General features: G+C 41.1%; 3 protein-coding genes and 1 pseudogene across 4 annotated transcripts; 2 read left to right on the top strand and 2 right to left on the bottom strand.

The window, feature by feature from the left end:
• Nucleotides 1–52,393: 52,393 nt before the first annotated feature.
• On the top strand, nt 52,394–57,606 carry C3H2orf50 (chromosome 3 C2orf50 homolog). Its single transcript, XM_065927400.1, has 3 exons — nt 52,394–52,635; nt 54,658–54,697; nt 57,415–57,606. Exons 1-3 carry the CDS (start codon nt 52,394–52,396, stop codon nt 57,604–57,606), a joined length of 474 nt encoding a protein of 157 aa, XP_065783472.1.
• Nucleotides 57,607–67,982: 10,376 nt separating this feature from the next.
• Nucleotides 67,983–80,662, top strand: SLC66A3 (solute carrier family 66 member 3). The gene is made up of 7 exons (XM_065928597.1): nt 67,983–68,255; nt 71,230–71,312; nt 71,394–71,463; nt 75,437–75,494; nt 76,997–77,117; nt 77,859–77,900; nt 79,585–80,662. The coding sequence occupies exons 1-7, from the start codon at nt 68,116–68,118 to the stop codon at nt 79,674–79,676; spliced, it is 606 nt and encodes a 201-aa protein (XP_065784669.1). The 5' UTR covers nt 67,983–68,115; the 3' UTR covers nt 79,677–80,662.
• An 853-nt stretch (nt 80,663–81,515) lies between these two features.
• ROCK2 (Rho associated coiled-coil containing protein kinase 2) lies at nt 81,516–209,814 on the bottom strand. Of its 2 annotated transcripts, XM_065928593.1 has the most exons (33): nt 209,215–209,814; nt 164,213–164,294; nt 161,961–162,061; nt 147,577–147,714; nt 137,786–138,046; nt 130,784–130,928; nt 128,013–128,151; nt 125,843–125,934; nt 124,860–125,019; nt 123,303–123,363; nt 122,695–122,706; nt 118,599–118,678; nt 118,391–118,439; nt 116,622–116,757; nt 116,436–116,527; nt 115,963–116,209; nt 115,463–115,569; nt 113,088–113,247; nt 111,179–111,339; nt 110,636–110,820; nt 107,179–107,248; nt 106,374–106,477; nt 104,213–104,399; nt 102,169–102,262; nt 101,979–102,073; nt 101,070–101,249; nt 100,390–100,558; nt 97,886–97,956; nt 96,732–96,820; nt 95,987–96,065; nt 94,506–94,767; nt 94,207–94,420; nt 81,516–84,871 (listed from the first exon to the last, which is right to left on the bottom strand). In XM_065928593.1, exons 1-33 carry the CDS (start codon nt 209,353–209,355, stop codon nt 84,868–84,870), a joined length of 4,167 nt encoding a protein of 1,388 aa, XP_065784665.1. In that variant the 5' UTR covers nt 209,356–209,814; the 3' UTR covers nt 81,516–84,867. The 2 variants fall into 2 exon arrangements, with proteins under 2 accessions (XP_065784665.1, XP_065784666.1); XM_065928594.1 differs by lacking the exon at nt 122,695–122,706.
• On the bottom strand, nt 116,782–118,353 carry LOC136163841 (large ribosomal subunit protein uL18 pseudogene; annotated as a pseudogene).
• Nucleotides 209,815–288,358: the final 78,544 nt, after the last annotated feature.

Genomic DNA, 288,358 nt, shown 5'->3' on the forward strand with positions numbered 1-288,358 from the left:
ATAGGAGGCACAAATTAATGGGTGAAAGATAGGGCTTCCCTGGTGTCTTAGACAGTAAAGAATCCGCCTGAAAAGTGCGAGACCTGGGTTCCATCCCTGGGTTGGGAAGATCCCTGGAGGAGGGCATGGCAACCCACTCCAGTATTCTTGCCTGGAGAATCCCCATGGACAAAGGAGCCTGGCGGGCTACAGTCCATGAGGTCGCAAAGAGTCAGACAGGACTGAGGTACAAGTCAGGTTCACAAGATAGGACACAAGAATGTGTTGTACAGCATGGGAAATATGGCCAATATTTTGTAATAACTGTAAGTGGAAAGTAACCTTTAATAATGATATAAAAATTTAAAACATTTAATAAGATATCTTCCAAATAAAGGCTATAATTAAAAACCTGAAAAAATCTAGTATCTGTTTTATTAATTCTAATTATGTAATCCCTTAGGTTTTCTACATAGTATCTGCAAAAAAAAAAAAACAAAACACTACAGTTGGGTTTCTCTTTTCCAACCCTTAAAACTTCTGTTTCTCATTATTAATCCTCTGGCTAGAACTTTTTGTACCACATCATAGGATTATGTCTTTTTTTCCTGTGTTTTACCAGGAATTACTTTAATGCTTTACCATTAAGCAAGATGGTATCTGTAGGTTCTCTGTAGATATCCTTTATTAGGTTAAATAAGTTTTCTTCTATTTTTTATGTGCTAAGTTTTCTTTCCTTTAAAAAAAAATTATAAGTGAATGCTAAATTTTCTCAAATGCTTTTAATGCACCTATTGAAATCACTGTATTCTTTTACTCTGTTAATGTGCTAACTTACATTAATAGAATTTTGGGGGGGGCAGAAGAAATTAAGGGTTTTAAAAATTAAAATATATCTTGTAATCAAAACCCTTTGCCTAAACCTCAGGCTTCATTGGCTGGCTGAACTGCATTTCAGCCTAGAAGACAAACATATCAAAGTACAGGAATCACGTGTGTGTGTGTGTGTGTGCGTGCGTGTGTGTTTTAGTTGCTCAGTTGTGTGCGATTCTTTGCAAACCCATGGACTATAAGCAGCCAGGGTCGTCTGTACATGGAATTTTCCTGGCAAGAATATTGGAGTGGGTTGCCATTTCCTTCTCCAGGGGATCATCCCAACAAGGGACTGAACCCAGGTCTCCTGCATTACAGGTAGATTCTTTGCCATCTGAGCCACCAGTAGTAACATAACATACAAAAAAACTGTAGAGATCTGATAGTATGACGTCCCTAATGAAGAAATAAAGGCTGTTGCTCAGAAGGTGACAGTCGGAGATGGAATTTCAAGTGTTCCACTGACCTGTCAAATGTTGCTTGGGGCAAAATATCCCAGATTCTTAAATTTTTGTCAAATTAAACTAATTATTGAAATAACAATTGTTGACTCCTTTGTTCTCTTGGATCAGCAACAGTGAATAACTCTACCACTTGGCAACATGGTCTGCTCTGGTCAAGAATCTGGAAGCCCAGAGTGACAACAGCAGGAATGACAAAGTAATAATCTCCAAAAATGTACTTCTCTGTAAAAGCAATGAGAACATTAACCAAAAATGTCAAAATCAATTTTTTTTTTAAGAACTTGGAAAACTAACCAAAAGTTTGCAATGGTGTAATGACTGTTTATACTTAAGAAAGTGGCTGAACATTGATAAGAGTGGTGAAATTTATGGTATTTATCATCCCCATTGTCATTCCTTCTCATAGTGTCATTCCTTGGTTTAAGAAATCAAATTTCATCACACCGAAAACCAGAAGCCACTCAGCAGGCACTGGAAAGAGAAGACCAGATTTGGATTTCCCCAAAGTCTCATTCTGTAGAATTTTCATTATTTGATCTGTTTGGCCATTCCCTGGCAACCGTTACTGGAAGACTTCTCTTTACACGACTTGACTTAGAGCTTAGACAGTGTTAACAGCCTTCTCCCTGAGGGTATTTGTCAAAAACAACCTGCAGCAATTGTTCAACATTCACAGTAGCCTGCAAGGGTAGTACCAGTTGGGACAAACAAAAAGGTAACCAAGAAACTTGCTGGGTTTGAGATATCCATAGGGGGCTTTGAAAAGTTCTGACCTATTCCTGGGAATCTAGAAGACATTATACACGTGAGCATGCGCTTGATAGACCTGAGAAGTCCTCACCTCTGACTGATCTTGAGGATCAGTGTGAGCAGGAAGTGAAGACTAAGACAGAGTTGTCAATTGCCTGTCTGAGTGTTGAAGGCATAAAAAGGCAGTCAACAGAATTAATCATTATTCAGATGCAAAGGGAACCACAACTACTTCACACCCACTCAGTTCATTTCAGTTCAGTTCAGTAGCTCAGTCATGTCCAACTCTTCGTGACACCATGAACCGCAGCATGCCAGGCCTCCCTGTCCATCACCAACTCCCAGAGTCCACCCAAACCCAAGTCCATTGTGTCGGTGATACCATCCAACCATCTCATCCTCTGTCGTCCACTTCTCCTCCTGCCCTCAATCTTTCCCAGCATCAGGGTCTTTTCAAATGAGTCAGCTCTTCGCATCAGGTGGCCACTAGGATGGTTATAATCAGAAGGCAAAGATGTAGAGACACTGGAATCTTTGTACACTGCTGGTGGGACTATAAAATAGGGCAGCCACATTTAAAAACAGTTTGGTGGTTCTTCAAACATGTGAACATAGATTTACCCTCTGATGCAGTGATTCCATTCCAAGGTACACATTCAAGAAAACTGAAAGCACATGTATGTCCACATGAAAACTTGTACATAAATATTAATAGCAGCTCTATTCATAGTAGCCAAAAAGGTGGAAACCAAATTTTATCAAGTGGTAAATGGATGAACAAAATAATGTTATATAGGTATACCTCATTTATTTCATTTCTCTTTATTGGGCTTTGTAGATATTGCTTTCTTTTTTTTTAAACAAATTGAAGATTTGAGGGAACCCTGTGTTGAGCAAGCCTATCAGCACCATTTTTCTAACAGCATTTACTCACTTCATGTCTCTGCGCCACGCTATAGTAATCCTCGACATATTTCAAAGTTTTTCATTATTATAACATGTGTTCTGGTGATCAACCATTTTGGAGGCAGGAGAGGTAAATATGTATATGCTTAGTTCACCATTCTGAATTAGAATCCGATCATATTGTTAATGCCTAGTAAGTCATCCAAGGAGCCCACCAGAGATAACGTCATGGGTCTCCCTACTTTCACACAGCACCCCTCTTTCCTCTCTTCTCTCCCTCTGTGTAGCACATACTCCAAGAGGCTATTAGCCTGTGAAGGCAGGAACCAAGTTCTCTCTTCCCAGTTCCAAGCACAGGGCATGGCCCCCAACAGTTCTTCTGCAAAAGGCATGGATGGCTTTCTGAAAATGAATATGTGTTGAATGACTAAACAAATGAGTTAACATTATAGTCAGAGGTGAGGAATGTATCTGTAAATGTATTGAACAAAAGCCTTCCTTTTCTTTCTTATTTGAAAATCAAGGAGAAGATTATTTTAACTATGAAAAATTGGGTTTTTCCTTATCTCAGCTCCACAGTGCAGTCTGCACAAGCTCTCACCAGCCCTTCTGAGAAATAATTGACAGAACTCTCCAGAAGTTATGCTGTAGCCCAAGCACGAACAATGTCAGAGAGATCCCACCCCAATCCAATATTGGAAGCTCTTTTTCAGGCCAAGAAAAAGTCTTTCAAATATCAAAGATTTTCCTACTAGACTTATAAAATAAAAGCAGTGACTCTAGAGATGTGAGAAACTTTAAAATTTGCACTAGAAAAGTCCTAGGGTTGGAAAGATCCCCTAGAGGAGGGTATGGCAACCCACTCCAGCACTCTTGCATGAAGAAGTCCATGGACAGAGGAGCCTGGTGAGCTACAGTCCATAGGGTCACACAGAGTTGGACAAGACTGAAGCAACTTAGCATGCACGCATGCACACATGCAAGCCAACCGTATTTGTGCATGCACATCTCTCATTATTGGTCAGAATTAGAGGTAGGCAAATCAAATTAAATGACCCAAATTGACCAAGTCATAAAACGAATCTCACCCCTCCTCCAGCCATTGATGTATGTGGGCATTGCCTTGAGTTTATATTATGATGCATTGGGGATGGCAGAAGCTCCAGATTCCATCATCAGAGCGGGTAGCTCCTCAGAGAGGAAACCAGAACTTCCCGGTCCAGAGAGGACCCCCCAGCTCCCTGCAGGACTTGGATACACCATCTCCTACAGTGTCACCTGCTTCAGCCACACCTGACAGGAAACACGAATGAGGGCAGACTGCACACCTTTCCCACGTGAGCTGACACACCGGGTCAGATCCACCATCCACTTGCCAGGTCCCACTTGTACCCAACACCCAACTGCCTAGATCTCTGGAGAGAATCCCCATTACCAGCTCTGCCACCCACCGTCCTACAAGGACACTCACTGAAGGGTACTTTCCTGGGATTTGAGTTTGGTCATCTCTCCTTCCAGCTTGTCTACCTTTCTGTACTCAGTCCTGATCCCACACATTCTGGGACGGTCCGCATTCCTGCTGCTGACGTCTCAGGATGGCTTAACTTTAGGCATGTTGGCAGCCTACCTAGAGGGAATAAAAGAACTCAGCTTCATGAGCAGCAGGTTTCTACAGTGTGGGCTCTGGCACCCAAGCCCTCATCCTGGGCTCTGAGCCACACACTTTGAGATACCTCTCCTGCAAATGAGACAAACCTTTTTCTTCCTTTTGGTGATAATGATTTTGGTCCATGCTTGTCATGCCTGACTGACCTCTGTTTGCTGGAGCCACAGGCCACATTTGGTGAGGAGGACAGTCAACACATATGAACTAAACTTTCTTCAAAACTCAGGTATCTCCCACTTAGAGCCAAGAGTCTGGTTTCTAAATGCAATTCTTCAAAAAAAAGAAAAAAATGGAAACAGAGTGCCTTGGAGAAATGGCTAATTCTAGAGATGAAGCAGGAAAAAATACAAGATGAGCCTGAAGTATCCTGTAGAATCAGAAGGTAAAGCAATGCTCAAAAACTCAAACACAGGGATCTCCCTGGTGGTCCAGTGGTTGGGAATTTGCTTGCCAAGGCAGAGGACATGGGTTTGATGCCCGATCTGGGAAGATCCCACATGCCACAGGGCAACTGGGCTCATGTCCTGCAACTACTGCACCTACTGGCCCATGCACCTAGAGTCCACACCCCACACCAACAGAAGTGGGAGAACTGCAACAAAAAGTAGCCACAGCTCCCCAAAACTAGAGAAAGCCCATGCACAGCAATGAAGACCCAGCAGAGCCAAAAATAAAAATAATTCATTAATTTAAAAAATAAAGTTCTTTTTTTTAAAAAAAGAATTCACCATTAAAAATAAAAACAAAAAACCTCAAAAACAAAAAAAGAATGAGGCATGTCAAAGGAACACAGGAGGTAATTTCAAAGAGCCAAAAGTTGCAGACCAATTTCCATAAGGAAGAACTCCAAGTAGTATATGTACAAACTACCCAAACTCACTCTCCTTCCCTTGAGGGTCTTTGGATGTAGTGATCCCCTTTTAAAGAACAAATGCACTCTGCTTTTACAGCAGAGAAACCTGGCAGACACATTTCAAGATGCAGACGTCTTCAAGCACCTTTACACGGTTAGTTAGTAACCCTGCTCCCTGATATCTCAGCTGGTAAAGAATCCACCTGCAGTGCAGGAGACCCCGGTTCGATTCCTGGGTCGGGAAGATCCCCTGGAGAAGGGAAAGGCTACCCACTCCAGTATTCTGGCCTGGAGAATTCCATGGACTGTATAGTCCATGGGGTCAACAAAGAGCCGGACACCACTGAGCCGCTTTCACTTTTGCCCATAGTACATTCTGTCTATCATCACCCTTGGTGCCCCCAGACCTTGTGAGGTGGGGCCATCACCCACTTTCTGAAGAGGAGATTCAGCTCGGCCAAGCAGGTGGCCAGCACTTCATAGCCAGACCCTGGGGAAAGGCCCACTGCCCATACCCACCCACCCCAAGCTCACAGTGCTAATCAAGATGCTGGGTTGTAAGAAATCCCTTTCCACGCCCTGAACTCCACCCACAGGGAGGGCACTGGATGGGAGCGGAGCTCAGCTGTTTGGAAGGAGAATGAGCTTTACTGCCCATAGCCAGTGGGAATGGGGAGGGAAGGGGGGATTCCTCCGAAAGACGGGAAAGGGCCGCAGGGCCAGAGGACTGAGCCCAACCGGAGAGGCTGGGTCAGCACTGAGGGTGGACCTCAGAGAGGCCGGGCTCGGGAATGCCTGTCTGCTGAGCCCCCAGCATCACTGAGCTAACAGGAAAGGCATGTGTGCTGCTAAGGGCTAACCCCCAAGGCAGAGGAGAAGGAGAGCCGAGGTTAAGGACTGAGCTGTGTCTCCCCTGCCCCCCACGCTCACCCCAGATTCGTAAGTACTGATGCTCTAACTCACAAAGGAATTTCATTCGGAGACTGGGCCTTTAGGAAGCAATGAAGGTGAAATGAGGTCACAAGGAGGAGTCCTAATCCAACAGGACGTGGCTTTATAAGAGGGAGGGAGAGAGATTCCCCCCACCTCTCTCTTCCTCTTCCTATTCACGCACATGCAGACTTGGGGAAGGTCGCCATCTGCAAGCCAGGTGGAAAGTGCTCACCAGAAACAGAATCCACCAGCACCTCAATCTCGTACTTCAGCCTCCAGAAGCGTGAGAGATCAATGTTTGTTGTGTAAGCCACCCGGTCTGCGGTACTTTTTACAGCCAACTGACCAGACTAAGGCAAGTGTTAGAGATTGTCTGCGATACTTTTTACAGCCAACTGACCAGACTAAGGCAAGTGTTAGAGATGGTCTGCGATACTTTTTACAGCCAACTGACCAGACTAAGGCAAGTGTTAGAGATGGTCTGCGATACTTTTTACAGCCAACTGACCAGACTAAGGCAAGTGTTAGAGATGGGCGTTGCACAAGCTCACACAAAGCCGCCCCCCGCCCCCTTTCCTGCTGGCTGGGCAACCAGAGAGAGCTCCCTGGAGGAGGAGAGTTTTAAGTGAGAGGTGGGGGAGGGGAGGGCTGGAGGGAGGCGCTCCCCAGGAAAATGGCTAGTGAAAAGGCAAAGGAAACTTCTCAAAATACATTCTGGGGAGATGTCGGCTCTTTTCTGTGGTTAAAATTCCATGTCACGCCAAGAAGATGTATATTTCTGTCTTAAAAAAAAGAATCATCCCAGACATTTTTAAAACCTCTTAAAAATAGAAAATGAGGAGAAACAAGTGGTCAGAGGAGTTAATGCATGAAACCAGTGTCTGTCCTGCTTTAGAACCCAGGGAGGGCTGGGGGCATGTTCTGGGGTCACCTGGCTCCAAACCCACACACCCGAGATACAGTGCTAACCCCAGTCTACAAAGAACACCCACTTTGAGCACGTGGCGTGCATGTGTGCTAAGTCACTTCAGTTGTGTCCAACTCTCTTCCACCCCATGGACTGTAGCCCACCAGGCTCTTCTGTCCATGAGATTCTCCAGGCAAGAATACTGGAGTGGGTTGCCATTTCCTTCTTCGGGTGATTGAACCCATGTCTTCTGTCTCCTGCACTGGCAGGCAGGTTCTTTATCACTAGAGCCACCTGGGAAGCCAGGGGATTGGCCAGAAAGCCCTTCTCTCAGATTTGGATCCATCTATTACCAGGGAACCAGCTGTGGAAGGAGGAGGGGCCTGAAGAGAAGACCTATGTTTTCTTCATTTGGTCCCAAGGTCGTTCTCCAGCCTGGCTTTGCAGAGAGGGATAGAGTCTCTGTCTGTCCCAATTTAGGAGGCATCCAAACTGCAACTGAGCGTGCACAAAGAGGCCCAGGTCTGAGCAAAATTCCAGATAGGGAGGTGGCAGTCCACACAAAGGGAGCCAGAGGCTGATTCCCCAAGGGCATCGGAGAGACAGGAATTCCTGAGAGGATCAGCTGCCTGGCCATCAAGGATGACACAGTCCTAGATGACCCTGAAGAGTAATGGGGTCATTCGTGGGAGGGGCACAGGGGGAGGGAGGAGTGGGGGCATTCCCAGGGAAGCGAGGCCCAAACAAGAGTGGATGAGCAGAATGATGCGGACCCACGAGTCCTGACGCTTGGGAGGGACGGAAGATGGAGCAGCAGCTGCAGGAGTTGTGGACAGCGGGTGTCCATGTGGAGTGCTTTGACCTAACGTCGTGCCCTGGATACCGAGACGCTCCCCAGGGAGAAAGAGGAGACCCCCTACCTTGACCAAAGCTAAGTTTTTGCCACCTCAAGAGAATGGCAACTCAAAATAAAAAACATGAATAACAGAATAAAAAGGAAGTCTTTGCTCCTTGTATACCATTTTCTGCTAGCCTTCATTTCATGCTCCACATTTCCCCGTTTTCATTGTACGCTTGGAAAGTTGACATAGATTTTCACTCATGGGTCCAGAATTGAGAGTTGGGGCTAAGGAGAGGAATGGTTTCTGGAATAAAAGAGGAGTACACGTTCGCTGGAAGGCCCACAGGTGCTTCGTGGTGGCCTCCTGTGTGCCAGCCCTGTGCCAAGGACTCTGCAGGCAGTCTGAGCCTCAACCTCCCTGCCCAGCTCGGGCCTCCATGTGACCTCCCTGCCTCCATTGCCCATTAGATCTTGGAGAACAGAGGCTGAGTTTGCTCATCTCTTAGTGCTTTGGGGAAAAGGAAGGACTATAACAGAAACTGCAGAAAATAGCATCCCAATTGCTTAAAAGGAGAAAGAAAAATGAAGCCTGTGTTTCTTGAATACTACGTGCTATAGTCACACTGCCAATACATTGATTCTTTAAATGCACGCAACACCCTAAGGTAGGTACATTATTTGCATTTCGTAGATGAGGCAATACACCTAGGGAGGTTAAGTAATTTTCCAAAGTCACTCAGCTAGTAAATAAGATGGCAGAGAAGTGATCTGAACCCAGCTGTGTCCTACTTTAAAACTTGTACTCTTTCCCCTGAATCGGCTTTCTGCAACGGCTGTAAATGAATGCTTGCAAGGCTGAAGAATCACCGATTTTCCCCACTCCCTTTTACAGCTTTTATTCATGAAATGCATGTGTACTGAGCATCTTCCGGTGTGAGGTGCTGGGGCCACAGGGGCTGTGGGAACCCCTGCCCTCCACACTCTCCATGAAGTCAGGCTAGAGGATCCGCCCAGACTCCATCTGAACAAGTCTTAAGAGTTTAACAGGAAAACCGTCAACTAGGATGGAGTTAAATTAGCATAAAAGTGAATTAGCAATTACCAAGCTGTCAAGTCACAGCAGAAGCCCAGAAATTTCGACAACTATCAAGACATCATTTAAAAATATTTAATTCCACTTAGATCATTCCAGCTGAGAGATCCGATTGCTTCTGCTCAGTTAGAGGTGTTCTCTTGGGGAAAGCATTAAAAGTGCCAAAAGGTATCTTTCTCCTATTTGACGGATAGCCCCACAGAGAGTTGGGTAGATGTGGGGCTGTAGATTCTTATGCAAATAGATTTTGTAAATACTTGAGTAACCTGGGGACTGATATTGGCCCTTAATGTGTGAGTCTGAGGTTTTCCAGTGTGCCTCAGAGATTTGGGCCAAATAACAAAGCTTTTATTGGGCTATCCGAAAACAAAATGAGCTTTAATTAAATGAATATAAGATTAAAAATCCATCACACCTAAGCCTTTCAGATAACTAGTGACTTTTACTGTTTGTAACATTTAATCCTATAACATTTCACACTGTCTGTGTGCATGCTCAGTCACTCAGCCATGCCCCACTCTTCGAGACTCCATGGACTGTAGCCTGCCAGGCTCCCCTGCCCTTGGGATTTTCCAGGCAAGGATACTGGCATGGGTTGCCATTCCCCACTCCAGGGGATCTTCCCCACCCAGGGATGGAACCCGCGTCTCCTGCGTCTCCCACACCAACAGGCGGATTCTTTACCACCAGCACCAACTGGGAAGTCCTGAAACATCTGAAAAAGGACTCCATGGGCAGTAGTAATAGGCCCTGGTGCCCTGAGGGGGTGTGTGCCCCCCCACACCCTGTACCCCAAAGCCCTGCTCTCATTTGGCACCAAGGAGGCTCTGCTTGTGCTCAAAAACTGGAGGACCTGAGTTCAAACCACCACCTCACTCACACTAGCTAGATGTCATGGAACAAATATCTCCAATTTCCTCTTTTATAAATTGGAGAAGCTAAGACCTACTTTGTAGGGTCCTTATGAGCACCAGCCACATAACATAATTCAATGTGCTTTTTAAATTGTAAAATGCTTAAGAGATGTGAATTGCTTTTAATCACTTTTAAATCAGTTATATTTAACTGATATAAACACTTTTAATCAGTTATATTATTATACACAACTCATTAAGCCTACAAAATCTTTTGCTATGTCTAAAAATATATGTCTTCAATTAAAAGCAATTTTTAGTGACAGCAGAATAATTGGAAATGATTTCATTTAAAATTTTGGTTTAACTCGATATGGTATAATAATTCAAAGAGCTGGTTCCAGTTTCCATTTATTTTAATAATTGTTTAGCCCACCAGGCTCTTCTGTCCATGAGACTTTCCCACCAAGAATACTGGAGTGGGTTGCCATTTCCTTCTCCAGAGGATTTTCCCAACCCAGGGATCGAACCCACATCTCCTATGTCTCCTGCATTGTAGGCTGATTCCTTACCGCTTGAACCACCTGGGAAGCTTCAATATTAATGAATTAGTTCCTACAAAGGTGCACATTACTAATAATGGCTCATATTCTGCTCTTTGAGGGCAATCACTGTGGGAGACAGGACAAGCCCCAGAGACATTGAGGGGTCAGTTCCAGACCACCACAACAAAGCAAAAATTGAAACAAAGCGAGAATCACAATAGAGCAAGTCACATGAATTTTTTGGTTTCCCAGTGCATTAAGTTGTGTTTATACTATACTGTAGTCTATTAAATGTGGGATAGCATTATGTCTAAAATAACAATAGCCAGTAGTTGAAAATGACTCTATTACTAATAAATGCTAACCGTCACTGAGTTTCCAGCAGGTCGTAATCTTTCTGCTGGTGGAAGGTTTCAAATATTTCAAAAATTATCAAAATGTGACACAGAGGCAAGAGGTGAGTAAATGCTGTTCAAGAAACAGCACCAATAGAGTTGCTCGGCACAGGGTGGCCACAAACCAAACAATCCACCTTCGGAGTACAGTAAGGCAAGGTCTGCCTTCTAGTGTGGTGTTGAGAGTGGAGACTTGGAGAAAAGCCGACCTGGTCCAGAGTCTGGGGCCACTCCTGTCCTAAGAGGAACCTGTGACCCCACTGGGACCATTTCATCTTTTCAACTTGCAGATTCTGCATCTGTGAATGGGATGGAGAGAAAATTACGGGTTGTTGTAAGAAGAAAATTAATGGAGACAATTAAGCAAAATACATAACTAAAGAAGATAATTTTTATAAAGTGTATAAAATATGTGTCATTCACTATAACTTTTATTACTAATATTTACACAGAGTTGTCAAACCAAAAGCTGACCTTTTCTGAGTGTAGTGGGTAGAGGAGATATCCACTCAGAAAGAAGCTGGGTTGGAATTCAGATTAATTATAGACCTCAGTTCTATTGAGCTTCCCTGGTGGCTCAGAGGTAAAGAATCTGCCCAAGATATGGGAGACCCAGGTTCAATCCCTGGGTCAGGAAGATCCCCCAGAGGAGGGAATGACAACCCACTCCAGTATTATTGCCTGGGAAATCCCATGGACAGAGGAGCCTGGTGGATTACAGTCCATGGGGTCACAAAGAGTTGGATGTGACTAAGCAACTGACAGTCCTATAGGACTTACCAAGGCATTGTAAATATAGTGGAATGTCAATTTGCCAAATGAAAGGATGACTATGAATTTTATACCTAAAAGTTCACTTGGACAGGATGCAAAGTTTTTAGAAGGAGAAGAATTTTTATTTTTTAAATGTATTTTATTGAAGTATCAGTTCCGTTTAGTTCAGTTCAGTCGCTCAGTCGTGTCCGACTCTTTGCGACCCCATGAATTGCAGCATGCCAGGCCTCCCTGTCCATCACCAACTCCTGGAGTTTACTCAAACTCATGCCCATCTAGTCGGTGATACCATCCAGCCATCTCATCCTCTGTCATCCCCTTCTCCTCCCTGCGCTCAATCCCTCCCAGCATCAGGGTCTTTTCCAATGAGTCAACTCTTGGCATGAGGTGGCCAAAGTATTGGAGTTTCTGCTTCAGTATCAGTCCTACCAATGAACACCCAGGACTGATCTCTTTTAGGATGGACTGGTTGGATCTCCTTGTAGTCCAAGGGACTCTCAAGAGTCTTCTCAAACACCACAGTTCAAAAGCATCAATTTTTCAGAGCTCAGCTTTCTTTATAGCCCAACTCTCACATCCATGCATGACCACTGTTTTATGATGCTGTGTTCATTTCTGTGCTGTGTTGTGCATAGTCGTTCAGTCGTGTCCGACTCTTTGCGACCCCGTGGACTGTAGCCCACCAGGCTTCTCTGTCCATGGGATTCTCCAGGCAAGAATACTGGGGTGGGTTGCCATGCCCTTCTCCAGGAGATTTTCCCAACCTAGGGATCAAACCCATGTCTCTCAAATTGCAGGCAGATTCTTCACCATCTGAGCCACCAGGGAAGCCCAAGTTAATTTCTACTGTATAGCAAAGTGATTAAATTACACACACACATATTAATATATTCTTTCTCATATTCTTTTCCATTATGGTTTATTACAGGATATTGAATATAGTTCCCTCTTCTATCAGAGTTGTTAAAATTGAAATCTGTGGAGACACTTTCACAATCAAAAGCACATTTAAAGCCAGGCTCTAACCCATGAAGGAAGGGTCACAAACCCCTTTGTCCCCATATTAACCCTGCCTCCTCTGAACTGTGTACAGATGTAAAAGGTGGTGTCATTTTCCTAAAAAGGCAGGATCCAACCACCTAAAGTTCACTCTTAATAGTTGCTCTGCCAGGGGCAGGGCTCCTGTGATCTGAACTGAGTTCCCCTTCTATTAATAGGTTTATCCATCCCTTCCCTCCTGCCAGCCTCTCTCACCATAGCTCACCCTGGTTTCAGAATAAAAGCATCTGGAGGCAGTAGAAAGAGGCTCGAGCCTTAGATCTGGGCCCAGCTGTACCACTTTGTAGGTGTGAGGCTTCAGACAAGTCACCTCTTGCCCTTCTGCCTCCATTGCCTCACGTGTAAGACAGGTCCTCATCCTTCTCGATGTGAAAGGAAGAGTCACACAGAGAAAGGTGGTCATGTGGTCCTGGCTGAGCAATTGTGTCTCCAGTATAAGCCACTGGCCAGGAAATCTGTTGAACATTACCACTTAATCTGAATACATCCTCATTTCCCTCCAAATCTAAAAAAGTTATCAGTAATTGCTTCACCCAAGAAGTTTCAACCAGGACTTCCCGGGTGTGGTTAAGACCACCCTTCTGATGCAAGGCACACAGTTTCTATCCCTGGTCAGAAAACTGAGATTCCACATGCTGTGCAGCACAGCCAAAAATAAATAAAATAAAACAAGTTTTTAAAAAAATAAAGAAGGACCAACAGCTTACATTCAAACAATAAAATAAATGCCTATTTCACTCATCCTTTCAAACAGGGAAGATTCCTGTGAGCAATCACAGGAAAAAAACCTCATGACAGAGATATTTCTGTGATTAATTCCATGAAATACCCTGTCTGTCTCCTCCTTAGGTTCCAGAACAATTTATTCATGGAGAATGAAGCCTGCCGGCAGGCTTCTCTCAACACAAGAAATACACAGGCTCCTTTCCAAAGCTGGAACATTCCCCATCTCTCCAACAAACAAAAGCCTGACATTTGTGTCAGCGCTTTTCTTTAAGGTCAAAATACCGAGGAAAGATTGGAGAAATTTGCATTTAATGCATGCAAATCCCTGATATTTTAGATCAGGATCTCTGCCCCAGAAAGAACATTCATGTCCTCAGACACATATCTGTATGTGGGTTGGGCTCCGCCTGCCCTCTGAAAAAAGGATCTGTGTAAGACAAGCCCATCCATGACCTGGGCGTTGACCAGATTACAACAAAATCTCTTCAACAGCTTATTCATTCACAAAAAGTGTCCACTGAGTCCCTGTGATATGCCAGGCCTGAATCATGTGCCAGCAGCTCGGGGCAGAGCATGGGGATACAGTGCTGCCAGTGGAGATTTGCCGAGATCCGCTGGTCCACCTTACCAGACTCAGACATTAATCAAATAATCACACAAACTCGTTATTGCAAACTATGATGAAGTCCGTGAAAGAAGGGACTAGGCATGAGGATGAGAGTGCGAATGGCAAAGAAGCCTTCATAGCCACAAGCCTTGCACATAGTACATGCTCAATAAACGCAATGAACCAAACTTTCATGTCTCTGTCAAAAAATTCATGTGTTGATCCTAACCCTAGTTTGATAGTACTAGAAGACAGGACTCTTGGGAAGCTCCACTCTCGTGAATGGGATGAGTGTCCTTATAAAAGCTCTCTCACCCTATCTTTCCGTCATGTGAAGCCAGAGCAACAAGACCACCATCTATGAACCTGCAAGCAGACACTTTTCAGACACAGAATCTACCAGCACCTTGATCTTGGACACTCAGCCTCCCGAAGTGTGTGAAATAAATGTCTGTTGTTTAAGTCTCCAGTCTATGACACTTTGTTATAAAAGCTCAAACTGACCCAGACAATGAGTATCAAATGGATGGATGTTAGATCTGAGCCCTGAGAGATGAGTGGAGGTTAACCAGTCTGGGGTATGTGGGGCAGGGTGCAGGGTGGTCCAGGGAGAGGCAAAGGCTTATGCCAATGTCCTGAGGCAGCAGGGAGAATGACCATGTTGCGTAAAGAAGAAAGTTCTGTGGGGCTGGTCAGCCCAAAGCAAGGGCAGACAGCAGTGGAAGATGAGGTGAGGAAGACATCAGAGCGTCAAGTCCTTTTCCCATTCTCAGAACCAAGATAGTGAACCCTTTCATTTTTATTTTAACTTTTTATTTTGTTTTGGAGTATAGCCAATCAGGGCTTCCCAGGTGGTGCTAGTGATAAAAAGCCTGTCTGCCAGTGTGGGAGACATAACAGATGTGAGTTTAGTCCCTGGGTCAGGAAGATCTCCTGGAGGAGGGCATGGCAACCCACTCCAGTATTCTTACCCGGAGAATCCCGTGGATGGCAGAGCCTAGTGGGCTATATCCATGGGGTCTCAAAGAGTTGGAGACAACTGAAGCAACTTAGCATGCATGCACATAGCTGATAACAATGTTGTTATAATGTCAAGTGAACAGAGAGGTATGGTCTCAACCATACATATACATGCATCCATTCTCCTCCAAACTCTCCTTCCCTCCAGGCTGCCCCATAACATTGAGCAGTTCCCTGGGCTGTTCAGTAGGTCTTCCCTGGTTATCCATTTTAAATATAGCTGTGTGTACATGTTGCTTTCCCTAACTATCCCTCTCCCCCATCCTTCCCCCCACACCTGGCAACCTTAAGTTTGTTCTTTAAGTCTGCGATTTTCTTTCTGTTTTGTAAGTTCATTGGTACCATTTCTTTTTAGATTTCACCTCTAAAGGATGTCATATGATCTTTCACCTTCTCTGTCTGACTTGATATAGTGAACCCTTTTAGTTCACCTCATTTTGATCAGTTCCACTAGCTGATATCTAATTCTTAAGGCACAGGAGCTAGATGTGAACAGAGACCAACTGAGTGGGCCTGCCCTGGGGGATTTTGCTGCCTTGCAAAACACAACTTTATTCAAAATGCTCAGACTTAGGAAGTGGCTGTGTAAAGGTACCAAGCAGAACATTTGCACAGATCAACAGGAAGGAATAATACAGGACAGTTTGAGCAACACTCTATATACAGTGTTTATACAGCACGTTCCAGTCCTTCAAGTTTCTCAGGTCAGCATTACCCTGATCTCTGCAGAAGACACCAGTTAAAAATCCAAGGAGAAGGCTTCTCTGGTGGCTCCGTGGTAATGAATCCGCCTGCCAATGCAGGAGACCTGGCTTTGATCCCTGGTCTGGGAGGATCCCACATGCCTTGGAGCAGCTAAGCCCTTGCACCATAACGAACCCATGCCTGGGGACTGCAACTACTGAAACCTACAACAAGGGAAACCACTGTGATGAGAAGCCTGCATATCGCAACTAGAGAATAGCCCCCATTCGCTGCAACTAGAGAAAGTCCATGAAGCGAAGAAGACCCAGCACAGCCAATAAATAAATGCAATTATTTTTAAAAGATCCAAGGGAAGAATATCATTAGGACTTAATCCTGGTCTAAATATTCTAGGCCATGTGCCTCTATTAGCACGTGGCAAGAAATCTTCTATTCCCCACTAGAGAGGGGGCAGGCCACACTGTGACATTCTCACAAAACACAAGTGGGGTAGAGTCACTGATGGTGAGAACCAGAAGGTACCCCAGAGATAAAGTTATTCCAAGCTCTCCTTCTAAAAAGAGAAGATTGAGGCCTAGAAAAGGCAAAATATCCTTCACAAGATCACTCGTAGAGGTTAGTGAAAAACAGAATCCAGAATTTAGTCTGACATGAAGTCCAGTGTCCTTTTTATATGATCACTCTAGCTCCTGGTATGAAGAATATGTGTATGCACATAAACATTATAGTGGGTAAGATTATAAGATGACTGAACTAACCTCTCTTGCTTTTGGAGGTTGTCATATGTATAGATTTCCCTTCATCCTCTCTAAGGCAAAGACTTTCACCAGTCTCGAAAGACCCCACCAGAACTTTCATGCTAATCTTATGAATTTACTATTTGTCTAACGATCCAGGAAGGGAGAGGTAGGGAGATTAGAAAAGATCATTGTCTTCTCTGTTGGTGAAAATGCTGTCAATTGCCAAAATAAAAAAGTATCATCTTACCTAAAAAGGCTTTCCAAGCAAGATGAGTCCCAGATTAGTTAACTCAGTGACTCAGTAACATCTTCAGAGACCCCAGTTCTTTGCACCTTCCCCTTTGTTAACATGTCTTTTGGCTGGCTCTTCTCATGGTTGCGGCTATCTAGCCATCACATCCAAATCTAAGAAGGGCTAGAAAAGCTGTTTCTCATACATAAACCTCAGTCAGCCACAGAAAAAGAGAATGATCTTCCCTAAATCACACGGGATGTAGGGGACAACTAGACAAAATCAGTCAAGATGAAGAGGAGATGGATTTTTAATCAGGAGCCAGCTACCCACTTTCCCCTACTGGGTTCCAAGCACTGCTTTTTGCCTTCTAAACCATTTCATTTTTAGTTACTATAAGCAAAGAGTTTGAATGTCAACAGCACAGTCGTTACAGAAGAATTCTGCTGCACCAAGACAATAGATGTGCCCTGTGGAGTTTATTATAATGGATTTAAATTCTATTTCATTTTGTTTGGTAGAAAAGTCATATTCACAACTCACATTTTCCTCCCCTCCAGGGGCCTCCACTGTTCAGATTCATTCCACCAATAAGCAGTCCTAAAAACCTGTCGGATAATATAAATGAAAATGAGAACAAGAAAGATTTCTGTTCTATTTGTTCTTAATATCCTGGGGCAGGACTTGGATTTACTTATTTGGAACAATATTGTGGCTTACGAAGCCTGTGAAAGCTCCCAGTGCTATAAAATCTTGTAATAAATGCAGTTCTTAAGAACAAAATTCTTGCAGGAACTGTTTCTTCATTATTCTGTAGCTTTAAAAAAACACTAACAAATAAAAATTAACGTTATATCTAAACTTTAATGCATCAGATGGTTTTAGCATCCACGCTCCGGCATTAAGGTATTACTTTGCAGAATTTGCAAATACAGTGACAACTGCCCACTTTGTAAGAGCACTTTATGTGTGTGTGAAAATATATATTACCAAGGATGCTCTGCCCTCCTCTCTTATTTCTAAGCATTGCTTTTAATTCACTGGTTCTCTGTCCCCATTGCAGTGATGTCCCTGAGGACCTAGACGATCATTCTCTGTCCCCTCAACAACCTCCTCCACCACCACACATCTTGTTTATAAGAATCCAGTGTGGTTTCTCTGAACATTGTATACTTTCTCACACCTCCGCTTCTCTGAATGAGGTTTGCCCTCCATCTAAAAATACCCTCCCCATCAATCTGAGATCTTTAGACTTGAACCTTTAGCTTACTCCCAGTGCTTCAACACAACAGTGATGACCATCTCTGTTGGATTTTCTGGATACAATAATGATCATTTTCTTAGGATAATTTACTAAAAGTTAAACAGCTAGATCAAAGTGATGTAACAAAAATCATTAGAATTTTAAACAAATGAACAAAAAATTACCCTCCCCATAAACATTCCCTTTTTGCTGGATGATTCTCACTCACCTTTGAAGACCTCTTTCAAATCCTTCCTCCTATCTGCCAAGAACAAGTCCCTAATTCCCTTCCCCAGTGCCATCGACCGTGTGTGGGGACGATTGGTGACTCCTCTACGCCCTGTAACAGCCCTTATTGCACCTTAAGCCAGGTGAGCTTCGCCTGTGGACCCTGCCCTGTGTCCCACGCTATGGAGGTACCACCCTGACCTTCCCCATGGGTCAAGTCTAAGCTGTGTCCACCTGGACCCCATGTCCCTTCCTCTCTCAAGGTTCAGGTGCTCGGGCTCCCAGAATCCCCACCCAAATGACCCCAAGTCTGCTGCGGGCCTGCTCTCCCAAAGGGGATGCTCACTGGCATGCACATCCTTAGGCCCCGGGGCCTCCCAGGTGGGGCTAGTGGTAGAGAACCCGCCTGCCAATGCAGAGGACGCAAGATACACGGGTTCGATCCCTGGGTTGGGAAGATCCCCTGGAGTAGGAAATGGCAACCCACTCCAGTATTCTTGCCTGGAGAATCCTAAGGACAGAGGAGCCTGGCAGGCTACAGTCCACAAGGTCCCAAAGAGTCAGACACGGCTGTGACTGAGCACCCCTAGGCCCGAGTGGAAGCTTAGCAGTGGCCTCTGTGAGGCGGGGCAGCTGAGGCTGTGGTCCCTCCCGATGTAGGGAGAGGAGAAGATGGAAGGACAGACATCGGAGGGAGGGGAGGCCCGGGGCCAGCAGCCCTGGGGTAGCCACATTTCTAATGGAAATCTACCCAAATTGCTCAAGAGTTCTGAATGCAAACCTTGCCTTCCAGCACAGGTGTCAAGCAAAGAGACTAGGGTATTACGTTCTACTGACCTGCTCGTACTAGGCCATGGACTGTGGGCCTCCTCAAGCTCTGGCCTGGCCCTGCACACGTTAGGGGCACTTCTGGGGACAGCTCCAGTCGTGTCTGTGGTGCTTGGCATGACAGATTCCCTGAGTGGAGTTAGTGTGGGTCCCCCTCCGGACTTCGGGGGGACTGGCCAGGGTAACCATTATCTCATAGGGACCTTCAGAGGAGGCCCACCAAACCCCGTCAGGAAGCTGATCTTCTGTTGAAAAAGCATTACAAAAACACAGTGGTCCAACCAGAATGGTGTTTACTATAAATTGTTCCTGTTTGAATTTTACCTTCTGAGATGGTTCAACTTTCGAGATTGTGTTCCTTTTTGAGGAAATCTGTTCTGCCATGAGAAATCCCAAAGAAGACTCCGTCAGTCTTCTGACGGAGCATGATAGAATCAGCTAGGCGCTGGATATTGGCACAGGGAATGTGCGCACGGAGAGCTGTCTGCGGTCACATTTCCCTATCATGACTTTAAGCACTCTGGACCTGTGGATCCCAAGCGACAACGCACGGAGAGACTGCACAGAACCATGAGAATCGGTCTGGGGCAGACACGGGGGACCGGTGTGGGTGGGTCAGGATTTTCCATGTTTTTGTTTTGAGTTTCAGAGATGACTCCAAGGAGCTTTGTATGGGGACCGTTGCCCTCAACTAGCAATTGACCTTTATCACGTGCCAAGCACTGCGTCATTTAATTGTCTACGTAATTTGATTTCAACCTTCCCAGTGGTCCTGCGAGGCAGAACGTATGCTCTCCTCCCCCACAGATGGACAAACTGAGATGAGCGGGAGGAGTGATTCATTCAAGTTCACAGAGCAAGTTAATGGTGAATGCAGGGCGTGATAAAAAGACTTCTGGCTCCAAGCCCAGCGGCCTTCCACAGAAGCGCCAATAAATGGCAGGACTGAGGGATTATTTTAGCTCTCAAAGTGTTACCCGAAAGGCTTATAGCTTAGGTTTCTCTTCAAAGACATCCGTTTGTCAGGATAATTCCAAGTGGCTGTGCATCTCCCAAATTTAAGGGAGAGTCTGGCAGCAGTGCTTAGAAATTCAGGCGGCTCCATCAGTGATGGAACCAGGACTGGCAAAGAGGAACTGTGGCATTTCTAAAGACGTGGGCTTCTGAAGCAATCACAGACCATTATTGGAGGGGGGAAGAAAGCTCTCATTCCATTAACGACCGTGTTTAAAGCAAGAGAGTGAAAAAGCTTTTAAAGCTTCAGGAGCAAACACATGAATTTTCTCTCTTTAGGAAAAAAAAAAGTTCCCAAACAAAAGCTCTGCCCTTAAAATGGTCCCCAGACGATGTTATTTTTTTGCCATTTATTCTGCAGCCATATACACATGGACTTGTTTTCAACAGTTCCTTTAGGAAAATGAGTGCACAAACACCGTCTGTTCAATGATAACAGGAGAGATGAAATCTGCTTTATTTTATCCAATCACAAGTGGCCTCTTCTCCTCCACAGGAGGGACTCGGGACTCAGCCCACTTCCATCTCGGGCCCTGGTGTCCTCTCCTGGGCAGAGGCCAGCAGCCTCTCCTCCCACCCCAAGAGCCCCTGTTCTACAGCCAAGCACAGAGTACCTCTCTTTCTATTCTTTACAGTTTCTCCTGGACTTCTTTTCTTCCTAGATACCCAGATTTCCTGGTCACTCTAATATTTCTGTGAACCACAGGGAATGGCTACCATGACTAGGTTTTAGCTCCAGACCAAACCCCATCTTTGGGTCTCCCAGTTCTCTCCCTAGAAGCAGCCAGTGGTTCTCCTTATTGGATGTCCCTTCAGAAACAGTCTTTGCATGGCTAAACATATCTAGTAGATATGTATTTTTTATACACAAATGTTTACAAAGAATATAACCACTTCTATGTTTCTATATATATGGGCTTCCCTAATAGCTCAGGTGGTAAAGAAGCCACCTGCAATGAAGGAGACCCCGGTTGGATTCCTGGGTTGGGAAGATCCCCTGGAAAAGGGATAGGCTACCCACTCCAGTATTCTTGGACTTCCCTGGTGGCTCAGATGGTAAAGAATCTGCCCGCAATGTGGGAGACCAGGGTTGGAACGATCCCCTGGAGGAGGAAATGGCAATCCACTAGAGTGTTCTTGCCTGGAGAATCCGCATGGACGGAGGAGCCTGCATCCATGGGGTCGCAAAGAGAGACCCCACAGCTGAGAGAGCAAGCACAGCACAGATACACACACATATATTTGAAGTGTATTGAGTCATATAGATTTTTTGTTGACTGAGTGACTTTCACTTTCAATTTCTTTCACTTTGGATTTTTCAGCTTAACAATGATAACATCTGATAGCAATGACACTCCTTTCCACTCTGTATGCCTATTTTTCTTTCTCATTTAATTGGCATCAGCTCTCCAATGATGACAAATAACAGTGTGATAGCAGATTTATACAAATTAACTATCTTAGGCAGCAAAGAAAATCTTCATAAATCTCTCAGAATGGAATTTGTACTAATGACGTCCTCTGATCATAATGCAATGAGAATAGTAAGATTAAATATAAAAAAAGTCCTTCTACCTGGAATTAAAATATAGACTATTAAACAATTCTTAGGAAAAATAGGAACTACAAAAGGAGTTTACACAATATTTTGGAAATAAGAGAATGAAAACATGACATATTAGAATCAATGGAATTTTGCAAAAACAACTGTCAGAAAAATATATATATTAAATTATAATAATAATATAAATGGAGAAAATAAACACAATGAATTAAATACAAATTCAAAAGACTGGAAAACAGAGTAAACAAAAAGTATTTTCTTAACATGATTTCATATATACATATATATGGAATATATATATAAAGTCCAACATTACATTAAATGGAAAATACTAGAAGATTTTTGCTAAAGTCAAGAACAAGACAAGGATGCCTTTTACTGTTACTATTTAAAATTTTGTTGGAGTATAGTCAATGCAAGAGAAAGCAAGAAGAGGCATTAGATTTAGAAAGAAAGATACAAATTCTCACTATCTGCCAGTGATACTGAATTTATCTTTTTCTCCTTTATTTGGTGGAAAAGCCAAAAACACAAATGGGAAAACTACAAATAAGAATTTAGAAAAAGTAGATTATCAAATGAATATAGAAAAATCAATAATTTCCATACTTTGGGGGAAAAAAATCCATTTCAAATTGTTGACTAAAAAAGATGCCCAACCTGAGAGTTGTGAGTTAAGTTTTATTTGGGGCAAAATGAGGACTGCAGCCCGGGAGACAGCACCTCAGATAACTGAGAAACTGCTCGTAAGAGGTACTGGGGGAAGGTCAATATATGTGATTTCAGTGAAAGTGATGTTCATGCAATCAAGCACAGGTTTTCTGCTGGTCACGAGGAACTGATGTCACCATTAAGGGAGTTAGAGCTTTTCTAGATATGAGGAGATGCAAAGACTGGGATCATGAAATCAGTTTCTAAAATATCCACCTAAAGACCTGTTCTACCAGTTTCCCTGGAGCACAAAGTACCTCATTTTCCACCCTGAACTGCCATCAGGGCGTGTCAAAGGTCAACAGCTGCTGCAGCATGGGATTCAATCCTCCAAGAGGCAGATAGCAAATGCCCTTGGCTCTCTTCAGGAGACATGTAGAGATAAGCCCAATTGTGGTCAATATAAGCCCCATTTGATCATCTTTCGACCTTCTCTGCACAGCCATTCAGCTCCGAGAGCCCTTCCCCCAGCACCCCATCCCCAAAATAAAAAACAAAGAAGAAACCAGCGCAAAATAAGCCAAGTTGGATGCAGGCAGGTACAATTATGTCACCAACTGTGCTCTTCATGCCAGAGGAAGTGTGTCCTATCACCGGTTATTATTCAAAGAGGCCAGCATCACGCTCAGCTATTGTCTAAAGCTGGCTCACTCTCTTTTCTAATAAAACAGCCCAGCTGCTTTCCTTTCCATGTGTCTCACTCTGACCCAGGGTAAAATTTAAAATGGCACCAATTCTGGGTGATCGTGCCCCCGGAAGGGTGGTTTGGAGGCAGCACATGGAGCCGTGGGAAGAATTCCCATCATCAGACTCAGGAGCAGAGGTGCCATGGCCCCTGCTCTGTCCCCAGCTGGCCCATGGTCCTGCCGGATCACTCAGCCCCTAGGGACTCACCTGTAAGAGGCGAACAGTGACCGGAGGCTGGAGTCCCTGCACCATTGCCAGCAGGGTGACTCAGGAGAATGCCTTTGTGGATCCATGTCCCTTCTCTGAGGGCCTGAGCTGGAGTGGGGAGCCCAGGGTCGCCTAACCAGAAGGAGAAAGGGTATGAGGGTAGCTGAGAGATGGCACGAGAGGTGGCCAGGTGAGAGCTACAGAGAAACAGACAGGACAGGCAAGTCTTGAGTCAAACATTGGAGACAGAGGAAGGGAGCAGGATTGAAGGGGAGGCCAGAGCAGGTGTGAACTCAAAGTGGGGAGGGAAACCAACACAGGGGGTGAGCGCTGGGAGCCCCTGCCCAAAGGCAGGACGCCAAGCCCACCGTGCCAGCCCCCCTCACCAGGGCACCACACCCCACAGGCTGAGTGACAGGTGGATAGACAAACAAAATATGCTGGGGCAGTATTCAGCCTCAAAAAGGAAGGAAATCCTGACACTTGCGAACAGCAGAGACGGACTTCGAGGGCATCATGCTATGTGAAAGAAATCAGACATGTAAGATTGCATGATTCCACTGGTAAGAAGTACTTGGAGGAGTCAAATCATAGGGGCAGGGCTTCCCTGGCGGTCTAGAGGTTAAGAATCCCCCTGCCAATGCAGGGGACGCAGGTTCCATCCCTGGTCTGGGAAGATCCCACATGCTGCTGTAGCAAGTGAGCCCATGGGCCACAATCACTAAGCCTGCGTGCTTAGAACCCGTGTTCCACAGCAAGAGGAGAAGCCGCCGCAATGAGGAGCCCGCCCACGGCCATGGAGACCCAGGGCAGCCCAAATAAATCAGTAGATAAATAAATAAATCTTTAAAAAGACTCACAGAGACAGAAAGTTGAATGGTGGTTGCTAGAGCCCAGGAGGAAGGGGAAGGGTGAGAGTTTTACTGGGCACAGAGTTCACGCTGGGATGAAAGAGTTTTGAGTACAGATAACGCTGATGGTTGCACAAAGCTGTGAATATATTCAATGCCACTGAATTATGTCCTGAATAAATGGTTAGAACGGATAAATATCATGTTGTGTATGTTGTGCCACAATTAAAAAACAAAAACCGACCCAGTGGTCAGGAATGTTGGGTCTTGGCATCAGAAATGAAGAAAGGGCTGGGTGTGTCGGGGGAGGGCCCCTGGCATGGGAAGGTCAGGTCTAGCCTGTCACACAGTAGGGTACAGACTCCCAGGCTGAGCTAGAGTCTGGAGGAGACCTAAAGATGCTGGGCCCTGGGTTTTGCCGTTTCCCACACTTGGCCTCCGGGGGGTCTTTGCCCCTCGGGAGCCTACTGTCACCCTGCCCCAGACATCTTCATCAGATTATGAAAATGAGCAGCCCCAGCTGGATCCTCTGCCATCAGTGGGTTACAAGTGATTATCATCAAGCAGGAAGGCATGGGCCCTTTGTCATTTGTGACACTAGAAGCCCAGAAGGTCCTGGTGCCTGTGGAGTTCCTTTCCTGCAGGATATGACAGGCCATTTACCAAGCCCACTGTGGGATATTTTATCGCCATTCAATTTACACAAAGCGAGCCCAGCTTGTGGGGGGGGGGGGGAGGTTTGAAGCAATATAATTTTAACACTTAATTACTTTGCTTCCTCATTGACAAGACAGCCGCATCCAATGCAATTTGTCATTTCACTAGGCAATGAACACTGAAAGCAGCCAATAAACCAAAGTGGGCAAGCAGAGGCGGCAGCAGCTCAGGGAGCTGATGCAAAGGAGGTGAGGGCAGCAGGGCCCTCATCCATCCCTGGAAATCAGATGAAACCACGTGTCCCTGGTGCGTCGGTCACCACCGCCACCTCCAACCACAGGGACACAATGACACCATGTGATGTCAACACTAATTTTTGATCCTTTATCTTAAAGACACAGAGTCACCTTTTAGAAAGCAGAATTGTTGAATTAAAAACCTGACTGGGGAAGAATAACACTTTATCTGGCTGTGGAAGAGAGGAAACAGTTGGGACTGGACAATGGAGTCAAGACCAAGAGGAAGTCAGTGTGATCTAGAAGCTGCAGCCAGATTATTCTGTCCTTCCTGCCACTGATCCCTGCACGTGTGGGCGGTGGGGGGTCTGTGAAGGGATCTCCATCACTATTAGAAATATCTCCAAGACAGCAAAGCTGATTTGAAGCCACTTTAAAGATAGATGTTATTCATAACTTATACTAGAGGCAGTGTGTGTGGATGTAAGGATGAAAGTTCTTGTCAAACTAAATTTTTGATTCAGTACCCGTTCAAGTAAGAGTTTGGAAATCACTGGCCTGAACAATTGCTGGAAAAATATTAGCAACAGAAATGATTAATCTATTCCCAAAAACACATCCAAGGTAGAACCTACAGACGCCAAGTAGAAATCCTTCTTTAATCCATTAACATCTTCCCCATCAAGGAAGAAGGCAGGGCTGTCCATCATGACTTATTTACAGCCCTGCTTATAAAGCTTAGACACTGGAGTGAGACTGGGCTTAAAAGAGAAATTGACAGGAGTCCTGCTTTCTTAGAGGTTAAGAGCCATAAAAAGAAAAATCATAAAACAGCCTGAGAAGCAACCAAAACCATTCTGGCATTCAGAGTAAGAAAATGGATGGGAAACACAGGTAATACACCTCTTAGATTTGACAGATATGACTTATATGTGAAAAACTTTGAAACAGACCAAAATGATTACCGACTGTCTTCATGGGAAAGGTAGCATTGTCTAATTCTGGATTTTCTCATTCTCTGGGATTTACACCTCTCATTTTATTTAAGCTATTTTACTGTTCTGTAAATTGTGGCCAATAGCAGTGCAAATGATTCTTGTCCATAGACATGCAAATTAACTCTATCTAGAAGGACAATGGTTTTCTTCCTTCCCTTCCCTGGAAAAAGACAACGTTTAATCTATCTATAAATTCCTTTTTTTTTTTTTTTTTTTTTTAGCATTACTTATTGTTTGCATTATTTGTTAGCATTATTTCCTGAGTGCCGAAGAACTGATGCTTTTGAACTGTGTGTTGGAGAAGACTCTTGAGAGTCCCTTGGACTATAAGGAGATCCAACCAGTCCATCCTAAAGGAAATCAGTCCTGAATATTCATTGGAAGGACTGATGCTGAAGCTGAAACTCCAATCCTTTGGCCACCTGATGCGAAGAACTGACTCATTTGAAAAGACCCTGATGCTGGGAAAGATTGAAGACAGGAGGAGAAGGGAATGACAGAGGATGAGATTGTTGGATGGCATCATTGACTCAATGGACATGAGTTTGAGTAAACTCTGGGAGTTGGTGATGGACAGGGAGGCCTGGTGTGTTGCAGTCCATGGGGTCGAAAAGAGTCAGATATGACTGAGGGACTAAACTGAACTGATTTGTGTTTGTCTCTGAATTTGCCTTTGAACTGTTGCAACATCTGAATGGTTCCATGAAATAAAATCTTTGACATATGTTCATTTTTTGTGTCTGTGACTGCCGTTATCACACCCTCTTTTAAAACACTTATCAGGGCATCCTTGATTTACTGCAACACTGTTTAGGATGACTAAGAGATGGAAGCAACCTAAGTACCCATCAACAGATGAATGGATAAAGATGTGGCATAAATATACATATATGATGGAATATTACTCAGCCATAAAAAAGAATGAAAATCTGCCATTTGCAACAATGTGGATGAACCTAGAGAGTATTATGCTTAGTGAAATAAGTCAGACTGTTGTCATTTATATGTGAAATCTAAAAAAAGAAAACAAGCAAATGTATATAATGAAACAGAAACAGACCCATAGAATCAGAGAACAAACTTGTGGTTACCAATGGGGAGAGGGGAGAAGGGAGGGGTAGGATTGGTGTAGGGCGTTAAGAGATTCAAGCTACTATGTACAAAATAGATAAGCCACAAGGATATATTGTACAGCACAGGGAATTATAACCATTGATTTTTAATAAAAAGGAGTGTAGCAGAGACATTACCTTGCCAACAAAGGTACGTCTAGTCAAGTCCATGATTTTTCCAGTGGTCATGTGAGAGTTGGACTATAAAGAAAGCTGAGTGCTGAAGAATTGATGCTTTTGAACTGTGGTGTTGGAGAAGACTCTTGAGAGTCCCTTGAATTGCAAGGAGATCCAACCAGTCCATCCTAAAGGAGATCAGTCCTGGGTGTTCATTGGTAGGACTAATGCTGAAGCTGAAACTCCAGTACTTTGGCCACATCATGCAAAGAGTTGACTCACTGGAAAAGACCCTGATGCTGGAAGGGATTGAGGGCAGGAGGAGAAGGGGACGACAGAGGATGAGATGGTTGGATGGCATCATCGGCTCAGTGGACATGGTTCTGAGTGGACTCCAGGAGTTGGTGATGGACAGGGAGGTCTGGCATGCTGAGGTTCATGGAGTTGCAGAGTCGGACACGACTGAGCGACTGAACTGAAGTGAATCTATAAAAATAGTGTCACCTGATACTAATACAGTAAATCAACCATACTTCAATTTAGAAAAACAGGTACCAGGGAGTTTTTGACTACAAGTCATAGAAAATCCTGACTACACTGGCTTAAGCAGTAAGGCAGATTTATGACCAACATAATGCCAAGTCCAGAGCAGGGCAGCTCCAACCTGGCTAACACAGGTCCTCCCCATCTTCTGCTCTGCTCTCTGCTCTGTGTAGCTCATCACGTTGGCTTGGCTCCCTCAAGGTGATAACATAGCTGTTGCAGAACTGGTACTTCAAGGAAACACCATCACGTCTAGTGGTACAGGGCAAGAAAAGCATGTCTCTCTATACAGTTCTTCTGATGAGTAAGACTTCCACAGAAGGTTGAGGGAGACAACCCCTCCAACATTTCACTGCAAAGAAGTGCACGATGGGCACATCCTTAACCCATGCTATAAGAAGGTGACAGCTGAATAATGGCTCAGTGGGTCCTGTGGCCACGTGCAAAAGGGACGATCTCACAGGCGGGGATTCAGGAACCCTCCAGTTCGGTGATAAAAAAGCATAAAAGACTCCATGCAACTTGGATGTTAGTCTTACAAAGAAGATTAAATCCATGATACAAACCTTGAGCTCAGTGACTTTCCAGTAAAGGGAACTCATTAAGAAGAAACAGCACTATCAAGTCCATTGTTCTAATGGGGGAGGGGAGAAAAATGCAGGAAGAGCTATCCTTTCTCAATGTTTTTGCAACTACGTGATGTTTTGTGTATTTCAACACCTCAGAATAAGGCCGTCTTAAACACACCCCAGATTTAGGTTATTTTGGACAACAAATTGTTCAAAGCACATCTGAAAATTTTAATAGATTATCATGCTGATCATTATTTTATACCATGAATAAATGTTAATAAATAGCCTTCATCTGTCAGTTTTCAGCCATTTTTTTGCAACAGTTGTTAAAGCACTAGAATTACTTGCTAAGCAAGATGGAGGAGCTAATATTTACTAAGCATCTACTGGTCATGATGCTAATTTATTTATTTTTCTCATCCTATTTAATCCTTTAAGAAACACACACTTTAAAATTTTTTAACTGATAAGGAAACAGACTCTGGTAATTTATAAAGAATGCCCAAGTTGTACCATATTTAAGCATAGGTTTGTGGAATCATCAAGTTGGTAAACTTCAACGCTACCACCCACACACATCACTTCAGTATTTCCTATTATCCTTTCAAAAGACAGACCTAAGTTTTACAGAAGTGCATGTTAGTCCTCAAAATGACAGCAGTATATCTCTTACGCATAAATCACTAGTGGTTCCTTGGGATTCCCAAGATATTATAATTTGTGGGTGGAAAAAGTACAGTGGATTTGGGGTTAATTAGCTTTCCATCTGGCTCAAAAAGTATTTTATTAGCAGTAGCTGTGACAAGAAACAGTCTTCCCTACCAGCGCACACAAGCCACCTTCAACTCAGATTTGCGGTCTACATTTGCTTTGGGTTACTTCTGCATTGGACTTCCCTTGTGGCTCAGATGGTAAAGAATCCGCCGGCAATGCAGGAGACCTGGGTTCGATCCCTGGATTGGGAAGATCCCCTGGAGAAGGGCATTGCAACCCACTCCAGTATTCTTGCCTGAAGAATCCCATGGACTGAGGAGCTTGGAGGGTTACAGTCCATGGGGTCGAAAAGAGTCAGACAGGACTGAGAGATGAACAACCTTACGGCATTAAGGTTAATGCCTTAACCCTTTTGCATTAATTGTCTTAGCCTATTCAGGCTGCTATAACCAAAATACCATATGTTTTGTGGTTTATAAACAACAGACATGTATTTCTCATAGTTTTGAAGGCTGGAAGTCTGAGGTCAAGCTGCCCTCGGATTCAGTGCCTGGTGAGAGTCCACTTCCTGGGTCATAAACAGCCCTCTTTTTCACTGCTCCCCCAAGTGGTGGACAGAGGAAGGATTTTCTCTGGGGGTCCCTTTTATAAGGACTAACCCCTTTTCTTCTCATACTGTTCATGCGGTTCTCAAGACAAGAATGCTGAGATGATTTGCCATTCCCTTCTCCAGTGGACCACGTTTTGTCAGAACTCTCCACCATGACCTGTCCATCTTGGGTAGCCCTACATGGCATGGCTCATAGTTTCATTGAGTTAGACAAGGCTGTGATCCATGTGATCAGTTTGATTAGTTTTTTGTGATTGTGGTTTTCATTCTGTCTGCCCTCTGATGGATAAGGATAAGAGACTTGTGGAAGCTTCCTGATGGGAGAGACTGGCTATGGGTAAAACTGGGTCTTGGTCTGGTGGGCAGGGCCATGCTCAGTTCAGTCCAGTTCAGTTGCTCAGTCATTTCTCTTTGGACTGTTTGTGACCCCATGGACTGCAACACATCATGCTTCCCTGTCCATCACCAACTCCCAGAGCTTGCTCAAACTCATGTCCATTGAGTCAGTGATGCTATCCAATCAGATGATCCTCTGTCTCCCCTTCTCCTCTTGCTTTTAAACTTTCCCAGCATGAGGGTCTTTTACAATGAGTCAGTTCTTCGCATCAGGTGGCCAAAGTATTGGAGTTTCAGCTTCATGGACTGGTGGGATCTCCTTTTTATCCAAGGGACTCTCAAGAGTCTTCTCCAAAACCACAGTTCAAAAACGTAAATTATTCAGCACTCGGCTTCCTTTATAGTCCAACTCTCACATCCATACATGACTACTGGAATAACCATAGCTTTAACTAGATGAACCTTTGTCGGCAAAGTAATGTCTCTGCTTTTTAATATGCCGTCTACATTGGTCATAACTTTTCTTCCAAAGAGCAAGCGTCTTTTAATTTCATGGCTGCAGACACCATCCGCAGTGATTTTGGAGCCCCCCAAAATAAAGTCTGTCACTGTTTCCATTGTTTCCCCATGTATTTGCCATGAAGTGTTGGGACCGAATGCCATGATCTTAGTTTTCTGAAGGTTGAGTTTTAAGCCAACTTTTTCACTTTCCTCTTTCACTTTCATCAAGAGACTCTTTAGTTCCTCTTTACTTCCTGCCATAAGGATGGTGCCATCTGCTTGCTCCTTGGGAAAAAAGCTATGACAAATCTAGACAGTGTATTAAAAAGCAGGGACGTTACTTTGCCAACAAAGGTCCATCTAGTTAAAGCTATGGTTTTTCCAGTAGTCATGTATGGATGTGAGAGTTGGAGCATAAAGAAGGCTGAGCGCTGAAGAACTGAGGCTTTGGAATTGTGGTGTTGGAGAAGACTCTTGAGAGTCCCTTGGACTGTAAGGAGATCCAACCAGTCCATCCTCAAGGAAGTCAGTCCTGAATATTCATTGGAAGGACTGACGCTGAAGCTGAAACTCCAGTACTTTGGCCATCTGATGCTAAGAACTGACTGATTGGAAAAGACCCTGATGCTGGGAAAGATTGAAGACAGGAGGAGAAGGGGATGACAGAGGATGAGATGGTTGGATGGCATCACTGATTCAATGGACATGAGTTTGAGCAAACTCTGGGAGAAGGTGGACAGGGAGGCGTGGTGTGCTGCAGTCCATGCGGTCGCAAAGAGTCGGATATGACTGAGCAACTGAACAACAGCCACCACATTCCTGAGGGCCCCACCTTCATAACCTAATCATCACTGGATACCCTCACACTGGAACTTAACATTTCAATATATGAATCTGCAGGGACATAAACATTCAGTTTGTAACACTGACCAAGGCCACCGGACTTTTGAATCATTTTTGCTAAGTGCTCACTCTCATGTCAAAGTTGGATCTTCTTTTAATTCCTAAAAATTCCCTCAAGGTACCCATGATCTGTCACATCGCAATCAACTACAATTTCAGTTCCTCAAGACCCTTTTAAAAACTTGCTAATAAAGTTGCAAAGTGTTAACATCAAGTGCAGTTAGTCTGCTAAATATCCAGCCAGAATTGTGGAGAAGACTGAGGGTTCAGTGTTTAAGAAAAAAGGTTCAAGCATCAAAGGTACAAACCATCTCCTGGAGCTTGCTCAAACTCATGTCCATTGAATCAGTGATGCCATCCAACCACCTCATCCTCTGTCGTTTGGCCATAATTCTTGAAACTCATGAAGTATTTTGGTATTGGGAAAACCCAAAGGTTCCTCTCTGCTTCTCTCTCTTTTTTCCCTCTATAGGTATATATGGATTCCACAATCTTAAAAACATATCTTGGTACATGCTGCTGCTGCTAAGTCGCTTCAGTTGTGTTCGACTCTGTGCTACCCCATAGACAGCAGCCCACCAGGCTCCCCCGTCCCTGGGATTCTCCAGGCAAGAACACTGGAGTGGGTTGCCATTTCCTTCTCCAATGCATGAAAGTGAAAAGTGAAAGTGAAGTCGCTCAGTCGTGTCTGACTCCTAGCGACCCCATGGACTGCAGCCTACCAGGCTCCTTCATCCATGGGATTCTCCAGGCTAGAGTACTAGAGTGGGGTGCCATTGCCTTCTCCTCTTAGTACATGATGGGCTCCCTAAAACGGGCTGAGTAGACCTTAGTGATCAGCCCCATGGATCCGCCACATTTGTGTAGCTTCTCTTCTATTACCTCTCTGCTCACCTCTGGATCATTATAACTGACTTTAATAACACATCTGGCACCTCGCTCACCATTTCCCTGTCAGTGTTTTCTGAAACTCTTCCAGGCACAGAAGAGCCTCTCGGATGGGTAATTAAGGAAATGACAAGCTTGTATTTTTTCAGTAATGGTTCTTCAGATCTGTACATGTGTTAAGGCAGCATGATAATAAATTCAACATTCCCAGGGCATCGCTTCCACAGTTACTGAAAAAAATGAATCCAATTTACCACTGCTGTCTTTGGAGCTGGACATATAGGAAAGAGACAGCTGCTTTTCAAACAGCACAAAACCCCTCGTACAAAAGCACTGGGCGTGCAGGAGCAAACAGAACGCTGACTTTTGAGGGGAGCAAGATAGAATTTCAAAGGTGTAATAATAATGAGTTTTACAGAATGCTGGCTTTTGAGGGGGAACAAGAGAGAATTTCAGAGATTTAAAAATAATGAATTCTAAAGCACATTTCCCTCAATATAACTAGAGTGTGAAGCTCTCCCTTAGAAAAAGATGGCAAAATTGGACTTGTAACAGATAAGCTCTGCAGACACATTTTAATTTTCATAACAGAAATTATGCAGAAGACAAGATATCACCAGGCCTTTCTATCTTTCTTTTTTAAGATACCCATTGTCTGTGTGTGCTGTGTGCTAAGTCGCTTCATTTGTGTCTGACTCTTTGGGAGCCTATGGAACTGTAGCCCGCCAGGCTCCTCTGTCCATGGGGATTCTCCAGGCAAGAACCTGGAGTGGGTTGCCACGCCCTCCTCCAGGGGATCTTCTGGAACCAGGGATGGAAACTGCGTCTCTGATGTCTTCTGCGTTGGCAGGTGAGTTCTTTACCACTAGTGCCCCCTGGCAAGCTCCCCATTGTCTACAGTTTGGCCAAAAAGGTAATACTGTAAATTCCAAGTTCAACATGTTTTTCCATGTTTTTCTCTTCCTCAACTTCTAGAAGCTCTGTCAACTTCCCTTCAATTTTTTTTCAAATGTTTCTTATTGTGGTAAAATACACATGGGCTTCCCAGGTGGTGCTAGTGGGGAAAAAAAAAAATCTTCCTGCCAATACAGGAGACTTAAGAGATGAGGGTTCAGTCCCTGGGTCAGGAAGATCTCCTAGAGGAGGGCAAGGCAACCCACTCGACTATTCTTGCCTAGAGAATCCCATGGACAGAGGAGTCTGACGGGCTACAGTCTATAGGGTTAAAAAGAGACACAACTGAAGCGACTTAGCATGCAAAATACACATAACACAAACTTGACCATCTTAGATCATAGAGCTCAGTGGTATTAAATACATGCATAATGTTGTGCAACCGTCACCACCATTCACCTCCAGACTTTTCATCTTGTAAAACTGAAACTCGGTCCCCATTAAACAATAACTCAGCATTCCCTAGCCCGCGGGCACTGGCAACCACCATTCTAGTTTCTGTCTCTCTGACTTGATTTCCCTAATTACTTCAGTTCAGTTCAGTTCAGTTCAGTTCAGTTGCTCAGTCATGTCCAAATCTTTGCAACTCCATGGACTGCAGCATGCCAGGCTTCCCTGTCCATCACCAATTTCCAGAGCTTGCTCAGATTCATGTCGGTGATGCCATCAACCATCTCATCCTCTGTCATCCCTTCCTCCTCCTGCCCTCAATCTTTCCCAGCATCAAGGTCTTTTCCAATGAGTCAGTTCTCGCATCAGGTGGCCAAAATATTACAGCATCAGCTTCAGCATCAGTCCTTCCAATGAATGTTCAGGGTTGATTTCCTTTAGGATTGACTGGTTTGATCTTGCTGTCCCAGGGACTCTCAAGAGTCTTCTCCAACACCACAATTCAAAAGCATCAGTTCTTCAGTGCTCAGCCTTCTTTCTGATCCAACTCTCACACCCATACACGACTACTGGAAAAACCATGGCTTTGACAAAAGAGACCTTTGTCGTTTGAAGAGTAAGTTCAGTTCAGTTCAGTCACTCAGTCGTGTCCGACTCTTTGCGACCCCATGAATTGAAGCATGCCAAGCCTCCCTGTCCATCACCAACTCCCAGAATTTACTCAAACTCATGTCCATGGATTCAGTGATGCCATCCAACCATCTCATCCTCTGTCGTCCCCTTCTCCTCCCGCCCCCAATCCCCCCCAGCATCAGGGTCTTTTCCAATGAGTCAACTCTTCACATGAGGTGGCCAAAGTATTGGAGTTTCAGCTTCAGCATCAATCCTTCCAATGAACATCCAGGACTGATCTCCTTTAGGATGGACTGGTTGGATCTCCTTGCAGTCCAAGTAACTCTCAAGAGTCTTCTCCAACACCACAGTTCAAAAGCATCAATTCTTCGGCACTCAGCTTTCTTCACAGTTCAACTCTTACATCCATACATGACCACTGGAAAAACAGTAGCCTAGACCAGACGGACATTTGTTGGCGAAGTAATGGCTCTGCTTTTTAATATGCTGTCTAGGTTGGTCATAATTTTCCTTCCAAGGAGTAAGCGTCTTTTAATTTCATGGCTGCAATCACCATCTGCAGTGATTTTGGAGCCCAAAAAAGTAAAGTCTGACATTGTTTCCACTGTTTCCCCATTATTTCCAATGAAGTGATGGGACCAGATGCCATAATCTTAGTTTTCTGAATGTTGAGCTTTAAGCCAACTTTTTCACTCTCCTCTTTTACTTTCATCAAGAGGCTTTTTAGTTCCTCTTCACTTTCTGCCATAAGGGTGGTGTCATCTGCATATCTGAGGTTATTGATATTTCTCCCAGCAATCTTGATTCCAGCTTGAGCTTCATCCAGCCCTGCGTTTCTCATGATGTACTCTGCATATAAGTTAAATAAGCAGGGTGACAATATACAGCCTTGACGTACTCCTTTTCCTATTTGGAACTAGTCTGTTGTTCCATCTCCAGTTCTAACTGTTGCTTCCTGACCTGCATATAGGTTTCTCAAGAGGCAGGCCAGGTGTCCTGGTATTCCCATCTCTTTCAGAATTTTCCACAGTTTATTGTGATCCACACAGTCAAAGGCTTTGGCATAGTCAATAAAGCAGAAATGGGTGTTTTTCTGGAACTCTCTTGCTTTTTTGATGATCCAGCAGATGTTGGCAATCTGATCTCTGGTTCCTCTGCCTTTTCTAAAACCAGCTTGAACATCTGGAAGTTCACGGTTCACATAAAGCAGTTATCAAATGAGCAGCTGTCCAGATTAATGATTTGTGAAGATCTAGTTAGTGTTTATTAAGTACTTGTTAAGTGCCGGGCTCTGGGTAGCAGCTTTTGCACATGTTACTATCTTAATATCTTCCCCATACAAAGCCTCTGTGCGGCTGCCATGGCATCAGATTTCTAGACAGCTGCAAGTGCGTGAACAACCAACAGCGTTTACCAGGTCTAATGGTGCACTTAGCCTTGCAGGAACCAGGAGAAATGAAAATTCAATTAAATTAACAGGTGGTTATCCCTCATAATTGAAATCTGTCTTTTAAAACCCACCTAATTGGAATTTCTCAATTAGATACTGCTGTTGGAGACATCGGCTGTGATCTTCTCCCCGACATAATTAAGATTTACATGTTTGTTATTTCCAGTGAGGCTAAGACATGCATTTTCCTCACTGTCTTCAGGAACAAACTTCACCCCCTATTCTCTGACCCACTTCAGTTAACATTTAGGAGGGTCATTCTTTCAAGTCCCCCTCACTGCCTTCCCAGTTCAGGAGCTGGGCCGAGCTGGCCAGAACAATCCAGAAATAGAAACCTGTTCTTACCAGCAGTGTCATTAGCAAGCTGGCTTTTAGATTGTATACCTTCTGGTCACTGAATTAGGGAAATGGTCACTGCAAAATAGGGAGAACCCACACAATTCCCAAGGGCTTCCTTCATAGCTCAGATAGTAAAGCATTTGCCTGCAATGCAGGAGACCCGGGGTTGATCCTTGGGTTGGAAAGATCCCCTGGAGAAGGAAATGGCAACCCACTCCAGTACTCTTGCCTGGAAAATCCCATGGATGGAGGAGCCTCATAGGCTACAGTCCACGGGGTCGCAAAGAATCGAACATGACTGAGCAACTTCACTTTCACACAATTCCCAAGCCCTGAGCCTAGGGAGAGAGAGTGCTCCCCCCTCCCCACTTTGGGTCCCCATCATCAACCCCATGGAAGGAGAGAGGGGAACAATTTCAGGTGACGGGATGGGGGCACTTCAGATATTTCCAAGCATTCCAGCACCTAAGCGATGGAAGAGCCCTCCTGGAGGAGAACCCACCAACCTCATTATAGTTGTGTAGTTGCTGTTATGACTGGCTCTTCTGCAACCCCCCGAACGGTAGCCCGCCAGGCTTCTCTGTCCATGGGATTCTCCAGGCCAGGATACTGGAGTGGGTATTATTTCCTCCTCCAGGGGCTCTTCCCAACCCAGGGACAGAACCCACGTCTCTTGTGTCCCCTGCACTACAGGCAGTTCTTTACCACGGCTCCACCCGGAGTAAATGGGACACAAAGCGTTCCAGCAGCTTGACCAGGACCGCACAGCGGCGATCAGGGCCAGACAGCCCGGTCCTGCTCACGAACCCCTGTGCCAGCCGCACCCCAGCGAGACGAGCAGAGGCATGGGGGCCTCCCCGGGCGGCTGTCTCCTTACACACCCATGCCTCTACAGCCTTTCTCTGCACCAAGTCAGAATGATCGTTTTAAAACTGAAGCCGAGTCGTGTCACTTTTCTTCAAGTCCCTGCAATGGCGCCCATTTTCTGCAGAGTGAATCTACATCCACGATGTGGCCCCCAGGCTACTAATCTGGCCCTGCCTTCCTCTCTGATCTTATTTCCAGACCTCCTTCCCTGCCTCTTCTCCAGGCACACTGGCCTTCATGCTGATCTTCAGACACTCCAGGCAGATCCTGCCTCAGATGCCTCAGGGCCTTTGCACCTGCTGTTTCCTCTTGCTTGAACACTCTTTCTCCATGTATCCCCACTGCGCCCTCATTTAATTCAGGACTTCACTGCAATGTCACTCCATCAGAACCTTCTCCAGTCATGCGGTTCAAGATAGCACTCCCTCCCACTCTCTCCCCTGCTCCTGACATATTTCCTTGCAGAACTTATCACCATACCACATAGCATATGTATTAGGTACTTGGCTGTATACTTGTTGCAGTCTGTAGGGCCACAAAGAGTCAGACATGACTGAACGACTGAACTGAACTGAACTGATATAATTGTTGACTATTTTCTTGTATGTCTCCATTCACTAAAAATTAAGCTCCATGAAAGCAAGTCATTTGTGTTTTTCAATTTTTATTTGAGAAAAATAAGATAATTATATTTTATTTATTTAAATTTAATTAATTTTATTAATTAGAATTTTAATTTTTATTTATAGTTGATTGACAGTGTCATATTAGCTTCTGCTATAGAGCAAAATGAACCAGTTACACATATACATATATCCAGTCTTTTTTTAGATTCTTTTCCAATATAGACTTTTACAGAGTATTGAGCAGAGTTCCCTGTGCTGCACATTAGGTCTTTAATATTAACAGTTATCTATTTTATACATAGTACAGGGAGGCCTGGCGTGCTGCAGTCCATGGGGCCACAGGGAGTTGGACACAACTTAGAGACTGAACAACAACCTTTTATATATAGTAGTGTGTATATGTTCATCCCAATCTCCATTTTATTCATCTCCCCACCCGTGTCCCTTGGTAACCATAAATTTGTTCTCTATGTCTATGACTCTATTTCTGTTTTGTAAACAGATTCACCTATACCATTTTTAAAGATTCCACATATAAGCAATCAGTTCAGCTCCGTCGCTCAGTAGCATTCGACTCTTTGTGACTCCACGGACTGCAGCACGCAAGGATAAGCAATACCATAGGATATTTGTCTTTCTCTGTCTGACTTACTCTGTCTGACAAGCTCTAGGTTCAAGTCATTTGTGTCCATCACTACCTAGAACAGTGCCTGGCATGGAGTGGATACGTGAGAAAAAATGTTAAATGAATAGATGGTGTGTGTCCATCCCATTATTACCCAACTCTTTGCTGCCGATGAGCAATGTCAACCTGTTATACAAATAGTGTTAGACACTTTACGCCAAATTGTCATTCAAAGTAGCTGTCTGAAGTGTCTGAAAACTACTAACCATCACATTAAGTTGGCTTTGGGAAATAAACACAGAATTGAAACATCTAGTGACACGCAGAGTACGTCCCAGCCCAGTTTACAAAACGCTGCCTTCTTATTATGCTAGCTCTTGCTCAGAACTTAACGTGTTAACACGCATGGGCCGTTCCCTAGCAGCCGCTCAACATTCAGGCAGAGGCCTGGAATTAAAGCGTCTCTACTTTTCTTTAGCCAAATGGTAGTTCTAATTATAGCATTCAGACTGGCATGCATATTTATTTACTCATCTCCAGCCTTGGCTTATAATTAAGGGTTAGTGCATTCTACCTTGGAAAATGGGTGGCAAATCATTACAACGTGTTCTGGGGTGGTTCGGGAAGCTCGGAGTGTTATCCATTTCTGTAATTACGCCATCACATTACATCGAGTGCGTGTGGTGAGGGCCGCAGTAGGCACATGGGAATGAAGCTGTTGGTCTGGATCCCAGGGGGCAAGAAAGTGGGTTCATTTGCAGAAACACAGAAAGGCAGGAGCCACTTAGCGCCTGGCTGAGGGGTTCACAACACCGCCTTGGCATGCCCCCAGTGTGCCCCCAGTAGAGCAAATAGCAGGTGCTCAATAAATATTTGGAAAATGAAGGAAGCATGTGAATAAAAGAATTAATTAACAAAAAGCACTCAGGCTACTTTGAATCTCGTGTCTCTTACCCACACTGCCCCACCGACCTGAGATCCTTATGCACAACATTTTCTGTAGCAGGTTCTTGAATATTCCCAGGCTGGGACAGCCTCAAGAATTCAACACATCTCTTTGGAGGGACACGGTCGAATCCATAACATGCCTGCCTCCTTTGATGATCATCGTCGGGGTGTAAAACCTGGCCCCTAGCTCCAACTTGGGGAACTCGGAAGGGCTGCAGAGGGTCTCAGGGAGTGGCTGAGAAACACCGCTCCCCTCTGTGGTTGGACGTCAAAGCCCAGCTTCTCCCTCCTGCCGCTTGGGCAGCCCTCTCGGCTGGGTAGAGGGTGATCATGGAGCACTGCCCTCACTAACTTGCCTGAACCCATTCTCTGTCTCAGGGCTGGTTTCCTGGGGCACCCCACAACACTTGGGGAGCCAAGCCCCCAACACACCACACCCAGCAGCCAAAGGAGGGACCCCTCACAGTCACATAATAAAAGGATATGCTTCTCCAAGGATGATACCTGTGTCCAGAAAGTTCTAGAAACTGCCCCGGATTCCCTTTACGAGCAGGCCTGGGGATGTCCTCCCACTGACAACCCATCCCTGGTGATCTCCTGGTGTATAATCCTTGGCCGGGGAGACTTTTTGCTATTTTCAGTTATCTATTCAGTCCTTCATCCCAGAGAAATGTGCCAGGCCTCCGCTACAAGCTAGGCTGATGCTACATGCCGGGGGACATCCAGGAACTCAACATCGCAGCTCTTTGCCCTCAAGTTGCTCAACCCAGGCAGGGAGAGAGATGAACAAGTGCCTGCAGTCAGGGAATGCAAGTCCCAGGCGGGGGGCGGGAGACTGTCCAGGGACGAGAGGACGGAACCCAGATCGGAGTGGGGGGTCCCAGGAACGCTCAGTGACTGTGAGCCCTGACAGTCAGCCCTGAGCCCTGAGTCCTTCCGGATACTCTTTCCCAGAAGAGGACACCACTGGCATTCAGGACACATCTCAGGAATGACAAGTAGTTTCGTGTGTCTGGACCAAAGGGAGGATGACGGAGAAGCAGTAGGAGGAAGCGGCAGGGTTGCAGGGGGTGAGGCGAGTGCTCAGGAGCTGAATGAGATGCTTGATGTTCAGGTGGACGGTGGCAGGAAGCCTTGGTGGGCGATGGGAGGGCGGGGAGGCAGACGGTAATGTACATGATGGGGTCACGCAGAAGAAGACGTGCCTCCCAGCTCTGAGGAGGGTCCTCACGCAGCCCTCCGTGTCCCTCGCAGGAAAGAACAGCCCAGGGGAGAGTTCCTGGGAAGACCACCTGCTTTATGGGGACCCTCCCCGAGCACCACATTGTTTCAGGACCACCACTCAGCCCCGGACCAACTCCCGCCTGTGCATGGTAGAGTGAAAGTGTAAGTGAAAAAGTTGCTCAGTCGTGTCCGACTCTTTGCGACCCCGTGGACTGTACAGTCCATGGAATTCTCCAGGCCAGAATAGTGGAGTGGGTACCCTTTCCCTTCTCCAGGTGATCTTCCCAATTCAGGGATCGAACCCAGGTCTCCCACATTGCAGGCGGATTCTTTACCAGCTGAGCCACAAGGGAAGCCCAAGAATACTGGAGTGGGCAGCCTATCCCTTCTCCAGGGGATCTTCCCCACGCGGGAGCCGGGGTCTCCTGCATTGCACGCAGATTCTTTCCCAACTGAGCTATGGTAAAGGGAGACTCCCTGCCCAAGTGTGCCCAGATTGTCAGTCACTTTGCCTCACTTTTGGAATTTAGCTTCAGAGCCTCTAACAGCTGCCTGCATTCCCAACTAAAATATTAAAAGAAATATTTTTGTTACTAGATTTCTCTGCTTTGCCAGAATCTTGCTGTACATTTGCAGTGATGTTCTAGGCTCCTCGGAAGGCTAGAGGAGAGGGAGGGGAGGCACCAGGGAGGCAGCACCGATTTACACACCAACAACAGAGCCACCGGTCCACTAGGCTCTGCCATCCTAAACTCGCCTTCCCAGTTTGAAAGGAAGAGTGACCCTGAGCCCAACGCGGAGAGGACCGCGGGCCAGTCAGCACCAGGGCCTGCCCTGTCTCCACTGGGACAGACGTCAGATCTCTCACTGACCCGGGCCCCCTTTCTGTCCGGCCTTTGTTTCTCCACGTTGCTGTAGCTGGAGTTATAACTTAGGGTTAGAAGGTCCCCGAGACACTGCCTTCACCTCAGCTTACAACTTGGAAAATTAAACCAGTGGGGGCACTTACTGTGTATATACTGAGAAAGAAAAAGAAAAATATTTTTAAAAGATGGATGAATCCATTTATGAATGTAAGATGAACAGGTAATTAAATTCCACAAGTCACAAAACCAGCTGGAGGCTGCTTTCCACCCACCTAGGCAGGCCACTCCACAGAGTCTGAGGCTTCTGGTGGTAATGGGATTTGGGGGAGGGTCTGGCATGTGGCCTGGGAAAGAAAGGGGTTAAATAACCATCAGTGCCCATCCCCTTCCCTCTCCCAGTCCTGAGGTTTCATCTGAATTCTACTGCTCCACGTGGGGGGCTTATATTTTTAATAACTCAGTCCATCACCTGGTTTACTGATACAACTTCAACCCCGATCCACACGCCCTATCCCCAGCGTTCTCACATTATAGATGACGCATTGTCATCATCCCAGATAAGAGAGAGTTGGTAAAGGAAAAAAAGAGTTTCTGGTCACGTTAGAAAATTCCAGTTTCAGAACCAGACAATTTATAGCCGGGAGAGTGAAAGACCTCATTCCAGATTAAATGAAAGAACACAGAAGAAATTAAGAGAGGAAGAAAGAGGTCGGCTAACTGAAGATAGGAAAAACGTCATCCAGTTTTCAAGAATGGAGGAAAAGGGTGAAATCTAGAAGTAAACTAGCAAGACTGACCAATTTTGAGCAAACTTCCAGAGTGGTGTAATTTTTATTGGTTTTATTTTTTCAGTTTTAATTTTTTTTTATCAAAGTAGAGTTGATTTTCAATTCTGTTCTAATTTCCGCTGTACAGCAAAGTGATTCAGCTACACATGTATACATTCTTGTTTTATAATGTTTTCCACTATGATTTATCCCAGGAGATTGAATATAGTTACCTATGATATACAGCCAACAAACGTCCGTCTAGTCAAAGCTGTGGTTTTTCCAGTAGTCATGTGTGGATGTGAGAGTTGGAGCATAAAGAAAGCTGAGCCACGAAGAATTGATGCTCTTTAACTGTGGTGTTGGAGAAGACTCTTGAGAGTCCCTTGAACTGCAAGGAGATCCAACCAGTCCATCCTCAAGGAAATCAGTCCTGAATATTCATTGGAAGGACTGATGCTGAAGCTGAAACTCCGATACTTTGGCCACCCCTGAGAAGAACTGACTGATTAGAAAAGACCTTGATGCTGGGAAAGATTGAAAGCAGGAGGAGAAGGGGGAGACAGAGGATGAAATGGTTGGATGGCATCACTGACTCGATGGACTTGAGCTTGAGCAAGCTCCAAGAGTTGGAGATGGACAAGGAATCCTGGTGTGCTGCAGTCCATGGGGTCACAGAGTCAGACATGACTGAGCAACTGAACTGACTGATGATATACAGTAGGACCTTGTTGTTTATCCATTTTAAATATAATAATTTGCATCTACTATCCCCACCTCCCAGTCCACTGCTATCCCTCACCTCTTCCCCCTTGGAAACTAGTCTGTTCTCTCTGTGTGTGAGTCTGTTTCTGTTTTGTAGACAGGTTCATTTGTGCCATATTTGAGATTCCACATATAAGAAATATCATACGGTATTTATCTTTTTCTGACTTACTTCACTTAGTATGATGATCTCTAGTTGCCTCCATGTTGCTGCAAATGGCATTATTTCATTTTTTATGGCCGAGTAGTATTCCATTGTATGTATATACCATATTTTCATAGATCAGTAGACATTTATGTTGTTTCCATGTCTTGACTATTGCGAATAGTGCTGTTATGAGCATAGGGTTGCCTGTGTCTTTTTAAATTACGGGTTTGTCTGGGTACATGCCCAAGAGTGAGATTACTGGATCATATGGTAGCTCTATTTTTAGTTTTCTGAGGAACCTCCACACTGTTCTCTCTAGTGGCTGCACCTACTTACATTCCCACCAACGGTGTAGGAGGGTTCCCTTTTCTCCGCACACTCTGTGGTATTCATTATCTGTAGACTTCTTAATGGTGGGCATTCTGACCAGTGTGAGATTGTACCTCATTGTAGTTTTGGTTTCCATTTCTCTAATAATTAGTGATGTTGAGCATCTTTTCCTGTCTCTACCAGCCATCTGTATGTCTTCTTTGGAGAAAAGTCTATTAAGGTCTTCTGCTCATTTTTCAATTGGGCTGTTTGTTTTTGTTGAGTTGTATGAGCTGTTTGTATATTTTGGAGATTAAGCACTTGTCTGTCACATCATTTGCAAATATTTTCTTCCACAGAATGGTGTAATTTTTAAATGATTAGTGGGGGAAAAAAAGAGCTAATTGCTGGGAGCTGAGGAACAGTCACTAGGAACCAACCTCATGTCACTTTAATGAGGTTGTTAGGATGGCAGTCCCGAGGAAGGCAAGGAGCTAAATCATCTTTATTTTAGCAAGAAAAATTGTTCACCTCTTTCCACAATTCTCTGTAAAAATGAAGTGGCAGCAACATCTAGAGAAAAACAATGACAGACGACAACTGGCAGCCTCAGTGTGACCATAACCACCAACCACACTTGCCAGCTCAAGTTGCCCAAATGCCTACAGACCCATGAAGGTGCTGGTGGGTCTGTGAGTCAGATGTGGTATTTCTGAAGGCCCAGCAGGAAGCAGGCTAGCCCTGGCAGGCCAACCTGCATGTCTGCAGGGGGCAGCGAGGGGGCGGGTCTGGCTCCATTCAGGCTCCATGGGTTTGAGTGAGTCATAACATCTATCTGGATATTTTTGTCTCCAGCAACATGGAAATCTCCATAATCTGAAAATTCTGTTGCCACAAAACACCTACAAATCCTGGGTAATATATGATAAATATCCTCTTAAATGCATAGTGGTGCCTTCAATCAAGTCAAAGAAGAACCAGGAGACAAAAGCAAAGAGGAAGCTGAGAACTCAAGCTCCTGCCCCACCCTGGGGACATTTGCCAAGCTCGGGAACAAGGAGGCTTGTTGTCCATGCTGTTCGGAAACCAGAACAAAACTGTGGGCCTGTACCAAGAAGGGACTTGGAAATAAGACGCCTTAGAAATGTAGGATCCTTGGAGGCTGTACTCTCAGGGACAAGAAGATGGAACACGAAAAAATTAACAGAGCAAGATGTCAAGGAAACCTTTCAATTCCCACTCCTACTCTCTAAGAAGGGAAAGAAAGTCCCCCATGAGAAGCCACAATCACATACCTGCCCTCATTGGGTATAGAGTTTGAACTGACACTATTTGGTCTGGAAACCAAAATCAAGAAATTATCTCTGAGTGGCCTAGGGTTGATGGTTCCCTGTGTGCTTGGCAGAAATAACTGCAAATTCTCTCTGGAACAGCATGCCCTCAACCCAAGGTGTATAGGAGTTCCAAGATAAATCCCAGTCTTTTACAAGATCAACCTTTATTGAGTGCTTAGCTTGTACTCAAATCCTTTACGTGTATTATGCCACTTAATGCTCACAAAATGCTTTGGATGGTAGGTATTCTCCTTATTATTGTACCTCTGAAGGACACCCTTCAGATTTTTCAGGGTCCCTGATAGAGATGAAGTTGAAGCACTTAGAAACCACATCTTGGGAGGAATGTTTGAAGAGACTGGAGAAAAGTCAACTCAATGGAGGTCTGACAGACATCCTCAGTTACCTAGAAGGCCATCCTGTATCTTGCTCTCAGCAGTCCTAGGGGCAGAATGGAAAAGCTCAGATCCTCTCGCAGAAAGGCATTTTTTATGGGAGAGCACCAGGCATGTCATAACAGAGAGCTCTCTGCAATGGATAAGGTGAAACCGGGGCACAGCAAGGATGCTGCAAAAGCGATCACGGGCTTGAGAAGGATGCAGAACCCAAGATGTGAAGCTCCTCTTCCAGCTCCTTAGAATCCTATGGACCAAACAGGGAAGCATCATATGTTGGGATATTTCTCCTTCCTCCCCTCCTTCCTTCTATAGCAGTTTGCTGAGCCCCTACTATATGCCAGGCATCCTTCTAGCTGGAGATGCATTTATGATGCACCTATGGTTTGTCTCTAGTGAAGGAAACAGACAAGGACAAAATAATTTGAGATAACAATGCTAAGAAGGAAGCAGAGATGAGACAGACTGGCAGAGAACTGTTGGGAGTTCTTTAGTAGGAAGTCATGAAAAGGATGGGATTTGAGCTGAGACCTGAATGTCAAGTGTGAACCAACCACAGAGAAAGTCCCAGGGAGCAAGAAGCTGGAGATGTCAGGAGGGGCCACCTGGAGCCCAGGAAGAGCCCAGCCACAGTCATAAGGCTGTGGGGAGGTTTTGCTCCAGTTTCTATGGGGAAGAATGACCTCGTATGTGCTGCCTTCAACAAGACCCAAGGTTTTGATAGCAAAGATCTGTATAATCACTGAGACAGTGCAAATTAGCCCTGCTGGCAGGCAAATCGAGGTAAACGAGGTTTCCAACAGGATGTGGATGATGCCAACAGTACAGAAAAACAAAGAAACCCGGGCAAGGCCATCCCGCAGCTGCAAAATGACTAACACTCTCCCTAGAATCGCCCAGCACAAGGCCAATGAGGAGGCTCCTTTCCAAGTTGGCCTTGGGTTCCCAGCTGCAGCAAGCCCCGTAAACCCAGCACTGGGGCTCCAAGAATGCTCTTGGGGTTACCCTATGTGGTGAGCTGCTACATCATCACGATAAAATTAGCCAGCATCACTCTTAACAGATGCCAGGCCATTCGCTAAAAGCTTTATACATAATTTGAGACATTTCATGTTGCCATAACCCTCTGGGATGACTGCTATTATTACCATCTTTCTCCAACGGATAAGACTGGGGTTGAGAGAGGAAAACCGTAAGTAGCAGAAAGGGGGTTGAGACGGGGTCTGCCCCGTGGAGAAGCTTGTCTGACAGCTGTCTGCAAACCCGTGTGTTCTGAGTGCTGGTGAGAGAGGGAGCTTGTGCTGACCTCCCGGTTTGACCCCTAAGTGCTTGCTCGTAATTACCATATTTTACCACCTTTCTGCAGCTTAAGTCACCAACTGAATTTCAGGCCTAATAAAATGCAGGAGGTACCCCATTCTAGTGCCCTCCTTCCCTGGGTCAGAGACCACCTGGAGCTAGAGCCTGGAGCAGGCGTGAGGGCTGACAGCTGGGCTCCTGGGGAGCCTGACTAGCATGAGTCAGTGGAGGGGAGGGGAATGGGGGTGAATCATGAGGACTCAGAGAGGGGTTCAGAAGGTCAAAGGCAAGGTGGCCTGATCCACTGTCAGAGAGTGGCCTGTCCACTTGTCTTGCAGGGGGCGGGGTGGGGTGCGGAATAAACAATCCTATGAGCCACTGACCATGGCATTTGGGCTGGAAAACACCAGGCTGGCTCAGTGGTAAAGAAGCTGCAGGCAATGCAGGAGACGCAGGTTCAATCCCTGGGTCGGGAAGAGCCCATGGAAAAGGAAATGGTTGCCCACTCCAGTATTCTTGCCTGGAGAATTCCATGGACAGAGAAGTCTGGCGAGCTATACAGTCCACCGGGAAGCCAAAGAGTAGGAGACGGCTGAGCGACTAAACAACAAGAAGTACAGGGGCAGCTGTTAAAATACTGACAACCCTCCAGGCCCACTGGAAAATAGCTGCCCCTGTCCGCCCCACCCCTCTCACCTCTGCACACCTGCCTTTCCCATCTCTGGGCCTGGGCCTCACCTGCTGTCACAGCATCACTGCTGCCCGGAGACTCTCTTCACAGAGGGCTCTGTGTCCAGCACGTCTTCCTGGAAGCCCGCTGCGCAGGGTTCCTTCAGAGACACTTTCTCGGGACGTCACACTCATTCTCATAGTGCCTCCAATCTTAAAGACGCCCAGCCTCCTTGAGGGGTCGCTGGGATGATGGTAGGAGAGGTAGCTGGTGGTTCAGGGGCCCACAGAGCATGCAAAGCTACAGGCTGCCCCCTGCTGCCCAAGTTCAGTATTGCAACCATTCCCAGTTCAACTTCCCCTTTTCTCCACTCACCTGCCATTAATGAGAAGTTACAGAATAAAGAAAATAATAAAGAAAATAAATGGCCCAGCGTATTTTTTCCAGCACTCCTAATTCCCAGGAACCCAGTGAGTGAAAGTCGCTCAGTCCCGTCTGGCCAGATGGACATCTACAACTGCAAGTACAGGTAAAGTGTCCTGTCCCGGGGGACTCCGCTCTAACTGAACAGGCAGGAGGTCAGCCGTGGGAACTTTGCTTTTTATCCAACTTAGGAAATTGTTTCCTTTTTCAGGTTGAGCTTGAGAACTAGCAGGGGATGAGTTATGTGATCCAGCATCACCCCTGGTGTGTTATTGGAAGGCTTCTCCGTAGGCAGAGCCTTAAAAATATTGCATCTTCTGGAAAAGCTGCATGTTCTATTTAGCATTTTGACTCAGATTCACAAGAAGCAGGGGCTTCCCAGGTGGCTGAGACAGTAAAGAATCCGCCTGCAATGCAGGAGACCCAGGTTTAATCCCTGAGTCAGAAAGATTCCCTGGAGAAGAGATAGGTTACCCACCCCAGTATTCTGCCTGGAGAATCCCATGGACAGAGGAGCCTGGCGGGCTACAATCCATGGAGTCACAAAGAGTCAAACACGACTGAGTAACTCACACACACTCACACACATACAGTCCATGGAATTCTCCAGGCTGGAATCCTGGAGTGGGTAGCCGTGCCCTTCTCCAGCAGATCTTCCCAACTCAGGGATTGAACCCATGTCTCCTTCATTGTAGGTGGATTCTTTACCCACTGAGCTGCTAGGGAAGCCCAAGAATACTGGAGTGGGTAACCTATCCCTTCTCCAGGGGTCTTGCCGATCCAGGGATCGAACCCAGGTCTCCCACATTGCAGGCAGATTCTTTACCAGCTGAGCCACAAGGGAAGCCTAAGAATGCTGGAGTGGTAGCCTATCCCTTCTCCAGCAGATCTTCCCAACCCAGGAATCAGACTGTGGTCTCCTGCATTGCAGGTGGAATCTTCACCAGTTGAGCCACCAAGGAAACCTGAGTGTCCAGAATACCAACCAGTGAGTTTATATTTTGCACAAAGTAAAACCGTTTATGAGGGTTGCTTTTTCTCTGCAAATAACAATTTAAGAAGAGACCATGACAGTCAGGAGAGGCTGCGTTCCTGACACTGCATTTCCTGCTCGTGTGAGTGGTGAGGGTAGTCACTCTCCCAAGCCCCCAGGCTCTGCACTCAAATCCAGAAATGTCCAGCCTCCCTTCACGAGGCTGTCATGATGCTTCAGGCAGAAATGCAGGTGAGCTCACTCTCAATCCTGAAGTGCTATACAAATGCTATTTTTAATGTAATTATCAGGGAATATTTAAATAATCTCTCAGAGCCTATATTGGTGTTGAAAATGTAGTGTACCTAATTCCTGGAAATTATCAAGATCTCTGGGCTTCCACAGCAGCTCAGCTGATAAAGAACCTACCTGCCAATGCAGGAGATGCAAGAGATGTTCGAAACCTGGGTTGGGAAGACCCCCTGGAGGAGGAAATGGCAACCCACCCTAGTATTCTTGCCTGGAGAATCCCATGGACAGAGGAGCCTGGCGGGCTACAGTCCACGGGGTCTCAAAGAGTTGGACACAACTGAGTGTGTGCACACACTCACACACACACACACGCATTGCACATCAAGGATGCTCCTGGGGAAAGCAGGATAGTCAGCTGTTAGTCAGCCACGTGGCACAAGCACAGAAGAGTTACCACAACAGCCCTGAGACTGCTGTCCTCAGAAGGCCTGCTCATAAGGCTGGCCTTTTGCTGGTGTTTGGGACTCTGGATTTCAGGAAGAGAAACACAACTCCAGCAACCTCCCAAATCCACGGATTTTTCCCCTTTCTTAGAAAGTTGTACAGAAAGTTATATTACGGGATGTGAGGTATGCAAGGGCAATCCCCTGATTCCCTGGGGTTGGAGGGATGGGGGTGGTGTTAGCGAGACCTACCCAGAGTGAATCTGTACACTTTTTTCAGATCAGTGATTGCAAAAAAAAAAAATATGCTCAAGCTAGACTGGCAGGTGCAGTTTTTTTTTCCCACCAGTATTTTATATTGGAAATGTCCAAATATATAGAAAAGTCAAAAGAATGGTACAGTGAATACCCATCTAACCATTCCCTAGATTTTATAAGAAACATCCTATTGTGTATGCTTTTCACATATATACTCATCTCTCTACCATCTATCAGTCTGAAATAGTTTCTCAGTCAGTCAGTTAGTTCAGTCACTCAGTTGTGTCTGACTCTTTGTGACCCCATGGACTGTAACATGCCAGGCTTCCCTGTCCATCACCAACTCCCGGAGTTCACTCAAACTCATGTCCATTGAGTCGGTGATGCCATCCAACCAGCTCATCCTCTGTCGTCCCCTTCTCCCACCTGCAATCTTTCCCAGCACCAGGGTCTTTTAAAACGAGTCAGCTCTTCACATCAGGTGGCCAAAATATTGGAGTTTCAGTTTCAGCATCAGTCCTTCCAATGAATATTCAGGATTGATTTCCTACAGGACTGATTTATAAAATAGTTTCTAAATACATTTTAATTTTTAAAAACCAGTCCCCATGGAAACATTCAGCCTCTACATGCACCAGATGCTCGACCATCCAGGATGGCCCTGCTGGCCTTTTTGGTCCTGTCCCTCATGTCTGGAGCAGGTGACCGGGAAACCTGGGCCAGGGTATCTGAGCAAACTGCATGGCTGTTCCAGGCTGTTCCCGCTACTCTGTGCTGTCTGCAGTTGGCCTCATGAGTGGTGTTGCAGCAGCAGGCACTGGGCTCTGTGAACACACTGATGAGACCCCTTCCAGAGGCTAAAGGAGGTCAGAGCCACCGCTTCTGGGGCACTGCAGATACCTGTCCTGGCTCTGCTTGCAGCCACAAACACCTAAGAGAGAGCGACAACCAGGGAAGCCTGCTTCTGAGTCCTGAGACTTCCCAGTTACTAACGGCCAGCCATTCTCATCCTGGCTTTGGAGGAAGAACAGAGGGAAGAGGAGAGACAGAGGCCCAACCCCGCAGCCCCTGCTTTTAGACAGACGTCCCAGCAGAACACACTCGCTCAGCCCCTTCCTCAGACAAGTGCCGGCAGCTCTCAGGGGTCTGGCGGCTCTCATCCCATCTCCTCCCTCCAGCCCTCGGCCAAGGCCAGTGGGGGCTTCACCACCTCCTCTCACCTGGACCATGGCCACGTCCCCTCACCCGCGTGTCCTTCCCTGGTCTTCTATGCCCTGTAGCTCAAGGGAAGGAACGCTCCCTTGTGCACAAGCTCCCCACACAGCTCCAAACAGCCCGTCGCTCGGACCCCTCCCTGCAACCCCAATGACTGAGCTCAAATACCACTGTTCTCTCCTGCATCCAAGCTTTTGCACTCAGTCAGTCAGTAGCTCAGTCGTGTGTCTGACTCTTTGCAACCCCAGGGACTGTAGCCCACTGGGCTCCTCCATTCATGGGATTCTCCAGGCAAGAACACTGGAGTGGGTTGCCATTTCCTCCTCCAGGGGTCTTCCCCAGCCAAGGATAGAACCCGAGTCTCTTGCATCTCCTGTATTGGCAGGCAGCTTCTTTACCCACTGAGCCACCTGGCAAACTTTTGCATTTGCCCCAATTTTTCAACCTGGAAATGCTTTGCACCCATAAGACCCAAGTCCTTGGGGCTCCCTTCATGAAAACAGAATCCAAAAGATGCACCCAGAGTGGGCAAACAGCTGGTGTGTTGGCTGCCCCTGTGCCAACACCCTGGGGTGCCTCATGCACCATCCACATAGCAGGACTTTGCGTGTGTGCATGTGTGTGTTCATGTGTGTATGTGTGTAGCCATCCGCCCATGTGTCTGCTTCCCCACCTTGCAGAGGCAGGAGCACCATGCCCAGCAGGTCACCCCACAGAACCATGACTTTGCCAACACACACGGGGGGTAAGAAGGAGTAAAGAGCCCGGGAAGTGCAAGGGGCCAGGGGCACAAACTTGGGGGGAATATGTCTGAGGACATCAGCTGAGCAGAGAAGGAGGGGCCTGGGGCTACAAGGGAACTAGGTTGCATGGGTCAGAGCAGAAACAGGACCAAAGGTTCAGAACAGGAATCCCCACCCCAGGGGCTCTCACTGTTTCCTTCTGAGGATCTGAACTCAAGGCCCGGCTACAACTGGCACCTGAATGGCCCTGGGCAGCCACTTATCACACTGGGAGGGCCTCCATTTCCTCACCTGTAGAGTGGGCTTGGAGATGCCTGCCTTGCATGACTGGGGGAGTCAAGCAAGATCAAGGGCCGCACTTTGCAAATCCTCCAGGTCTCTGCAGAAGAGCAGGTGTTAACTGCAGCATCATTGATGGTCCCTCGCCTGGCGTGTACTCGTAAGCTCTTCCATGATCTGAAAGAGAAGCAAAGCGCCACACTCCTGTTCACAAAGCACAGCCTGTCCATCTTCTCCTGTGAGCCTCACGGCACCCACCTGGGGCGGATCCCACCCACGTCTCTTCTTACTGCCCCTCTCCCCCAGGTTCTACTGAGGTCTCCAGCCACGGGGGGCAGGGGGGCAGGAGGGCAGGGCTGAGGGCAGCTGAGCGGGCTTGGCACAGACCAGGAACTCTCTCTACCCAAGCCTGGGGCTCGGATGTCTCTTACACACAACACACACACACATAGACACACAGGGCCCTCCCCCTCCTTAGCACACTAGGGAGCTGGCCGTTCCCAGGGCAACAGTCAACACAGACAGAAGCTCAGACACGACTGGGCTCCAATGCTCTCTGCAGCCTGGAGGGCCTGGTCCCCATCAGCCCCTCTGAGCTCAGGATCCGGGGGGCCATAGAGGAGAACCCCTGCACAGCTCTCCTGGTGTAAATGCGGGAAAGCTCTCTGAGCTCAGGCAGGAGTCTCTCTCTCTCTCTCTCTCTCTCTCTCTCTCTCTCTTAAACACACACACACGCACTCTTACACACTTGCACCCATGGGAAGCCGCCCCACCCCTGGACTCCAGAGAATTACGTCAGCTGGGTACCCACTGCCTTCAACCAGGCCTCCGGCCTCAGTCCCGTCCACTGCCCCAGGAGGCCCTGTGGTGGGCAGGAGTCCCATCGGTGGCCCCCAGGCCCCGAAGGCCAAGCGGTCAGCCCTGGGGGCTGATGGTGTGCAGCGGGACCAGCTGTGGAGGGAGCTGCTGGAGGCCGAGAAGAGGAGCCAGCAGCGCTGGTGAGTGTCCTGCCCTGTACCCTCCCCAGGGCCTCCCAGCCTAGCTGAGGGTCTAGGAAGCTTCCAGAGAAGGGGAGACCTGGGGTGAGAGGGAGTAAGCCAGGAGAAGAGCATTGATAGAAAAGCGCTTGGGCCAAGGAGCGAGAGCCTGGACCAGGGGAGGAGAGGGAGCTTAGCATGGGCCCCCAGAGTAGGGCCAGGTAGGTGGGATGTGCATCCCCACCACGTGCATCCTGGAAGCCCGACTTCCCTTTGCAATAATCCTTCCAACTGGAGCTCAAAATGATGAACTGAGAGGGTGGGAGCAGGGGGAGGTCAGAAAGATGTAGCAGCAGCCTCGGAGGAGGCGCCAGCCCTCTGACCTGACAAAGGGCATCCCTTCAAGCATCATTCAGTCCAGAAGTCCCTAGAAGAGCCACCGCCGTGCAGGCCACCAGTGGGGACAAGACAGGCCCAGGCCCATCTCCATGGAGTCCTCACTCTCAGGACAAGGCAGCCAAAAAGCAACAGAGTCACAGGCAAGAGAAATGTGCAGCTGGTGTCAGGAGGGGACCGATGCAGCAGAGGGGTGTCTTGCTTTTCTAGGAGCTCAAGGAGGGGGAAGTGGATTTCCGGCTGAGACCCCAGTATGAGAAGGGCCATGGAAGAGTTTGATGTATTAAAAAAAGCAACAACATAAAGACCATGCGTGTGGCTGGGGTGGTCAGGAAGGGGATAAGAGCCTCAGGGTGGGGAGTAGGAAGAGGCAGCCGGGCAGTTACCCAAGTTCCAATAACTTTTTTTCGCATGTCATGGGACACCCTGGAGGGTCTTAACTGGACCGAGTTTACAGTTTAAATGACCAGTCTGGCTGCTGTGCCTGAAACACCTCAAAATGCGGGGGCGGGGGACAGGGCAAAGTGACGTTTAAGAAACCGGCAACAGCAGGGTGTCTGAGCTGGGGACCAGTGGAAGAATTCAAGGGAGATTTTGGTGGTAGAATTAGAATTGCTGACAAATAGATTGGAGTCAGAGAGATGGAGTGTGTGTGTATGTGTGTGTGTTGGGGTACAGGGGACATTTACAAAGACAGGGTCCCCCTGGTGCCGTGACTCTAGGTCATGTGTTTGTGGTCTGTGTGGATTGGGGCAAAGAAACCTCTTTTTTTCTTCTAAGTCTTGGAGAATTAATTTAAAAAGAATTTAAAAAGTCTTGACTTTTTAAAAATAGAATGAAAATGAAACTGCCAGCACAGATAACGCAATTTTTCTCAGTATCACTTCCCCACCACCACCCACCTTCCTCTGACACATGCCCTGGAAGGTTACCAAGCTTTGCGGAAATGAAAGCTGGCCTTTCTTCACAAAAGACTGGCAGACCTCTATGGCTGATTCATATCAATGTATGACAAAACCCACTGCAAAAAAAAATAAAAAAATAAAAATAAATAAATTAAAAAAAATAAACTTATATGTAAAACTGCTTTGTTTAAAACTACATTTATTTTCTCCAATTTGAAAATAAAATTCCATAAAAGCTTAAAAAAAAAAAAAAAAGACTGGCAGACCGACCCCCTCCACCCTCGACCCTGCCCAGGCAGAGGCACGGGACAAGAGATGAGATGGCTTCCGGTTTCCTGATCTACCTGCCACACCCTCTGCATTCAGACTTTCCTCTCTATTGAAATGTTGATCCTTGGAGTTTGTTCCACTTAATGATTGTAGTTCCTCCATGATGTAATACATGCATTTGTGGTAGCAACTTATTCCCTTGAAATGGAGTGAAAGTGTTAGTCATGTTGTCGTGTCTGACTCTGCAACTCCATGGACTGTGACCCATCAGGCTCCTCCGTCCATGGGATTCTCCAGGCAAGAATACTGGAGTGGGTTGCCATTTCCTCCTCCAGGGGATCATCCTGACCCAGGGATCAAACCCAGACCTCCTGCGTTGCAGGCAGATTCTTTACCATCTGAGTGACCCTGTTAAAATGATGGTAAAAACGTCACAGGTAGGATCACACTGTCATCATGTTTTCCTTTCCAGGGCTCAGAACTGGAGCTTCCTGAAAGACTATGACCCCATGGTAAGACAAACCATGTTCCCGTCTGATATGCTTGCACTTGGAGTGTTTATTCATTCATCTCATGTTTACTGAGGACCTGCTGGGTGCTAGATGCTGGAATGTACAGAGATGAATAAAATGCAACCTTGTTTCCTGAAACTCTGGATTTGATGGGAAAGAAAATACTTCTGTAGAGCATTTAGAAATGAATTTTCCCCAGTGTTCCTTGACTGCAGTGAGATGAACTCACTGGAATTGGTAGGTGCCAACTGCTGACATATTTTTCCCAGTCCGACGGTGTCAGCAAGATAGAGTGAGGTGAGGTTGGCCCCACATAGAGGATGAGTCTGAGTGAACACACTTGTAAACAAATTCCCTGCATCTAATATCACCAGCTCCAATCCATCCTTCACATGGCTACCAGAGTGACTTTTCTAAACTGCAAAACTCTCTCTCTCTCCCTGGTTTAAAATCCATAAATCTGCATTTTCAAGGACAGTTTGCAACACTTCCCATGGTCCAGCCCTGCCTCCTCCCCATCCTTGCTCACTCCACACGGACCGGAGTGACACACTCTTTTATGCCCTTCCCACTTCATTAGCCTAATGGCCTCCTATTTATCCTTCAAGGCCCCACCCAAGAGGCTCCTTCCTGGCAAACTTGGCCAGATCACCATATTCTTCACTCCCCAACACATCTCACCCATTACTTGGGTCCATCGTGCAATGAGCAAGCTTACCTGGACATGTGCTCCCTCAGAGAAAGGCAAAGATGGCTTCATTGCTGAACACATACCCCCAGCTATTCTTTACCTGCCAGCAGCCAATAACTATTTCATGCTCAGTTAATGTTAGAGCAATGAGCAAATGAAGAATGATCTGGCTATTAAGAGCATGGTCAGAGAACCAAACTGGAAACTGAACAGTGTAACCAGCCAACCAAGGCAGTGGCCACACTGGCACGGCCCCTGTGGGTTTTAAAGAGGGTTTGACATCTGTAAGACTAGCCTTGTGGGGCTGCTGTCTGTCCTGAGATAGAAGATTTAGTTCACAGGCTCTGAATTCCCACCCTGAGCCCCTGATCTGGGCTCCCAGGCTGAAGAGTCTCTCCCTGCCCAGGGCTGTGTATCAGCAACCTGACCCCTGGGACCGGTGCCCGGCCCAGAAAGCCCACACCGTGGGTCCACCTCCACACAGACTTTCCCAGGTGAGAGCCGGGATCCTGTTTCTTAAAAACTGGTCCTGTCACTTCGATTTGACACAGAGCAACACAAAGTTAACCAAAAACAAGGACAGGGAAGGCTTAACAGATTAGTCATAATCCAGATATTTACTCAACGCATCCATCAGTTTACGGAAGGCACCAGGCAGCGTGTTCAGGGCAGCACCCCATCCTAAGAACTCCCAAACTGGAAACGAGCCCAAATGCCCCCCTGGCAGAATAGATAAGTGACCCATAGAGTATTCACACAACCACACCATGGAAAACCGTATAACATGGAGAACGAAGCAGCCGCAGCCACACACGGGAACACGGGGGAGTCTCACATCACGTAGTGAGAGAGGGGGGCCAGAGGGCAGAGACAGGATCCCTTTACGGTAAAGTTCAGAACCAGGCAAGCTAGTTGCTGGTGTTAAGAGGTCAAGACCAGGTCCCCTTGGAGGTGGAGACAGTGACTGAGGGGTTAAACGTGGGTGTCTGAGGCAGGTGGGGCTCTGTTTCCCGGTCAGGGGGTGGGCGGGATGGGGGAGTTGGGGGGCTGGGTTGAGCTGGGACTTGGGGACTTGTGTGTGTGTGTTGCCCAGGGTAAGGGGTGTTGTTTTCAGTCCGTAACTGCTTCCGAGCTGATAAGGGGCACCGTCCCTAAATTGGTGAGACAACATAATTCTCTTAAAAGAAAAGGGGGGGATGAGAGGGTAACAGGCAGGAGGGCTAGGGGTCTCCAAATTGAGGAAACAGGCTGCAAGCGTCAGACATTTTTTACCTCTCTCTTAAGCAGCAGGAGGAAACAGACTACAAGTGTCAGATTTTTGGCTTCCCTGATAGCTCAGTTTGTAAAGAATCCACTGGCAATGCAGGAGACCCCAGTTCGATTCCTTGGTTGGGAAGATCTGCTAGAGAAGGGATAGGCTACTCACTCAGGTATTCTTGGGCTTCCCTTGTGCCTCAGACGGTAAAGAATCCACCTACAATGCAGGACACCTGGGTTCGATCCCTGGGTTGGGAAGATCTCCTGGAGAAGGGAAAGTCTTACCCACTCCAGTATTCTGGCCTGGACAAGTCCATGGACTGTATAGTCCACGGGATTGCAAAGAGCTGGACGTGACTGAGTGACTTTAAATGTAAATGTAATGTGTGTGTTAGACTTAAAGTAAAAATTGACCGAACAAATAAAACCACCCCCATGGTGCTCCCACCATGAATGGGGCAGCGTCTCCAGCCAGGACGATGGAGAAAGAGCTAACTGTGGTCCCTCCCTCGGCCATTGCTGGTCAAGCAACCCAGTGAAGGGGTCTGGGAAGGGAAGCCACTGGGTAGGCAGCCCTGGGGGTGAGAAGGATGAAGAGGGCGTCTGTCTGGGCGGGAGAGTTGAGTTTGGACCCAGAGCGGGGCCTGAGGTCAGGCCCCCAGAGGAAGCTTCCTGCAGAGGTCACCTGCCCCCGTCCCTTTCTCCCCACTCAGGCCTCTCCAGTTGTCTTTCCCCCAGCAGATGACCCTCACTGTCCCCCTGTCCTCAGGGTAACAAGAAGGAGCCCGTGAAGCTGCCAGACTACGTGCCTCGCTTCTCTGACACTGTCCCCAGTTCCACAAACCGGGCCGTGGGCAGCCGGGTGGAAACTCCTCTGGGGAAAACCCTCATTGGCCTTGACTTCTTCTTCGTGGAAGGAGCCCGGAAGAAGAAGCTGGAAGAGGAGCTGCAGCCCATCTAGGAGGAGGGCTGGGCGGACGCTGCTGGGGAGCCATCACCAAAGCCTCAGACAGCATCCCACACAAGCCGGGGGTCAGGAGCGCTGACCATTGAGTCGGGATCCTGCTCCTGGCTTTAGGCACCTGCAGTCTTGGGCAGGTCACTGGAACCTCCGGGCCATTTCCCCATCTGTGATGTGGTGTTTCCATCGGTACTGTAACAGGTGACCACAAACTGAGCGTCTCCAAACCACACATGCATGTTATCTTGCAATCCTGAAGATAGAAATCCAAAGCAGCTCTCACTGGACTAACTGAACTGAAGGCATTGGTAGGGCCGCATTCCTTTCTGGAAGCTGGAGGAATCTGATGCCTCACCTCTTCCAGCTTCCGGAAACTGTTCAAACTCCTTGGCCCTTGGCTCCTTCACCTTCAAGGGCGGCAATGTTGTTGTTTTTCAGTTGCTTGTCATGTCCAACCGTTTGTGACCCCACGGATTGCAGCACACCAGGCTTCCCTGTCCTTAACCACCTCCTGGAGTTTGCTCAAAGTCATGTCCTTTGAATCAGTGATGCCATCCAACCATCTCATTCATCCTCTGTTACCCCCTTCGCTTCCTGCCCCCAATCTTTCCCAGCATCAGGGTCTTTTCCAATGAGTTGGCTCTTCACACCAACGTGGCCAAAGTTTTGGAGCTTCAGCTTCAGCAGTGAATATCCAGGGTTGATTTCTTTCAGGATTGACTGGTTTTATCTCCAATTGATTGGTTTTATCTCCTTGCAGTCCAAGGGACTCTCGAGAGTCTTCTCCTGGAGAAGGGCAGCAATGGTATCTTCAAATCTTTCTCTCTCTCTCCCTCCCTCCCCTATCTTTTAAGGCCCCTGTGACTACACTGACCCACCCCGAACGTCTGGGATAATCTCTCCAGCTCACAGTCCTTAATTCAATCACACCTGCAAAATCCCTCTTGCACACAGGGTCCCAGGGTGTAGGACATGGATGTCTTTGGGGAGCCAGTTTTCTGCTACCACATATAGGGATAAAATGGTCGATTTAGTCAGGTTGTTAGGAGGACTAAATGAGTTACCCTGTGTGATTGAGCAGTGCCTGCAGTGGAGCAGGAGGGTGTATTTGCCGCAGATGCCCCTCTCTAGGGAGGCCAAGCCCTGTCCTAGTACCATCACCCGGGGAAGACGTGGGTCCTCAGACAGAAGCTGCAGAGACAGTCGGCTCTCCAGTCAGCGTCTCCATCTCTTTCGTTACCCGTGTCATGGGCAGGGCGGTCAGGGTGAAGCTGGAGTGAGGGGAGCCTGCCTACAGCGGATCCCAGTTGAAACAGTGCCGGCCACCCCAGGGAACCCGTGACCAGGATCCATCCTCTGTGCCGCGGGGCAGACAGGGAGGCACCTGGCCTGGGCTTGGGCCGGAAAAGGGAGCAGGATGCCTGGGGTCCAGGCGATGCTCACGTGGGCAGGGCTGGCCCAGGGTCAGGGGCACTCCCTGAGTGCTGGTCTCCTTTGCCTCCCAAGTGTGGTGTCAGCAGCCCATGTCCACTTTATGAAGGATGGTCTGGGCCACTCATGTCCAGGCAAAAATTGCAGATAGGGCTTCTTTTCTCTTTCTGGCTAAAAAACAATGGCTTAGGGACTTCCCTGGTGGCCCAGTGGTTAAGATGCTAAGCTTCCATCGCATGGAACATGAGTTTGATCTCTGGTTGGGGAACTAAGATCCCACATGCCACACAGTGTGGCCTTTGCTTCTCATAACAACCTCAAAAATATAAAATAATAAAGGTATGTTTTAAGCAAACAAACTGGTGGGTTAGTCCTGCTCTTCCTCTTGGTCATGTAGCTGGGCTGAATTTTCCCTCGCGGTGCAGGCGTGGCCTTGAGACAGAGGCCCAGGGACCAGGAGCAAAACAGCCTGTGGTCTGGTCTCCACGTCTGAGGAGGGGAGAGGCCTTGGAGGAGGCGAGAGGGGGTGCACAGGTGGGAGGAGCCTGTGAGGGACGTGTGTGCGTGTGTGTGTGTGTGTGTGTGTGTGGAGCAGAGGTAAACAAACAGAAACAACCATTATCCACATTTCCAGTGGGAAGCATTTAAGTTTTATTCCCTCGTTTCTCCCTCTTGTGTGTGTGCTAAGTCGCTTCAGTCATATCTGACTCTGTACGACCCCATGGACTGTAGTCTGCGAGGCTCCTCTGTCCATGGGATTCTCCAGGCAAGAATGCTGGAGGGCTGCCACGCCCTCCTGCAGGGGATCTCCCCGACCCAGGGACTGAACCCAGGTCTCCTCACCACAGGGGCCACCAGAGCAGACTTTGCTTCTCATAATAACCTCAAAGTTAGCAGGCAGGGGTGTTATATTCACAAGAGGCTAAAATCCTGAAACTCTGGAGGCAAAGCCCAAGTCTCTGGGCTTTCCGCTGCATCTTTTGCAGCAACCCAGCCACTGCCTCCTGAAAAGAGGAAAATGGACCAGGGGAGAGGATGGTCACTTTTTCTGACATTTTCTTGGGCTTTTGCCAGTTTCACAGCTAACCTTAAATGTCACTGTCATTTACGTGTTTGGAGTCCTTTACTCCTTTCAGCAAACTTGAGTATCATTATGCCCTAAGGTAGAGAAAACTGAGGCACAGAGAGGTTAAGTCACTTGCCCAACAGCACACAGTTGCCTAATTCTAGAGACTGACTATGGGCCTGAGACTACACTCAGTCTCTGTACAGTACTGGACCTCCTTAATCCTCCAAAACGTGAATCCCCAGTATTTAGTAAAATTTAGACCTCTTCTGCTCAAGGACAGTCTTTGGGTCCTTGGAAAAGGGGGACTGTTTCCCAACCTGCAGGATCCTCCATAACCACCAAGAATAGGTCCTCAGTGTTATCAGGGGTTACTCAGGACACCCACTTCACTGCCAGCCCTTGACCATTGCAGGTATGGTTGTTATTGTTGATGTTGTTTCAGTCGCTAAGTTGTGTCCAGTTCTTCTGTGACCCCATGAACTGTAACTCACCAGGCTCCTCTGTCTGTGAGATTCTCCAGGCAAGAATACTGGAGTAGGTTGCCTTTTCCTTCTCCAAGGGATCTTCCCGACCCAGTGAGTGAACCCTTGTGTCCTGCGTCTCCTGCATTGGCAGGTAGGTTCTTAACTACTGAACTACTGGGAAGCCCTCAGGTACGGTGATCCCCATTGTAAAATGAAGAAATTGAGACCAAGGAAAATCAAAGGCTGGCCCAAGATCTTAGCCTGTAAAGGCCAGGCTGGGAGATCAGTGAAGGCTGACAGAACACCCAAGTCCTATCTCCCACATCCCAGGTTTCAAAGATGTCCCTGGGGCAACCAGCACTCACAAAACAGCAGGGATGGGCTAGGCCCCAGGTTGGAGCAGCTCTCCTATGACTGGTCCTGCGGCAAAATGACAGAGTCCAAGATGGAGGGAGGGAAAAGAAAGAGCCACAGCCATGTGCCAGGGCAGGAACTCCCAGCCAAAACCACATCAAAACGGGAACAGCCTCCTTGCTTCAAGGGATACGTGGAACAACTTAATTGAAAGTCAAACACCTGGGCACACAGCAGAGACTCAACAGATTCCAGACACATCTATAGTTGTCACTGCTGCTGTTGATCATCAACCTTTGATGCTTGCAGGAAAGCTCTTCACTTCAAAATAAACAAAGGGAACCTAATCAAACTTTATAATCTTTTGAACAGTGAAGGGAATCATAACAAAGCAAAAAGACAAACTACTGACTGGGAGAAAATGTTTACAAGTGATGGGACTGACAAGGCTTAATTTCCAAAGCATGCAAATAGCTCATACAACTCAGCATCAAAAAAACCCAAACCACCCAATCAAAATACATGGGCCAAAGGCCTGAATAGACATTTCTTCAAAGAAGACACACAGGTGGTCAAAAACGGATATGAAAAGGTGCTCAACGTTGCTAATTACAGTATTAGAGAAATGCAAATCAAAACTACAGTCATTTCACACCGATCAGAATGACCATCATCAAAAACTTCACAAATAATAAATGCTAGAGAAGGTGTGGAGAAAATGGAACCCTCTTACACTGTTGGTGGGGATGTAAATTTGTACAGCCACTATGGAGAACATTATGGACTTTCCTTAAAAAACCTAAAAACATATCCTACTCCTGGGCATACATCTGGAAAAGATGAAAACTCTAATTGGAAAAGATACATGCACATGTTCAAGGCAGCCCTATTTACAACAGCAAAGACAGGGAAGCAACCTAAATGTCCACTGACAGATGAGTGAATAAAGGAGATGTGAGATATATAGAATGGGATATTCCTTTGCCATAAAGAAGAATGAAACGATGCCAACTGCAGCAACATCGATGGACCTGGAGATGATCATACTAGATGAATTAAATCAGACAGACAAAGACCAATATTTTATGATACTACTAATGTGTGGAATCTAAAAAAGAGTATAAATGAACTTATTTACAAAACAAAAACAGACTCATAGACATAGGAGTAAAAACTATGGTTCCCAAACGGGAAAGATGGGAGGGAGGGAGGGATATATTAAGAGTACGGGATTAAGAGAAACACAATATCACATGTGAAATAGATAAACAGTAAAGAATTACTGTATAACGTAGGGAACTGTATTCAGCAACTTATAATTTTGAGTGGAAAAGAATAAAAAAAAAATTTGTGTATGAATCACTTTGCTATATCCCTGAAACTAATACAATATTGTAAATCAACTATACTTCAATAAGATTTTTTAATTAATTAATTAATTTTAATTGGAGGATAATTACTTTACCATATTGCAATGGTTTTTTGCCATACACTGACATGAATCAGCCATGGGTGTACATGTGTCCCCATCCTGAACCCCCTCCCACCTTCCTCCCCATCCCATCCCTCTAGGTTGTTCCAGTGCACCGGCTTTGAGTGCCATTTCATGCATGAACTTGGACTGGTCATCTATTTCACATATGGTAATATACATGTTTCAATACTACTCTCTCAAATCATCCCACCCTCACCTTTTCCCACAGAGTCCAAAAGTCTGTTCTTTTAATCTGCGTCTCTTTTGCTATCTTGCATATAGAGTCGTCGTTACCATCTGTCTAAAGTCCATGTATATGTGTTAACATACTGTATTGGTGCTTTTCTTTCTGACTTACTTCACTCTGTATAATAGGCTCCAGTTTCATCCACCTCATTAGAACTCATTCAAATGCATTCTTTTTAACAGCTGAGTAACATTCCATTGCCTATATGTACCACAGCTTTCTTATCCATTCGTCTGCCGATGGACATCTAGGTTGCTTCCACGTCCTAGCTCTTGTAAACAGGGCTGCAATGAACATTGGGGGACACGTGTCTCTTTCAGTTCTGGTTTCCTCCATGTGTATGCCCAGCAGTGAGATTGCTGGGTCATATGGCAGTTCTATTTCTAGTTTTTTAAGGAAACTCCACACTGTTCTCCATTTAATAAGATTGGGGATTTCCCTGGTGGCTCAGATGGTAAAAATGTCTGCCTACAATGTGGGAGACCCAGGTTCGATCCCTGGGTCAGGAAGATCCCCTGGAGGAGGAAATGGCAACCCACTCCAGTACTCTTGCCTGGAAAATCCCATGGATGGAGGAGCCTGGTGGACTGCAGTCCATGGGGTCGCAAAGAGTCGGACACGACTGAGCAACTTCTCTCACTTCACTTTTTAAAAGAATTTCTTTGCTTCCCTATTTTACTCTTCCTACATGACGTAACTGTCCACTGACTAACAGTCTAGCCAGGGTGGAGGCCAGTGCCAACCCCGTGGCACGTGTTAAGGCAGGAACTGCTCGCACCAAAAGTTTGGCATCTGAACATGAGCTGGATTTATTGAAATCATAGGGGACACTGAGTTAACCGTCTAGATTCCCTTTGCAAGTGAATCCTGAAAGTATACCTCAACATAACTGAGACTCCATCCCGAATCCAGGGTGAGCAGGCAAGCCCCTCCCCGCCGCAGCCTCCCTCCTCCAGAGCCAGCTTCTCCTCCCTGCCCCGTGACCGGGCACCCTTATGCCTTCTTTCCTCCGCTGCCCTCAGCTGCTCACAGGAGACAGCCCAGAACTGAAGAACTGCGGGTCTGTGGCCAAGCACAGCCGGTTCCCGATGTTCAGAGCAGCAGAGGATTTCAGAAGAACACAGAGAGAGGTTACGGACAGCAGGGAGCTCTCGGCCCCGGGATGATTAATGACAGCATCGTGCGGTGACGGCGGGCTGCTCCGCGCTGTCTCCGCCACACTTCCTGTGCTTGGCCCCCGGGGCCAGCCCTTCACCCTCTCTGGCCCACGCCCCGTGTCCCAGCCCTCTCCAGCTGCCCCCGTCTGCTTTCTGGCCACCTCCTCAGCCCTGGGAGCCCTGCAGTCCAGTCGGAGCACCGGAGCCCCGAGAGCTCACAGGAAGGAGACGAGAAGCCAGGACCGACTAGGCCAGGACTTCAGACGGATGTCCCCCTGAGCCCTCGGGGACCTCAGCCCTCGGCCTCCAGCTTTGATACCCAAACACATGAGACAACAAACAGCTTCGACTAGATTTGCCCTCCGTAACTCCCACCGCTCCCCAACGCCCACTAGGGAATAACAAACAGAAACTGTCTTTTGTCCAAGGCCCCCGAGGTCCTGGTGGCCCTGCGCAGTGGTCACTGTCGCGGGCTAAGGGCATGGCTCTGTGAAGACCCTGACCGTGGCAGCCAGGCAGGAAGGGGGCTGGATGTGACACCGTGGTCGTCAGGCTTCTCAAGGGCAGCGGAGGGCCGAAGGCAAAGCCTGGGACCCTTCTGGAAGCTCAGAGATGCAGTGGCTGGTCCTTCGGGGTCAGCTGGGCCGGCTGCTGTGGGGGTCAGTCCCCGGCGCCCTGACTGGGCGGCCCTCCTGATCACAGGACAGCAGGGGAGGTGGCCGCGCCACTCCCCTCCCAGGGCCGTGACATTCTGGAAGCTGTTCCTGAGGGCCTCCTCATACCTCCTCACCCTCCCAGTGACTCCACACTCTGCTTAGCGCCTCGAAATACTAAGTAGCTCACTAAGGAGGCAGAGTGCCAAAGAATTGATGCTTTTGAGCTGTGGTGTTGGAGAAGACTCTTGAGAGTCCCTTGGACTGCAAGGAGATCCAACCAGTCCATCCTCAAGGAGATCAGTCCTGAATATTCATTGGAAGGACTGATGCTGAAGCTGAAGCTCCAATCCTTTGGCCACCTGATGCGAAGAGCTGACTCATTTGAAAAGACCCTAGTGCTGGGAAAGATTGAAGGCAGGAGGAGAAGGGATGACAGAGGATGAGATGGTTGGATGGCATCATTGACTCAATGGAGATGAGTGTGAGCAAACTCTGGGAGTTGGGGATAGACAGGGAGGCCTGGCATGCTGCGGTCCATGGGGTCGTGAAGAGTTGTACATGACTGAGTGACTGAACTGAAAGAGGCAGATCCTGTCCCCTGGAGGAGGAAATGGCTATCCACTCTGTATTCTTGCCTGGAGAATCCCATGGACAGAGGAGCCTAGCAGGTCCACGGGGTCTCAAAGAGTCAGACACTAATTGAACAACTAACACTGCTACTACTACTACTAAGAGGCAGATTCTGTGGTCTGTAGTCGAGCCCTCATTGACACACTCTTCTTGGCAGAGAACTTCTGGACCCTCCAAAGTTCCAGAAGTTACAAAATTCCAAAGTTATGTCATCTCCCAACACCCTGTCCTGGTGGCTCATGAGACTCATTTGAATTTGCTACCAGATCCCCTGGAGAAGGGATCGACTACCCACTCCAGCATTCTTGGGCTTTCCTGTGGCTCAACTGGTAAAGAATCCGTCTGCAATGCAGGAGACCTGGGTTTGATCCCTGGGTTGGGAAGATCCCCTGGAGAAGGCAGCAGCTATCCGCTCCAGTATTCTGGACTGCAGAATTCCACGGACTGTATAGTCCATAGGATCACAAAGAGTCAAACATGACTTTCACTTCAGCCTGCATCTTCTTGGTCAGCTGGCTCCAGAATAAAGTCCCTTCCTCGTCCCAACACCCCATCTCAGATTGACTGGTTTATCTCACAGTGAGCAGAGTAAGCTTGGACTCGGTAACATATACATGTAATATATACATATCAATAAAATGTATGTGGGTACATGCAGAGCGTGTGTGAACATCTATATGTTGCTATCATGGACTGAATTGTGTTCTCTCAAAACTCACATGTCAAAGCCCCAACCCACACTGTCATAAAATTTGGAGATAAGACCTTTAAAGAGGTAATTCAGGTTAAGTGAGGACCTAAGGGTGGAACCCTAAGCTAATAGGACTGGAGTCCTTATAAGAAGAGACACGAGGGATGTGCATACAGAGGAAAGAGAAGGCAGTTGTCTACAAGCCAAGGAGAGAGGCATCCTCAGAAACCAATCCTGCTGGTACCTTGATCTTGGACTTCCAGCCTCTAGAAGTGTGAAAAAATCAATTCTTGTTGTTTAACTCCCGCAGTGTGTGGTAGTTTGTTAATGCTGCCCAAGCAGACAAATACAACACACACACACACACACACACACACATACACACACACACACTCTCCTGAGAGGGCAGAGACAATGACATCTCAAAAGCAATAAGCACATCTAGTGCTAGTGAGACAGGCTGGGACCTGGGACTCTACCTGAGTGGTTCCACCAGGACAAATGTCTCCTCCAGCAACAGAATATAAAGAAATGATAAGGGACTAAAAATAACTGCATACTTGGGCAGCTGGGGCAAAATATGAGTAATTGGATACAGCAAGGCCAAAACTCAACTGCCACTTCTGAGGTGCTCGGACCAAAGCAGGGTACCATGTCTGATCCCTGTGCAAAGCAATACCAAGGGGGTGGGCAGACCACCTAAGCCACCACTCAGGCTCAACCCAAGACCCAGTAAAACCTTGCGTGAATGTCTCCGCCCTCTTATTGATTTCTGTTGAGCAAAGCGTTCAAGACCCCAGATCAATAACACCAGGACTAAATCCAGTCCCGGGACCTAGGTTCCCTCACCTTTCTGGAGCTCAGAATCCTTACCTTAAAATGAGCGTCACAGGACCTCATACCATCCTTCCTTCTGTTTCTAAACTTGCTTTTAATAGAGAACGTGTCAAACCTATGCAGAAGGAGAGTCTAGCATAGCAATCCCCCATATATCTGCTCCTTTAGTAGCTCAGTTCCCTCTGACTCTCTGACCCCATGGATTGTAGCCCGCCAGGCTCCTCCACCCTTGGAATTTTCTGGGCAAGAATACTAGAGTGGGTTGCCATTTCCTTCTCTAGGGGATAATTTTCAGGGCTTTTCATTTTTCCTTAGATATGCATCTTAACCAGCTAAAGGCCAGTAAACCCCCACACTGAAAGCTTCCTGGTCTCCTCCCTCTTGATTTCCCCTCAGGACACAGGAGAGGTGGGCAAGTGTAAGGGCTGACCAGATAATGTTCTTTTCTTTACCATGGTTTCTGGCAATGCATTTATGCGACTTTTATTTTCTTTTCTGTTTTTTAATCTTGACTCAGTACCTATACCATTTAGAAAACTTGGAAAATGCACACACACAACCCCCGCCTCCGCGCCCCGACACCTCATTCCTTCTTTTGTCAATAGAAATCTATTTTTACCTCCTTAAGGGGGAAAAAAAAAAAAAAAATCTCACTCAAGCGCTGAAGTGCAAGGCTCTGGCGGGGTAGTCTTCAGGGTAGAGGACCAAAGCCCCCAGCAAAGAGGCTTCCTGCAGTTCAGGGATGGGGCGCCCTCCGCTCTCTGCAGGAGAAAAGGCTGGCCGGGCCTGGGCCCTTTCTCCGCGTGTAAATTGCGGAGGACGCAGAGAAACGAAAAAGTCTTATCTCTGAAATGCTTAGTGAGAAAAACAAAACAAAACACACGTTTCAGGAGTAATAAACTCTTAGCAAAATGGCCTCTGCCCCCGCGAGAGGTGCCCGTTCGCCCTCCGGGGTTCAAGCTCTGCCCCCACCGCCGACCCGTGGGAAAGCGGCCCCTTACGGGGCGTCGCCCGGAGGCTCAGAACTGCCCGAGTCTGTTTTTCACATCGCGGGAAAGTGAATCAGCAGCGGGCACACAGCATGCAAATGGCACGAGGCGGGCCCGGGGGCGGAGGGACAGGACCCGGGGAGGGGCTGGCGGGGCGAGGTGGGGCGCGGACCAGGGGCAGGGCGGAGGAGCGCACCCCGACAGTAAGGCCCCAGGAGGCGAGGCCCCCGGCGGAGCGGGCCCGGGGTGGGGGCGAGCCGGGGGAGGAGTCGGGACCAGCCGCGGCCGGATTGAACAGAGGCGCGGGAGATGGAGCCCTTGGGCGGGGCGGAGGGCGGAGATCTGGGGCTGGGGAGCGGAGGGGCGGACCTCGACGGGGCGGCCCCGGGGGCGGGGGCCAGGAAAGGCGGAAGGACCGGACCGGTGGACCCGGCGGCCGAGAGCTGAGCCGCTCCCCTCGCCTGGCGGCCGGACCGGCGGAACCCCCGAAATCCCAGCCACGCGGGCGCCATGGAGACGCTGCTGTGGTTGTGCAACTGGAGCACGCTGGGCGTGTGCGCGGCGCTGAAGCTGCCGCAGATCTCGGCCGTGCTGGGGGCGCGCAGCTCGCGGGGCATCAGCCTCCCGAGCCTGCTGCTGGAGCTGGCGGGGTGAGTAAGCCCGGGAGCGCCCCGGCTCTGCTAAAGCAGGCGCGCGGGGAACCGAGCCCCAAAGCCCCGGCCGCGGGGAGTAGCGCCTGCCCGGGCCGCTCACTTCCTTTCCGTCCTTGCTGCTCCCCTAGCCTTGCGCCGGAACGAAAGTGGGCGCACGCCCGTTTTACAGATAAGGAAGCCGACACTCAGAGAAATCGTCACTCCGCCGGTTAGTGACAAAACCAGTCATCCCGCTTTGAGCAAGGCCACTGGCCCCTCGAGACTCGCGTGTGCATCCTGTCTAAACCCACCCTCCCCCTAGCTCGGGTCTCGGTTTCCTTATAAAATCAGGGGTTGGACCCTCTGGCTTTTAAAAGTTACACCCTTCGGGGGGAAGGGGTGCACGGGTGTCAGAAAAGGTAGAGCTTTTTGGAGGTAGAGGGGGATTTGAGTTGGAGTTGGACTTCAGCTGGCGCTCCAGTCGGCAGTTGAACTGTTGCAAGAGCTCGTTTATCCTTAAAAGTCAGGAGTGGGTGCCCTGACTCAGTGTTTAAAGATCTGAACGTGATGGATGACAGCCAGACTTGTTGCAGTGATCATTTCACAATATATACGAATACTGAATTATGCTATACACCTGAAACTAATATAATGTATATCAGTTATACCTCAGTTTACCGAAAAAGTAGTAATATTCTGAATAAGCAAAGTAATAATCATCAAGACCTGAACGGTGAAAAGCGGAGTTGTAAACTTGGTGGGAAAGACCCTAACCCAGCAGTCTAGCCCCTCGCCCCGTTAGGCCCAGCCCTCCTGGCTGCCCAGCGCCAGCCGGCGGGCTCCAGTTACCACCGCGCAACTCTGAGGGCGGGTCCTGGGCAGGTACTTCTGGGCGGGGGCAGCCCGCTTGGTGGGACCCGGTTTCTCCCGCCAAAAGGAAGGAAGAGGAGAGGGTGGGAGAAAGAGGAGACCTCTGGAGCGCAAGGCGTGAGGGGCCACCCTCGGACCTGTGGGGTCCCTCCAGGAGCACCCCCATCAGAGGGGCCAACCCTAGGGTGTGTGACCTCCATCAGTTTGGGGGCCACCTGGGGAAGTGCTCCCTGCCTCCATGCTCCCCATTTCTCTGGGGAGAATAGATAATTGGTGAGAAGTTCAGTTGTGCCTGATTCTTTGTGAGCCCATGGACTGTAGCCCTCCAGGCGCCTCTGTCCCTGGAATTCTCTAGGCAAGAATACTGGAGTGGATTTCCGTGCCCTTTGATTGAAGGCGGGAGGAGAAGGGGACAACAGAGGATGAGATGGTTGGATTCAAACTCACGTGATGGACGTGAGTTTGAATAGGCTCCGGGAGTTGGTGATGGACAGGGAGGCCTGGCGTGCCTGTCGATGGGGTCGAAAAGAGTCAGATAGGACTGAGCGGCTGAACTGAACTGAGAAGTTCATCATTCAGGGCTTGGGATCCCCTAATCTGCTCCAGGGCAGGGGAACCCCTGGGCATCCTTTCAGGGACCAGAAGAGGTAGCCAAATGGAGAAGAAGGCCCTCCAGGCGGGGAGCCTTGTAAACAGAAGCTTGGAGTCTGGATTGGAGGCAGTGAGGCCAGAGAAAGATGCTGAAGACGTGGTCTTAGGTTTAAAGCATCTCTTTGTGCAGATACAGGGGATGGAGGTAGGTGTGCTTTTATCCCCATTTCACAGGTAGGTAAGCTGAGGCCCCAGAGGTTAGTAACTGCCGGGGATTGTGAGCCCAGCACCCAAGTCTTGGAGTCTGTGCTCCCCTTGGTGCTCCACCTCAGCAGGTGATGCTGGAGGGATGAGTCCAGGTGGTCTCAGGAAGGTGGCTCAGCAGGTAGGCGGAGGGCTAAGTGCTGGCCAGTGTCACAGCGTGGCCCGGGTGAGGGTGTGGGGCGGTGGTCACACCCCTTCCTGGCTTAGGAGATGTAAACCATTAAGTCCACATGGTCTGTGGAGGCTCTGGCTCACCCTGAGGGGGACATGGGGCCTGGCGGGGTAGGGGGTGGTCTTTACAGTCTGGGTCGGGGAAAACAGACCTGAGGGGATGATGACAGAGGCATTTAGATTTCAAAGGGGCTGGACTGGCCAGGGTGTGAGCTGGGAAGGCAGGAAGCTCAGGCCTCTTCTTCTGAGAGGAGGGACCCTGGGATCTTTATCCCCCACACCTCCACGCTACAGCCTCTCCAGGGCTAGAATTTTCTTAAAGGATCTGAAGAGTCCTCCTGTCTTCCCACCCCCCGCCCCGCCGCAGCGCTCTGGAGGCCGCTGGAATCATCTCAGGATGTTCCTCCTCTTTAAAACACAGGTTCCCCAGCCCGCTGCTGGGCCCTCATATGCCCTGTGCCCGGGACGCCCGCCCAGGGTGGCTCTCAGCCTCCCTCAGAGGAGCTTCCTGGCCTCTTGGGCTTCTTGAGCGCGTCCTTCTGAGGCAGCTGCCTGGGGCCTCGGAAGTGCTCAGCCTTAGAGACAAGCAGGTCTGGGTCCGGAAGCCCGGTCTCTTCCTCCTCCTGGTCAGATCTGTCTCTAACTGACCATCCAAAGCGGCTTGGCAGACCCCAGTGTCCCAGCTCCAGAAGTCGCGGAGATGATTCGGTTGATAGTTCATCCTCCTTGTTCTGTGGTGGTTTGTGGTTTAGTCACTCAGTCGTGTCCAACTCTTGCCACCCCATGGACTGTATAGCCTGCCAGGCTCCTCTGTCCATGGGATTCTCCAGGCGAGGATACTGGAGTGCGTTGCCGTTTCCTCCGGGGGATCTTCCTGACCCAGGAATCAAACGCGGGTCTCCTGCATTGCAGGCAGACTCTTCACCATCCGAGCTACAAGGGAAGCGCTTGTTCTGTACCTCCGTCCTTACCATTTGCTGATACGGGGCTCCAGTTCTCGGGTTCTGCGCGCAAACCTGGGCTCCTGGGTGGGAGCCAGGCCTGCCGCTGCGGGGTCGGGTGAGTCTGACCTCAGGAGTGCCCTCCCTCTCCCCAGGTTCCTGGTCTTCCTCCGGTACCAGTGTTACTACGAGTACCCCCTGCTGACATACCTGGAGTTCCCCATCCTCATCGCACAAGGTAACCGACCTCCATCCCCCTGCCCAGTCTCGGCCCTCAGCACCTCCCCCACCACCCTCACTCAGAGCCTTTGCTTTCCAGATCTCATCCTCCTGCTGTGTGTCTTCCACTTCAACGGGGATGTGAGACGGGCAGCGCCATACATCATCGCGTATCCTTTCAGCATCTGAGAATCGGGGCTGGGACCAGGTGGGGAGGCGGGGTGTGTTTTGTTTTGCTCTTCAGTTCAGTTCAGTGGCTCGGTCGTGTCTGACACTTTGCAGCTCCATGGACTTCAGCACACCAGGCCTCCCTGTCCATCACCAACTCCCAGAGTTTGCTCAAACTCATGTCCATTGAGTCAGTGATGCCATCCAGCAATCTCATCCTCTGTCATCCCCTTCTCCTCCTGCCTTCCGTCTTTCCCAGCATCAGGGTCTTTTTAAATGAGTCAGTTCTTCGCATCAGGTGGCCAAAGGATTGGAGCTTCAGCTTCAGCATCAGTCCCTCCAATGAACACTCAGGACTGATCTCCTTTAGATGGACTGGTTGGATCTCTTTGCAACCCAAGGGACTCTCAAGAGTCTTCTCCAGCACTACAGTTCAAAAGCATCAATTCTTCAGTGCTCAGCTTTCTTTATGGTCCAGCTCTCACATCCACCCGTTTTGCCAATAGGATGTTATTAAGCCGGGTTCAGTGTTGTGCTGTGCTTCATCGTTCAGTCATGTCCAACTCTCTGCGACCCCATGGACTGTATGTAGCCCGCCAGGCTCCTCTGTCCATGGGATTCTCCAGGCAAGAATGCTAGAGTGGGTTGCCATGCCCTTCTCCAGGGGATCTTCCCAACCCAGGGATCGAACCCAGGTCTCCCACATGGCAGGTGTATTCTTTACCATGGAAGCCCTATTAAAGCAGGATCTTTTACCAGATATTTCTTCTTTTGGTTAAATTAAGAAAAAACAATCCCCAAAGTAAGATTCCTTGTGGGTGAGTGTATCTCCACAGCCCAGAGATGCCCGAGATGTCTCTGCCTGGGGTCACCCCTCTGAGACCAGGGTGCCCCACGGTTCCCTGACCCACCAGGTGGGATATAGACTTAGGACCTCAAGGCTGGGCTGCAGGAGCACCTCTGTTGTCCACGTGTCTTCTTTAGGGGAAAGGAGACCTTTCTTCCCTCCCTGCCAAATGTCCCCATGTAATGACAGGCATGTCTGGTCTGTAACACAATGCCACTAACACACCTGGTCAGCTTGGCTTCTTACTGCCTATTAGTGGGTGGGTCTGGGCTCCTGACAGCTGGTTCAGGTCTCCGAGGGCTCCGGTCGTCACACAGACATGTCGCCTCTCACGTCACTCAGCATGTTCTGTGCACGTGGGCCTGCCTTCCATCTTCATTCTGCTTGTCAAAACTCCCGTTATTCTCTTGTTGAACTTCACTCTCCTTAAGAGGCCAAGAGAGCCTTTTTGAGTGGCAGTCAGTCCTGCCACATCAGTGACATGATCTGAGCTTCAGGGTGGAGGAAAGGTGAGGGGGGCGGGACGGCCAAGCCTTATCTGCCCAGAACATGTGAGGAGGTGGGCGTGGAGTGGTGGGAACCCCCAGCGTGCCTACTGCCTGGATGGCCTTGGGCCCTGACCATAAAGCCCAGTCCTCCGGGCTGCAGCTCTTCCATCTATGAAGAGGCAGCATAATGCCTACCTTTTAGGGTTGTTTCTAGAATGACAATGCCAGGAGTACAGGGCGAGCTGAGCAGATGGCACGTCGTGGCGGCTCTTGTACTAAAAGCCTGTCTGCAGAGGGGAATGGGTGTGGACTGAGTCCTGACCCTCCACTGTTGGATCGAGTTGTAAGACCCCAGACTCGGTTTTCCTCTGCAAAAAAAAGAGAGATCACATGACTCTACTGCCCCTCAATGTTTCAAGGTCAGCCCTAGCTGGTTAAAAAAGGCTTTAGAAAACAGAGTACTTTAAAGGTGGAAAGCATGGTGGGATTTACTTTTTAAATAAAATGCAGCAGCTTTGTGCAAATGGTGAGGTGTAGATTAGAAAATGTGGGTGCTAATGGCAATTCTAAGTATCAACATGTTTATAACTTCCTTCTTCCAGTTGTGACGTACAGAGCTCGAGTAAGCAGGGTAGCCATATTAATAGTGCATTTTTAAAATAAGTAATAGTAGGTCCCAGATACTATGCAGGACACGCTGATGCTAAAAAATCACTTGTTGATCTGAGATTCCAGTTTAACTGGATGTCTTGTATTTTAATTTGCTCTGTCTAGCCACCCTGCAAATAAGTCATCTCTAGAATCGCAGTTGCTGCTACTGCTGCTCAAGTTTTATAAAATGTGTATCTGGAATGAGTGGAATGAGGTGCAATGGTACAAAATTGGGCAACAGTAGTTTAAAATTCAAATTAGAGAGTGTTTGAAAAACAAAATTCGCTTCTCCTAGATTCAGGCTGCCTTTTTCTGGTATCGACTCGTATTTACTTCCACTGGCCAGAGCACAGGGATTGTCTGTTTCAAAGCCCTTCATTTAAATAATGTTATTAATTGTAATCCCGGCAGCCTCTTGAGTCCCTACAATATGCCACAAAGCAGTGAGGAGGTACATGGGGTAAAGAATATTAAGTCCCATTTTGCAGATAAGCAAACCAAGGCTGAAAGAAGGAAAATGACTTGCCTATGGTCACAGCAGAGGCTCCTGGCTGTTCCCGCCCTGGCCTGGCCACCACCTCCTGTGTTTGTTTCTGATTCTCTAGGCGGGTTGCCTTCCTGCAGTATCACTGCGCTTAATGGAAATCAGGTATCATTTCTCTTGTCTCCTAGCATTGCTCTACCCAACTGTGTCATTTCTACACTGGAGTTAGCAGGAAAGAGGAAACCAGTAAACAGTTTCACGTGACAACAATTTTGCAGAAGACATCTCCTTTATCAGGCATCCTAAGTGCTTAACTTGTTTTTTTTAGCCAATCCTTGAACATGCATTATGAGCCAGTCTTGTTCTATGCACAGTCTTTTTGTGTTCACAAAAGTTATGTGGTTAACAAAACCATATTTAACAAGCTAAATATATTGAATGTTGCATGGTATGAGTTACAGAGAAAAATAAAGCACTGACAGGTAATAAACAGGAGGTATCTCAGTTTTACATAGGGTGGACGAGGAGCTATTTATTGAAAAGGCAATACACGAGTAAACACCTGAAGGAAGTGAGCCAACAAGCCCTAAAGATACCAGGTGAAAAAGTTTCCTAAGAAGAGGATAAACAGGTAAGTGTATGAGGGCTCAGATGAAGTACGCTTGAAAATGTTCAAGGAATAGCAAGACCATTGTGTCTGGAATGGAATGATTCTGGGAGAGATCATAGCAAATGAGGATCCTTCCCTGATAGCTCAGTTGGTAAGGAATCCACCTGCAATGCAAGAGACCCCAGTTTGATTCCCAGGTCGGGAAGATCCGCTGGAGAAGGGAATGGCTACCCACTCCAGTATTCTTGGGCTTCCCCGGTGACTCAGCTGAAAAGAATCTGCCTGCAATGTGGGAGACCTGGGTTCAATCCCTGGGTTGGGAAGATCCCCTGGAGAAGGGACAGGCTACCCACTCCAGTATTCTGGCCTGGAGAATTCCATGGACTATACAGTCCATGGGGTTGCAAAGAGTCAGACACGACTGAGCAACTTTCACTTTCACGACCACTGTGATTATTTTGGCTTTTAGTCAGACTGATATGGCTAGACCCTGGAGGCTTCTGATCCCACAATTTCATGTTTTAAAAAAATAAAAATAAATTGTGTTACATCTTAGATCAAAGGTGCGTTAACTGTTGACATTATGTTGGAGAGGTCTACATGGTCAAGAATGAAATGGACAGTTAAGATCATCTGGAACGTTCCCAGCCCTAGGATGGGTCTGAGAACACAGGGTTCTCTGTAATTTTCTTCCAGAATTCTGCTTCTGTGCTTCTGAACTAGCAAGTGTTCACCTGGACCGCTTTTGTCTTTTCCAAACTGACAAGTTCTAGCAGTTGTTCCCAGTTCCACACTTGGCTTAGATGTGTAACCTCTGTTCGCGGTTTGTTTCCACGGGCGGGTGGTGGAACTGCCAGCCAACAAGTCACTGCTGTGTCCCTTAGCGCGTGGTAAGCTGTGTGTCTGCTTGGTTCATCCTCACTCTGCAGCAGTGGATCCTAGATCTGGCCATGGTGAGTAAACTGCCCGAGAAGAACGTGTGTTCACGGCAGCCTGTCTTCGCTCTTTCCCTCGTGACACCTGCCCTGAAAACAGTGTTACAGATCAGGCATTCAACCCACTGTACCGAAAGCACCCCTGTGCTTTGCAGCTGTACCAAAGCATGCTGGGATGAAAGTCCAATGCTATCCAAATATTAAAAAGACAGTATTCTCACTTAAATTTATGGCACAATATTTTTACTTCATTTGGTCGGGGGAGCCCTCGAGAACCGGATTGTGGAATTAGTAGTCGAATGAAGAACTGAGCATGAAGTGAAGAGTTTCAGGTTGGGTGCTAGGTCACTTCAGTTGTGTCCAACTCTTTGTGACCCAATGGACTATAGCCCATCAGGCTCCTCTGTCTGTGGGGATTCTCCAAGCAAGAATACCGGAGTGGGTTGCCATTTCCTCCTCCCACCCCAGGGATGGAACCCACGTCTCAGGTTTCCTGCATTGGCGGGTGGGTTCTTTGCCACTGGCACCATATCATGAGGTGAGTAATTACACATTGACGACATGCTCATTATTTTTCTAACTTTGCCCCCTGAACATTATTTTTTTTCTTCCTTGGAAAAAGGTAAGCGCTATATTCTTTTTCCTTCCTTGGTTAAGGGCCAGAAATTCCCTGCTGGGAATAGGATTCTGGTAGCAGGTCAGGAAGCATTTGACCAAAGATCAAATGGTGGTTGACATGAACTTTTCTACCTCATGGGAAAAGGAGCAGAACTAATTGGTGGTCACTGCCGGCCACACCCGAACTCCTGGATTTCGACCCATTCTACCTCCAGCATCTTGTTGGAAAGTGGACTTGGCTCTCAGCCTTGTGACATACGGAGAGCAGATATGTAGGGTTATACCATGGCAACCTGGGCCTGGCTCAGGGTGGAGGGTGCTGTACTGTTAACCTCACTGGGGAGCCAGAGGTCAGGGAGCACAGGGCCAGAGCCTCACCACGTGGCTCAGAACAGCCGGAAACTCAGAGCTGATGCGCCCCAGCTTGCTGCTTTGAGTTGATAAAGCTCAGTGCAAAGCAGTATGGTGCCCCCACGCTCTACTGTAGTATCTATACATCAATCTATTATTGGCAGGTGGGGACAGATAAGCCTTTGTGGCCATTGCAGAATTTTACCCTCGGTTACGTCCTCCCTGCGGCTGCACATTGGTTACTCACCTGAAGGGGTTGGTGGCTTAGTCCTAAGCATGCTGCTGCTGCCTCCATTCTTCATCATGAAACTTGGCTTTTGTCCTTGTGCGAGTTGGTTATTACTTGACATGAAAGTTTGGTCTCAAAGGTGCTTTCAGGGAATTCCCTGGTGGTCCAGTGGCTAGGACCACAGGTGGTCCAGGTTCAATCCCTGATTGGGGAATCCCAGAAAGCATAACCCCCCTTCTCCCCACAAAGGGGCTTTCAGTATCTGGTGCTCTTCTGCATTTGAAACTAAGGGACTCCTTTCTCCTGTTTTATCTTCAAACAGAATTTATGCACTTTCATCAGTGCAGCCAGTAAGTTTGCCCAGCTCCAGTACCTGTGGAAGAGCAGGGACTCAGGAGCTGTGAGCGCTCTGACGTGGAGCCTTGCTTCTTATACCTGTGCAGGTGAGAACACAGCTCTAATTGATGGGGTGTCCTCTGTTGGTGTGTGGGTGGGGAGGTGTCTACCTAGAGGGGTGTGCTAACTTGATGTCCAAGGGTCATAATCCCTTGAGCTTAAATCCTTTGCATGTAACTCTTGAATCTCTAGTGTATCCTTATTTATAAGACTGATTTTGTGCACATCACTCTCCATTTTCTGCAAGATCTGTATCCCAGTTGCTAAAAAAAATGTGAAAGGACACTTTTCTCCAAAAATATGACCTAATATTAACAGTCCTCTCTTCTAAGTTGATTATATTAAATCCACTAACTTGTTTTAAACATGTTTATGATGTAATAAATTGAAGAGATGAGAATCATACATTGACTTTTGTGGATGAACATAATTTGCAGCAGTGGCATTTTCCTGGAGCCATAGTGTGTTTGGCCTCAACTTGACAATTTCCATTGTTCATTTGGATTCTTGCAGGAACTACCTAAAATATATACTCTATTTAGGTAGGAACATTTTAAAAAAATCCAGAGCTATTACATTCATTAGATTTACTAATTGTTGATATTTGAATTATACTTTTTCATGTTTCTTCTAAAATCTTAAACTATCAGCTTCTCCATCCAGGGTTTTCTTCTACTCAGATCTTTCAAGAATAGTTAATGTATATTCCTGTATTTAAAATGTAAAGATACTTGTTAAGTATTGAAATGTCTGAGTTGATATATATTGCTGAAATTTTTCTTTTACAGCAAGAATAATGACAACTTTAATGACCACCAATGATCTTACAAGTAAGCAAAATATTTTTCTGCCCACGTCCTTTTTGAACTTTATGCCATCTGCCTCCTTCACTTGTAAATTATCTTGGGGTTTAACAGAGCCAGTTTAGCCCCACTGGAGGCTAGCTGCAGTATACTGCAGGTCCTCATCAGTCTCCGTGTATAGTGTTAAGCACCCTCTTGCGTATCTGGGATAGAATATGCACAAGATAGTCAATTCCTATCTTCATAAAGCTTCCACTCCAGCAGTGGAAATGAAGAGTGAGGTCATCACACAATTTTTGAAAAATATTGTAAAGTGTTTCGGGAGAGGACAGGATGAGCACCTAACAAGGCCTGACATAGTTGGAGGGAGCTGGGAAGATTAATTTGAAGGGGAGAGGGATGAGGAGGGAAGAGACTGTTACGAGGGGAGGTCGTGAGCAAGGAGGATGGAGCGACACCAGCAGGGCTGGTGGGAGAGCCCTGGGGTGAGTCTAATGAGAGGGAAGGCGGTGGCAGGGAGCCTCAGAGAACTGCCCACAGGCAGCAGGATGGGGAGTGACACAATCATTTTACTCCATGTCCTTGTTCTGTTATTTTTAAAGGGTTACCGTGATGGAGGAGAAAACAAACTTGGGTTAACCTAAAGAGAATGTCATTCATTCCTTAGGCTGAGTTTTCAAGCATATAAATGTTTGGAAAGTGATTAAAACAGGTAGGGTGACTCATTCTGTGAAGACTAGAAATGTGTCCTTGGTGTGTAGACCTTTTAAAGAAGTTCATTATTATCTGAGACATAGTGCCAGAAAGCAGCAGGATGCACTTGCTAGTCCCATCCCAGGGTTTTATCTTTGGCTCAAGTACTTTACATTAGCTCTGAGAGAAGGGTTTAAAGTGTCTGGCCAGAGCATATACCTCGGTCAAGTGGGGAAGGGAGAAACCTGAGGCTTCCCTATAGGACGTGAATTCTCTGCTTGCAAAGGAGAGTCAAACCATAGTTGAACAACAAAACAAATTTCATATTAAAAATTAATTTTAAAAGGTCGAGAATCTTCTAATTGTAATTTTTTTTGTATCTGAGGTGACAGCTATTCATGAAAGTGAACTGAGAATAATAAAGTGATTATCTGAGAATAATCTCTTAAAAACAGTTCAGCTATCTTAAAAGTGTTTTACAACCCCAAAGACACATTAAGTCTCATAAACCTTATTTATCAGGAGTGTTCATTAAGTCATTCAGATTATTTTTCCCTTTTTAACAAAAAGCTACGTTTTCATGGTTACTTTAATATAAAACATACCTTGATGTTTTTCAGAATTATCTTAACTGACTGCAGTGTACTACTTTTTGCTTAATTAACATGGAATTTTCTAAGGTACCATCACCCTTAAGGCTTAAAAAAATGGTAACAGGTTTTTAAAAAGTTGTAGCATTTACCAACCAGAGTCAGATTCCTCCAAATTAAGCATTTAAGATGAAATTATTCATGAAGTCAGGCCAAGTGACCAGAGGTAGTAATGATAAGACCATTTTTTTCCCCAGAAATATTTGGAACCACAGTTGCACTAACGTTCACATGATCCATAGTTCTGTTTCCTTTTGGGTGGGGGTAGGGAGCATTAAGCCTATTTAGGCTTCTACTTAGAGAAGGTGGTGATTTTATGTGAAAACAGTATTTTTTAATATACACTTTTCTTTTTTGACTGATTTCAGTTCTTATACGTTTCGTGATCATGCTGGCCTTAAACATATGGGTAACTGCTACAATACTTCACTACCGGAAGACCGATATAAAGTCTGAATGATGGATTATTCCTATACACAAAGTGGATTCTGAATAACTGAACCAAAGAAAAGAAAGCTCACTGCTAAATCATAAGTTTAGTCAACCGTGCCAAAGATACTTTAGACTTGAAAAAGCCCAGTTAAACACTTGTTTAAAAACGTTGATTTTTAAAAATCCTCCACCCCCACTTTATTAGGTTAAGGTAGGACTTAGACATCTGCAATTCTGAGAAGGCTGGTGATGGATGGAAGTCTTCCAAAAAGCCCATTCTGAGGAGGTAGCTTTGACCCTTATTCTGGCAACTAATTACATCTACTTCTCAACTTTTAAAATCTTTTAAGAAGTACACCCTCTCCAAAACACAAATGCACATGAATGGAGTGGGATTTTGGAAATTTTAATAAATTACGAGGGTTCACTTCCTGGGACGAATGTTTAATTGTAATACATACGCAATAGGATGGCCTTATTGTATCATATTATCATAAAATACCTCCTTGGCTATAGCAAAGATATCAAGGCAAGCAAAAATGTAACTGGTTTATATACCAAAGTAGCTCTTTAACTTCATACTGTGCCTTTAAGCATTTCATAACAAAAGATAGCAGCAATCTCTACTTGAAGGGGCAATCCCAAACCAATATACTTCCAGATTCAAGCACAATGCTGCCATTTTTAAAAGGATCACACCTGCACAATTAACTGTTACTGGAATTTGGTACAAAGTACAGCCAACCTCAACCAGGGTTTGCCTACTGAAAATATATGCAGCAAAGAGTATTGCTGGGTTCTGCCAGGCTCTCATGGATTTAATTCTCATTATGGTATCATACTCTAAACATGCTGTTAAGATTATCCACTGTATTTTCCTATAAAAGCTTATAAAACCTAACATTTAAAAACATTCACCAAATAATTGAGTAGCATTATTCTATTATATGCAGTAAGTAAATGATGTTTATTAGAAAATGTTTCCTGTGTAAAATAAACTTATTTTGAACTCTTCTGAGTCTTAAAACTCAATTGTTTTAATGTGATTAGCTTTAAGTTAGGTAAAGTACAGTTTTTAAAAATACAAACTGACTAACCCTTTTAGAACTACTGCTTGGGACCAATAGGAAGAGAAACATGGCATCTAAAAATAAAAAAACAAGTTATTCATTCTATAGTTTTAAAAATCATAGTTCGCATTTTAAAAAAAGTCCAAGTAAATCTTTTCTCATATGCAGTTATCATCTGACTAGTAGTATAAACTGTGTGATTTTTTAGTCTAACAAATATTTTATTTAGATATACTTTATCAATGCTTAAAGCAACTCCTTAGAGAAAATATAGTATCGTAGGTGGAGAGTTCTCCATTTTTCCCCTTTGGAAGGGAAAGGAACATACATTAGAGCCACCCCAGATATTCTGTACACATTAGTCCCACAACAATCGTGTAAGTAAACAATATCCATTTTACAGATGAAAATACTGAAACCCATACTGAATAACCTATCCCAGATCAGACAGCCAGCAAGTATCTTAGGAAAGACCTGATTACCAAAAAGTTCTAGAAAACCACTTGTCAGCACACTATTCTACCCAAACAGACTGCTTCTTTTCCTTATCCTTGACACTCAAATGAGATTCTCAAGTTTGCATGTTCCTTAAAATACTGATGTTAAATTAGACACAAACTCCTAGTTGAAATTTGATTTTGTATTTCTCCACGGATTAAGCAATAGGGCTGAAGATCCCCAAGTGTGTAACCTCAATTAACATTTCTTTGCTATACCCATTTTTTAGGGAAAGTAATTTTGGGGGGTAAATCTTAGAAGGTTGCAAGAGTATTTCACAGGAAAAGTAGGAAAATGCATATGTCTTAATTTCTTTTATTTTTTAATATAAAAAGCAGGCATAAAATACAATTACATTACTACAAAGATGCAACAAAATTTTAAAAAAATTGGGGGGCACCATGATTTTTGTTCAAGGGGACAGCTGATCAAATATTTATGATTATCTAAACCATGCAATTCATAACTTACTACAACCCCAAACAAAACTCATTATTACGGGGAAGGGAATCAAGGAGAGAGCCCCCCAAACATAATATCTAGCACTGTCAGACAGTGCTTGTCCTTCAAAGTGCTTTACAAACCAACCACGGTATCTTCACAATGCAGGGGAACGACGTCTTACTCCAGGGGAGAGGTGAGTCAGTAGCAGTGTTGACAGAGAGCAAGAAACTCCAAAGTGACTTGTTCTCAGTGGATTTTTAAAACATGTTATTTAAAGCATGTTTCCATAAGGTAATATAGTGTCCAGTTTCTCTATTTTACCACCCAAATCCTGTAATAGATTAACAGCAGCAGCGTAACATCTCAAATTGTGGTCTGGCAACCTAGAGTATTTTTCTTGAGGATCTGCAGATAAACTGGGATAAAGGAGAGCATTCACAGCCAGAATCGTCTAACTCTAGCACAGGTTAATCTTAAAAACACTCACCTTTATTTTAGATTTATTGGTATACTTGTCCTTTAGTTAGCTCCAGAGCATTTTAGACTTGTTATTTTTTTTTAAGTTTGCTTCTAGATAGCATTTCTTTTTTATTAATACTTTCAACATGCACTAGACAGTCATCCTCAGCAGTAACCCTGGCACCTGTTTTCCTTCTGCTTTGCCTCAGTATTCCCACAAAAGTAAAAAAACAAAAACAAAAAACAACTCAACTAAGAAAATCCCAGTATTCACTACTTCTTAGTTCTCAAAAGGAGGTATTTGTGGCTCTAGGAGAAATCAGGTGTGAGGAAACAAGTAACTTTCGGTCTTAACTTTATCCTGGAGGTTTTGGAGCCTCAAGAAAAAGAAGCTGGCACAAAAGCAGGTTGTTAGACCAAGTCAATGTCACATTTAATGAGTATTGGGAAGAAAACATTTGGATGGGGGCATGCACTCATGTATGTACATGAAACCAGCAACAGGGTATAAAGCAAATTCTTACCCAAGGTCTGAATTTTTTATTAAGCACATTCCCATTGGCTGGACAAATGACCTATAAATCCTTATGTCAAACCATATAATGTGAAGAATCTTCATGGAGAGATTTTTTTTTTTTTTTTTGCCCCTTAGGATCTCTTTGCCCCCCCAAAAACTTCACATTAATTTTCCTTATATAGTTGCATCACACCATGATTCTCCATATTCTCTAATATATATACAGCATTCAAAATTTAAACTTTTGCCATTTTTACTCAAATATTTCAATTACTCATGTGTAAACTTCAAATTATTTCACCTTAATAAAGTTTATTAAAAATATATATATATACTCTCCAATTCAGAATAATATGATAGAACCTCCCATAGTGTAACAAAATCTCTATATAAAATATTAATTCAGTCTCCTTTTAACAAGTCTAATGAATGGAAATATTTATTCTATATAAATTTTATATATTTTTCATTTTTTAATCTTACTTAAAAAAAAGAGCTGTGCCCCCGAACCAGAGCATACCTGCAAGGGAAATGGCATGCACATCTAGTTTTAGCACAGACAGCATGGAAGAGTGCAGCCTGGATAATGTAGTAACAAGATTCAGTTTCAGTACGTCAGCAGCCAAAGGCCACTCTTCAGTTTCCACAATAGTATCTATAATTGGGGATCTAACTCTTTAAACACCTCAACACTGACCCCAGAAGGAATCAATGAAAAATGTCTACTTCCTTCATAGAAATATTGGATGATGTATCTCAGTATCATGCCAAACTCTATGTACATGTATATACACAGAGAGGCTGAGAGAAGATCACAGAATTTTTCTTTACTTGATTCTTATCACTGATGTATACTGTAGCAGTATAAAACACATACTTTTCTGGGATAATGAGAAATAAAGCAGGAATAGTCCTGCATAAACTGTATGTAACTTGAATAGCATTTAAAAAAATAAAAATTAAGTGCCTTTGAGGCCACTGCTTCCCAGCCACAATAATGAAATGCTGCCATACACAGTCATGTGTTTACGGGATCACACTTAAATACTTAAAATATATCTACAGTATGTCTTAGTTTTCTTTGTATTTGAGATAATTTTTTGAATCTTGAGTGTGAAAATGTAAAAAGTCACAAATGTCTCTATCAGAAATAAAAACACACCTAAGGTAGCCAGCAAATTAAAAGCAAAGAAAATGTTTCATAGTCACACACTAATACTGAGGTCTGTAAAAGGGGTCAGATAAGTAATAGATATACATAAAAGATATATTAGTTCCAATGCTACCCATTACTGTTTCTATCACCAATACTTAAACAAAATTCTGTTATACAATCAAAATAGGCCGACAATGATAACTACTATCTGTAAAAATAGTGCACTAATTTTCTTCTGCAAAGCAAATTTGCATCCTAAGAGCTGGTAAATACTTCTTTTTTTGTTTTAAATACAGGAAAGGAAGGATATCTTGAAAAAAAATTAAATTAAGGCATTCAAACTGGGTAAAGTTGCCTATTACAAAGCATTAAGAAACTGATATAATTAACTTCAAACTTCTTGTTGCAATAATTGCTTAAACATGAACATGCAGCTTCCAGCAGGTACACACAATGAGTGATATAAACTCCAACATTATGGCTTTATACAAGTGCATAGTTGCAACTGCAGTAAGTAATGATATCTGATTAATGTTTATAAAAAAATAAAGTGGGAAGTTAAAAAACCCTCTTGCAGTATTACAGTACTATTTGTGTGTGTGTGTATGTATGTGTGTGCGTGTGTGTTCACACACACAATACAATGGTCACTTCTTAAAAGACACAGTCTCTATCACTGTAGTGGAATCCATTCCCAGATTCTTCTGGCAAATGTGCTGGTGAAATCTCTCTGTTGAAGCAGAAAAGATGATTTCTGTAACTCTTCTAAATTCTTTATGTAATGTAGTGTGAATGATGCTAGGAGAGCTTTATGGAACAAGTCTGAAAGAGTTGCACATGATATTCTTATTCTATTAACCAATCACTGTTGGTTCAACTTGTTGCTCAAAAGGAGCCCAGAAAACCTATCGAAGATTTAGAATTTATATTGCAGGAATAGAGGGAATATATATATGTGTATTAGTCTCTCAGGAAAATATAACTTTTTAATAAATTTTGGGCCATCATATTTCAGTCTTGTTTCAACTGCAAGAATATGATCACCTTGAATAACGACTGCATTCACAGAAGGCAGTTAGCTGGAAAGAAAAGGAAAATAAAGTCAGTTGATACAGTGAAATAATTTAAGAGATTGTGATCAGTTCTTTGAAAAGGCATTCCATTTACATCAAACTCTACAGTCTTCCAACTACTATACTTTTAACACCTAAATCATGCATATAGCATATTTACTGTCTTACTTTTCTTATTTCAAGGTACATGCAATTATGTTCTTCCTCATATTTTCTCATATTGGCCACAAACATGACACACAAGTTTTAATATGGTTAACTGGCTATTAGGGTGAGATGGTATGTCAATGAATAACTCAAGTGAACCTGTTTGATTTGAGGTTTAACTATTAGCTTCCTCGTGTGGGTGAAAGAAGAGTGGACTGAAGGACCAGGCTCTACATGGCTGTTTCACCCTATGTCACATTTTTAAAATCTACGAAATGGAAACACATTGTTGTAGTAAATATATGTAAAAAATACCCTGTAAATCCTGGTTATAAACAGATCCAAATAATGTGTGATTTAAGTATGTACTTTGCAACATGTTATTTAGGTTAAGATAGACGTTATTTCTTTTACGTTCATTCCATATATAAGATTTAACTCATGAGGTTCAGTTTCCATTCAAATCTCTGTTAGCCTCTATTAACCAAATGACATTTTCTAAAAGCACAAGAGCTTTCACAGCATACCATTAGCATTCTTCAGCAAAAGTAACATTAAATTTTCAAAAAGTAAACATTTCATATCACAAAAAAAAGCAAAATCAGAAACAGCTAGTTCACAGCATTTATCAAAGTTTTTATAAAGGTTTCGATTCTTGCAAGTTAGAAAGAGGGAAAGAGGGGGGAAGAAGAGAGGGATGGAGGGAGAAGGAATCCCATGCTATGTTCACAAACTAATACAGCTGTAAGAACTTGAAAACACTGTAAATTTTACTTCTCTGCATATGACTTCTTTGGAATGAACAGAAAGTATCAGAATTAGCTCCGTTTGTTATTTCTACATGTTTCATTCCTAAGATAAAAAATTAAAATTCCAACTGTATTGAAAATACATAGCCAATAAGGAATCTGAACATAGCATTTTGCTTTCATACTTAACATGGAAATTTCAGTTAGAAATTTGTCTGAAGGCTACTTTTCAAATATATACTATCAAAAACAACTCAATAAAATTTCAAACTGGTAAAAACAGAATGAAAACCCAAAGTGCAAACCACATGCACTACTTGGAAAAACTAAAACAACTCATTTCTCATTTTTTGATTTACCCCATTTAACTTCTTCAGAAATCAAAAACATCGTCATCATCATCATCACCATCAACATCATCAAATGACCAATCCCAGTCTTTAAATGCCAAATCAAGCAATCTGCAATAGGAGGTTTGCAAGTTTATACTCTAACACTCTTTAGAAACAACAGCTTAATATCTTATGATGGAAAAATCACACCTTATGCTGTAAACATTTTAATTTTCCCTTCACTGATAACAACATGATTAAAATTGAGATGGAAGCACTCAGAGAAGTCTTTCTCTTTATATGCAAGTGCACATAATCATGTTGACCAGGTATGCCTTCCAAACCATCACAGAACAGAGGACACAGAAAATATTCAGCGGTAAGACACAATCTTCTTACCACTGGGCCGACATAAAAATGTAGCCACCCTGACGCCCCATTTAAAAATTATGAAAGCTCAACATGTGTCAATGTTCCCTTCACAGAAGTGTCCAGACTGTCAACTCACATTTTCCCAGAGTTGTACCATAAACCCTAGTACGAAAGACGATTAATTCTAAGAATGTAGCTTTCTCAATTCCTGCAGGACCCTACTTGTTCAATGGGTCACCAAAGGTTAAACCTTCCATAAAACTATAGATAGGGGAAAAACCAAAGGTAGATAAGCAGCATTAGCAACTTACCTTGGCCAAATAAATTAAGACTTAGAAGAGGGGTATATGCAATCTTCCCTTTCCAATTCAACCCAATCACCTAACATTGCAATAATTTTTATTTTTTAAAACAGAAGTAACTTCCTCATTGTTTATAACTGTGACACCCATGAATACATTTGTGCCAAGGAACTCACCTGGTCCCCAAAACTCAGCTATGGTCACTATGCAATTGGTTCTTAAACTTTAGTGTATATGATTTACACAATGCTATGTATAATGCACATTCCGAGGCCTCATCTCAAGAGATTCTGATATAATTAAATTGGGGGTAAGGTGGGTAGGTAAGTATTTGCATTTTTAAGATGAATTTTGAGATGAATTCTGATACAGCTGGCTGACTTTGAGAATCACTGACAGAGTAGGTTGATGGATGATTATTACCCTAATTGAAAAGTAAACAAATCAACTCAAATTACTCTACTTCAATATGCACTAAATACAAAATATAAGTACACAAACTCAGACATAATTATTTATTCCCTTAAGACATAGCACAGCTGAGTATATACTCATTTATTTAGCCTTACATGTATAGCTATGGTTTCAACTCTACTATTTGGGAGACTTCTTGCATATACAGGGAGTTCTTCCTGCACATCCAAGCCCCTGCTTTAGTATACTTTTATGAAAAATATGCATCTCATATCCTTCCAAAACCTCTGAAGAATGTGTGAAGTGTGTGCCCAGGTCATAATCTTTAGATTTTAAAAGTCTCATCACTAGGCTATCAGTGTAATACATGATGAGTGAAAGCAAAAGTCACTCAGTTGTGTCCGACTCTCTACGACCCCATGGACTACACAGTCCATGGAATTCTCCAGGCCAGAATACTGGAGTGGGGAGCCTTTCCCTTCTCCAGGGGACCTTCCCAACCCAGGGATCGAACCCAAGTCTCCAGCATTGCTGGCGGATTCTTTACCAGCTGAGCCACTAGGGAAGCCCAGGGAAATGTATGATGAAACTTCCCTTAAAACCTCTGCCTCAACCGCTCCCAATCAGTCATCTAGTTGTCATTTCAACTTAAAAAATCTGTCTTTAACTTGATTTCTTCTCTCCATTTTTACTGTCAGTATTTTAGTTTAGGATCTCATTAAGTCAAAACGTACTAATCTCTTGTTGAAAGCCTCCTATTAGAACAAAATCAAGACGACCCTAGCATAGTGATGAACTCAGTCCTTTTCAATCTGGCCCAGAGCTTTTTCTCCAGTGTCACCTTCTTCTGCTTTCTATTCTGACCCACTTCACACTGTAACCCCATACAACATTGCAAACACACATGTAACCTTGACAACCAGTGCCTCTGCATATAATATTTTGCCTAAAACTTTCTTTTTTCTTATTTCTTTGCCTGGTAAATTACTAATCCTCCATTTTTCTGAGGCTTTTCTTGATGCTTTAATGGCAGAATTCTCCATGATTTCCTTTGTTCTCCCAAAACTCTTGTTCATACCTCCATAATAAACAACATGTTAACTGATCAATGGCTATACACCTTAGGCCTATGAAACTTATCACCAAAGACTGTTGCAGAAGGAGGTGCACTGAGTTTTGAGTTCTACTGGCAGCATATAAGTGGGTCTGTTTCTTTACATCTTACCAATACTAAGTTTCTTAATCTTTTTCATTTTGGCAGGTGAGAACAGTTTTACAATATAGTTTTAATTTTAATTTCTTTGCTTAATAATCAGGCTGATAACTTCTAATATTTATGGTAATACTTATATATTCCTAATTTTTATACTGGGAAAAGCCAATCTCCTTTTTCTAAATGACTTATATAAGAACTCCATGCATAAAGACACTAACCCATCTTTCTTACGTGTGTTGTAAAATGTGTGGCATTTTTAAAATCTACAAGGCTTTAATTTTTGGTTAGTCAATCTTTTACTTTCTTTTCTTTCTTTGCTTTTACTCTTAGGAAGGTCCTCTCGAATCCAAGATCAGATATACATTCCCCTATTTTCTTCTACTTCATTTATGAATTTATTTTTGATACGTTAAGTTGTATATAACTTTATTATCTTTTCCCAATTAGTCTATTAATGTTCTAATATTTAAAACTGGAAAAGAATGAAGATGAAATAATGATAGAATACTAGCTCCCCTTACTCTTAAGTTTTAACTGTACTGGTAATGCTTTAGTTTTTAAAACAAGTATTTGTTGCATTTCTGCTTTATATTTTTCTGCATGGCTTAAAAAAAAAATCTTCATAGAAAATTAAAGAGAAAAGCCCTCAGCAGGGACCAACATTTTGTATCTTGCACTGGAACAAATAAGGATCTCTCCAAACTGTCTTCATCAAAAGTCAGCATTTTAGTCACAAATTTCTTACTTTTCTAGCATAGTATTTTAATTCAAATTAAAGAAAAATAACTTTCTTCTAGAATAGCATTTACACATTATGTTTTATAAACTGCCAATTAATTCAAGTCTCCTTGAATCACCACGAGGCAGAGAAGTGTGAAACAGCTGAGGACGCAGGGTCTGGAACTAGCTTATCTGGATCTAAGCTCGTGACCCTGCTGCTCGTGAGCTGAGTGACACTGGGCACACAGTGTTTCGGTGTCTTAAGTCTCCTCATCTGTAAAACAGAACCGCTAAATTACAGGGTGGTTACAAGGTTTAATAAGTTAGTACAGTTAAAGTTCTCAGACGAGAGCCTGGCATAATATAATATGCCCTCAGAAATGTCATTGTATATAATAATGGTAGCTAACACATATTACTTCAAGCACTTCAGAACTACAGAAAAAGGGAAGAGCTGCAAAGAGATGTAAAAGAAGACTCAGAACAAGAACATGACAGAAGCCAAAAGAAAAAAATGCAATGATGCAGTTTTTAACAAAGGTAAAGTTAAAAAAAAAAAGATTAGATGAATATTTATGGGTGCTATGTTTCAGTGTGTTTAGGAATGTACATATGTGATGATGTCTAATGAAGCCAAACATTTGTTTTAAGAAAGATACCATGTGAGTTAATTGGTTCAACTAAAGCTAGACTGACTAGTGCTAAGACTAATATTAAATGAGCACAAATGAAGAGCTATATATTAAATCACTGTTAATACAAATCAGACATCCTGCTCCTACATTTTCTTGGATAGTGCTTTAAAGCTCTACCCATTTGTCTGTAGGAATATGTTATAAATTAGCAGGTATTAAAGATCATCTGGTCCAAGGCTTGACTCCCCTCTTGAGCCATGCTACTCGACATCACACTGCATACACGGGACAGATGGAAGAGCACTGTTCCCTCACAGTTCTGCCAGCCAGTCATCTAAACCAAGTGCACACCTGTGGTGACAAGGCACTCACCATTCTAGAGCAAGCCAATTATTTCAATTTTGCACATCTGATTGCTTGATGGCTTTCCCTGCTAATTTAGAATGTGCCTCTCTGCTTGGTTCTTTCAAGGAAAAATCTTTTAAATCTTTACTGTTATTTATGATCTCCCACCCTTTCAGATCACCTCCTCAGAAGACTTACAGTTCATCCACTTGCTACATGTGTAACACCATCAAATGACACATTACTCCCTCAGTAATTCCCTTCTGTATACCTTCCAATTTGTGTATGCCACTCCTAAAATGTGACACCCAAAATGGAATGCAAAATGCAGGGTTATTCACATAAGGACAGACACAGATACAATTTTATGAGTTAATGAAGCAATGGAGGCATATATATGTTTAAAACAATGGAAATAATGTTGCAGAGGCATAAGAAGCAAAATTATATTTTAAATCTGCCCATCTTTTCATTTAAAATTTCAAAGAGCATACTAGATTTTAAAATGCCAAAAAAAAAAAAATTCCTATACATTTTACAGTCAGTTTTGGTATTAGTTTTATCTACATGCATAGTTGTGAGAAAAAGAAATCCCTATTACTTACTGTTGCTATGCAAATGTATTTTTAAAAAATCAATGAAGAATGATTCGAAGGGCAGGGCCAGAACTAAAAAAAAGTAACAAAAATTAAAAGTAAATGTGCTTTCAAATGAACTGTAATGCTGTAGTGGGGGAGGCAAGAAAATTATCAGTCAGTGAACATGAAAATTTATGTAACTGAAACATGTCTCAGTCTGAAAACTGCTTCATAAACTATGTGTTATCATATATAGTGAAATCATTAACTTGTAAAATAGCAAAAAGAATAAAATATACTAAAAAAAACTGGAGTTCTTATAGTCCTGAATCTAACCAAATTGTTTGCCTACCTAGAGTCTGGGGGGAAAAAAAAAAAAGCACCTATTCTACTCCACAAGTATTTTAAAGATCAAATGATAGAATACATAGGAAGTTAAAAGAGAGAATAGGATATGGAAGCATGCTAGAAGAATAAAGCACTATATAATGTAAGATATTAAAATAACTTGGTATTTATGCATTAACGGTTCTATAATAATAGAAATTTAATTTTTAGATGTTTTGCACTAGGTATATGGAATGATCTTCAGTGTCTCTGAATTCTTTGAGTTTATTCAGGCCAATTACTATCATATAATCACTAATTCTACAATATTTAGCTTTACCATATCATACATCTTTTTTCACATACAAGTAGCTGCAAAAAGAAGAGAAGCGAAAAGCAAAAGAGAAAAGGAAAGATATACCCATTTGAATGCAGAGTTCCAAAGAATAACAAGGAGAAATAAGAAAGCCTTCCTCAGCGATGAATGCAAAGAAATAGAGGAAAACAACAGAATAGGAAAGAATAGAGATCTCTTCAAGAAAATTAGAAATACCAAGGGAACATTTCATGCAAAGATGGGCTCAATAAAGGACAGAAATGCTATGGACCTAACAGAAGCAAAAGATATTAAGAAGAGGTGGCAAGAATACTCAGAAGAACTATACAAAAAAGATCTTCACAACCCAGATAATCACAAAGGTGTGATCACTCACCTAGAGCCAGACAGCCTGGAATGTGAAGTCAAGTGGGTCTTAGGAAGTATCACTACGAACAAAGCTAGTGGAGGTGATGGAATTCCAGTTGAGCTATTTAATATCCTAAAAGATGATGCTCTAAAAGTGCTGCACTCAGTATGTCAGCAAATTTGGAAAACTCAGCAGTGGCCACAACCGAAAAAGTCAGTTTTCATTCCAATCCCAAAGAAAGGCAATGCCAAAGAATGTTCAAACTACCACACAATTGCACTCATTTCACACGCTAGTCAAGTAGTGCTCAAAATTCTCCAAGCCAGGCTGTAGCAATATGTGAACCGTGAACTTCCAAATGTTCAAGCTGGTTTTAGAAAAGGCAGAACCAGAGATCAAACTGCCAACATTCACTGGATCATCGAAAAAGCAAGAGAGTTCCAGAAAAACATCTATTTCTGCTTTATTGACCACGCCAAAGCTTTTGACTGTGTGGATCACAATAAACTGTGGAAAATTCTGAAAGAGATGGGAATACCAGACCACCTGGCCTGCCTCTTGAGAAACCTGTATGCGGATCAGGAAGCAACAGTTAGAACTGGACATGAAACAACAGACTGGTTCTAAATGGGAAAAGGAGTGGATCAAGGCTGTATATTGTCACCCTGCTTATTTAACTTATATGCAGAGTACATCACGAGAAACTCTGGGCTGGAAGAAGCACAAGCTGGGATCAAGATTGCCGGGAGAAATATCAATAACCTCAGATATGCAGATGACATCACCCTTATGGCAGAAAGTGAAGAAGAACCAAAGAGCCTTTTGATGAAAGTGAAAGAGGAGAGTAAAAAAGTTGGCTTAAAGCTCAACATTCAGAAAACTAAGATCATGGCATCCAGTCCCATCACTTCATGGCAAATAGATGGGGAGACAGTGGAAACAGTGTCAGACTTTACTTTTTTGGGCTCCAAAATCACTGCAGATGGTGACTGCAGCCATGAAATTAAAAGACACTTACTCCTTGGAAGGAAAGTTATGACCAACCTAGACAGCATATAAAAAGCAGAGACATTACTTTGTCAACAAAGGTCCATCTAGTCAAGGCTATGGTTTTTCCAGTGGTCATGTATGGATGTGAGAGTTGGACTATAAAGAAAGTTGAGTGCCAAAGAATTGATGTTTTTGAACTGTGGCGCTGGAGAAGACTCTTGAGAGTTCCTTGGATTGCAAGGAGATCCAACCAGTCCATCCTAAAGGAAATCAGTCCTGGGTGTTCATTGGAAAGACTGATGTTGAAGCTGAAACTCCAATATTTTGGCCACCTGATGCAAAGAGCTGACTCATTTGAAAAGACCCTGATGCTGGGAAAGATTGAAGGCAGGAGGAGAAGGGGACGACAGAGGATGAGATGTTTAGATGGTATTACCGACTCAATGGACATGAGTTTGGGTAAACTCCGGGAGTTGGTGATGGACAGGGAGGCCTGGTGTGCTGTGGTTCATGGGGTCGCAAAGAGTCAGACACGACTGAGCGACTGAACTTACTGACTGATATCTCACACAGAAATTCAACATAGTCACTGAAATGAAACACCAATCTACCTTTTCCATTCTAAATTATTTCCTTGTGATATTAGCTTCAAGAAAAGTTTCATATATGATATTAGGCTAGAATGTATTTCTGATATTAGAGCCAATGCACATCACTATTCAAATACAGAAGGTCCTGTGTTTAAAAGGACAACTGGAATCAGATCCATGATGTAAGTGTATACTTTATCCTATAGCTAACCAAATCGTCATGTTCATTTCAATGAAGATCAGTATTTATTTGTAAATACTGTATTAGCTGGTAACCAAGAAAGGATTATTTTGTGTCAAAAATTACTATAATGTAGCTAAACAAAAATGGCTCCATCAAAATGCTTTTGTGCAATAATCATCTCTAACCTAACTCCATATTCCAAACTTCACCCCAACTACAAGAAATGCCCACTATATTCATTAGTTAATATGTGCATTTTAAAAGCTGATCTATATTACTTGTTAAATCTGAGACAAGTTATTACTTGAATTAAGAGTTAAGATTTCAGTCCTACCCTCTAAGTCATTTAATATAAAGAAGGTTAAAGAGGTTTGCAATAATAAAAACAAAATGTGTATAGATGACACTTAAAGGTCTATGTTTGCATCCTATCTGATAAAACAATAAATTAAGTCAATGTGTTTATAAAATCATAAAATATTATGACTATATACATACACATGACAAAATTGAGCCTTTTATATATTTTTGGTTAAATGTAATATATGTTTGCGACTTAGTAAGTAAATTTATTACATCCAGCTGAACCAATGAATGAGACATATGCAATGAAATAGTTTCAAACTTTTGGTATTGCACATATTGTGAAAATATGAAGCAAAGAAAAACTGTAATTAGTAAAGTTTGTAATTTGAGCACAAATAGTAAAATATTTTTTTAACGCTTTAATTTTTGCCACATTTTAATTTATTACCTTGGTTTGTTTGGGGCAAGCTGTCGACTTGGCCGTCGAATAGATTGGTTTTGTTGTATTTTCATTGACGTTCTAGGAGATGACCGTGCGAAAGGGTCTGGAGCTGGAGGCTTTTTAGGTATCTTTTTCACTAACCGACTCACCCACTTTTGCTGCTCTTCTGTAGAATTTGCTAATAACAATAGATTCTTTGCCGATGAAATATCATAATACACTATAAAGAAATATTTGAGAAAAATTAATGTTTAAAATGATCTGAACATAAGTAATATTAATTGAACAAGTGATTTATTATTTACCTTTGCAAGGCGCTATGATTTCCTCCTTTTTGTCCATGTGATCTTTATGACATTTAATGTGACAGCGACGGCACTCTAAAGCAGGAGGGGGTTTAAACATGTGCCACAATGGCTTCATACACGCCTCACAGTTGGTTGGGAAATGATAGAGAGTAGGAATAAATTCATGTCCCTTGTGGCAAATATAATTTGATTTTTCTCCCACTGGCTCCACTGGAAATTCTTGTTCCTTCTTACTTTCTCCTTCATTGGCATACAGAATCTATAAACACCATAAAGAAAATGAGTATCTTCAAACGTTAGCTATTTTAATGTAGTAATAATTCTTATAGTATAAATGAAATTAGTCTAAACTATTCAATGAGACAAAAATGCATTTGTTGTTTAAATGGTAGTAGGTTGTAATCAAGAGCTCAGATGAGTAAAGTCACTAGCCAGTCAATGTGGTTCACATCTCAAAAGAATCAATTCTGTTCAAATGATGCCTCCTAATTTTCTCATGTTATCTTCCTATGTTTCAGCAAATTTTTCACAATAGGCTAGCCAAAGATAAATCTTCACTTGATTAGTGTTAGAAAGCTTTTCTTGGAGGGAATTTTCAAAACAATCACCTGAAGAGATGAACTGTGGCTCTATAATTCTCAAAAACAGACCACTCAGTGATAACTGCAAATACAGTTTTAACTGAAAAGATCTGTATTTGGAGAATTGAGGAAAAAAGAGGAAAGGATGTATAAGATATTTCAAACAAACTTGCTAAGTACCTAGAAAATAAGCTGCCAGCTTCCCTACAGTACACCAAGCACTACAGCTTTTACCAGAAGGGATTCATGGTTGGTGTGACTAATTTCAAAATGGAAGAAATAAAAGGAAGAATTTGGCTTCACCTTAAATTGGAAGTAAAAGGGTTCTTGGGTGCAAAATTTAACTTCACAAGCAACTTTTTTAACTTTCTAGAGCACTGAACATAAAACCAAAACAGAACATTCATGCTAAAAAAATGTTGTAACCAACAGGGATCCCAAAGTCGGTACTCTGTGACAACCGAGAAGGGTGGGATGGGAAGCGAGGTTCAAGAGGGAGGGGACATATGTATACCTATGGTTGATTCATGTTGATGTATGGCAGAAATCATCACAATACTGTAAATAATTATCCTCCAATTAAAAATAAAAATTTTAAAACAATGTCATAACCAACCCTGAACAAAAGGATAGCAAAGGCTAGAAACATGATATAAATACACTACAGACTACAGACTTTAACAAGTAAGATGGAGAGAAGAATTTAAGATGTATCCAACAGGATAAGCATGAAAGTCACAAATGAACAAGCCACCTCTAAATGGGACAAAAATTGAAGAAAGATAACCTGAAAAAGGCCCAAGAATAAAGAAATTCGTTATGTCATGTCATGCTGAGAATGTATAAAGGCGAAAAGAACAAAACAAAATAAACAAACCACAAAATAAAAACATTTACCTGGAATATCCTTGGAATTTCTTTAGCATCTGCTCTATATACATCTGTCTGTGTAACTGGTCGGACATGAAATAACTTGCTATAAAAGATTTTTAATAAAAGAGTAAGGTATTACCAAAGGGTCAGATTATATCAGTTTTCTTATACTCATGTCACAAATTAAAACTGACTACTCTGACTCTGGGAAATGGCAAAGGACAGGGAAGCCTGGTGTGCTGCAGCTCATGGGGTTGCAAAGAGTCAGACACGACTGAGCAACTGAAAAACTCTGACTCTTATCAGAATGTTAGAGCTCTATAAATTACTCCTTGAGATTTTGAGAAATTTTCAATAAGTCAGAAATTTTCTAATTAGTTTCAGAAAACAACATATTGAAGATTCATGAAATAGAGACATTTTAGCCAACTCTATATGCCAAACTTTCATCTGTATGAAGCAAATATAAGAAAATCTAACAACAGTATAGTAGCACTTATACTATGAGAATATACATGTACTATATGACTAATAAATTACACTAACTTGACAAAAGGTCACACTACTCTCTTAAACTTTAAAAGATAAAGTTACAAAATATTCTCATGGTTGGATGGCATCACCAACTCAACAGACATGAGCGTGAGCCAACTCCGGGCGATGGTGAAGGACAGGGAAGCCTAGTGTGCTGCAGTCCATGGGGCACAAAAAGTCAGACACGACCTAGCAACTGAACAACAATAACAAATATTCTAATAAAAATACTTACTCTATATCTAAAACCATGTAAGGATTAGATTGTTCTTTATCTTGTTCACTGTCATAGAAAAGGATCTTCTTACTGCTTACAATCACATACTGTTAAAAATGAGGAAATGAATTAAACAATGATTAAAGTTAATATATATCTTGTTTTTCTTTGAAAATAAATTCTATATTAGCAATAAAAATCATATAAAATATATGTTAAATACCTAAAAAGCTATCTTAATGTATCCTTAAAAAAAGTCTTCCTTAAAATAAGAACAGATCTGATTGTACACATTTTAAGTAAGCAAATTGGGGGGGGGGGGGGGGGCGGGATAAATTCAACTAATTTTTAGACTGATTTAGCTCTAAGATCCAAAAGCATAAGCAGCCTTATTGCTATGACTTGAATGGTTATATTCTCCCAAATTCACATGTTAATGAATTTACATCATAACCTAATGTGATGATATCAGGAAGTGGGGTCTTGGGAAGTTGATTAGGTCATGACACTAGAGACCTCATGGAGGGGATTAGTGCCCTTATAAAGGGGATTCCAGAGAAATTACTACCCCTTCCACCATGAGGACAGAGCAAGAAGTCTGCAACCTGGAAAAAGACTTTTACCAGAACCCAATCATGCTGGCCGATTCCTTATCTTGGACTTCCAGTCTCCAAAACCGTGAGAAATAAATCTTTGTCGTTCATAAGCTACTCAGTCTGTGGTATTTTGTTATAGCAGCCCTAAAGCTAAGATACTTATCGAATATGAACATAATATCAATAATCATAGTAACAGAGGTAAAGAAATATCTGGAACTTTCTGTCATATCTAGAGTTGTTTTCCTGGAAACAGCAAAAGCACCAAGGTCAATATAGCCTTCTATTTTCCTAACACCAAAATCTGTTTTATTATTAACAACATGTTAACGATGAAAAGTTTCTTTTTTTTAAACGAAGATATATAAAATTAATTATTCCAAACCACAAAGTACAAATAAGTTTTATGTGTCTGAAAGTTCTGGTTATCTATATCTTACAACGACAAAAGTGAAATGGCTATAGCTAAACCAAAAGTAAAACAGAAGACCTTGATTCAAATGTATCAAGGTACTGATTCAAAAGTATTCAAGGTATTGACTAAAAATCAAGTATTGATTCAAAAGTATCAATTACCTTTTTAACCCATCCAAATTTTTTAGTGTTGTTTCTCACAGGCAATGAAAGCCATCCTTCTAGTCTTGATTCTATAAGCACAAGATATGAGTGTAAGTACAACAAATCTCTTAAGAAAATGAGGAAATTAACAAAATTTTAATATAAAAGTCACAAGCAAATATGCCCTTCAGAATTTATACATCATCTAACATATAATAATAATGTAGGATCAGTATAAGCAAGTTATACAATGCAAAATGAAATCCAGGTTATATCACGTTGGAAATATATATCTTGTAGTTTATAACGTCAAATGCCCCATTAATTAAATTCATGCATTTGCAAAGTTCCGCAGACAAGTTGCAAAAATGAAAAGCAGCTGTCTGTCTATTCTCATTGGTACAACCTGTATCAGAATCCTCTATCTTTCCTTTGGAAGAAAGCCCAACTACAGATGTAGTACACAATTTTGAAGACAAAATATTTTCTGTGAGTAATTAACTGTTCAGAGAAAATGGACTGTTAGAATGGTTTTAAATAAAATGAAGTAAAACTGTGTAAATTACAGATCAAATCTGGCTAATAAGTAGCAGTAAGTCAAAAGATTCCTAAATTTTAAAATAGTAAAATCAGTAAAATTCTAGTTCAGCCAAGAAAACTCTGCATCCTTAGAATCTGTTCTAATGGTATCTGATCAGTTTTAGTGAAATAATTTTAGTGAAATAAAATTTTGTGTACAAAGTAAGCATTTTTGGAGGTTATGCTAATAATAAAAGTAGCTATCACCTACTTTGTGTCTGAACTGTGCTAGACACCTTATATAAATTTTCTTCAACTCTCAGAACAATCGCACTGAAGGTCACAGAGGGACACATCTCTGATCCAGTGCTTATACTTGCTCCCTCTCTCTCTCACATTAATAACCTTCCAGACCCCATGAACCGAAATGATGTCATTAAATATAGCTATATACTCAAATGTCTGGACATGGCCCTACACCAATTTAAGGGATTAATCAGATGATCTCTAACAATAAGGGTAAGACTGAAATAATTTTATTGCTAAGATCTGAAACAACTTCAATATAATCACTTATGATTTATACTGATATATACCTGGAAAGTGTGATGACAATGTAAATAAATATAGCAAATTTACACTGAATTCAACTAACAGATTAAATTTTATTTTACATCCAACTGTTTATGCACTAATTTCCTGTGGTGTTTAAACGTTTTTTGTACTTACATTAACTTTGCATTAAACATAACAATTTTGGGGGTTTTCCAACTGGTTTCTTCATTTAAACTATAATTCCTTTCAGGACAAGGATCAGGTCAAACTGTCTTATACTTTTTTTTAAGGTCTAGTACAATGTTGGCTGGTCTTCCTGGTGGCTCAGACAGTAAAGAATCTCCCTGCAATGCAGGAGATCCAGGTTTGACTGCTCGGTGGGGAAGATCCCCTGGAGAAGGGAAGGGCAACTCACTCCAGTATTCTTGCCTGGGGATCCCATGGACAGAGCCTGGAGGGCTACAGTCCTCCAGGGTCAAAAAGAGTCTGACACAACTGATCGATTAACACTTTTCACTTTCACAATGTAGACTAAGTAAGCACTCAAGGGAAACCTAAATATACCCTCTAAAACAGTCTACACATGCTTTTTCTGTACCATCATTCTTCATATGAAACTTCAGAAAGAATTTCTTCTTGGTTAAAAATGGAAGAAACAGACAGTGAAACCATATGTTCTTAAATGATATAAAGCACTCCTCCATTTCTTAGAAGCTTACAAAATAAATTCTATCAATTGCAACAGCAATGCAAAGTGAAATTCCTTAAAAAACAAAATCTTTGTTCATGCAGCAGTTTCTTTTTAACTGAGACTTGTTATTGGAGCAACTTGTTAGAGTTAGTCAATATTAGTTATTATTACAAAAATTTTCAAAAGGACTAAAATTATGGGTAGTGGGAAAAAAAACCCAGAGGTCAAGGATTTTCATGATGTCACCTGTACCATTAGGTTCCGATGAAATAGGTAAGTAAGGAACAGATTCTTCTTCTGAGTCAGAGTCAGAGTCAAGAAGCATATGAGAACTGGAAGGCTTAGTGGCAATATTGAGAGAAGTGGAGGAACGTTGGTAGGTGAATGACATGGATTCCATAGTGTGTGACTGAGTGATATGAACTAAACACCCAACATAAAAGGAAGTAAGAATGCAGAAAGAAGAAAAAATAAAAATGAAAGCTTAAAAGGAGAGCTATGAATAATATACAAAGAGTTAATTTAAATAACTAAATATGTGAAATTTACACTTGCATTTTTTAATAAAAAGTTTTGTGAAAAATCAATAAATAAAATAATTTAAACTGTCATCTGAACCCCTACTCTAAGGAGTAGGTGTTCCCTTAAAAAATGACAAATATTTTTCCTCAAGAGCAAAGTCAGTTACAGGACTTAAAACCATCAACTGATTTACATTTAAGACAAAAGTAAATGTAAGGGCTGAATGAATCTATACCTGGAAAACCATCATCAGCTTCAGTATCCCCTGGTCCACTGCCTATACTGGAACTATCCAAACCAATGTGCAAGGCCTGGAGCTGGGAGCGCAGCTGCTCAATGTCACTGTCCTTACTGTCCAGTGTCATCTGTAGTTCAATTCGAATCTGACTCTCTTCAGCTATTTGCTACAAGAAATTGAATTACATTGAATTAATTGAATGTCATACATCTTATAATTTTGCTTCCTAGTTCAGTAATATGGCAGTCTCTCCTTATACAAGGTTTCACTTTCTGTGTTTTCAATTATCCAAGGTCAACTGCAGTATGAAAATATCAAATGGAAAATTTCAGAAATAAGCAGTCTCTAAGTTTTGAATCATGTGCTGTTCTAAGTAGTATGATGAACTCTCACATTGCTTGGTTCTACTTGCCTGGGATATTATTCATCCCTTTATCCAGTTTATTCACACTGTATATGCTACCCTACTCCTTACAGTACAGGAAAATATATAGTAGGTATAGAGTTCAGTAGTATCTGTGGCTCCAGGCATTCACTGGGGATCTTGGAACATAGTTCTCTTGCATAAGGGGAGACTACTGTAATTATTAATAGAAATGTTCCATAACCTATAAAATATATGCAGACATGAAAATAATTCTACTTCTTAAAAAGAAGTCTTCAAAAAGTATTCTTACAGCCTGCATTTCATTCAGTTCTTTCTGATACTTGATCATCTGCTGGGTCAGTTTTTCGCGTTCAGATTTAAGTTCCATATGTAGCTTTCTATTCTCCTTTTCTTTTCTCCGCACATCTGTGTCATTACCACGCTTAACAGGTTCCTTTCGATTCATGATCTCAGCCAACTTATTCACAGCCTTAAAAACATAAAAATAAGGATGTAAATAAATTATGTTGATGATTTCTTGGTAACTCACCAATAGCACATTACAAAATCTTCCCTACACAAAGGGCCACAAAGAAACACCTTTTATACTAAAAAAAAATACACTTTCATCATTATTCATCATCATTTTCCAACCAACACTGTTTTTCCCTCTCATGTTTTCTGAGAACTATAATTTAAAATGTTTATAGGTTCATTTTCTACCACTTGGGAGGCAGATCTTTTATTCTAGAAAAGAGTTTTGCACTGGTATCACACTGATAAAATAAATGTCCAACCACAGAACAAAGCGTCTTGGACCCACCAGGACTCATGTTGTATATACAATCTGAGAGCTGAGAAAAGGGTAGTTAATAATCATGATGCCTTTTCAGAATGACCCTTTTTTAGGCTGTCAGCAAATGGTCCTTCTCTACCATTTCTTAAAAGCAGAAAAATTTATCAGATTACAATAAAAAATTAGGAGGGATTATGATTCCATATGGAAGAATTAAGAGAAACTTAATAAACATTGAACTCAACAATGTTAATCAAATCTAGTTTCTCTCAATGTGGTAAAAAACTGGATAATCCTGACGGTTCACAACTACTGGTACCATCAATGACTGCTACAGCCAATCTGTAATGTTAGAAGTAAAATGCAAGAAAGATAAACTAAGAAAAATTTCAAAATCATATTTAGAGCTTATTATATACACACTTGAGTTTTAAGTGTCCTCTCTGTTAACAGCTGTTTCTCAAATTGCGCTTTAATAGCTGCTGCACTTATTTCTTCATCTTTCAACCTTGATAGTTCTAAAACAGAAAAATGTAAAAATTATACTAATAGTTTAGCAACTGGTAAACATTAGGCATACTGAAAATAAATTTTATTCTTTGTTAATACATACGCTCTTGGGCTTCTTTCAATTTGTTATTTAATTCTTCTTTCTCATTTGCAAGATTGGCAACATCACTAGTTAGTGTCCTATTAGTTTCCTCAAGCTAAGAAATGAAAATGGAAAAAAAATTTATACCTTAATATATAAAATTTTAAGTTATAAAGCAGTAATTCAAAATGAAAATATCCTAGGATGTTGCTAAAACTCTTGTTTTTCTAAGTACATCTATCTCTACAGTTCTTGCTTTTGTCCTACCTTACCAAACTTCAAAATTGATGAAAATTTATGAAACGTTAACACATTTCATATACACCCCAGGAAGCCAAAAATTTGCCCCCTTTCAAAAATCTTTAGTAGTATTTTAAATGGAAGTAACAGTTAGTAAACTAAAAAAAAAAAAGCAAATACTATAACAAAGCTCTGCATTCCAGCATGCAGAATAAATAAAATTTAAAACTATGGTTTATAAAACATTGTTTTAAAACAGAAAATAAAATTTTACTAAAGAAGTTGACATTCTTTGGTATTCTTGCCAAAGCCTATTCTTCTTCCTTCCTGAAGCAAATTTTATTGTGAATTATGTGTTCATCCTTCCCATCCATGATTGTATACTTTCATTACACACATGTGAAACAACATAATGCAGTTTTATGTGATTTTAAACTGTCTATAAATAGCATGATGCTGTATTTTTCTGTAACTGCTTTCATTCATTATATTAAGAATGAAACTGTCGATATATATAATTAATTTTAACTGATGTAGTAGTTCTAGCTTCTACTGCATTCCATTTATTGATTCACTCATCTATTAATATATTTGAATTTTTGCTATTACAAACATTTATGCTGCTAGGAGTAGTATGTCTGAATTTCTCTAGCACATTTATCTTATTATGAACTTTGGATTATACGAATATGTAAAATTTACTGGAACTTGCAATATTATTTACTATACTGTAGTATGCTATATTAAATTTATACTCTGGATATTAGTAAGAAAAACATCATTTTTCACACATCCTTCAAACATTTCAAAGTAGTCAGACACTGAGTTTTTGCCAACATGATGACTATGAAATGGTAATACAAAATTATTTTAGCTAGCCTTTTCCTAAATAATAGTGAAGTTAAACGTTTGCTCATATTTTTAGGTTTTCTCTTTTGGCCAATTTTTCCTTTGGATTATTTAGCTTTTTCTTACTGAATAGTAGGAGTTCTGCTTATATTCTAGATACTAATCACTTGTTTAATAAATACAAGTATTTTCCCTGTTGTTTATTTATTTTCTGTTACAAGTAAATGTTAAGTTTCATTCTAATATTTAAAAATTTTTATTTTACATATTTAGGTTCTTAAGAGAGCTAGAATTTACTGTTATATATGGTAAATGATAATAAGAATCTAATTTTATTTCTTTCCACATAAAAACATAGTCATTTCAAAACCATGTATTAAATCTGTATCCTCTCCCACTGATTCGTGTGTTGCCACTGACGTCATATGCCAAGTTCTCCTGTGTGCATCAGTCTATTTCTGGTCTCCCTACTCACTTTCACTGAACAGGATTAAATATCCCTGTTCTAATGCCATGCTTTAAAATTACTGTAACATTTTTAATAGATCTGGACAAATGATAAGGCTCAACTACTTGATATTTTACTTCTATCTGAAATTTTTATTACAATTATTTTCAATCTACATATGGCTATCTTCATGATTAAACTAATCTTCATGACTAATTTCAAATTCTTTTAAACTACAATTGATTTAACAAGAAAAAAAAAGACTTAAACTGTTCTGTACTTTTGTTATTTTTTCACTTTAGTCCTTAACTCTGAATTTACCAATAAGTGAAGCCATTGGAAGTTGTGTTTTGGGGGGGCCCTCTCTCTGCCAAACAACACTGAGAAGCTGATGGTTCACAAGCTCAAATATCTTATAGCCAAAACATACAATTTTTCATTTAGATTTATGTTACTTTCCTAGTATTTCTAAAGCAAGATTTATAACAATTTAATTATAGCCAAAAATGAACCAAGGATTTTACTTACAGACGCAATAGTAGCATCTTTTTCGGTGAGTTCCTGTTTGTGCCGAGCCATCATCTCTTTGATCTCCAGCTCTTTCATGATCTTCTCTTTTTCCAAATCAGAATACTGCTCCTCAGCAATTGAACGAGCCAGTTGCTCAGAATCTGCTTTGGTTAAGGTAATCTCCAGTTGAGCAGCCAAGGAATCCCTAGGTTTAAGAGAAATAAAATTTTAATGTTCAATTTTTTATCACAAAGTTGAAGTTTTAGTCTAATTAACTTCATCAGATCAGCCAGTTCAGTTCAGTCACTCAGTTGTGTCGGACTCTTTGCGACCTCATGGACTGCAGCATGCCAGGCCTCCCTGTCCATCACCAACTCCCGGAGCTTACTCAAATTCAAGTCCATCGAGTTGGTGATGCCATCCAGCCATCTCATCCTCTGGCATCCCCTTCTCCTCCTGTCTTCAATCTTTCCCACCATCAGGGTCTTTTCCAACGAGTCAGTTCTTCACATCAGGTGGCCAAAGTAATGGAGCTACAGCTTCAGCATCCATCTTTCCAATGAATATTCAGAACTGATTTCCTTGAGGATTGACTGGTTGGATCTCCCTGCAGTACAAGGGATTCTCAAGAGTCTCCTCTGACACCACAGTTCAAAAGTTCAATACTTCAGTGCTCACCTTTCTTTATAGTCCAACTCTCACATCCATACATGACTAGACGGACCTCTGTTGGCAAAGTAATGTCTCTGCTTTTTAATATGCTGTCTAGGTTGGTCATAGTTTTTCTTCCAAGGAGCAAGCGTTTTTAAATTTCATGGCTGCAGTCACCATCTGAAGTGATTTTGGAGCCCGAAACAATAAAGTTTGTCACAATTTCCATTTTTTCCCCATCTATTTGCCATGAAGTTATGGGACCAGATGTCATGATCTTACATTTCTGAATGTTGAGCTTTAAGCCAACTTTTTCACTCTCCTCTTTCACTTTCATCAAGAGACTCTTCAGTTCTTCTTCATTTTTCTGCCATAAGGGTGGTGTCATCTGCATATCTGAGGTTATTGATTTTTCTCCCGTCAATCTTGATTCCAGCGTGTGCTTCTTACAGTCCAGCATTTCTCATGATGTATTAGCATATAAATTAAATAAGCAGGGTGACAATATTCAGCCTTGACGTACTCCTTTCCTGATTTGGAACCAGTCTGTTGTTCCATGTCCGGTTCTAACTGTTGCTTCTTGACCTTCATTTGGATTTCTCAGGAGGCAGGTAAGGTGGACTGGTATTCCCATCTCTTTCAGAATTTTCCACAGTTTGTTGTAAACCACACAGTCAAAGGATTTGGTGTAGTCAATAAAGCAGAAATAGATGTTTTTCTGGAACTCTCTTGTTTTTTGATGATCCAGGGGATGTTGGCAATTTGATCTCTGGTTCCTCTGCCTTTTCTAAATCCAGCCTGAACATCTCACGTTCACGGCTCACGTACTGTTGAAGCCTGGCTTGGAGAATTTAGAGCATTACTTTGCAAGCGTGTGAAATGAGTGCAATTGTGCGGTAGTTTGAACATTCTTTGGCATTGCTTTTCCTTGGGATTGGAATGAAAACTGATCTCTTCCAGTCCTGTGGCCACTGCTGAGTTTTCCAAATTAGATGGCATATGTAGTGTAGCACTTAACAGCATCATCTTTTAGGATCTGAAAAAGCTCAGCTGGAATACCATCGCCTCCCCTAGCTTTGTTCATAGTGATGCTTCCTAAGGCCCATTGGACTTTGCATTCCAGGATGTCTGGCTCTAGTTGAATGATCATACCATAGTGGTTATCTGGGTCATGAAGATCTTTTTTGTATAGCTCTTCTGTGTATTCTTGCCACCTTTTCTTAATATCTTCTGCTTTTTATTAACTTCATCAACAAATTTTATTTGGAGTTCCCTGGGGTTCAGATAGTAAAGAATCAGTCTGCCAATGCAGGAGACCTGGGTTCAGATCGGGGAGATCCTCCGGGGAAGGGAATGGCAGCCCACTCCAGTATTCTTGCCTGGAGAATTCCATGGCCAGAGGAGCCTGGCAGGCTACAATCAATGGGGTTGCAAAGAGTTGGGCATGACTAAGTGACTAACACACACACAGGCACTTTCTAGGAGTAGAGTACATGGCTATGAACAGAGATAAGGACCTTATCCTCACCTTTCATCCTGTAATTCCTGTTTCTTCTGCTGTAATTCTTTACAAAGTTTGGTCTTCTCTTCACATTCTTCCTTAAGTTCCCTAACCTGTGTTTTATAGAGGGTCTAAATAGAAAAACAGAATAGAAACATGTATCATCATTGTTACAAATATTCAAAAGCTATCCAGACAAAAAGTTCAGTTGAGCACTACCTAATAGGCTCATAAAACTGAGTAATGCTGAGTCCATGAGCAAAGTGATAGTTCAATGAGCTTTTCTATTTTCTGGTAATCAACCCAATTAACTAATAAAACTTCAGCTAATAATTTACAAGTGTGATTTTCAACTGGATAGCCTAGTGAAATTTCTCATTAAATGTCATATTGGTAGGATGAAGAGGCAAAGAAAAATATTATCAATTTATTCAAGAAAATTTTGCTGGCTTAAAAATCAATGAAACAGAGGTGACAGTTACCATTTCACATTTTAAAACTCAAAAAAGGGCAAATGTTAAAATGACAATCTTATTTCTTTCATTATACAAATATATTCTTCCTCAAAAATCAATGCTTTTTGAAATGAACATCATATGGTGCGGGTTATGTGCTACAACTACTTTTTTTTTGAAATGATAATGAATTTTCTGTTAGACTATCTATAGTCTCTTGCCCCGGTATTCCTTTTACAGGTGTGTGGTATAAAACATTCATCCAAAATTCTCTCTGGGGTTTGCTATAAGAATTTAAATAATTAGTCTCCTGGCAAAAAAAATTTTTACTAATTCTACAAATACAATTATTTTCAAAGTAATATATCTGGACTTACTGAGAAATACTGTTCTGCTTCAAGCTGATCCTGGAGCTCTTTCATTTGTCCATCTGCATCTTGACGTTCTCTGTGGGGACATTGGTTAGACACATATTAAGCCAGCAACTCTTGAAATGTGGTCTAGGAAACCTCTGGGAGTACCTAAGACCCTTCCAGAAAATCCACGAGGTAGAATTATTTTCATAATACTAAGAATCATGGCTATTTTTAAAGCTTTAATTCTTTCCATGTATATACATTTTCATGAGGCTGTATGACATCTGAGGATTTTATTATTCCAACAGCTAATGAAACGTGTGCATGTATGCTCCTGTGTTTTTAAATTTTCTCAGTTTCAATTTTTAACACAATAAACAACATTAGATAAAATTCAAATAAACAAAAACTCTTTGGGGCTCTCAATAATTTTTTTAAGAGTGTAAGGGATTCTGAGACCCCAAATAGTGCTATATTAAATTAATAACACTGAATTATATTCTCAGACATGCATTGTGATCAGTGATTTATGCCAACCAAGTAGTAGAATTAAAGAGCACCTGAAAATCGATTATCTTAGAATGAATGAAGAAATGACTGGGAGGGGCCCTGCAGGGAGGTTAAGAGTACAGGTTTTTATATCTAAATGTAAATAGTAACTGTGGAGATTTCTGGTGGCTCAGTGGTAAAGAATCCACCGGTAATACAGGAGATGCAAGTTCGATCCCTGGGTTGGAAAGATCCCCTGGAGAAGGAAATGGCAACCCACTCCAGTTATTCTTGCCTGGAAAATCCCATGGACAGAGGAGCCTGGTGGGCTACAGCCCCTGGGTCGCAAAAGAGTTGGACACAACTTAGCAAACAAAGAGCAACAAAACGGTAACTGCACAGATTTGAACACTTTGTAAAAATTCAGAGTTCTACATTTATCATTTGTGTACTTTTTCTATATATATCTTAATCTTCAGTAAAGAAAAAAGTTAAATAAAAAACAAACCTAGTAACACTTTTAAGATGTTGGAATGAAATAATAAGTCTAATAAGGCTTATTGACTTAATAAGGTTTAATGAAATAATAAGGGTTGTCAAAAAAACAAAATCATATATATATATATTATAGTTATTTCAAGTCAAAGCTAAGAAGAAAGAAAACAAGTTGGAGAATAATACATGATACAATTAAAAAACAAAAAACAACAACAAAAAAATTCTACAAAAACTCAACCCTGTAAATAATATAGTACAGATGTACAGGTATAGGCACAGAAAAAGGTATGGAAGGATATATTAAGATTATTAAGATATATTACTTCTGGAGAGATTAACCATGTCTGTATTCATAAAGGAGACCTTATATTTGTTTTCTCTTTTTCTTTTAATATAGTTCTAAATATTTTAAAGTGAGAAAATATTTTACTACCAGTTGGATATTTTAAAAATGTATATAGGTGGACCTCCCTGGCAGTTCAGTGATTAAGACTCCAAACCTCCACTGCAGGGGGCACGGGTTCTACTCCTAGTCAGGAAACTGAGATCCCACAGGCTGTGTGGTCAAATAAATTTGTAAATAAAAGTGTATAAAGCAAGAAAACTTCAGGGAGATTAAATTATTTAATCACAGTGCCTTCAATTTCAATTTAATATTACTTAGAGAACTTTTATCCTTAATTTAATATAATCTGATCACTTTGTTTACTCACTGGTCCTTCAACTTCTGGATAAATAGGAAATTATCACCAAATGTCACTTCACTGTGTCAATTCTGTATTTTATTATTAAAAAAAGTATGATTCTTATTTCTCTGAGCCAAAGATGTGAAAGATGCTAATAACATATGAAAGAGCAAGTTTTAAAAATTTTAAATTATCACTAGCTAGGCTCACTTGCAGCAAACTCCAGTGTAATATTAATATCATGATCTTTTTGAAGAGCTACTGTTCATTATATCTAACTTTTAAATCCCAACATTTATTAGGTATTTAACAAAAGCTATTTTTCAGAAAGTAATTATATAAATATGCACATGGTTACAGTTAGATAATACAGACTAGCACAGAAAAAATTACGAAAGGTCACAGTCTCCTTATCCATAACCATCCATGGGACAATCCTATTTTCCTAGAGGAAATCACTTTGTTTCATTTCTGTTTATTGTTCTTTTGTTGTTCCCACCACATCTCAGCTTATTCCTTGACATACATTTTAATTATTTACTAATTCCCTACTGCCATATGTGAGAATTTAGCTCTTACCACCCCTAACCTCTCCCCAACCCCTAACACAGTTATATCACTGGTCTAAGTGACATAATCAGACCATTCATTTCCTATTGCATGAACCACAAACCACAACCTCCCCAGCTGGAGATAAGAACTGCAACAACTCCATTCTCTTTTGTTTTTGAGATTTCATAAGAACATGTCTAAATGTGAGTCTTTTCTTAAGTATCTTTGCTGGCCTTTTCAATATAAAGACTTCTTTTCCAATTATGAGAAATTCTTTTCTATTATTTCTTTAGTAACTTCCTTCCCTAAGATTCTCTGGAATTCCTTGTCTGGTGCTAGAACTCTTGGAATAAGCTGGTGTGTGTCTTAGCTTTTAGCTTTTCTCTCATATATTCTATGTCATTTCTTCTTGTTCTATATTTTGTGAAATTAAAAAAAATTTTTTTTCTTCAAACTCTTCTAATAAATTTACATTGGCAATAATTTTTAACCTTCAAGAGCTCCTTCCTGTCTTTCCTTTTTATGTCAGGTTCATGTTTAATGGAAGTGGTATTTCCTAGAATCTTTGATCAGTACTAATTATACTACTAATGACTAAATGGGGCATATTTTAACAGTATATTTACTATATGCCTTAATTAAAAGTATTTTAACAATGTTTTCTAAGTAAATTAAATATTGCAGTAGAGAAAGGGTGTTGCTCAGTCGTGTCTGGCTCTTTGTGACCCCCAAGGACTACAGCCCTCCAGGCTCCTCTGTCCATGGAATTCTCCAGGCAAAAATACTGGAGTGGATTGCCATTTCCTTCTCTAGGGGATCTTCCTGACTCAGGGATATAGCACAAGAGTGTATCCTAAAATATGATTTAAAAATTTATATGGTGTTTGCTTAACAGTCAAACATTTCCAAGTCCCAGAAACTAAAGGAACAAACAAAAGACACTTCTGTTTGTGAGACAGTCCTGAGGAGGAATCTTAAGAGTGTAGGGTGCAAACCCCAGACCTTTTCTTCTTCAGCGCAAACAATATACCATTATATCATAATGTGGCAGTAGAAAAATTGTTGGGGAAGTAAATAAAATCTTTTTGAAGGACAACAGTGGCACTCAACACATCACTTAAACAGAAAGAGAAAAATGTAGTCAAGAAAATAAAGGCATCAAAAGAAAACTCCCAGGTAAGTAAAAATTAAGATAACTTACATGGAGATAGCTCTGTATATTAGTAAGTCTTTGTTTCAAACAATTAACTTACTTTCGAAGTTCAGCATTCTGTTTTTCCAAGCTCATTTTCATTTCTAGGAGATGATTATTCTCTTGCTTTAACTGCTTTTCTGACATTTTTAGTGTGTTAACTTGCTGTGTTTGCATCTTCAAGTCATTTTGTGTAAGGCAGCGCTTCTGAGTTTCCTGTTCTATTTTTAATGTCAAGTTTCTAACCTAAAAAATAGTGTTATTGGTATGTAAGCAAATTATTTTGATTTTCTCATCAATGATGCTGGCAGTAAATATAACGACATAAAACAGATATTTTCCCCCCTTTAACAATTAATTCATTTCATAGTATTTTTTGGATTTTTCCATAATAATATATTTTTAAAATAAAATTAGTCTTCAAAGAAATTTTAATTATGATTCATTTGGTGTATCATCCAGATCTTGTACAATTAAAAAATTACAGAATATTATTTTACAAGAAAAAATTTTAATCGTAAAACCATCATTGAACGTCTACAAATAAACCTAGTTTATTATTAATTAATTAAATAGTTCATTATACAGTAAGCTGCACACTTACATCCTCATTTAGCACATCCTTCTGTTTGAGGAGTTCATTTATTTTCTGCTGTGACTGTTTGAGGTCACAGTCTAATATAGAGCATCTTTTCTCAGCCTCCAGCAACAAGTTCTCTACTTTCTGTTTTAAAGTTCTTTCCTCCGAGAGCTTTTTCTCCATTTCTATTGCCACAAAAATAGACATGATCATGAACCAAACAAAAAAAGCATATCAAATACATGACACAGTGCTAATAAATAAAAATTGCAATAAATGATGCTGCCCCAAAATTTTTTTTAATTTCCAATTTAACATTTTCATTACTCCTCTTAATACAACTGAAATATCAACAATTTTATGCTTAAAAATTAAGTGTTATATTTGCAGGGTATAAAAATCTACCACACTCTGCAATATTACATTCATTTTAATGAAAGCAGAATAATTCTGCCTTTATCACTTACCAAAGTTATATTAGGTAAAATTTAAACATTATGAACTTTCAGTTTTTAATGAACTAGCTTCAAAAGTGTGGAAAAATGAAATGCTTTTCATATACTACTAAAAACAGCTAGCATTTCTAGGTACTTTTCATGTATCAATGCACCTGTTTTTCACAACCAAATATAGGAACTGTCCCTTTACAGGAAACTAGGCATAAAAGGGTAAGTAACTAGACAAGATCACATAGCTAGTAATTCACTGGTAAGCCATATTCTTACTCAAAGGAAGCAATGACACGCAGTAGAGAGATCAAAGGTTTTATACCATATTTGAGTACCATCTACAAAATTTAAGTTGTGTGCAATCATGCAAAATATGAAAGTCATCTGTATGTTAGAGTTGTGAAGAGAAATTTGAAAAAAAGACAGTTGTTACTATGCTAAATTGGTTCATTTTCAACAGTTCTGAGAACAACCTATAAACAAATGTACTCATTTTATAAACTAATCACTGGAACATGGATCTAGAGAACAGAAAGGGGCATGAGTGAACTCACTGAGATGAGGAAAATATAGATTGTCTATCTTGTCTTGGGTGGTGATTACATGTGTGTTACAAATGTGAAAAATGTTTGCATTTTATAGCACCTAAATTACGATCTCAAAAGAAATTCAACTCTTGTCCCACTTTCTTCTTACCAGGTATTTCTAAATATAGCACTCATTTCATCTTTTATCATCTAAAATCAATGTCTTAAACTAAACTGCTTCTGACCAAAAAAAACCCTCCAATTTTAACTACATTCAATAATTAAAAGGCTATTTTTTTGCTAAGTTATTAATAAATGTTATGGTTTAATATGAAATGAAATTTCTGTCTAAGAGTTTTACAAATCTTTGACACGAATACTTTATTGATTTCTTTTGGAATTTCAAAGCCATCATGTATAAACAGTCAGTGTGGAAAACAAGATATAATCTAAATGACAATTCCAAGATAAAAGGCTTGGTTTGTGGAAAAGTTAACTTTGTTATCTTACCTTACACTCATTAGCTTTGTGTGACTCTGACTAAATACAGCTAGTATCTTCATCAAGCTAGATTTCAAAATATTCAGTGAACTTACACAAACTTCAGGAAAGAATTTCCTAACATGAGCTGGTGAAATGTCAAGCTATTTATAAAAAGAGTATATCCCCCAAATCTGAACAGATATATCTAGAACTTCATACTTTATATGCCTGCCACTATTGATACCACTGAAATATTCATCTCTCTGATCTAAAAATGTGGTTGAGCAATTTTGTGTTTGAGCCTTACTATCCTAGAAATGGTCATGGCCTTAAAGGGAGAAAAAAAAAAAAAAAAATATATATATATATGTAAAGTTTTCCTAATAGTTTTTAAAAATATTTTCTAAAATCAGAATTGAATACAGAATCAATTCTGTAAAATATTGCTGAAAATCCTCTTATGAAAATGCATACCTTTCATGGCTTCTGATTTAGCTTCTTCAATGGATTCATAAATCTTGTTTTTATCTGCAAGCCGTGCTTTTGTAGCCTTATGTTCAGTTTCTTCTTGTTCTAAACTTTGCTGTATAACTTTTAGTTGGTATGTCATATCTATTTCCATGTTGTTCTTTTCCTATTAAAGATTTAAACAGCAGCCATCAACAAAACAGACTGGCTCACAATTTCAAAAATTTCTTTACAGGCTTACTAACAATGTTTAACACATTCCCTCCGATCTTCAGACTTTCTGTAAAAGTACCCTATGTGCTGTTTCACTTGTTTGCTTCCCAATATACTTATCTCCCATATCTCCACTACTGTTTTGAGATCTTCACTGTGATTGCTTGAGCTCAATAAAGTGATGAATGATACCTCAATTATCAAATTCAACAAACTCTTTCAGTCATTTTTCATTTGAACTCACTGTTGCCCTTGAGACTATTTCCTTGATATACTTGACTTCACTTGGCTCTCCCCATCCTTCTCTCATCTTCTCTGCTGTGTGTGAAGTTTTCTTCCAGCCACCTCTTAAATATTGGGTGTTCTCTGCAGGTAGCATTCTTTAGCCATGATGCTTCTCCTCTTTCTGTGTTATTTCTCAAATTTTAAAAACATACCTAACATCTTCCTTGCTAGATCTTTAGGGGGGAAAAAAAATACAGGATCCCCTACTACTCATCTTTATTTTCCACATGGAAAACATATTTTAAGTTGAGAACCATTAATAGAAGTTAATTTTCTATATATCCTCAAAAGATTTTCTAAATCTTTGTTTCCTATAGTTTATATCATAAATACAGACTTTTTTTTCAATAATGAAAATAATTTTTTTCAAACTACACAATCTATCAACAGAGTAGTTTACTCTGCTTTGAAAAACCACAGATCTAAGCAATCTCCTTCCAGATGGGTTCTTTCATTCGCATAGTTTGAGCTACTTCAACATCAGTGACGATCAAATATTTCTAGCTGCTACTACCATAGCTTACTTCTCTGTAGACATCCTAATTTGGTTGTTTCACCAGCACCTCAAGACTAAAATGGATGTATCATTGTCTCCTCTACTTCTCCTTTATTCTTTATTAATTAAAGACACCACTACTATAGATTTTTGTCACAAACTAGGAACTCAAAACTCATTCTTAAGTACTAGTCACATGCTACATTTAATCAATCAATCACTAAGTGTTCCCAAATACTCCTCCTTCAAATATTTCTCAGATTCATTCCTATTTTCCATCCTTTGAACTACTGTACTAGTTAAGTCTCCATTATCTAAGTTACTTTATCTGAAAAAGCCTCTGATTATAACCTACCTCATCTTGTCCTCCTCAAACCTAGTTTTCACATGGTACATAATGTTATCTTAAATGAATCACTAATAAAATCACCCAACTTAAAAGCCCTTCAGTGGTTAGTCCATTTCTTAGAGCAAATAAGTTGCTTAATAGAGTATTCAACATCTTGCATGGCCTATTTTAGCCTGATGTCTATTTTTGTAAAACTTCATTAGATCATAGCCATGCCTATTCCCTTTACTGAAGCAGAGACCATATGGCCTGTAAAATTTAAAATATTCACTGTCCCGCCCTTAAAAGAGTAAAATTTCTTGACCTTCACTCTTTACTCTAGAAATACTGAATAGCTTATCCGTAAACACACTGACTGAGTTTTTTATTTTCTGTCTTCTGTGCCTTCACTCATGATGTCCTTCCCCGCTCGTAGTGCACCTTTACTTTGTCAGCCAATGCTGCCCTGTCAGATTAGCGGTTCATTCTGTGTACCCAAGATACCCTGCCCATACCTCTATCATTCTACTCACCACACTGCAATAGAATTATCTGTGTACTTTACTTTTACTTTAGAAATTACTTACTAGATGTGAGGTTGTTAAGGGCAAGAACTGCATCCTGATATTTCTACCACATTCGATACACTAAATACTTAAATGAATGAAAACAAAATATTATCTACACAGAGCCTATAAATTATCCCTGCTTATAGCACTTTTTGGTAAACTTCTACATGAAAACTCATGATAATTTTACATCATTTTGAAGATATAATGTACATCAAAATCTGCATTTTCCTAAGATGTCTAGGGAGAAGCATCCTCATAACACACCTTAGGACAGTCCTCCCTTCATAAGCAACTAACATGCTAAGGGCTGCTTGTATGGTGTTATGGTAAGCCTTAAAGTGTATATCCTCAATGTATGTAACAATATAAAAAAGTACATGAGTGCTGGAAATATCTGTTACTAATTTTCTTTATTTTAGAATAAATTTTTCAACTCGAAACTCTACAGCCATTTTCTTACAGGAATATAAAACTTAACAGGTTTTACCTTTTCCAAATCAGTAAATCTCTCCTGCAGTTGTCTCTTCTCCAGCTCTACTTTTGCTAATAAGATTTTACCATTCTTTACATCTTCTTCTAGGCCAGATATTCTACCTAAAATTGCAACATTTTAAAAAACAATAAATTCATATACAATACAAATTAAATTTAGAGTAAAAAATTCAGAATTCACCTCATACCTTAGAGCTGTTATTTATGAGCAGAAATTTTATAATTGTTGGTATAGTGCTTCAGAGTTAATTCAACTGGAATCCAATCTACTGCTTCCAGAAATGACTTGTTATTTAAAATACTTCATACTACTTGAAAGTAAATCCTTCATTCAGAAAACTTTATAACAATGTATTTATAACATCCTAACTTTATAGAACAGAGTAGTATATCCATACACTTACTACTCCAGCACATTATCCACCATCTAAGGTTATTTCCAAATCACAGATCTTTAAGATAAACTTAAGTGCAGTCTCCACTTTATTTTAATACCTTGTAAATCATTAATAATCTCTGATCCATGGGTTCGGTCCCTCCTTTCAGATTCTAGAACTGACTGAAGATTGATAAATTCCTTTTCAAGTTTTAACTTGGCAGTCTCCAGCAGGCAATTTTTGTCTTGTAGATCTCTATTGTTAGATTCCAGTTGCTGAATCTGTTTTGAACTTTCTGCCTGTGTTTTCCTTAACCGGGCTGCAGTATCAGATTCTGTTCGCAGCAAAGCATTGGTTTCATCCAGCTGTTAATTCAATTCAAAACCAAACAAAAAACAAACAAATAAACACAGCCATATATGATGAAAATACTTCAATTTATTACCCCATTGCAGACTATTTAAAATAAGAAAAACCCTAAAAATATCTTTCAAATGATTTCCTTTTTGTAACATTACCAATTAAAACAAATGCTAACAGTCATAAATAAAATTCAAAATCCTTATTATAAATAAATTGGGATCAACCTACTTGTCTCTGGAGTTGATTCACTTTCTCAGTGGATATCTGAGAGTTCTGATTTCTTTTTTTCAAATCTTCAAGCTGATCTTTTAAACTGTTAACTATGATAAAAAGCATTTAACTAGTAAGCTTCAACACAACACACACATACAAAGTTCTTTTCTTAGTAAGTATTTAGTATTCTACACTACAAACCATCATTCTCCAAATTTCGCTTCTTGTCTGCTTCATGATCAGCTTTCCGCTGATATTCTGCATTTTTGTGCTGAAGAAGTGCCTTTTCTCTTTCTAATTGTCTTAATGTTGATTCCACATTTTTCCTTAAGGTAATCTGAAATAATGCTTGAAGTTATTATCGAAGGAAAGTATGTATAAAAATCAAATGAAAATAAAAAATACTTCAGTTACATCAAACAGATAGAAGAAACCTTTAAAAAAGCTAATAACTAATAAAAGCTATTTTGTTAAAATTACAAATGGTTTCCATATTTTTATTTTTTTTAATTTTTTAAATTTTTTTGCTTGTTCATTAAGTTTACTATTGTCTTATCTGAAAAATCTTGATAGAAAATTGTGGTTTGGTTTAACTCTTGGCAGCTCGTTCCTGAGCTCTAAGGAAGCTTGCCTTCTTCTGAGCTACCCAATCTTTCTTCTGGGCAAGTGACATTTTGGGACGGTTCCACCTCTTCTTTTTAACTTCTTTCTTAGGCTTCTTCTCATACACTGGATTCTCTCGTATTGCAGCATGAGCTTTCTTATACATCTCCTCCATCATGTCTGGAGTTACGCTGTTCTTCATGCACTGAGAGATTTGTTTTTGTAAGCATCTTCATCTTCTTCAATCAGGTAATGCATGTAGTCTGCAATGTTCTATCCCATGATGTGCTTTTGGCGCACCTCAGTATTGAATCCTTTGCTTTCTGAATCATAACCATGGAACCGTTTGGTACTGTGAAGGATCGACAGCTCCCTTTAGGGCCCCAAAACTTTATTCTCATTAGTAGTTCTGGCAAGTCCTGCATCCAAGTAACAGGTGAAGGCACCAGGTTGACCATCAATACTTTCCACATTGTATTCATCTCCAGTCACTTTGACTTGGCCTTCATAAATTTTGTCCATACCAAACCTATTAAGAAGCCTGCGGGCCAACAGCAGGCCCATACAATAGCTGCAGCATAATTTGTCAGGCCAACCTTCACACAATATTTTGGGAGTTCGTGAGCATAAGCTGCACAAACTATCATATCTCCTTCTATACGGGCATAAGCAATCTGACAAATGATACCTCTGTTCGTTACATGAACAATCATTCTGTATTTAGGTGTGTTGTACTTATTTTTATCTTGAATTTACCAATCGTTTCCGAGCGTAGTAGTCAGTTTTGCCCTCTCGCCTTCTGAATTTCACTTGGTATCTCTTGAAGTAGGCCTTGTTCTTGACAACTTTCACAAACCCCATCCTGTGGGACAGAACCCCAATTCCGCGGCTTGCCACAGAGCTGCAGAACCAGCACGGCTCCGGGGGGAGAAAGCGGTTTCCATATTTTTAAAATAGCATATTATTCTTAAATAATCAAGATCATAAGTATTTTGTTTACTACTGTAAGCCAAAATCTCTGTAACATTTCATCACCTTTGAATCACCTTTACTTAATATAAACTACAGGTCTGAATAATAAAAAAAATTGTCAATTTCTATTTTTCAGCTATGTCATTAATATGACAAACTATTTTTCCTTGAAATATCTACACATACTAAATTAATTCATTGCAAAACCACAACAAAATGAAGCCTATTATCACAGTTTACTCTATAATCTTGGTCCTGTCCACCAATGCTACAACATATATTTTACTATATAACAAGATTTGTGTTAGTATGGTATTGAGTGAACTCTATAGGTAATTCAGGCATCAAAACTTTTTACGAACAAAAATGTTAATAAAAGCATAGAGAAACTTTACCTCTTCTTCTAGTTCCTTTGCCACTTTCTCTAGGCGAGTATTAACAGATCTGAAGAATTTCAAAGGCAATAGTAAATAAAATAATTCTTACAATAAAGACATTTGCCATAAATTGCAAAATAATCATAGAATTACTTTGTATCTCTCTTTAGTAAAATGTTTAAATTTACATTTTAAAATATAACATTCAATTATCCACAGAACATACTTGCACTTCTGTTCTAGTTCCTCTTTGGCTTGTATCTCAGTGCTAAGGTGTTCTTCTAATGTGTACAGTTTTTTCTGAATCTGTCAGAAAATAAAAAACTGTAATTACAAAGTGTGATCACATTTAAAAGGCGAGAGGTCTAAAGAAAACAATGATAATCTTCTCCTTTCTTTCAACTTTAATACAGGTACTGTATTTGTACCTTCTTAATGTGATTTTTATTGACAGAAAAAAATCCTCCATCTCTTGCTTTATATCACAGCACATATATGAACACACTATATGAACATAAAAATGAGAAGCTCCAATTTTGATAGAATTCTTCTATGATAGCAAGTTTCTCATTCATTATAAATAAATAAATTTAAAAAAAATTGAAATCCTTCACTGTTCTTTTGTAGATTATTTATATGAAAATATTGTCACCGTTTGTGCTAATAAGATAAAGATAAAAGGTCTACATCTGAAACAAATATTTGGAATATTTGACTGAATATGCTCAAAAATATATTACTTTTCTTAGAAATAAGAATAAACTTCCTTTCAATTTTCTCAAAGAAAGCATGCAGATAGCCAACAGATCTAACAAAATATGTTCAGCATCATTAATTATTAGGGAAATGAATGAAAACCACAACGAAGTATCACCTTACACATTAGGATGAATATCATCAAAAAGACAAAAATATCAAATATTGGAGCGCATATAGAGAAAAGGGAACTTTCATGTACTGTTGATGGGAATGTAAACTGGTATAGTCAGTATGGAAAAGAATACAAAGATTCTTCAAAAGATAAGGGTAGAATTACCATATAAACCAGCTATTCCACTTATGGGTATTTATCTGAAGAATATGAAAACACTAATTCAAAAAGATATATGCACCCAAGATATAGAAACAACCTAAGTATCCACTGGAAGATAAATGGATGAATAAGATGTGATATATACCTACAGATTGGGAACCACTTGGCCATAAAAAAGGGAAAAAAGTGAAATCTAGCTATTTGCAACATGGATGAACCTTGAGGGTATTAGAATGCAAGTCAGAAAGTGAAAGACAAAAATCATATGGTATCATTCATATGGAAACAAACCAAAAAAAGGGAAAAAATAAACAAAACAAAAGCAAAAGACAGAACAGACTGGTCATTACCAGAGGAAAAGGGGCTGGGGTAGATGAAATAAGTGAATGGGGTCAACTGTATGGTGATGGTTGATTATTATACTCTTAATGATCACTTTGCAATGAGCACAGAAGTAAAATCATAATGTTGTATCCTTGAAACTTATATAATGTTACATATCAATTTCAAAATGTTACATATCAGTATCAAAAGTGAAAGGCAAAGGAGAAAAGGAAAGATGTATCTATCTGAATGCAGAGTTCCAAAGAATAGCAAGGAGAAACAAGAAAGCCTTCCTAAGTGATCAATGCAAATAAACAGAGGAAAACAACAGAATGGGAAAGACTAGAGATCTCCTCAAGAAAATCAGAGATTCCAAGGGAACATTTCATGCAAAGATGGGCACAATAAAGGGCAGAAATGGTATGGACCTAAAAGAAGCAGAAGATATTAAGAGGTGGCAAGAATACTCAGAAGAACTGTACAAAAAAGATCTTCATGACCCAGATAACCACGATGGTATGATCACTCACCTAGAGCCAGAGAGACATCCTTGGATGTGAAGTCAAGTGGGCCTTAGGAAGCATCACTACAAACAAAGCTAGTGGAGGTGATGGAATTCCAGTTAGGCTATTTCAAATCCTAAAAGATGATGCTGTGAAAGCACTGCACTCAATATGCCAGCAAATTTGGGAAATTCAGCAGTGGCCACAGGACTGGAAAAGGTCAGTTTTCATTCCAATCCCAAAGAAAGGCAATGCCAAAGAAGGTTCAAACTACTGCACACTGCACTCATCTCACACGCTAGCAAAGTAATGCTCAAAATTCTCCAAGCCAGGCTTGAACAGTACATGAACCATGAACTTCCAGATGTTCAAGCTGGATTTAGAAAAGGCAGAGGAACCAGAGATCAATTTGCCAACATCCGCTGGATCATTGAAAAGGCAAGAGAGTTCCAGGAAAATATTTACTTCTGCTTTATTGACTTCACCAAAGCCTTTGACTGTGTGGATCATACGGTCAGTTTGTTTGTGGAAAAGTATTAAAGAGATGGGAATACCAGACCACCTGACCTGCCTCCTGAGAAATCTGTATGTAGGTCAAGAAGCAACAGTTAGAACTGGACATGGAATAACAGACTAGTTCCAAATAGGAAAAGGAGTACATCAAGGCTGTATATTGTCACCCTGCTTTTTTAACTTATGTGCAGAGTACATTATGTGAAATGCCGGGCTGGATGAAGCACAAGCTAGAATCAAGATTTCCAGGAGAAATATCAATAACCTCAGATATGCAGATGATATCACCCTTATGGCAGAAAGTGAAAAGGAACTAAAGAGCCTCTTGATGAAAGTGAAAGAGAAGAGTGAAAAAGCTAGCTTAAAACTCAACATTCAAAAAACTAAGACCATGGCATCCGGTCCCATCACTTCATGGCAAATAGATGAGGAGACAATGGAAACAGTGACAGACTTAATTTTCTCGGGCTCCAAAATCACTGCAGATGGTGAATGCAGCCATGAAATTAAAAGACACTTGCTCCTTGGAAGAAAAGCTATGACAAATCTAGACAGCATAGTAAAAAGCAGAGATATTACTTTGTCAACAAAGGTCCGTCTAGTCAAAGTTATGGTTTTTCCAGTGGGCATGTTATGGATTTGAGAGTTGGACTATAAAGAAAGCTGAGCACCGAAGAATTGATGCTTTTGAACTGTGGTGTTGGAGAAGACTCTTCAGAGTCCCTTGGACTGCAAGGAGATCCAACCAGTCAATCCTCCAAGAAATCAGTCCTGAATATTCATTGGAAGGGCTGATGCTGAAGCTGAAACTCCAATCCTTTTAGCCACCTGATGTGAAGAACCGACTCACTGGAAAAGACCCTGATGCTGGGAAAGATTGAAGGCAGGAGGAGAAGGGGATGACAGAGGATGAGATGACTGGACTGCATCACCAACTCGATGGACATGAGTTTGAGCAAGCTCCGGGAGTTTGGTATTGGACAGGGAAGCTTGGTGTGCTGCAGTTCATGGGGTTGCAAAGAGACAGACACGACTGTGCGACTGAACTGAATTGATCAATTTTACCTCAAAAAAGGCACGCACACACACACACATAAAACCTCTTTATAATTTCCTATATTGTACCAGGCACAATACTATGAAAAATTTATCAATAACATTAATGATTAATGATGGCTAATTAATTACAAGTCATCTTGCCATTCTTTAAATCTTCTTACAGGCCAAATTTATCAGTCTTTAAAAAAATTAAAATTATAGAAAGCACTAAAGAATCTATTTTGGGGGTATTACTGCCTTTCTAAAGGATTTAACCTTTTGAGTTCCTTTTGTATTTTAGGTACAATGGCACACACTTTACATTTATTGTGTCATTAATCCTAACAAAAGCCATAAAAAGATGGGTAGTAGTACATTTATTCAGTAAAGAAACTGAAATCCAAAAATGATGAACAACTGGGCCAAGACAGCACAGCTAATAAGTGGCAGTGCCCCCAAAGACCTATTAGATTCCATGGACAGTGTTTTTTCCACTAATTTTTCTAGTGATTAGGTTCTCCATGATTTCATAAATATTTCATGTATCTTAAGAAAAACTGTATACTCCCTAGTAAGGAAATATAGGCCAGTGAACTCGCCAAGTTCAACGGCTTTTGGCTGCTACTACATTGGTATAACTTGATCACATGCTGATTAGTTATCACATGCCAATCAAAAGTTCTTGCTGCTAGTTACATATCCTTAATAAACCAAAAAAATACATAATACATATTTTAAACAACAGATCCATAGGAGCAATAATGAAAAGAATACTTGGCAGAAAAAAAGGTTGGGAACTTCTCTCTTGGGTAGGTGTAGTACTCCAAATGCTAGGTGGAATATGGTTATATCAAAACATTGCTAGAGTGATGAGATTTTCCTGTTTTTCAACATATTTGACATCAACATACCTCTTGACTCTCCTATTTAAAACAAAACAAAACAACAACAACAAAAATTAAAATGCTTGCTATGCTTTGTAAAATTCCTAAAACACAAATCATATCAAAATTACTCAATTTTTTTAGTTTTTATAAGTTTTGAAGAGAAAAATATTTAGCATCCTCATTTATGTGTCTACATCATTTAGTTTTGTATGGAGGTCACAAAATACTATAACATTTTGATAAAATTATCCTTTATATCAATTCATTGCTAAATACTCAAAATTTTAACCTATCCACTATTTCTGTATTCTTATAGCTTACTATCTATACTCATATATAGTGATAAGATACAAAATTTTCTAACTGGTAGGAAATACAGCTGTTTATAACATATTCTATCACTTTTGTAATGAAACTAAGCCTAAAGTCATGTAACTCATCTTTTTACTAGCCACTGGATCTCATACCGTAATACTCGTCAAATAAATGAATCACTTCAGTGTTATACTGATCTGGACTGCAACAAGGAATGCCATCTAAAAGTAACATCAAAGTGAACTTTTAAAATACATGGATATTACTAAAATATTTGAACATGTGATTAAAATAGAGTAGTAAAAATTTACACATACTTCATTCTTCCTTGATTGTATTGAGTCATTTTCTTTACAAGATGGAGAGTCACTTAGTAACCTAGAAGGAAAGGCAGGAAATTCTTTTGCATGCCATTTTAACTCATTTTCTGATATAAAGTTATCCTCAGAATTAAATTATCTTTCTTTTCACTTTCAACATGTTTTAAGTGAAGTACTATTCCCCCCCTTGACATTTATACCGTTTTCAATAATTTAAAATGCTATTTCTTGCTTCTCACTCTTAAGCTGATGTTCTAGTCTTTAACACTGTTGAGACTGGAGTCACTAAACAGAACCATATTTTTTCCCCCTCTTTGCCTCATTTTGAGTTCCTATTTTATTCTTCTTTTCTAGAAATATTCTGAAAGGAGACATCTCTCCTCTTTTTCAAAGACATCTCTTGATCTCCTGGTCTTAATACATAAATCATCACTTCTATTTAACTGTCAGTTTCTCTCTTAACCAGGTCATTCCTTGCTGTGTATGAACATGCCTGGATTTCTCCTGCACAGATGTCTTCACTTTTGTCAGCATTACAGCAGTTTTCAGAACCTTATCTTTAACAGGATGAATAACTCATCTTGGTTTGCGCTGATTTTCCTAATTTTAGCATGAAAGTCCCATAACACATCCTAGGAAACCCCTTAGTCCTGGGCAAACCATAACAGTTGATCGCCCCAACCATTACAAACATGAAGTATCAAAAATTTCTCAAATGTCTTTAACACTTCATTTAACTACTTAACAGTTTTCAGGAGCTCTTCACTTCCTGTCAAAGTCAAAAGTCCCTTAGCATAATACACAACAATCATCTGTTCCATTATGCTTCCCTCACACTTTAACTCCAGTCTTTTTCTAATCTTATACCCAATACTCGCTCCAGTTGAGCAATATTTATCGAATGATCTTACGCCAGGTTCTGCATTAGATGAAAGTATTACAGGCAAGAAAATCACAGTCCCATTAAATTTCCCAAATGGTTATAATACAGTGATATATACCATGTTTGAAACCTACTGGACTATACTGCTCTGCTCCCAGTGTATGCTTAAATTCCAAAGTTTTGCTTCCACTATTCACCTCCCCACCACACTCACCTAACCTCCCTACATCTCAGCTACTCAAAACCCTTTCTTACCTTTAGACTTGGTTAAAATGCTATCTCTTCCTTGAGGTCTTACCTGACTTCCCCCTACAATAGCCCCAAAGAGATGTGACTTTGATTTTTCTTCTGAAATCACAAGAATTATGATTCTCAGATCTTCTTGGTACCTTTCTTAAGGCTCATATCCCATTCTACCCTTCATTATGACTATATAATTCTATGTCCCTTAATAGTTGACAGACTCCCTCAAAAGCAGGTGTTCTGTCTTCAAACACACAACACTGCCTTACATTCATTTGTAAATGAGCATTATATATAATATTCTTCAAAAAAATCTCAGTTTGAAACAAATTAACACATTATCTTCTATAATTCAGAGTCCTGAAGTAGGACAACTCTTTACAGCTAGACATTGAAAACAATAAAAATATAACAAACAAATCACATACAAATTTTCTCTGTAGTAGGTAAATCCTATAAAAGGTAGCTGATTTCCCACAAAAGCCTTAGGAATTGGGAAGGTTTCTACATCTCCTTTATCATCTTCAATGTCATCAAAATTGCTGCTGTCTATGTCACTGCTGAGTTCAGGTACCACAGGAGCTGCAGCTATTAAAAGAAAAAAAACACATTGTCTAATAGTAATACATATGATTTAAAAAGACAGAAACCATCCCTGTTCTGTTTTATATTAGTTATTATAGATTATTAATGTTATATTAACACACTATATAAATATTAACACATTATATATTGATATTTGATTAGCAAATAATACTATACTGTCATGATTTACTATAGAAAATTTCAATGACAGATTTACCATTTTATCATTTCAAAGAACTGAAATTCTTTGTTTTATCATTATATTAAATTGATTTTAAACATAGATGAATTAATCTATGCAAAGTAGTACAATATTATTCTAGGTATTAAACTTCCAAGCAGCAATAACTTGCACATACATTCTTTATTTTTCAGAAGTTTTCTACTACATCTTTAAGCAGAAATATTTCTTGCTCTTAAAATGAATTAATGTAAATATACATGAAGTTTAAATGAACTACTATGTTTACCCTAGTATTCACCAGAGTACTCTCCATAAGTAACTAATTATTGATTTATTAATTCAAACATATGAATTAAAGAATTTTATTTCCCCAATTCTGAAAATTATTGAGATCCATATAACAGCTTGACAAATTAAGAAACCTATAATGCTTATCATAAAAGCACTGGGAAATAAAGACATACTAGTTTGCTAAGATACTGAAATAAGATTTAGTTACACAGCTTCAAAATGATTGAAATAAAATCTCTCAATTAAAAATTACTGTTAAGAGTACCAGACATGCTTTTTAAATCAGAAAAGGATTCAATTTATGAGATTTAAAATGTTATGAAATAGAAATATTTAAATTTATTGACTTACTCTCTCTTATGTTATCCCAATTCCACTGATCATTCTTAAAGAAAGGATGTTGTTTGATTTCTTCTACCCCATTTCTTCCAAGGCGTACCTCCCTAAATAATGCAGTTAAACATTCTATTATAAAGAGTAAGATTATAAAAATACAAAAATACTCTTATCTCAACGAGGATCAGAGTAAGGATCAGAAATGAGTTTTAAAAAATGGAAAAGCTTCAGCTTAAATACTGCTCAAAAATAAGCAATCTAATTTTACAGCATGTGATCTCTCTAAATAATGAATGTCATGGAAAAGAAATTATGTTTCTATTTGCACTTTGCCTCAAATGAAAGTATAGGAGGCTTTCAACTAAAAAAGTCACTGGTATGTGCCAAAATCATATGACCAATTTTAGGGCATAAAATGAATGGAGATCTAACTTTTGGCACAGAAGAATTTTTTAAAAACCTCTATAATAAAAATGTTATTTAAAAAAATCCTCCCCCCTTCTTAAAAAGAACTCACATACTGTGCTTAAAGTTATCCATATCCACTCTGGATAGATCTACATCTATATTAAATGTAAGTTAAACATAAATATGTATTGCATTTATATTAAAATTGTCAATATGAATACAAGAAAAATGTTGCTAATAATTTCATTCTTTGACTTTTTGAGTCTTCAGTGAAGACTATGTGGAAATAATAAGCAATTATGTCCCTGGAGCTATGTTTAACATAAACAAGAAAATGTGTAAAGTTTATAGAAGGAAGTACTCCTAGCCACACTAGTGGCATTAGATTCTTCTCAAACTATCTTTTCTCCACCTACAATCATTCTTTAGATTGCAACTACCACCGACCATAAATCACTAAGGCTAGTCTTTCATGAATGGTACTCCTTTCATTAACACATGCTATATATCCTGTTTTATATTTTACCTTTCAACATAAATTATAATCATTTCTATCAACTCCACTTAGTCCTCAAAGCAAATATTATATAAAATTTATTTTGAGTGTATCACCATGAAGTGTTCATTAATTATGTAATTAACAAAGTTTTATTTTACAAATGATTGATAAATAAACAAAAAAGATTAAAGTGATGAGGAAAAATGCAATTTTCTGCTTTGTACGGAAAAATAAACAATTCATAGTACTTAGTTTGACAAGAAAGAGGGAAACAATTCTTAATAATGGAATATACCCCATGTGACATTTCTGGGGGTCAAATTTGCAACTCAAGTAGGTCAATTTTAAAATGTATAGCCCAGAAATCCATCTTTAAGATTTTATCCTACAAAAAGTATGCAAAGAGAAATGTATGAGAATGATCATCACAGTACTGCTTGTACTGTAGTACAAGCAACTGGCAAACTAACAATAAGGTGTGCTCAGGAAGACAGCATCGCTGAGCAAGAAAAGTCCTCAGTTATCATCTAAATCTGATCCCATCATATTTAGAATGAGTAAAATTATTTCCCCAGAAAGTAAGATAATTTCCCTAAAATCATTAAGTCTGGTCTAAGGTGGAAGCACCCACTTGTATGCATTGGCCCTTTGACAGGATGACTCCTATCACAAACGTAAAGTGGGAAACCAGAAAATAGAGAGGACAAGGGAGACACTTCAAGGAGCTTTCCAGGCTTCTCTTTTTTCAAGGCAGGTTTTCACAATAATGTTCATCTATTTTAAGAAATATAGAATTTTCAGGATGGACTTGCTCATATTCAAATGCAAATTAAAAGGGGCTGGGAAGGAGGCACTGCAAAGTCAAACACAGTTTTTAAGATTATTAACTTTTGAATATTTATCTGCACAAAATGTTCTTCTCTCAAAAGCTGTACACTCAAAAGCAATATGGCTCAATCATTTTAAAGGATAAAATGTGAAAAACACAGAAGTTTTCTTTTCTCTCAGATGCATTACTTTATCAAGTTTTCTTTTTAGATATGAGGGTTAAGATCAGAGTTGGATCACCATCAGGCTGCACATACAAATGACAATGGTAACCCAATCCCAGGCTAAGCAGTAGGAAAAGGCTAAACCAGAATTAAATGCAAGTTGGATAAAAAGACTGATTTTATATGTGTATATATAAGAGTTCAGTAAGCTTTCACTTCTACAAGTCTAAAAGCTAAAAGGATTCTCTACAAAGAAATCTCTATAAAGAAATTTAATGTATATTACCTATCTGTTAAGAAGGCACAGATGAGATTCTTCGCATGTTTAGAAATTTCTGCATCTTCAGGGAAACACAGTGAGTTTTTATGATCCATAATTTTGCTGTATGTTCCTACAAGTGAATCTGCATAAAATGGAGTATCCCCTAAAGTACCAAGAAAGAAAACACAGAGTGTAACAGAGAATGCAAATTAAACATTTTTTACTAAATATGTTTAGATTTATTGCATGCATGTAAGAAGGAAATGTCTATGGGACAGGAATCTCAGTCAAAACAAACATGTACACACCAAGAATATATTTAAATTTTAACCATACCAATAAGCCCATAACTTTTAAAATCAAAATAAAATAAATACTAGCTATACAATGTGTTGGGAAATATATAATGAGAAAAAAATAAATTTACCGGATAATTTAAAAGATTACTAAGTGTGATCAGATCAGTTACAGCCTTCTAATGCTTCAGCTAAATCAAACCTTTTGTTATACAATACAGTAGTCACCAACCACAAGTGGCACTTCAAATTAATTAAAATGAAATAAAATAAAAAATTCATTTCCCTAGTCACATTAGCTATATTTCAAAAGCCCAACATGGCAGGTCCCCACCATACTGACCAGTGCAGACATAAGCCACTTTCATCACAATAGCCTGGACAATGCAGCTCTAAGAGTCAGATCAGCCTCATTATTTTACATACAAGGAAGCTAAGGCCCAGATAGATGACGTGATTTGCCTACAAGGACACACAGCTAGAATTGAAAATGGCAGAATCATTCTCCAAATACAGTGTTCCTGCCAACTGATGACTGTGATAAAGAGGCACTGAAACGAGTATAAAGACTTTCAAAAAAGTTCACAGCATCATTTTGGCCAGTACTCAAATTCTAAGAGCTAAAGGCCCTGCCAGTGTGCTTCCAATCACCTTGGTACAAACCAGACTTCCCCAAATCAGCCAAAAAGAAGTGCTCAGATAGTTTTTGTTTTCCAAGGGTAGCACAGGAGAGTTTTGAATTCAAGATTTTTCTAGTGTGATTTTTCACTGCAGTAGACTCTTTGAAGTGAAGTCTAGTGCCGACCAACCTGATGAGTGAGCACCAGAGTATGCTCAGAATACTGCATATTAGTGCCATTCAAACTCATTAAATTCAGCTCTCAGAGCTGAAAATGGTAGCAGGTGTATAAATGGTCTCTTCAAAAAACCCAGGTGACTTCCTCCAAAGTATATCATTTTTTAAAACTTTGGGAGAGTCTAGGCAAATGATGGAATATATTCCACTTTCAAAATACTACAAAACACACCTAATAAATCATCAGACAGGGCCCAGACATGGGGAGAACAGACAGCTACCTAAGAGAATACAGTATGTACAAAGAGACCCACTGCAATGACAAAGGCCCAGAACAAAGCAAGTCACAGCAGGACATGATACTTAGCACAGCAAGGTCAACACTACATGTACACACATGGTCATCAAGAGAAGGCATTTTAACTACAAAAAGTCTTAGGAGAAAGGGTTACCTAATTTTGTACTGAGGTTTTTTTTTGTTGTTGTTGTTTTAAGCAATAACCATATTCAATCATTATACAGATTTTACATATTTTCACCACCAATTTTCTTTCAGAGTCACAGAAAAGAAATTCCCCAAGTTGTAACACTAATTCACTATAAGTTCTTATAATGTTATCTGCCTTAACACATTTGCCTCATAAATTAGATTTTGCTATATCTTCCCTGGGCTGCCCTCATAGGTCAGTTAGTTGATAAAGAATCTGCCTGCAATGCAGGAGACACCAGTTCAATTTATGGGTTGGCAAGACCTGCTGGAGAAGGGACAGGCTACCCACTCCAGTCTTCTTAGGTTTCCCTTGTGGTTCAGCTGGTAAAGAATCCACCTGCAATGTGGGAGACCTGGGTTTGATCCCTGAGTTGGGAAGATCCCCTGGAGAAGGGGAAGGGTACTCACTCCAGTATTCTGGCTTGGAGAATTCCATGGACTGTATAGACCACGGAGTTGCAGAGTTGGACACGACTGAGCAACTTTCACTTTCACCCCTCACCCTAAAGCCACTGGTTTACTTGGCCAGAAGACATTTTTGTGACTCTAGTACTTAGGAAGAGGAAATCTTAAAAATGAAACCTATGGTGTAAAGAAAAGTTTTGAAATACCTGAGCATTTTAAATTTTGATGTGGCCAAAGTAAAAGAAATTATTTAACTTGTCTCTGAGTTTTCTGAGATTGAAACACTATTATAAAATATATTTATCTTGATAGTCAAATGGTCAATAACCATATTTGACTGGAATTACAAACCAAATATATATACAAGTAGCAAATACAAGAAACACAGTTTACAAAAATTACATAATTACATAAACTATATTTCATTACATATACTATATTTCAAAAGCCCTCAGTTCCCTATTTACAACAGAATACTACTGATTAAGAAAATCTTAGAATGAAGGCCCACTGCAGCTGTAAATTTGCTTCTTGTTCTAGTATTTTCTTAATCAAAAAGGTCTATGGAAGGACTATTTCCTAGCAGTAGACTTTCAATTCCTTCATATTCTACTCAATTACTGTACCAGCATGAGGCTTCGTTTTAATTTTCCAATCAACTCTGTCATACACTACCAATTCAAAGGTTTAAAGAAATTCTACTTTCTCCTTAGAACACAAGCAATTAACTTTTTTATAGTCTCACATTTTTGACTTAGAAATAAAGTGTTATCAGAGAGGTTTTAAAAAAAGATCCCAGTTTACTTACCCACCAGCATCTCAAAAAGGAAAACACCCACAGACCACCAATCACATTCTCGCCCATAGTAACCATCACCCCCTTGTGATTTCAGGACCTCAGGTGATATATAATCAGGTGTTCCAACTGCTGTATCACAATGCACCATGCCTGTCTAGGTAAAGTGCAGAGAGAGGAAAAAAGATGTATATAAAATGTGAGTAAAAATACACACATATAAGCAAAACTAATCCATTTATTATTATTTATACAGTGACTACCCACTGCTACCAACAGACCTTCACCGCTGACATGGTTTTAGGAGGACAGAGGATAGACGCATTATGAAATGCATAAAAATGTCTGGATTATGGGAGGTCAGTGATAAAATATTAGAGGCTTCATCAATGAAAGAAGGAAAAGGTGGCTAACTTCATGGGAGTTCCATGCAAATCAACATCGTCTCTTTCTTACACTAAAAGGAGGTAACAAGAGAAGTACAAAATGTGGTCTTAATGCACCTGACCTGGGGAAAAGAAAAGAATCATGAAAGGAAGCTTTAATATTTCCAAAGAAACTGAAGTGATTAAAACTGCAAAGGCCTCACCTCTGGAGGCTGGATAAAGAAATGGGTATTAGTTTACCCATTTTTCTTGGTATTATTATACCAAGAAAAAAAATGCGAGAAATAGACCAACTATTTAAATCAAAAGATCTTAATTGTTTGAAAGCTATACCTCAAAGCTGCACGTTTAGAAATGTGGAGCTGTGGCATCAAGGTATTTGGCAAAATGATAAAAACACTCCTTTCTGTGTTTAGTTTCTATGGGTAATAAGATAATCCCGATCTGATGTCTTTCTGACAAGAACCACTGTAGATAATACCTATGTGTGTTTATTAGTGTGTGTGTGTGTGTGTGTGTGTGTCTGTCTGTCTGTCTGTCTGTCTGTCTGTGGGTGTAAACTGCAAGATTAAATCACAACAGTATATAGCAGTGTGGTGCTAACTAATACCCATTTATTTCTAGCTATGTATAAACATGGAAAAACTTCACAGATTAAGTTGCATGCCTTTCATTTTCTTATCTACCTAATTTAAAAAGTGTGTCACCTAATAAGTTTATTCCTAATAAGTAAGCTATATAAACTAGCAAACTACTAAATACTATGACCACCTTGGAAAAAGGAAGTTCAGTGTATTTTATAAACACGACTTACATAAATGCTTTTATTTAAATGCAATAAAACATCATATATGGGAAATTAGTTTCAAAAGCAATCTTTTCATTCCTCAAAAATCAGCAAAAATAACTCAATGACTTTATTTTCCCAAGCATACAGCAAACAGAGGTCATTTGAGTTTGAATATAAATAAAATAAAAAATTTGGAAATAATTGAGCAAATTATGATGGCAATACTCTGCATGGGTTACTATTCAGGATAAAAAATGAAGATGACAATGCCTGACTACAAAAACCAGGACATAAAATTAATTTTTATCATTAACTACCTTATATTTGACCTTTTTTTTTTTTTTTACTTCTACTGAAGGAAAAATTCATAAAAGACTTACTAGGGTAAATAAAATCTCTTCTTTCACATTTATCCATGTAAGTTAGACTTCCAAAAAATGAATCTCGTGACACTTAAATAGCTAAAACCTGGCCAGACACAAAAGTGCCACTAAAAGAAAATTTGTTTAGCATTCAAAGATTCAGAGGAAGAAAAGGATAAGAAAAGAACTGGCAAACAAGTTAGGCTTCAAAGGAATGAGAGTTGGTATGGCAGCTTAGAAAAAAAGAGCAAAAACAAAGGGACAAGAAAGAATGACTTTATATAAAGTTCAAGAAATGCAGTAAAGGCCAAATCAGCTAAATGTAAAACTTCACATGATGAAGCTGGAAAAGGAAAGACGGAGGTCAGTTTGAATAACTGCTTATTTGTAGAAAAGAAACACTCTGTTGGGACTAAATAATTCTTGCACAATAGACTATGCTACTGGTACCCTGTTTTTGGAAATGTAATATTTCAACCACCATCTTTGGCAAGCATGTTGAGGGTTAAAAAAGTTTTTTTAAATAAATATTTAGGAAAGATGGTGGCACTAGTGGTAAAGAACCCACCTGCCCACACAAAGGCGAGTTAGATCCCTGGATCGGGAAGATCTTGGAGTAGGAAATGACTACCCACTCCAGCATTCTTGCCTGGGAAATCCCATGGACAGAGGAGCCTGGTGGGCTACAGTTCATGGCGTTGCAAAGAGTTGGACATGAGTGAAGTGACTAAGCACACATGCACTTAAAAACTATCTCATGGGGAAATTCTCAAATTACACAAATATAAACTTTATATTTACGACAAATCTCTGATTCTCTTCTAAAGAAATACAGGAAGGATAAACCACAAACTAACAGACTGGTTTACCTACAGGGGGTGAGTAGGAAAAGGGTAGAAAGAAGCAAGTACAGTACAGGAATGGGGTGGTGGGATAAGGAGGAGGTGATCCTTCTCTGAGGATGTAATTGGTACAGTTCTGACTCTTAAACCAGAGGAATGCTTCACATATCCAAAAAATAAATAATTAAAATCAACCAGATGTGGGACAATTCTAAATGGAACACCAACAGTAAGAAACGGACCTGTTTCATAAATTAATAACATAACCATACCAAAGAAGGTAGAGAGGAAAAGAACAGACCTAGGTTACCTTGGAAAACAGTTGTAGTATATATAATGAGAGCCAGGTTTCTCACTATCCAAAAAAGTAAATACAAAAAAGAAAGGAGGAAGACTAGAATGAATCCTGTGCCATAAAACTAGAATCAGAAGTATCATATGAGCTCATAATTTTTAATATACTTCATATACAGACTAGTAAGTACAGAATTAAATATGAACATGTATGTGCATGTGAGTTAGTATAGTATATACAATATACACATGACCACTAACAGGGTCTAGAAGTAATGACACTCCAAAAGCAACGAATATATCTAACACCCAAATACTGATTTTTAAATACTATTCTTGAATAAAAGTAATTAGATCTTCTTTGAGAAGTGTTTGTTTTCAGGGCTGGAACACAGAAAATACAAAATAGTGTTCAACAACTTACAGTACAAAGAAAGAAAAAGAAAAGAAAATGCTCCCTAGAGGCTACATGTTAAAAAGCCAGAGGAGAAAACTTAAAAGACTTCACAAGATAAGCAAACTTTGAACTGAGTTTCAAACTGTGAGTAGGAACTTGCCAAACATGTATTAGATTGGTATAACTGTAATTGCAGTTTTGGATCATAAGTTTTAAAGCATTATAAGTACACTCAAACACATCTTTATTAATCAAAACAGGACCCATTATAATCAACACATTTGTGCCAGAAAGAATTAAATTTGTTTATATCTGTAGTGTAAAAATGCATGCCTTGTGAATCAATGATCTCTTGGAAAGCATCTTCTGCCTCCTGCTGGTTGTGTAAGCATTTTCCCTACAAAAAGTTGTCGAGATGCTTGAAGAAGTGGTAGTCAGTTGGTGAGAGGTCAGGTGAATAAGGTAGATGAGGCAAAACTTAGTAGTCCAATTTGTCCAACTTTTGAAGCACTGATTGTGTGATATGCAACTGGGCGTTACTGTGGAGAAGAATTGGGCCCCTTCTGTTGACCAATGCTGACTGCAGGTATTGCAGTTTTCAGTGTATCTCATTGATTTGCTGAGCATACTTCTCAGATGTAATGATTTCATCAGGATTCAGAAAGCTCTAGTGGATCAGACAGGTAGAAGACCACCAAACAGTGAGCACAACCTTTTTTTGGTGCAAGTTTGGCTTTGGGAAGTTCGCTGGAGCTTCTTCTCAGTCCAACGACGATGTGGTCGTTGCCGATTGTCGTATAAAATCCATTTTTCATTGCACATTATAATCCGATTGAGAAATGGTTCATTGCAGTTGTGTAGAATAAGAGATGACACTTCAAAATGACAATTTTTTCTGATTTGTGGTCAGCTTACAAGGCACACACCTAGCAAGCTTTTCACCTTTCCAATTTGCTTCAAGTGCCAGACGATGGTAGAATATTTGACATTGAGTTCTTCGGCAACTTTTTGTGTAGTTGTTAAAGTGGATCAGCTTCGATGATGGCTCTCAATTGGTCACTGTCAACTTCCAATGGCTGGCCACTGTGTTCCTCATCTTCAAGGCACTTGCCTCCTTTGCAAAATTTCTTGAACCACCACTGCACTGTATATCTGTTAGCAGCTCCTGGCCCAAATGTGTTGTTGATGTTGCAAGTTGTCTCCACTGCGTTACAACCCATTTTAAACTCAAATAAGAAAATCACTTGAATTTGCCTTTTGTCTAACTTCATTTCCATAGTTTAAAATAAATATAAAATACACAGCTAGTAATAAGTCATTAGCAAAAATACATAAAGCGAGAAATGAGCATTAAAATGATGTATAACACAACCACATTTATTTATGTATTCCAATATCAACTGGCAAAGTTCAACAAAGCAAAACAGCAATTGCTTTTGCACCAACCTTATATAAAAGCCAGGAATCATGAAATACCATGGGTATAAAAGAAACTATTTAATTTAAGACCTCTGAAACACAAGTACAAGAGAACAAATGATAGAGAATGAAGGTGAAACACTAGGCAGGGATTATATCACCTTAAGAGGAGGCTTCAGGTAACTAGGTAAGGCATTCCAATTTTCTTTAATAAATGATAGAAATCTACTAAAGGGTTTCAAGTTTGAGAGAAACATAAACAGGTAGGCATTTTCAAAAGCTTCTTCAAAAGTACTTTATCTTACATGGATCAGATAATGTGTGTTTGCTGAATACATGTAGTGTTTCATAACTGACAAATGTCATAAATTGAAAGATTTACTGAAAACAAAAAATGGTCAGAGGATTTAGCATAGTCATTGAAGCAGAAGTAGATGTTTTTCTGGAATTCCCTTGCTTTCTCTATGATCCAATGAATGTTGGCAATTTGATCTCTGGTTCTTCTGCCTTTTCTAAACCCAGCCTATACATCTAGAGGGCTTCCCTGGTGGCTCTGATGGTAAAGAATCCGCCTGCAATGCAGGAGACTGGTTCAATCCCTGGGTTTGGGAAGATCCGCTGGAGAAGAGAGTGGCAACCCACTTCAGTATTCTTGCCTGGAGAATTCCCTGGACAGAGGAGCCTGGTGGGCTACAGTCCATGGGGTCCCAAAGAGTCAGACACGACTGAGCAACTTTCACTTTCACATCTGGAAGCTCTTGGTTCACACACTGCTAAAGCCTAGCTTGCAGGATTTTGAGCATAACCTTGCTAGCATTTGAAATGAGTGCAATTTGCTAGCAGTTTGAACATTCTTTGGCATTGTCCTTCTTTGGGATTGGAATGAAAACTGACCTTTTCCAGTCCTGCAGCTACTGCTGAGTCTTACAAATTTGCTGACATACTGAGTGCAGCACTTTAACAGCAATATCTTTTAGGATTTTAAATAACTCAGCTGAAATTCCATCATCTCCACTAGCTTTGTTTGTAGTAGCGCTTCCTAAGGCCTGTTTGACTTCACACTCCAGGATGCCTGGCTCTAGGTGAGTGACCACACCATGGTGGTTATCCTAGTCATTAAGATCTTTTTGGTATAGTTCTTCTGTGTATTCTTGTTACCTCTTACTATACTAATAGCCTATAAGAGCTTATGGTAAACACATTACAATGGCTATGTATTAGGGAAAGAGAATAAAATAACAACAACTGAAAGGGGGAAAACATAATTGGAAAAAAAAAACCAAATGAGGTCTTTGTGTGGATAACTATTACAATAAGTTGTGAGCCGAGGAACATAATTAACTACATGTAAAAATAGTAAACAAAATTACATACACCATATTTTATTTTGCCCTGTAGAGACAATTTAAGATATTTAAACAGCTGAATTTAGTATTTACTTACATGCCTGTAAAATAATTTTGTAAACACCATATTCTGACCTGTTCCATACTTGCATATTCAACATCTTTCTTTCCTTAACCACCTTTACCCATCCTAAAAACACATGGTGTGATTTCTCTGCACCCTCCCAAAGGCTCTTGGTTTAATGAAAATCAGAGCACAGAGCACAAATATCATTTGTTATGTATAATAGACATTAAAAAGTTTAGTATTCTGTTAGAAAATTACTTCATTTTCATTAAAGATAATTTTCACTGGTAATCACTTTATACTACATTATGATAAACACCACAAGAGGGAGCTTTGGTTCACCTACTAAACATTGATTAGTATATGCAGAACACAAACATAGTAATACTCTATGAAGAGGACCAGAGAACCCAAGATATGTTACATTTTAGCTGGGTAGACAGGGCATACAAACCTAGATAGAAAAAAAGTGGCCTGCGAAGTACAGCATGAATTCTAAGTGAGTAACATTATGGACATTATGACAGAGAGTAATCAGTCAGGTTAGCATTATCAGAGAAAACTTTCTATATGAGGTAAAAAAAATCAGAGCTGAGCTTGAAGAAAATGGATCACTGATGACAATCAATAAAAGTGAATATCAAATAGGTGGCATAAATAAGTTAAGAAGTAAAGAGAAAAGAAAATCAGCTTAATTCAAAATAAAAGTCTTGACAAGATAATTAACAAGAATACATAGAAATAAAACATGATCTCTCCCAATCAGGAATTACTGCCAGGAATTATAGCACACTTACAGAGAGATCATTATAAACATGAACTAGTTTTGACTGGTAGCAAATGTTTGTCAAAACGCTATGAGGAAGATAATTACTTATCTGAGTTCTTATTTCTCTTGGATTCACCAAATCTACAAAGTATTCTACAACTAGATGAATGATTTAGTAAAGGAAATGTTTTGACTAAGATATTTTATTACCTTGTTTGAGTCATTACATAGTTAGTAAAACTAAATTTATATGTTTTTTAAATTGTGAAGTCTAGATATATTGTTTTCTTTTTGTCTCTTAAAAAACTAGCATTAAAAAAAAAAAACCAGCTTATTACTTACTTCATCCATCTTCATACATGTGCCAAAATCTGCTAATTTTAGATGTCCATGTTTATCCAAGAGCATGTTGTCAGGCTTCACATCTCTGTGAATTAAACCCATGGAGTGTATGGCATCCAAAGCAAGAACAACTTCAGCAGTATAAAATTTGGCCCATTTTTCAGGTACATCATAGTTACTCATAAGGTTTACAAGGTCTCCACCAGGCATGTACTCCATTACCATGTACAGATACTTATCATCTTGAAAGGCACAAAAGAGCTGGAAAACAAAACAAGAAGGAAAAAAGGTTTAAAAAAAGAAAAGAGGGACTTCCCTGGTGGTCCAGTGGCTCAGACTCTGCGCTCCCAATGCAGGGAGCCTGGGTTCGATCTCTGGTCAGGGAACTAGATCCCACATGCCACAACTAAGACCCAGTGCAACCAAATAAATAAATAAAAATATTAAAAAAGGAAAAAAGAAAACTAGAACTGTTAACAGAAAAAAATTCCAAAATCAATACTGCTATTAAAAAAGATAAACTACTGTAAAACCAACAGAGTTAAACTTTATGAAATCTTTGACTAGATTTGGATATCTTTAATGGAGAACCAGTTATCAGATAAAACTATTATATGGATATCTTCTTCATGCTTAAATAACAAAATATGCATAAATGTATCATTTTCACTCTGCGAGAATACAGGAAACTATTTAAATAGACATATTTCAAAAGAGAAACAGAATAAGAAAGAGGAATATAAAAGGTGATGACAAAAGAATCCATAATAAAATAGCCCAACTTTCTGTAAACAAATTCCTGCACATAACTCACAAAGCAGAGAGCTGAGCAGGCAGTTTAGAAACACCTAAGATACCAGATTCAATAGATACCAGAAGAGGGAATAAGTCCCATACCACTGGGAAGAGTAATTTGTAGCCACATTTGGGACAGGGCCTTCTCCCTTCCTTTCCCCATCATCTTGTTCATAATCAATAGCAATTGGCAGTGTTAACTGCACTCAAACTAAAGCAGTGGCACTGGGACCTGAGAAAAAGGACACCAAGCTAGGGGATTTGCTGGGGCATAGTTATCAGGGTCTCCTAATAAATCAGGTGAGAATAGGACTAATATTATTAGTACGAGAACTAGTAACAAGGCACCTAAGATTGGTCCTGACTCCCAGGAGAGACAAGAAACCACAAATTCAGAAGGAAAGGTTTCTGTACATTCCACCCAACAATATGTCCCACCCCTTCCTGAAAGCACACATCACAAACAGAAAAGATTTCCACAAACGGGAAAAAGAACAAAAACAAGAATCTAGTTATCTGAGGAGGTTTAACAAACAGTAGAAGAATGAGGAAAAGCAAAAAGCAAGGGAGACAGGAAAAGGTACATTCAACAAAACAAAGAGTTCCAAAAAATAGCTGGAAGAGACAAGGAGGCCTTCTTCAATGAACAATGCTTAACGAGACAAAAACAACGAAAGGGGAAAGACTAGAGATCTCTTCAGGAAAATTGGAAACATCAAGGGAGCATTCCACCCAAAGAAGGGCACAATAAAGGATAAAGGTAGTAGAGACCTAGTAGATGCTGAAGAGATCAAGAAGAGACGGAAATAATACACAGAAGAACTGTATAAAAAAGATATTAATGAACTGGATTACTACGATGGTGTGATTAGTCACCCAGAGTCAGACATTACAGAGTGCAAAGTCAAGTGGGCCTTAAGATGTATTGCTGTTAGTAATATAGCTAGTGGATGTGATGAAATTCCATCAGAACTATTCAAATCCCTAAAGGAAGATGCCATCAAGGTTTTTCATTCATTATGTAAGCAAATCTAGGAGACCCAGAAGTGGTCACAGGACTGGAAAATCCTCATCCCAACTCCCAAGAAGGGTAGTACCAAAGGCTGTGCTAACCATCAGACAATTGCACTCATCTCCCATGCTAGTAAGGTCATGCTTAAAATACTTACATGTTATGCAAGTATTATACGAACCAAGAACTTCCAGATGTCCAAACTGGGTTTAGAAAAGGAAGAGGAACTAGAAATCAAATTGCCAGCATTCGCTGTATTATAGAGATAGCAAGGGAATTTCAGGAAAATATCTGTTTCCATCAACTACACTAAAGCCTTTCACTGTATGGATCATGACAAACTGTGGGAAGCTCTCAGAGAGATGGGAATACCAGATCATCTTACCTGTCTTCTGAGAAACCTGTATGCAGGTCAAGAAGCAACAGCTAGAATGTTGTATGGAACAACTGATTGGTTCAGGATCGAGAAAGAGTATGACAGGGCTGTCTGCTGTCATCCTGGTTTTTTTTTTTTCATTTATTTTTATTAGTTAGAGGCTAAATACTTTACAATATTGTAGTGGTTTTTGCCATACATTGACATGAATCAGCCATGGATTTACATGTGTTCCCCATTCTGATCCCCCCTCCCACCTCCCTCCCCATCCCTCTGGGTCTTCCCAGTGCACCAGCTCTGAGCACTTGTCTCGTGCATCCAACCTGGGCTGGTGATCTGTTTCACACTTGATAATATACATGTTTCAATGCTATTCTCTCAGTTCATCCCACCCTCGCCTTCTCCCAGAGTCCAAAAGTCTGTTCTATACATCTGTGTCTCTTTTTCTGTCCTACAAATAGGGTTATCGTTACATCTTTTTAAATTCCATATATATGCATTAGTATACTGTATTGGTGTTTATCCTTCTGGCTTACTTCACTCTGTATAATGGGCTCCAGTTTCATTCATCTCATTAGAACTGATTCAAATGTATTCTTTTCAATGGCTGCGTAATATTCCATTGTGTATATATACCATAGCTTTCTTATCTGTTCTTCAGCTGATGGGCATTTAGGTTGCTTCCATGTCCTGGCTATTATAAACAGTGCTGCGATGAACACTGGGGTACGTCCTGTTTGTTTAACCTACAGGCTGAGCACATCATGAGAAATGCCAGGCTGGATGAGTTGCAAGCTGGAATCGAGATAGGCAGGAGAAACATCAACAACCTCAGATATGTGGATGATACCACTCTAACGGCAGAAAGCGAAGAGGAACTAAAGAGCCTCTTGATGAGGGTGAAAGAGGAGAGTGAAAAAGCTGGTTTAAAACTCAACATTCAAAAAACTATGATCATGGCATACAGACAGAAGAGAAAAAGATGGAAGTAGTGACAGATTTCCTCTTCTTGGGCTCTAAAATCACTGTGGACGGTGACTGCAGCCATGAAATCAGAAGACGGTTGTTTCTTGGCAGGAAAGCGATGACAAACCTAGACAGTGCTGTGAAAAGCAGAGACATTACACTTCTGAAAAAGGTCCATGTAGTCAAGGCTATGGTCTTCCCAGTGGTCAGGTATGGTTGTGAGAAGTTGGAAAGTGAAGAAGGCAGAAAGCTAAAGAATTGATGCCTTTAAACTGTGGTGCTGGAGAAGACTCCCAAAGACCTTAGGACAGCAAGGAGATCAAACCAGTCAATCTTAAGGAAGATCAACCCTGAATATTCACTGGAAGGACTGATGCTGAAGCTCCAGTATTTTGGTCATCTGATGTGAACAGACAACTCATTAGAAAGTCCCTGACATTGGGAAAGATCAAGGGCAGGAGAAGAGGGCGTCAGAGGATGAGATGGCTGAATGACATCACTGACGCAATGAACATGAACTTGGGCTAACTCCAGGAAATGGTAAGAGACAGGGAGATCTGGCATGCTGCAGTCCATGGGATCACAAAGAGTTGGACAGGACTGGGCAAATGAACAACAACAAAAATCAACAATTGAGAGAAACCAGTATCATGAAATAGAAGCAAAGCAATTCAAGAAACAGAAAGTTAACAGTCAAGGAAATGCTTAAATAGGACAAATTAAGAACAGCTCTAAAAATATAAAAACCAATAGCATCAAAAGGGTAACAAGTCACATCAAGTAAACAACAGGATGATATGGGAAAAAATCTGAAGCTTTGGCATTAAACATACAACTAATGATAAGAGAAAAACAAATTATAAAGCAAGAAAATTGAGCAGAGTAACTTTCTCTCTCTGAAGTCACTGAAGGATTCAGAGATAGACCAGAAGAAAAAGAAAAAATAAATAGCAAACAAAAACTTCCAGAAATGAATAAAGTAAAAAATCTAGATCAAAAGGACTGCAAATGAAACAAAGACAAACTAAGATAGTGCTAAACTCTCTGAAATCCAACAAAAAAAATTCTAAAAGTTTACAAAGACAAAAAGTATCTTATGTACAAAACCCAAATCATATTGTTAACAAACATTTCAGCCAACACAGAAGACAAAAAACAGAGATATACCTTTAAAAATGTGAAGGAAAAAAATTTCAATTCTAGAATATGGCAGTCTAAAAAAAAAAACCCAATGAAATGGCAAAATAAATATGTATTACTTCATGCATATTCTCAGAAATCTGATAACAAACCACTTCTGAAAGAATTGCTCAAGGAAAATGGTTTGACAAAATGAATAAATCCAAGTAAGAGAACTATGTGAGACATAAGAAAAGAGGGCAAATAAAATAATCTAGAAAAGTTTATTAAATATAATTACTGATACAAAATTAAATACTTTGAGAGAGTCAAGTCAAAATCAGAATAATTTTTAAATGGAAGGTGGTGAGATGCAGAGAAGAAAGGGACAAAAGACATTATAAGGCTGGTTACCAAATTGCGAAGGGGGTATGTATGTGTGTGTGTATGTGTGTGTGTGCATGTGTGTGTAATGCTATTAATGCTAAATGGCAAAAGGAAAGCCGTATACAAATGTGTGTGTGTGTGTGTGTGTGTGTGATGCTATTAACGCTAAATGGCAAAAGAAAAGATGGATGGATATAAATGGAGAGACACTCATGTTCCTGGAGAGAAAGTCAATATCATAAAGATGACAATTCTCTTCAAATTGATCAACAGAATCAATACAAACTCTATATCCCAGCAAGTTATTTCCCAGAAATCAACAAATTGATAATAAAATTTACATGGAAATGCAAATAACCTAGAAGAGCCAAAACTATCTTATAACAGAACAAAGCATCACAATTTCAAACCTCAATACAAAACTACTGTATCAAAACAGTACTGCTATGGTATAAGGATAGATATATAAATCAATGGAACAGAAGTGACAGTCTAGACATAGCCCATACATACAAAGGTGTCAGAGCAATTTAGTGGGAAAAGTACAGTATTCCTAATGAATGGTGTCTGAATAACTGGATATTCACAGGCAAAAATATGAACATTTTTAGGCCCCTACTTCACATCATACTCAAAAATTAACTAAAAATAGATCATAGGACTAAATTCATGAGCCGAAACTATAAAAATCTTATGAAAAAACAAAGGAAAAATATTTATCACCTTAGATTAGGCAAAAATTTTTTCTAATATAAAAAGATTGGCAAAATGAAAAACTGGCATAAGATTTGATCAAAATTAACATTTTCTGGCTTCAGAAAATCATATGAGAAGAGGAAAAGACAAATCACAGACTGAAAAGAAATACTAACAAGTGATATATATGATAAAGTATCTAGACTATACAAAGGACTCCTACAACTCAACAGGAACTCAAAGCAACATAATCTTTTAAAGGGTAAAAATCTGAACAGACATTCCACCAAAGAAGATACAAGAGTCGTCAATAAGCATATGAAAAGGCGCTCACTATCATTAGTCATTAGTCAAGTTAAAACCACAATGAGACCTCACTTTATACACACCAGAATGACTATAATAATAAGAAGAAGAAAGACAGAATATCAAGTGTTGGCAAGAACGTGGAGAAACTGGAACCTGACATATGCTGATAAGAATGTAAAATGGCACAGCCACTTCAGGTAATAGTATGGTAACTTCTTTAAAAGTTAAACACAAATTTAGCACACAACTAAGACTCCATTCCTAGGTATATATCGAAGAGAAATAAAGTATGTCCACAAAAAGGCTTATATGCAAATGTTCACAGCAACATATTCACTATTTATAACAGTCCAAAGTGGAAGGAATTTGAATGCCCATCAAATGGTAAATGGACAAAGATAATGGGGTATCCACATAACTCCTCCCTCCTCAACTGGGTATTCTGCAATACCACTCTGATGCCAAGTACTTAGAGTTAGCATTGGACACTACAAGTTAAGAGCCTAGTCTTTCAGATGACTGCCCTCACTTTAGACATTAGCTGTACTTCTGTACCTTGAGAGTCCCCAAGCCACCAGCATTTCTGGTTAACTACAAATTCTGGAGTTTCCATGACTCACTCAGGTTCAATAATTCACTGGGTTAACTCATAGAATTCAGGAAAGCACATACTTCTGACTACAGTTTTACTGTAAAGGATACACATAAGGTGAGGACTGGGAGGCAACAGAGCTTCTGCATCTTCTCCTTGTGCAATCAGGGTGAATCACCATCACAGTACATCAATGTCTTTACCAACCAAGAAGCTCCATTGAGTATCAATGTCTGCAGCTTTCATTAGGATTTCATTACACAGGTACAATTAATTCTATCATTGGGCATGTGATTAAACTCAATTTCCAACCTCCTTCTAGTACTCCTAGCTTGAAAGGCTGAGAGTTCTAATTCTCTAATCATGTGCTCATTTCTTTCTAATGATCAGCCTCCATCTCATCCAGTTCAGTCAGTTCAGTCGCTCAGTCATGTCTGACTCTTTGCGACCCCATGGACTGCAGTACGCCAGGCTTCCCTGTCCATCACCAACTGCCAGAGCTTACTCAAACTCATGTCCATTTCATCCAAAAGTTATCAAAATGCCAACAGGAGTTGCCTCATTAGCATAACACACAGGAAATTGAAGAAGAATTTTTGAAGCTCTGTGCTAAGAGCAAGGAACAAAGACCAAATATACTCTTGATTAAACCACATATAATGTGCTATGCTACTCAGTACTAAAAAGAAATGAAGTATAAGACATGTTACAATGTTCATGAACTTCAAAATCAGTATGATAAGGGAAATGGACCAGATCCAAAAGACAGACAACATGTTGTATGATTCCATTTACCTGAAATGTCCAGGCAAGGCAAATCTACAGAGATAGGAAGCATACCTGTGGTTGCCTGGGGCTGGAGGGGAATGGGAAGTGACTTTAGGTATAAGTGATCATTTGGGGATGATGAAGCTGTTCTAAAAATCAGATTTAAGTGATGCGTGTGGCCTGTGACCTGTACTACTGGTAACCAAGTGGGGGATTATTTGTCTTTGTAGAAGTATTCTACTCAAGAAGAAATAACTCAATTGGAATATTACCATTTTGCAATCTCTAAAAAATTAACAACCTCAACACAGCACAGACATCTCATAAAATAACAAGAGTAAGAGATAGCCAGACATCAGCCTCCTGAAAGAATAAAACATTACCCATGAAGCTGTCGTGCCACATTCCCCATTACACCTGATTGTGATCACGCCTTTATATTTAATCACCAACTAACAAAAACAGAAATGAGAGGAACATGTTAAGACTACACCACAGGATGAAATCAGTAAAAACCAGGTTTCTTCACCAAGTGGCACAAGAGAAAAAAAGCTAAAAGTAAAGTGTTTAGGAATATACGTCATACTTGGACGTATGAAACTATAAAGGAAAGCAGGTAAGTGTTTACAATAATAGAAAGGACACTAGAAAGCACCCAAAGAACACAGCAAGCTTGATATATAGGTGGGTTAAAACAGAAAAAGTTCTCTCAGCAAAAATATTATTTTTAGTGTGTAATATTCATCTATTAAATTTAAGTTACACTAAGAATATAGCTCTAAAAAATACAGATAGGTCAAAGATTTATATTGTACCATAATCTCTATTAAAAAAGTTAAAATGATATAGGAACAAATTATGGGGGTCTTCATACAATTAAGCATTTAATAACCATTTAAAAAAAGGAGGCTTAAAAAAGGGGGGGCTAGTATTTGGAATACTGCTTGCAATAATCAACTATGGGGGTCTTCATACAATTAAGCACTTAATAACCATTTAAAAAAAGGGGGCTTAAAAAAGGGGGGGCTAGTATTTGGAATACTGCTTGCAATAATCAACTAAAATTGATTATAGGCTTATTTATGACCCATTATTTTCACTGCAAGGTAGATAGATCCCTAACAGAAATGTGTAAACATATGTGACAAAAATTCATATGAAAGAAAATTGAGCACAACATATTTATAATAGCCAAAAGGCAAAAACAACCCAGGTATCCATTAAATGAAAAATAAAATGTGGTAGATCCATACAACAGAATATTATTCATCCATAATAAAAAGAATCAAGTGCTCATACAAGCTGCAACATGAATGCATGTTGAAAATATTATACTAAATAAAAAAGATGTCACAAAATACCATATACTGTATGATCGCATTTTTACAAAATGTTCAGAATAGGGAAATCCACAACACAGAAAGCAGATGAGTGGTTGCCACTGGGCAGGAAAGACTCAGAGTAACTGCTAACTGGTTCAAGGTTTCTTTTTGTGATAAAAGTGTTCTATAATTAGGTAGCAGTGATGACTGACTGCAAACTCCATAAATACACTGAAAACTACTGAAAACTAACTAAATAAATAGAAATAAGTCAGTTATTTTGACAAATTTTCCCAAAAGTCACACATTTCATACATATAAATATGATGGTACATGAAATGTGCTTTACCAGAGATAAACAAATGATAACCAGGATTATAATCTATTATTTTTTCAACTGTGCAATGTTTCACTATTAGATATGCTTCCACAAATTCATTAACCATCTCAGTAGACAGTTTTTACATGTCTACTCTGCAGAATTAAAGGTCAAAGATATAAATTTACAAAATTAAACTAGAACTGGCAATTAATCTGTTACTATGAAAGCAATTGAAAGCTAAAAGTGGATTAATACTTTGCTACCATCACTTCTTAACCAAGTAGATTACCATGATATATAATTTGCTACAAAAAATTTAGTATTAACCAAACATATTGGGGAATTTCTAGCTACTGGCTACATTTAAAAAATAAAATGAGGTGGAAGGGTGAAGCTCAACATCACACAAAAAAAGCAATGGTAATGAGCTTTTAAAAAACATGGTCATCAGTGAAGCAAATCTTTTATCTCCAAATAGCCTTCCACAAACATGGTATCAAACTTTTTTGTGGATCATTTAAGCATACTGAACATGCTCTGATATGTATCTAAGTTTACTCATGACATCTGACCAAAAATGTCTGCAGAATTAGCTACTAGCACACACACAAAAAATTAGAAAACCAAAGCTAGTGAGGAATATAACTGAAAAAAAGGCAAAATAAACTTATTTCACAGTCAAATAAAAGGCTGTATTAAGAATCCCAATATTGTCTTATACTATAGGTAACACATAAGGGACTGAAAGAGAATTTTCAAAAATTTTAATGTAGAATTTTTTCTCCTTTTCAAGATAAACTAATTATTGTTCTTATCATACAACCATACAAATCATGAGAAAGAGTAAGTGGGGGACAATAGCATACTGGTAACTCAATTCTTTAAAAAGGAATTGAAAAAGAGAAAGTTGCAAGTAATACTTGTTTCTGTACAATTTACGTCATACCTATCATGTCTAAATGACATACTACTTTTGAAGATTAAATAAGTGTAATGAATCAGATCATATTAAAAATAACTGCACTGTCATGTGAATGAGATATAGGACTTTCAGAATGCAAAATCAATTCTAATAATAAGCACTTATAAAAAAGGGAAATAAACATATAAAAAGTTAGTCTGCTTACCTGAACCACCCAGGGACTGTTGGCAAAGGCCATAATATCTCTTTCCTCCCAGAAAAAAGCAGAATCTGATCTTTTTATCATTTCAAACTTACTAAGAAGCTTCATAGCGTAAACTTTCTGTGATGCCTTATGACGAACCTGTTGATTTTTAAAATACAAGAATTAGTAGTTTAATTTTATGAGAAAATGGTGAACAATAGATCATACTATAATGCTATTCTTCAAGATTTAGTTACCAAAAAAAAATTATCCTTAGATAACAAAATGTAAAAACATAACATTTTTAATGAGGAGAAAATTCCCAACAGCCTAAATTTTTCATGAAATATTCAACACCTTTAAATACTAAACTTACTATAAAACTACCTCATTTCATCTAAATAAACTGAATTCATGAAGCTTCATTCCTTCATGTTAAGTAAGCCAACCAATTTAAAGAATAAGATGCTGTTAAGTGAAAAAATTGTAAGATATGTACATATATCCATCATGATTTGAACATAAGAACCTAGTAAATTTAGATACCAAGGGTTATTTGTGATTTTGTTAAGTCATCCTTACTTCTTTTTGGGTATCTTATTTAAAAGGTTATTTAAAAAAAAAAAACAGGGGAGAACCACCAATAATATGGTTATTGATCAGTTCTTACCTTTTTCATTAGACTGCTAATTCCATAAGGGCAAGGACAACATCTATTTTGACCATCATTTTAATCCTAGAATATAACATAGCAAACTCTACCAAAGAACCAATAAATATTTAATGAATGTTTATAATAGTTGACATCTATTGGATAATCAATAATAAACAGTAAACTGCTAATATTTACACTTGAATTATCTAATAGGATGTCCAAAACTGAACTCCACATCTTCACCCCTCCATTTATTCCTCCTATAGTTTCTATTTCAGTAAATGGCACATTCATTCTCCTAACTGCTCTGGCTAAAAACCTCTGGCTCCTCTTTTTCTACGAGAAAAAGCTCATAAAGCTCATCAGCAAATTACATCAGTCCTACCTTCAAACAGTCTCAGAAACCAACTATTTCTAACTATCTCCACTGATACCACTCTGGTCTGACAGTTTTTGCAGGAATACCTTGTTTTACTGAACTTTGATTTACTGTACTTTGTATATATTACATTATTTTTTTTTTCTTTACAAACTGAAGGTTTGTGGCAACACTGTTGAGCAAATCTGCTGGTGCCATTTTTCCAATAGCATTTGCTCAGTTCATGTCTCTGTGTCACATTTTGGTAATTCTCGCAATATTTCAGACTTTCTCATTGTTATTATATTTGTTATGGTGATCTGGGATCAGCAATTGTTCTGGGGTGCCACAAACCATGCTCATACAAGACAGTAAACTTAATAAATGCTGTGTGTGCTCAGACTGTTCCACTGACCTACTATTCCCCTCTTTCCCTCACGTTGGGCCTCCTTATTCTCTGAGACACAACAATATTGAAATTAAGCCAATCAATAATTCTACAATGGCTTGTGGGTGCTCAGGTGAAGGGAAGGGTTGTGCATCTCTCATTTTCAAGCAAAAGCTAGAAATGATTAGGTTCAGTAAGACAGGCATGATGAAAGCTGAGGCAGGCTGAAAGCTAGGCCTCCTGCACCAGTAAGCCAAGCTGTGAATGCAGAGAAAGTTCTTGAAGGAAATTAAAAGGGCTACTGTAATGAACACATAAATGATAAGAAAGCAAAACAACCTTATTGTTAATATGAATGAAGTTTTGGTGGTCTGAATAGAAGATAAAACCAGCAACAACATTCCCATAAACCAAAGCCTAATCCAGAGCAAGGCTCTAACTGTCTTCAGTTGTGAAGGCTGAGAGAGATAAGGAAGCTATAGATGAGATGTCTGAAGACAGCAGAAGTTGGCTACCCGTGAACTTTCCTCATAGTATCAAAGAGCAGGGTGACACAGCAAGTGTTAATGTAGGAGCTGCTGCAAGTTATCCAAAGGATCTACTAGCTGAGAAAACCATTCCAAAAATTCCAGAGCCTGTAAGAATTATGCCAAATCTACTGATGGTGCTCTATAAATGGAACAACAAAATCTAGATGTTAGCATATCTGTTGACAGCATGGTTTACTGAATATTTTAAGCCCACTGGTGAAATCTATGCTCAAAGAAAAAGATTCCTTTCAAATTATTACTGTTCATTAACAATGTACCGGGTCACCTGAGAGCTCTGATGGAGATGTACGATGATACTAATGTTATTTTCATGCCTGCTAACACAACATTCATTCTGCAGCCCATGGATCAAAGACTTATTTCAACTTTCAAGTCTTACTATTTAAGAAAAACATTTTGTAAGGCTATACCTGCCATAGATAGTGATTCAGCTGATGCATCCCGTCTAAGTCAACTAAAAACCTGGAAAGCATTAACCACTCTAGATGCCATGAAGAACATTTGTGATTCATGGGAAGAGGTCAAAATATCAACACTAACAGGAGTTCAGAAGAAGTTAATTCCAACTCTCACTCCTGACTTTGAGGAGTTCAAGACTCAGTGAAGAAGTAACTACAGATGTAGTGGAAATAATCTCATTGTTCTCTACCTGAGAACTCAATTTGTTTTCTTCTAAGAAGACATTTAACTTGCAATTTTTGGTTCCTTGTATTGTCTGAGTTCCATATTAGAAGGTAAGCTCAACAAAGGTAGGGATTATTCAGAGGAAATACCAAAGGTATACCAGAGAGCAATTGCTATGCCGCTGACAACAAAACTGAGACACCAGATGTTAAACTGTATTTCCAGCCAAAAAAAAAGAGTGAAAGAACCCTGATGGTTTCCTGGGCATCCAGGCAAGACATCTTAGGAGAAAGAACCATGCTCTAAAGCAAGGCCTACTCTAGCACCACCTAACAAAGTTTTATAATACCAAACCCTAAAAGACCAAAAAGAGAGTAGAGTTTGGAGGTACAGTCCTTAAAAGGACTTGGGAACAACTTGGTCTTTAAACACATCCACATTCACAAGGCTCCAAAGTTAAAAGATTATCAACAAGTAACTGGACAGCTTATTAAAATGAAAACCAACACTTGTCAAAGAAAAATAAAATCCAGAGTCTCTATCACATATCCAAAAGGACCAGTACATAATTTAAAAGTTACCTGAAAGGCAAAAAGAAGAATGTGACTAATCATCAAGAAAAAAGCAGTCAATAGAAAACAGCCCCAAAAGACACTGGATTTATCTAACACATTAAATATCTCTTTCAAATCTGCTCAAAGGCCTAGAAGAAAGTATGTTAAAGGAAAAAAGGAAAAAATGGTTTCAATGAATGAACAGAAGGAAAAACCAACAGAAAAATGGAAACTATTAAAAAAAAAACCAGTTGCAAATTCTATAACTAAACAATAACTAAAATGGAAAATTCTTTGGATGGGCTTAACAGAGACTGGAGATAAAAGGACATTCAGTATGTGAGAGAGGTTCAAGAGGGAGGGATAGCCTATGGTTGATTCATGTTGATACATGGCAGGAACCAACAATATGGTAAAGCAATTGTCCTCCAATTAAAAATAGACAAATTTTTTAAAAAAGAACATTTAGTAAACCTAAACACAAATCAATCTGAAGAATAAAGAGAAAAATGAATAAATGAAAATGTATACAGACTTAGAGGAGAACAATGGCAACTCACTCCAGTGTTCTTGCCAGGAGAATCCCAGGGATGGGGGAGCCTGGTGGGCTGTCAGCTATGGGGTTGCACAGAGTCAGACACGACTGAAGTCACTTAGCAGCAGTAGCAGCATACAGACTTAGGGGGCTATGAGACAATTTTAAAGTCTAAAGTACGTGCAAATATAAATGGGCTAAACATACAATTCATAGGCAGAAATTATCAATTAATTAAAAAGCAGCATTGGTGGTACAGTGGTGAGCATAGCTGGCTTCCAGAATTAATTAAATAGCAAAACATAGCCTCATATATTTTAAATATAAGATCCAACATGTTAAAAATAAAAAGATAGAAAAGGACAAACCATGCAAGCAGCAAGGATGAGAAAGTAGAAAAATATTAATAATAGACAAAATAGACAATAAGGTAAAGAGATAAAGAAGATAACTCAGAAAAAAAGGAAGTATAATTCATCAGGAAGACATTAAAAATTCTAAATATGCCTGCATCTAATAAATGAGCTTAAAACTTCATGAAGCAAAAATTGACAGAACTAAAGAAAGAAGCAGGCAAATCCTAATTTCAGCTGGAAATTTTAACATCCCTTTTCAGTACTTAATATAAGAAGTAAATAAAACATCAATATGGATCGAAAGAAAATACAGTCCAGGATAAAAACTGCTCAATCATATTATAATTACAAAGGTTTTTATATCAATGGGTTATATCACTCTTAAAAAATATTTTGGAATTTAAAGTATTTTGACATAAGTTTACATGAAAAGAATCCTATATGCAAAGGGTCAAATTAATTATGATGAGTGTCACAGACTATATCCATTTTCTATATCAAACTATTAACCTGAAATAACAGTTCCTTCTATTTATATGGTGCTATGCCTTTTACAGAATGATGGAAATAAATACACGGGAAAGCAATATGAAAACGTGAATGCGAGAGTGTGGGATTAGGGAATGAACGATCCTAGTCCATTCCCTTCCCCAGAAGACAGACAAGATTTTTACTTATCAAATTATAGCAAAGCAAATGCTCATGCCAGCAAAGCTTTTAATAAAAGTTCCTTTTTTTTTAGTTTGAAATGTTATTACAAAGAGACAGCTAAGGTACTCTCTCTTCTGTACTTATGCCATTCTTCAAATGTTCACTTATTCTAAGAGCAAATTAGATTTTGAATGTTTCTTAACTTCATTAGAGAAAGCAATCATATAACAGTAATAACCAATCAATTTATACTGATTGGTTTATACCCTAATTGATTGATTTATACCCTAATATTATTTATGCCTGATCCAGACTATGACAAGAGTTTTAAGAATCATGCTATATAGAACAGGAATACCAAAGAACGCTCAAACTATTACACAATTAGGTTCATTTCACATGCTAGCAAGGTAATGCTCAATATCCTTCAAGCAAGGCTTCAACAGTACATGAACCGAGAACTTCCAGATGTACAAGCTGGATTTAGAAAAGGCAGAGGAACCAGAGATCAAACTACCAGCATCCACTGGATTATTAAAAAAAAAAGCAAGATGATTCCAGAAAAACATCTGCTTCATTGACTACACTAAAACCTTTGACTTATGGATCACAACAAATGAGAAAATTCTTAGAGATGAGAATACCAGACCACCTTACTTGCATCCTGAGAAACTTGAATGCAGATTAAGAAGCAACAATAATAGGACATGGAACAACAGACTGGTTCCAAATTGGGAAAGGAGTACATCAAGGTTATATACAGTCACCCTGCTTATTTAAATTATATGCAGAGTACATCATGAGAAATGCTGGGCTGGATGAAGCACAAGCTGGAATCAAGATGGCCAGGAGAAATATCAATAACCTCAGATATCCAGATGACACCACCCTTATGGCAGAAAGCAAAGTGGAACTAAAGAGCCTCTGGAAGAAGGTGAAAGAGTAGAGTGAAAAAGTTGGCTTAAAACTCAACATTCAAAAAATTAAGATCATGGCATCAGGTCCCATCACTTCATGACAAATAGATGGGGAAAAAATGGGAAGAGGGACAGACTTTATTTTCTTAGGCTCCAAAATCACTATCCACAGTCATGGACAGTGCATGACAGTCCACTGCAGTCATGAAATTAAAAGATGCTTGCTCCTTAGACGAAAAGTTATGACAAAACTAGACAGTGTATTATAAAGTAGAGACATCACCTTGCCAACAAAGGTCCATCTAGTCCAAGCTATGGTTTCTCTAGCAGTCATATACGGATGTGAGAGTTGAACCATAACGAAGGCTGAGCACCAAAGAACTGATGCTTTTGAACTGTGGTGCTGGAGAAGACTCTCGACAGTCCCTTGGATAGCAAGGAGATCAAACCAGTCAATCTTAAAGGAAATCAACCATGAATATTCAGTGGAAGGAGTGATGAGGAAGCTGAAGCTCCAATACTTTGGCCACCTGATGCGAAGAGCCAACTCACTGGAAAAGATCTGATGCTGGGAAAGATTGAGGGCAGGAGGAGAAGAGGGCAGAGGATGAGATGGTTGGATGGCATCATCGACTCAACGGGTATGAGTCTGAGCAGAGATTGTGAAGGATAGGGAATCCGAAGTGCTGCAATCCATGGGGTCACAAAGAGTCGGACACAACTGAGTGACTGAACAACAATGAATAGAAACTAAAAGATATTTGTTAGCTACTAAGAAACAGTTAAACATTTATTTATGCTTAATCTCTTATATATGAATTAATTACTAAGAAACAGTTAAACATTTATTTATGCTTAATCTCTTATATATGAATTAATTAAACAAACAAAAACAAACCTAGAAGGACCCATTCATTCAAATGAACAAAAACACAGGCATAAGATGATTTTCTGAACATGTGAAAAATACTTGCTGACTTTATTCTTGGTGATTATGCAAAACTGTTTCCCTTTCTATGCTTCCAAAATGCTTATGATAATCTAATATCATAATTAGTAGTATATATGTCTATTTCATAAGTTCCTTTAAAAACAGAACACAGGCTTTCATTTGTGAGGCTGCAAAGTGGTTAGCACAATGTTGGAATTACCCAATTCAACAAATTTAAGAAAATTATAGCTTTATGAGGCTTCTGTGATAGCTCAGTTGGTAAAGAATCCACCTGCACTGCAGGAGACCCCATTTCAATTCCTCAGTTGGGAAGATCTCCTGGAGAAGGGATAGGCTACCCACTCCAGTATTGTTCCCTTGTGGCTCAGCTGGTAAAGAATCTGCCTGCAATGAGGGAACGTGGGTTCAATCCCTAGGTTGGGAAGATCTCCTGGAGAAGGGAAAGGCTGCCGACTCCAGTAATCTAATATCATAATTAGTCCTGTGTACGTCTGCTTCATAAGTTCCTTTAATAACAGAATAAAACTTTCATTTGTGAGACTGCCAAGCGGTTAGCACAATGTTGGAATTATCCATTTCAACAAATTTAACAAAATCATAGCTATATAAGATCTATAAAACTTTTAATAAATAAAGAAAACTTGGTTAGACACTAGTTAATGAGGCCTGAATATCATCTAAGGACACTTTAGGACACTTTACAGGCTCACAGCACATGAGACAGAAACCACTGGCTTGCAGACTTTGACTTGATCTACAGGACAAACATTAAGAGGCAACAGTTGTATTCATGCCAAATGTCTGCCTCATACCTTAAAATACATTGGTACTAGTATTACAAAGTAGTACAATAAAGCATTGTTATTTTAGGAAAGCTGGCTTCCATTGACCTTCCTTGTGAGGATATCTCCTTCTGAATGATTCTATTATAATCTCCCTTAGCAACTCTGTACATTCCCCTTTGTTCTCTAGCTTTCTTCTTTATTCAGTATGGATGGATAAACAGTCAGATACACTGGTGATTCATTATCGCACTGTACAGAGAGTACTGCTTAAAAGCATGGACACAGATGTCAACAAATCTGGGCAAAAGTCCCAGCTATTTGCAAACGATGTGGCCTATTCACTTAACCTCTCTAAAGTTCGGTGAATTCATCTACTTAAGAATCTCATAGAACTGTTGCAAAGATAAAATAAGATAATGAATATAAACACTTAGCACACAGAACATAGTCCACAAAAATGTTAACTAATTCCACCATAGCCAAATGAAACTCAGTTCATTCTATTATGAAGCTTTACATATGTCTACCCTATGTCACTAATCTATGGTTACCTAAAGGACAAAAATGTCATCTTTCTTCCAATGTTTCTATTTTTTTAGTGAAAAGAATACTATATTCCTTGTTTCTAATTTTAAAAGTGGATGAGTGCAATGACTCTATATAGAGGAAAAAAAGGTTAAAAAATAAGGTAACCAGGGTCAAAACAGTTAACAGTTTTATTTCGGCTGATAGAATTCTGAGAGATTTTTATTTTCTTATATTTATGTCTTCTACAGCTAATATATACTTAAAAAAAAAAAAACTTTAAGCAGATGAAACATTCTTAAGTGTAGCTAGAGACATGCTTGGAAAAATCCTAAAACGGATCTTGAGGTCCTAGAACACATATGGACAAAAACTTCTGAAAATCATTCTAACCAAAATTTCCCATTGGAGGCTTTAAAATTGATTTCTAATGTAAAACTTATAATAGATTATTTTTACAATAAGACTCAATGCATTTATCTGACAGATTTGGAATAGTTATTCTGTGCCACTGAGGTTTCCACTGAAGATGGAAGGAGGGAGATAATTTTAACAAATCAGAAATAACCTTATAGCTAGAGAGGAGCCTGTTTTATTCCCAAAGAGGACTAAAAAATCTGTCAAGTATTAGAGAATCATTCTCCACATGCCCTTTCTTTCTGGTTGGTTCCACATTAAAATTTTAGTTTAAAATCATTTAAATTAAAAGCAAGTCAGTAGGAGATTTAGAAAAAAAAATCCTCATTTCCTATCAGCCTTGAGTGGACAAAGTGAACAGCATAATGGAAAATAAGAGTTAAAAAAAAGATTAATTGATGTCTTAAAAGAGAGCCTAGATAGCCAGGATGAACACTTCCTGCTTCAGTCAGTAGACAAGTGAGCCATAAAATACCAAGATATATACAATGAATACATTTTAGAAGGATCAATTTAGCATCAGTTCGTATTAGACAAATCTATACTTCCGATTTTTCATATACCTCATCATAGAGAAGTGGGGAAATAATGAAAACAGAATGAAGCAAAACATGCATGTTAGAAAAGCACTACAGTTGATTTTATCATACCCAAGTTGGGGGAGAGAGTGGTATGTGAAAATACAAGGATATGAATTATGGGAAAAACAGTCTGCCAAACAGTCACATGGATTCAGCTGAGCTTAGGTGACATGAATTTGCAGAAGATTTAATAAGCATAGTCTTGGTATTTTCTCCATCAGCACTTCCCAATCCAAAATCAATAGTAAAACAGTGAAACTATTAGCAGAAGTAAAAAACAAAGCAGGACACAAAGCAGGCCCTCATACTTGACTAGGTATCTTGGAGAAAGGTGAATATCCCCCAAAAGAGGAGAGACTGGAGAAACATTATGAGCAGAACTTACCGAAAAATTAAATATAAGAAATAAGGGGAAGAGAAATCAATAATGACCCCTAATTTGGGGGTTTGAGCATCAACTGGGTTGATGCTAAAGCCATTTATTTATTAAGATGGGAAAGTAAGAGAAGGAACAGATTTGGTGAGGAAGAGCAAACTTAGAGAAGGAATCAAGCATTCTAATTCACGTTTTAGATGTCTGTGATACATCTTACTAGAGAAGTCACAATAGCGACAACAGCTGATATTTACTGGATATCTATAATGTGCCAGGTCCATGATAAGTACCACATATGTATAATATAATTTAGTACTCACAAAAATGTCTTATAAAAGTCCTATTATTAGTGCCACTCGAAGATAAAAGAAATGAAAGCTCTGATGACAGGAAACCTATGTACCAACGAATGGAAACAAAAGTGGATGACTTTGACTCTTTTTTCCACAGTACCAGAGTATTTTCTGCAAAAATACCTATTAAAATTGAACATTAAACTACCTTAATTATTAAAAACATGTTTTGTTAAGCCAATATGTGAAATGAATAGGGCTTCCCTGATGGTTCAGTGGTAAAGAATCTGCCTGCCAATGCAGGGGAATGGGTTTGATCCCTGATCCAGGAAAGATTTCACATGTCAGAGCACCTAAGCCCATGCACCACAACTATTGAGCCTGTGCTCTCTAGAGCCGGGGAATCAAGCCCTAGAGCCCACGCTCCACAATAAGAGAAGTCACGAAAATAAGAAGCCTGAGGACTGACCCCAAAGAGTAGCCCCTGCTCACCACAACTAGGGAAAAGCCCACAGAGCAGCAAAGACCCAGCACAGCCAAAAATAAACAAATTTTTAAAAAGAAATGAGTATGTGAGTCTTTAAAAGGAACTTAAATGCTTTTCCAGGAAGGCTTCAATTTTATCCTATAATCCTATTACCTATTTACTATGTGTCAGACACTACTCTAGATCTTTCCCATATATTAGCTCATTTAACACTCATAGCACTCTATGAATAATGAACTATTATTATCTTCTTTTTACAACTGAGAATACTGAGTCACAAAGTGGGTGGGTCGTTGAGAGGTCTCACTCCAGAGTCCATGATCTTAATCAATATACTATACCGAATCATGTTAGGTTCCACAAAAGTTAGATGTGATAAAATATTCCAAAAGAACAGAATCCAAAAACAATAAGGATTTTATACGTAAAATCATCTATTGTTACCAACTTTTCATGATATAAAAACAGAAGTTAAATATACATCTTGGTAGATAGAAAAAAAAAATAACCATAAGATAACAAGATAAACAAATTCTGCCTTCCTGGGATGATAGAACTTTTCAACCCACAAAAAAATGACTCTTCTGATGAGGAAATCTACACCCAAGTAAGTTAAATGACTTGTCACTTTCCTGGTTCATGTCACTTTCACAAGTACTCCCTCTGTATTTTGACTCCCATTCCATCCACACTTCTTCACGTGGCCAACCCCTTTAACTTAACTGTCACTATCTCACAGCAAGAGCATTCCCAACTTCCCAATCTGAATAAGGCACATTCCGCCATTCTCTTTCATAGCATACAGATCTTTTCCTTCATAGTGTTTATCATAAGGTAAAATTCTTCATCTCTTGCACAAAACTACCACTCTCAGCAACTGTGTGTGTGTGTGTGTATGTGCGTGCATGTACGTGCTCTAAGGCGCTTCAGTCGCTTCCAAGTCTTTGCAAGAGGCTATGTTACTGTATCTTTGGGGCTCCACTGGTGGCTCAGATGGCAAGGGGACTTCCCTGGTGGCTCAGACCATGAAGAATCTGCCTGCAGTGTCAGAGACCTGGGTTCGATCCCTGGGTCAGGAAGATACCCTGGAGAAGGGAATGGCTACCCTCTCCAGTATTCCTGCCTAGAAAATTCCATAGACAGAGGAGCCTGATGGGCTATAGTCCACGGGGTCGCATAGAGTTGGACATGATTGAGTGGTTATTCTATTATATCTTTAGAGGCTAGCACAGCTCCTGGAACATAACAGATCCAGATTAAATATTTCATTGATAGATACAGATAAATGTGCCATTTTATATCTGATAATTAACTGCTAACATTTACTAAGTGTTTACTATAACTGTTCCAAATGCTTTATATATATACTGTCACATTTACTTCTTCCATGTAATCCCATGAGGCATAGATGCTATTGTTATCTTCATTAACAGATTAGAAACTTAAGGCATGGAGAGATTAAGTAACTTGTCTGACATCACAGCTAGTCAGCAAGAGTCAGAATTCAACTTTAAGTAGCCTGACTCTAGCTCTTATACTATGGAATAGCTGCTATGACATACCAGAGTTACTTTTACAATGAGAATCTTTGTAGAAACTGAATGGTATGTCCTCTGTGATAACGTATTTTTAACTTGACCAGAAAAAGCATTTCACAAGGGAAGACACAGCTGCACCCACTACTGTAAAACTTTCTTCATATGACCAGAAAAACATAATCATAAAAATATGCCAAACATGGAACATTCCCTACACATCTGCCTAATTTATTACCACATATAAATCAATTTCAAAAGGCAATGGGGAAAAGCACCTGGACTTTTCCTTTTTATTCTCACCCTTCTTTTGAAGAGTCCCTGCTTAAGGTAACAACCAAGAACTTAATCCAAAACAAACATGTACAAGCTCTCAGGTCAGGTCATCAGATTAATGGAATGTTAAAATAATTTTCATTTTTAAAAACATTTAACTTTGTTTCTGCATATTTTGTGGCCAAATGAAATATAGGATGGAAATTAACAACAAAAATAGAAGACTTCTTCAACATATTAAATTTTAATGATCAAGTTAACCTAACACACAACAGTGACCACCCTGTCACCAAAACATGACAAGTCAAGGTCTGTCATATTTCTCTCCAAAAATATAATATCAAATTCTAGGGTCTCTTCCATAATCATATAGCATGAAGAAACAACGTGCCTATTTCAAATACATGTGATATGACTTCTGTATCAAACAGCAAATAATGACAATGGTTAACACTCAGAAAATACTACAACCAGGCTTACTTTTAAAATTCATTTAGTTTTCCTATAATGACCTCCATGACACAGGTATTACTATCAGCATTCTACAGATTGGAATTCAGAGTGATTGAGAAATCTGCCTGTACTCATGGTCTTTTGAGTTAGGCCATGGCAGAGCTAAGATTCAACTACTTTATAATTTCCCTCTCTTCTAGAAACTTTCATATGAACTGTCATGTAACTTAATCTCCTACCCTACCCACTAGAGCATTCTGCTAGCTGAAGCTTCAGCACTTCCACTAAGAACAAAAAATAAAACAAAACCTCTTTACTTTCCAAGGCAGCCCATTCCTAAAATCTACTCCAAATCAACATCTCAATTCATTCAATAATACCCTAGGTGGCATTATTTCAAGTCCCTGAGCATTATTTGTCCCTTGATACTCTCCAACATGTCTTTTAAAACAAGGCAACATGTTTCGATGCTGTTCTCTCAGATCATCCCACCCTTGCCTTCTCCCATAAAGTCCAAGTCTGTTCTATACATCTGTGTCTCTTTTTCCGTCTTGCATATAGGGTTATCGTTATCATCTTTCTAAATTCCATATATATGCGTTAGTATACTGTATTGGTGTTTATCTTTCTGGCTTACTTCACTCTGTATAATGGGCTCCAGTTTTATCCATCTCATTAGAACGGATTCAAATGTATTCTTTTTAATGGCTGAGTAATATTTCACTGTGTATATGTACCACAGCTTTCTTATCCATTCATCTGCTGATAAAAATAACTGGGGAAAAAAAATAAAAAATAAAACAAGGCAACAGGGCGTCTAGATTGAATTAAATATTCAGAGATGACCCAATCACTTCAAATTAGAGAAAATCTATCTGTATTATCTCAGAAATTTATTAAAGAAGTCCAAACTTTACTATTTTGGTAGCCATATCATCAATAGTTTTTGCCTGGTCTACATTCAAGAATAATGATTCTTTAATATACTGTTTAGCAATCTATTCCTTGAATTCTTCATATCCAACTGGTAATCATTCTGGTTAAATTTCGCTTATTCTATTTGGCTAATTATCTCCCCAGTTGATTTCTGGGGTTTGGCTCATCTTCTAAAATCATCCTCACACTTCAGTTTTAACTCACCTACAAAGTTATTCAACCTGTCACCACTGCCTAAATATAAGTCATTAATAAAATGTTTAATAGGAGAGGAAAGAATTCTAAAAACTGTCCCTGGGGATCTGTGTCCAAGGAACCAGTTGAACCATGCCTTCAATAGTTATTAACTTAGTTTTAAAGCTCTCTACCCATATGCTTATTCAATATTTCTCCAGATATTCACAAGTATGTCAGACTTTTCAAATATCTTATAGATATATACTACATCTATTGTACTATCTTGATCTACAAGTTCAATAAGCCTATCAAAGAGACAAGAGATGAAAGAAAAAGACAGAGGTTACTCTGTCATGATGTATTCCTAGAGAAACCCATGCTAGCACACAGTTTTCCTGGTGCTCCAGCAAGGAGAATAAAGCACTATTAAGTTAAAAACAGAATTTGACTCTTATAGTCTAACTATAAGAAAAAGAAAAGAGAAGTTCCATATTCAGGTGATGAAAAAAGAAATTATTACATTCCTGTTCCTCATATAATAATATAAATAAAATGTCTGAAATGTCTGCAAACATTTATAAGTATTTCTAGTGCTATCACTTTGCCCCGCAAAGGCAAGTTTTACATTTTCTTTCAAATATTAAAATGCCTTTGCTGGGTTTTTCATATTAAATGTCACCTAATTAGGCAGAGATGTTATGAATCTGAACATACTAAATAAAAACACAGTAGTTCTGAAAGAATATTAACTACTAAGCAGATCATGTGTGCAGACAACTTGGCCTTATTCTAAATCCCAGTGTTTTAGAGTTGTAAAAGACCTGGTATCCAGAGTATAATTGTCTCCTTTCATAGATGAAGATACTGATGTGCTTAAGAGATGAAATGATGAAACTCATAAAGCTAATTTTCTGGCATGGTTGGACACAGAAATAAGATTCACTCTAGGGCCACTGACAAATGTTTCACAAAACCATGTCATCAAAATGAATAATAAAAAGAACAAAACAAATTCTTTCTTACCAACTGGACTTCACCAAAAGCACCTCTTCCGATAACTTTTACAACATCATAGTCTTCTGCCTTCATCTGTAAACCTCTAATCTTTTTCACAATTTTCTCATCTACAATAAAAAGATCACCATAATATCAATCACCATATTTATAAACAACATTTTTAAATAAATACCATATTGGCAAGCAAATTTGTATTTCAAAGATTGGGTTTAGTTTTCAGCTAAATTTATCAGTTTTTAAATGCTGTTGTTTAAAAATCTAAGACACATAAACTTTACGTCAAAGGATGAAAACTCTACATATAAGACTACCAAAAAAGTAGTATTTAAGCAATGCTGTTTCCAACTCTGTTGTGTAGCAAGTTAGATGACAGCTAAAACGGTGATGACCCAAGCAATCCTGGAGTACACTCTAAATCATGGCAGAAAGCTGCTACCAAGTTATACAAGGTTAATCTTCATAATGAATTCTGGTAGCCTATTTCTTTGAAAAACATTAATCACATGTTGTAGATTTGACAACTATAGTTAAGTTTTTAATTAGGAAAATAGCTCAGACTCTGATAATTCCAAATTAAAAAGCTTACTGTGTTCACATAAAATGTACACAATTATTTTGATAATTTCTAATTCTCAGAATTCAATTCATTCACAACTTCACTGCAACATCAATACTGCTAAATATTAAAAGTTATTAAAAGTTACCACATTTATGGCAATAATTGTTATCACACTATCTTTATTTAACTAGACTGAAATATCTACATTTAAACAAACATAAAGCTCATTTAGTCTTCTGGGTAACGTAAAGCTAAGTCTTCAGTTTAGTTTAGTCTCTCAGTCATGTCTGATTGCAACCCCATGGATTACAGCACACCAGGCTTCCCTGTCCATCACCAACTCCCAAAGCTTGCTCAAACTCATGACCATCGATTTGGTGATGCCAGCAACCATCTCATCCTCTGTCATCCTCTTCTCCTCCTGCCTTCGATCTTTCCCAGCATTAGGGTCTTTTCAAATGAGTCGGTTCTTCGAATGAGGTGGCCAAAGGAATGGAGCTACAGCTTCAGCATCAGTCCTTCCAATGAATATTCAGAACTGATTTCCCTTGGGACTGACTGGCTGGATCTCCTTGCAGTCCAAGGGACTTTCAAGAGTCTTCTCCAACACCACAGTTCAAAAGCATCAATTCTTCGGCGCTCAGCCTTCTTTATGGTCCAACTCTCACATCCATACATGATGACTGGAAAAACCACAGCTTGGACTAGATGAACCATTCTTGCAAAGTAATATCTCTGCTTTTAAATATGCTATCTAGGTAGGTCATAGTTTTTCTTCCAAGGAGCAAGCATCTTTTAATTTCATGGCTGCAGTCACCATCTGCAGAGATTTTGGAGCCCCAGAAAATAGTCTGTCCTTCTTTCCATTGTTTCCCCATCTATTTGCCATGAAGTGATGGGACCTGATGCCATGATATTAGTTTTTTGAATGTTGAGTTTTAAGTCAGCTTTTTCACTCTCCTCTTTCACTTTCATCAAGAGGCTCTTTAGTTCTTCTTCACTTTCTGCCATAAGGGTGGTGTCATCTGCACATATGAGGTTATTGATATTTCTCCCAGCAATCTTGACTCCAGCTTGTGCTTTCCATTTCACATGATGTACTCTGCATATAAATTAAATAAGCAGGGTGACAATATGCAGTCTTGACATACTACTTTTCCAATTTGGAACCAGTCCCTTGTTCCAAGTCCAGTTCTAAGTGTTGCTTCTTGACCTGCATACAGGTTTCTTAAGAGGCAGGTAGTGTGGCCTGGTATTCCCATCTCTTTAAGAATTTCCACAGTTTGTTGTGATCCACACAGTCAAAGGCTTTGGTGTAGTCAATAAAGCAGAAGTAGATGTTTTTCTAGAATTCTCTTGCTTTTTGTTTTTCAAGCTAACTCTCTTAGCTTGCTGAAAAAAGCAAGCTAAGTTTAGATTTACTAATATTAGCTGAAAGCTTCTCTTGGAACTGTCATAAATGACCTGTTCTGAAAATGTTAAATAGTCTTATTTATACAAAATTTTGAACTTTACCTATTTCACATACTTTAATTGGGTTTCCAATTTTGGCTTGAAAAGAATATTAGTATTTAAATATATCAGGTGGCAAACTAAAAATATTTAATAATTTAAGTTTGTGGACTGTAATGATATTGAACATAAATCTCTCATCAAAAGTAGAGTTATGTGATCACAAATGAAGTTTACACATACTTACATCTATTTAAGAAATTATCTATATTTTTGTTTTTCCTCAAAGCAGGAAAATCCAAATCAAGGACCAAAGAATTTAAGCCATCCTGTTTAACAAAAAATAAACAGAGGGAAAAAAAGTTATTACAATTTTCAGGCATTCAAGACAAAAAGCCTTTAAATTTTACTGTGCTATTCTCACTAAATAAATATCAATCCACTTTGATCTGAAACTGCCCAGTCCAATAGCTTTAAATAGTTTCCTAACTTCTGCCAGAGAATATTAGCTTGATCCTATCATATTTTCCACTGTACTTTTAGCCACTAGAAAAAGGTCATTTTAAAATGTATATCCACTATTATTTCTTGTGAGTCATATATTTTTTCTTTCTTTGAATGTCCAGTAAAGTTTTACAAAGCTTTTAACTTTAAGAAATATACCTAGAATAAGTTTTAGTTCCCATTCATTCAACAAGCATTAATTGTGTGCCTAGTGTATGGAAAGAACAGAAAATCTAAAAATAAGTGAGACACTAAACTATCCTTACCCTCAGGAAAGTGACGTTCAAAACTAAATTTCCCTTAAAAACATGAAAACAGGATGAGGCATTTTCAGGTTTCTATTTTTTTCTTTAAGTTTTCTGTATTTTCTAGACTTTCTACAAGCATGCATTAAATTTATAATCAAAATAGGAAAAAGTACATATATGTAACTTGGTGGGAGTGAAAAAAACTAATAAGAAACAAACCAAATCTCAAATTACTCAATGGAGGGGATATGCTTATGAAGGAAACAGTATTTCTAAAACACTGGGTCATATATTGCTTCATCCCCAAGTAACTCCAAGGAAGGCAGAAAAAGACATATTCTCATTTAAAAAAGAAACAAATAACAGTTTAGAAAGATTAATAAGCTACTTTGGCAAGCCCAAGGTCTTGCTATTAGAAAATGATGTAGCAAAATACTTCCTAAGTCTTAGAGGTTCAATATACTTAACTCATCTCCCTCATCTCAACCACCAGTGGAAGCTTGGAAGGGTAAAGAAGGAAGCTAAAGGATTGCAGAAAACGAAACGGTAATAAAGAGAGATTTTAAGAATCTGGGTAGGAAGAAAATGTGGGGGAAATCACATGGAAAACTTAGAAAGGAAATTTGCCTTTTTACTTTACTAATTCTAGAAAAACTGCACATATTATGTTTATTTACAAGTAATATTTCATATTTTCAATTTCTGTTCTTTAAGAAACATGTCAACACTTTGTGAAAATATTCTATAGAGAATGGTGTAGAGGTGGTAACAGTAAGCCATAAATATTTTTAATCACAATGAACACTATCTATATCCCACTGATATCATCAATGCAGATACATTGAAACGATAGTGATTCTTTCCAACTGAAAGAAAAGAAAACATTAAAAATTAACATACAAATTCCAGTCAAGTTGATACTGTTACATTCACATTTTGACACCCTCCCTCCATCCTCAACCCACAAATTCCCTCTCAAGGATAGCTGAACTACTTTTCATACTAGCATTTTAGCATACTAGGCTATTTCTAAGTACCAAAATATCAATATATCTTCATTGGTATAATTTTGATATTTTAATAAGTTTAAAATGCAAAATCTGAATCACATATTTTTAGATATATCCAGATTTATACTCTGTGTTAACATTTCAAATCAAAAAGGGTAGATGCATTTGAAAGGTCCTCTATAATAGGACCTCTATTAATCTCCACAACGAAAAAAACATTTAAATTGACAGGCAGAAGCTTCTATTAACAAGAATATTCTCCTCTAGTTCAGACTTTCCCAAGAAACATCATTTGTACACTTCATACTGTCTCCATGTACATATAATGAAGACAAAAGAAAACTTTCTTTGAAACAAAACTACAGCTTGACATCAGTAAAAGGACTGAATCCTTGCTTAACTTACAGCCTCCCCAAGTCATCACAGAGAGATGGAGTTCCATAAAGAATAAACAAACAGAAAAAAAAACTAGAAATAGTTTATAAATATTTTCCCATAATATCTCCCACTAGTGTATACAGTCAGAGCTTTTTCAGCAGTTGGAACACTTGAGCAGTAGCTCAACTCAGTGGTAATACTATTTTGTTTTTGTAAACCATTCTTTAAAGATCAAATACTATTTCATTTGCACATTAAGGGGTTTTTTTTTTTTGGTAGCATTTATTTTTGAATAATACTAATAGTTTAATTTGCTAATAATTTACCTCAGAAGAGATTGCAGGGGTAAATAATTTTCATCTATACTTCTACATTTATAAATTTCTACACTTGAAACTTTTTCTACTCAGTACTATTTTTAAGAAACAAATACTGAATTATTAAAAGATACCAGTATTTTCAGCATATGAAACTGATGCTGAGATCAAGTTGCTGCATTAGCTCAAGACTTGATTAAAACCCTATGTCTATGATCATCCTCGTTAAGCAGTTTCATATAAACCTTAGGAGGTAATTTTTTTTTAACACTGATTCTTAGAAAGTGATACTAAAACTGATAAAGAAACTTCAAAAAACAAAACATATTAAAGAAAAGCCTACAACCAAAACTTCAAAGCAATGAAGAAAATTAACACTATTTGTCTCTTTCCCTACTTTCAAAAGCATAGAAATGACAGGAGAAATTTAAAAGTTGTAGCCCCACTGAAAGTGGGAAAAAAAACACCATCACCACAAAGTATTCAAGAATGAGAAAGAAAAATGTCAAGCAATAAGTAGAAGCTAAAGTTGCAAAGATCTACTGGATTTCAGTGCAGAGAGCTGTAAGACCAAAGATTGAGAATTAAAAGAAACTAATGAACAAAATGTTTCCCCAAGATCAATTACTGGGAAAACAGTAGCTGGAGTGAAAAACCCCAGCTCCAGCTCCTAAAAGACATTAAAAAAAAAAAAAATCTTACTGTCCAACTTTTATATGAAACTGCATAAGGAGGAAGGTCAGACATAGCTTTCAAATAAATCTTAAGCTAAGCCCTAAGAGCATGCCCACTTACCAGATCTCCCATATTTCTAATATCTTTGGCTAATAATATGGGAATCAGCTCCAGTACTAACTTGAGTTTTCTGCATGTAGAAAGTTAGCAACACAGGAAGGCAGAAAGAAAAGTGATTTATCCTACTGTCTTTCGGAATAAACAGATACAGGTCAACATCCAATTTTTCTCATTACAATTATCATGGCAGGAGAAAAAAATATGCAAAAAACAACCTATTTTCCTAACTTTTCCTGAACACAAATAATAGAATGGGAAAGACTAGAAATCTCTTCAAGAAAATTAGAGATACCAAGGGAACATTTCATGCAAAGATGGGCACAATAAAGGACAGAAATGGTAAAGACATAACAGAAGCAGAAGAGATTAAGAAGTGGCAAGAATACACAGAAGAACTGTACAAAAGAAGGTCTTAATGACCTAGATACCACAATGATGTGGTCACTCACCTAGAGCCAGACATCCTGGAGTATGAAGTCAAGTGGGCCTTAGGAAGCATTACTACAAACAAAAATAGTGGGGGTGATGGAATTCCAGCTGAGCTACTTAAAATCCTAAAAGATGATGCTGTTAAAGTGCTGCACTCAATATGTCAGTAAATTTGGAAAACTTAGCAGTGACCACAGGACTAGAAAAGGTCAGTTTTCCTTTCAATCCCAAGGAAAAGCAATGCCAAAGAATGTTCAAACGACCATACAATTGCACTCATCTCACACGCTAGTAAAGTAATGCTTAAAATTCTCCAAGCCAGACTTTAGCAATACGTGAACCATGAACTTCCAGATGTTCAGGCTAGTTTTAGAAAAGGCAGAGGACCCAGATATTAAATAACCAACATCCACTGGATCATCAAAAAAACAAGAGAGTTCCAGAAAAACATCTATTTCTGCTGGACTGCTTGACATCTATTTGACTCTGCCAAAGCATTTGACTGTGCGGATCACAATAAACTGTGGAAAATTCTGAAAGAGATGGGAATACCAGACCATCTGACCTGCCTCTTGAGAAATCTATATGCAGGTTAGGAAGCAACAGTTAGAACTGGACATGGAACAATGGACTGGTTCCAAACAGGAAAAGGAGTACATCAAGGCTGTATATTGTCACCCTGCTTATTTAACTTCTATGCAGAGTACAACATGAGAAACTCTGGGCTGGAGGAAGCACAAGCTGGAATTAAGATTGCTGGGAGAAATATCAATAACCTCAGATATGCAGATGACACCACCCTTATGGCAGAAAGTGAAGAAGAACTAAAGAGCCTCTTGATGAAAGTGAAAGAGGAGAGTGAAAAAGTTGACTTAAAGCTCAACATTCTGAAAACTAAGATCATGGCATCCAGTCCCATCACTTCATGGCAAATAGATGGGGAAACAGTGGAAACAATGTCAGACTTTATTTTTCTGGGCTCCAAAATCACTGCAGATGGTGACTGCAGCCATGAAATTAAAAGACACTTACTCCTTGGAAGGAAAGGTATGACCAACGTAGACAGCATATTAAAAAGCAGAGCCATTACTTTGCCAACAAAGGTCCGTCTAGTCAAGGCTATGGTTTTTCCAGGGGTCATATATGAATGTCAGAGTTGGACTATAAAGAAAGCTGAGCGCCAAAGAATTAATGCTTTTGAACTGTGGTGTTGGACAAGACTCTTGAGAGTCCCTTGGACTGCAAGGAGATCCAACCACCCCATCCTAAAGGAGATCAGTCCTGGGTGTTCATTGGAAGGACTGGTGTTGAAGCTGAAACTCCAATACTCTGGCCACCTGATGCGAAGAGCTGACTCACTGGAAAGACCCTGATACTGGGAAAGATTGAGGGCAGGAAGAGAAGGGGACGACAGAGGATGAGAAGGTTGGATGGCATCACCGACTCGATGGACATGGGTTTGGGTGGGCTCTGGGAATTGGTGATGGACAGGAAGGCCTGGCGTGTTGTGGTTCATGGGGTCGCAAAGAGTCAGACACGACTGAGCAACTGAACTGAACTGGATCATAGAAAAAGCAAGGGAATTCCAGAAAAACACCACTGACCACGCTAAAGCCCTTGACTGTGTGGATCACAATAAACTGTGGAAATTTCTGAAAGAGATGGGAATACCAGATCACTTTGTCTGCCTCCTGAGAAACCTGTAAGCAGATCAAGAAGCAACAGTTAGAACTAGACATGGAACAACGGACTGGTTCCAAATTGGGAAAGGAGTATGATAAGGCTATATATTGTCACCCTGCTTATTTAACTTTTATGCAGAGTACATCACGCAAAATGCTGGGCTGGAAGAAGCACAAGCTAGAATCAAGACTGCCGGGAGAAATATCAATAACCTCAGATATGCAGATGAAACCATCCTTAGGACAGAAGCAAAGAGGAACTAAAGGGCCTCCTGATGAAAGGCAAAGAGGAGAGTGAAAAAGCTGGCTTAAAACTCAACATTCAAAAAACTAAGATCATAGCATCAGGTCCCGTCACTTCATGGCAAATAGATGGGGAAATAACAGAAACAGTGAGAGACTTTATTTTCCTGGGCTCCAAAATCACTGTGGACACTGACTGCAGCCATGAAATTAAAAGATTCTTGCTCCTTAGAAGGAAGGCTATGACAAACCTAGACAGCATAATTAAAAAGCAGAGACATCACTTGCCTGACAAAGGTCTGTGTAGTCAAAGCTGTGGTTTTTCCAATAGTCATGTACAGATGTGAGAGCTGGACCATAAAGAAGGCTTGAGTGCCCAAAAACTAATGCTTTCAAACTATGGTGCTGGAGAAGACTCTTGAGGGCCCCCTGGACAGCAAGGAGATCAATCTTAAAGGAAATCAACCCTGAATATTCATTGGAAGGACTGATGAGGAAGCTGAAGCACCAATACTTTGGCCACCTGATGCCAAGAGCTTACTCATTGTTAAAGACCCTGATGCTGGGAAAGACTGAGAGCAGGAGAAGGAGGTGACAGAGGATGAGATGGTTGGATGGCACCACTGATTCAATGGACATGAGTCTGAGCAAACTCCAGGAGATAATGAAAGACAGGGTTAGTCTGGTGTGCTGCTGTCCATGGAGTCACAGAGAGTCAAACACAACTGACTGACTGGACAACAAGTACGAATAAGAATCTCTTGTCAATCAATTTAGACACACTAGTATCACTGGTTTAAAAGGAAAAAGAAAATTACTTAAAAATACTGAACATAAACAAATAGCCATAATTTCTCCTACACTCAGTGGGGGGCTTTCCTCATAGCTCAGTCGGTAAAGAATCTGCCTGCAATGCAGGAGACCCAGGTTTGATTCCTGGCTCAGGAAGATACCCTGGAGAAGGAAATGTCAACTCACTCCAGTATTCTTGCCTGGAGAATCCTATAGACAGAGGAGCCTGGCAGTTCATGAGATTGCAAGAGTCGGACACGATTTAGGGACTATACCACACCACCACACTCAATGGGAGAAGTTAACAAAACAAACACATATCTGAACTTTATCCTGAGAACCATTTTCCATGGCCAATACCTCTATCTACTTCTACCCTGAGACCCAGAACTATATATAAAAGGATCCACCAAATATCCAATAGACCTCAGAAATCTCCCAAGTTGAGTAAATGTACTCAATGGGAATATATAAGATGATCCACTGAAGTGCAAGAAGAAAATATTACAATTTTGCATATTTAACCTTAAAATGTTTTTGTTTAACAAGGGGGTTTTCAGTAACATCTCACTCTTGTTAGCTTTCATTGAATTGTGACATACTACAGCTTACACGTACCCAGACTTTTTTTTAATTTACTAGTGGAAAGGTTACCAAGCAGATTAAAAAGCATTCCACTTTAGTGTGTAGACATACGCCAATGTCAAATTGTACAACTTATTGTATATCAATTATACCTCAAAGTGACTATAATGGATATAATCACAGATTTAAGATAATACCAAAATGCAATTTGTACAAACTAAGAAAAAAAAATGGCACTTTAATAACTCACCTACTCCTTATATAAGCTCTTATTGCTCAAATTATAAGGCTAAAAATAATACAAGCTAATCATATCACCACCCACAAAGTTAAAAATTATCTAAAGGCTATTTGAAATATGGTGTTACATCCATAATCATTAATGATGAATAAATAATACATATTGCTATAATCTGAATTTCTATAACAAATTATCCTATATGCAAGTGGAAAATAAGGAGATAATTCAAATATTAAGTAAAATATGTGATTTTTTTCCAGGCTGGTAATGTCTTTAAATGATAGGCAAGTTTTCTCAAATTAAAACAGAAAGTCTTAGCAATACAGGATGACATTAAGAAAAAAGCCAAAAATGATGTAGAAATGCCTTACTAAAGTACAAATAAATAGCAGCTTCAAAAACTCTTACACTCATGACATTAAGCTATCTAGTAAGTTTACAAGTGCAGATGAAAAAGATGAGAAGACATAAACCTCAAAGAAAAAAGCTCAAGCCTCAGGGTTTAAGGCTGCAGATACTCAAATATCTGTGATTGTTGATTATTGCTTTTCGAAATATTTTTGTTAGCATTTTAATTAAAATTTGTATAGGTTCTACACAGTCTGTTCCTACTCTATTATTCTCATAAGCCCTGTTAGTTATGGTACATGGTTTCAGTAGAACACAAAGCTTTTCAGGAATTCATATTTCATGTTAATGACAAAACAAAGCCAAAGCCACCCCAATTTAAAACCTAAACAACAGGAACATGAAAAAAAAACTCTATAATTACTTGCATAATATTTACCTGTGTTCTACCCAGCACTTAATCCATTTTCATTAAACTTAAATGATAAATGCTTGAAAGTCTCCTGTATTTTAGTTCTAATTAGTTTTTAAAATTATTTTTAACTTTTTTACTAAAATAAAAAATAATTTTTGTTAGTTTCTTTCACATCAAAAAAAATTTTTTTTTTTAAATTCAGACACCACTGGGAAACACTGGAATTTTTTAATGGCTGAAACGTATGAAAATATGGTAAAAATAAAACAAAACAAAAAAAACCTAAAATCTGTTTTCTTGAGAGCAAGTGAGAAAAGAAGAAAAACTCTCTCTGGAAGAAATTCTTGCTACGGGAAGAAGTGTTTTTGAAAAGGATATGTCTGAAATCACAGATAATAAGATGCTTGGCCTATTAAAATTGTTTTTTTTCAACTTTCACATCCATGTTTTTAAAACTTGCAAACATAATTTTCTGACCCAAAATCAAATAGATTGTTATCAACAAAACAACAAAACTTTTTTTTGTTGCCTAGACCAACAAAATTTTCACACTGATCTTTCTACCCTCAAAAGTTTGCTTATATCAGTCTTGCACCACAGAACATTCAAAACTTACTAATAACTTGTCAACCATGTACCATGACTGAGTGCTAAGCATAAGAAAATGTTCTGCATGATCATCCCTACTTGCCAAATCTTACCTCTGCTTCAAGACCAGTTCAATTGGTACTTATTTCCATGACACCTTCTTCCTTGATATGCCAGAATAAAAAACTTCCATCTTCCAAACTTTGACACATCACATATTCTTCAATGAACACGTCACTTTTTACTTAAAATATTTTTCTATACACTGCTTATCACATCTATTAAGCTGTAAATTCTTTAAGTACAGAATCTGTCAAATTCATTTGATTCCTCTAATGCTTCTACCATAAAACTTTACATAGATAAAATATGTTCTCAAACATTAAATCAGATATCAAACAAGAGGACTGGTGATACAATTACCTAATATTAAGTAAGTTACACTTACTAAAGCAAGAAAGCAGGTATGTATGTTAGTTTTATTTACACAGATACACAATTCAATTATTGAGCTTCTTTTTATGACTGATTTCTTTTACCTTCCTAATCTAGTTGAAACCTTATTTGTTCCCTTGATGACACTACTTACCATAACAAACTTCCCAAATAGTAGAAGCCTGGAAGGTGGGATAAGTGTCCTCTTTGCTCGGAGCAGTCAATCTTAGATCACTCTTCCTCTTTCTGCAAACTCTGAGCTTTGAACACCATCATCAGCCACCCACCACCCCTTCTTGTGAGCATCCCTGCCCACTATCACTAACCCTCAGTCTCTAAAGATTTTAGCTCCTTGCTGACTGTCAGACTCTCTAACACTCTCTAATCCTGTCAAAATTCTTGGTGATGTCATTATACTACTAGATATCCTAACACCTATTGATTCCTGTGGTCTCCTTAACCTAATCATTATCAGTAACTGCCACATCTCATAATTTCAATTTTAAACATCCTACTCATTGACTATCAGCTTTTTCTAATACTTCAACAACCTTTTGACTCAAGAGGGACCTTCAATCCAGATCCTATCATTTTCCACTGTCTTTCATCCTCCCCACTCTTACCCCATCACTCTCAATTAGAACCTCCAAGGACTTCCATCTCATCCAGAGGAAAGCATGGATTCCCTGCTATAAGCTATGAGGCTCTTTATGATCATACTTCACCCACTTAACTGGTTAACTCTCAAGCCTCACCTCCTGTTACTTCCACTCTTATTCATGCTACTCCAGCCACACTGGGCTTCTGAAGGTTGTGAAAATGACAACAGGGGCCCCACACAAGGAGGAAGTGGACACAGAGCAGGGAGGCAGTTCAGTAGTTGCCAGGGCCTTCACATGAAGGTACGCCTGAGCAGCATCACAGTTCTGCGGAGGTGGTGAGCTGGCTACGTACAAAAGAAAGAGCAAATCAATAACTATATAGTAATAGGAACCAGCTTTTCATTTTGAGAGAAGAGGTGCAAATATGGGATGGGGGAAGAGTTAGAATGAAAGCATGGTATTGAGAGAACTGGAGGCATCAGTATAAATTCATGATTTACAATATATAAAGACATATGAAAATATATATGTTGATATATGCCCACTGATAGCCATGAGCTCACCTACCACCCAGAGTCTTAAAACACACTTCTTCACTAAAAAAACATTAGGGCTTCTCAGAGAAATAGCTGATCCCAGGAGTAGAGCAGGAAAAATTTTAGATGAGCCTATAGAACCTTGTGCCAAAAGTAAAAAGACACACAGGTGATAAAACTGCATAGATCTATACCTATGCATTGTATTGATGCAAATATCCTGATTTTGTTAATGTACTACTCATCTAATGAGGAAATTAGGTGAAGGGTACACAGGACCAGTCTGTACTATTTTTGCAACTTCCTGTGAATTTCTAATTACTTCAAGATATAAGTATTTTAAAAAGTTAAGGGAATTCTCTGGCAATCCAACAGGTAGAACTCCATGCTTCCACTGCAGAGAGCTTGGGCTCTCTGGTCGGGAAACTAAGATCCCACATGCCGTACAGCATGACCAAAAAAAAGTGTAAATAGATATTAATTAATAGATACATCACTGTATAAATTTAGATATTAATTAATTCTCTTTCTTATAGTAAAATGCCAACTAATAAAAGTAGGAGGAATATGTAGAAGACAGCTATGCTAACTACTATACTATCACCACCTCTAGAAGGACTACTTAAATCAGAATATCACCCTTTGGCAACCACCATGGTAAAAATTATTTTAGGTGAAAAACATCAGTGATGCTAAAACTAGTAGACTGAAGTGTGAATGAAATATGATTTTATGTGGTTTCAAAGTATCTCCCCACAAAATACTTATTAATTACATGGACTACAAACTTGACTGACACCATTGCTAATCTAGTTGTCAAAGTTAACACTAAACACAGTTAGATAAACTAACTGTATGCCACGAAAAAATTCATCAAGAAAACAACATCACATCTGTGAAACTGCAGCCAAAATATGTATTCTGGGTCAAATCATCAGGAAACATTAGACAACCCAAATTGAAGGACAGTTTACAAAATGAGTAGCTTATAATCTTCAGTATGCGAACAGAATGAAAAGCAAGAGAGACTGAGGAACTGTTCCAAACTGAGGAGACTAGAGAGACATGAGAGCTGGATCCAATGCATGGGCCTGGATTAGATCCTCTTCCTCTCAAGAACATTATCTGAGCAATTAACAAAACTTGAATGAGGTCTCTGAGCAAAGCGTATACAGTTTTGTTTTGTTTTTTAAACTTTGCAGTAGTTTGAAATTGTTTCCAAATAAAAGCTGATTTTTTTAAAATCACATCAAGGCATGTTCCTGACTCCTGGCTTTGGATCTGCTATTTCCTTATGTCTGGAATGCTCACAAAGATGTTTGCCCATGCTCAGCTCTCCTACTTCCATCAGGTCTTTACTTAAAAGGAACCTCTGAAATTATCAACACCCTATATATTCATATCTTCCTCCGTGTTTTACCTTTTTCTCCTTACCATAAATCAGTATCTTACATACAATTATCTTAAATGTAAACTGATAGCAGGGAGTTTTCATCTATTTTGTTCACTGTTACATTCCAGGCCTAAACCAGGGCTTGACATGTAGTATTAACAGTTGCAAATATTTAGTCAATGATAGAATGTACACAAAGTCCTTGAAACACAAAAGATTTAATAAGATACGATTACAAAATAAGTTCACTTTCACAATCTTAGCAAAGGAATACTGAAACAGGCCAAAAGAACTCCACTGTTAATTTTGATAGTTCTGGGATATCCTTTCAAAAAATAAGACTACAGCAAAAATGAATGAAATAAATGTCCCTGCTTTAAGGAGCTTAGTGAGCAAACCTATTTCCATCAGAAAGCAAAGCTATAATACTGCAGTGAGCTAATACAGCAAGAAATTATCTGCTAATAGCATGTGTAATGTACAGTATAAACAATCCAAATGCTGACAGACAAGAATAAACTGTATCAGATGACTGGAAAATACAGCTACGTAGAGAAATCAAGTTTTCTCTTGGGAGAAAGAGAGACAGTGAAGTCATATGCAAAGAAAGTCAATGGGGGGAACCTAGAGACATACGTAAGAAAAGGTCTCTGATATTTTATTATCACATTTCCTTGAAAACTTATCAAGACTATAATTAAACTAACCACAATGATGTCAATTAGTTTACAGTATTATAAAACATACTAAATCATTTGTATTTAAGAAAAAAAATACAATCCAAAACTCTACAAGATGATTTTATGGTTTCTATATACAAAGTAGTCAAATCAGTAACATCTCATTTATAAATACTTATAAATACTTATAAAATACTTATAAATACTTATAAAAACTTATAAATACTTTTATCTCCTATGCCAAGGTAATATAGCTGACTTTCCTCTCTTGAATAATTGTCACCAAAATGACAGACAAAATTATCTTAAAACATATCTGAATCTAAACCAATACTTCTAAAAACAAAACACATACAAAACTGTATGCACATATAAAACAACATGTGCACATAATATAAATATGTACTCATAAATATGGCTTGATAATCATTAACTGAGCTACATACATGATCCTCATTCACCTTATAAACAGTGGATGAAATCCAAATGTATAAATCCAATTCTAATTTCCAACAGAAACAGTATTACTAGTTAGGCTTCTATACCCAGAAACCTATTTCAATCCTTCTCCTCACCAACTGTCAAAAAATAATAATGATAAAATGTAAACACAAAAAAGTAGTTTAACATTCCTAAGTGTGAAACCAATCATTTAATATTAAAGCTGTGTCAATATTTTTTGAAATATTTTATGAATGGGCTGAACTAAATAAAATAAAAGTCAAACTAAGATGGCTTAAAGATATTTTCCTGGTAAATGTCCCTGTAACAAGTATTGGTATGTTTTACTTCTCCTAAGTGAGTCTCTGTGTGTATTTGTGCTCAGTCATGTCTATTATGGTAATCTGATCACAAAATCTGGGGAGTTTTTTTAAAGGGATGTAGCATAACTACATTTGTGCTACCTTGTGTTTTCACTGACTGCAACCTTCAAGAAATATTAAATATGAGTTTGGCCATTACCATAAAGTCTTATTTATAATAAAAAATGTTTAAGGTTAAAGTTGAATTTGGAATCAAAAGTCAAGCACATTTTAAGAAAGATTCCTGTACTTATTGTGCTCAGTCGTATGGTTCAGACTTCATAACTGCCAACATTACTGTAGTATATGCAACACTGAGAGAATTCTGAGCACACGCAAGTCACTGATTCCTAGATAAATTCTCAATTTAAAAGGCAAATAGCCAGACTGTATAAAGGTCATCATACTGTCAGCATGATTACCGTAAAATATTTCATTTTGTATTCCTAACAGTACAAAACAATGTTCTGTATCTTAACACATTCAACATTCCAACTTACTATAAATCCATGCTTTATGGCCAATTGGTAAAAATATCAGTTCTACTGAAGCAAGAATTATAGGTTTTATATAAGAGACAGAATGATCACAAGTTCTACTGACAATTATTTTAAGTTACACTACTCACTGGAAAAGACCCTGATGCTGGGAAAGATTGAGGTCAGGAGGAGAAGGGCACAACAGAGAATAAGATGGTTAGATGGCGTTACCAACTCAACGGACACAAGCTTGAGCAAACTCCGGTAGACGGTGGAGGACAGGGAAGCCTGGCATGCTGCAGTTCATGGGGTCGCAAACAGCCAGATATGACTTAGCGACTAAACAACAAAATCACTTAATTTTCTAGAATCTTGATCCACATAATTGATACACACTAAATCTCATCTACTCTTGTTTTTGGCATAAACACAGAAAGGAGGATTCTACCTCTATGAGGGAGATCTATCTGTTGGAAGAGTTCAAATATACTCAGGACAATGAGTCTATTTTGTCCCATATCTGAAACTGTTTCTTAGAGTTAACCAATAATATATTTAGATCCTTATCTATAATAACTTACTCCTTTCTCAACTGGCTCTGAAGAATAACTGTGACATATCAAACCCCTAAAACTCCAATATACGGTACACTGAACCGAGACTCTTTCAAGAAACATGTAATTTGTAGACAATGTAACAGGGAGATTTCTACCTCCACCAACTATAGACTTAATATTTTAAGCCAGTCCTATCAATGACTCTAACAATGCAGAGAAGAGGAGGAGGCACAAGGAGAGGTGAACCTAAATTTGAGTTACAAAGCTGTAATTCAAAAGTTAAAAAGCTGAAGAGAGCTTCCAGCACTCTAACGAGATTGGAAACATAGAAATTAAAGTTTTAGACTCACAAAGAATAAAAAGCCCAACCTAGAAATAAATAAGGAAATAAATATCCTAGAAATAAATAAGGGGGGGGGGGAAGCAGAAATAAAGCAACCCTCAAAAGACTGAAAATCTTCCTCAGTTCAGTCACCAAATAGATTAAAGTGATCTGCCTCAATCCTAACTGACCAACAGGAAAAAACAAAATCCCCTCTGAAGAAAGATAACATTACCTAATTATCTAAGCAGATGTTTATACACAATGTCCAGCAGTCAGTCAAGCATTAAGAGTTATACAAGAACTCGGTTATATTATAAAACCGAGAAAAAATAATTTTTAAAATCAGATCCACAAAAGATCCAGAAACTTAACACAACCTTCAAAATCACCATAGGAACAAAGCCCTATCTGTGAACTAGGCAACACTATACAATGATTTCTGAAAATGTCCTCAAAATATAGTGAGAAAACTTTCATCAAAATGTAGGAGGCTTATATGTAGAGGTGAATGATCTGACTTTTCTAAACAACCTCTGCTAAAAACCCAAATGAATAATTACATATTAAATAAATACATCTAAAATAGTAAGAATCACACAAGTACCTTGTTCGCTGACAATCTGATTATCAGCATTTCAGATGCTCAACAGAGGTTCTACTTCTGTGCTGTCCAATACGGTAGCCCCTAGCCACATGTGACCACTGAACACTTGAAATAGGGCTAATGCAACTGAGGAAATGAACTTAGAGTCACATGTGGCTAGTGGCTACTCTATTGGGCAGAGGCATATTTGGACACAATTCTAAGGCAGCTCTCTTAAAAATACAATTACCCTCAACTGTTAGCACTCAAACTCGAAAAGCTGGAAAAGTAGACAAGTACTTTATCACAAGAGAGAGGAAAAAAAAAAAAACAACTTACACATATCCAATATCAGAGGTTGGTGAAAACAGAGGGAATGGAATATAAACAACATTTGCATATATAATATTATCAATCTTAAACAATTTTCCTTATTAAATTTGCATCCACACTTCATCAACTACTAAATAGAAAAATTATGCCAGATCCATAAAATAATAAAAGCAGCATTAAGAACTTCTACAGAATGGTGAACATGTGACCAGCTGGGAATGGCAAATTCTTCCATACTTTTTAATTTCCTGTACTCCAAAAAAGGAAAGACTCAACAAATGAAAAGGTTATACAAACAAGCACTTACTCGCAATGGTTCTGGCATCTGTCTCTTCCACCAGTCAATTTCTTTTTCAGGTACACAATGCCTTTATTTCACTTAAGAGATAACAAGTAAACCAAGTTCTAGAATAGTCAGGCTTTAAAAATATGTTTCATAATAGATTACAAAAGTTAAATGTTAGAAGTAAATGTTGTAGGTGATCATGTATTTTAAGTATTTCTTGGCACTGTTATACTCCTAGGATGTAATGTTCGTCCCGTGACTACTTTCATTTCATCACTGAACAGACGGGGCTAAAACAAGAGAATGAAAACCAAAAATGCATAAAAATTTCTCAAGCTAAGAGGTTAAGAATAAACCAGAAGAGTCAATATTAAATACACTAATTTAAGGCTGCTGCTGCTGCTTAGTCGCTTCAGTTGTGTCCAACTCTGTGTGACCCCATGGATTATAGCCCACCAGGCTCCTCTGGCTATGGAATTCTGTAGGCAAGAGCACTGGAGTGAGTTGCCATGCCATCCTCCAGGGAATCTTCCCACCCCAGGGATAGAACCCTGGGTCTCCTGCATTGCAGGCAGATTTTTACAGGTAAGCCACCAGGGAAGCCCGAATTTAAGGCTGAAGTGAAGTGAAGTGAAAGTTGCTCAGTCATGTCTGACTCTGCAATCCCATGGGCTATACAGTCCATGGAATTCTCCAGGCCAGAATACTGCAGTGGGTAGCCTTTCCCTTCTCCAGGGGATCTTCCCAACCCAGGGATCAAACCCAGGTCTCCAGCATTGCAGGCGGATTCTTTACTAGCTGACCCATAAGGGAAGCCCAGTTTAAGGCTAACCCTACCTAAAACTAAATCTTTAACTGATAAAAAACATCAGAATAGTTAAACAATTTAGGCAAAGGCTAGGTTGAGATCTTCAGAATAATCATCACCTATGATACAAGCCTTAAGGTTGAATTACCACTATTGGCTCAGTGGCAAAGAACCCACCTGCAATATAGGAGATGTGAGTTCAATCCCTGGGTCAGGAAGATCCCCTGGAGAAGGAAATGGCAACTCACTCCAGTATTCTTGCCTGGGAAATCCCATGGACAGAGGAGCCTGGCAGGGCTAGAGTCCATGGTTTTGCAAAGAATAGAAACAATAATAAGGATTTGAGATAGTTTTCATCTTTACAATTTCAGGAGAGTTTAATTTCCAATTCTTCATTAATAAACAAACAACAGTGATACCCCCAAAGTTAAGAGATTAATTTAGCAGCCAGAAGTTGCCTCAAAAATAAAGATTTAAAACAAAGGTGCTAGAAAAAGCGTGGCTCACTGAAAAAAGTGTGATTTTGGAGCCAGACAGACTTGAAACGAAATATGAATTCTAAAACTACTATCAACTTATATAACTTCTCTAAACCTCAATAGCATAGATAAACAGATAATGAACACTGCAGTTATGTTGTGAAAAAGACATGAAGGAAATGAAAGAAATGATGTCCGTAAAACATAAGACACATACACAAAAGGAACTCTAACAAGGAGTAACTATTAATTTTTAAAAAACCAATCAAACTGATCTTCCCTACACATTTCTAAGCAATTCAGAAGCAAGGAAATTTATTTCCTTGGCAATATTAAGGAATGATGGGAAGTTTTAAGTATCTTATCAGTTCAAATTGGGCTCAGCTGCAAGTGACAGAAAACTCCCCTCAGTGCCATCCCTTCTGCCTCAAAGCAGTTAAGGGTCAATGATTATCAGGGACCCAGGTTTCTCTGCTTTGATACCATCAACCTCAATACACAGCTTCCACATCATGATGGGGGACAGCAAGCACCAACATGAGCCATTAAAAACAAATGACAAGAAAAGGATACACAAGCAGTTCCCTGTAAGGATTCTTCCTTAATACAACTCACAAACCTCTTATGCTCACATTCTGTAAGCCTCAAAATATGCAGCCAATCCCACACTGCAACCAAAACCGCTAAATATATATATTTTTTGAGATATATATTTTTAGGATGTATATATGTTAAAATATACATACATGTATGTAGATATGTGTACACATATAGTCTTTATTCCATTCAGTTCAAACCAAGTAAATCTCAGGGGTTTTTCCTAACACAGAAGCAGAATATAATAGATATTTGGGCCAGTAAGAGTCTCTGCCATAATTTATCTACTTTTTAATATTCTTTACCACCACACCAAGTTCCTTCCATGGCACTCTCTCATGGTGCAGTTATAATTAATTGGATTAAATCTCATCTTAAATAATTAACATTTAAAGAAAAACAGCAACATTAAACTTCTGATGAGATAATGAGGAAAACAACAGAAACAGTTCTGCCATGTACTAGCACTGTGATAAACTCTTTACATAAACTATGACACATCATATATCATACAGGTCTTACCATAGTATGATAATGGATTTTTATCTAACATTTAGGGGATTAAGTTAAAATTTCTACAGCCTTCACCTTTAGCCAAGATGGCGTATCAAGGACTGAATTTACCTACCTACCTTACCACTCACCTAAAGAACCAGGAAAAATAGTGAAATTACAATTTTCAAGACACTGGATAAAAATGAAGGACCATGATCCCTGACAGGGAAGAAATCAAGTGAGCCCTAAGATGGATGCAAAAGATGAGGAAAAACTGGAAACAGTGACAGATGTTTTCTTGGGCTCCAGAATCACTGTGGACAGTGACTGCAGCCACAATATTAGACATGTGCTCCTTCGAAGAAAAGCTATGACAAACCGAAACAGCATATTAAAAAGTAGAGACATCACTTTGCTGATAATGTCCAGGATATAGTCAAAACTGTGGTTTTTCCAGTAGTCATGTATGGATGTGAGAGGTGGACCATAAAGAAGGCTGAGTGCCAAAGAACCGATGCTTTCAAACTGTGGTGCTGGAGAACTCTTGAGAGTTCCTTGGGCTGCAAGGAGATCAAACCAGTCAATAATAAAGGAAATCAACCCTGAATATTCACTGGAAGGATTGATGTGGAAGCTGAAGCTCCAATACTTTGGCCACCTGATACAAAGAGCTGATTCACTGGAAAAGACCCTGATGCTGGGAAAGACTGTGGGCAGGAAGAGAAGCAGTGACAGAAGATGTGATGGTTGGATGGTATCACCAACTCAAAGGACACGAGTTTGAGACAGGGAAGCCTGGCATGCTACAGTTCATGGGATCGTAAAGAGTTGAACCCGCTTCATGACTGAACAATAACAATAAGACAGTTACAGTTTACCACCTAAAGACAGTTACTGGTTGCCCAATTCTGGAAGAAAAACCAAAGCTGAGTTTAGCAGCCACCTCGGTTTGAGGAGATCAGAGCCAAGCACATGTAAAATATTAAAAAGACATAAATCAAAAATCCAGAGGTAAAAAATTGCCATGTGTGAGATGAAAAATACATTGAATAGGACTAACAGGATATTTGAAACTGCAGAATAAATGACAAGGGAACCTGAAGACACAGCAACAGAAATTATCCAAAATGAGACTCAGAAGGGAAAAGAGATTAAAAAAAAATAGACTATCAAAAAGTTGTGGGTCAACATGAAGTAACCTTAATATACACCTACTATACATCAGAGATGGAAAAAGAAGAGATGGGGGGAAAATATATGAAGAAATTCTTCTTGAAAGGCTGAAAATGTTCTATATTTGATGAAAACCAAAACTGTACAGGATCAAGAAGCTCAGTCAAGACAAAAGCAAGAAACATAAAGAAAACTACAGGGACTTTCCTGGTGGTCTAGTAGTTAAGAATCTGTGTTTCCATTGCAGGAAGCAAGAGTTCAATCACTGGTTGAGGAGTTAAATCCCACATGCATCCCAGTGCAGCCAAAAAAAAAAAAAACCTACAGCTAGGCATATCATAATCAGATTAATTGAAAATCTTTTATCTTTTCAGGAGGAACCCTAATACATTATGAACAGAGGAATAGTGCAAGTCAGAAAACAGCAAAGCAGCATTTCTAAGTTACCAAAACAAAAAGCTATCAACCTAGGATACTACACATGGCAAAAATGAAGATGTCACTTAATAAAAATATAACTTATCAAACTTCATTTGGCAGTAAAAACAGTATTTAAAGAGAAATTTATACCAGTAAATGCAAATTTTGGTCAAGAAAAGATCTAAATTCAGTAACTTAAGGTTCCTTAGGAAAACTAGAGAAAGAACAATTTAAGCCTACAAGCAGAAGAAAAAAAAAATTAGAGAAGACTTTCACATTCATTAGGATGGCTACTATCAAAAAACCACAAAACAATGAAATGTTGGCAGGATGTGGAGAAACTGGAATCCTTGTTCACTGCTGGTGGGAATGTAAAATGGTATGGCCACTACGGAAAACAGTATGGAAGTTTCTCAAAAAAATAAAAAATAGAATCATCATACTATATGATCCAGCAATTTCACTTCTGTGTATTACTGAAAAGAACTAAAAGTAGGGTCTCCAAGAGGTATTTGTACACCACTGTTCATAGCAGCATTATTCACCATAACTGAGAAGTAGAAGCAACCCAAGTTTCCGACTATCAATACAAGTGAATGAATAAACAAAATGCAGTGTATACATAATGGAGTATTATTCAGCCTTGAAAAAGAAGGAAATTCTAACATATGCTAAAATATGAACAAACCTTGAGAGTATAATGCTAAGTGAAATAAACCAGTCACAAAAAATACAATTCTACTTATATCAGGTACCTAGAACAGTCAAATTTATAGAGACAGAAAGTAGAAGGGTGGTTGCCAGAGGCTAAGGGGAGGAAATAGAGAATTGTTTTTTAAAGAGTATGGAGTTTAAGTTTTGCAAGATGAAAAAAGTTATGGATCTTGATTGCAAATCAATGTGAATGTGCTTAACACTACTGAACTGTGTTAGAAATGGTCAAAATGGCAGATTGTATGCTATGCATTTTTTTTAACCTCAATAATAAACAAACCTGGTATTTGTTGAAGGCTGACACGTCTGTCACTATCTGCTTTTGATTACTTCATTTAAACTTACAACTTTATACAGGAAGTAGTATTATTATCCCCCATTTTACTGAGAGGAAACTAAGTTTAAAAGTTAAGTAACTTGTAAGGCAATACAGCAAAGACAAGAAATAGACCCAAATAGGACTCCAGAGCCTGATTCCCTAAATACTATATTATACTGCCTTTGTTAAATGCCTATCACATTTATGAAGGAATGTTTCAAAAGAAACATTCATAATAAATATACAGGGGAGAGCTCCTGGCTAAAAGAGTTTGTGTGCTTTGACAACAAAGCATGATACTTTTAAATTTAAGATTATATACACGATGGAACACTTTCATGTTTATATTCCAAACAATATTAAGTATTTCACTATGTGTTGGCTGTTATGCAACAATGCCTCTAAATACGTATCATCAACATTTTTAGTCATTTACATAAAAGGGCACTCATTTTGGTGGTCCTATAAATTTTTACACACACATACACAAAGGTATGACTAGGTCTTTTGATTTGTTTAACCCAATGTCATTACTTTTTTTTTTAACAATTTTCCAACAATCCTCTCTTCAAAATTTTAATTTCCTAATTAACTTACACAATTGCAACTATCTTTATACGCAAAAGTCTGCTGTACATTGAAAATCAGACAGCTTGACTCAAATATCCTAATACAATATAATGAAAATAACATAGGTCAGGGGGATATATCCCACTCAGAAAGGTTAAAATGAGTTTTCTTTTTTATTTAAAAATATCTGCTATGCTGGGTTTTTTAATTTCCTCACTGAAACACATTTTATCTTGGAAGAAAAAGATTTTAGCCAAACTTCACAAGCCAAAGCTTTATGCCCTGGCTAAGTGCTTATTTTTCATTCAGAAATATAATGTAATACTGCCATTCCAAAGGCCTAAACACATTACCTAGTACCACTTAAGGAAGAGGAAGATTATCCTCCCAGTCTATAGCAGTCCTACAGTGTGAGATGCCCTGTAGCCCAACCAAAAAATCTGGAGCCATACGGCAGAATCCCAACTCCCCTACTTAAAAGCAGTGTGGTCTCAGACCAGTTATTTAATCGTTCCTTCCTTCAGTGTCTTCATCATTAAGATCAAGAAAATCACATTATTTATTTCATAGAGCTGTAAGGAGGACCAAATGAGTTAATACACATAAAAGTGCCAGAGATCATGTATATCTTAAGTATATTGCTATTCTTACTATCACCACTGTTACGGTCACTATAATTATCTTGCAACATGCAAATCAAGTCCCTCTTTCTTCAAAAAGCTTTTCTACTATTTCCAAAGTCCAGTGACTGCTACCTTTTCTTAATTCATAGTGTTCACTGTTTGCTGTTCAAAATAGCAAGTAAGGTACTATTTTATATTATTGCATTTACTGTTCTTCAAATGATCATTTAACTTTCCATTAGACAATAAGCCTTATCTTCACAAATAATACTCTGTAACTTCTTAGGAATTACCTGGTCTGTGTCTGAAACAGTATCTTATATGAGATAGAAAGAAACTTTTTAACTGCTAATTTTATCATTATAGGATACCATAGTTGTGAAGAAATCCTTTCCTCTCTCCTGAGCTATGCATTCTATTTACTCCCTAGCTTGGTCAAATGGTCAGGGGACAATATCTACACTAACAACACTAGCAGGTTTTTTAAATATTGTAATTTCTTAATCATTATCACCTCTCCTTAATTTTGCTATCCAAACATAAATAAAAGAAGCTTCAATCATCTCCTTTAAAGACATTATTACCATTTTCATCTGTATCCCAGTCAGACCTATAATAGAAAAGCTAAGGCTATCTCAAGTCTGACAGCAAACCAATTAGAGACAGTAACAACAGTCCTCCTTACAGTAATCTTTTGCAATCTTAAGGTTTATTAATATGCAAATTCTACACATATCCATATTCAAGTGTTCCAGAAAACCTTTAAAAGGTGTATAAATAACAAGCGATCATTAGATAATTTACTGTTCTGGAATTATCCATCCTACTGTAGCCCTCCAGGAAGTGTGGCTCATACAGAATTGTGTACTCTCCACTTGGAGACAAAAAACCAAACTGACTACTCTTTTGAAAAAGATCAACCCAAACCAAAGGGGAATTTAGGGTAAGTTAACCATCACTGATTTTTAAATAGTCTTAGATTTTAAATCCTTTTAATGTTAAGACATTTAACATTAATATTATTTTTCTAAGATATCCAGCTTGTCTAAAAATAACAGCTATGAATTTCTTATACAGAGCTTTAAGTTTTACTTAAGAACACTATCTTAGAACTCTAAAAAGATTCTTTTCCAGCTCTATCGTTTAGGAGCTGCATTTCTCTGAACAAATTAAAATTACATAAACCTCTCCAAATTTGCTTCCTCACTACTCCAGAAAATACGAAGAATAACATCTGCCCACATATTTCACAGATTGTTACCTCAAATAAGACATCATACAAAGCTGCTCAGTAAATATTATATCTAAAAACTACTAAATCTTTTAGCTACAGAATAAGTAAAACTTTTACTGAAAGAATTGGTTAGGTTATACTAATAGATAGTATGCTACTCTGACTTTTTGACTTTAATACAGACAGGTAACAGATTTTCATTATGCTTGGAAAAAGTAGGCAACTAACTGTTCTACCTAGAAGGGTCATAATTTCTTGGAAATATCTGAAACCATATTTGAATTTATAAGTATTTCTGAAGACATTTTTTTCTTTTTATCTTTTAATTGAAGGATAATTGCTTTACAGAATTTTGGTGTTTTCTGTCAAACCTCAACATGAATCAGCCATCAGTTCAGTTCAGTTCAGTCCAGTCGCTCAGTCGTGTCCGACTCTTTGTGACCCCATGAATCGCAGCACGCCAGGCCTCCCTGTCCATCACCAGCTCCCAGAGTTTACTCAAACTCATGCTCATCAAGTCGGTGATGCCATCCAGCCATCTCATCCTCTGTCATCACCTTCTCCTCCTGCCCCTGATCCCTCCCAGCATCAGAGTCTTTTCCAATAAGCCAACTCTTCACATGAGGTGGCCAAAGTATTGGAGTTTCAGCTTCAGCATCAGTCCTTCCAATGAACACCCAGGACTGATCTCCTTTAGGATGGACTGGTTGGGTCTCCATGCAGTCCAAGGGACTCTCAAGAGTCTTCTCCAACACCACAGTTCAAAAGCATCAATTTTTTGGGGCTCAGCTTTCTTCACAGTCCAACTCTCACATCCATACGTGACCACTGGAAAAACCATAGTCTTGACCAGGCGGAAGGCCATAGGTATATATATATATATATCCCCTCCCTCTTGAACCTCCCTCCCGCCTCCCTCCCCACTCCACCCCTCTAGATTGTTACAGAGCCCCTGTTTGAATTTCCTGAGACATACAGCCAATTCCCGTTGGCTGTCTATTTTACATATGGTAACGTAAGTTTCCATGGCACTCTCTCCATACATCTCACCCCTACTCTCTCACCTCTACTCTCCCCACTTCCATAAGTCTGTTTTCTATGTCTGTTTCTCCATTGCTGCCCTGCAAATAAATTCTTCAGTACCATCTTCTAGATTCCGCATATATGTGTTAGTATACAATGTTTCTCTTTCTCTTTCTGACTTACTTCACGCTGTATAATAGGCTCTAGGTTCATCCACCTCATTAGAATTGATTCAAAAGTGCTCCTTTTTATGGCCGAGAGCCCCATTGTGTATATGTACCACAACTTCTTTATCCATTCACCTGTTGAAGGACATCTAGGTTGCTTTGATGTTCTAGCTATTGTAAATAGTGCGGCAATGAACAACTGGATACACGTGTCTTTTTCAGTTTTGGTTTCCTCAGGGTATGTGCCTAGGAGTGGGATTGCTGGGTCATATGGTGGTTTTATTTCTAGTTTTTTAAGGAATCTCCATACCGTCTTCCATTCCCACCAACAGTGCAAGAGGGTTCCCTTTTCTCTACACCCTCTCCAGCATTTATTCTTTGTAGGTTTTTTGATGATGGCCATTCCGACCAGTGTGAGGTAATATCTCATTGTAGTTTTGATTTGCATTTCTCTAATAATGAGATGTTGAGCATCTTTTCATTTGTTTGTCAGCCATCTGTATGTCTTCTTAGGAGAAATGTCTGTTTAGGTCTTTTCCCTGCTTTTGATTGGATTGTTTGTTTTTCTGGTATTGAGCTGTATAAACTGCTTGTATATTTTGGAAATTAACCCTTTGTCAGTTGTTTCATTTGTTATTATTTTCTCCCATTCTGAAGGTTGTCTTTTCATCTTGCTTAGTTTCCTTTGCTGTGCAAAAGCTTTTAAGTTTAATCAGGTCCCACTTGTTTACTTATGTTTTTATTTCCATTACTCTAAAAGGTGGGTCAAAGAGGATCTTGCTTTACATCAGAGTGTTCTCCCCATGTTTTCCTTTAAGAGTTTTATAGTTTCTGGTCTTACATTTAGGTCTTTAATCCATTTTGAGTTTACCTTTGTGTATGGTGTTAGGAAATGTTCCAATTTCATTCTTTTACATGTAGTTGTCCAGTTTTCCCAGCACCATTTATTGAAGAGGCTGTCTTTGCCCCATTGTATGTTCTTGCCTCCTCTGCCAAAAATAAGGTACCCATAGGTGCATGGGTTTATTTCTGGGCTTTCTACCTTGTTCCATTGGTCTATATTTCTGTTTTTGTGCCAGTACCATACTGTCTTGATGACTGTAGCTTTGTAGTATAATCTGAAGTCAGGAAGGTTTATTCCTCCAGCTCCATCCTTCTTTCTCAAGACTGCTTTGGCTGTTTGGGGTCTCTTCTGTTTCCATATGAATTGTGAAATTTTTTTGTTCTAGTTCTGTGAAAAATGCCATTGGTAATTTGATAGGGATCGCACTGAATTTGTAGACTGCATTTGGTCATACAGTCATTTTCACAGTATTGATTCTTCCTACCCAGGAACATGGAATATCTCTCCATCTGTTTATGTTGTGAAGACAACATTTTTAAAGAATATGTCACTTTGATGTTCCTGAAAAAATGAAACAGAATGCTAACAAATTAAAACAGCACTTCAGAACAGTGCTTGGCACACAGGAACAATATGTCTTGCTAATATTATTATTACTGTTATTACTTTTCATTACAATTAACATTATCATTATTACTGCTGACAATAATCTTAATGATACACAATTTTTTAAAAGCCTCTATTCAATATGCTAAGTTTCAAGTTCTTATCATCAAGAACTCATTTATCTATTTTCTATAGTCTAAAGGAAATTTATGACCAGCATTTATATTATCACTTTCCATGAGCAGTTGTTTCATATATACTTCTCACGATAGAAATGCTCATAAAAAGTATGAGTTCACATTAGCAACCTCCACCTAGAACACTTCTCTATGGAAATTCTCTTTTGAGTTCTATAAACCAACTGTACATTATAATTAACATAACTAGGTCACCTTCTGAAAAATATTACTGTAAATACAAACTTGTCCTCTCCATTTAAAATCAGAGTTCAAACCAAACTAATGCAGAAGTGCTTCCACATGCAGCATATCAGTAATATTTCCAGAGTCAGCATTTTTTCCTACGCAAAGGGATCTGCATATTTAAAAAAAAAAACCTTGGAGACAGGAAGGAAGCCATTTCAAATGAAATGGGTAGAATCTAGAAGGAAGAGAAGTAAGTGAAAAGAAATAAGGCTGAAGAAGTCAGCAGAAGTCAGATCATAACCATCATGTAAGAAATAATGAGCATTTTGAACTTTTCCCTGAATGAATGGGCTTCAGTCATTTAAGTAATTGATTTGAGATAACATGATTAGACTTTCATCTTATAATACATAGTTGGCTGGAGAGTAGAAAAAGAAGGCTAGAAACATGGGAGGAAAGAACACCAAGGGAGAAAATACCTTAACAATCTAGAGAAACCATGACCACTTGCAATAAGAAAGCAGCAGTAGGATGAGAGACATGACTGCTTTGTAGGAGATAACACTGACAGGATCTGGTGACTGACTGGATATGAGACTAAGGATGCCGTCACCCACATTTCTGGCTTGATCCAAGCTAGGAGAGTGGGAACAGTCATTGATTCCTGATTAGAGAAAATGAAGATATGAGAGCAAGAGAGAAGAATACAGCTGCAGACATGCTGATCTTGAAGAGTCTATGGTATCCAAGTGGAGCTGCCTAGTAACCAGGTGGAAGTGTGAGCCTGAAGCCCAGAGGCAAGTTTCATGTGGAAAAATGAAAGTCATCAACATATAAATGATAAAGAAAGTCCTAAAAACGGATACAAGCTTAAAAAGAAAAGAATACATTAAAAGAGGGAAGGGGTTCTCATTCAGAGAGTGACAAGAGACCACAAAGGAGTTTGAGATGAAAGAGTAAGAGATACTCTGAATAACTGTCACAGAAGCCAAGAAAAGACAGTATTCAAGAAATGTTAAGCACATTGGAAAAGACTGTGATGCTGCGAAAGATTGAAGGCAGGAGAAGGGGACTACAGAGGATGAGATGGTTGGATGGCATCACCGACTCGATGGGTATGAGTTTGAGCAAGCTCTGGGAGTTGGTGATGGACAGGGAAACCTGGCGTGCTGTACTCCATGCGGTCACAAAGAGTCGGACATGACTGAGCGACTGAACTGAACTGAGGTGAGATATTAGAAGAAGTTTAGCAAGATAAGGAAGAATCAGAATTAAAAGAAAGAAAAAAGAAGAGAAAGATTAAAAGACAAAATAGAGTTAATCAGCAGGAAGGAGTGAAAGACATTCAAAGCACTCTGGAGAATCAAGCTGAGACATAATGATGGACATCTCATCCACTGAAACAGAAGGAAAAGAAAGAACAAATGATACAGAAGAGATAAACTAATGAGTCAAGTAACAGGAAATTTAAGGGATCTCCTTTTGATGGCTTCTGTTTTCTCATGAAGTAGGAAGACCATCTGTGGAGAATACTTTGTTTCTTAAGTTTAAAGAAAGAAAATAAAAATGTTTAACATAGCCTGGGGAATGAAAGAATTGCTCTGCAGACCTGACAGCTCCTGCAGCGACTTGAGACTATGAAGTACACTCATGAGGGCAGTCTGCGATTTTTCTCCATAAGTACTCAACAAATACCTTTTGCGTAAGCCACAGAGACAAAATGACCCAAAATATAGGTTTTACCAGATGCATATGATAGAAATTCAACAAAGCAAAGAAACTGAAAATTCTAGCTAGCATTTTGAAGTGATGCACAATGGATTTCTGCTTGCTTATAAAGGAAGCATTTGACAGAGAAGGGTGTCAAGGAAATGCAGATCACAAAAGCAACAAAGAGTAAAAAGGATAAGGGATTAGTGGTAGGAGCAGGATGTTTAAATTAATGACCTCAAAGGTGATGCTAATTTACAGTAATGGTGAGGTCCAGAGTAGCTTCATGAAAGAAAAGCAAAAGTGTCAGTCACTCAGTCGTGTCCGACCCTTTGTGATCCCATGGACTGTAGCCCACCAGGCTCCTCTGTCTATGGAAATCTCCAGGCAAGAATACTGGAGTGGGTTGCCATTTCCTTCTCTTAAGGGGTCTTCCCAACCCAGAGACTGAACCCAGGTCTCCTGCATTGCAGGAAGATTCTTTACCATGTGAGCCACCAGGGAAACCAGGACCCTTTACCATGTGAGCCCCCAGGGAAACCAGGACCCTGGGTGCTCTGTTCACATAACACTGAAAGGAATGGTGGCACAACCTTATAAGAAATGAAAGAATGTAAGCCAGAAGTCTTCAACAAGCAAGAAAATTTGTATTACCCCAAATATGTAAGACTCAACAACAGGAATTTTACCAGAAAGGGTTTTATAGGCACAGCAGCACAACGAAGGAAACCCCTCCCACCCTTTCCTAACATGAAGGCCATGTAGAGAGTCAAAGAAGGTACAAGTTCCAGAAAACAGGGATTTCTCTCCAGAGAAAGACAGGTGTTATTTAAGCAAATAAAAAAGTAACATTCAGGAAAGAATTTGAAGATGCAAATGATTATGTTAACATTAGAAGAAGGCTAAGAACGTTTTTTAAAAGGGGGGGGGAGGGATAGGTAGAGGAACAAGAATGAAAAGAGATGTGTGTATATAAGCGCTAATATCTTTGAGCAGGTAAAGGCAACAATGAAATGAGATTTGGTGGAGTCACTTCACAAAAAGATAGCTCAGAGAACAGGTATCAAGAATTCTCTGGAAGAAAAGACATCAAACCTCTCAGGAGCCTGCCAGTGCCTGGAACATCTGCAATTTTTAATAGGAAAGTTTGTTTTTTGTTTCTAGAGTATGTGAAGACTTAAAGACTTCTTTGAAAAGAGCCAAATGAAATTTAGATGAACTGTATTGGCTTAAGGCTACAGGCTAAGACCATCAGGCAAAAGCCTCATTAACTTGGCCTGTTAACTGAGAAAAGCGCACAGTCTATCTCAGATTATAGAAATCAACATTTGTTCTTGACTACAGATAAGCCCCAGCTTGGAGCTTTGCCATGTTTCACAATACCCAGTAGAATGTGATAAAGAAATAAAAACACCTCATTACTAAATAAGGCACCCCTCCTTTATACTTGATTCCTCATTTGTAAAATGAAGGGGTTGAACTGAACCACTACCATTAAGTTAAGCACCAACCCTCTCTCTCCCCCGCAAAAGGAGGCAGCAAACCTCACATATAAACTACCAGTTGGGAGTCAGACTAACCATTTGATAAAGCCTCCTAAACACATGCTAAGAACTATAGGCTCTGTGCTAGATATTGAGGAAAGACATAAAAATGAATACTATATAACTATATAAGGTGATGAATGTTAACTAAACTTACTATGGTAATCTGTTTGCAATGTATGTAAGTCAAGACATTATGTGGCACACCTGAAACTTATACAGTACTGCAGGTCGATCACATATCAATAAAAATGAAAGGAAAAAATGAAATTATCTTTAAAGCACTTATGCCCCATTACCATCAAAACTAGGGCTTCCCAGGTGGCTCAGCAGTAAAGAATCCACCTGTCAATCCAGGAGACAGTCAGGAAGCTCCCCTGGAAGAGGAAATAGCAATCCACTCCAGCATTCTTGCCTGGGAAATCCCATGGACAGAGAAGCCTGCCAGGCTATAGTCCATGGAGTCACAAAAAGTGAGACACAACTAAAGCAATAGTACAGCACAGCACAAGTAAGGAATTAGAGAAATAAAAATAAATTTAAGATTAAAAAAAAATAAGGTGGATCTTAAAGAAGAATTAAAACCTAGGAGTGATTAACAGCTGATATTGTGGGAGGATTCCCTGGAGGACATGGCTACCCCCTCCAGTATTCTTGTCTGGAGAATTCCATGGACAAAGGAGCCTGGTGGGCTACAGTCCACAGGGTCACAAAGAATTGGACACCACAGAGCAACTAACACTTTCACTTTTTTCACTCATTAGTAATCAAATAGTGAAATACATATTTTAAAAAGGGTGATAATAGCTTTTTCCGCCTACAAGATTGGCAAATAACATAAAAGGCTGACAATATTCAGCCTACCGAAGCCATGGGAGTATATGGATTCTCATCACTATTGGGAGGATTCAATTTGCTAGGCAATAAAGATTATTTTGGAATTTTGAACTGCACACACTTTAACGATTCCAGTTTTAGAAATCTACAAAAATATTTACAATGATGTCCACTGCCGCATTTTTTTATATGGAAGAAAGCCACCTAAATGTCTATCAATATTGGAATAATAAAATAAATTATATCAAATGCAGATAATGGAATACTCTACATCTCTTGAAAAGAACTATCTGACTAGACAACCTCCAAAACAAATGAAAAGAAAGCAAATACAGAAAACAGACATGGTATAGCTGCATTTTGGTTTTTAAAAAATGGTAAATATTTGTATATTTTTAATGTAAGGGAGAAAAATGAAATATCAATATGATGACACATGCACAGAAAAAGGGAAAGTAATACACTGATGTGTTATAAAGTAGTTGTCAAAGAGACAGGGCTAAGAAAAAACTTACATTTACTTCTATCATTTTTAATTTTTTACACAGACATGTATTACTTTTGAAGTTAAAAAATGAAGTTTACGAGCATAAAAGAACATGACATATTCAGTTACTGCTGAAAGGATGACTGTCTGGTCCTGCTCACTCTCTTCCTTTTCACATCTCTGCAGATAAGCCTCTATCCCCTGAAGCCCACCATCTGTGAGCCATAAACCTCAAGACCTTGCCTGACTATTGTGGAGACAGACAGACAAGCACCTAAGCACAGAGACCAACCACAAAATAGAAAAGTCTATGTTGAAGACTTCTAAGAAAAACATTGAAATGTAAAAAAAAAGATAAAATCCACTTTCTAATTCATAAATGCCGCAACAGGGAAAATGTATAATTTATCACTGTAACAGTGGCTACCAACAGAACTCTCCCCATATTCATTTCAATTTTGCCTGAATACCAATTCCATTTTGCTAGCCTGTAGAAAGACAAACTCCAATTTCATGAGGTTGTTAAATGGTTGACAATGGACTTATGTAATAAGACCCAGCTCTGTTACCAGATCCTAAATCCCAAAATCAGCTTTGAAATTACATGAGCCAAGAAAATCAGTTACTGATTACAGTGGCCATCAACACAGAATGAGCATATCCTCTTACGCTACCAGTGTATATTTTTCTACATGATAACTTAATAATTACCCTGGTATGCCTAAAGACCAGAATCTGTATCAGAGGTAACATGGCAGAACATCGGCAATCTGTAACTTCACACCTGTTCCTAAACTTAACCTCTATTAAGAAATGCAGGCCAAAAGTTGCTAAATTCAAGCCATAGTTAAGAACTGTTGGTACAACCCACATGCTCCTATAAACCTTATATAAAGCAAAATTAACATTTTTGCAAGTGGATAATGCAATGGTTTAAAAATTCTGTCATGACTCTTCCTTACATACTTATGTCAGGATTTCTGAAATTCTACACTATGTAAGAACACCAGGCTCTGTTTTGATGTTCAATATCATACCTACTGAAAAAGAATAAACATTAGTTAGGAAAAAGTGACAACTGCAGTGCAATAAAGTAATCCAAAAAATGAATATAAGCAAATATTCACCCAAGGAAACTAATTATCTTCAGTAAATTAAAAAATAAAAACGCTTTTCATTCATAGACTTAATACTTCAGAGAACTGAGTATGTGTAAATTAATGTGTTACCTTTGTGAGAAAAGCAGGCTAACATCAGGAGACTGATTCTGTATGTACATACATACCCCTTTGAAGACAGAGACATACAAACAGGCAGTTTTACACATAGTTCTTCAACTGCCTGTAAAAAAGCTAAAGTTCTGTACAGTTTACAGAACACTATCACATATAATTTCTCACTGGACTTAATCTTCACACCTCCTTGAGGCAGATGGATGGAGACATAAATTTTATCACTCATGGACAGAAAGATAATTTATGAAACACCTAATTTATTAACATCAGTCTTTCGACTCTAAATCCAGTGTTCTTTCCATTACACTACTCTGCTTCTCTTCTAAAACTACACATGAAAATAATCAAGCTGTTTTATTTTTTTCCATCTTTACCACCTTAGGCCAGAAAAAAAAATTCTTAAGGAAAAACTTCATCTGCATTTTCATATTATGAATACAGGTTAAACTGGTTTTGTTTTATGGACTTATTTTAGTGGAATTTTACTTACATAAAATAATTTGAAATAAGCAAGTCACTGTTTAAATTTTTTAAATTTTTATTTCACAAATTAAACTTGAACCAAACTGAAAAATCCTGTTTATAAGTGAGAACAAGAAGTCAAGTAAAACACTATGCCAGGGACTTACATTACCCATATCATCCTGAAAGACAAAACTTCCTTCTCCTATAATTTAAAATCCCCTCTCCACAATTCCCCTTTCCTCAAATCAGTACTTAAAAACTTAAGTGTTTCACTTTATTACTTCCCTCTGAAGGAAATTTCATAAGCCAATTTTAGCTAATTTTGTGCTAGTATCTTATTAGTTCTAAATTTAGTTTTATTTGTATCATTCATTATTTTTCTATTATGGAAATATCTTAAATGTGGAAAACAAACCTATTTTCAGCAATGTCTTCAAAATTTGTAATTTTAGAGCTTCCTCTTTTATACAAAATATATGCTTGCAGCAGAAATTGTTTTTCAGAACTACCAGCAAAATCTTCTAGTTCAGTTTTCTAATTATTTTATAATGTTATATCTTGCTTTAGTGACAATTTTTCACTAGCCAGGATACAACATTAACAAAACACATTCATACTCTAATTTTAAATTTTGCAATCATGAATTATACATTCTATTTAAGCTACAGTCAGAAATAACAACCTAGAAATTTTGGGGCATAAATATGGAATAAAGAATCATGAAGTCTCAAATTGCATTTTGTCAAGTATTTAGAAATGCTAGGAAGTAATACAATACTGAGGTGTTATGGAATAGGGATTCTAATCACTAGTTGCAAAATGATTCTAAATCCAAAAAACACTTCCAATGAAAGTTTACAAAATCATATGTATCAAACTTCCGACAATAACTGCAGAAGTACTGATATATTAAGGCTGTGAAAGAGTCACCCAATTCCAGATTTGTTTCAGGTTTATAGTTATCTTTCTATTCAGTAATCATTTGGAAACAATGGATACATCTTAAAAGATAAACTGTTACAAAATGTAAGGTTTTAAAGATACTTATGTATCACCCTAGACTCATAAATAATAAATTGTGCCTTTGGCCACAATGATGCAGTTTTAAGCCACAAGATAAAATCTATAAAAAGTGAGTTGCCAACGATTTAAAATATGAAAAAAAGATTTAAAAAATCATAACTGCTATACCTCTAATAGCTTTACTATTATCACAAGAATCAACACATGCAAATTTTAATTTGAAACAGGTACATACCCCTTAACCATCAAAATTAAAATGGCCTAAGAGCAGGAAATCTTATATACAAATATTTAAGTGAATGAAAAATACAGACACCTTATCCACTGTCTAAGAATCATGTGGATTTCTCTCATTTTAAATGAAGAGAAATAATTGCAAATAAAGTATATTTTTAAAAATCTAAATAGTAACATGTTAATGACTATTAATGTAACCAATAACTCTGAAGGCTGCTTTGAAAGCAAAATTTCAAAAGTTTAATATAGAGGCTTGAGTATTTTACAATAGTTTTTTGATTCCTTGTAAACAATATTTTTGAATGATTTTACTATTTTTTTCAACATAGATACAATCACAGACATATGCCATCCTGCTTAAGGTGCCATTCTCTGAAGGACCATACATTTCTAGTGAAATTTTTCTTCCTAAATTAAATCAAGGAATAAAAAGACTGTCCCTATTTTCCCATCATCATTTGTTAAATGTAAAACATCAGAATTATATATTTCTAGGACAGTAAGTCTCTGGAAACTATATTTCCCACTGAAGGGTAAGATGTAATGATAACATTTCCACATTGAAATCTGTATTGTGTATATTTTACCACAATCTTTTTTTTTTTAATCATTTCTATTTGGTGTATCTTATCTGACTCTCCCTTCAGAAAATCTCAGCAAATTAAATTTTCTTCTAAAATGAGAAAAAGAAAAACATTGGTCTGATTCCTATGGAGCTCTTAAAAAAAAAAATACACTTAAATGTGATGACTCATATTTCAGAAAACCTGGCATCTCTCCACATGCCAACATTTTCCACATATACAATTATGTGTGCCAGAGATCTCAACCATTGGTTTCTGCTCTTTTCCAATCAGTATAAGAAGCAACACTACAATGTTTCTCAAACTTTGACCAGCAGATTACCTGCATCAGAATCAACTGAGATGTTTGGTTTAATGCAAATTCCTGGCCTCACTACAGGCCATCTACATCAGAAGATCTGACACCATTTCCACAAAGCACCTTAGCTATGATTCTGACTTTCATCAGATAATTCTGACTTTCTGGCTTCATTCAAGCCTCTCTGAGCCACAGATATAAAAGAAGAAACAAAATTCTCCTTTTCTGAGACACATTTTGGACCAGTGGCCCTTCTGCCAATCTTTGAATATTGCACCTCTCAGCTCACTTTCCTGTATTTGAAAACCAGATGTGGAACTTTTAAATCTCCTGATCCCAAAGTCACATCACATACCAATTATATTAGAATGGGTGGAGGTGGAATCTAGGCATCAATATTTGTAAAATTCTCTAGTAGAATCCTATGTGTAACAAGGGTTGAAAACCACTGCCTTAGCTATTGGCTTTAGCAGATACAGATTAGAAAAATCTTAACTAAATATACTATGCTGGTATTAAGTTTTTAAATTGCCAGATATATGTATATATTTTCATTTTTATTTTAATCCAGTAAGGAAATTTTTTCAATGCATTAGATTAAAACTTAAGAGTATCTTTTTGAGAGAATGTAAAATAACAAAAAAATTGTTTCACGCTGAATGCAACTAATATAGGATCATATCATGCATTTAAAGTTCAGAGAAAAATCTGTTATTTCATTTGCATACTAATTTCAGTGATTATATTTTGAGAAATCATGGAAAAGTCAATACAAAAATTCAAAAATTTGTGTTTTAGATATTTAAAAGCATTTCAAATATTCTGTTAACTCCAAGCAAATTTTCCTAAATTTAAAATAGATGGAATATTGTCATTAACATTAAACACTACATTTTGCATTATCTTTTTCCAATTTCTGACTTGGTATCTCACTTCCCTGAAAATAAATCATAATTTTGGTATATTTTCCTCTATTCTTTACTAATTCCCATAGATGCTGGTTATATTATACAACCTGTTACCATCACTTGATGAAATCTAATAGTCCATTAAAAAAAAAAATTTAAATCTTGACTCTTTTAACAAGGCAAACTAATCAACCATAACACACCATTTTTAACTATTCAATTTCAACCTGCACTTTATCCACTAAGTAACACAATAAAGTGCCACAAACTGTAACTCTATAATAAGTTATCCCCAAAAAGTGAAGCATTTTTCAAAATCATACGGTTTAGACATTCAATACTTTAAATATTTTTACAGGGTTTCAACATGCAAAAACACATTTCACTATACTTTACAGGCCTCAAAGTCCATGACAACCGTGCTAATGCACTTTTCTTTTTAAAAAAATACATACTAAACCAAAAATTTTTTAAATTAATCTTTAATATATTAAAGCATCTTAAAGATTAAGAGAATAATTTCCTAAATTTTCCCTTCACTGCTCAGAAAAGTCCTATGTGATACAAACTCAAAAAAAAAAATCATCTAAACTAAAGCTAAAAGGAAAACTTCAATTTCAATAAGCATATTTTTATGACTTCTAAAGGAATCATACTGAAAAAAAGCAAGGCAAAACAGTAGGGTCATATCCTGATACAGAATGGACAAATAAGGCACTTACTATTATATCTGAAAAGAAAGAACACTATTTTGATTAAGTTCCAAAACTCTGCACATAATGTAATCCCCAAAATCAATACCCAATGCCACTTACAAACAGGAAAAGGCAACATTTGTATCTGTTGTTAAATTCAGATGAGTCTCAAAGTAAAAAACAAGGGTAAGCATAATATACAGTGTTTTAAACATCAATAGTTATCCTTCCCTCATAAGAACCAAGTTACTAAATTGATACTAAGAATTGTTTCCTAATCTTTTATGTAAAACACAAATGTATAAAGATGAGTGTTGGGTCCAACAAGAGAGAAATAAGCTTATAAGCTTACCTCAAGATGCTCAAAATAATCAAAAGGGAAAGATGAGCACAGACCAGAAAGGAGCACCATTTAAAAGCCATGTCACGTCAGAAGTACTTCAACTTAGAAATAACCCAACCAGGGAGGGGGGATCGGGATGGGGAATACGTGTAACTCTATGACTGATTCATATCAATGTATGACAAAACCCACTGGAAAAAAAAAAAAAACTCAAATTCACACGGGTGAATTTTGCTATATGTAAATTATGCCTCACTAAACCTACATATAAAAGAAGTGATGGGCTTTGTCAGGCATATTAAATATAAATACCACTTTACTTAAGAGCAAATAAAATAAAGATGAGAAAAAAAAAAAAAAAAGAAATAACCCAACCAGGAGAGACTCTACTGCCATCACTGGGCCTACACAGTTCAACAAGGCTCATTCATTATTTGGAAGAAAAAGTATAATAACAAGGTTTCATTGTTTTTTTTCTTTCTTTCTTTTAAAAAAAGAGTCTTGTATTAATTAGGCCTTTTAGGTGGAGACATAGCAGGGTAATTTCACCTACAAAGGGCTCTGATCTGTATTTATCTGCATTCTATTTTTCAACACTGGAATTAACGTGTGGTAAACAAAACTGAATTTCATTTACCATACCATTCTCACGATACATTAGTAAAATATCAAAAGAACAAGCAAAATTAGCAAGCACATGAACTAGAGCTCAGCCATCATTTGTCATTAGTAAAACGCACTGCAGTTGCTATAAACACAAACGCCACACCAAGTGTTCTCTTAGGATGCAGAGAAACTGGGACCCTTATATATTGCTGGTGGGAATGTAAAATCGTGCAGCCACTTTGGAAAACATTTTGTTCACTCCTTAGAAGTTAAGCATAAGCTTACCACATGACCCAGCAATCCTACTTCTTGAAATCTAGTCAAGAGAAATAAAAACATTAAGATGAATTCCTAAGTAAAATGTGGTATATGGAATATTATTCAGTAATTTAAAAGAACAAGATATTGATAAACGCTACAACATAAATGAAGCTCAAAAAACATTATGCTAGGTGAAAGAAGGCCTTCCCTTGTGGCTCAGCCGGTAAAGAATCCAGCTGCAATGCTGGAGACCTGAGTTTGACCCCTGGGTTGGGAAGATCCCCTGGAGAAGGGAAAGGCTACCCACTCCAGTATTCTGGCCTGGAGAATTCCATGGAATATATAGTCCATGGGGTCTCAAAGAGTCGGACATGACTGAGTGACTTTAAACGCCACCAGGTGAAAGAATCCTGAACAAAGTCTCCATACTGTGTGATTCTGTCTGTATGGAATTTCTGGAAAAGAAAACTTCATAGAAACAGAACAGAATCAGTTGTTGGCTGGGGCTAGTAATCAGAATGCTTGATACTATCTGAAGTTTTTCAAAATAGTCATTCAAAGTGACTTGTAATAACACTCTTAAATCCTGATCAAAATCTGTCATGCCCTTTGGCTTTGTTTTTAATTCTGTTAACAAATGTTGCCTTACTGTTAATAACAGCCAATATGCCACTTTAAGGAATTTCACCCTGTGAACACATCACTAGAATTTTATCTGCCCTAACTCATGAAAGGCTATTTCAAACACAGGTATCACCTAAGTACATAAGAAGGAACTGGATATGTTTAAACAGAAGAAAAGTTAAAGAGTAGGAGAACATCATAAAGGCCGTTCAGCCCTGAAAGCTGTTTTTATCTTACCTAAAACACTGAATAAAATCAGCTTAAATACTCTCTAAGACAAACTGCCTAAGCACAATTCAGAAAATATTCAAATCACAATTCACTTCTCCTGCTTGACTTCCAATTAATTCTACCACCCAAACGCAACCCCTCTGCATGTATACATGTTCACTTATCTTCCTTCCTATAGATACATAAGAAATAAGTGACAAAAACATATATTAATATCAAAATTTTTACTTGGGGAATACTTTAATATCTCTTCAAGCAGGGATCTATTTATATAGGTTTTCACTTCCATTACTTAAATAAGCATTATTTGTTAGTTTATTCAACAAATATTACAAGACACAGCAAGAGGAAGAAAAAAAACGAACCATATCCTAAAAGAGCTTGTATTATGTCCATCAAATAAAGTAAAAAACCAAGAAGTACCTATAACAATACTTGGTTATTCCGCATCACAAACATCCAAGTAATTAAGGTAATGGCAACCAGGATCTGCTTCATTTCTATCTAAAGTATTAGACGGTTCTGCTACTCATTTCCTTGGCTTAAAAAATAACCCCAACAATGAAGAGTTAAAATTTAGTTCCAAGTCTATCATCTCTTGAAAATCTCTATCAACTGCTTTATAGCTTAAAAAATCTGAAACTCTTTTGGAAAATAAAGGAAATTAGATGTTAAGTACTAAGTGATCAGTTTATAACCAATAAAAAACACAAACCTACAGAGCACTCTAGATGGCACACCTAAACAACCCATACCTTACCAGAATAAAACAACAAACCATAGAAACATTCCCCAAAAGTTTACCAATAATGAACCAAAAGTGAATCTCAATACTTCCTTTTTTGTCTATCTCTGTCTGCCTCTCTCTCTCTCTCTCTCTCTCTCAGACACACACACACACACACACACACACACACACACACACACTCACACACACACACACACACACACACACACACACTCTGAACTGCTAACTATCATGACCCAAATGCTTTCTAAAAAGATAAGAAAAAGATAAGTGAGGGTCATCTGGGACACTCAATTGCAGAACTCACAAATATATCTCTGTAATTTAAACATACTTCACGGAAAAAAAAAAAAAAGGGTACAAATGATACAGATGAGAGGAAAGGAAAATGACTCCAATCAAGGATAAAAGTGACAGTTTCAGTAGAGTCCCAAATGCCACCATGATTTCATATCAATTGAAATATCAACCTCTATAAAATAAGCTACCAACAGAAAACATTTTATGTTTTTTTCCCAAAAGCTATATTATAATATGCTGCTCCAAGTCTCCATAGTCTTTTCACTAGTAACCCTTATCACTAACAGCTCATATTTTTGGAATATAAGCACAGGATAGGATTTTAAATATAGTTGAAGAGATGTAATTTCCATGAAGAAACTCAAGAAGTTCAAATGAAGACCAAATCCCTAAGAACCACTCCCAAATAAAGTTACATGACAATACAGAGATATAACAGAGGTTCCCAAATAATATTTTGTGAACTCTAGTAGTTAGACAAACCTCCTGATAAAATTTTGTACCCCTACTTCATATTTTCTATCAGAATTCCAAATGAAGTAAAAGTAACATTAAAAATAAAACCATTAGAGTACTAAAAGAAAATTCAGATCTATGATATCATAATCTTGATAATGGATAATGTCCTAAACCAGAAAACACTCTACAGTGAGAAGACTAATAAACTTGATTACATAAAAGTTTCTATTATTCATTAAGTATAAAAAAAAAAATGGCAAAGCATAAGTACAGTGTAATTTTACTTCTTTTACATTTAGTTTTTTCAGACAGGTATTTATACCAAAATGTGCTATCCCTATGTGAGGCAACTATGTAGAAGTGTCACTTGCATTTATATCTTTCTTTCGTCTCTAAATTTTCTATAATAAGAACATATTATTTGTATAACTTAAAAAATAACAAATCTTACTTCACCTCAAAAAATAAAATCCATGTTTCCCTTTCTCAACCATTGCTGCCTGCTCATTTCCTTCAAGTAAAACGATACAAATTAAAAATTAAAGAAAAATTTTGAATAGAGCATAGGTTAAAGAATAGAACCATGACGAAGGACTTGATGTAGTTACTAAGTTGATAAAAAAGCACCTATCTGTAAATTGATTTTCAACAAAGGTGCCAAGCAAGGCAATCCAATGAGAAAAGAAAAACATTTTTTTATAAACTGCTGCTGGTGACTATACTGTACAGTAACAACACTGTACAGATATACCTGAAAGTTGCTGAGAGTAAATCTTAAATATTCTCAAGATGACACCAACAATAAGGTAATTGTGTGAGGTAAAGGATGTGTTAACTAACTTTACTGTGGTAAACATTAGGTAGTATTGTGTATCACTTGTACACCTTACACACATACAATGTTACAAGTCAATAATATCTCAATGAAGCTGTGGAAAAAATGGTGCTGAATAAGCTAAGTAACTGGATTTGGGGAATATGGGGAAAAACATTCACACTGCACACTAAAACTGGCTTAACATATATTCTAGACCTAAAAGTAAAACAATAAAACTTCTAAAAGAAAGTAAAGGAAAATTTCTTGCAACATGGGAATAGACAATAGTCTTTCAAGCAGAAAAAACAATAACGATTAAAAAAAAAATGTGATTAAAAAACAACCTTGCCATATATTTGACAAAAAACTGATACACAGGATATATAAACAGCTTGTGTAACTCAAAAATAAAGAATATTAATTTTTTCAAATGGATGAAAGATTTGAACAGATGCTTCACAGGATATACAAATGTCCAGCTATGTGCATTAAAAAGTACGTCATTAATCACCAGAAAAATGCAAACGAAAGTCACAATGAGATACAACTACCCACCCACAGAATAGCTAAAATTTAAGACCCAGTGCTGGGAAGGAACTGGAACTCTCCCAGGTTGCTGTGTGAATGTAAAATGGTATGACCACTTTAGGAAAAGATCTGACAGCTACATAAAACAAAAAAAAACCTAAAGATACTCTTACCCTATGACCTAGTAAAACCACTACTAGGTATTTAACTCAAGAGAAATGAGTGTCCTCACAAAGGCTTACTACTAAATTGCTTACAGTAAGCTTTATTAAAAGCCAAAGTAAATTATACGAAATAGACAAACACTGAAAACAGCCCAGGCATCCATCAACAGAAGATGCCTAACAAATTGTGCGTTATGCATACAATAGAATTCTAGTTAGCAATAAAAAAAGGAACAAACTGCTGATACACAAAATAAACATGGATGAATCTCAAAAACTATCCTGAACTAAAGCAGCCAGATATAAGAGTACATACTATGGATTCCATTTATACAAAGTTCTAGAAAAGGCAAAAGTAATCTTTAGCACCATTCTGCATGCTATATTCTCTTAGCATGCTTAGAACACTTCAGAATTTGAAACTGCAAAAGAGAACTATCTGATCAGGACTCAACCAAAACAATGGACAACAACTTAGGCTTCAAGATAATTATCCACTATTTCTTTACATCTATTTAAGGTGTGTGTTAAGTCAGTACTTCCTTACTTAGTCTGTGCTGGCCTTACCTTGCAGCAAGATGTTTCCAAATTCAGAATATTTGGATTTTAAAATAGTAATAAAGTATATATACTATGTACAGTATTGTCCCCAAAACCCCGGGGAGTCTGGGGTAGCATCCTGAAATCAAACGCTGTTATTTCTCTAGTGCTCAGTAGCTCAGTCGTGTCCGAGTTCTTTGTGATCCCATGGACTGTAGCCCATCAGGCTCCTCTGTCCACGGGATTGTCCAGGCAAGATTACTGGAGTGGGTTGCCATTTCCTCCTCCAGGGGCTCTTGCTGACCCAAGGATTGAGTCCATGCCTCCTGCATTGGCAGGCGGATTCTTTATCACTGAGCCACCTGGGGTACGCAGCACCCTATCCCGCGCCTGGGAGCCTGGGAGCCTGGGAGCCTGGGGTCCGCACCACCCTTCCCCGAGACTAGGAGCCTGGGAGCCTGGGAGCCTGGGGCCCTCAGCTCCCGAGCCCGCGCCTGCGAGCCTGGGAGCCTGGGAGCCTGGGGGCCTGGGGTCCGCAGCACCCTATCCCGCGCCTGGGAGCCTGGGAGCCTGGGAGGCTGGGGGCCTGGGGTCCGCAGCACCCTAGCCCGCGCCTGGGAGCCTGGGAGCCTGGGAGCCTGGGGCCCCAGCTCCCGAACCCGCGCCTGGTTGCCTTTGAACCTGGGGGAGGCAGCTCCCGAGCCTGCGCCTCGGAGCCTGGGAGATGGAGCTCCTTGGTGACTGCTAGCACTTTTCTGATGGCAAATTCAAAATAAAATGTTATTCACTCAAAATTTTATAGCAAGAAACAGCTGCCAATAGAATCATTTTCCTTTTCAAAGGAAATTTAAAGCACTTACCTAAAAATACGCTAAAAGCACACAGAAGTGAGCTAAATTTAATAAGCACTATTATGTACCAAGCACTGAGCTAAGCACTTTTACATGTTATCTCATATAATACTTCTTCCAACAAACAGTTTTACCTTCAAGGCCTGGCCCATAGTACCTATGATAGTAACTGTTATAATAGCAACTTCTGGTATACTTCACCTCTTAGTTTTGTCACCTTAGGCAGTATATAATTTTAAATGGTACTTTCTAAGTTCCAAAATAAGTAACTAACATTTGTGACTGTGTTTTTATCATATTACTTTATATTGTCTCTGTAAAAGAAAAAATATTAATATTTTCTATAATAAAATCAAAAGAAATGCCATTTACAGTAAAACAATGATCAATTGTGACAATGAAGGTTGACAGTAAGGTTTCAAATCTTTAAAGTGACCCTCACCACTATTTTAGGAAATATGTTTTTATAACACTTTTAAAAATTAACTCATGGAACTTCTGTTTGGAAAGAAGAAAAAGTGCTGGAGATGGATAATGGTGATATTTGCACAATAATGTGAATGTAAGTAACGCCACTGAGGTGTATACTTAAAATGGTTAAAATGGTAAGTTTTATGTTATGGACAGGCTGTGTGTGCAATCAGGCCAAGTTCCTCTGTTCATGGAATTTTCCAGGCAAGAATACCTGAGTAGGTATTTTTAAAAATGTGGTAATGCAGGAGACATGGATTTGAAGATTCCCTGAAATAGGAAATGGTAACCTACTCCGGTATTTGATATAATTAAATATACATGTTTAAAGCTAACACTGTAAATAACATGGTTTTTTTAAAAAAATCTTCAGCTTGTTATTCTACAGTAGAAACACCAGCAACCTCAAAGAGTAAAGGACAATTTTTGGCCTGATAAGATTTATTGCAACCCAGAACCGTAACAGTTAATCAGCCAAAAACAGCAAAGATGAAATCTGTCCAGTCAGCAGCATGTGATGTCATACTAGCAGTATGTTACCTTAATAAAGGTGTAAAGTGTCTTGGCTGATCTAGGCACTCAATAAATGAATGAACCAGGCATGTACTGAGCATGTGTAATGCTTCATTTTTTAAAAAGCAGCCTTCATTTTAATGATTTAGAAAACACTTTAATAAAAAAGAATGTATGATCATAAATAGCTTAGGCTCAAGCACATAATGACCCAATAATTACCACCCGTAAAGCCTAAGAGATGAAGGTGCAAAAAATTTCTATCTGAGGTTGAATATGAACCTGATGAATATTTGAGATTTGCTGTACTATTTTTAACTGAACTTTCTGGCCTTAGGTCAGAGTTTTGCTAGCAAAATACCAAAGTGAAAATGCTGGGAGTGAAGCCCAGAGTCTCTGCTCTGGTCTAGGAAAAGCTATGCCCTTCATGCAACCAATCCTATCCCCAATCGAAGACTTAGAAACACTATCAGAGTTTCATGCTCCCATGAAAACACATGAACACAATGACATGAAGATCAGTAAAAGGAAATGTCAAACACGTCTGACACAGTACATCACTACATTCTGTGCACTGTACAGAAAGACACTCTTTAGTTAGTTCCTGCACTTTGGCCAAACGGTACTGAGTCACTCTGCAACTGATTCCAGAAACCTCAAAGGATAACCAACAGCTTCTGAAGGAAAGTCAGTCAGTCACTGGAAAGGGAGGAGACAGTTTTTCTCATCATATAGTCAATAGATTTCTCCTGTCAGGGAGTAGAACAGGCATTCTGGGAGGAAATATCTAAAGGATCCAACGATCACCTACCCGAATTCTAGTTGTCCAGAGTTAATTTAACATCCAGCACATCTTTTTCACTTTCTTCTCCTCCCCAGGGTAAAAACCTACACCTCCTACCTTTCCCATAAATGCACCTCTACTGCATACTAATCAAAGAGTCTGTAAAATACAACAGTCTAGCCTAACAAAAGCAAGAAATAAATAAGCATTCCACAGTGCATTTCTGATCAATCTTGTTCCTTTCTTAAACAAAGCCAACGAACAGACTTTACGTGGCTATTAATTGTGATCTCCAAGGCCATCTCAGGAAAGAGACACAATGAAAAGGAGAGACTAATAGCACACTACAATTCAAGTGAATTTATAGCTCCTAGGCAATAATCGCTGAAATTAAACTCACAGAAATTGAAATGCACTGAATTGTAACGATTAATGTTCACAGACAACTGAAAACATGGAAACCTCAGGCTGTGTGTTACCAGATTTCAGACTGAATTCTTTGTCATGTACCCCAGGTGGGTACTCCCCGTAGGGACAGCCACCGGGTCTCTCTTGCTCCGACGCGCGTCGCCAGGCAGCATGACGCTCTTTCAGATGGGCTAGCCTGGGGTCTGATGAACAGGTCTCCCCACCCGACCCCCCACCCCCAGACCCACAGGGCAGGAGGGAAGAAGAGTGCTTCCTCCCAGCGCTCCAAGACCGGGGCAGCCGCGGGTGACACCAGCTCCAGGAGGCAGAAGGGAAGAATCCAAGGTGGGTCTCTCTACTCCCGGAACTCGGTCGCAGAACTGTCTGGTCTCCCCGACCCGGGCCCCGGCTGCCGGGAAGCTGGGCAGGGTGGGGCGAGACCTCCCCTCCGCCGCCCGCCCCCACCGCTGAGTGGGCACAGAGGGGTGGGCAGTCGGGGCAATCTGCGGTTCGAGCGGTCATCAGGGAGGGCTCCCAAGCCCCCGGCCACATACCAGCAAGCTCTCCACGTTGATGGGCGAGCGAGGGTCTCGGATCAGCGCCTCCAGCTTCCTCTGGCGGCTCGCGCCCGCGCCGTCCCCCGACACGGCCTCGGGGGCGCCGGGCATCTTCCCCGTCGTCGGGGGCCGGCTCATGCCGCCGCCAGGCCCGCTCTCAGCTCCCCGCGCTCCGGCCCGGCCGGCCTCGGGGCCTACCGCCGCCCTCGAACCACCGGCTCCGGCCGGGGCTCCGCCCGGGCCCACCGCCCGCCTGGAGCTCAGCGCCCCGGGGCCTTGGGGCTGTGGGAGGCCGGCCCGGCCCCGGGAGCAGCGCGGAGCAGACGGCGTCCCCGCCCCTCAGTCAGATTCGCGCCGCCCGGTCCACTCCTCCGCCGCGAGCTCCCTCAGGACTCCGAGGGCGGGAGCGGGGAAGTGGCGCCGCCACCGCCGGGCCCCCCGGGGGCTGTCCCGCCCTCTGGGGGCTCCGGGAAGCTGAAGCCCGGGCTCCAGACAACTACTGCCACGGCCAGCCGGCTCCCATGACCGCCGGCGGCCGCCCGCGCCCCACACGCCCGCGCCCCTCACACACTCCCGCGCGGCGCCCGTCTCCGGCCGCGCGCAGCCGCTACCCACAAGCCCCTCGGCCCGCGGCTGGCGGCGCGCCCCCGCGCTCGCCCCGCCCCGCGCGCTCCCGGCCCCGCCCCTCGCGCGCCGCCGCCGCTGCCGCCCGCCGGCCTCCGCCTCCTCACGCCCGTTTCCTCGTGTTTTTTTTTTTTTTTTTTTTTTATCGTTTCCTCCTGTCTGCTTGGCTTCGCATTTCTCCTTTTTCAGCCTCCTTCCTTCTCTGTGTCCCCCTCCCCTGTTGAGTTCTCACAGGGTAAACCGTCGGGCGGCGAGCGGTCACGGCCTCGCTGGACCCGCGAGCTCCAGCTGAAGGGAGGGGAGGGTGCACCTGGGGGCTCGGAGGTCGGACCCCCCCCCACCGCCGCCGCCGCCGCCGGCTCCCTCAGCTCCCGCCGGCCCCTGCCCGGGCGACCGACCCCATGTACTCGGAGGCCCACCGCACCCACCCTCCCGGCGCCCCGAGGCCACCCGGCTGCGCCCGGCTCGAGGCCGGGAGGCCGGGCGGTTGGGGTGGCGGGGTATGGGCGGGTCGGTGCCCCCAGCCGGCTCCCTCAGCTCCCGCCGGGCCCTGCCCGGACGACCGACTCCGTAGACTCGGAGGCCCACCCCGGGCCCCGAGGCGACCCGGCTGCGCCCGGTGCGGGGCCCGGTGGCCAGGGTGGGGGGGTGGGGGGATGGGCGGCTCGGCGCCCCCCGCCCCCGCCCGGCTCAGCTGACTCAGCGCGCAGCTATGCGCAGCCTTGCATCACCCGCGCCGGAATAATAGCGGCCGCCGGGTGGCTGCCCTCGCGTGCGGAGCTCCGCGTTAGCGAGGGGCCTGCTTGGGCCACGGGGATGGTAGTGGAAGGGCTGGGAGGGCGTGCCTGGGACTCGAAAACGGGACGAGGAACGGGCGGGTGGAATGCGAGTCCTGCGGCAGGAGGGCCTGGAAGCGCTGCTTGTTTTCCCCCCCGCCCCAGGGCAGGCGTCCCGGGACTGCCCAACACCTCGCTGGTCCTCCCTTAATTGTTCTCCCGAGCTGGGCTTCAGTACCCGACCATGAAGAGAAGGAGAGGGGCTATAGAAAAACTGCTTTCCCTCCGCAGATCTCGAGCTCTTGGCCTTTTTTGGGGGGGTGGGGGGGGGTGGCGGAAGAGGAGCGGTCAGAGGGGCCGCCGCTGGTCCACATTCCTGCCTTCTCCGGCCTGCGCTATTGGTCAGATCCACCCAGGGCGCAATCTGAAAAATATGTGCCAAGAGCTGTAAAGCTGTTCATTGAGCCCCTTTGACCCAGTAAACCCATTTAAGGAAGTCCATTTCTAAGGAAATGATCCCAAGGGGTGTGGGGGGGAGAACTTGCATAAAGATGTTTACAGCAGGGCTGTTCAGAATGTCCATAATGACCAAAACCTGGGAAAGGACCCAATTGTCCAACGCATGGGGAATAATCCAAACAAGCTCTGTCACATTAACAGAAGGAATCCTGGCAGGTATGCAGGATTCAAGTCAAGCACGTCAAATTTTGGCAAGTACATGAAAAGATGTATTGGAAATAAGGTTAAATAAAACAACGAAGACAAAGTAGTTTGTACACACTACTCAAAACTAAAATGAGCAGCCTTATGGAGAGGAGGTGAATACAGTTATTTTTAAGTAAATGGGACCTTTTTTCCTTCCTAAAAGATGCTTCAGAGAACATTTAAATTTCAAAAATTTATAAACTATACTAGGATACAGGGGCCACTCCAAAAATCTGCACTCTGATAACCGATAGGTTGTAAGAATTTTAAAAACTCTCACTGGCAAGTCAGAAGCCCACAGAAGAGCAACCTAGTTCTAAAGGCTAACCTTGTAAAGGCATTTTAAGTCAGTGAGTTTTCCAGGAGCGTCATCTTTCCTTCTGTGTTAAAGCCACCCTCACCTGAATGAGGCAGGAAGAGATCCTGGAGGATCCAATACAGCTTTTTCCTGGCAGATAATAACACTGACTTCTGTTCAAAGGTCAGTCCTTTCGCTGTGTATGCTAAGTGACTCATTTATACCTCCACAGACCACACCAAGGGGACAGAGTGAGCCAGACACTCCACCTGCTTCTGCACTGAAACAAAATAATGAGCTAACCCTTAATTACTGATCCTTTTACCTGATCACAGTAGAATAGGCAAAGCAGAAGGCACACCATATGGTTCTCAATTTTCAAATTAATTTTTCAATGGCTGGCCATATATTTTTATGAAGCTTGGTGGACTAACAGAAAGCCATGATCCCAAATACTAGACATGAAAACCTTACTTAAAAAGAAAAACATAATGATCAATAAGATATAGAGAAGAGACACTTTTTACATAGGGTCATTTACATAGACTAGAAAAAGCCACAGCATAGAAGATTTTTATCCACTACCTATACCATTGTCTATGTGGAAGAAAAGACTAATCCCTTGATATGAATTAAACCTTTTTCTATTTCTTTTGGTCAGTACAATAATTATTTTACCAAGAGGGCACAAATACATTCTTGTAAAAGTTCACACAAACCACTACTAGATAGAACATACCTTGCAAAATGAGACTCCCAAATCTCTGTACACACATTCTCTTATCATTCCAGGCCTTAATCCATTCTCATACATATGTATTTGTATATACCTATGTGTATCTCTTGCCCATGTATACAGTGTTACACCATATCACAGTGTTTTGCCATTGATATTTTCCCTCTAATTGTATATCCTAGAGACATCTTAAGGTCTGTCACAGAGATCGACCTCGTTCTTTTCCTGCTATGCTATGTTCCATAGTGTGGATGAGAGGGCATAAGCAAGGGAATTCCAGAAAAACGTCTACTTCTGCTTCACTGGCCACGCTAAAGATTTTGACTCTGTAGATCACAACAAACTGGAAAATTCTTGAAGAGATGGGAATACCAGACCACCTTACCTGTCTCCTGAAAAACCTGTATGCAGGTCAAGAAGCAACAGTTAAAACGAGACATGGAACAGCCTACTAGTTCAAAATTGGAAAGGAAGTACATCAAGGCTGTATGTTGTCACCCAGCTTATTTAACTTATATGCAGAGTACATCATGAGAAATGCCAGGCTGGATGAATCACAAGCTGGAATCAAGATTGCCAGGAGAAAGATCAACAACCTCAGACATATAGATGATAACTCTCTAACAGCAGAAAGTGAAGAGGAGCTAAAGAGTCTCTTGATAAGGGTGAAAGAGGAGAGTGTAAAATCTGGCTTAAAACTCAACATTCAAAAAACTAAGATCATGGCATCCAGTCCCATCACTTCATGGCACATAGAAGGGGAAAATGTGGATGTAGTGAAAGATTTTCTTTTCTTGGGCTCCAGAATCACTGCAGATGGTGACTGCAGCCATGAAATTAAAGGATGCTTGCTCCTCGGAAGGAAAACTGTGACAAACCTAGACGGCATATTAAAAAGCAGAGACATCACTTTGCTGACAAAAGTCCACGTCTTCAAAGTTATGATTTTTCCTGTAGTCATGTGTGGATATGAGAGTTGAACCATAAAGAAGTTTGAGCATCAAAGAATTGATGCTTTCAAATTGTGGTGCTGGAGAAGACTCTTGAGAGTCCCTTGGACTGCAAGGAGATCAAATCAGTCAATCCCAGAGGAAATCTACCCTGAATACTCATCAGAAGGACTGATGTTGAAGCTGAAGCTCCAACACTTTGGCCACCTGATATGAAGAGCCAACTCACTGGAAAAGACCCTGATGCTGGGAAAGATTGAGGACAGGAGAGAGGGGTGACAGAGGATGAGATGGTTGTATAGCATCACCGACTCAATGGACATGAGTTTGAGCAAACTCCAGGAGTTCGTGAAGGACAGCGAAGCCTGGTGTGCTGCAGTCCATGCAGTCGCAAAGAGTCAGACATGACTTAGTGAATAAACAACAACAACAAAGAGGGCATAATGGTTAAGAACAGACTCTAGAAACAGATTGCCTGGGCGCTGCCACTACCACACACTAGCCATGTGTGTCTTGGTTTCCTCATCATGTTTTCTATGAAACACTTAGAAAAATAATGCTACTGCTGCTACTAAGTCACTTCAGTTGTGTCCGACTCTGTGCGACCCCATAGATGGCAGACCACCAGGCTCCCGCGTCCCTGGGATTCTGCAGGCGAGAACACTGGAGTGGGTTGCCATTTCCTTCTCCAATGCATGAAAGTGAAAAGTGAAAGTGAAGTCACTCAGTCGTGTCCAACACTTAACGACCCCATGGACTGCAGGGTTAGGTAGGTAACCCTAACCCTAACCCTACCAGGCTCTTCCATCCATGGGATTTTCCAGGCAAGAGTACTGGAGTAGGGTGCCATTGCCTTCTCTGTAGAATAATGCTGGTGTTTTCTTCACTGTCACAAACATTGTTGCAGTGTACATCCTTCTATTTTTGCCTTGATGTGGACATATTTAAATAGCATAGATTCCTGAAAGTGAAATTGTTGTATGAAGGGGTCGGCATACTTTAAGTAGTGATAGATACTGCCAAACTGTCCTTTAAAAAGGCTATACGAGTTTTCATTCTCACCACCAGTGGAGGAAACTGCCAGTTTCCCTTTACATTTACCAATATTAAATATTGTAAATCTTTTTAATTTTTGCCAATTTGGTAGGCAAACAGAATGGAATCCTGTTTTAATTTGTATTCCCTTAATTACTACTACTGGCAGGAGGAGAAGTGGACGACAGAGAGTGAGATGGTTGGATGGCATCATGAACTCAATGGACATGAGCTTGAGCAAGCTCCGGGAGTTGGTGATGGACAGGGAACCCCGGTGTGCTGCAGTCCATAGGGTCTCAAAGAGTTGGACACGACTGAGCAACTGAACTGACTGAACTGAATTACTACTGACCCAGCTTCGATCCCTGAGTTGGGAAGATCCCCTGGAGAAGGAAATGGCAACCCACTTGAGTAATCTTGCACGGACAGTCCCATGGAGAGGGGAGCCTGGCGGCCTACAGTCCATGTGATCAAAAAGAGTCCGTCCGACATGACTGAGCAGGAACATGGATGGCATAGAATTACTACTGAAGATGAGCATTTTGTGTTTCTAGTTCTTCTGAGATTACCTATTTATATCTTTTGTCCCTTGGGTTTGTCTTTTCTTACTGGTTTTTAGGAGCTTTTATGCTTTACAGATGTTCCTCCTGTTACAATGTTAAACTATGTTAAAATTACAGTTTGCCATTATTTTCTTCCAGTCTATTGCCTGTCATTCAGTTTTGATGTTGGTGTCTTTTGTCTCATTAAATGTTTACCATTTATGAAGTCACATCTACCAATATTTTCCTCTACAGCTCCTGGGCTTTGTGTCTGGATTGGGAAAGATTTTTAAATCCAACTTTTAGGGCACACAGAGGCCTGAAGTTGCAATAACTTTTAGGAAATGGCAGTTTCATAATAATATCAAACTCATCACGTTCCAAATGATCCACAGAAAGAAGGTCTCCCTGGGCTTGCTCTTCTCGGAGGGATTTTTGCTGCTCTGTGACTCTGTCCCACCTTGAGTGCTTCATTTTTAATCAGATGTGCCCTGAACACAGATGGGACAAGAACTTTAATGCAGTACTAAGGAAGGCTAATAGGAGAGGAAACAGAGACTCTAGGGCTGACCTCTTTGGGAATAAGGCTTTGGTTCTGCCACAGCTAGCTTGATCTGTAGGCCTTGCTCCCCTCTCTTTCATGTGAATTTTGTCTGTGTTTCTCTCTCTGTCTCTTCATTCCCAGCCCATCTCTTAACTGGTTGGGTTAACAGTAGAATTTAACCTCCACTACCCAGCAATAACTTCCTAGCTCTTCTGATACTTCACATTCCAGACAGTGAACCTGTCTCCTTGGGTTGACCTGAGACCCATCTGCTCTGTTTTAATCTGAGGCCACCTCTTCTCCAGGAATTAAGCCACCCTTTAGATGCAACCTTCCCCTCTGCACAGATAAATAGGATTGTAAAAGGATTTTTTTTTTTTTGGTCTTTCCATGTGGCACTTGCAATTACTTGTTTAATGAGAGTAATTATCATTATGTATAAGGGCTTACTATGTGCTATGCAATGTGCTTTGTAGAAATTGTCTTACTTCTCAAAACAGCCTTTTGCTAATGATTATATTAACTACGCTCGTTTTCCAGGTGATGTAATAGATATATGATAGTGGAATGCATAAATGAAATAATAAATGAATAGACAAATGAAAACAATGAGCTCTCAATAGTCTAGGCGTCACCAAAACACATCCCTTTCCCATCCTGGTTCATGTCAGAACAACAGCATGTACAATACACAAGCTGGCATTGTAACTAGATGCTTCCGCCTCACATAAGCCAAGATTTAATAACAGAATAAAGGGATGAACTCTTGATACAAAGGTATCATTATTTTTGCAAACTCCATTCCTATAAAGGATGCAGGGTTTAATGGTTTATGAAACAGAGTTTCATCCTAAGTTTCATTCATAACTCTGGTCATAACTCCCAGTGTGAATGAGAAAATTGCTCTACCCCTCTGTGAGTCAGTCTCCTCATAAGCGAAACAGAAGTAATGAAGCTTGGTTGTCATTAAGTCTCCTTAAGATCTCCAGATGAAAGATACTAGTTGCGTCCAGGACAAGTTATTCACCAGTAAACTATGAAAAATTCTCAGAGGAGAACAAGCTGGTCACAGCTGGAAGGTATACTTGAGTCACATAGACATAAGTCACATAGACATAAATATATATGTTTGAGAAGAGTGGTTTCAAGAAATATCTGGGATCCTGGAAAGCTCAGCTTGGATTCCAGTTGGGCAGGAGATTTTGATGTCATATCTGGCCACCCCATTCTCTGCATCCCTAGGATGTTTTATGTGATTTCCCTTCTCAAACCTTCATTGGATCCTCCATGATTATGTGTGAAATTCGCAGTCTGGAACGTGGGTCTTTCTGCAAGTTGTCCACAACGTTCCCTTCCAGACTTTTCTTCCATGGTTTCTCTTCTCTGACTGAACATTCTGACTCCTCTCTTTGCTCTTTGGTTAAGCCAGTTTCCATCTAGGCGGAAGGTCATTCCTCCTTCCTTTCTCCACCCACCAAACTTCCAACCATCCTCCACTAAACCCTTCTGTTCCTTGAATGAAGAGCTAGACTCTTCCTGAGCTCTGGGTCCCCTGTGGCTTTTGACAAAATATTTAGCAAAGTGCTTGTTTCACATACATGAAAAGAACAATATGTCTATTTCTTTTTCAGTGTTTTTAATGCCCCACCCACCCCACCAAATGGGTCTTTTATGTGTCCAGAGTATATTGGTGATTTCCCATCATTTACCATCTACCATATGAAGACTGCTTTCCTACCATTTCATTCTCCAAACACTGATCCAGCAAACTATAAACCATATAGGATGTGTTGTTCACAGAAGGCGCCATTGCATCTCCACTTCTGAGTTTTGCTCTTGCCGTTCCACCTGATCTATCCTCTACCTCCCAGTCTTTTTTTCCTTTGTTTTTTTTTTTCCATCACTGCCACCCTGGAGTTCCCTTTCCTCCCAGTCCAGCTTCCTATGTCCTGTTTTCTCCTAAATGTAACTGGAGTATTGTGCTAGTTCTTTGTCAGATACAAAAAGGAACTGAGTATGGATTCTTCCTACGTAGAATTTGCATTTGAGAATTGGTCACTGAGGGACTTCTCTGGTGGTTCAATGGCTGAGACTCTATGCTCCCAATGCAGAGGGCCTGGGTTCAATCCGTGATCAGGGAACTGGATCCCACGTGCTACAGCTAAACATCTCGAGTGCCACAACAAAGATGGAAGATCCCGCATGCTGCAGCTAAGACCCAGTACAGCCAAAGAAATAAAGAATTGGTGATTGAACTGGTACTCAGTGTTTAATAACTGAATGAATGTATCCATAAAAAAAAAAAACCCACAAATAATTGTAATTCAAGAAAGATTAGTGACCAAAAATATTTACTGATAGTATGCTAAGAGAATACAGAGGACCTTGGAGCAAGAGATGTCTTCTAGCAACGGGGTCAGGACATGGGGGTTGCTTGTGACCTGGGTCCCCAAGGCTCATTAGGGTTTGTAAATGGAAGAAGAGGACAGTCCTCCAAGCAAAACAGGAACTTGTGTGATAAAGTGTGAGATCAATAAATGAGAAAGCAAGTAATGACAGAGAGCCGAGGTGTGAGTGGTGAGAAAGAGGGCAGTGGTCTCTTTGTCCTTGGCTTCCCTGAAGACTAGAGTCTGTACTAACGTGCTGTGCAATGCCACATATACCACTACTGTCCTCCAGGACTTGCTGTCATTGAAGATGCTGGCACAAGGCGCCATCCCCTGGATCTGTGGCCCTCTGTGATGGGCATTAGGGGACTTCTCAGCAATTACGGGTGTGATGGGGGACTCAGCAGCAATATGATAAAGCAAAGCGGAAGGAGGCCAGTCTGGGAGCTGTTTCATAATCCACAGGTCACCATTTGTAATTAAGTGGTTTATGATCATGAGTAATTAACAACTTACAAAGCATACAAAGGAGAAAACTGTAGTTAAAGTGATCAGTTTTTAGAATACAGGGTAACACTTAGTTTTCATAAAAGCCAGTCTTACTGTGAAATAAGGAACCACTTTAAACTTCCTGGCCTTTTGAGTGGCACTTTGATGTCTAAGTTGCCCTTGAAATATTCCATTTGTTGCTTTGGCCTCCAAATGAATTTGGGGCCTTTGTGAAGTGAACCCAGAGGAAGTGGGCCCACAAGGAGTCAGAACTATGTGGCTAGAAGCGCAAACAACTCAAAGCTACATCTTCAGACAGGCAATGAATGATTGGGACTTGCAGTAGTGTTGGAGAAACCTCATCCCAAGCCAAGCTCTGTCCCTTTCTAGCTGTGTGACCTCAGACAAATTGACTTACCTTTCTGAGCTTCAGTTTCTCTTCTATGAGGAACAAATAAGGGCTCACACAGCATTCAGCATCCTGAAAGACTGATTCTTTACCACGCAGCAGAACTGACTGGATGTCAGGCATTCTTTCTTTCATTGATTAATTTATTCATTCAATGGAGACACTTATGTGCTGGTTGCACAATAGTAATCAGCAGAGAAATAATCCTTGTGGGCCTTTATTAGGTTTATGATCTAATGATAAAGATGGATAGGATACAAATGGTAAGGCAAATGAACAAGTAATTGCAAATGTGAAAAGTGCTACAAAGAAAAACTGTAAAGTGTGAAGAGGATTTTAGCAAGCAGGAGAGCCTAGTCCAGATGGGGATCAGGGAAAGTTCATGAGAAAGAAATAATTCTGATGAAATCTAGAAGAAATTAAAGCTGGGGAAAACTGGGCTGAGGAGAAGATGGGTGCCCCAGGCCAAGGTCAAGGAGAAAAGTCTCTTTTTATTTAACAAATAAAAGTGTTTCATGACAGCCAGGCCCATAGTTAAGCCACCAGCAGTGTGGTTCATTAAAAGTGACACCAGGAAAGTCACAGGCCCTCAGTGGGCGGAGAGGAAGGACTTACTTTTGCAGAACCCTGAAATTTAGCCCACTCAGGTTGCAATAGTTTTCTTCTACCTGTCCACACCTTCAGTGTTTGCAGGGTTCTTTGTGGCCATTTTTCTAAGTACTTTTGGTAGTAATTCTTGAAGCAGGTGAATCTAAAAGTACCTAGTCAGATAGATCCTTGTTCTGATCACTGTTGGAGAGGGGGCCAATTTTTCTCCCTTTTCTGAAACAGCAGAGCTCATGGGAGAAGCAGAAGCCCAGAGTCCTGGGCTCAGGGGTTAGCACCACCATCTATGGGTTATGTGACCTTGGACAAATCACTCACTCAAACTTGCTGAACTCTGCTTCCTCATCTGTCAAAGCTACTCCACAGAGTTGAGTCCAGTGTTAAAAGAATGTATGTGAGGGGACACTACAAATGTGATCCTATTACACATCCAAACTCTGTTCTCTTATATCCTGAGATATTCCCAGCTTGCACTCTGGGTGTGGACGAGGAGAGAAAGAGAAGATGACCTCCAAATTTTACTAGGCTCCCCCAAGGAAGTAACCAAGATTGATTATTGCATCTAAGTGCTTTAAATTTACCTTAAAGTACATAAAGGTAGATGAGTTTGAAAAAAACAGAAGCAAGTGATAGGATTGTCCTTTGTGATTCTTTTGCACTTTGCCAGGAAAAAAAAATATATATATATGTGTGTGTGTGTGTGTGTGTGTGTGTTATGGCAACCACCAGAAGCTGAATGCCAATGACCACAGTCTTCAAATCTTTCCATCTCTTGTTGACATTCTCACTGACAGTGTTTAAACAGGGCTGGGCTGTTTACACATGTTCACTGCTCGCTGCAGCCCAGCAGGACCTGTAAGGGGAAGCCGTTCAAACCTTGACGTATATCACCTGGTTACCCCAACCGAGAGGTGTGAGCCACAAGTCTGAAGGGAGGGCAAGTTCTGCTTTCATCTGCTTCACCGCAACCCTCTAAGAAGCAATGCTGAGATTTCACAACCAGTGCTGAGAGCTGGGAGGAGCTCAGCAGAGTGGAGATGCTCTGACAGCAAGACACACTGTAACTTTGTGTTGTCAGACAGGGGTGCGAATTCCCAGAGCATCAGAAGCATTAGCCCTCAAATACAATCCACATTCTCATTCCAAGACGATGAGTGCATCAGCATCCCCTCCCCATGCCTCAGAGAATGAGAGTGGGCTTAAGGCTTACTCTGGGCACCATCCTTTAGTGCAGTTCATATTGGTCCTTAGTGGAGCTCTTTATTCATCAACAAAATGGGTGGAATGCCTACCGTGCATCGTGGACTATGACTGGGGAACTTGGCAGGGAGTGATTTGGAGGGAAATGGTACATACACATATAGTTTATCAAGGAGTAAGCTCTCAGCTTGTTTATTACGTGAACAAAGGGTTGACCGATGAATGAACACACAAGGGCATAAATGCAAGCAAGCCCATGGTACAGAAGAAAGCACAGGATCTGACATCTGAAGGCAGCACTGACATTCCAGCTCACCCACTTTCCAGCTGGTTTTTAGGCTGGATGCCACTGCTTGTTCACCCTGCTCTGTGGTCCAGGACCTGACCTCGAAGGACCATCTCCCCCGGGCTCCCCCATTGTCTGTCTTCAGGTTGTGTTTGACCAAAAGACATCACTGGGAAGAGATTGGGATGGAGGACATGATTTCTTCCCCTTCTCACTGACACGGCCTCTAGCAGCAGCTCCGCACCTGACACCTGCAGCCCCACCTCCCAAACACTACATTCCCTTCTCTCCGGGATCCAGAAACACTGGGTCCTCCCCTGCCCTGGGGCCCTAACTTCTCAGTGTTGCTGATACCTGGGAGCCACAGTATGCCTTGCCTTCCTTTAATCCTACCTACGCCTCTGCAGAGAGTTCCTTCCTAGAAACCACTTGAAACAATTCTGTTTCCTGTTGAGACCTAACTCATTCAGAAAATTAGAACATGACATGGAACTTCTTAGAGCATCAGAGTCTTCTCCTCTGAAATGAAAATAATAATAATACTTAGTACTTCCCTGTTGGCTCGGTCGGTAAAGAGTCTGCCTGCAATGCGGGAGACCTGGGTTCAATCCCTAGGTCAGGAAGATCCCCTGAAGAAGAAAATGGCAATCTACTCCAGTATTCTTGCCTGGAGAATTCCATGGACAGAGGAGCCTAGTCCATGGGGGTCACAAAGAGTTGGATAGGACTGAGTGACTAGCACTTTCACTTTCAGTATCTAGTACCATTCTTGAACACGGGCCCTCAATAAATATTGGCTGCTTGAAAAAAATGAATGGATGGATGGATGGATGGGTGGATGGATGGATGGCTGAATGAATAGATGAATACCTATGAGAATTAATGGCAAGATGCTAATGTATTAGCTATAAAATATTGATTATAATTTTTATTAAAGGGCAAATGAATGTAACATAGTATTAACTCTCATGCTATCATACAATGGGCATAAGTCAAGAATCAGAAAAACTGAATCAATTTTTCCATTTGCTAATTGTGTGATCACAGGAAACCCCATGCTGTGCCTCTATTTCCTCTCCTATAAAACAAAAGAGTTGTGTTCATAACGTCTAAGGGGCCATCCAACTTGAACATCCTATAGATACTAAGCATTCCAGACAAACATGTAACAATTTGAATTGGAGAAATTAAGGAAGCACCCAGGGCAGATGCAGGGACCTGAACAAAATACTAAGAACTAGAGCAGCAGAAGGACATAGCAAAATGAGCAGAGACTAGAGGGGATTATGAGGAGAGAGGTCGGTCAATTCTGATGACCAAAATAAACACATGACTGAAACTGAAGTTGCTCATGGGCTCATAAGGGTCCTTGGACATCAGGCTGAGGAACTAACACTGTAAAAGGAAGGATTCTGACTTCCTCAAGGCCCCCGAAGCCAGAAGAGAACTAGGATCCCAGTTTCCTCCACTCAAGCTTCTCAACTGCCATCAGCGTCCTTGTCATCATCTCCTGATGGCAGCTGTCTTCTCCCTTTTGTGATTCCTTTCTTTAAGGAAAAATGTGTTAGATGAGGAAACCATTTGGCAAGGGATATTTCTGGCACTGTCCAAATCTTGGCAAAAATTTCGTTCCTGTTATTATCCTTGTTGTTGCTGCTGTTCAGTCACTAAATCGTTCCGACTCTTTGCAACCCCATTGACTATAGCATATCAGGTTTCCTTGTCCTTCACTATCTCCCAGAGTTTGCTCAAATTCATGTCCATTGAGTTGGGTGATGCCATCCAATACTCTCAACCTCTGTTACCCGCTTCCCCTCTTGCCCTCGATCTTTCTCAGTGTCAGGGTCTTTTCCAATGAGTAGGCTCTTCACATCAGTTGGCCAAAGTATTGGAGCTTCTGCTTAAGCTTTAGTCCTTCCAGTGAATATTCAGGTTTGATTTCCTTTAGGATTGACTGGTTTGATCTCCTTGCTGTCCAAGGGACTCTTGAGTCTTCTCCAGCACCCCAGTTCAAAAACATCAGTTCTTTGGTGCTCAGTCTTCTTAATGGTCCAACTCTCACATCCATACATGGCTACTGGAAAAACCATAGCTTTGACTATACAGACCTTAGTCAGCAAAGTGATGTCTCTTATTAAGTACTGTCTAGGTTTGTCATAGCTTTCCTTCTAAGGAGCAAGTGTCTTTTAATTCCATGGCTGCTACTTTCATTTAAAAATCTGTTAGGAAAGTTGAAGTCAAGATAATCAAAAGACAATGACTTTTAAAAATTATTGCAGAAGTATCAAAATCCAGAAAAAAAAATGTACTGGACCTTGAGCAAGAATATTACCTTAAGGGATCCTAGACATGAAGTCGAAATACTTGGAAAAACTCATGAAAACTAACAAGAATATCAATCCAATGCTACCATAAAATTAATGGAGTTATTTGAAAATGTGGCCAGTCATGGGAGTTTGGGCGTGGCTCTTCATTCTATGATCTCAGTCTCACCACATGTCACATAGATACAAAGGTGGGTTCTAGAAGTCTCTCCTGCCTGAACAGGGCCTGAACCCCCAACTCTCTTTCCCCTCTGTTGAGAACAGCTTTCCTGGGAGGACACAAGGGTATTTGTACCACTTTGGTTTCTGGTTACCTGACCTCTGACCCCTGTGTGCCCCCTGGAGCTGCGAAGCTATGGCAGCTGCCCAGCTCTGAACCCTGCGTGGGTTTGGCAGGAGATCAAGAGGAGTCAGCACCAGCCTGCAGTCAGACTGGGCCTCTGTAAGCGGGCCATGGGCCAAACTCACTGCCCTTGCTGGGAGCAGGGCTCATCACATCTGGTAGGTGCTCCTTGGGGTGGCCCCCTGGCCATTGCCCATGCGATGAGGCTCTCGGGGGGCCCCTCCGTGGTTGATGTTATTCTCCAGCTCAAAGACATTGGTGATACCCCCTTATTGAGCAGCAGCAGTGTAACCCCAAGAGGCCCACGTCCTGCAAGGTACTCCTTGGAAACCCAGGCTGTGTCACCTGAATCTGGAGAAGGCAGCCTGCTGTGTCTTGCTGCCTCCTGCAGAGTCCCAGGGCTCCAGGATGTCCCCAAAGAGAGAGACCTGTTTAAGACCCAGTTTGGCCCCCGATAACTCTCAGCCCCACTTCCCACATCTCCTCTGTCTACTCTAAAGTCCAGGGCCAGTGAATTATTAATTTATAGTTGATGATTTTTGTGTGCATGAAAGTATAAACTCGGGGAAAGAACAGGGGAGAAAAACCCAGCATCTTCAGCAGGAATTTTCTGAAGGATAGGTTTCAGCTTAAAAGATCCTGGAAAGGTAAATTAGACTAATTATCCTCTCATTTTTTGGTCCATAAACTATGCATCCCCCTCCCCCACCCATGACTTTGTCTCTGCTGTTCCCTCAATCTGGAAAACGTTCTCCCTTTATTTACCTTGAAAATCTTTTCATCTTTCAGAGCTTCATTCAAATGCCACCTCTTTTAAAGACACTCCCCAAGGCCCATACTAAGAATTTATTACTCATTACTCTGTGTAATGTATTACTCACAGGACTTTTCGTGAATTTCTCTTGAAGGACTTTTCTTGATAGCTATGTATAAGAAGCTATTGGCACCCCTCTGTGCCATTACTTAATTTTTCAACCAGTATTGCCAGTTGTGTACAAGGGGCTTGAATGTTTGCTTAGTCACTCAGTCGTGTCTGACTCTTTGTGACCCCATGGACTGTAGCCTGCCAGTCTCCTCTGTTCATGGGATTTTCCAGGCAAGAGTCCTGGAGTGGGGGTCTTCCTGATCCAGGAATCAAACCTGTCTCCTGCATCTCCTGCATTGGCAGGTGAATTCTTTACCACTGAGCCACCAGGAATGAAAACAGCTCCTGTCCTGCATGACTCTGTGTTTCCTCCTTTGAGATCATTTCCTGGGAATCTTCCCTGCAGACATGGCTCCACCTGAGTCTGTCTTGGCTACATCTTCCCTCATATTAAGATAATCTGTTGAAATCAGAAAGAAAACGGTTCAGAGCTCTAAACAGAAAGAAAATGAGGCTTTAATGAGCAGTATTTCTCAAATGAGGAGTTTAATTCTCTGGCACTGAGACAGTCAGAGAGGAAATTGAGAGCAAGAAGTCGGCACAACAGGTCCCGTGGGAACAGGCAGAGCAGATGTCATAAAGCGCCGGCATTAAATGTTAGGCTTCTGCTCAAGTCTTTTTCTTCTGGAACCAACCCTCGCAAGCGAACAGCTTAGAAACGGCAGATGAAAGGTTGGGGGTGGTGATGTAGAGAGACTGCCTGAGTCAGCAGAATGCAAAAGCTGACTGGGTGACAGAGTCAGTGAGAAAGAGAAACAGACTTGGGGCCATTGGGTGGAGGGGCAAAGAACCCTCTGAACACCAAGTCTCAACCTCACTGGACTTCGTTACATGATTGTCCGAAACTGATAGTCACAGAAGTGCTGAATTATCACACACACACGTGCACACACACACACACACACAGTTAGATGACCTGCTCTATCTTCTCTTAGAAGACAGTGAAATGTAAGCTATTTGGGGGGAAAAATTCCTTGTAAAATTATTTGTTCTAAAAGTTAAGAGTTTCCCCTAAGAGATCCTCACAGTTTATTCCTCCTGTTCTTGGGGCTTTGCTCAATTGTCACTTTCCTGAACCTTGGTTTCAATTGCAGCCCACTCACCCCTGGCACTCCTTAATTCCTTTTCTTAGCATATTTTTCTTCATATTGGCTGTCACTTAATATAGTATATAATAATGTTTGGTTATGAGCCTTCTCTCCTATTCCACAAGAAGGTAAACTCAACGAGGATACGGGTTTGTCTGTCTTGTTCACTGCCTTATTGTGGATGAACAATGTGTCTGGCACCTAGCAGGCATTCATTCTTTATCGAATGAAAGCATAAATGAGCAGACTTAATTATTTGGAAACACATTTAAATTTTAAAAAGTCATTCTATAAAAATACTGGCTGAATGCTGAAAAATTATAAGAGAATTTATCAACATAGGCACATTAATTAATTGGCAAATATTTATTAAGGTCATACTCTATGCAGATATTATATATTGGGGATTTGCTTATTTTGTTCATGTTCACAATTTTCAGTGCCCTAAATACCAAGTATTCCACATGCAGAGTCAATGACATGCTTGTGAGACACATGTGGGCTCCTGTACGCATACTCAGAAGCACACGTGCACACACACACACGCAACATTCTGGTTCTTCTGGTAGCCTACCTTAGATTTTACCAGCTCTCTTGTGTAAAGATTTGACAAGTCCGTTCTGTGTCTCCTTCAGAAAATTCTTAGAAGTAGGAAGTGATGATATTGATTAAGAATGCTAGTGTTTCCCATGAGTGAGTCTAGAATCAATATTTAACCACCATTTATTGTGATGTTGGAGGTAGATTGATTGTATCCTGGAAAGTGTACTGGACATAGAGCCAGGAAATATGAGTGCAAGCCCTGGATCCATTGCTGAAGAGCTGAATGATCTTGGCAAGTTATTTAACCACAAATACCTCGCTCAGAGACTTTTTTTTTTTTTTGAACAGAACTTGGTAAGCCATAAAGCACCATACAGTTTTAAAAAATAATCGTTATTTTATTAAGAAGTAAAATATGCATTACCTGTCACTAGAAATAGAGGTGACATCAGATCCTTGAAATGCACGGGTATCAATCTCCGTATCTTGGCCACCTTCCTTCTTATGTAATTTGCTGTGTGACCTTCACATTTCAGGCCACAATTTCTTCATGTACAAAAAAGGATTCTACCCAACTCTAGCAGGCTGGGATGATTTCTCTGATTCTGATCACAACTGACAGGCTCTGCAAGTCTGTAGCAGTAAATTGGGATGGGTTCCAATCAATCGTGCAGTCTAACCTGGTAGTTTTCTAAATGCAAAACTATCCATTTTCTTCATTCATTCATTCCTTCAACAAATCCTTGCTCAACTTATGTGGTAAACACGGTGTGAGATGCCGGAGAGGGGAGCTGGCTGAGGACACAGCGTCAGCACCATTAGTGATCCAAGCCGAGTTGGCGAACCAGTTTCATAAACACATCTTTGTTATCCTCAATGAGAGCCATGAGGAGACAGGAGCAGGGTGTGGGGGACCACAGGATGAGGGCTGATTTACTCTGGAAGCAATGGAGACAGTTTCAAGCCGAGGTGTATGTCAGGGTAATGTCAGAGGACCAGTGAGGGGTAGCCAGGCAGGGGTTGAAGAAAGACATGTCATTAAAAAAGGAAAGACTGTGAAAAGGTCCAAAGCCACCTCACTTGGGCAGTTTAATAAGCACTGACTGTGTACCCATTGTGTGGTGAGCATTGTAGAGGGAAGAATATTCAGGGAATGGAAAGCAGATAGGATAAACTGACGAGGGTTAGTAAGTACAATAAGAGGCTTGAATGCAGTGCTCAAGACAGACTTACAGCATCATTGAATGTAAGCAGGATGATGACAGAACATGATCCCTTTGTGTCAAATTGTTTAGTTTCATCATTCAAACTTTCACCAGATAGCCTGCTGCCATCCATGGGTCACAAAGAGTCAGACACGACTTAGCGACTGAACAACAAAACTAGTATACGAAACCATGGGATGCAATAACAAATAGGACAGAATCTCTACTGGAGTGGCACATGTCCATAAAGTGTGATAAATGCTCTGATTATAAGAACCACCAGCAGGAGGACTGAATCTAATCTGAGAGGAAGGAGGCCTGAAGGAGGGCTTCCCAGGAGAGGTGACATTTTTAAGCTGAATCTCTAAGGGTGAATAGAAACTATTTAGGTGGCTGGAGTGGGAAGTGGTTCAAACAGAAGCAGAAGCATGTGTGAAGGTCTGAAGACCCAAGGAAGGAGGTAGGAGACGTCAGGGAGCCCGTGGCAGAGTCTGCGTTGCACAGTTTGGGCTTTGTCCCAAGGGAAGTCATTCACTGGTGGATTTTAGGTAGGGCAATGATGTGATAAGATTTATATTTTGGATGTGTATATCAATATCCATGCAATTGACATTTCCCCCTTCACCAGCTTGGTATACAAAGATGTCACCCTTCCTGAAAATTCAAATCTTAATGGCTAGGAGCCTCCACCCACTCAGATTAAAAGAAAGAGTCTATCTTTGAGATTCATGTCTCAATATATTTCCTTTTTTTTTAATTGGTATATAATAGTGTGTAGGTTTAAGGTACACCATGTTGATTTGATATACTTGTTATTGCAATATGATTACCTCCCTAGAGTTAGTTGACATCTCCATCACCTCACATAATTGTTCTTTCTTTTTTGTGATAAGAACATTTAAGATCTGGTCTTTTAGTAGCTTTCAAGTTTCAAGTAGCTATCTAATACAGTGTAGGTAGCAATGATTGCCATACTTGCCTCAGGTCCTCAGAACTTACTCATCTTCTAACTCCAAGTTTCTATCATTTGACCAGCATCTCCCCTGGTCATCCCACCCCCAGCCCCTGGTAACCACCATTCTACTCTCTGTTTCTATGTGTTCAGCGTTTTTAGATTCCACGTATAACTGACCCAAATATCTCTCAAGACCTGTCCCTGGTCGGTGAATCAGTCCTCACAGGCAAGTCCTTGCTGCTTCCTCCCAAAGAGCATGAACTTGACTGTGTCCTTTGTGGCCGCTCCCCTTCATGGGGAATGACTGACTTCTGCAAACGGCCACCAGGGTGGTCTCGCTGCAGTCGCCAACACAGGAGGTCCGTGTCTTTCTAGATCAGTGACCATCTGGGCAGCCAGGGGAAGCACCAGGGTCCCTTCGGCAGCCAGGTGCACGTCTTCTGGACCCTACTCGCTGCCTCGGTGGTGGTCTGTTCTTTCATCTCAGTGTCTCCCCAGGAGCAAAGGGAGTGGGAGCACTCTCCTGCCCATGTCACTTCTGGAAGAGGCCTCCCGCAGCCAGGAGGCGACCATTGTGCCAGCTCTTGCGGATCAGCCCCTTCTAGGCATGTTAGCAGAAGATTACTTCTCAAGAGGTCTGACCAAGGACTGTTGGGGCCATGTTGGGAATGACTCGAATGCCAGCTACCTGCTTTGCCCAGGGACAGCATCCACCCTGACCTCAGGGCGGGGACACCATCCTCCTCCCATCCAAAACGTCATTCCTAATTTCTTTCACTGCTGTGTGTGTGAGGAGTGGGAGGTGGACAACTCTTCTGGAGGCTGGAGATCATGGTGCATCCTACTCAATACTATGCACATCGCTGGGGGCTGGCTACCTGCAGGTTCCACCACAAGGACCCCTTCCTTCGAGCCTCCCAGAGAAGGTCCTGGGCCTGTTGCCTCCTCCTTCAGTCCAAGACCAGCCTTATTTCCTGCCCAGGATGGTCCACTTTCCAGAATGACTGACAATGGAAACATCCATTTCCTTCAGGGCTTTGGCACCATAACCTCAACAGAGAATGATGTTGGTGTATTTGGGGAGATATGTTAAAAGGGTAGATATGCACAGAGACATGTCTGGAGAGCTGTTTCCCTAAATTATAACAGCAGTGTCTCTAGCTTTTAGTGAGTTTACCATCTTCATTTTACTTTAGAATCATATTTGAATTTTTTTTTTCCACAGTAACTGTGCATCATGTTTTCAGGAAAAGATTTTAGGCTTTGATATCAGATCGCAAATCAGATCTGTTTGGCAAATCAGATCATCATCGTCTCATCTATAAAATGAGAAAAGAAGTATTTCAGAGGGCTTCCCTGGTGGCTCAGATGGTAAAGAATCTGCCTCCAATGGGGAAGACCCGGGTTCAATCCCTGGGTTGGGAAGATTCCCTGGAGAAAGGAATGGCTACTTACTCCAGTATTTCAGAAGATTACTGAGAAAAATTCAATACTATTAATATTTCTATTTTTCTAATATTTTCATTACTTATAACTGACACGGATAATTTTATGTAAATACATAGACATGATTATATTAAATATAAAGGGGGATTTTCTTAAAGTGGAGTCCTTTATTTCCTTTTCCTTTGTTTTAACTTGTCCTTCCCACTTGGCTCAGCACTTCTCAAATCAGAGCTCCTCTTCAAACCCAGGCCATTGGTCCATCACACACAACTATGCTGACAACCTGGAAGATACCCTCTGTATTTTTCTTCATGATTATACAATAATAAAAACATATTGATATGTACACTGGGCTTCCCTGGCGGCTCAGACAGTAAAGAATCCACCTGTAATGCAGGAGACCTGGGTTCAGTCGTCGGGTTGGACAGATCACCTGGAGAAGGGAATGGCTACCCACTCCAGTATTCTTGCCTGGAGAATTCCATGGACAGAGGAGCCTGGCGGGCTAGAGTCCATGGGGCCACAAAGAGTTGGACACAACTGAGCAACTTTCCCTTTCACTTTTCAAGTACACTTGAGGGAATATAAGTCCTTGTGTGAAAGATTTTTTGGTCATTTGTAGAAAGAGATTATTGTTTAGTTTCTTAGTCGTGTCTGACTCTTTGCAACTCCATGGACTATAGGACGCCAGGCTCCTCTGTCCATGGGATTTCCCAGGCAAGAATACTACTTGCCATTTCCTACTCCAGAGAATCATATTATACACAATTTTATGCATCATTTTCTTACACAACAATATGTTCTGGAAATCCTCTCTAGGCATCTGGTGAAGGTCTCATTTTAATAGCTGCATAATTTTTTCATGATTTGGAAATAACATTTTATTTATCTGCTCCCATGTTTATTGTTATTCACTTTGTTTCAGCTGCAGCACACACACACACACACACACACACACACCCTTGCTGCAAAATCGATTTTATTTCTTTGCAGTAGATTTTCAGAAATAGAATTTCTGGGTGAAACAGCTATAGCAGAGCCAATCAACAGTATTTCTAATGTATGCTGTGTCTGTTACATAGTTACTGCTCAATAAAATGATACCTGCTACTATTCTCATTATTAGCTGAGAAGTTGTATTTTGGAAAAGTTGAGTCATTTATTAGATCCCCATTTAGATAAATTACATTCCCTTTAAAGACATGGGTTATCTGCAATAACCAAACTAACAACTGTCCTCTCTCTGTTTATACAAAGTCAAAAGGAAATGGGACTTCACTGGAAAACTAAAATAGACATGAAAGTTGACCTCCTTGTTTCCTCTCTGGCATTTCAAATCCATTTCCTCAGTGAGGCAGGATCTCAGAAGCCCAGGGAGCTCTCATAATTGGAGATTCTTGTTTTGTATTTTTAAAAATTGCTATCAGCTTATTTGTATATCTGATTTGAAAGACAAAAGAGGGCTCACTAAAATGTGCTCCCTGTTGTGAAAAAGGAACCAATTTGTAGCCTTGGAGTGAGATTAATGAATAAGTTCCTGTGTCTGCAGCCCGGGCCCTGCCCTCTCCCGGCAGAAGCTCCCCGGGAAAAATCGGGTAATTTCTAGTTGGAAGTTTCTTGCTGTGTTCAGCTACTCTCCATGAAAAATTGAGGCGGCACCTTGTGAAGAGAGGGCAGTTGTGCAAAATTCAGACTTGGTGGATTCTGGACATGAGCGCTCCTAAGCCGTTTGGCCGAAAACGTCAACACATGACAAATTTCAAACTCCAGACTGAAATGGAATCTTGCAAGTTGGCCGAGGGCCAGGGGCTGGGCCCTGGACACAGACTGTGAGAGAGATTCTAGGAGAGAAGAGGCACTCATACAGTTTTCATGGAACAGGAAATAGGTACCTCTGTTTGTACATGGCTTTGTTCCTTTTTTGTCTGGACACCAGTGAGCGAAGGGAAACTGGGCGGCTAGTGTGGGCATCCTCAGATTGCCAGCCATCAAAGTGGGCTGAGCCTCCCAGGTCCCAAGTCCACACCCATAAAAATGAGCTTCAGGCTCACAAGTCTCTCTCAGTCATCATTTCTGCTCTTCTTATCCTATCTTGTCTAACATTTCAGTGAGGGACTGACTTCTGACTTTCAGAGTTTTGAAAACATTTTTGGTTTCATGAAAGGAAACCCTTGGACAGAATTCTGTTCTCGGCTTCAACTCTCATCACATCCTAATTTAGCTTTTGTTTATACGTATATATTTTCCCACCATGATTCAACTCTAGTCCTAAAGTTCTATGCATCTCCCCCCACTTCCCACCGCTTCCCAACAGGCCCATGCTGTCTCCTTGGAAGGGGGCCTGGGAGTAGAAGGACTGGGTCACAGAACTCGATTCAGAACTGGAAGAAGGAAAAACTGATTCACATTTACACGCTTTCCTAGCCTGTTCTGCATTCATTATGGCTTGGTCTCTAAAAGGCCCTAACTGAGCTGAACTGAAAGTTGCTCAGTCGTGTCCGACTCTTTGCGACCCCATGGACTGCAGCCCGCCAGGCTCCTCTGTCCTTGGCAAGAATCCTGGAGTGGGTTGCCACTCCCTTCTCCAAAGCCTCTAAGGTCTTGCCCTTATTTAGGGAGCACTTAGTCGCTGCAAAGCCAGTCCGGAAATCAGTGTTCTTTGGGGACCAGGATAACAAGTCTGAATCCCTCTTTGTAAGAAGCTCACACTCTGGATTTAGAGACCCACATGCTCAGAGGAAAAATGATTCAGTTCAGAGTTTGTGAGTTTCCAGCCAGTTGCAGGGGGAGGAGTTAGGGACATGGGAGTTCAGAGGATGGGATGTACCTGGGGGGCGGGGGGCGGGCGGCAGGGTGGAGAGGACCAGGACCAAGGCCTCCCTTGGCAAATGGAGAAAGGAAGGCAGGCAGCAGGTACTAAGACTCCTAGGGTGCCAGAGTTCGTGTCAGAGCTTTAGTGGTTGTCTGGTAATTCCCAGGACTGGAGTTGGAAGGGAAGAGGAAAGACAGCATTTCCAGCCAGGAAATGGTGCAGTTAACCTGAGTGCACATTTAAGACATTAATGACAGCCTGGTCTGAGCTTTGGCCGAATCTGTTCAAGTTGGACATTTGTCTAGACAAACTGAGCTTCTCTGCCAGCGCTGAAACAGCCATGATCTACGTGTCTTACATAGGTAAGGAGCAAGTTTAATTGGCTTAACTCCACAGTCACGATGAATTCTTTGAGTGCCCACGAGGCTTTGGGGACCGTGTAAATTATGAGATGTTGATATGTAAATTCAGAGGGTATATTGTTTTTGTTGTTGTTTAGTCACTGAATTGTGTCTAATTCTTTGCAACCCCAGGGAGACTTTGAGGCTCCTCTGTCCGTGGGATTTCCCAGGCAAGAACACTGGAGTGGGTTACTATTTCTTTCTCCAGGGGATCTGCCTGACCCAGGGATTGAACCTGCTTTTCCTGCATCAGCAGGCAGATTCTTTACTCTTGTGCCACCAGGGAAGCCCATTTGAGATGGGCAGAGACAGTTGTGGATCCAGGGTTTGGCTGGAAGACCTTGGCCTTACTTTGCAGCCAGATGCTCAATGGTTTCAATATGAGAAAGATTATGGGAACTTTTACGGCCTTACTGAAGAGTCCCACCCAAAATATCTCTTCTCATCTCATATCTAGAAAGAGGAGTGGTGAAGAATGACAAAGGACTTTAAAAATCAAACAATGTGTAAGTTGTTAATATCTGTGTTTATTCTGGTAGTTTGTTCAACAAGTGTTTTCATGAATGCCCCTGAGGCTCTATGACAGTCATGGTGCCCAAAGTAAAGTTCTGGTTCCTGTGTTTACAGTCTAACTGGAAAGGTAGATATTAAAAAAGCAACACACAAAGAAGCATGTGATTCCAAAGTCATTATGTACATAATGATGTTTAAGATCCAGGTGGTGTGGGAGAGAAAAACATGGAAGGTGTCTCAGAAGAGTTGACATTTGTGAAGAAACCTAGGCGATGAGAGGATCCAGATGGGTAGAAGGTGCAGCTAGAGGCACTTGGACCAGCCATGTAGCTCAGCTGAACTCATGAAATGGAGATAACAATGATGCGTCATCCCAGGTTGTCATGGAGACCATTTAATGCCTGTAGGTCACCTGGCCTGGTGCCGGATGTTTATCAGTGACAACAAATGTTGACTGAATCTGAGCCAAAAGTCCCTCCTAGTCCTCGCATTCCAGGGTTCTGAGTTTCTCTCTGATTTTGACCCCAGGGAGCCCCGCCCTTGATGTCAGGGCTTGATGTGGCTTCTGGTTACCTGCACCAGTAGGGAAGAGCCGGGAGCATGACCCTTTAGGGACCCACAACCGTGACTTCCCCGTGATGCTCGTCGGCACCTTGAGTCAGCTTTCTCAGCCAGCAGGGAGGGCAATGCCCTGCTTCTCCCCGGAAAGAACACTGTCCGCTCTTTCCCACCCACTGATGACAGTGACCACGGTCCTGAACTGGAGACAGTGGATATTTGGAAATCCTTCAATAGAGTCCACCTTCTCTTTACGGTTACAAAGTGTGCATATGCATTGTCGTGTATCAGCTAGACATCATGTGTGACTTGAGCCAGGCAGGCAGATACCAAACCATGCTAAAGTGAAAGTGAAGCTGCTCAGCCGTGTCCGACTCTTTGTGACCCCATGGACTGTAGCTTACCATGCTCCTTTGTCCATGGGATTTTCCAGGCAAACTGGAGTGGGTTGCCATTTCCTTCTCCAGGAGATCTTCTCAACCCAGGGATTGAACCTGGGTCTCCTGCATTGTAGGCATACACTTTATCTTCTGAGCCACCAGGGAAGTCAAACCATGCTATGTCACAGACAAAACAGACTCTGAGAGGGAAAGTGACATGCTGAGGGTCATGCAGATAACTAGTGACACGGGCCTGGGTCTTCTACCACCGGTCCGGTTCTCCCTTCACGGTGGCCCCCTGTGTTTCTGCCCAGAGTAGGCTCCAGGAGAGGGCAGGGTGGACGGGTGTGCCCTTGTACTCTGCCCCTTGTTCATTTTCAAGTGCAAACATCTGTTGCATGTTGTCTGCTGCCAGGCCCTGCATTCAGCCCCACGGGGGCATCAGCCTCTTGGACGGTGGTGTTTGAAGGCTCAGGATTGCAGGGGGATGTCCCAGAGGAAGGAGGGGCTCTCCCCCCACTGCTGGAGGCTGTCCCTGCTTCCCAGTTGTTCCTGGTCTGAAGGCAGTGCCAGCCATGCGGTAATGCAGTTAACCTTTGAAACCGAATCTGATCCGCGGCCGTCCTATGGTGCTTGGGCCTCCATCTGCCAAGGGGACAAGCCTACTGCGGGCTCACCTTCCTCCTTCATGAGCCTGAACTTCCAGAACCAGGGGCAGAGTCCTCAGACCAGTTGTGGGTGAAGCTTTTCCTCCAGGTTTCCCTGCTCTCATCTGTGAGGTTATTTCTTACTCACCTCCTCCATTCCTGGCTGGGTGCAGAGGGTCTGTCACCCCAGGAAGGCTGCTCCCTAAAATGCCCAGCATCCCACCCAGGAGACTGTCTCAGGGAACCCACAGCTCAATCCGGCAGATGGGCCCCAACGCCAACCCCTGTAATGGCGGACTTTTGTAAACTTCTAGGCCCATGTTCAAGCCCTGGGTCTTGCAGCCTTTTGCATGCTGTTCTCCATGTTTGGAATGTCCTTCCTCCTCTGGCCAGTCCTCCTCCAGCTTGACCTTCGACTCCACCTGTCCCCTCCTTGAGCTAACCTGCATGTGTACCTTGCCCTGACTGCTAGAACCCTAGAGACTTCAGTAATGAATTCATCTGTGTTTAAAAGCCCTTTGGACTGTGCCTCATTCTCCATTGCATTCGCAGTGCCTAGCCCAGTGCTGGGCACATAGCAGGTCCTCACAGTACCTAATGAATGAAGAAGACTCATCTAACCTTCCACACCCTCAGCCACATTTGCACCCAGAACTCTGCAGCCCCCCTGGCCTTGCACAGAGGGAAATCTGCCTGCTGAATCAGATTCAGAGCCTCTATGACTTTCATCTTTGACCCCCTCCCTGGAATTCTACTGTCCACAGTCTGTCCTCTCTTTGACACATTTGATGCTTCAGCTCAAGAAAGTTGGGCAGTTCTGGATTTCTCCTGCTGGCTTCCTATCTCTCACCCTGCCGGTCAACGCCATGATGTGTGAAAGGGTGTTTGGAAGTATTTGTACATTCCACGGGTGTGTGTGTCCAGGTAGGGGTAGGGGTCAGCAGGAGTCCCAGCTGCTGGGAGGTTAACCCATGAGGGTTTGGTGATGGCCACCCATACTCCTTGCTGCTGCTTGGGGATTTCAAAGATGAATTTTTCCTTGCTCTCTGAGAGCTTAACTTGAGGGTCTGGGGATAGAAGAGAGAACTAGCACAAAGGGTAATTCAAGAACGACCACAGGGACTTCCCTGGTGATCCAGTGGCTGAGACTCCAAGCTTCCAATTCAGGGACCCAGGTTCAATCCCTGGTCAGGGAACTAAGATCCCACATGTTCACAAGCTGCAACTAAAGATGCTCTATACTGCTATGAGTACCACAACTAAGACCTAGTGCATCTGAATAATAAATAGAAGCAAATATTTTTCTTTTCTATGATGACCTTGCAATTTGTGAACTTGTATTGGCTACAACATTGAAATAAGTCAGCTACCTTATATATCAGAGAGTAGAAGCTTCTGGGACCCAGCTGTGAAACCAGACCTGGCCAAGGAATGACCTCAACTAATTCCTTACAAAGATGCCGCTTTGGGAAGGGGGAGGCCTCATCTGAAGAGTGCCTGTGTGCTTCCCTCCCAGTCCAGACCCTCTCGAGTTCTCTTCCTCTCTAAGACCCGCACGCAGCAGAGCCCAAAGGGACAGGGTCCCCAGCGACGCTGAGAACACCTGTGTCTAATTCAGTCGGTGACTCAGAAGTCCCATTCCTGAAATAGGCAACCCCAGCACACACAACTGTGTGTCCGCCTCTGAGAACTCTTAACAACAAACCCAAACTTCCGACCCTGTTTTCTGTGATTGGAAGGAAGCAAAGCAGTGGCCCTGGGAGCAGCTGTTCCCAGCCTGAACCTCACACTTAAATGATGTGAGTGTGGGTACAAATCAACATGCCAATTATTAGGTGAGAAACAAGCCGAAGAAATACAGCTCATTAGGATCTAGAGTGTCTGAGGGCCGTGTGTGTGTGTTTAGTTTGTCCATATTCTGGAAAATTTTTATTTACCGAGGTTTCGCCTTTACTTTCTCAAACCAAAAGAGATCATGACATCGAGCTTCCAGTCAGCCAGGAGGACTTGACAACCACCCAGCCAAGGGTGGACCCGCCTGGAGGGATCTCCTTTTTACAATTGGGTTTCACCAGGGCAGGCCTCAGTAGCTGTGGAACCAAAAAATTTCTTCTATCCTGTTGAGTAGTAAGTCTAGAGTTAGAGGCAGACTTTATCCTTTTATACTTTCTTTCATGTAAAAATAAAGACAAGCCTTCACCTGAAACTATCACAACACTGTTAATCTGCTTACCCCAAAACAAAATGTTTTTGGTGTTAAAAAAAATAATTAAATAAAATTAAAAAAATAAAGACAAACTTTATTCAGTTTATTCTGCATCTCAAATCACTAGTTTTTATACCAATGAGACTCAGTTTTGCAGGACTTTATTCTTGATATACTTGGATGAGGACTCTGTGAATGATTTTGTTCAAAAATAATCCCAGCCACTCCCCCCTCGCTACGATCTCACGACAACACACGATGGCAAAACTCCACTGTCTCACAGGAGAGGAATCGTGACCTGGGGGGAGGCAGACGGGCCTGGAGCCCCCTGGCCTTGCTCTTGGGGTCCCCCTGGGAGCCTGGGGGAGCCGGCTCCTCCTGCAGCTCCAGCCTCTCCCATGAAGTGCTTCCTGCCACAGACATAGCACAGCGCTCACAGAGGTCTCTCTGTGGCATTTCTGGAATGTCCTTCTTCCCCAGTTCTGCTGGGCTTTTTTTCTTCGCATGAAGGCAGGGGAATAAAGAGGCCTATTTATGCTGGGCTGGGCTTCCGCAGAGCGCATCTCCATGCGGAACTGCTTGACTGTTGGTGTTTCAGAGACAACCTGGGCACGGCCTGGAGCCTCTCCAAGGGGGTGGACGTGGTGGGATTGGCACCACCCGCCTTTGACTCTGGCGGGGCTGGGTGCTGCCTCCCAGCCAGGAGCGTGTGAGGGGCTCATGGGGGCTGCTCTGAGAGGGACTCCCTGCTCCTCGCCCCCCCGCTCAGGGCCACTGAGATGCCCACAGCTGGTTCTGGGAGGGTCAGCGCCAGGCTGGCCATGGCGACTTCCCTCATGGGATTTCACCAGCCTCCACCAGCCCCTTAGACTTGACCGAGTCCTGGCGTGTGCGACTCACGTTCTCACAAAAATTCAGAGAGGTGGGTGTCACACTCCATATTTTGAAACCGAGCACTGGGTGCAACGTTATCCTTTCTGTATGACGTCACAAACTGTGTGGACAGCCTTTGGGGGTGCCTGCCTCGCCAACAAAGCCCCTTTACTCAGAACTCACCCTGCCCCACAGCGGGCTCACGGAATAACCGCGCCTCACACAAGCGTCAGTTAACTGGACTAGAGACGGACCAATGACCCAAGCTGGGCCAGAAGAATATTCTAAATTTCGAACATTGACTCAGAAATGCTGCCCAGCCTCTGCTGGGCCTTTGAAAGGGAGCCCCGACAACATCAGGCCTGAAGCAACTGTGAGGGCCGAATGCAAAAATGATAAGATGCTTCTCAGAGAGCACACGATGGAACTGTCCCCCGGTCACCTCCCGCACCTGAAGGACGGTTCCGACAGCTTCCTTGTTTCTGATTCCAGTCGCTTTTGAGACCCTTTTGTTCTCTGAAATAGCCCTCTATCTTCTTGTAACAGAATGTTCTATTAGGGCTTAAATTTATGTAACAGAATGACCTATTAGAACTTTGAAAGAATTTTTTTTTTAATGGAAAATCCTCCCAGCTGCTCTCTGGAGAGACAAAGATGAGAGGTCAAGGCAGGGGGTCCTGAAGGGCCTCGCTTAGACGGTGAACCACCGGGGACTCTGACTTGGCAAAGCCACCCCACCAGCTAGTCTGAGGGTGCCTACAGGGCCGAGACTATTCTAAGAGCGGCCCAGGAAACTTAGGGGAGGAGCAGGCCCTTCCTACCTGGTATTTGATGAAAAGGAGGGCTACTGGGTAGACTAGCATGTCCCAATCGAAACCAATGTCAGAGCAGAACAGCAAGGGCCCCTCTGACCTGCGAGGTGGACTTCTGCCCCAGTGGATGCTCAGCAATATTCACTCAGTAATATTAATATGCATGATTATTGCCCATGCTTTGGGACTTTCCTGATAGCTCAGCAGGCAATGAATCTGTCTGTAGTGCAGGAGACACAGGTTCAATCCCTGGGTCCGGAAGATCCCTTGGAGAAGGAAATGGCCACCCACTCCAGTATTCTTGCCTGGAATATTCTATGGACAGAGGAGCCTGGAGGCCTACAGTCCATGGGGTTGCAAAGAGACATGACTGAGTGAATTTTTTCACTTTTTGAATTATTAAGAAAGGAACAATTGAGATAAGATAGCTTCATAAGGTAGGAACCTGGGTCTGCTGAAAGTCAAACTCACTTTCCAGTTATGAAGATCTGGGCTACCCACTTCCCTGGAGAACTGTACGTCCCCCTCCTCTGCTGCTGGGCCACAGATGCGGGTGACCCCTCTAACCGCGCTCCAGGTATGAAGCCACCCCAAAAGGGCTTATGCAGGCTTGGGCTTCAGTTCAGGGGTGGGGCATTTGATGTATCACGTGTGGACATGCTCCCCAGCCCCCAACACTTCTACTCTTAGCTTGCCTGTTAAGCAGACAGAATCCATCAAAGATTAGCTCTCTGCCGGAGTTTCTGGGTCGAGTGATAAAGCACAAATATTTCCCTTTCTGAGACTCTCTGAACTCTCTTTACTATTTCTACGGCTGTCGCTCGCCTATTCACAAAAATAAACCCAGGCTTAACTAAGCTTCTCCTCCTCCCTTCGCTTTTCCAAGCCTTGGGGTGTCCAAAATAACTGTGTTTATTACAGCAGCACATGGTGACGTTGTCTGCTTTGATAAAAGTCCCTTCCTCCAAGTGGTCAGCGCTCTGAGGAGGGAGAAGGTGGGTGGGGCCTGTGGTTCCTAGGCGTGGGTGCTGTACGGTGCCAGGCTAACTCCTCCCCCGCAAAAGGGGGAACGAGAACAGCTTTTAGCATCAGTCAGATTGAGTCTGTGTCTTAGTACGTCTGGGTTGCAATAACAAAAATATCATAGACTGAGAGATTTAAACAACAAACATTAATTTGTTATGGTTCTGGAAGCTGAGGAGTCTGAGATCAAGGCACTGGCATATTTGCTTCCTGGTTTTTAGAAGAAGACTATTTTTTCTTTTTCTTTTTTTAATGGACATGAGTTTGAGCAAGCTCTGGGACATGGTGAGGGACAGGGAGCCCTGGCATGCTGTGGTCCATGGGGTTGCAAAGAGTCAGAAGCGACTGAGCAACTGAATATCAACGATTTATTTTTCAGTTGCATCTTCGTTGCTGCAAGGGCTTTTCTCTCGCTGTGGCACTTGGGGGCTACCCTTCACTGTGGTGAGTGAGCTTCTCACTGTGGTGGCTTCTCTCATTGCAGAGCAAGGGCTCTAGGCACTCGGGCTTCGGCAGTTGCAGCATGTGGGCCCCGTCATTGTGGCACGCAGCCTAAGTTGCTTCATGGCACATGGGATCTTCCCGGACCAGGGATGGAACCTGTGTCCCCTGCATTGGCGGGCAGATTCTTATTCACTGCACCACTCAGAAAGTCCAGAAAGCTAACATCTTGCTGTGTCCTGACATTGCAGAAGGGTGAGAGAGCTGTCTGGGGTCTCTTAATAAGGCACTAATCCCATTCCTGGGAATTCCACCCTCATGACTTCATCACCTCCCAAAGGCCACACCTCCAAGTACCATCATACTGGGAGCTGTGTTTTTAACATATGCATTTTTCGGGGGGGTGGGGGGCTGGGGGCCGGGAGGTGACACAAACTTCAGTCTGTAGCTCCCTCCCCCTAATTAAAGTGAAGTTGCCCAGTCGTGTCCAACTCTTTGCGACCCCATGGACCGTAGCCTACCAGGCTCCTCCATCCATGGGATTTTCCAGGCAAGAATACTGGAGTGGCTTGCCATTTCCTTCTCCACTCCCCCTAATTAAGCCACTCATTAACAGCATAACCCTGGACAAGTTATTTTATCTCTTTGAGTCCCAGATTCCTAACTTTATTTGTTTGAAATGGGGAACAAATGAGATACTATACAAAAGGTGCTTGGCTCAGATTGGACTTTTATAAATGATAATCCATTTTTATTAGGCTCCTTACCCGGGCAGGGAAGGATGTGGGTCTTGCCTGCTCTTGTTGCTGGGTCCCTCTCACCCACAGGTGCCTGTTGTACTGTCTCTCCTCGCTGAGCCTGGGCAGAAAGTCCAGAGACGTAGGTCACCCATCCCACATCCTGCCCTGTGCCTCCTTCCAGGGCTGGGCTCATCAAGTCACTCACCCTTTTGCCCCATAAACATGCAATGGGTGTGTACTGTGCCCGAGAGACTGACCTGGCCCACAGGGAATGTGGGGGCCTGCCCTCGAGTACACGGATCTTCCCAGGACATGTGTGACCCTGACACAGCTGTGCACAAGGCGAGCACAAAATGCCGTGTGCTGGAGGGAGAGAGGCCCGACATCCAGCTGGAGCTTCTGGAAAGGTTCCGTGGGAGGAAAGCTCCCCAGAAGCTGTGGGGTTACCTCACTCTCCACCGGGTTGCAAACATTTATAGCTTTTTTAACAGTGCCAAGGGATTTCGTGAAGCTGGGCCTGGGAGGCGGAGGGAAGAAGGATATTCTGGGCAGGAGGAACTCCATCTGGAAGGCCAAGAGGGGTGCCAAGGCTACGATCATCACGGGAGTGGACAGTAACCCAGTGCAACGAGAGTAACAATGGAGGGTTTAGTGGGAAGACCTCACGGTGAAACGGGAAAGAGGCATTCACACCGGGCCTTGAGGTCTTGACGCCTCTCCAGACACGTGTGGGCAGTCCAGCTGGTCAGGGGCTGTTAGAACAAGGGCTCACAGACTCGTGAATTTTACACATCACAAAAAATTATTTTAAAAAAATGGAGGAGGAGGGAGCCCATGTGGGGTTAACAACATTTCATTTTGCCTTGAAAGAGCAAGGAAACAATTTCCAGGGCCATCATTTCATAAAATAAAAGGCATTTTTAAATTCTTTGATTTTTAAAATTTTTGGGGGGCTGTGCTGGGTCTTTGTTGCTGCACAGGCTTTTCTCTCGTTGCAGCGAGCAGGGGCTTCTCATTGCAATCGCTTCTCTTGTTGCAGAGCAAGGGCTCTAGGGTGTGTGAGCTTCAGTAGTTGCAGCATAAAGGCTCAGTAGTTGTGGTTCCCCGGCTCTAGAGCACAGGCTCAGCAGTTAATGGCACATGGGCTTAGCTGCCCCGCAGCATGTGGGATCTTCCCAGACCAGGGATTGAACCTGTACCTCCTGCATTGGCAGGTGGATTCTCTGCCACTGAGCCACCAGGGAAGCCCAATAAAAGATATTTTAAAAACAAACAAACAAAAAGAAATGAATGAGTTTAGCTTCTTGAAGAACTCGCTACATCATCCTTATTGTTCTTATTGAGCTTTAGACTGAAAAAAATTATTATGACCTGACCCTCGCTCCTAAGACTAGTAGTTGGGAAGCAGGGATTAGAAAATAAATTGTCAAATTGTCAGGGGAGGCACGAAATTTAAATTCCTCTAAAGCTCAGCCACATCTCGGGTGGGGAAGACCACCTTTGTGCTCGTATGGTTCAGTTCTGACAACTGCAAGCTCTGTACTTCCGATCATATTCGAAGGAGCTTCCCAGGATTAATGATGCAAAGTGCCACACTTAAGAATAAACTCTATCAGGGGAGCAGGAGGACTGGTCACCTGAGAGAAGCCCAGTGACATCGTGGGGACCTTGACCTCCCCATTTGTATGCATGATACCACATGCTTTCTAAGCAGTCTCCTGGCTCTGACACCAACAATCCTAAAATCAGCAGTCCTAATGACTGATGGGGGCTTCTCTGGTGGCTCAGCGGGAAAGAATCTGCCTGCCAATGCTGGTGACGTGGGTTCGATCCCTGGGTCAAGATGATCCCTTGAAGTAGGAAATGGCAGCCTACTTCAGTATCCTTGCCTGGGATATCTCATGGGCAGAGGAGTCTGGCGGGCTACAGTCCATGGTGTCACAAGGCGTGGACAAGACTTCGCACCTAAATGACAACAAAAAAGCTGATGACTCTTAGGAGGGCTGGAGTTTGGGCCAAATTTCCTGGCAGCTGAAATGAAGGGAGGATGTTATGAGTTACACAGTTTTCTTTTTCTGACAAAAGAATGCATACAAATTGATTTGCAAGAGCCCAGTGTTTTCCCGGAATGAAGCTCCTGCTAAAACTTCCTCTGAGTGTCCCTGTCAAAGAGACACGAGGCTTTGGAATGGACCATGGCTTCCACCATGGTCACAAAATACTCATGGATGCTGTTCAAACAGATGATGCTCATAGGCCATTTCCAAGAAGCCAGAGGTCACCGGGAGCATCATAATTCAAGGAAGGTGCTTGTGCCTTTGATGTACCTGTGGTCTTAGAAGTACAGGAAGAACCAGATGAAAACGTTGCCTTGTCTTTTCATTCCAGAACCATAGTAGAGCCCTCAGCGTGGCTCTACTGCAAGGACCCATCAAGGTTCTGGCCATATTCCATTTCTTGACCCGAGTGATGGATATTGCCTAAGTCATACATTTATCTTGTACCCTTTAATGCGTGTGTAACACAGTAAAAATTTAAAAAAAAAAAAAAGCTTGATGGATTTCTTTTTAAATGTACAGTTAAACTCACAGTTAATTTGAGATGGTTTAGTTTGCATTTGATTCATTTTTTAGCTTAGTGTTTTAAAAATAAATATTTTTCTACTCATCATAGCAAACATATTTTCAGGAAAGTCTCTTTTGTATATAAGGAGGCCCCAGACCATACTCAGCAGGGTCTGTTATGCACAAGACAACTATTGGTCTGTCACTGTATCATTTAAACTTTTCAAATGTGTTTATTTACACAAAATAACTCATGAAAAAAATGACTGATGTTCCTTCAGAACCCACTGGTTCCTTCAGAACCCACACAAGAACTTGTGTGAATGAACAGAGAAGCAGTTGATCATTAGTCTTTGAAAAGAGTGTGGTACTTTGTGGTATGCAAAGCCCATGTTGGCTGTTCATGATTAAAAAGCATTGAAATTTCTGCAATAAAATAATGTGATTATATATTTGGTTGAAAAACGTTAGTAACTCAGTCATGTTCAATTCTTTGTGACCCCCATGGACTGTAACCCACCAGGGTCCTCTGTCCAGGAATTCTCCAGGCAAGAATACTGGAGGGGGTAGTCACTTTGGTAACCCTTCCTAAAATTATTTGACCAGGTAACCCTTGTGTGATATAGAATATATATTTAAAACCTCATGGAATTAGTATACTGTGGAACACACTTTGAAAAGCACTGTATTAATTCATTCTTCTAATTTTACAGGTAGAGAAACTGAGGTCAGAGAGAAGAGGTTCCCCTGGGGTCACACACTTAGTCCAAATTAGAGCCTCCGTGTGCTAGGCTGCTCTGAAATGAGGGAGTACTCAGCTGTTTGTCACATTCGCTATTCTTGTGGATTTAAACTAAAATAATATAACACTAAATTAAATACATTAAATTAGAATACCATAACAATATCCAGTCACCCACCATACAGCTTAAAGAATAAAATATTGCAATCATCTCACACCAATCAGAATGGTCATCTTTAAAAAGTCTACAAAAAATAGGTGCTGGAGATAGGAGAAAAAGGAATCCTCCGACACTGTTGATGGGAATGTAAACTGGTGTAGCCACCATGGTGAGAACAGTATGGAGGTTCCTCAACAAAGTAAAACTAGAACTACCAAATAATCCTGCAATTCCACTTCTGGGCATTTATCCAGAGGAAACTCTTAATTCTAAAAAATAGACGCACCCCAATGTTCATAGCAGCACTATTTATAATAGTCAGGACACGGGAACAACCCAGATGCCCATCAACAGATGAGCAGATAAAGATGCAGTGGATAAAGATATCTATATATATATATACACACACAATGGAGTATTACTCAGCCATAAAAAACAATGGAAAAATGCCATTTGCTGCAACATAGATGGACCTAGGGATTATCATACCAAGTGAAGTAAATCAGACAAAGACAAACATCATATGATATAACTTGAGTGTAGAATCTTAAAAAATGATACAAATGAACTTATTTATAAAATGGAAATAGGATCATGGACATAGAAAACAAACTTATGGTTACCGAAGGGAATTGGGGGGAGGGAATAAACTAGACGTTTGGGATTAACAGATACACACTACTATATGTAAAATAGATAAACAGCAAGGACCTGTTGTATACCACAGGGAACTATAGTCAATATATTGTAATAACTCATAATGGAAAAGAATATGAAAGATAAACATGTTAATATATTAACACATTAATATTATACATAAAATATGAACCTGAAGATAACACAACACTGTAAATGAATTATACTTCAATTTGTAAAATGGTTAGAGATAGTCCAAGCTTCCTGAGTACTCCTCCCTCTCACATCCTGCTTCCTTCCTCACAGGGGCAACCATCATCTTGAATTTGGTGTTTATCACTACTAGTCATGTTCTAATACTTATACCACTGTATTAGTCTGCTGGGGCTGCCATAACAAAGCAGTGCAGACTGGGCAGCTTAGACCACAGACAATTTTTCTGTCACAGTTCTGGAGGCTGAGTCCAAGGTCAAGATGCTGACAGGGTTAGCTTCTTCTGAGGCCCCTCTTCTTGGTTTGTGGATGGCTGTCTCCTCCCTGTGTCCTCTTTTTTTCTGCTTATGCACATTCCTGATGTCCCTTTATTGGTCCAAATTTTCCCCTCTTATAAGGACACCAGTCACATTGGACTAGGGCCACTCTCATGATCTGATTTTAAATTAATTACTTCTTTAAGGACTATCTCCAAATACAGGCACATTCTGAGGTGCTGGGTGAAGATGTTAACACATGAACTTTGAGGGGCACAAATCAGCTCATTACACCCACCCACATACTCATTCTCCTGGGGATAGATTCTTGGGGCACTATAAACAATGCTGCAATGAATACATTCATATAAAACTCTGTGCCACATTTACTAACTAGATTTGTGTGCATGCCTAAGAGTGAAATTGCTTAGTTACTCAGGTTACTTATTGACTAGACCATGCTTTTCTTGTTGATTCACGATGTCATGAGTTCTGTTGCCAAATATATGAGAGTCTATGTCTGAGTTCATCAGCTTGTGGGTCTACTGGTCTCTCTAGATCAGCTCATAAAGGAGAAGGCCTCTACTATGAGTTGAATTGTGTTCCCCCCCCCCCCCAATTCATGTGCTGAGGTCTTAACACCCTAGCATCTCAGAATGTGAATTTGGAAATAGGGTCATTGCAGATGTAATTAACTAGGATGAGGTCATACTGGTGGTGAGTGGCCCTTAACCCAAATTGCCCAGTGTCCTTATGAAAGGGGGAAGTTGGGGAGCAGACTCACAAGGTGACTACCAGATGGAGGTGAAGATTGCTGCCTGTAAACTGAAGACGGACCTCAAATAGCTGGGATAGATGCTCCCTCACAGCTCTGGAAAGGAACCAGTCGGTTAATACAATGATTTTAGACTTCCAGCCTCCAGAACTGTGAGACAATACATTTCTGTTGTCTAAGTCCATCAGTGTGTGTTACTTTGTCTAACAGTTGTAAGACACTAAGGCAGCTTCCATTCTGGTTCTTGCTCTTGATTTTTCATCCCCATCTCTCGTCCCTGGGGCTTCCCAGGTGGCACTCGTGGTAAAGAACCCACCTGCCAATGCAGGAGACACAAGACACAAGGGTTTGATCCCTGGGTCAGAAAGATGCCCTGGAGGAGGGCATGGCAACCCGCTCCAGTATTCTTGCCTGGAGAATCCCACGGACAGAGGATCCTGGCGGGCTACAGTCCATGAGGTCTCCAGGAGTCAGACATGCCTGAAGCGATTTAGCACCCTCTCTTTCCTGCTTACAAAGCTAGAAATAACATAGGATGGTAGTTAGGGTCTGGGGGTGCTTTCAGGATTGGCATTGCTGGAGAGAAGTACCAAGCACACCTGGTACCTCCTGCTCCACCATCACAAGAAAATACAGAGCAGTAATATGAACTAAGGGGCTTCCCAGGTGGCACTAGTAAAGAAACTGCCTGCCAATGCCAATGCCAATGCAGGAGATCCAAGAGATGCAGTTTCAATCCCTGGGTCTGGAAAATCCGAGGGCATGGCAACCCACTCCAGTATTCTTGCCTGGAGAATCTCATGGACAGAGGATTCCGGTTAGTCCATAGGGTCACGAAGAGTCGGATGGACATGACTGAAGCAACATAGCACACACACACAGTATGAACTAAGAGAATTAAAGACGCTTGCTACTTAGAAGGAAAGCTGTGACAAACCTAGACGGGGGAGGCAGAGGATGAGATAGTAAGATGGCATCACCAACTCAATGGACAAGAATCTGAGCAAACTCTGGGAGACAGTGGAGGACAGAGAAGCCTGGCAAGCTGCGATCCACGGGGTCACAAAGAATCAGACACGGCACAACTGACCAACAACAACAAATATGATCCGGGACTTCTAGAATCTGGGTTGAGTCCTCCAGCAGCCGCAGATGGCCTGTGTGTCTTTGACAAGTTGTTGACCCTCTCTGGGCCTTATTTTCCTTATTTTAACAGCTGCAAAATAAGGCTGTTAAATGGTACTTTCCAGGGGCTGAGATGAAGGAGAGAGAGTTGTTTAATGTGTGTAGAGTTTTAGCTTGGCAAGATGAAAAGAGTTTTGGAGATGGATGGTGGTGATGATAGCACAATATTATCCATGTATTCAAAACCACTGAACTGTACACTTAAAAGCAGTTAAGATGGTAAATTTTATGTTATGTAAATTTCACCACAAGAAAAAAATGGGGGAAAAATAAGGCTGTTAGCCCTAGGATCTTCCAACTGTTCTGTTTATGACATTGTATTTTAGGTCATCAGGAATAAACACATTCTGCTGCCTCCCACTCTCTGCAAGCTTGGGTGGCAAAGATGATTTCAATTCTCTTAATTATCTGGGCTGTCGATGGTTCTGTCTCATCCTCAAGAAGAGTTGTTGGGTTTTGTTTTTTTTTTTTTTTTTTTTGAGCCTCTGCTGGTTTACAGATGGTTATCTGTGAAAATCTGTCTATTTTAAGACTTTCTGTGTGTGTATGTGTGTGGGAATTACTTATAGTAGCCACTTCCCCAATTTCGCATTCACAGGGATGCTGTCTGGCCAGTGTCAGAATGACTAAGTCCCAACAGAGCTTGGCCAGACTTGAACCAGAGCCCCAAATAATGTATATAAATCTTTCCTGTCCCTGGAACATGGGTAATGGAAATCATCAGACAGAGAACGACTGGGGTGTTCCAAGGGTTTCAGTACTTAACATTGGTTCTCTGGTTCTCTGCCTGGCATCTGGCCTTCATTAGGTTATAAAAAACAGTTTATGGCCCTTCTGGTTGGAACAATAACTTTTACAATATTCATCACGGCTGAGTGATTATCAGAACAAGAAGGCCAGCCAACTAAACTTCTCTGCATCCTGGCTGTTTGTCACGGGTAGTGCCAGCCACATATATTAGCTTTTTAATCCCGCATCAGCCCTCTAAAGCAGGTGCTATGATTGCTATTTTCAGATTTAGCTCAGAGAGGCTTAGACACTTTACCAAGCTCACACAGCCATCAGAGGCTGGGTTCAAATACGTGCCACTCAGCTTGCAGGATCCTAGCTAGCTCCCTGCTCAGGGTTCGAACCCAGGCCCCGGCATTGAAAGTACCAATTCTTAACCCCTGGACCACCAAGGATTTCCCCGGATCCAGGTTTTCTGCCTCCCAGGTCAGTGTCCATTTTTTCTTTTCCCCGTATCATTGCTGCCTAGCCAGTCTTAGTGACAGTTCTACTTGTTAGAATTTTATTTCTTGGTTCAGTTAGATCTTGAGCTCCCATGCGGCTCTTGGCTGATGCCTGTCACACAGTGAGATGCTGTGTCTCTGTTGGCATTGCCAGGCTGTGCTCTGTGAGGACCGGGGCTGCACATGTAGATGCTTCATAAATGGGTTGGGTTCAGAGTCCCCTGGTGTTTCATGAATACGGGTTCAGAGGATGAGCAGCTGAGCCCCCAGCACAGCATGTTGCTCTAGAACCTGGCTTCCAGGCGCCTCCTCTGACTGGTTCCTGCTCTGCCCTCTGCAGCGGGCGTCCCTGTGGCAGATGCCGTGACCCAGAGCCTTGCACCGCAGGACTCGCTTCCCCAGCTGCTGGGGGGGGGGGGGCGTCTTCCAGTGACCCCAGCTAGCAGCCCCGTCAGGGTTCACCTCAGCTGCACAGCGCTGGTTAGTCCAAGGTCACACCCTTTCCGTGGTGGCCACACCCAGCGGAGGACAGTGAAAGGGCTGGGTCACCTCAGTCCCACAGGAGATGACTGTGAAGGCCACCCCGTCTCCCGTGTCCCCTGTGGGGCTGACAGGGCGGTGGTCGGGCCTCACTTTCTCCCCCTGCCCAGCCCAACTTCCTTCCTCTCCCCTCCTCAGGGGATGGTCCCATGACACCTCTCAACAAGCATCCCGTCTGCACACTCTACAGAGTCTGCTTTCCTGGGGACCCACCCCAGGGCCCCCATCCCGGGGCCTCATCTTCTCCACGCTACACAACCACACAGACTTTAGTGTGGCTCTGGTTTCCCACCTTGGGACTCTCTCAAGTGCTTCTGAATTCACTCTCTGGGGCGATCTCGTGGGCTCTGGGGGCTGTCACTGGACTGCTTCTGGCACAGAAGACAGCATCGCTTACCACCTCCACAGGGATGAATTCAGCTAGGGAATGTCGCCTGGGCAGTGGCACGTGGCTACACGTCATCTTTCCAAGTCTCTTCTGCCCCCAGAGGGGAGCAAGCTTATCCGGGATCTGGGAAAGACAATAACAAAGGGAAGTCAACTGCTGAGGCTTTTAAGAACTGGCGTCTTTCTGCCTTGAAGGGGATCGAGATGAAAAAAGTTTATGACCCATTTGCTGAGCAGGTGGGAATTTAAATTCGGTTCTGAGGAGTGGACCTGGGTTAACTGGACCCGTCAAGGTATCACCATGCGTACCCTGCTCTCCAAGCAGTGCGTCCTTGCTGAACGGTATTGCTTAGGATTCTCTGGTTGCGAGAAGCAGAAATGAAGACCTAGTTTAGCAACGTCAACAACTGAAACCAAACACCAAACCTAAGGTCAGAAACACAGCCAGGACCCAGACAGGGATCAGGGGCACTACTGCTGTGTCCCTGAATTCTGCATCTGTGCATCAGTGTGTGGACATGTGTATACACACGTGCTTCTGCATGTGTGTGAACGTGTGTGCATTCTGAATTAAGTGTCTCATGACGGCAAATTGCCAACTGTCTATTCCAGGATTTCTATTTAACCACATCAAGATATTAATACCAAGATGCTAACTGAACTCTCTTGGACCCAATCCTAAATTCCTGGGAGATAAAATTTTATATGAATGTTTTGGTCTGATATTAACTCCTGATGCAATTAGGCAAGGACACCGAGGAGGATTGTGTAGTCCAAACCAAATACTGTAGAAAGCTACCCCTGTGGACATGATTGACAGCCCCAAATTTGGTGCCCCTAACCAGCTTTGGAGATCACGCTGTGACTAAATAGCTAGGCAGTTCACTTCACTATTGGACCTGGGTAATGATGGTTAAGCTGCTGGCTAAATTCATTAAGCCCCATTATTCCTCCTGTATTGCATCTGAGGAAACCAAGCAAACCCTTCCTGATCTCACTTTGGTGGAGAACCCTCTAAGGCACAATCTTGTCTTCACAAGCATATAGCCTAACAGAGGACTAACAAGAGAGGTGAAAATACAACAAACTGAAATATGGTGGGACTCTCTGTTCAGTAAGAAAGGCTCTCAGATGCAAACTATATAAACAGACAATGGATATATAACAAGGTCCTACTTGATAGCACAAGGAACTATATTCAATATCCTGTGATAAACCATATGGGAAAGAATATAAAAAAGAATATATATGTCATTCACTCAGTTGTGTCCAATTCTTTGCAACCCCATGAACTGTAGCCCACCAGGCTCCTCCGTCCATGGAATTTTCCAGGCAAGAATACTGGAGTGGGTTGCCATTTCCTTCTCCAGCAGATCTTCCCAACCCAGGGATCTAACCAAAATCTCCTGCATTGCAGGTAGATTCTTTACCATCTGAGTCACCAGGAAAGCCTATTTGTATGTATATATAACTGAATCGCTTTGCTGTTTTATATATATATATATATATATATATATATATATATATATATATATATGTATGTATCAGTTCAGTTCAGTCGCTCATTTGTGTCCGACTCTTTGCGACCCCATGAACCACAGCATGCCAGGCCTCCCTGTCCATCACCAACTCCCGGAGTTTAACCAAACTCACGTCCATTGAGTCAGTGATGCCATCCAACCATCTCATCCTCTGTCGTCCCCTTCTTCTCCTGCCCCCAATCTTTCCCAGCATCAGGGTCTTTTCAAATGAGTCAGCTCCTCGCATCAGGTCTTCCCTGATAACAAATATATATAAAACATATATATATATATAAAACACACATATATATATAACTGAATCACTTCGCTGTACAGCAGAAATGAACACGACACTGCCATTTAAAAAGTATACAATATTGTCAAATGAAAAACTATTCTTCAATAGAAGAAAAGAAAGGAAGGAAGAAAGAAAAGTTATCAGTAGTTGAGTGACCGCTATATGTTGTTGTTCAGTCGCTAAGTCATTTCTGATTCTTTGCGACCCCATGGACTGTAGCCCACTAGGCTCCTCTCTGTCCATGGGGTTTCCCAGGCAAGAATACTGGAGTGGGTTGCCATTTCTTTCTCCAAGGTATCTTCCCAATCCAGGGATCAAATCCGGATCTCGCATTGGCAGGCGGATTCTTTACCACCAGGGAAGCCTGACTACTCTATACCGGGTGTTATATAGATATTATCTCTAAATTTCACAACAACTTTATCAGGAGACATTACTATATGCCCATTTAAAAGAAAAAACAAAACAGGAAACTGATGTTCCAGGAAGTTAATTAAGTCTTCCAAAAGCACATGGGTAGTAACTAGTAGAAATCAGAATTTTTTTTTTTTTTGGTCTTTTCAGTTTCTTTTTTTAAAAATCTAATTTAGAATTTGATTCCAAATCTGGTTTATTCTAAAGCCAGTAGTCTTCCCAGAACAATGTATCACCGTCTAAATAACTAATAGATTACACAAGTAAAACCTTAATAATTCATGCATTGTATGATTCAGGAATGCCATTAAGGGCTATGCTTTGCCAAAACCATTCAAAGATACACTGAAACATTCCGTCAGTCATCAGCAGTCCAGACTTTAGTCTAGACTGATTCCCAGTAATTTATGGGATGGGAAGACTTCACTAAATTAATTTACTATTCCTGTTTTGTGCTTATTAATTGCTTTGACAATCATCCAGATGCTTGTGTTGACTTGGTGCAGATCTATGGTGCAAATCATGAGGGACACGGGGAAGGAAGAGGGCCTGGATGCTTTGATTTCAGGGTCTCTGGCTGAGGCAGGGGAGGGGGGCAGGCCAAGCTAGGGGTCAGTGTGTCCCCTGTACATGATGGGGTGGGGAGTGGAAATGACATTGGATTTGGAGCCCAAAGAACAGTCTTTTCACTCTAGTACTGATTCTTAACCACATTGGCACTCAGGCAGAGTCCCTCTCCCTCCCTGAGCTCCAGCCTCCTCAACTTTAAAATGCCCTCGTTAAATCTAACTTGCCTCCCTCTCTGCATTGTAATAATTATGGCTATTAGAGTGTGGCAATCATTAGTTGCTATGTAAAAATTATGGTTAAGTTTTACTGGCACTTCTGTTTATTTCCTCGCAACCCTAAGAAGCTGGTCCTATTATTAGCCCCATTTTACAGATGTGGCCACTGAGAGCTTAGAGGGTGAAATAATCTGTGGTCCCAAACCAAGTTTGCCAGGACCCAGATCCCGACCTGGACAATCTACCATTTATCAGATTGTCATGATTGCCCTGCAAGGCCCTAATCCAGGAAGCCCGGGGTGTGACCCGTGCAGGGTGGGAGCTAGGGAGGGGATGGATACTCTGAGCCTGACTGCCTCACCTTCTTCATCATCACTAAGGAAACGAGCTCTCCCTTGCTGTTGCCAGGGAAACCATCTAAGCTCTCTCTTTCTCTCACCTTCACCATGGAGACAGCTGCTCCTAGAGTGGGAGGAGGTCCCTGACAAGGGAGCAGGGACAGCATGCCTCCAGACACTTCTTTGTTGCCTGCAAGGCTGCGTCAGTAGGAACCTGAGCTGGGAATTGAGGAATGTGGAAGCATTCTTGGAGCTGCACAGAGATACAGTGTCAAAGCCAGGATGTCCCTGGGGAGTACAGGTTACAAGAATAGTCTTCTGATTTTATTTCTAGAGGCTGCCTTGCCTTTAGTCAGCCATCATCCAGCTCAAAGGAAATTCCCAATTTTTCGTGTCTCACAAATGTTGAAAACCTATCCAGCCAGGTCTTCTCTTTGTCTAATTTTGCTTCCAATCTGCTGGGTGACATTGGATGACTCAACTGTGTTTCCCTCATACCTGTCAAATAAAGTGTATGGGCGAGTTCGGTGGCTCTCACAGGTCCAGATTTCCCCATCATTGCAAGTTCTTTAAAAACATGAGGCTACAACCTAGTCTGCCAGACTTGTGTTTTGCAAGATAAGGACATGCTCAGTCGCTTCATTCACGTCCGACTCTTTGCGACCCCATGACCTGTAGCCTGCCAGGCTCCTATGTCCATGGGATTCTGCAGGCAAGAATATTAGAGTGGGTTGCCATGCCCTCCTCTAGGGGATCTTCTTGACCTGGGGATATTCCAGACCTAGGGATCGAATGTATGTCTCCTGGGTCTCTTGCATTGCAGGTGGATTCATGAACATTTAAAAACTCTGTTTCATCTCCAGAGGAAAGATGGTGTGATGATGAAGTGTGTGCAATGAAACCAGAGCACCAAGCTCAGGTCCCAACCCCAGGACATCCTCCTGCTGGACATGTGCCGACTTGATCTCCACGTCTCAGTTTCTTTGGGAGTATAATTGGATTAATAATAGCACCTATCTGCCCAATACTACTAATTATTAGAGAAATGCAAATCAAAGCTACAATGAGGGTGACCTCACATGGGTCAGAACATCCATCATTAAAAATTTGTCAAATAATAAATGATGGAAAGTATGTGGAGAGAAGGGAACTCTCCTACCCTGTTGGTGGGAATGTAAGTTGGTGCAGCTTCTATGGAGAACAGTACGGAGGTTCCTCAGAAAACTAAAAAGGGGATTACCATATGACCCAGTAATCCCACTCCTGGGCATACATCCAGACAAAACTCTAATTCAAAAAGATACATGCACCACCAGCCCCTTGCCTCTGTTCATAGCAGCATTATTTACAATACCAAGACATGGAAGCAGCCTAAATGTCCACTGACAGATGAATGGATAAAGAAAATGTGGTATATGTGTACAATGGAATACTACTCGGCCATAAAAAGGAATGAAATAATGCCATTTGCAGCAACATGGATGCACCTAGAGATTATCATACTAAGTAAGTCAAATAGAGAAAGACAAATACCATATGATACCACTTATATGTGGAATCTAAAATATGATACAACAGAACCTACCTACGAAATAGAAACTGACTCATGGACATAGAGAACACACTTATGGTTGCCAAGGAGGAGGAGGTTGGGAGAGAGATGGAGTAGGAGGTTGGGGTTAGCAAATACAAGCTTTTATATACAGAATGGATAAGCAACTGGGTCCAACTGTATAGCACAGAGAACTATATTCAATACCCTATGATAAATCATAATGGGAAAGAATATTAAAAAAAGAATGGATATTTTATAACTGAATCACTGTTGTACAGCAGGAATTTATACAACATTGTAAATCAACTCAACCTCAATAAATAGAAATTTGGTCACAGGAAATCAAGGACAATGAAAAATAAAGGATGGAAAAATACTTTGAAAAGCTTTATTTAATATTTTAAATGGCAAAATTTGATTTAAAATTATATAAAAATATGTATGGAATAAAAAATATAATAGCATCTATCCCTTAAGGTCCTTGTGGTGATAAATGAGATAAACTGCATGGAGATTTTACCACAAAACCCAGCACAACGGCAACACTCAAGAAATGCTAGCAAATATTATCACAATCAACATCATTTCATACAGATTTTAACAACAAATGAAGTAGAAGGAAAGAAAGGAAAAAGGACTCAATCTAAGCTAAAAGACAGTGCTTCACTTGGATGTACTTAGCTTTGGGAGGAATTCCTTGGCGGCCCAGTATTTAGAACCCAGCCCTTCCAGAGCAGGGAGTAGGGGTTCAATCTCCAGTCAGGGAACTAAGAACCTGAGAGCTGCGGGGCTAAAAAAGTAAAAATAAATAGCTTTTGGTAAAAGTCAGTCTATTTTCCTCATTGACTCTCCATTCCATCAGCCTGGAACCGAGAGTCACCACAATCTGTGCCTTGCAGTTTCTTTCTGCTCTAAGAGGCAATGCTTTTGTAACTCTCAACAACCTCGATTGTCCAAAAGAGTGCCCAGAGGCCCATAGCCAGAGATGAAGGACAAATCAGGCGTTTTAGTGAGCAGCCTGAACCCGAGGCAGGCCCGGCTGTACTCGGCAAGGACCCCTCTGTGCAGGGCCGGGCGGTTTCAGGAAATGAGGAAGCACGGACAGGCGATTCTCCATCAGCCTCCTCCGTGCCTCTGCGATGTCAGGATTAAGCCACACCAGCAGTTATCTGAGGTCCTGGGGCCCTGATCTGGGGTGTTTCGTCCTCCGCTCAAGCTGTTTGTTTGGTCCAGTTCCTGCCGCACCCAGCTCCCCGCCCTCGGTCGTAGGGACGTGCAGAGCCCTCCAAGCAGAGAGTGATTCCGAGAGGTCTTGTCTTCCAATTTAGTCTCCCTCTGCCTCTCCCCACGGAAATTGGGTGGTAGAAACAGTCGGAGAAATCAACAAACAGGCAGAGCCAGGGAGACTGAAGATCCCAGAATCCAGAGAGAAAGGCCCTCAGAGGCAGAATGAGTAAGCAACTTTGTCCTTGGCCTTGCGTCTTCTTTGCTGTAAAACGGGCAATTCTGCCCACCCTACAGATGGGATGAAATAAAACGCAGGCTCATAATCTTAATGTTCATTCAGCAGTGGGTCCAGGTTTGTGGGGCCTGCAGCTGATTCAGCTGGGAGAGGCCTTTTTAAGAAGAATGCAAATTTACAAACACCAAATTGAATGTGAAAGGAAATGTTTACTTAGGAGAAAGAAGTTGCAACAAATGACAATTAAAAAAAAAACCAATACTACAAACATCACAAAATCCAGAACAATAACATATTTTATTAATTAATTTATCTGCTTCGATACTACTTATTCCTAGTTTTTTGGGCTGCATACACTTTGATTGCTTCTTTGTATTTTATAATAACATTTTCTACAGAGAGATGATAAAATTGAATCAGTCGGTTCCATAGCACAGCTGATCCAAGTTTGTTTTTTATTATGGACAGTTTTGAGTAAACGTCTATGAGGAGAAAATTCTCCGCTTGCCATCTTACCTATTCACGATTGGAAGAGCTTCCCTTGAACTTATTCCGACTTGTTGCTTCACCGCAGGCCCGCATTCTTGCAGCCAGCATGTGTTCATTCCACAGTACAGCTTTTAGCCCTGCGACCTTGTCTTGGTGGGATTCACACAGCAGACCTTCAGAGGGTGCCTGGGAGCCAATCTTCCCCAGAAAGGACATGTTTTCGAGACGTGTTAATATATCCACGAACCCAAACAAAATGTGTCTCTCGGCCCACTCTTCACATTTCTGCAGCCCAGGACAAGTCCACATTCTTATGTTTAAAATAAATGCTTGAAAATTATCAACTAAGCCAACAGAGTGGCTCATCTTCCATCCTCCTGCCTTGACAACCTTCAAAAGTTAGTCGCTCAGTCGCATCCAACTCTTGAGACCCGGTGGACAGTAGCCCTCCAGGCTGCTAAGTCCGTGGGATTTACCCCAGGTAAGAATACTGGAATGGGTTGCCATTTCCTGCTCTAGGGGATTTTCCTGAAACAGGGATCAAACTCAGGTCTCCTGCATTGCAGGCAGATTCTTTACTATCTGAGCCACCAGAGAAGACCCATGATAACCTGCAAGGCCAGGTTCAAATTTAGAATTCTCAGACTCCTCGGAGTTTCAAGTAGAATGTGTTGTGTGGCAGAAGTTGCTCCTGGCCTCTGCCCACTGCCTGCCCCCTTCTCTTCCAGGAGACAGCGCTGCGTCTGTACCCACACAAGCATGTGGACATCGGCTGTCAGTTATGGGAAGCTGAACTCATGTACTGCATCCTTGGGTGTAGTTGCTCTCTGGCTTCCAGTTGGGTTTGGCCCACAGGAGACACCCACAGGAAGTGGGAGGGGATGAGAGGACAGAGCGATGGGGTATTCATTTCTCAGACTTGGCGACACTCCTGCAGGCACAGCTCTCACTGAGATCCGGTAATGCCTCCCTCGGTCCCTCCAGGCCCATGGGTGGCAGGGGCTTTCCTGCTCTTGCTGGCCCAAGATCTTCATTTGTCCATCCTGGTTTCGATGACTCTGCTTATACCTTTGTAAACAGTCCCTTTATTACACTCCTGTGAATCACCTCTTTGAAGCATGCCATCTGTTTCCTGCTGGGAACCAAGATGATATAGTTGCTACTATTATCCCTACAATACCATCCCTTTTAGTCTAAGAAATATGTCTGATCTCCTGTGTTATCCTATGGAGTCTGCAATCCTTTCTGAGCCTCAGTTTCTCCATCTGTTAAATGGGAGTATAATAGCCAGCTCCTACTTCAGAAGGATATTGAAAGAATTAAATTAGTCAATATAGGTGAAAATACTCTGGGGAAAAATATGATAATAACTCTATTACTAGATTTAGTAAACGTAAGGTGCATGCTAAGTCGCTTCAGTTGTGTCCGACTCTTTGTGACCCCATGGGCTGTAGACCACCAGGCTCCTCTGGTGGTCTACCATGGTCTACATGAGACTCCATGGGATTCTCCAGGCAAGAATACCGGAGTGGGTTGCCATTTCCTCCTCTAGGGGATCTTTCCGACCTGGGGATTGAGCCCACATCTCTTAGGTCTTCTGCACTGGCAGGTGGGTTCTTTACAACTAGTGCCACCATAACAATAATAGTAACATTGTTCCTCCCCGGAGAACTCCGCTGATCCCTCTCTCTCCCCTCCAGCACAGGAGCAATGACTGAGTCTTCAGTCTCTGGCAAGGCTGGTGTCCTTTGTTGCAAAGTTCTGTGCTACTGAAAGATGAGACTTTGTGACCAGAGACACACAATTCACAGAGCTGTTGCCCCCGCATGTTGACAAATGTCCCCAGAGGGCCCAAGGCTGCGCTGCAGCCCCTCAGAGCTCTCTCCCTCCAGCAGACCCCTCCCGGCCCTTGCAGCCTCTAGGCTGTGTCTGCTGAGAACAGAGCCTAGGGCCATGGCTGAAGCCACGTGAGCACCAGGGTCCCTCTCCAGGGAGCAGAGAGCAGGTTGGGTCTGACTCAGTTATAGCTGGTGTGGACTCAGGCCGCTCCATGCTCCTGGCAGAAAGAAAATAGCTACTGGAGGATGCATGACCGGGCAGGCTAGGATTGCCCTACTGGGCACGGGGCTGGTTTTCTGTGCCCATTTCATAACAGCATTACATCCCCGAGGGCTTCTCCTGCTGCCCCCGTCCAGCCTCTTCATCCATCAAGTCTTTCCACTGTCCTGTCTTTCCAGCCCACCTCCTCCACTAGGCTGACAAGGGAGGGACACTAGGATTAGCAAGGTTAATCAGTGGCCTCCATGTGATCCAGAGATCTCTGCCCCACGTTGTTTGAAATCAGAAGTCAGTATCCCTGAAGCTACAGAAAAAAACAACAGTGAATCAGCCGTCTGTTTCCTCTGCAAAGCTGACCCCAAAGTTTCATGCATGATATCACTGGCATATCTGGGTTCCATGGGTTTCTATGGTCTAGCCTAGGAATCTAAACCTTCATTAATTACACGGGCCCCTTGGGGCTTCCCAGGTGGCTCAGTGGAAAAGAACTCACCTGCCAATGCAGGAGACCTGGATTCGATCCCTGGGTCTGGAAGATGCCCTGGAGAAGGAAATGGCAACCCACTCCAGTATTCTTGCCTGGAGAATCCCATGGACAGAAAAGCTTGGTGGGACAGAGGAACTTAGCAGGCTACAGTCCATGGGGTTGCAAGGAGTCGGACGGGACTAGACAACAACCCATGGGAAACTGTTTCTGGATCTCAATCTCTGTGGTCCAGTGAAACTTTCAGACACAGGCCAACCTTACGTTGGGAAATGTCTGAATTGACTATAGTCAGCCATGACCATTAGCTGTAATCCAGCAGTGAGTCTGGCCTTGAAAGCTGGGTGGGCTTTGGAGAGGAAGAGAGAAAGAGAAGCATCAGTGACATTCTGAGGCAGTCACCAGACAACTCAGAAAGGAAGGCACCCTGGAGTTCATTTCTGTCAGGAGACTCCTTAAGAGCAATCCTTTTCTGTCTGGTTTTATTTAACAGAAAACACTGTGGTCCACTCCCTGAGACCACTCTTCAGGAGAAACTATGGGGGCAGGAGTATGAGGCGGAGGCCTTCTAGAGACTTCCAGGTTTAAACCAATCCCATGGACACGAGACAGAATCTCCTATAGAGAGCTGTATTATAGCCAAGTGCCAGGGTATATATTTATCTGCGCCTGAGATTCTCATCCTTGTTTAAAGAAAAAGCCACACATTTGGCCAAAAGACAAAGTGGAAAAAAATGTACTGTTGAACAAATATTCAGGATGGTTGCTCAGAATATTCAAAGTGATGAACTAAGTGAAAAAAGCTGTGTGTTGCAAATTGTCAGCAGGCTATATTTGGGGGTCCGAATCCAGGGCTCCCCCCCCCCAACAACTGATTCCACACAACCCTGATGTTTTTCCATGCCTATTTATAACTATTCCACACATTCACACACAAAAAATGCAGTGGACATCCGACTTCAGTTTTTAAAATGACTAAAATGTTCTAAATGTATCAGGTTACAGCACGTGAGAGCTTTTAACGTGGCTGCCATTAGACTTGCTTACTGAAAAAGGGATTAATCAATGTGTGGAAAACAACGTAACAGGATCCTTTGGGAATCTGAAAGTATGAAAACAACTCTGAAAATTTTTTCTTTTTCAAAATGTAATTCACTTCAACAAAGCTTTACTGGGCACCAACCGTGCGAATGGGCAAACTTGAGACCTAAATAGATGAGGAAGACACAGTCCCTGGTCCCAAGGAGATTTCTAGGGGGAACAGAGAGTGGAATAAAATATGTGAAAAGGATGATTAGTGCCTTAACAGAACTATTGACGAATCTATTAGGCACTCAGAAGAGGGGTACTGGAACGGAATGGGTACTGGAACATCTCCCAGCACCAATTCTTCCTGCTCTTTCGGGAGACACGTGGCTCGAGGCAAGTAAAGGCTCGCTCCCTGCTTCAGCTGTCCAACGCAGGACCAGCTTCGCCAATCAGCACACTCCATTTTCCTTGGCACAGTGATTGGCTCGGGGTAATGATGTGCTCTAAGGCGGACCAATCAGAGTGAAGCTCAAGCTTTCGGCTAGAATTGGTGCATCTTTTTGTTGACTAGGAACGAAGAAGCCCCCGCTGGTGCGTCTTCCTTACAAAACAGCTGAAAGCTATTTTGTACCTATCAGGTGAGTCAGCCTTCAGATGAGGTTGAAGGCAGATGTTGAGTGAAGGGAGAGAAGCAAGTCCTTGAATCATCGTAATATCCCTTATTTAACACCATTTTTATTTTGGATGTTTTGGTCACAGGAGACAATAAATTCCTCTTCTTTCTGACATCAATTTGACTTGGGTCTTGTGAACTTCCTATCAAAATCATCCTTACCAATACAGAATGAAATAAGATGTGCTTCCTGGAGGAGGTGGCTAATAACCTAAAACTTAAGGGTGTGTAGAATTTGGATCGGTGATAGGGGGAAGGACAAGGATACGTTTACGGTAGCTGAACAGTTCAAGGCAGCTGGATGTGGGATGAGCCATATTCCTACCGAACCAACCCTGGAAAGATTTTGCTTTGTGTTGGATCATGCAAATAGTGAAGAACAGGTAAGAAGTTTGCTCCTAATTCTGTAGGCAGTGTTTGTGTGGGTGTCGTGGGAGGTTTCCCTTGTGCTCAGCTGGTAAAGAATCCACCTGCAATGTGGGAGACCTGGGTTCGATCCCTGGATTGGGAAGATCCCCAAGAGAAGGGAAAGGCTACCCCCTCCAGTATTCTGGCCTGGAGAATTCCATGGGCTGTATAGTCCCTGGGGTCGCAAAGAGTCGGACATGACTGAGTGACTTTCACATGAGAGGTTGTCCCCTGTTTCCTCAAATCCCATCTTAGGTACCAGGCGTTCATTTAACACATTAGCGTCTGCTGTTTAGATGATCATGGGTCCAATATTACAGCAAATATAAGACAAAGCCAGAATGCTCCAGTGAAGAAGCGGAGACTGACTGTACTTGTTTCCTAGGGCTGTCAAGCAAAATACCACAAACTGGGTGGCTTAAAACAATAAAAATTTTAATTCTCACACACTCTGGAAGTGCTAAATCCAGGTGTCAACAGGGTCATACTCCCTCTGGAGGTTCTAGGGGAGGATGCTTTCTTGCCTCTTCCTTCTTTGTGTGCCTCCAGGCTTTCCTGTACCAGCACAACGCTAACCTCTGCCTCTGTCTCCGCGTGGCTTCCTGCCCTCTACCTCTCTGTGTCCTCTCTTCTCTCTCACAGGACACCAGTCATTGGATTTAGTGTCCTTCCTAAATCTAGGACTTCCCTAGTGGCTCAGATGGTAAAGCATTTGCCTACAATGCGGGAGACCTGGGTTCGATCCCTGGGTCAGGAATAACCCCCTGGAGAAGGGAATGGCACCCCACTCCAGTTCTCTTCCCTGGAAAGATCCCATGGACAGAGGAGCCTGGTAGGCTACAGTCCATGGGGTCGCAAAGAGTCAGACATGACTGAGTGACTTCACTTTCTTTCTTTCTTAAATCTAGGATAATTTCATTGTGAGATACCTAACTAATTATGTCTGCAAAGACTCTGTTTTCAGATAAGATCACATTCTGAGGGTCCAGACGCTTGAATTTTGAGGAAAGACACTATTCAACCCACTCCACTGACCAAAACCCACAGGGAACTTACACCAGTTAAACCATGTCCTCCCGCTTTCCCGTTGGCAGTGCTGGGGCCTTTGTGGGTATTGCTGGGCCCTCAATCCTGATAGCTCCTCAGCTGTGCCCACCTTAAAATTTGAACAGTTCATTTATTGAGAACTTTCAGTATAAGAAATACTGCCGTAGGGAATTCCCTGGTGGTCCAGCAGTTAGGACTCTGTGCTTTCACTGCTGAGGCTCTGGGTTCAATCCCTGGTTGGGGAACTAAGATCCCACAAGCCGAGGGGCTTGAAAAAGAAAGTGAAAGTGTCAGTTGCTCAGTCGTGTCCAACTCTTTGTGACCCTGTGGACTGTAGCCCTCCAGGCTCCTCTGTCCATGGAATTCTTTGGGTAAGAATACTCGAGTGGGTAAACATTCCCTTCTTCAGGCATCTGCCAAGTGGCGTGGCCTAGAGTAAAAAAAAGAAAAAGAAATACTACACTAAAAGCCTCCTCTTCAAGTAGAGGTACTCTCCCTGGCATCTGACAGGACAGAGTTCTTCAGGGGAGGGAAATAACAGAAAGAAGGACATGGCAGGGAGGTTTCATAACACACACCCCCTCAACCCCTGCCGTATAGATTCAGCTCAAAAAAAGCAAGGAGACTTGTTCAGAGAGCAGGGTGCTGTGCCAGGATATAAAGACACGCTGACTACAAACTTACATTATTAACTATTCTCACACTGCTTTCTTGATTCAGCAGGACAGCATGAAACTCTAATGAATTACCCTGACTCTCAGCTATCCTGATGGCCAAATTAAGGGAGAAGAAAGGAAATTTGCTGTACAGTGTATTTGAAACCTTGAACTCCACCTCTGAATTGATGATTTTTACTTTCTAGTGCTTTTAATGTCATAGTGTTGAAAAGGAAAGGAGTAAGTCATCAGAAGATTGATGCTTTGGGGACATTTTGTTTCTGGACTGAGCAGTGGCCTGACTGTTGCAGGGGCAGGTGAATAGGGAGACCTTTTAGGGGACATGCATGGATGCATGCTAAGTTGCTTCAGCCATGTCCGACTCTTTGAGACTCCATGGACTGTAGCCCACCAGGCTCCTCTGTCCATGAGATTCTCCAGGGAAGAATACTGGAGTGGGTTGCCACTCTCTCCTCCAGGGGATCTTCCCGACCCAGGGATTGAACCCAGGTCTCTTACATCTCCTGCATTGGCAAGCGGGTTCTTTACCATTAGTGTCATCTGAGAAGCCCTTTGGGGGACATAATCCAATTTATTTATGTTCTCTGTTTGAATCTGGAAGGTGGGCCAACCATGTCCTTGCTGCTGATTTCTTCCTACTGAGGGAACTTGTCACAAGTCGTGTCTCTCATACTTTATTTTCTTTTTAATTTTTATTTATTTATTTGGGTCTTAGTTGTGGCATGTGAACTCTTAGTTGCAGCATGTGGGATCTAGTTCCCTGACCAAGGATTAAACCCAGGCCCCCTACATTGGTAATATGGAGTCCTAGCCACTGGACCACTAGGGAATTCCCTCTCATGTTTTCTTATTTTATTCATTTACCTAACATCCTCTGGAGACAAAATACAAGGTAGAAAAAAAAAATGCCAAAAAGCAGTGCCAAATACAGAGTTTTGGAAACTGAGAGGAAAGGGGGATGAATAAATGAAGAACGAATGTGTCATGGATAAAGGAATTGACAAGCAAGTCAAAGACTAAGAGGAGATTCCATCAACCTGACAGCGCCTCTCCTGCCATGAGTGCACATCTAATTTTCCATTGTCATCAGACATCTTCAAAAAGCATCATAGAGTTTGCCTTTAGCATGAGTGAAAGATCTCAAAGAATCTCAGAGGTCTCTAAGATCCCACCATTAAAGATGCAGTAATATAAACTTTGGTGCTTCAAGCTCTACAGATTCAAAATACTAAAGTGAAAAGGTGAAAGATGCTCAGTTGTGTCCGACTCTTTGCCATCCCATGGGCTGTATAGTACATGAAATTCTCCAGGTCAGAATACTGGAGTGAGTAGCCTCTCCCTTCTCCAGGGGATTTTCCCAACCCAGGGATTGAACCCAGGTCTCCTGCATTGCAGGCAAGTTCTTTACCAGCTGAGCCACAAGAGGAGCCCAAAATACTAAGTGTATGACATTCATAGTCCAAACTATCTCTCCTCCCTACAGACCTATTTTATCTGGTGCTGAATATCTGGGAGATGTTAGGACGCTAGCCCCTCGCTTGTCTCCCACCTCCATTTACCCCAAAGAGATTCTCCTCTACAATAATGTTCCTTTACATTTTTCCTCCCTCACCTCTGGTCGGAGTTCCTCTGATCCCTTACTTAAAATTTGGGTCTTGCCTTCTAGTGAATGGAATGCCATGGATGCCTTTAGGGAGGAGGAACTCAAGGAGATGGGACTACGGCATCAAAGCTGCAATGCTGGGGAGAAGAATGCGTTCTGGGAAGGGTTGGTTCACTTGGAAGTAAGAGGTCCCTTTTATGGCTGTGATTTCCTTTGGTGGTTTTAGTCCGAAGTGCGATTCTAATAAGCATTAAAATGAAATAGCCATGTACACAATGACAGAAACTTGCTATTAGATTGAGTGTCACATCTGCAAGGACTGAGTGATTCTCCAGTCCACGACCTTTATTTTGCAGATATGAAAACTGGGTCCAGGAACTTCCCAGGTGGTCCAGGGGTTAAGATGTTGCCTTCCAATGCAGGGGATGTGGGTTTGATCCCTCCTGGGGGCACAAAGATCCCACATGCCTGCAGCTGAAACACCAAAACAAGAAACAGAAGCAATATTGCAACAAATTCAGTAAAGACTTAAAAAAATTTTTTTTTTAATTTCTTTTCATTTCATTTTTTAATTTTTAAAATTAATTTATTTATTTTAATTGTAGGCTAATTACTTTACAATATTGTGATAGGTTTTGCCATACATTGACATGAATCAGCCCTGGGTGTCCATGTGTCCCCCATCCTGAGCCCCCCACCCTCCACCCTCCCCATCCCATCCCTCAGGGTCATCCCAGTGCACCAGTCTTGACTGCCCTATCTCATGCATTGAACTTCGACTGGCGATCTATTTCACATATGATAATACACATGTTTCAATGCTGTTCTCTCAAATCATCCCACCCTCGCCTTCTCCCACAGAGTCCAAAAGTCTGTTCTTTACATCTGTGTCTGTTTTGCTGTCTTGTATATAGGGTCATCATTACCATCTTTCTAAATTCCAAGAAATTCTTTCTAAATTCTTAATAAATGTCTGAATTTCTATTAAAAAAAAGAAACTTGGGCCCAAGGTGCAAGAACTTTGCTCGAGTGAATGACAGAGACTTAGATTACAGGTCTCTGAGTCCCTAGATTCAGAGTCTAATTTTTTTTCACTAAATCAGTGGTTCTCAGCCTGGATTCACACTAGAATCACTTGGAGAGTTGTGGGTTGTTTTTTTTTTTTTTTAATACTGATACCTATATCTGAGTCGATGGTTTTGCAAATGATAAAGAATCTGCCTGTCAATACAGGAGACAAAAGAGACATGGGTTTGATCCTGCGTTGGAAGATCACCTGGAGGCAAAAATGGCAACCCACTCCAGTATTTTTGTCTAGAGAATCCCATGGACGGAGAAGCCTGGCTGGCTACAGTCCACATGGTCGCAAAGAGTAGGACTTGACTGAGCGATTTGACACACACATGTCTGAGCCGAGCTTTCCCCTGGGATTCGGATGTAACTGTTCTTAGATGGAGCTCAAGCCACTGGGAAGGAGCTGGAAGCATTCTATTCCTACCTAAGTCTTCTACCGGCTCCCCTATTCAGTCCCTTCATGTGAAATAAAGGAAAAAAAATTTTTTTCTTTCAATTCAAATTAAAAGCAGGATACAGTTAGCAAGTTTGAAAACATTCGAATGAAAATGGCATGAGAGACAAATTAGTCTGCTGGTTTCTGAAAAATTTAGCTGTGGATCCCTTTCTGCAAATGAATTCTTAAGGGGCTATGAGCTTAGTCACTCAGACATGCGACCCCCAGGCTCCTCTGTGCATGGGATTTTTCAGCCCACAGTGGGCTACCATTTCCTCCAGAGGATCTTCCTAGCCCAGGGATTGAACCCACATCTGCTGTGTCTCCCAGATTGCAGGCAAATTCTTTACTAGCTGAGCCATCAGGGAAACCCTTAAGGGATGGCCCCGTATTTAAATAGTTAAGGTTGGAGCTTGTTGGGTTGCTATGGGCATGGGGGGCCCAAGACCAGGCAGTGGGCATGACAGAGGGAGACAGGAAGGCCCTGTCTGCAGAAATGAGTGGGGCTTTGGTTGTGGTCTTCAGTGCAAACACCTGTGTTTCTCTGCTCATCTGTCAGGAAAAGTAAAAGAAACTAAGGAGGAGGAGAACTGATTCAATGGACCAGGGGATGCAATTGGGAGGGGGCTGGTAAGTTTCCTCCATTCTAAGATGTTGGAGGTTGTAAAATGTACTGTTGATTGAATAACAGCTTTCTGGGGATTAAAGAACCACTACTTGCTGATGTCTAAAATTTAAGAAACATTAATGGATGCTTGCATGCCAAGTTGCTTCAATCATGTCTGACTCTCTACAGCCCTAAGGACTGTATCCTGCTAGGCTTCTCTGTTCGTGGGATTCTGCAGGCAGGAATTCTGGAGTGGGTTGCTGTTTCTTCCTCCAGGCGATCTTCCCCACCCTGTGTCTCTTATGTCTCCTGCATTGGCAGGTGGGTTCTTTACCACTAGTGCCACCTAGGAAGAAAAATTAACGGAGGGCATGGCAACCCACTCCAGTATTCTTGCCTGGAGAATCCCCATGGACAGAGGAGCCTGGTGGGCTCCATGGGGTCGCCAAGAGTCGGACACAACTGAGTGACTAAGCACAGCACAGCATACATTTATCTGTACAGTTGATTTCTTTTTCTTTTTTTTTTGTGTGTGTGTGTGTACAGTTGATTTCATATAACTTTCCTTTTCGGTGGACAGATAACATTTTTATTTAAGCATATCCCAACTCTGAAAATTCTTGTGAATTTCCTTCTGCTGTTGGCGGGCATGCATAGCATCCAGATGACGTGCGCTCTTCAGACCTGAACTGGTGACCTTGGTCTCAGGAGCATCTTTGGAATTGACCAGCATATTGGGATTCTAGGTTGGCATTTCCTATTTGGTTAAACTCCCAGTTTCAGTCCTTAATTGAATGACCTATTACTGGAATTAAATCAATTTTCTTGGAAATCAGCCAGGAGCTTTTGATGAATGCTTATTCTGGAGCCTGAGGAAAAATCACTTTTTAGTTAAGAACTGACTACATTAACCTTGCTTAACTTAGAAGCATCTAAGATACATGCTGAGAGATTTGGTGATTTCAATTGCATTTTAATGGATTGGGACATGAGAGGCAGTGTTTGGCATATAAATAACTTTTTTGTCTCAAGGCTGCTGTGCAGTGTAAGATTATGAAGACAAATTTAGATGAGAGTTAGAGATCCAAATTTAAGATTCAGCAATGCGTGATGGCAGCAGTGTGAAGAATTCAACTGTGGGGAAGATGGGGTAAGCACAAACATTCTGGGGAGAACTCAACCTTCTTTTGGGCAGGTCATGGCCATCAGACCATCAGGGAGGACCAAGGCCTGGAGATGCCCCAAGGATTGTCTTTTAATGTTTAATGCTAGCTGTCAGCACATCTTTCAGAGCAGTTAATCATGTAAGAAAATATTAGGTAAATAAGGAACTTGAAGAGGGGAGTGAGGGAAGGAGTTTGGATTTTCTGGTTTGGGCAGGTGGGGACACAGAGTCATTACAATTTACATATGTCCTTAGTTTGTAGCTTGCCAGGATTCAAACACATCAGATATGGTGTCATCAATGGATAGAGAAGGAGGGATAAACAATCCTTTTTAAATTTTATTTATTTAGTTAGTTATGGCTGCACTGGGTCTTCCCTGCTGCATTTGGGCTTTCTCTAGTTGCATTGAAGGGAAGCTACCCTCTAGTTGGGGTGCACAGGCTTCTCACTGAAGTGGCTTCTCTTGTTGCAGAGCACAGCCCTAGGTGAGTGGGCTTCGATAGTTGTGGTGCGGGGCTTAGATGCCCCACAGCATATGGGATCTTCCCAGATGAGAGGTCGAACCCATGTCCCCTGCATTGGCAGGCAGGTTCTTTACCACTGACCCATCAGGGAAGTCCTGAGGGAGAAACCATCTTTAAAGTTCATTTTTTAGGGACTATGTTTTTGGTTTTAATACTTTGAGCAATAAGTCCAGGAATTCACAAAATTGCACAGAAAATGAAAGAAAATGAAGCCTACAGTGAAGATTCAAAGATCTGCCTTTGGAAGATGGAACGATCCATGGCTGTCTAGCAAAACCCTCCTCCAGCCCCTGCACGTGGAAGAGTGAGGACACCCTTCCCTGACCTAACACAGAGCTCCAGACCAAGATGAACTGCACCCTTTTTCTTTCAGACCGTAATGGTCCTTGTTGGGAGGCAGGAGAGGAGGGGGGATAAGACTTGTTTTCATTTTCAGGGGTTGCCCTGACAGGTTGTAGTCTGAGAGCAAGTGGAGCCTTTAAAATCCACACACACACAAAATAGTGCTGCAATTATCCTTCAATTAAAAATAAATTTTAAAAAAATCCACAAAAAGACTAGTTTAGTGAAAGTGAGGTTGCCATTGTGAAACCAGAAGCAACATTTGAGACTTAATTCTGACCTAGTGATACTGTCATAAATAAACTATTAATAGAATCATTTCCATTTTGTTTGGTAATTTTAGATTGCTGACATGGAAGGTCACATTGTTTTGTTCTCCTGGTGCATGAGGCAAGCTTCTGGGCTTCTCTCAGTAAACCCAAAAGGTTTCTGTATGATGAGGAGAGCTGGCTTTGTGCTTTTCCAGGCAGAATCTTAAGAAGTGTGCTTATTGGGGATTCTTACCCATCATTTGGAACCATCACCTTAGCCATGTTTGTGGACAAAGTGGAAAAGGATGTCCAAGTCTATGTGCAAAGAGGAAGTGGTCCCAGAGTCCAGATAAACTCTTACATTGCATGGGTTTTATGAACCCAATTGGACCACTTGGCATTTTAAGTCTAAAGAATCTTTCAGTCTCTCAGACTCTGGCAGGAGTAAGAGAACATCTTGAATATTTATAAAAATTCTATGGCCTCTTTCATCATCCCACTTGAAGGGATAATTCAGTTTTCTGAACCCCAGTTTTCCAAGGCTGTCTGGAATGGATGTATGCCATCAGCTCCCCCTGCAGGTCTAAGTCTTTCCTGCCAGGCAGTTCCTGGAGGTCTGCTGTGAAAATGGATTCTGGAGAGATTTACTCATGTTTCACAGATGGAATGCTTCAACTGGCTGGATCTGACCATCCTTCTGCTGGCAACTGCACATCCTAGAAAAGGGTTTGAGTCTGTAAGAACATGAATCCGCCACAGGAGAATAGGTCACAAACAGGAATTCCAGGGCCCACGTAGGGAGTTCCTTGCACAAAATGCATTTCTAAATATTCTCTTATCTCTTTTCTTTGTAAGCATCATGACCCTGTGGGAGATTCATCACAAATAAAATTGCCTCTGTGAGATCCTTGGGCTAAGAAATCAAACATGTACTCATGGTGTAATAAGTTCACACGCTATTTTTTCTGAAGAAGTTTTGGAGTGTTTCAAATTGTATTATGCTAGTTTGCTGATCCATTCAATAAATACTATAATAGGCATTCTTACATGTGACTGATACGTGGCAGATCTTGTTTTAGGTACCTGGATAAAGTGAGGACCAAGACAGACTAAATCTTGGCCTGGTGGAACTTAAGCACCAATGTGGAAGACACACAATAAACAAGAACATGAAGAACTATCATATAATTTCATGTGAAGATGAAGAAGAAGTGAAGTCGCTTAGTCATGTCCGACTCTTTGTGACTCCATGGACTGTAGCCTACCAGGCTTCTCTGTTCATGGGATTTTCCAGGCAAGAGTACTGGAGTGGGTTGAGTGCTATTTAAAAAAGTAAAGCAGGTTACAGGGTTGGAGTTATGGGGTAGGTGGTTACTCTTTCTTAGAGAGTAGTCAAGGTCTGTTCATTCAGAACCCGGATAAAGTAAGACAACAATCTCACCCAAGATGTGGGTGGAGAGCCTTTCAGGGGCATAAACAACAAAGGCAAATGCCCTGGGACCGGAATGAGCTCAGTGTGTGCCAGGAACAGCAGGAAGGCCCAGAATAGAGAAAGTTAAGGGGACAGTAATGGGAGATGAGGTCCAAGAAGTTGGGATGTAGGCAAGATCCATTCTGTCAGATCTTATAGGATTGATACCTTCAAATTGTGGTGCTGGAGAAGACTCTTGAGAGTCCCTTGGACTGCAAGATCAAACCAGTCAATCCTAAAGGAAATCAACACTGAATATTCACTGGAATGGCTGATGAGGAAGCTCCAATTCTTTGGCCACCTGATGAGAAGGGCTGACTCATTGGAAAAGACCCTGATGCTGGGAAAGATTGAAGGCAAAAGAAGAAGCGGGCAGCAGAGGATGAGATAGTTAGATAGCATCACTGACTCAATGGACATGAATCTGTGCAAACTCTGGGAGACAGTGGAGGGCAGGGGAGCCTGACATACTGCAGTCCATTGGGTCACAAAGAGTAGGGCATGAAGGCGACTAAACAACAAGTCAGAGTATGGAGTGGAATTTTTATGAAATGAGAAGATTTTGGAGCTCTGAGAGTAGGGGAGTGATGCAATCTGATTTATGGTTTGAAAATTTCACACTGTCTACTGTGTGGAGGAAATGCTCAAGGAGAACACACTTCTTAAGGAGAAACACTCAAGGAGGCAGAGAATCTAGTCAGAAAGCTTAATAATAAGAGGTGATGGAGGCTCACAGGTAGTCATCTCAGTAGGAAGAAATGGATATATTCTGGATGTATTTTGAGGATAAAGCCTTAGGACTTGCTAGTGAGCTGGCTGTGGGAACAGAGAGCAAGATGACTCCTGGGATTTTGATCCGGGCATCTGGGCAATCAGCTGAGCTTGATAGACCAGGGCAAGCACACGCTGGAGAGGGTGGGCAGAATCAGGAGTTTTGCTTGGACAAGTTAAAGTTGAAGAAACTTCTTAGTCATCCATCTGGAGATGTCAGGCTGGCAGCCGGAGTTGCGAGTCTGGAACACGCGTTCGATGCAGGAACACCCGGAAGAAACTATTTCTGGAACGAGGAGCTCTGTTCTGCAAGATGTCGTGACACTGGGCTGGGAGCCAGCTCTTCTCCTGGGTCCCGGTTTTCTCATTTACAAAGTGGTGGGGTTGGTCGGTCTCTAAGGAGCCTTTCTGATAGGCAAGTGTAAACTTGAAACATTAACTTTGAATTCAGGGAACAGCAACTTGCGTGAGGCTGCTGATGTTGGGACATAACACCAGCAAGAGGTCTAAGCCTCACGGGAGACTGGCAGCTTATCTTAGGAATCAGAATTGGAGACGTGTCTTTGCAACCGTAGCCGCTGCTTGTTTCTGAAGTGGGGGAAGGAAATATTTCAGCCCCAGAGGGTGAACTTCTCAGAGTCAAGCGGTGGAACATCCGGTGTAAAGAGGATTTGGGGGGAAGGGCAGTGAGGTAGCCCTGATGTCAGAGCCCCGGGCCCCTTATCATGAGGACCCATAGCTATGGATACCTAGGTCTGCTAGGAGCACTGCAGTTCAAGAAAGAGAATGTCAAGAAGACATCTGGTTTGGTTTTTTGCTTTCCTTTCCCCCCTACTGTCCTACACTGCCTAGATAAAATTGCAGTTTAATTTTTGTCTCCCTTCTCTGAAGGAGTCCTTAGTGGAAAGAAACTTTACTGGTATGTATTTTGTCTCACAGCTTCACCAAGTGCTATCACGTCTCTTATCCCCTCACTTGAGCAGCAAAACAGTCCTGTGGGCCAGGAAGGTTATTATCTAATCTTGCTTTAGAGATGACGAAACTCAAGGTCAGAGAGGTTAAGTAATGTGTTCAAGACGGCAAAGTCAACAGAGGGATGAACTTATTTTTGAACTCAAGCTCTGTGGATCCCTAATTCTCTCCTCTTACCATGATTTCATTTGACTTTCCAAACTGAGAGGCTCGATAAACATTGCTTGACCCAATTCCTGATACTACTATGGCACAATTAGTTAGTGTTTTCCTTTTTTAGATCAGAATGTAATTTAAAATGACCTTGTTTTACTTTATCATGTTGCTTTATTAAGTTTTCTTTACACTGATAAAGTAACAAGACCTGTGATACAATTCTGAAATAGATTTTTTTTTTAAGCACTTCAAACAAAACCATTAGGCAATATAGCAAGTTTAGAAATTTTGGACTTTCTTTTCCATAATGATACTCAGCAGAAGGGAAAGAAGATCACTAAAACAGTACTATTAGAGGGAAGACTTATATATAAGTTCACATATTTCAGTGCATGTGAGTTGTAAGATAAGATTGGCAGGGATCCAGAAGAGCTTTACAGTTTGTTGCAGTTACTACTGCTATGTAACAAATGATCCCCCCACCCACTCCCCAAAATGAAAATAACTACTCTTATGGATTCTGGGGTCAGACATTCCAACAAGGCAGTGGGATGGCTCTGGAGCCTCATGATGCCTGGGAAAGTGACTCAGCATCTGTGGGCTGGATGCTGACATGTCTGGTGGTCCGTCTGTCTGTTGGGTGGGTGGGATGTCAGCTGGGGCTGTTGATTGGAGAGTCCACATGTGGCCTTTCCATGTGACTTGGGCTTCCTCACAGTGTGGAAACTTCTTATGTGCAGACTCGGCTTCAAAAACGAGAGTTCCGGAGAACAAGAAGTAGCTGCATTGCCTTTTTAAATTAGCCTTGGAAGTCTTACATCAACAGTTTCACTTTCCATTGGTTACAGGCAAGTCAGAAGCCTGCCTAGATTCAAGGTAAGGGAACAAAGAGCCTGCCTCTGGATGGAGGGCTGGCAAGGTCGCCTTGTGGGAGAACCTGTATGACGGAAGTTATTGTTGCAGCCATCTTTGGAAAAAGAATCACCTATCATTCTAGTAAGGATTTGCCACCTTTGGGTTTCACCAATACTGAAGGGACATACTTATACCAAATATCATTAAAGTATGGCTGGGGGTATGGCTTATGGCCAATTACACCTGGCTGAGTTTGAGTCGACTCTCTCAACCACTCAACCAACCAAATAACCAACACACCCAGGAACCAAGCTATCTAAAGCAACACTTACTAGGGACAGATACTGAGCTTAGGGCCAAGGAAACATCAGTGAATCAAAATATCTCCATCCTCAATGAGCTCCTGGATCTTAAACTTTAGTGTACGTAAGGCTATCTGGGATAGAAGTTGAAAATACAGATTCCTGTCTCCCATTCTCCATCCTAATTCAGTTTGTCAGTTCCATCTGGAGTCCAGGAATCTGCACTGCTTCTGGTATAACAGATGAGGGCTCTTTGAGACTACTCACAGATCTAGCAAAGTTAGCAATTTTGTTCAGAGAGTGAACTTCAAAATCATCCTTTTTGCCTGCTCTGTGAAAACCCGTCTGGGCCCTTTAAATATGTCAGCTGGCACAATATTACTCTTTGTCAGAAGTGGGCACTAGAGAGACACTGCAGGAGGAAAAAGGGTTTATTTTCTGGATGGGGTGTCTCTGGTGGCTCAATGGTAAAGCATCCACTTGCAATACAGGAGACACAGGTTCTATCCCTGGGTTGGGACGATCCTCTGGAGGAGGGCATGGCAACCCCCTCCAGTATTCTTGCCTGGAGAATCCCATGGACAGAGGAGCCTGGTGGGCTACAATCCATGGGGTGACAAAGAGTCAGACACGACTGAAACAACTGGGCATACGGCATACCACTGCAAATACAAGACAGGACACGTGGGAGAATTCATTATTTCTTTTCATATTTACCATGGCACAAAGTGAGAATAATGCACACTTCACATTTCATCTAAAACATTTTGCAGTTCTATATAGAGGTATTTACATTTCACTTTATCATTTTCAACTCATCTACTTAAAATATTGATGTAAAGAATGCTATCAAAACTTTCATGTTGCAAGTCATGGTGTTAATAGGGAAAGGGAGAATTGGAAATTTTTAAATCCTCTCTTTCAGATCTGTCCACTATGTGTACTGGTCAGAGTGATTTCTAGAGGAAAGATTTTGATACCGCTGCCAAACTATGGCCCATAAACATATGCCAAGTGAGCTGTTTTCCACAGGGATGGCTCATCCAGCTGGCGTCATCCTACATGGTGAGCTGCTAAAGATACCACGGTCTCAGGGCTGATGTCAAGCAGATCTGAGAATTCTACACAGCTGATGGCTTGCTCTGAGTCCCAAATTGGAAACATGAACTTGCCCACATAAGAGGTTCCAACTAACTTGACAAATGAATCCTCAAATGCTCCTTGTGATCACTTTTTTAAAAAGGTCCAATGATTTTTCATTGTCTCAACTGATGTGGAAATTTGCCTATTACCAAAAAAAAAAAAAGGACAAAAATCAAGTGGAATATTTCCTAAGGCAGGGTAGAAAGAACAAAGTATGAAAAAGGACAAGACGTTCCACTGCTGAAAAAAAAAATAGATGGAGATTCTTGATCAAGGAGTCACATTTTTAGGAAAGTGAGTTGTACGGTTTTATTTTTAAAATAAGATGCAGTGAATGACACACACTTTACAGCAGATATTCTGTGTACTAACCTCTCCCCTGGTTTCATTTCAGTTTTTCTACCCTTATTTATCCTTTGCCCCAGTTTCCTTAACTCATTTTTAAAAAATTTTATATTGCATATTTTTATGAAATGGAAAGTTAATACAATGTGAAGTGTTAATAAGTAAAAAGATCATATTTCAAAGTATTAATAGCTTTCTAAATTTTCTGTGACAGATTATTTCAGGTGAGTCTGTTTAAATAGTTCAAATAAAATTCTCTAATTGAATATAAAAATAAATATTCTAGATTTCTGAAATCAAGGTCTAAATAGTTACCACAGAATACATATACATGTATATACATATACATTTAGACACTCATTATATATATATAATGATCTAAACAATTATCCCAGAATATAAACATATGCATGTGTGTATATATATATTATGTATTCTGTTTAGATCATTTTATATATATAATAATACATATAAAAATAAATATTCTAGATTTCTGAATCAAGATCTAGTTACCCCAGAATACATATACATAAAAATATATATATACATGTATATATGTGTGTATATGTATGTATATGCACACATATATACATACATGCCTAAGTATGTGAATATATACATATATATATATTTTTAATGTATATGTGTTCTGGGGTAACTAGATCTTGATTTCAGAAATCTGGACTATTTTTATACATCTTATTATACATGTACATATATGTATATGTATTTTTATGTATATATATTCTGTAGTAACTCTTTAGATCATTGTATGTATATATACAATATTTTCTATGTATACATACAAAATGTATGTATGTATACAATATAACAGAGACTTCCAACTACAGTTCCAAGGATTTACTGCCCTGCTAAGACAGCCTTATTAGTGAATTACAATACCAATGTTACAACAGCCTACTGTTTTAGTCAGATTGCTTCTTTTCACCAGGTATCTCTACACCGTACATATTCATACTCATATATACTGGTCAAGGGAAGAGAGCTTTGATCAGTGGCAGAACAAAAGGAACCAAATACTAGTATGGTTTGATAGTTAATATTTGCTCCAACTTCTAAAGCTCGTCCAAAACTTGAGACAGTTTCTCATGCCTATTGCATGAACCGAAAGAATTCTAGAACCTCAAAACACATAGCCCAGCAAGGAGATCACTCTCTCTCTAAAGGGAGCCTGGGACTGTGAATCACACTGTCTCAGGTCCAATTCCTGGGGCAGGCATTCACTTAACCCTCTCGAGCCCTTTCTCTCTCATCTCTAAAATGAGGGAGATGATTCCTATCTGACAAGATAATGTGAGGATTCAACTATTTATGTCTCTGCTTCCAGTGACTGGGACATGGCAAGCGCTCAGTAAATGTAGTTATTATTATACATAGATAATAATTATAACAGTTGCAAAAATGTAAAATGATTCATAAGAGCACAACAGACTGAGGTATAGCTGAAATTGCTACAATTCACTGCCCAAACGACATACAACATTTACCTACAATCCAATTTTCCTTTTTTACCAAATTAAGTCCTGCAGTGTGATGGAGAAGAATGATTCTTTGCCAGGATTGTAAATATATTTCCAAGGTGAAATACAAAATGAGAACCTGTCTCATTGCAACGAAGTAGGCTTTCAGTGACGTTTCTACTGAAGCTGTCAGTAGAGGATCTGAAAGAATTTTGCAAAGTACTGGACATGATGTTCAGCTCTTTAAAAAGCTGACAAGTACTAAGCAATATATTGCCTTGTTATAAATAGCAAGTGAGTGTCACGTTCTTTTCTCTCTTCACCAGATTACATGATTGACTAAGTCACCATATGTTAAGTGGAAACAAATTTTTAAAGGCTTCTAACTAAGCAAGATTTCTATCTTTCTTCTAAGTCTGATATTTTTCACCATGAATGCATTTTAAAATGAATTTTTATTGGAGTGTAGTTAATTTACAATGTTGTGTTTCTGCTGTACAGCCAAGTGAATCAGTTAAATATGTACATATATTCACTCTTTTTTGGAGTCCATCCCCTTATAGGTCATTACGGAGTACTGAGGAGAGTTCCCTATGCTATAGGCAGGTCTTTACTAGCTATCTATTTTATACATGGTAGTGTATATGGAGTATATAGTCAATCTCAATTCCCCAATTTATCCCTCCCACCTACTTCTCCCTTGGTAACCATAAGTTTGTTTTCACATCTGTGATTCTATTTCTGTTTGATAAATAGGTTGATTTGTACCATTTCTAAATATTTCACATGTAAGTGGTATCGTGTGATATTTGTCTTTCTCCGTCTTACTTCATTCAGTATAGCAATCTCTAGGTCCGTCCTTGTGGATGTAAATGGCACTATTTCATTCTTTTTTGGAGCTGAGTAATATTCCATTGTTTATAGGTACCACATTTTCTTTATTCATTCATCTGTCAATGGATATTTAGGTTGCTTTTATGTCCTGATTATTGAAATAGTGCTGCAGTGCACATTGGGGTGCATGTATCTTTTCTAATTATGGTCTTCTCCAGATTTGTGCCCAAGAGTGAGACTGCTAGATCACGTGGCAGCTCTATTTTTAGTTTTTTAAGGAACCTCCGCAGTGTTCTCCATTGTGTTGTATCAATTTACATCTCCAACAAGAGTGTACGAGGGTTCCCTTTTCTCCACACCCTCTCCTTTATTTATTTGTCGATTTTTTGATGATGGCCATTTTGACCAGTATGAGTACATTTTTAACTATCCTAACATTAACATTTTAACTATCCTAACATTAGCATTTTAACTATCCTAACATTTAAGTCAACCAGAGCTGTTTAAGAAACAGACAAAAAAAAAAAGACAAAAAAAAGAAAAAAAAAAAAGAAACAGACAAACGTGGACTTCTTGGTGGTCGAGTGGTTAGGAATCACCTCCCACTGCAGGATACGGGGGTTTAGTCCCGGCTCTGGGAAGATTGCACACGCCACAGGGCAACAAAGCCAGTGTACCATTTACTGAGTGTACCAATTACTGAGCCCACACTCTAGAGCCCATGCTTTGCAACAAGAGAAGCCACTGTGATGAGACGCCCATGCACCACAGTGAAGAGTAGCCCCTATCTGCCACAGCTAGAGAAAGCCTGTGCACAGCAGCGGAGACCCAGTATAGCCATAAATAAATATTTTTTTAAATAAATAGACAAATGTAAAGATATCTTACAAAATGAAAAACCAGTTTCACGTATGGATTCCAAACTCTGTGAAAGTCACCATGAGCCTGTTTCCCAGGGTGGTTTCTCTCCTGCCGTGTGGTCTGTGGCTGACTCAGCTGCCTGGATTCCCAGCTTGGGCTTGGGTAGAATCCAGGTGCGAAGCCTGCCATTTAGGAAGAGCATTTGAAGGTTTATTTATTTAGGTCTTTGATTTTTCACATCAGCATTTTGTAATATTCCACATATAGAACCTGTACACGTCTCGTTAAGTATATAACCCAAGTATTTAATTTTCTTTGGAATAAACCATAAATAGTGGAAAGGTTAAGAATCTTTAAAAATTTGTTTTTATTAACAACAGATAAACAGATCTTAAATGTGCTGTTTCAATGGGTTTTAGCAATTGTATACACTGTCACCACTAAACAATACAGCATAGAGGATATTTTTGTAGATCAAAGAGTGGATGTTCTTCACCCCCCCATGACACACCCACTGTTCTTCTTTAAAAAAAAAATTTTTTTTGGCCACATCCAGCAGCTTGTAGGCCCTTAGTTTCCTGACCAGGGATAGAACCCTCGCTCTCTGCATTGGAAGGCAGAGTTTTAATCACTGGACCACTGGGGAAGTCCCAACATAGAGAACATTTCTGTCACCACAGAAAGTTTCCAACTTTCCTTAGAATACCTCTTTCCAGTCAACTACTGATCCCATATTCTCACACTTAGGCCCACAATGTCTTCTCATTTTTTCCCTAGGGCTAAAGTTATTAAACTCTAAACTGTATTAACATGGAATTTTTACATCATCTTAGGTTAGATTGCTCCACATAATGGTGACTGTCTGAAACAGCTTATGTTGGAAGAACGAGATACTGATGTCAATTAAAATGTTGGTGACCTTGTTCAAAAAAGTGTCTCTTAATGAAATGTTTAAATATTCTCTCGTAAGAGTATTTAATTGAAGTGATACTTTTTTTTTCTATTTTGAACTTTTTGAGTTTGAAAGTTCATTATTCTGATTGAAAATTTTATTTCAAATGTTTTGTCTTTGTGCGTAAAGATAGATGGATAGAAATAAAACTAGGAGGAAATGTGGATGATTTTTTACTGCATTTTCCAAACTTTTTGCTACAACCATATGTTGCTCTTAGAATAAAGCAATAACATTTGGGTAAAATGTATTTTTAAAATAATCATGTTGAATCCCTTTATATGACCTTCGGTCAAAGTGTCAGATAAGTGTTCTCATTTAAGAGGCCGCACAGTCTACAAGCTGTGGTACTTCTGTTTCTCCTCACCGAAACACTAATTGGTCCCCTTGGTGCTTTTATGTGGACTGTGATGCATTCTGGGAAAAGATAAAACATATCATTATAGATAAGAGAAAGTATTGACCAGGTTTGTTATACTCACAAGAAGAGGCAACGTTCCATTTCTCAGAACTTTAATATATATTCTTTCCAGCTCATAATACATATAATTTCTTTTTCTCTCTTTTTTTTGAGGAAAAATGAGTAGAGATTTAAAAAGCAATGTGAGTTTAGTGAAATGGTCATGCCACCTGTGCCGGACTGGATTTACCTGACCTTGGTATGCAAAACCCTGATGCGTCACAGCTGCTAATCAATCATGCTTCAAGCAAGCTAGGTGTTGAGTTTATATTTCATTTACATGCATCCCACATTTGTGGATACCCTAAAAATAATGCTGAATATGCCTTATTGATAACTAGGCCATGAGATAAATCAGCTTAACTGCTTTAAACTTTACCTTTTATTAGAACCACTATAATTAATCTTTGACAATGAAACATTTTTTGATTAAACATTTTAAATATCAAAATATAATTGTTTAAGCTTAGTTACAGTCTATTAACCACCCCCCTTTTATTTGGAGGTTAATAAAAGTTTACTTCAGAGTTGTTTACTAGAACTTTCTGTGCAACAGAAATGATCTCTCCCTGTGCTACCAAATGTGTGAGATACCAGCCACACGTGACCAGTAAGCCCTTGAAATGTGGCCAGTGTGACTCAGAAATTGATTCCCCTTTACTTGATTTTAAACGAATTACCATTTAGAGTTAAATATCCCCTTGTGGCCAGTGGCTACTGTGTTGGTTGGCAAAGTTTCAAAGAGTAAGGTTCAAACCAAGATAAAAGACAGCTCCTACTGTATACAGCAATTTTTTTGGTCCTGTATGAATTGGAGATTGAGCTTCTGTTGCTGAAATTCATAACTGTGTGAGAAACATGAGGTCTGCTGAAACCAAAGAACCAAAATGGTGATTAACTGCTTTCATCTTAATGTGATATATAGACACGTTAGACCAATCAAGACCAGACTGCTTTTCTGATATGAACAGAGACAATCAGTACTTTGGACAATACCTTCCGCTTCCTGTTCTGTGTCTTAGAGATGGTTGATTGATTACCCTTCCTAAGGTCATTGTCATTGAGTAATAAGAAGTATTTTTGGTCTATGGCCATAGCACCCTGAACACGGCTGATTTCATCTGATCTTGGAAGCTAAGCAGGGTCTGGCCTGGTTAGTACTTGCACGGGAGAAGCATTTTTGTAAACAATGGTTTCAGTTTTGTAGAATGATTGAAGGGTCGTTCCTTAAGGCAGTTCAGTTCAGTTCAGTTCAGTCCCTCAGTCGTGTCCGACTCTTTGCGACCCCATGAACTGCAGCACACCAGGCCTCCCTGTCCATCACCAACTCCCGGAGTTTACCCAAACTCATGTCCATTGAGTTGGTGATGCCATCCAGAACTTTCATCAAGAGGCTCTTTATTTCTTCCAGCTCATCCTCATCTCAACCTCTCATCTCATCCTGTCATCCCCTTCTCCTCCTGCCTCCAATCTTTCCCAATATCAGGGTCTTTTCAAATGAGTCAGCTCTTCACAGCAGGTGGTCAAAGTATTGGAGTTTTAGCTTCAACATCAGTCCCTCTGATGAACACCCAGGACTGATCTCCTTTAGGATGGACTGGTTGGATCTCCTTGCAGTTCAAGGAACTCTCAAGAGTCTTTTCTCCAACACCACAGTTCAAAAGCATCAATTCTTTGGCACTCAGCTTTCTTTGTAGTCTAACTCTCACATCCATACATGACTACTGCAAAAGCCATAGCCTTGACTAGACGGACCTTTGTTGGCAAAGTAATGTCTCTGCTTTATAATATGTCATCTAGATTGGTCATAACTTTCCTTCCAGGGAGTAAGCATCTTTTAATTCCATGGTTGCAGTTACCATCTGCAGTGATTTTGGAGCCCAAAAAGACAAAGTCAGCCACTGTTCCCACTGTTTCCCCATCTATTTGCCATGAAGTGCTGGGACTGGAAGCCATGATCTTAGTTTTCTGAATGTTGAGCTTTAAGCCAACTTTTTCTCTCTCCTCTTTCACTTTCATTAAGAGGCTCTTTAGTTCTTCTTCACTTTCTGCCATAAGGGTGTTGTCATGTGCATATCTGAGGTTATTGATATTTCTCCTGGCAATCTTGATTCCAGCTTGTGATTCATACAGCCCAGCGTTTCTCATGATGTACTCTGCATATAAGTTAAATAAGCAGGGTGACAATATACAGCCTTGAAGTACTTATTTTCCTATTTGGAAACAGTGTGTTGTTCCATGTCGAGTTCTAACTATTGCTTCCTGACCTGCATACAGATTTCTCAAGAAGCACATCAGGTGGTCTGGTATTCCCATCTCTTTCAGAATTTTCCACAGTTTACTGTGATCCACACAGTCAAAGGCTTTGGCATAGTCAATAAAGCAGAAATAGATGTTTTTCTGGAACTCTCTTGCTTTTTCAATGATCCAGCAGATGTTGGCAATTTGATCTCTGGTTCCTCTGCCTTTTCTAAAACCAGCTTGAACATCTGGAAGTTCACGGTTCACGTATTGCTGAAGCCTGGCTTGCAGAATTTTGAGCATTACTTTACTAGCATGTGAGATGAGTGCAATTGTGTGGTAGTTTGAGCATTCTTTGGCATTGCCTTTCTTTGGGATTGGAATGAAAACTGGCTTTTCCAGTTGTAGCCACTGCTGAGTTTTCCAAATTTGCTGACGTATTGGGTGCAGCACTTTCACAGCATTGTCTTTCAGGATTTGAACTAACTCAACTGCAATTCCATCATCTCCACTAACTTTATTCGTAGTGATGCTTCCTAAGGCCCACTTGACTTCACATTCCAGGATGTCTGGCTCTAGGTGAGTGATCACACCATCGTGATTATCTGTGTCATGAAGATCTTTTTTGTATAGTTCTTCTGTGTATTCTTGCCACCTCTTCTTAATATCTTCTGCTCCCGTCAGGTCCATAGCATTTCTGTCCTTTATTGAGCCCATCTTGCATGAATTGTTCCCTTGGTATCTCTAATTTTCTTGAAGAGATCTCTAGTCTTTCCCATTCTATTGTTTCCCTCTATTTCTTTGCATTGATCGCTGATGAAGGCTTTCTTATCTCTCCTTGCTATTCTTTGGAACTCTGCATTCAAATGGGTATATCTTTCCTTTTGTCCTTTGCTTTTCGCTTCTCTTCCTCTCACAGCTATTTGTAAGGCCTCCTCAGACAGCTATTTTGCTTTTTTGCATTTCTTTTTCTTGGGGATGGTCTTGATCTCTGTCTCCTGTACAGTGTCACGAACCTCCGTCCATAGTTCATCAGGCACCCTGTCTATCAGATCTAGTCCTTTAAATCTATTTCTCACTTCCATTGTATAATCATAAGGGATTTGATTTAGGTCATACCTGAAGGGTCTAGTGGTTTTCCACACTTTCTTCAATTTAAGTCTGAATTTGGCAATAAGGAGTTCATGATCTTAGCCACAGTCAGCTCCTGGTCTTGTTTTTGCTGACTGTATAGAGCGTCTCCATCTTTGGCTGCAAAGAATATAACCAATCTGATTTCAGTGTTGGCCATTTGGTGATGTCCATGTGTAGAGTCTTTTGTGTTGTTGGAAGAGGGTGTTTGCTGTGACCAGTGCGTTCTCTTGGCAAAACTCTGTTAGCCTTTGACCTGCTTCATTCTGTACTCCAAGGCCAAATTTGCCTGTTACTCCAGGTAACAGGCATTCCAGTCCCCTATAATGAAAAGGACATCTTTTTGGGGTGTTAATTCTAGAAGGTCTTATAGGTCTTCATAGAACTGTTCAACTTCAGCTTCTTCAGTGTTACTGGTTGGGGCATAGACTTGGATTGAATGGTGATATTGAATGGTTTGCCTTGGAAAGAAACAGAGGTCATTCTGTTGTTTTTGAGATTGCATCCAAGTACTGCATTTCGAACTCTTTTGTTGACTATGATGGCTACTCCATTTCTTCTAAGGGATTATTGCCCACAGTAGTAGATATAATGGTCATCTGAGTTAAATTCACCTATTCCAGTCAATTTTAGTTCGCTGATTCTTAGAATGTTGACGTTCACTCTTGCCATCTCCTGTTTGACCACTTCCAATTTGTCTTGATTCATGGACCTAACATTCCAGATTCCTATGCAATATTGCTCTTTACAGCATCGGACCTTGCTTCTATCACCAGTCACATCCACAACTGGTTGTTGTTTTTGCTTTGGCTCCATCCCTTCACTCTTTCTGAAGTTATTACTCCACTGATCTCCAATAGCATATTGGGCACCTACTGACCTGGGGAGTTCATCTTTCAGTGTTCTCTCTTTAAGCAAGGGGGCATAAAATGACTGATGGGGAGTAATGGGAAAAGTTTGGTACAGTTCACTCTATTTAGGATTTTATTCTCGTGAACTTTATGTACCTTTCTGACAGACAAATACATGAAAAAATCATTACATCTAAAAAAAAAATAAAAGGAAGAAACTGAATCAGTGTAATTCATACTGCTTTCACTCCTATGTAGTCACAAGTAATTATTAGCCTAATAATAACAGCCTGAACATGATCACTAGGGTAAGTAATCATGTGTTTTGGTGTCAGGTGTTCATTTCCTTGTAATTATTTTTAAAACTTGTAGCATGACTTCTCCTTACATTATTGGGAAAGGGATGTTTTCCTCTTGAAGATTACTCAGAGCCCAGAGTTGTACCATCTCTTCTTAATGGGAAGTTTCCTTTCATCATTTTCTTCATGAAATTTGACCGCTCCTGCCCACATTTTCCATCTTATTCTCCATTCCAGGGCATGGAAACAGCTTTACGGAAAGGCTGGCTTTGTGCCATTATCAAGAGGCCAGAGCAACCTTGAGGCCCTTGGATATGAAACCCCACCCTGCCGTGCCCCCCACCCCTGTTGCTCTGTGTTCCGCTTGCAGATCCGACCTCCCCGGGACACCGTGGCCCTCCAGGTCTGCACCTCCGCCTTGTTTCATGAGTCAGCTACAGTGAGATGAAGAATGGCCCTCTCAGGCCCTCACTTGTCCTGCCTTTAATGGGCTTCCCATTTGGACCCAAGAACATCTGCATTCAGCTCACCTTGACAGAGGTCTGTTCTGAATGGTTCTCCTTCCCTAAAGGAGCACAAAATTCCTTGGAGATTTCTGAAGACGGTCCACTGAAGACTTCAAAGTCTGGGAGGCCAGGCCTTGTGGACCAAGACAGCTGAACCAGTGTACCCTCCTCCTTGGCTGTCCCTGCTCTGGAGGATGGCTGGCCAGGAGGGCCACGTGGGTAAACTGTAAACGGGACTGAGAAAGCCCTGGGCATAATCAGAAGCCTCCACACTGTGTAACTGCTGCCTCTTGCTGCCAGGACTGCAAGGAGGCTCAGCACACAGAGGAAAGACATGCCCTCAGGGACGACATAGTCACAACCGGCTATGTGAATTTCCCTCACCGGGCTCCAACATCTCCACCTCTTAACAGAATTGATACATAGGTAAGGATAGCTAGGATCATTGGACACTAAATCCTGAAGACAACAGCGCTGTGACTATCTTAGGAAGTGAATAGTGAAAGTGTTGTAACTTCTCACTTTCTTGTGCTCAGTCGCTAAGCTGGGTCTGACTCTTTGCCACCCCATGGACTGCAGCCTGCCAGGCTCCTCTGTTTGTGGGATTTTCCAGGCAAGAATACTGGAGTGGGTTGCCATTTCCTTCTCTAGGGTCTCTCTTTCTTAATGGAAGATAAAAATCTGTGCATCCCCATCTATTTCTCTGGGAGTTAGAACTCATTTGGCTGTGGCTGGAGCGTTTGTTGCACCAATAATCTGATCTGGGAAGGCTGGAATGCTCTGGATTCCTCCATTCACCACTATGCCAGCAGATGGATCAGACAAGGGTCCTCTGAAAACAGCAATGTGCCCCCTACCATGTAAGGAGCCCCTCTGGTGGACTGATATGGATTCAAGCCTAAATATCTGTTCAGTTACCGTCTCAAAGCAGAATTCAGATTCACCTCATTTCTATTAGATTTTTCAATTTTTCAAATACTTATAGAGTATTTACTATGCACCAGTTCTGTACATTACAAGTGCTTCAAAAGTAATGTAGAGGCACTAACTCATTTAATCCTCATACAACAACCCTACACATTTGTTATTGTCCTTCTTGGATACATCTTTTCATCTTTCCAATCCAGTTCCCTTTGACTACTAGGACCAAACTGTGAACCCAGGCTAAACAAACATGTGTGTTCCAATGTAATGCCAAGCCACTTTTGAGAAGGGAATGGCTACCCACTCCAGTATTCTTGCCTGGAGAATTCCACAGACAGGTAGGCTGGCAGGCTACAGTCTATGGGGTCACAAAGAGTCAGACACAACTGAGTGACTTTCACTTTCTCTGGAAATTTAATCAAAGTTATTAAAAGCAAAACACCCTAGTCCATCACTTCAATATAACCTATACATTTTCTAGAATGGCTGAACAAGAGAATGAAAGTAATCTTGTTTCAATCTAAATGTCCATTGACAGATGAATGGATAAAGAAGATATGGTACATATATACAATTGAATACTACTCAGTCATTGAAAAGAATTAAACAATACCTTTTGCAGCAACATGGATGGACTATTTTATTAAGTGAAGTAAGTCAGACAGGGAAAGACAAATACCATATGAGATCAACTTCTATGTGGAATCTAAACTATGGCACAAATGAACTTATCTATGAAACAAACAGATACGCAGACATAAAGCACAGCTTTGTTGTTGCCAAGGGGGAGGGGTGGGTTGGGGGGGCTGGAATAAGCAGATGCAAGCTATTATATTTAGACTAGATAAACATCAAGGTCCTATTGTAGGGTGAAGGAAACTATATTCAATATCCTGGGATAAACCATCATGGAAAAGAATATGAAAAGAAAATATATGTATAGCTGAATCACTCTGCTGTACATCAGAATTTAACACAACATTGTAAATCAACTGTACTTCAATAAAATACACTACAAAAAAAATCTTGTTTCCTTGCCAGGCTTCACTTCTCTCCTCAAGCCCCTTCACACCAGCAGGGAGAAACCTGATATTTCACTTCAGTTCAGTTCAGTCGCTCAGTCATGTCTAACTCTTTGCAACCCCATGGACTACAGCACGCCAGGCCTCCCTGTCCATTGCCAACTCCCAGAGCCTACCCAAACTCATGTCCATTGAATCGGTGATGCCGTCCAACCATCTCATCCTCTGTCGTCCCCTTCTCCTCCCGCCTTCAATCTTTCCCAGCATCAGGGTCTTTTCAAATGAGTCAGCTCTTCGCATTTTCACATTAGACGATTATATATACTATTGTGGGCAAGAATCCCTTAGAAGAAATGGAGTAGCCATCATAGTCGACAAAAGAGTCTGAAATGCAGTACTTGGATGCAATCTCAAAAGCAATAGAATGATCTCTGTTTCTGGACTTACAGGCCTCTGCCATGAAGTGGAAGATCCTGGATTCAAGCCCCCTTTGTCCCTCTTTTAGAAGGTGGGGACCTTGCCTGTTTGCACGTATCTAGCACTTGCACAATGTGCAACACACGTCTGCGGGATGGAAACAGATTCCAGTCTTCCTGACTCTAAGGGGCTCTCGCTAGGATTACTGTGCTATTGTCTTTCTCAAATCCTAGTCTGACCTCACCGCTAACTGGTAAGGAACAGCAGCTCTTTATTCTCCAGGGACTAGAGTGTCATGGAGGCTCTATCACAATGCTTTTCAAACTGTAGCTTGAGCATGATGAAGTCTTCAAAAAAAATGAAACCCGTGGAAGAGTGTATTGCAGGGGAGTGAGGTACGTGTTGTGCGGGAAGTGTCTGTGTGGGCACTGGAGGTTGAATGTCATCCTTGCTATCCTCGGACCCCTCTCTGCCTTTGCACATATTGTTGCCTCATCTGGAATGTTTCTTCCCTTGCTCTGTCTGGGGACACCCAGCTGTCCTTCAAGTCAGCCACTCCATTCTCACCTGTTTAATTCTCATCCCTTCCTCTGTTTCCCGGGTGGTGTTCACTTGTTTGCAGCTCTCTCCCAGTGCTGTGGGTAAAGGCAGGGACCAAGCTCTGTTGGTTTTTATCTTTCAAATGCCTGTAACAGAGCTGGTCTCAGGAGGACTCTGAAATGTTCGGCTTTTATAGATCCCTGCCTGCAGTTCACCTTTATTGAACATCCATTTATTTCTTAATATGTCATAATTTCCCATTATTGTCATATTTAGCTTTTAATAGCAACACAATTCCTCTGTGATCAAAAATAATGAAAAGGTTGACTATAACTCATATCCATTATGATTCTTAGATTTGTCTTGAATGAGCTGAGGATCACCTAACACATTGGTAATGTCATCTGCTTTTTGTTTCTCCCCGCTCCCAATACTGATGGAAGTGTGTTAGTCGCTCAGTCGTGTCTGACTCTTTGTGACCCCATGGACTGTAGCCTACTAGGCTTCTCTGCCCATGGGATTTTCCAGGCAAGAATACTGGAGTGGGGTGCCATTCCCCTTCTTCAGGGGGATATTCCTGACCCAGGGATTGAACCCACGTCTCCTGCATTACAGGCAGATCCTTAACTTTCTGAGCCACCAAGGAAGCCCCAGTATTGATGGAACCCCATTTAAATTAAGAATGCCATCGGTGCATATTTCAGAAGATTCATTCACTTTTTAGTGTAAAGAAATGGTGATCAGGGAGCTCAAACTGGTGCTCTGTAACAACCTAGAGGGTGGGATGGGGTGCTAGGTGGGAGGGAGGTTCTAGAGGGAGGGGGCATATATGTACACATGGCTGATTCACGTTG

This window comes from Muntiacus reevesi, chromosome 3 (assembly GCF_963930625.1).
Source record: "Muntiacus reevesi chromosome 3, mMunRee1.1, whole genome shotgun sequence".
Lineage (NCBI taxonomy): Eukaryota > Metazoa > Chordata > Mammalia > Artiodactyla > Cervidae > Muntiacus > Muntiacus reevesi.

What these genes read in the sequence shown, in the direction of transcription:
- C3H2orf50 (XM_065927400.1), top strand. Translation starts at nt 52,394, where the DNA reads ATGGGAAGCCGCCCCACCCCTGGACTCCAGAGAATTACGTCAGCTGGG. An exon ending in AAGAGGAGCCAGCAGCGCTG is followed by an intron (nt 52,636 to 54,657) that starts GTGAGTGTCCTG and finishes TTTCCTTTCCAG; the next exon opens with GGCTCAGAACTGGAGCTTCC. An exon ending in TGAAAGACTATGACCCCATG is followed by an intron (nt 54,698 to 57,414) that starts GTAAGACAAACC and finishes CCCTGTCCTCAG; the next exon opens with GGTAACAAGAAGGAGCCCGT.
- SLC66A3 (XM_065928597.1), top strand. Translation starts at nt 68,116, where the DNA reads ATGGAGACGCTGCTGTGGTTGTGCAACTGGAGCACGCTGGGCGTGTGC. An exon ending in GGATCCTAGATCTGGCCATG is followed by an intron (nt 75,495 to 76,996) that starts GTGAGTAAACTG and finishes ATCTTCAAACAG; the next exon opens with AATTTATGCACTTTCATCAG. An exon ending in GACCACCAATGATCTTACAA is followed by an intron (nt 77,901 to 79,584) that starts GTAAGCAAAATA and finishes GACTGATTTCAG; the next exon opens with TTCTTATACGTTTCGTGATC.
- ROCK2 (XM_065928593.1), bottom strand. Translation starts at nt 209,355, where the DNA reads ATGAGCCGGCCCCCGACGACGGGGAAGATGCCCGGCGCCCCCGAGGCC. An exon ending in GATTTACTGATTTGGAAAAG is followed by an intron (nt 113,248 to 115,462) that starts GTAAAACCTGTT and finishes AATCTTTAATAG; the next exon opens with GAAAAGAACAACATGGAAAT. An exon ending in TACATGGTTTTAGATATAGA is followed by an intron (nt 96,066 to 96,731) that starts GTAAGTATTTTT and finishes AATCTTTTATAG; the next exon opens with CAAGTTATTTCATGTCCGAC.